This window comes from Oryctolagus cuniculus, chromosome 2, assembly GCF_964237555.1.
Source record: "Oryctolagus cuniculus chromosome 2, mOryCun1.1, whole genome shotgun sequence".
Lineage (NCBI taxonomy): Eukaryota > Metazoa > Chordata > Mammalia > Lagomorpha > Leporidae > Oryctolagus > Oryctolagus cuniculus.
In genome coordinates this window covers 81417653-81706010 of record NC_091433.1, presented here as the reverse complement: position 1 = coordinate 81706010, position 288358 = coordinate 81417653, and the positions used below count along the sequence as shown (strand labels likewise).

Sequence of the window (288358 nt, the reverse complement as noted above, 5' to 3'; positions counted from 1 at the left end):
TTGAAACTACATATGTAACAAAGGACAAGTTTTCAGAAAATGTAAATAACGTTCAAACTTTAATAGGAAAAGAAGAAAAATACACAAAGACATTTCACCAAAGATGGGGCATAGATGGCAAATAACCACAAAGAAAGCTGTTCAATATTATTAACCACTAAGAAAATGGAAATTTAAAATCATAATGAGGTAAAATTACATAGATACCTGAAGGACTTAAAAAATACCACCACCAAGTGCCAGTGAGGATGCAGATAAACCACACTAATCTCATTTCTGGGGTCCCAGTATGTAATATGGTATATCCACTTACAGACAATTTGGCAGTTTCTCAAAAATACATACATACAACTGTCACATGATTTAGTAATTATACCCCTGGGATTTTTTTTTCCCTGAGAACTGAAATACCTATTCTCACACAAAACCTATACATCATTGTTTATAGCAGCTTTATTTGTAATACCCATAAACTGGAAACAACCCAGAAGCAATTCAATAGGGAAAGAAAACATCTTTTTGACAAATGTGCTAGAAAGAGTGAATTTCTGAATAGAAAGCAATTAATCTTGACTCATACCTCACAATATAAACGAAAATTAACTCAAGATGGATAGCAAACTAAACGTAAAGTTGAAATTCTAAAGATCTTACAAGAAAACAAACGAAGGCCGGCGCTGCGGCTCACTAGGCTAATCCTCTGCCTTGCGGCGCCGGCACACCGGGTTCTCGTCCTGGTCGGGGCGCCAGATTCTGTCCCGGTTGCCCCTCTTCCAGGCCAGCTCTCTGCTGTGGCCCGGGAAGGCAGTGGAGGATGGCCCAAGTCCTTGGGCCCTGCACCCCATGGGAGACCAGGAGAAGTACCTGGCTCCTGCCATGGGATCAGCGCAGTGCACTAGCCGCAGCACGCCAGCCGCGGCGGCCATTGGAGGGTGAACCAACAGTAAAGGAAGACCTTTCTCTCTGTCTCTCTCTCACTGTCCACTCTGCCTGTCAAAAAATAAATAAATAAATAAAAAATAAAAAAAAGAAAACAAACAAGATTATGTCACAAACTTGGGCTAAGTAAAAATTTTCACCAGTGGTTAGGTCTAGCAGTGATGATACCCATGTCCCACATCGGAGTACCTGAGTCTGGTTCCAAGTCTGGTTCCTGACTCCAACCTCTTGCCAATGCAGACCCTCAGAATCAGCAGTGATGGGTCAAGTAATTGGTTCCTGTCACCCTATGGGGGACCTCAGTCAAATTTCCAGCTGCTGGCTCTGGCCTCCGCTCAATTTCAGCTGTTCTAGGGTATTTGAGAGTGAACCAGCAGATGGGAGTTCTACCTCTCTGACTCACAAATAGTAAGTTTAAAAAAAAAAAATTCTCAGAAGGCAAAGGTACTCTCATGACATGACATGCTCATAAGAGAAAATACCGATGACTGGCACTGCGGCTCACTAGGCTAATCCTCCACCTTACACCTTGCAGTGCCGGCACACCGGGTTCTAGTCCCGGTCAGGGCGCCGGATTCTGTCCTGGTTGCCCCTCTTCCAGGTCAGCTCTCTGCTGTGACCAGGGAGTGCAGTGGAGGATGGCCCAAGTCCTTGGGCCCTGCACCCCATGGGAGACCAGGAGAAGCACCTGGCTCCTGCCATGGGATCAGTGCAGTGCACTGGCCGCAGCACGCCGGCCGCAGCGACCATTGGAGGGTGAACCAACAGTAAAGGAAGACCTTTCTCTCTGTCTCTCTCTCACTGTCCACTCTGCCTGTCAAAAATAAAAAAAAAAAAATACCGATAAAACATGGTGCACCAATATGTAAAAAATCTGGTCTTCAAAATGTCATCTTTAGAGGCAGACATCTGGCCTAGTGGCTAAAACACAGTCTCAGCTCTGTTTGATCCCAGCTTTCTAATAACACTCTGGGAAGCAGCAGGTGATGGCTCAAGTGGTGGGGTTTCTGCAGCTCGTGTAAACTATGAAGTAAAGAAGCAGACTGGGTCAGGAAAGGGAGAAGAGCTTGGTCAATCTGGCACACACGTGTTTTCCATGTCTCTCAGATATATAAATAAAAAGTATTTGAAAATAACTTTTAGGAAATTTGAAAGGCAGAGTGGCTGGTGTTGTAGCACAGCAGGTGAAGACACTGCCTGCAAACCAGCATCCCATATGAGTGCCAGTTCCAGTCTCAGCTACTCCACTTCCATGCAGCTCCCTGCTAATGCCCCTGGGAAAGCAGAAGACAGCCCAAGTGCTTGGAACCCTGCCATCCATGTAGGAGACCTGGATGGAGGTCCAGGCTTCTGGCTTCAACCTGGCCCAGCCTTGGCCATTGCAGCCATTTGGGGAGTAAACCAGCAAATGGAAGATCAATTTTTCTCTCTCCCCTTCTAACTCTTCCTTTCAAATAAATAAATCTTTAAAAAAAAAATAGAAAAGCAAACTATATCCCAGGAAAAAAAACTAATCACAGAATATTATATTCATATCCAAAATATATTACAGATTTCAATGAAATCCGTAACACTCATAAGCAGACTTTTGAAAAAGGAGACTGGGGGCCGGCGTTGTGGCATAGCAGGCAAAGCCACCACCTGCAATGCTGCATCCCATATGGGTGCCAGTTTGAGTCCTGGCTGCTCCACTTCCAATCTAGCTCTCTGCTATGGCCTGGGAAAGCAGTAAAAGATGGTCCAAGTCCTTGGGCCCCTGTACCCAAGTAGGAGACCCAGAAGAAGCTCCTGGCTTCAGATCAGCTCCAGCCTTTGTGGCCAATTGGGGAGTGAACTAGTGGATGGAAGACCTCTCTCTCTCTGCTTCTCTTTCTCTGTGTAACTCTGACTTTCAAATAAACAAATCTTAAAAAAAAAAAAAAAAAGAGACAGACACAAGATACTTTACAAAGGTAGATATATGAGTGGGTGGTCAATGGACACAAAAAAATACTGATGGTCATTTCACTTAAATGTCTTTTAAAACCACAAGTTATTACCATACAGCACTTCATAATGTTTAAGTGAAGGGCCAGCACTGTGGCACAGTGGGTTAATGCCTAAGCCTGAAGTGCCGGCGACCCATATGGGCACCGGTTCAAGTCCTGGCTGCTCCTCTTCCAATTCAGATCTCTGCTATGGCCTGGGAAGGCAGTGGAAGATGGCCCAAGTCCTTGGGCCCCTGCATCAGCTTGGGAGACCCAAAAGAAGCTCCTGGCTCCTGGCTTCCAATCAGCGCAGCGCCAACCATTGCAGCTATCTGGGGAGTGAACCAGTGGATGGAAGACTTCTCACGCGTGCACTCTCTCTCTCTCTTCATCTCTCTGTGCAACTCTTTCAAGTAAATAAATAAATCTTTAAAAAAAAGTTTAAGTGATTAATAATAATTATTGAATAGTAAACAGAATGATTGGAACCCTCATTCAATGGAGATAGAATAATACAACATAGTACAATAAGTTAGGAAAACTGGCCACTTTCCATGAAGTGAAAAACATACCTGGCTTACAATCCAGCAATTCCATTTCTAGATCCCTACCCATCTTCCCCCACCCCACTCAAATTAAAACATAGTTTGACATAAAAACATATACGGCACCTGAATTTACTATGTTCCAGAACCATAAACCACTCAAATATTTTGTAGCACATCAATACAATCAAGTACAAAAACTCAAAAGCAATAATTAGATGAATCTCATAAGCATTAAGTTGAATGAAAGAATCCAGACAAACAGCACCTACTATATGATTCCATTCATATGAAGCTCAAGAATAGGCAATAAGCCATGGTGGCAACATCAGTGGTTGCCTCTGTGAGTGGGGGAGGATGATGTTCATGAGGGACGTGGGACCTTCCTGAAGGGTTGGAAACCATCTGTATCTTAATGGAGAGGTTATTCACAAGAATATACCTAGGTCAAAATACATTGAATTCAATGCTTGAGCTATTTTATTGTATATAAGTTTCATCTCAATAAAAATTATGACACAATCATATGTTGATAATGTATGCCATCATCTTTCTTCTAGTTTCCTACATTCCCTCATTACAGGGTACAAACTGAGGAAGAAAATGCATTAAAATAACATTTCCTCAAACCCTCTCTTCATGTAGAAACCATCATTTAATTTCTTGAGTCCTGCTGTGGCACTTTTCTTGGCTTCCCTTAAGAAAACCATGGGGATTATGTAGTACTTATTCACTTTTTTAAAATCATCTCTAGCACAAATGATCATTTTATTTTAGAATGTAGCACAGAATATAAAACAAATGTCCTGATTTAGTGGAGTTGTTTTTCAGCCAATGTGACAAATCTAAATTCTCTGAAACAATAAGGGAACTGGGACTGAGATTTGTGAAAAACCAAGAATAACTCCAAACTGAATGGTGGAAGTAAATTTCAACCTCCTGCTATTCCAGGATTGAATCAGAGTTGGGAATAAAAAGATTAAGTGACATTTTTTAAGTCTATGTCTCTTTACCCACCTTTTAGTACAGAGTAGTAAAAAAGGCAGAAAACTTGTGAGAGAAAGGAGAACTATTTACAGTATTGAGAAAACTGGAAAATGTTACTAAATCTAAAACAACTCAAAGCCTATTCCAGAGACCTGGTTCTACTCCCTCCTTTTCTTTCAAAGGAAAAACCCAAACAATGCCCTATGACTAAAAATGCAACCAAACAGAGATATTTAATGATGGCTGTATTATAGAATATGCTTGTCCCACTTGTCTTCAATGGTTCAGCAAATCCATCACTGATACCCTGGACCTACACACTGAAACCTCAATGTTTGCTTTAAGAGGATGAATGCTAAGATACCAGAATGGAATAAACGTACAAGCAAAGCAGAAAGCAAGCAGCCAGGTTCACTGGGCTCATGAAATTCATTAAGCACAACAGTTCTTCCTTCAGAAACTATTAAGTTCATGGGTACGAATGTCTTACCAAGAGGCAACACTTTTTACTTTTGAAGTAGTAAAATGTTTGTTTAATCCTCGTGGCTTGTTTCAGATAGATGCAAAGGGGAAATAAAGCAGACCATAAAGGTAATCCTGAGGGGCCTAGATGTAGAGATGCTAATAGGATAACAGACATTAGTGCTCTGTCATCTACATTTGGAAGGAAGCCCAGTGGTGGGGAAGGAGTTTAATATCACTCCCTACATGCACGGCTCTAGGCTTTCCACGATGGGCAGCCAGTGTCCCCCATCAATGTTGTTCTGTACTCCTTGGTCACCAGGGTCAGCTTGGGAGAACAGCTGTGCTCACCACGGTAACTGCAGTGACTTCTCCTCTCCTATCACAGTGCACAACCATCTTCCTTCTGTTTCCTCCTCCCCTTCCACGAACAGATCTGCTTTCTACCAGTTACCTGGGAAGGAGCTCATAATCAGTTTCACAAAAATGTGTAGGTAACTTAAATGGTGTTATGTGTGGGTCAGAGATACTTGTATTTCTTTATTTTTTTTTTGTTTGTTTGACAGGCAGAGTGGACAGTGAGAGAGAAAGACAGAGAGAAAGGTCTTCCTTTGCCATTGTTTAGGACAACCTAACAGGTAATAGATAAATTATTTTTAAAAAGTGCCCCTGATAGGAAATATGGAGCATGAATTGAGACTTCAGCTGCCTTTCAGTACTGTAAAACCAGGGGTGGGGTGATGAAGATACTGTGCCTTGCAAAGATCTTGCAGCCTATGCTATATAAAAAATGGTTTGCAGGGAATGAGACTTTTAGCTGTCCAAATAATGGGCTGTGCACAAACAAGGTGATAAACTCCAACTTGCCTCTTGTGCTTTCATCTTTTTCCCTTCATGTTCCTCCTAACCACCTGGGATAGTCTTTGATCCAATGGGAAAATAATCTCCAGGCATCAGAAAAAAAAAACAAAACTGATATTACTCTTTGGGAACAAATGCTACAGGAAAGATTATGGTTTGCTCCTCACAACAAAGCATTAGAGTGGATGGTGGAGTAAGATTCAGAGTGGGAACTCCCCCTCCCTCCCTCTCCCTCAGGAGAGCAGACATCCCTGAGAGCAAGTGAACTCCCACTGCTGCAATGCAGTGGAACCCCATGTCCCAGATACGGTATTTAGCTAAGCGTTCAAATGTATAATCAGGTTTATACATAAAAATCCTTAGGAAGCAGACCAAGGAGTCTTAGGCATAAGCCTAAGGCAAGGTTAAATAAAACATATCCTGCAAATAGTGAGGTTCAAAGAACACATTATTCACTGGTTCTAAAAGTTAAATTTTGGGGCCACTGCTGTGGCTTAGCAGGGTAAAGCCACCACCTGCAGTGCCGGCATCCCATATGGGTTTGAGTCCCGGCTGCTGTGGCCTGGGAAAGCAGTGGAAGACGGCTCAAGTCCTTGGGTCCCTGCACTCTCGTGGAAAGATCGGGAGGAAGCTCCTGGCTCTGGATCGGCCCAGCTCCAGCCATTGTGGCCAATTAGGGAGTGAACCAGTGGATGGAAAATCTCTGTCTTTCCTTTTCTCATTGTATAACTCTGACTTTCAAATAAATAAGTAAATCTTTAAAAAAAAAAAAAAAAGGTTAAATTTGAGGGGTCCAACACTATGGCGTAGTGAGCTAAGCCTCCGCCTACAGCACCGGCATCCCATACAGGCACTGGTTCTAGTTCTGGCTGCTCCTCTTCCTATTCAGCTCTCTACTGATGGCCTGGAAAAGCAGAAGAAGATGGCCCAAGTGCCATCTATGTGGGAGACTCAGAAGAAGCTTCTGGCTCCTCGCTTCTTATCGGCTCAGCTCCAGCCATTGTGACCATTTGGGGAGTGAACCAGCAAATGGAAGACTTCTCTCCCTGTTTCTTGCTCTGTCTGTAACTCTACAACTCAAATAAAATATTTTTAATAAATTAAAAAAGTGAAATTTGAGTACATCCTAGTCACTGTGAGTGAAATCTGAACACTTACTAGCCAAACCGCAGCTGGAATTAAAAACAAGTAATATATAAAGGAATGGACAGAGCCTGTCGCTCCCCCTCTTCGCGGAGGAACGACACAGGACCCTGCGCTGTTCTTTCGTCTGCTCGGCCCTCCCCGGGTTTGCTGCTGGTTCTTCCCGGGTTGGCTACTATCCCTTCCACCTCCGTGGAAGGGCGGTTCCCCCTGGCCGCTTTCCCCACTTCCGCAGGGGAGCAGCACACCGCCGGCTGGCTCTCTCGGGGGCTGCACAGGTGTTCGCCTTAGATGTTCCCCTTAGATGTTCCTGGTGCATGCCGTCTCTCTCCTCCTTTATAGTCCTCCTCTGCCAATCCCAACTCGGCTGCCCACACGCCGAGTACGCTGCTCTCCTCCAATCAGGAGCAGGTCCTGCTGTTTATTGGTTGAACTGGAGGCAGCTGTGTAGAAGCTGTTTTCTTCTCTCCCAGCGCCATATTGTGGGAGAGCAGATGCATAGAATAAGTCTTAATTCCAGTAACTTAGTCCAGTCCGGATTGCTCCCCACAGAGCCCAAGAAATAGAAGGTGGATCTGAATTCACCAAATCACCAATTCTGTGACGTCAAGCAAGCCTCTTGATGTCAAGTTTCAAAATTACACAATATCTTATTAAACTGTTACATGACAGTAATTATCAGGAAGTTAGGCTTTGGCATGTCAACACTGGGATCCCACATTTAAATATATTTATAGAAAATGGGGTTACAACTGGATCCAAGAAAGAAAAGCTACAGAACACATAAGGCCACAAATGTCAGATTTACCTTCGAGAATCGAGAAAATGATCTCATAACCAGTCATGAGTCAGCAGAATGCCCCTATCAGTCCAGGCTGGTGAAGGGCAGGTGCTGGCCAAGTAGCTACTGTGGCTGAGAAAACAAGGTAGAGCATGCCCCAGGGACTACAAAACCAGCAGTGCCCACTCACTTCAGGCCACGAGCTGACTCTGACTCTAGTGAGGAACCTCACCTTTCACTAAACATCTGCGTAGATAGACAAGGAAAACCAAAGCAGCCCAGATCCAGTGGCAGCACAAAAGGAGATGTTCAATGGATGTAATCAGTATCGTTATTAGGGCACTTTGTACAAAAGGGGATACTTTTTTTTAAAATTTGTTGATGGTAGATCTCACTTTTTTTTAAAAAAGATTTATTTATTTATTTGAAAGTCCGAGTTACACAGAGAGAAGGAGAGGCAGAGAGAGAGAGAGAGAGACAGAGAGAGAGAGAGGGAGGGAGGGAGGGAGGGAGGGAGGGAGGGAGGGAGGGAGGGAGGAAAGGATTCCATCCACTGGTTCACTCCTCAATTGGCCACAACCGCCAGAGCTATACTGATCCAGAGCCAGGAGCCAGGAGCCTCCTCAGGGTCTCCCATGCGGGTTCACGGGCCCAAGAACTTAGGTAATCTACTGCTTTCCCAGGCCATAGCAGAGAGCTGGATAGGAAGTGGAGCAGCCAGGACTTGAACTGGCACCCACATGGGATGTCAGCACTGTAGGTGGCAGCTTTACCCACTATACCACAGCACCAGCTCCAAGGGGCTACTTTTATATTTACTTTGTGCCTTCATTCTTCCATTTGAATAGAGAAGAGCACTGAACTTGTTGCCTACAATTCTATATAGGAGTCACTGAGTTTCTACTTATGCAGTGACTTCAGCACTGGAACATGAAGTTTTTCCCTCAGGGAAGAGGAGTGACAATACACATACACACACACACACACACACACACATACATCAACAGCATCCAACAGTGAAGCCATTTCAACTTCAGTGCCTCCCAGTACCAGGGGAAAGATTAACAGCAGTAGCAGTTTAATGTCACTCAAAGTAATGTTAAGCCCTCTTAACTTCATATTTTCACACAAGGAAAGTTGCCTCTGCTACTTCAAGAAAGAAAGATATTAGCAGCACATGGAGGGGTACTTCAACGAGTTCATAAAATGGAATTAAAACGTAAGTTTCTTTGGTGCAACAATACTTTGGAATCAAGTTTGAAAGCTCACTGAGGGAGAGCATTTGGTGCAGCAGGTAAGATACTTCTTAGGATGCCAGCACCCCGTAAAGAGTTCCTAGATTGGAACCCTGACTCAGCTCTCCACTCCAGTTTCCTGCTAGTGTGTTCCCAGGGAGGCAGCAGGTGATGCTGCAAGCATTGGGTTCCTGTCACCAGGTAGGAAATGGATTGAGTTCTTAGATCCCAGGTTATTTGGGAAGCAAATCAGCCAATAAGTTTTTTCTCTCTCTGCCTCTTAAATAGACTAAGTTTTAAAATTTCATAGATGTTTATTAGGAAAAGACTATGTAAGGGTTTCAAAAATTTTTGTACCAAAATAAACCTATCTTTTAATTCCAGTTTTCCATGAACTTTCTGAAGCATCCTCATATTCTAAGTTTAACAACTTTATGTTGTTAGAAACAAAACAGATACAGAAGCAGAGGGATGGTTTCAGTCCAGTTCCTCTTTGGTACAAGTACAAACCATCCTTCCACACCACTCATAATTGAGCGGTATTCTAAGAATTCTATTCTAAGAGCTATTCTATGTATTGATAACACAAATCCTAAATACAACTACTAGGTACTGACATCAAGCAATAATATGATGGAATCTGCAGCTAAGACACAAGAGCAAACTATTTTTTAAAAATTCTTTGATTTCAGAAATCAAGATATTCAAGAAAGAATATTTGAGTCTTTCTCTCCGTTATTTATGATGATGATTGTTTATATGAATTTCACCCATTAAATAATTAAAACAGGAGTGCCTATCTGAGTAAAGCAGTCTCCACTGGTATTTTATTGCATGATTCGATTAATTTAATAATAGATGACAAATTATGGCTTCTTAATTGACTAAAGTTTACTTTTTAAAATAAGTAATTAAATCTCAAAAATCCCTAGGCTTCCCTTTAGACAGTCCTTTAAGTTTGTGTTTAACTTTCTAAAATATTACAATAGGGACCAAAGATTTAATTTCAAAACAGCTGAATACATGTCAGGAGGGGATAATTAATGTTGTATTTTCTCACTCTTAAGAAGGTGTTTTTTTACACTGACTGATTTTATAATGAGAGATAATGTTTGCTCTTTTTCTTTAAATATAATTAATTCCTTCCAACAGTCTGAAATAAGATAATTCTCCAAGCTTGTTAAAAAATATACTACACTTGCTTTGTTGGGGCCATCATGGTACAACCCACCAGCATCGTATATGGGTGCCAATTCGTGTCCTGGTTGCTCCACTTTGGATCCAGTCCCCTGCCTGTGAAAAGCAGTATAACATAGCTTCAGTGCTTGGAACCCTCCTGCCCACATGAGAGACCTGGAAGAAACGCCTAGCTCCTGACTTTGGTCTGGCCCAGCCCTAATAATCATTGCTGTCATTTGGGAAACAAACCATGATACCAGATGACAGAAGATCTCTCTCAGTAACTCTTTCAAATAAATAGATAAATCTCAAAAATTAAAGAAAGTATATTGTTTATGAAATGAAAATTTCAGTATCAATAAGATAAAAAATATTGAGATATGATTAACCTGGCATTATATCATAGACTTCTAAGGTGTTTGTTAAATTAATTGGGATCTTACAAATATTCTAGCCAACTTCTAAATCTGACATTCACTTTGGAAAATTCACAGAGGAAGAGAGTGAGATTGAGAAAGAATAAATTATTCAGTCACATACCAAGTTAATGACACAGGAAAAAAGAAAAATTAAAGACATAATTCATGTGCCCCAATAAGGATACTGATTGTCACTGTTGTCCACTCCAACAATAGCAGTCATTGATAAATATGTATGGTTCTTCACAAACCTTTATTCAACCTGATAAGAACCTTATAAATTGGGGCTGGTGCTGTGGCGCAGAGGGATAATTTCTGCCTGTGGCGCCGGCATCCTATATGGGCGCCGGTTCTAGTCCTGGCTGCTCGACTTCCAGTCCAGCTCTCTGCTATGGCTGGGAAAGCAGTAGAAGATGGCCCAAGTCCTTGGGCCCCTGAACCCATGTGGGAGACCCGGAAGAGGCTCCTGGCTCCTGGCTTTGGATCGGCACAGCTCCAGCCATTGAGGCCATCTGGGGAGTGAAGCAACAGAAGGAAGACCTTTGTCTCTGTCTCTCCCTCTCACTGTATGTAACTCTACCTTGCAAATAAATAAATAAAAATCTTATATAAAAAAAGAACCTTCTAAGTTAAGAATTACTAGAGCAGAAAGGAACTCTTGCTGCCCTCCCTCTTCAAATCATCCCTTTCTCTCGTGCTCTTGGTCTCAGTCCCACCACCACTCAACCTGTTGTTCAAGCCAAAAACCTTAAAATTATCCCTGCTTCATCTCTCCCTCACATATTCACACACTATCAATCAGCAAATCCCCTGGGCTCTACTTAGAGTATCTCATGTCTCACCACTTCTCCCCTGTCCAAGTCCCGATGACACAAAAATATCTGGCATAGAATAGATGTTAAATAAATATTGCCTGGATGTTGAATGAACAGTCTCTTAATTGGCCTCGTCCCCCAACCCTTTCCTTCTGTCTTCCTCTGTTCTTTGCAAAGTTGTCTGATCGAGTAGTCCAGGAAAAATATAAAACATGTCTTCACTGAGTTCTTATCACATCTGGAGTTAAATATAAAACCTAATCATCTTGGACACTCAGTTCCAGTGTCTTTGTTTCTCTTCTTTAAGCGCCCCAAGTTTCTGTTCTCTCAGAACATTCCTGCCTGCCTTCAATTTCCCTCCAGCCCTGATCACTTCACTTAACACCAACTCCTGGATACCCTCCTCTTCTCATCCCATTCATAGCTGAAAAAGATCTGTCTGTACTTCTTTATATTCTCATCTCTCATTTTTTTTATTTGACAGGCAGAGTTAGACAGTGAGAGAGACAGAGAGAAAGGTCTTCCTTCCTTTGGTTCACCCCCCAAATGGCCTCTACGGCCAGAACTATGCCAATCTGAAGCCAGGAGCAAGGTGCTTCCTCCTGGTCTCCCATGTGGGTTAAGGGCCCAAGCACTTGGGCCATCCTCCACTGCCTTCCCAGGCCACAGCAGAGCTGGACTGGAAGAGGAGCAACCAGGACAGAATCCGGCGCCCATATGGGATGCCAGTGCCGCAGGCAGAGGATAAGCCAAGTGAGCCACAGCGCCAGCCCCTCATCTCTCATTCTTAATGTCCTTCTGGTCCAGCTTTCCTGTCCAATGAAAAGTCCTGAATTGACTCTTGCTAGGAGCACCCCTAACTTCCATGTTACCAAAACCAATAAAAATGTTTTCTTTCTCATCTCAGTTTATCTCACACAGCAGTTGACATGACTTATTTCTCCCTATCTTTTTCAACATCAATGCCCCTTGCTTTCCACAAAATGGTAATCTGATTTTTCTCCAATCTGTCTTTGCAGGTGCATTTTCTTTAGCATGGCTACTGACTTTTACAGTTCTTCATTGGAGGTGATGATATTCATGCCCATCCCCAAATCTGTCCATGCAGCTTTCCCATCCAGAACCCAGATTCATATATCCAACTGTTTTTTCACATTTCTTTCCTAAGTGTCACATGTGTACCAAACACATGCTTAAACTCAATATATGATCCATGTCCCTAATTCAGCATTAATTTAAAGGAAAAAAAAAACAAACAAGCAATATGATCAGTAACATCTTGAGTCTTCCCTATGTTGGTAAATGGCACCACCATCTATTTTCTGGCACTCAGAGCTCCGTGTCACCTTAAGCACCTTATTCCTCACCTCCTCATAGTCTTCTATCAGTTCAGCACCTGTCTTCAAAGTGTGTGTCTCCATAACAACTACCACTGTTTTACACGTATTAATGACCAGTGAGTCCATCTGTGTCAACTGGTTCTCCACACAACTATCATCATGTATGAAAAACCATACCTGCTCATATGAAAAGCATTGCTATGAGTTTCTCAAAGGCATCTCATTTCTTCCAAGCTTTTAAAAATGGTTAGTAAGAGAGTGAACCAATGGAAGGAACACCTTTCTGTCTCTCCCTCTCGCTGTCTGTAACTACCTCTCAAGTAAATTAAATAAAATCTTTTTAAAAAAAAAAAAAAAATGGTTAGTAGAGCACCATCTGGTCTACCCCTACTTATGTCCTCAGTCTCACCTTACATGGTATCTCTGCCTTTCATCCATAACTTGTCTTAGTTTTCAGCTCCCTCTCACACCACTTAGTTTGAAAATGCTCTCTCTCTAATAAGAATACTGTTTCCTCCTAACTCAGGTAGTTGATATCCATATTTTAATTAGTAGCCCACAGGCCAATGAAACCATCCTTTACTCACCTACACCCTGAACTAGAGCTGGAAACTAATAAAATTTTGTAAATTATAGCTTTTATAAGTAAACATAAAGAAACCAATGTCTCAGAGTCACAAAGTTGATTTAATTGCTTGAAAAAATCTCATCCACAGTAAACAGTGAACAAATAATATTTCCTCTTCTCCTATAATACTCCCTATTCCTGTGATCATACAGGACATAGAATACTGCTGCATTTATCATGCAACTATACTTAGGGAATTGAAATAAAAAAGAGAATGACCCTTTCTTTCTACCTCTATAGAAAAATAATTTGACTTCAATTGGGAGGCTGTAATTCTTCAATAAATTCCACTTCTGAATTATTATGCCAGTTTCTATTAGAACACACAAATTCTAATGACCTAAGGTTCACCTTTCTAAATTGCTCCAAGAGATATTGTCAGGTTATATAAGCACTCAGGGAACAAGGGAGATAGAGAACAATAAACACTCCCAATGCACTAAGGGAAAGCTAGGAAAAGTAAAATCTCCTATTGGCAAATACCTCTGCATGATCAAGAAAGGACACAAAGTAACAGGCAATGCTCATTTGCCAGAATAGCGTTCACCTCTGAGCTTAAAAATTTAGATAGCCCCTCGTGACTTACTTTAACAACACCTGATAACAAAAGCAACTCATTCGATAAGAAAAAAAAAAAAAAAAAACCACTTCTGAGTTAACTTCCTGGTAATGGAAACATCAGAACTCTAGGGTATTAGTTCTCACTAAAAACTACTCTTCCTTGTACTTGAGTTTTAGAATTTATTTTCTAATCATTCAGTTCTTACTGCTTACCACTCTTTTAAATGTCACCATTCTAGACAGAAAACTAAAGAGTGTGGGTACATATGAGAAAGCTTGCTCCATTCAATTTCATTTTTGCATTTGTACTCCAAAAACATTCATAGGCATATATGTGGTATTCTGTGACAAAAATTATACTCTGCTAGTATGGCCCCTGCGAAGCAATTCAAAAACACTGCAAAATACAGAGATGCTGCCACGGGATTAAGAAAACGGCAAAATGGCTCCCCAATCTTGCTAAGTTGCAGTCTCTGATTCCCGTTTTCAGATTGTGTCTAGGACTAGCAATTTCATGCCCTGTCAAACTATTCAGAATCAAAGTGGTCAGGTTTCTCTTCTATTCTCTATTTGCAGGTTGTACTTCAGGAAGGAAAACAGCATCTCTGGTGGAAGACGGCAGAGACAGAATTGAGTCATCCATCCTAGAAGCAAAATAGAAACACTTGAAGTGTCAAGCAATCACGGAAAGCTTTATGTGTTAGGTAGAAGCATGAATTTCAGGTGACTACTGGCTTGGCCTTCAAAAACTAGATTAACAAATGCTATTTGCAAAGAAGCATACACTCCCTAATGCACAAACACTAAATTATACCAGATACGTGGAATCTACCAATAGTTCCCACCCTCTGTGCAGATATACGTATTGCCTTCAGCCTGTCCTCGCCCTCTATCTTCTTCCCACTGCCCAACAGCAGAGACTTGGTTTCTACTTGAAAAACAAGAACAGGAATCAAAACAAAACATGAACTTACAAACAGAAAGCACAAAATCAATTATTAAAACACACTAAAAGGATAAAAGTTCTGTTAGGAAACTGGTGCAGTTTTACCTATGGCGCGATCTACACCCTGATTTACATTCTAAGCTCTAGACCCCGCTGCCATTGCTGGAAGCCAGGTGGCCACGTGGCCCAACCTCTGTGGTCAAACTCCACCCCCATCCTAATGGGTTTTGCTGCTCCTGCTTCCCTGCCTGCCTTCAGGCAAAGTTTTAAAAGAGCCTGTAAGTTCTCTTGGCTCTCTGCTCTCCTCGCTAGCTCCTCTCCTGTCTCTTTACAGTCTCCTCTCTCTTTTCCCTCTTCAACCCTTCCCTCCAGCCTGCTGGTTTTCCCCCAATAAACCCTTCTCCTTACTCCAGTGTTCAGTGTGCTCTGCGACGGCTAAAAAGTTGCATAAAGTAAAGCTCACTGTGCTAGTTTTAATAATCCAACTGAAGATATGGTGTTCTAAACTTTATACTTTGAATTCACGTGCATGCACACACCCACACACAGGAGAGTACTTCAAGAGTTCAAGGAAAACACACATCTTGAAAAGACTATGAATGATTTTCAGCTTTTTGTAACAAGCATCTTTCAATTCCATTTCCATTAACTTTTCAAAGTACCCTCATGCATCTATTTTCAATCTCCTACTTGCCTGGAATCCTACTAATTAAAGATATACTAGGATTGGTAAATCCCCGAGTATCATTTTTGAAAATAACAATGTAACAAGAATTTACTGCCAATGAGATTCTTTAATTCACAGTTTACCTGTTTTTTAAGAATTAGAAAACAGAAGAAACTAAAATCGTTTTATAATCCCATTATCCAACCCGTATGTTTAATATTTTGGGCTTTTTCTTTGTGTATTATGCGTACATTTTTCTAAAACTGATGTCATACTGCTTTCATTTTGCAATTTCAGTACTTAACCCTATGCATTTCCTGTCTTAAAGAGTCCCCATAAACATAGTCTTTAATGGCTGCATTAAATACACATTGTGTATTTTTACTTTAATTTATTTAGTCATTCTTCTAATGTTGTACATTTAAGTAACTCAATTTTGTTCTCATTGAAAAGACAACTGCAATTAACATCTTTATCTCGAAGTCTCTATGTTTTACAATTTCTTTTAAATTTTTTTTAAAAACATTTATTAAAGAGAACTGATTAAATCAAAACAAAATTCATAATTATGGAGTTGAAAATATTCCGTTCTACTTTGCAACTCTGATGTTTCAGACTTCTACTAAAACCAGTGGGCTAGTAAACATTAAGTACAGACTAGCAACATTCTATAAAGTCTTGCCTTGAGAAAAGTGCATTTGACTTTTCAGTGCCCATTATGCACATTTGCTATTTGAAAGAAGTATTTTTGAATAGCAATAATAAAAATGGAGCATTAAGTCTGCAATTATAAAATAAATTTAAAATATGTTATCACAAAGATTCAAAAAGAAAAAGAGAAAGAGGGAAAGGATGTGGGTGAGAGGGAGGGTTGGAGGGAAGTATCACACTGTGTTCTTAGAATTGTGCCTATGAACTGTGTGAAATCTCTTTTATAAATAAAATCTTTTAAAAGAAAAAAAAGAACTGATTTAATGTATTTCATAGATACAATTCTAAGAAGATAACCATACTTCCCTCCCTCCCTAATTCCACTTCCTTCCTCTGTAGCTTTAATTTTTGCAGTAACAATTTCATTTTACTTTATAGTCACAGGCTTAATGCACTACCAGTTATAATGTTCAACAAGTAAGAAGTATTAAGACCACTGTTCCACAGGAATATAGACAGGGGCTATACAACAACAAGTAAATCCTAAGCTGTCAGTTTCATTCTTATATTCTGGGTTTTTGTATTCTATATTAACCGGCACCTATCAGAGATTTGTATTTTGAGAACTGGCTCATTTCACTCAGAGAAATTACAGGGCCAGATGGAGTGTAGACTCCTTCACATTTAGGATGAACTAAGGGAAGGCATAAGCTACTCTCAGGAGTTGGACAGGCTGGAGGAACTGGATCAAAGTAGAGCCAAAAATACATAAAAGTGAAAAACAGGAGGGCCTGAAAGTGAGAGAGAAAAGAAAGGCGAAGATTCCAAAGAAATACTTCATCTATTGTAGAATTTTGTCTTAGGCCAGTCCCACACAACAAGAAAGGACCTTTATTCTCTTTTCTTTATACATCATCTTTGTTTCCTGTATCTAGGTCTGGGCTAAAAATGCCACTGCACTAGGTCAACAACAGCATCGCCAGTTTAAAAAATAAAAATTTGTGCTTGCTTATGGTTATGTGCATTCCAAATTCATAACGAACTAGAAACTAACTAAAGAAGGCAGCATGTGAACAAGTCACAGACACGGCCTCCACAAAGGGACCACATGCATTCAGATGTTGGCCCACCACTCACGCTGTGACCATAAGCAAGGCAGCTAACTTCGTTACATGATTTCCTCATCAATGAAATGGGTGTAATTAATAGTACCCATAAAGTTGTGAGGTTTAAATGAGTGAATGGATAAATGTTTAGAATAGTTCACAGCACATACTCAACATTATCCAAGTATTTATTATTACCATAAATGAAGTTTGGAGGGAAAGCATCTTGTTTGTACACCAAAACCCACTTTTTCATAATTCCGTTTAAGGAATCCAACTTCATGCATTAATATACAGATTTGGAAACATAATGCTTCTTCCCCTTCTACCTCCCATGCTCCTGCCCTTCTTCCTCCTCCCTCATCCCTCCGCATTCTGATTTTTTGGAGTGATCAATTTTCAGTTAATTTTTATACTCATAAGATTAGCCCTACACCAAGTTGAAACTTCACCAAGTAATATGAAGGGAAAAAAAGAAAATCAAACTAAACCCACTTTCTTTTGATATGGAAACAGCATTGACAGAGGATTAATCATAATTACAGGAAAGCAATTTCATATCTTGTAGTATTAAAATAGTAGAGGAACTACAGCTTACGCAAGGTTGTACAAACAAAAATAGGATCAAAGTTGACTTCCCGATATATTGTTGATAGCATTAAAGACAGTAAAATCAACAAAAGATCAAGTAACCTCTATCTAAATCACCTCCAGAAGATATAGTTTTCACACCAAGAAAAGAAAAATCAGAAAATACATGTTAGAACTTGAAGCCTGAGATGTACACCAATTCTAAAGACACAGACAGCTTCCAAGATCACAAATGTATTTTAAATAAGCTATATTCCTAGGTTCATCTTCAACAGAACAACTAGGTATTCCAGTGAGGCCCAATTAACCCAGTTTACAGCATATTCAAGGAAAGCCTAGTAAAGCAAACACAGTCACGGTCATCTGAAACAATGGGGGCAGCGAGAAAAATCTTCCTGTGACTACACAGTCATCTCTACTTGGCAGAGGGGCCTCAGCTCGAGAGGAAAAAATTAATTGGAAGGACCAAACAGGAGATGGTGCTTACACAATACACATAACAGGTACCCTCAGGAAATACTGGTTCATGAGATGAGACACTTGTGCTTGAACTAATTAAGTAACTGGAAAAGAATTTCCATTTCTTCATTTGGCACTCCACATGAGACTGTGAAGTCCCTTACTTATCTGACAGTATTGGCTTAAGTGTGCTGAGCAGTGACACAAACCCAGGCAGTTCCTTGTCAGAAATCCCACAGCACTTTCACAACACTTCTCCTGTGACATCAGGCCTCCTCCTAGAACAAGACAAGCACTTGTAATGTGTTAATTCTTCTGATAAACCAACAGTAGGGAGCTTGGCTTCAACTACTTTGCATCCCTTTCAGCAGCTTAGCACAGTATTTTGCATGTAGCAAACACCAAGTATTAAAGGAAAGAACATTCCCTCTAATTCTGAACTATTTTGTCTGCCTGGCCAATTCCAGCCCTCTCATTCTTCTTAAATAAATTTAAAGAAGAAAACTGGTTGCCCACATATTCTCAATGAAAAGCAAACACTTAGATCTGCAAGACAACTGTGCTGAGGCATCAGCCATTTTAGTATTTTCCCTTGAAAGTTCGCAATGATTGGTTCTGGCCGGTGGTCATGCATTTCAATATTATCCTAGGGCAGTTTTTTCCCCCTAAATAAAAAAATGCATTATTCCTTCTCCTGTTTTCCTCCTACACATCTAGCTATTATGCCAGCTAGTAACAGCTCAGGGGAAAAAAAAAATCTTCCAGGATTCAACCAAGTTTACACTGACTTGTCAAAGCTTGGGGGATACAGAATTTCAGCCAAAGTGGTTACTGGCAAGAGTGGCAGCACAAAGTAGCCCTTCTGTGGTCCTCTCTCCAAGCTAGCTACGTACTGCAATCTCCTAATGCTCTGTCAATGGGTGAAAATGAATTTTCCAAATAACCTTCAGCTCCCATAATGTTTTACCATCCCTCTCCCTTCTTTTTGATTCGAATCGATAATAAAATGTATTGTCTACTAAGTATCTATTGTATTTTAGATATTTAAGATGGGATCACAGCAAGAAGACAGGTATCATCACAGGGTCTCAGTTTATATATAACAGAAGCTCATACAAAATAGCAGTAAGCTGTAGAGCCAGCATTCTAGCCAGGATTTGTTTCTTGGTCTAGACGTTTTCATTAGGAAAAGTCTCATAATATCGGATAAAATAGTCTTTTATGCTTCTACCTCATGCTCCACATAGAAGAGATATTTGTTTATTTCCTAAGTCCTACTATATCTAAAACTAAACTTGTCTATTGTAACTCTTTAATTCAGCTTTGTGATTGTATTTGCAAACCAAATCACCCACATCTGAACTACTGAGTTTCACACACAGTATCCCAATCACCTTACTATTCCTGTCCAGTTTGCTAAACAGTTAAAAGTACTTTGGACTCATCAGGTTTCTTCAAACCCAAGGCATATGCACAAGCTGTTTTCTTTGTTTGGAGAGAAAGCATTACTGCCTTAATCCTGAAGCCTTGCTTAACCACCAGCTGTTCAGGCTTCTGATACCTCTATCCTTATTGTCATCACATAAAATCATCCCTGTGCATTTCTCTATCTTTTTAATAGCTACAGACTACTTGGAGGTAAAGTTTTCTTCATTTTTTCCCTGATTCCTAGAGAAGTTTAACAAATACTAACTATGTAATGTTATGCAATTCATTAATCAAATTAGTCATACCAAAAATCTATCTTCCTTTTCATACCTACTGTAAAACCTCAAATTTATCTTTCAGGGAATCGATTGTTTTAGGTTTCCATTTTACTGGAGTTCAGAAGTTTCCAAAACTACTTGCTAAGACATGATGCCAAACAGCCAGAGAAACACCTTGATTTAGAACACTATTCATTTAAAAATAGAGTTCAGTTCACTTCAGTATTTTGTTTTGATTTGGCTTACTTTTGTTTCACAAGGCAAAGGCCAAGGAAAATACCAGAAATTACTGCTACAGGTATTCACACAACATGGGATAACACAGTTGTGCAAGCCAAGGACACAGTTTTCATGCATGTGCTTCACTTAACATAGTACTGTACAAAACATGGGCTGCCTTACAGAATACTCAAAACGCACAGGCTTAATCAGGGCCCATGTAAGAGAGGGCATTGAAGCTTCAGCTTCATCAAGTCCAAGATAAGCCATGCTGTGGGGAAAAGGAACACAGATAAATCCTCAGGAAAACTGAGCTCATGGACAATAAACTGAAAGAGAACCTCCTTGCTATCTGTTTGGGTATAACCTGAAGTTCTTCCACGGTGACAGTGTACTTATGAGGATACAGAAACCAGTGGGAAGCCAAGAGATTCAGGAAAAAGTGGGATGGATGTTTTAGAGGAAGAAGTGATGTCCAGAAAATGCTTATGAAACTGACTGGCAAAATGTTTCACTAAGACAAGACATTCCGATGTTTTTGTCACTGCTCTATAGTCTATTTGAGGATCTGTTCATTAACCCTAGGAAAGGCAGATTCAGGGTAAGCAGAGGAGCTGACTGCACATTCTTCATACGTTGCATGGAGCTTACAAGGAGACGCTCAGAACACTACTAAGCAGCCTTTGATAATACCTGCCCAGGTGTATAATTCTGCACTCTATCTAGCCTTTCTGTTCAGAGTAACAAGAATCACGGTAAACAAGAATTAGCTAAGGCGCCAAGAATCTTCACCAAATCTTTAAACAGTTTCTAAAATATAGTCCTATTCTATTTACTGTGAATGCTCCCACTGTAATACTATGGGTCTGGCAGTCAGCTTCTCTACTCTTCATATTCCAAACAAAGCCTTTTTCCAAGACAGGCCACCAAATTCCATAAAGCTGAAATATTTCTATGGAAACTGAGTTTGGAAGTCACATGAATAACAACTGAGCATTTCCACCAATAATTGTATTGTTTTGGGGCAGATAAACTACTGAGATTTAGTGTCTAAGGTTTAGCAAGTATCTGATGAAGCTTTAAAGCAAAATTTCCCAACATATTCAAACCATAGAACCTTTAAATTTCCCCCCACATATTTACCATAAATGTCAAGTATAACAAAATGTACTTACTAAACACCTAATTTTCTTCGGTATGTGCATGCATAGGCACACACACCAGAACACGTAGGTACTAAACCATACATGGAAAACAATACTGACAGCTTGTGATGACACTTATGACCAGTCTAACACATTAAATCAATATTTCACCCAAATCCAAAGATGCTGGCACTCTGTTGTTGCTATTAGATCACAGCAAACTTAACATTGTTGCATAATTCTTACCATGTTCAGAGCACAGTCCATGTTGAGCACCCCTAAACTCCAAATCCAAAAATCCTCCACAATCTCAAACACTGAGTGCCAACGTGACACCACAAGCGGTAAACTCTATACCATGAAACTATTCCATCTACAATTTTTTAGATGTGTAACATTCCCTTCAGATAAGGTATATAAGGTATATATGAAACATCAATGAAATTTATATTAAGACTTAGGTCTCATCCTCCAATATGCAAATATTCCAAAATTAAACTAAACACTGATTTCTCTATAGTTTTACCACTTATCAATGAATTTCAACACAAGATATTGCTAGATTTTTCCTACTTTGACCTTATATACATAGAGTAATTGAGTTTTTTGGCTACTTGGCTTTTCCTTCCCTCAGTGATTTATTTTTGATGTTCATCCAAGTTGATCAGTATTACTTATTTCAAAAATCATATTGCTTCTCTTTATAAATTAACCAATCTACAACAAACAATCTACAATTGTTCGGACATTTTGTCATTCTAGGAACATTCTTACACATGTCTCTGCTTCAGTTGTGCCAGAGTTTCTCTATAGTATGTAAATGATTGAAATTTCCTACATGCAAACATGTATCCTTCAATTCTATAGCTAACACCAAATTGTTCCAAAGCAGTGCCGATTCTCATCCTGCTCAAGGCTTATTTTTGTCAGAATACCTAGCTATTTACTAATACCAGATAAAAAAAGATATTTCAGTTGTTTTATTTTTTCATTTTCATTACTAATATTGAGCATTTTTAATGTTTATTAGTCATTAGGATTCATTTTCTGAATAATGTCTTTTCTAATTTTATTCACCTTTTGCTGTTATGCAGTTCACTGATTTTTAGAATACCCGTATGTATTCCATAGAGTGACCCTTTGCTGCTGGTTAAATATAGTCCTTATTTCTCCTCCATTGCTTTTTCTTTGTATGTGTTTGCAAAAAAAGTTATTAAATCATATGTGTCCAAATGAACCCTATTTTTCTCTATAGCATATACTTTTTGCCTTATTTATAAATTTATTCCTTACACTGAGTTCAGCTAAAATATTTTCATTCAGTTCTCACAAGTGCTCCAGGTGTTGCAGACACAGCAACAGATAGAAAAAATAATTATCAAAATCTGGTAAGATGATCTAGACAATACTAAGTACAACATGTATATGAAGATTAGGATTCTCCATGTTTTTAATAAAATCAAGTGAATGCTAGCAAAATGTGTTATACTGGAGGGACATAGTTTCAAACATGGTCAAGAAAGGCCCCTCTCACAAAGTTCCATCCAAAAACAGCTAAGATGGAGTACCAAAAAAAAAAAAAAAATGCTTCCTAGTAGCATCTGAAGAAAGAACCTTCCAGGTCTAAGGAGAAGCTAACGCTAGGGCCCCAAAGTAGGAGCCTAATGTGTTCCAGAAACAGCAGAAAAACACTATGACTAGAAATAAGTAAGCAAGACAAACATTACAGAGCATTCCATGAAACAGGATCTTTTTCCAGGATTCACATTTCTACTGGAGAACAGTCTATCTACTACTTGCTTACACCAGAATCCTTGAGGTTATTTTTACCCTTGTCTTTTCTTATATTCTACAAACAATTAAACTTGGTCATTGTTCAATCCTTCCCCTTTAATTGTAGTTGAACTCAACACAGAAATTCTCCAAGATCTTCCTAACTGGTCTTCCTGTTTCCATTCTTGCCCATCTACTCTCTCTTCCAATATAGTCTGATATTTTATTAAGTTACTTCTTGAAGCACTTCCCATATTACTCAGAATGACATACACAGTTCTTATCCTGATCTTCAAGACCTCACCAGATCCGTCCTTCACAATCCTCACCTCATCCCTAGTCTCCTTCCTGTAACTTGCTAGTTTCTCTCTTCTCTTCCTTTCTCTTCTCCCTGCCCTTCCCTCCCTCCCCCATCTCATTCATGCAAACATCCCAAATTAAAAATTAATCCTTACACAGAAGGAGGGTAATATGCCTGTCCTGAGTATCTAATAAAGATTATTCTCTATTTATAACAAAAGACAACTCAAGTCTTACTTGAGAAGTCCCTGTCAAAGTAAAACTGGGACAGATGTTTGGCACAGAGGTTAAACACCTTTAGGGTGCCTGGTTTTGGATGCAGCACCACTCCCAATTCCAGCTTTGCGGAACTGCAGAGTCTGGAAGCAGATGATGGCTCCAGTACTCCAGTCTCCTCAACCCACAGGGGAGACCTGCACTAAGTTCTTGGTCCCTGGTTTCAGCCTGGCCCAACAACCCTGGCTTTTGAGGGTATTTGGAGAGTAAATAAGTAGATGGGTGATACAGCTCTCTTTCTCTGTCTTTCAAATAAGATAACTTTAGAAAAACAGGATATTGTCTGTTACAGATGAAATTAACAAGAACATTCCAAGATACAGTAAAATACAAAAAATAAAAAGTAACACTCAGACATCTCAAACATTTCCTCATTTTTCAGTCCCAAGTATGAGTTTGCTCTGCTCATTTACCTTGGTGACATTCATAGTTAAGAGGATTCACATTGCCTAATATATAATGGAATAGATGGAAGAGAAAACAAAACACTTAACATGAAGCAACCTCATTTTTCCCCCCACGAGGCAAATGATTTCAGCTGCAGCAGCTTTAAACATTTATGGCTAACTAAATTTTTTATGAGATGCTACTAAGAAGGCTCAGTCCATTTCTTAAGAATGAGAGCCTGGTCACAGTGTCTTACAAAGCAGTGCTCACATTTTCTCATTATGAATTGGAGTTTTCATCAAAAGATTGAAGAAAACTGAGTAACAACTCAACCCTATACCGTCCCAGCTCTTTTATTCAAAATACTAGCTCATTCTTCTCTTTTACAAGTTTTATAAAGAACAAAGTAGCTATAAGGAGAAAGTGCAAATTGAAAAAGAAAACACTGGCATGCAACTACAACATTAGCATAAGAAAAGAATTCTTATTCTTAGTACGCAGTGCACAATATTAACATTTAGAGATTATGCTCCCCCAAATGTCACTGCCCCATTTCCTTGCTACTCTAGCTATGCATGGAAATTATAAAATGCCTTTCTTGTACAATCTCCACAACAATGTTTTAGCACACAGAGCCACAGCAACACATTATTAATATGCATGAATCTGGAGAAGTCAGTAAGCTTGGTTTCAGAAAGGCCATCCTGCCTAGATTCTCACCATTAGAAAAGTAATAAAATTAGCTCAGAACAGATTAACAAAATACCCAAAAAGGCAGGATATTTACAGCATAAAGGGGAGGAGGAACTGAAGTATAAAAAGTATAGACATGCAAGACCAAGAAAAATACATGAATTGGAAGAACTTTTAAAGTTGATGTTGCATTACAAACGCCAATGTGAGACAATGTCCTGGTAATGCACCAGGACCTGGAACGGCCCAGGTAGACAGGTAGTCGGCTTGCAGCATGAAGAGCAACCATGACGAATTCTCATGCTTTATCTTTACTGGACCTGGCTTTGTCCATCAGACGTAGAGAAAGGGGAAATGTAATTTCACGGCAGTCTGTGTCACAGAAAACTACCAGCAATATTGGGAAAACAAGTATCTTTAAATATATGTTGGGACAGTTAACATACAGTTAGACAAATATACACACATATACCCTCCTCTACACACACACACACACACAGCTATGGGTTGAAATGTGTCCCAAAGAGGTCAGAGCCTCAGGAGGTGACTTTATCTTGAAGAAGCGTCATTGTAGATTAAGATTATATTTATGCATTAAATAGTGAAAGACACTTAGCCATGATGGCTTAAGAATGAAGTCAAGGTCTCACCCTCTGTTCTGCAACGGAAGCACAGCATAGTGGCAGAGCTGTGGTTCTCTAAATCGTCTCAGTTACTCTTGGAAGTGGCCACTTCATGGAAATATCAGCTTCCTGTCTAACATTTCCATTCTTTCATTGTCATTATGAGGACATTAGTTATAGGCCTTACCCCCTTCCACTTAGATTTTGGCAATAGACTCCCTACTGGTTTTAAGCCTTTCAAATCCAGCCTGCTCAGTGGCTTATCATGGCTACGCTCTAATTTACTGCTATTCAATGGTTTACATTTGCATATATTTTCTAAACCATGTTTCATGGAACACAAGTCAAATAGGATGTTAATACATAAAAGGTTGAAAAACATTCTTAAGTTCAAAAGGATTGAACAATTCTGGTTTTAAAAAGGAGTTCTTTTCTGAATGATAACTCTCTCATATGCTAATGTAATATCAAAGCTTCAAGGCTAAAGGCCAGTGAACAGTATCTTCCAAACATATTGAACCAGGGAACATACTTTAGTCAAATTTCAGGGGCCTGGATTCCACGCAACAGACTTTAAGGGAGTATTTCCCCAAGGAATTAGAAGCTAGTCCATCTAACTCATGTATAAAGCACACAGCCTCCTCCCAATTTATTTACATGATTGCAAAATAAAAGTATTTTTTGATAGCTATCCTACTAGGTGATTTAGCCAGAGGAACATAGTTTTATTATATATGAAATATGTACTAACACAAGAGTTATGCTAGGTAGGCCATCTCTATTCATTAAATATTTACTGTAGCCCTACTAAGTATCAGGCTCAGTTCTTGGTTCTTAATATGCAGTGGAAGACAGGAGTCATATGAGTAATGAAGACAAAATAATAAATGACAATATAAATATTCTGAGAATAGGCTCTTACCTAAGAAGGGCTGCCTAGAACAGGCAGTTGGCACAGCAGTTAAGATCCTGTGTGAGATGCCCACATCCCATATCAGAGAAGCTGGTTTTAGTCCAGCTCCTCTGCTTCCGGTCCAGTTCCCTACCAATGCACACCCTGGGGAGCATCATATGATGGATTAAGTATCTGCCTCCCTTGATGGAGACAGAATTGAATGCCAGGCTCCTAGGTTCAGTATGGCCTAGCCCTGTATGTTGCAGTCATTTGGGGAGTGAACCAGTAGATGAAAGATTTCTCCTGTGTCTATCAGTTGCCTTTCAAGAAAAAAATTAAAATATAGTACATAACCTTGGATTGAGGAGAAATCCTAAGTAGTGTCATCTACATTGAGCTTAGAAGGAAGAATGGAAGGGAACCAAGAAAAAAGGTTGAAGAAGGTATCAAATCATTTCTATACTACGTCTAAGCTTATGGGTAACCTAAACTTGGGATAAAAACATTTCTAGGTTCAACTCTAATAAATCTGGCATATGTACTGTAAGATCAAGGATTCTTTGGCCCAGTTCTAGAGAATTCTGTAATCTCATTGATGTCTGCCACCAGGAAAAGGCAGAACCAAAACCATGTCATTTGTTTTATCTGCTCTCAACGCTTTATTATATCTTACATTTTGTTGACACTAAGTATAAGTTAGCAGAAACTACAACTAGAGATTGTGTAAAATACTGATATTATGAGAAAGCGAGCAAAGTGTGTCTGTGTGACAGATGGCCAGTGCTACTTCTCTACTTTAGTCGTGAGAAATGGCTTTGTCCTATAAATCATACATAATAGTTAAATGGTAAATGTTTGCCTCATGTAGAGTATTAGAGTAATAAGGACCTTTAAAATTACCTAACTTAATCTGCTGTTTTAATACTGTAGAAATCTGAAATTCAGAAGTTATGCACATCCAACAGAAAACATGTATTCTTAGTGGCAGGAACTGTATTTTTTGGATGCTTGTTCAAGGTTGGATCTTCTCCCCAACAACATGGAATTCAATATTAACGCATTCACATAGTCATGAAGCAATAGTAGCAGTCATTATTCTAGATAACATGGATACGAACAAGTATCTCTAGGATAATGAGGCTTACAGGAGACAAGCACATACATGCTTATAGGTGTCGCGTTCATGAAGCAAAGTCGGAAAAGAAGACACATTAAGAAAGCGGGACCTGGGGACAAACCTAAAGAAAGATTAAGCCATGTAGATACCCAAAGAGGACTCATTCCTGGCACAGAAAGCACTTAATGCAACAGCCTTCAGAGACCTCTGAAATAGCGAGGATTTCCCTGCATGTGAAGCAGAGTTGGAGAGACTGGTAGGAAGTGAGGTGAGAGATTAACATAAGGCCAGATGATAAAGAACACTTATTTTAGGTGATGATGGAAATTTAGACTAAGTGAGATCAGAAGTCACCGAAGGGTTTTAGTAGAGGAGTCATACCATTTGACTAAGCCTTCAGTAGGCTCATGCCGGCTAATGAGTTTAGAGTATAATGTTTAGAAAAGATCAGGTAGGAGGTCTTGTAATAATAATCCAAGCAAAAGATGGTTATGGTATCCGTTAAGGAGTTAAGAAGTATACAAATTCTGGATATATCCAGCAAATCACTTACAGATTGGAGAAGAGGTATGAGGGGAAAAAAAGTAAAAATTAGTCACGAGTTTTGAACTAATCTGCTAAAAAAAAAATGGAGATGTCATTTTTGGGTTGAGGGATAACTGAGGAGCAGGAAAGTTCCTGAATAATGCTATGAAGTTGGAAAAGTTAAAAACTTTCCATTTATACCTTTTCAAATAACAGATTCATGTCATTTAATTATAACCACAGGGCATACTGCAAAAAAATAAACAAATGAAACAATCAACTGAATCAAAGCACGTAGACTGATTAGAGCACTTTTCTTCAATGCCTACAAAATATTGCACTGAGGTTCCATTTACAAGTTAAAGTATGCATTTTTGTTAACCGTTCACTCAATATGTGTAATCATGTTGTCCAGATTCAAAAATAGAAATGTACTTTACATCAAATTGCAGCCACTTAATATCAAGGAAAATCAGTAGGGTTTTTTGTTAAAGGTGGAGTTCTAACTTGTTACAATTAGCATAGTTAAGTGTAGCTTTCCTTAGCACTAACTATACCCCTTAAACAAATCTGCTTTTTAGATTCCAAATCTGCAAATACAAGTTGTCATAATGCATATTGGGTTTAGAAAAAGATTTCTGGGAGAGAGAGGGTAATCAGTGGGTGTGTGGAAAGTGGGGGTGGACAGAGTACATTATACACCAACTTCAACATGTATCTAAACACTCTTGTCCTTCTATATCATCCTCATTGCCTAGACATTGACCAGAAAACTATCCCCACCACCACCAGAGTTTATTAATAGATTGGCTCAGGGCATTGTTCCCACAAGGGCATTACCAAGTGGCCCAGTTCCATGTCTGCTGTTGCACACATGTGTGGAACCACGCTCCAGGCCTCAACTATTGTCACAGTTTAGCCAATCACTGACTGGATCCTTAGAGCATTAACAAGCTGGCTAGAAGTAGAAACTGGGGCAGGTATTACAAGGAAAAAAAAAAAAAAAGAAAAAGAGGGGCCTCCGTGTGGCACAACAGGTTAGAGCCCTGGCCTGAAGCACTGGCATCCCATATGGGCACTGGTTCTAGACCCGGCTGTTCCTCTTCCCATCCAGCTCTCTGCAATGGCCTGGGAAAGCAGTAGAAGATGGCACAAGTCCTTGGGCCCCTGCACCCATGTGGGAGACATGGAAGAAGCTCCTGGCTCCTGGCTTCGGATCAGCGCAGCTCCAGCCGTTGCAGCCATCTGGGGAGTGAACCCCAGTGGATGGAAGACCTCTCTGTCTCTCTCTGCCTCTCCTCTCTCTGTGTAACTGACTTTCAAGTAAATAAATAAATCTTTAAAAAAAAAAAAAGGTAAACAAAGAGAATAATGAAGCTTAAAACAAAGGAGAGAAAACGAAGCTTTGTATTTAAGGCATAAATTTTTCCTACTCCACAAACTCAATCTTGGAGCAGCATCTGTGTACAGGCACATTTTCAATGTCCCTGATCAAAATAAGAGTAAATTTTTATGGTAACAATAGCCAGGAAAAAGAGCTGTAAAATTATTATTTTGAATATGAAATCATTATTTTCAGCAGGTACTGAAGTTTAAGATTAAAGAAGGATCCATCGGGTCCTTCCATTTAAAACACAGTTTAAAAAATAAAGCTTCCTTTTTTAAAAAAAAAACAAATGACAGTGATTTGCGGTAATCAAATCCTTTAGAATGTAAAAACTCTAATGATTTCCTACATATGGGTCCTATGATTTTAAAAACTTTAGTAGTAATAGTAAAATCATGGTCATTTTTTTCCCTGATGACCAAGAAAAGGGAAGCTACTGACAATGTTGCCAAATATAATCTGTATCCTAATTAAAATGATGCAAGAAAGCACATGTCATGGGTAGGGTTGGGAAAAGGCAATTCAAATAGAAATATTAGGGCCAGCACAGCGGCATAGTAAACTAAGCCTCCATCTGTGGCGCCAACATCCTATATGGATTCCGGTTCATGTCCCGGCTGCTCCTCTTCCAGTCCAGCTCTGTGCTTGTGGCCTGGGAAAGCAGTGAAAGATGGCCCAAGTGCTTGGGACCCTATACGCACGTGGGAGACCCAGAGGTAGCTCCTGGCTCCAGATCAGCCCAGCTCCAGCCATTGCTGCCATTTGGGGAGTGAACCAGTGGATGGAAGACCTCTCTGCCTCTTTCTTTCTGAGCTCTACCTCTCAAATGAATAAAATCTTACCCCCACACAAAAGGTCATGTTACCATGTCCTCGTGTAAGAGGACATTGAAGATCATCTAGCCCAATTCCAATGACGACACGCTACTGCGGCTTCACAGCAACTTGTGACAGGTTTCATTGTGCTGTTATAAGATGAGGAAGGGCTTGAGGAAATGAAATTATATGGCCTGTGTTGTGTGTCTTACCAACACTGTGACAGGACTCCAATATGTCCATACTATTGGGCTGGTTTCTAACAGTTCCATTTTAGTTAATAGCACAATTGCATATATATTGAGAACCTTAGAAGTTTTAAGTGGAATTTTTAGGTCACAATTCCCCTGAATATTTTATGCTTTTCTCCTATTGAAGAAATTGTTTATCTTCTATATTAAGTATAGAATATGCTGTCTTGTTCAAATATTTTCCAAGTTTTATTACTAATATATGCTTATTGTTAAAATGCCCAAATTACTGTCAAATGTGTTTCAAAATAGATATCCTACATGATCAGAAAGTAGTAAGTTGTTTAAAATTTATATCTAATTTTATATAAATACATTTTGCAAACTATTTAGTTTTGTTATCTTTTACATAAACAATTTCCCTATTTCACTAATCATATCTTCTTGAATTATTAAGCTATAACAGTTTAACGATTCTCTTCAGTTAGACATACAGACCTTCCCCCAGAAATTTGGTATAAGGATCATGTTTCAGTAAATATCCTTGTCATACACATCTTTGCTTTTATCTCTGGCATATTCTTGGGTGCCATTTCTATATGAAGATCTGCTAGGTCAGCACATTCGTCATGCTAAAGTGTCATGCATCACTCCCACTATTTAGCAGAATCCATTAAAGCTTACGGAAAACTCTACCCCTCAAAAGACAAAAATAGCTGTTTCAAACTCTTTAAAGAAGGTTATTTACTCATTTTTATTGCTGTTTTTCCTTCATATGAATATGCTGACATTCTTTTAAAATTCAGATAGTGTTTTAATCTGCTCAACATTTAAAATACATTTTCTAAATCCACTATTACTTAATATTGTTTATATGGATTTTTTATTACAGTTTACACTTTACCAAAGTTTGTGTTGTTTCTGTTCAGTTTTATAAAATATATCAGATTTTTCTTTCATGGCATCTTGACTTCATGCTTGCTTCAAGAATCTTTCCCCGTTGCAGTATTATAAAAGTAGTCTATAGGTGTTGGCATTGTAGCAGTCAGTAAAGCTACCACCAGCACCATGTTAGTACCAGTTTGAACCCAGGCTGCTCCACTTCTGATCCAGCCTACATAGTATGCCTGGGAAAGCAACAGAAAATGGCCCTAGTGCTTGGGCCCTGGCCACCCATGTTGGAGACCCAGCTGGAGTTCAGGCTCTTGGTTTTAGCCAGGCCCAGCCCCAGGCTATTGAGACCACTTGGGGAGTGAACCAGCATATTGAAGCTCCCTTACTCTCTATCAAATAAGTCTTAAGAAAAACAGTCCATATTATGTTCTAATACTTTTAACTTAATCTATTTATACTTTGCATACTCAGATCTTGTAGAACTGCAGTCTGTTATCTAGCCAAACAGACAGCAAATTCTCAAGCCCAGGTGTCAATACATACTATAGCTATCTTTCCCATTGATTTAAAACATGCTGTCAAGCAAATCCTTAAATACATGTGTTTGCACTCATAGTTGTCTGTAAATACTCATGCATCAGTGACTGTGTGTATGTCATTAGTGTCCCCATATTAGCAAGTAACAAAGGAATATGGGTTCAAGTCAGTCACAACACACAAATGATATAGTCCAGGTATTTCTCAGCAAACAGAGAAACACCGACTCCAATTGACTACTTCATGAACAACCTTCTGAATTGTGGTTCAAAACTCACTGAAGTTTGCCCAAGGTCTATACACACTTCTATGCCTAGAGAATCTAAAGTCTAATTTTGGGCTGATCAGGCCGGCACCGTGGCTCACTTGGCTAATCCTCCGCCTGCAGCGCCGGCACCTTGGGTTCTAGTCCCAGTTGGGGTGCCAGATTCTGTCCCGGTTGCTCCTCTTCCAGTCCAGCTCTCTGCTGTGGCCTGTGAGTGCAGTGGAGAATGGCCCAACTGCTTGGGCCCTGCACCCGCATGGGAGATCAGGAGGAAGCACCTGGCTCCTGGCTTTGGATCAGTGCAGCACACCGGCTGTAGCAGCCATTTTGGGGGTGAACCAACGGAAGGAAGACCTTTTTCTCTCTAATTCTGCCTGTCAAATAAATAAATAAATAAATAAATTTTGGGCTGATCAAACCACAAGAATGTTGTTCTTGACTGCATTTTCCTTCTGGTAAAATCTTGACCATACTGCTCTTTGGTATGAAATCATTTGACCACTTAACGGACATTCCAGGATTCAGCTTTATGACCTCACGATACACACTATGTACTATGGGAACCATTTCTTATGACAAAAGAGAAAATTCTCTCTGGTCTCAAAGAGTTGTGCTGCTCCAGGCTAATTGCTTGAATTTTTGGACACCCTGAGCATTGAAATAGTGCTTTTCTCATCAAGTTGGTATTTAGTATATTTACAATACGTGGCCCTCATTCAGCAAGTGATCAGAACCTCAAATACTTTTTGTACTTACTACATACTCAAGTCTTCCTTCATTTTTAAAAGCTATATTATGTTTGCCCCAATTTCCTTGTTTATGTTATTTACTATGGCACATATCCTGATAAGTTACCTTGAATACATTATAGCAAAAGGTGAGACATAAGTAAATAATACCAAAAAACTCTAGCAAAGTTTTTCGACTGTTTCTCTCATTGTTCTTGTTCTAATCTATACAATGATTAAGCAAAGGCCTATTTACAGTCACCGGTATATTTCAAGAGACAAATCTAGCTCTAGATAATTTTGTAAGACAATCAATAATTTTCCAGTGGTAAATCTTCATGATGCTTTTTTGTCCAATATTTATACATTCTTCCCTTTCCAAACTGCACTTTCATCTGTATTTGCAAAACTGACTTATATATGAATATGCAAATATAATTCAAGTTATATTTTAAATATGGAAAACATTATATACAAATGTTTAACATGAACTGTTTATGCAGTAACATAAAATGGAAAGTGAATTTTGTTTAAAATTCTATCTTCAATTCCCCCTTTAGCCCAATTTCTATGTACGTCAATACTGTTATTCCCGATTTCTTCCTAAAACAGATCACTAAAGGCAATCTGCACCAACACTATTGGTCACATGCATAGTTGAACATAAATAATTATACAAATACAATAAATATTATTTACCTCTTTGCAAGGTTTATTTCTTAAAGAAAAAGTTCATTACTCCAGAACTCAAAATCTGGGGTCAGAAGATTGCTAAAACATCTTTAATTCTATAAGTCTAAGTAGAATTTAGAGATAGACATTTCTCCCAGTTCTCTTGCTCAACCAAAAAAGTCCAATACATTTTCTGAGAACTTGAAATATGCCAACAGATTTCATTAAATAACCCACTGTTGGATGACTCTACATTTTTTAAGTTTTTTTTTTTTAACTTCAAAGTCAGAGTTACAGATAGAAGGGTAGACAGGTAGAGATCTTCCATCTGCAATTCACTTCCCAAATGGCCTCAATGGGCAGGGTTGGATCATGCCCAAGCCAGGAGCTTGGAACTCCATTCACGACTCCCACAGGGGTGGCAGGGCCAGAGCACTTGGATCATCTTCCACTGCTTTACTGAGCACCTTAGCCAGGAGCTGGATTAGAAGTGCAGCACCTGGACTCAACTGGTACTCATTCAGGATACTGGCATCTGGCTTAATCCACTGTGCCACAACACCAACCCAACTCTACTTTTATGACATGAAGATCCTAAAATAAACTTCACTCAGTGCAATTTTTGAAAAAATGTAAAATAGTTCAAAAGGTTTTCAGGAAGTTCAGAGAAATGCACAAGTTAAAGATAATGCAAGATGCAGGCTTTTAGCCTAGATGTTCAGCTGTCATGTAGGATGGCTGCATCCCACAGTAGAATACGTGGGTACAATTTCCACCTTCGACTTCTTATTCCAGCTTCCTGCTAATTCAGATCCCGGGAAGGAACAGTGATGGCTCAAGTGTTCCCATCACCATATGGAACACCTGGATTGAGTGTATGGCTCTTGACTTCAGCTCCTCTGTAGGCATTTGGGGAGTAAAGTAGCAGATGGGAGCATTTTTGCTCTCTCAAATAATTAGGACAAGAAAAAAAAAAGACAACCATGTCCTGTATTGAAATACCTGGGTTCAATTCCCCAATCTGGTTCCTGATTCCAGATTCTTGGCAATGCAGATCCTGGCAAGCAGCAATGATAGCTTGAGCAATTGAGCTTCTGCCATCATAGGGGAGGTTTAGATAAAATTCCCAACTCCTGGTTCTGGTCCTAGCCCAGCTCCAGCTGTTTTGAGCATCTGGGGAATAAATCAATGGACAGGATCTCTCCCCCTCTCCCTCCTCCACTTCCATCCCTCTGCCTCTCAGGTAAACCAATTAATATGTAACATTTACCTATTCTAAAAATACATGTTTTCCACTAATTCTTGAGGCCCTCTCAGAAATTTACCATTAACCCTGATGAGCAATCCTCACGTTCAGGACTTGTTATAGTGATTTTTATCATGCACAAATCAGAATTGTGTAAGCTATCTACTTAGCATGAGGCAGTACATCCCTTAACCAAGGACAGCAACTCATTTATCCAGATTTCACACATGGATAGACCATTTGTTGTTTTCTTCACCTGTCGCATTCACCTAATTCTACAGAAAAGTTCCCTGAAAACTACTACTTGGAAGAAAAGTAAAAACAAAATGTCCTATGATCAAAGAAATTTTTACATAGTAAATAATGAATTACTCTATAGGCTCCTCAAAGGTCTGAAAGAGTAATAAGTGTTATATTCGTCTTACATTTTGATACATTTTATATAGGGAAATACAGGATAGAACTGACAGCAACTGAGAGAGAATATTGGGATTTATCCTTTTGTGTGAAGAATTGAAAGAGGGTATCAGGATCTACCCATGACATATGCCAAGGGTTTATTCCATTTGGCACTTTATACTTATAGCTTAATTTTTATCAGTTTGATTTAGAAGAGCAGAAAATGTTAAAGACTCGTCTCATCACAGTATGCTAAATTAAAAACGATGGGAACATCTGTGAAAGGGAAGCAATTTTAAATTGAGAGAATCTTAAATTTTGAAGTTGTAATCCACCCAATCCAAATAAGCAAAATGGATCAGACTTTGTCAACTGAAGCTTTTTAAAAATCTATCGAAACTATAGATACTCCTCTATTTTCGCAATTATATTTTAATTGTTTCTTCATGTGGACCTCCCACTAGATGATGAGCTCCCTAAAAGTAGTGACCTTGTCTCTTGTTGTTTTTATCTCCAGTACCTAGTACATGTGTCAGAACTATATCATGTCTCCTTCTCTGCCCTGCAGTCCAAAAGCCTTCTTCCCACTCATTCCTTGGACATTCATTTCTCAATTTTAAACTGTTGTTAACAAATGCTCTGTGGTGCTGCCTGAAACATCATAAGGACTGAAGCACTCATTCTTCCAGCTATTATGAGTGTTGGCTCCCAACACCTCACAGCTACACCTTCTCTGGGAACTAAGAAGTCTTGGAAAGAAATGGCTGCCCCCAAGGGTGGCTTGTGTGCAATGACTGGTTGGAGCAAGGGCACAAACTCTCCTACATAATATCAAGACAACACTGAAGGGCCAGGCTCACGTCTTGGGACCAGCCAGGCACTCTACTGCAAACACTCCACAGTTAGGCTCTTTTCTCCCCTGCAAGCATGCTGCTCCCCCTCCTCTGGCATTGTTCCCCTCAATACTAACAAACCTGCTGCCCCCTACAGAATCTATCTGCCCCAACTCTGTGTCCCCAACTGGAATCAAGACACTAGTTGAGTATTATTAAAAAAATACTAATTGTTAGACTTTGTCTATTAAGATTTTTTGGCTTATTTAAACAATGTTTACTTTCATCTACTTGCAAGACAGCAATATAGAAAGACAGGCAGAGAAAGGGGAGAGAGAGATTTAAAAAAACACACCTGCACTGCTGTCCACTAGTTGACTCCCTGAATGGCCCCCAATAGCCAAGGATGGACCAAGCCAAAGCTAGGAGCCTAGAATCCCATGTAGGTCTCCTATGTGATAGCAGGGCCCCAGCAGTGGAACCGTCATCTGCTCCCTTGAGGGAAGTACAACAGGAAGGTGGATCAGAAGCAGAGCAGCCATGACACAAAGCAGCACGCAATCGGGGATAGAGGCATTCCAAGTGGCAGCTTAACCTGCTGTACCACAATGCCCACTCTGAAATAAAAAAAATTTTAAGCATGTGAAACTTATTCAAGATTCTTAAGTTTGTTTATTTTTTGACAGAAGTTTGCATAACATTTCTCTAGGAGTGGTGTTTATCCTGATAGTTCGGACTCTTGTCCCACAAAACAGTACCGGCATTCAATTCCCAGCTCTAACTCCTGACTCCAGATTCCTGCCAATGCAGATCCTAGAAGCTTAAAGGGAAAGCTCGAGTAACCAGGTTGGGGTTCCTGCCACCCACACTGGAGACCTGGGTTCAATTCCTGAATTTTGGCTTTGGCCCTAGCTTCAGCTTTTGCAGACATCTGAGATGTGAACCAATGGATGGGAGATATGTCTCTCTATGAACACAGGAGAGTGCATGTGTGTCTCCCTCACAATTTTTAAAAAGTTTCTAATAACATCAAAATAGTAGTCTCTACTGCTTCCCATAAACTTTGGGATTTAAGACTGTTTGCTACCAGGCTGTAATATATGTGTATATATACATATATTTGTTTTACCTCTGTCTTCTAACATGTATATTTTGGTTTATAATTGCCTTTATTTTTTTTTTGTCTGATTTTTTTTTTTGTTTTCAAACTTTTATTTAATGAGTATAAATTTCCAAAGTACAGCTTATGGACTACAATGGCTTCCCCCCCATAACGTCCCTCCCACCCGCAACCCTCCCCTTTCCCACTCCCTCTCCCCTTCCATTCACATCAAGATTCATTTTCATTTCGCTTTATACACAGAAGATCAGTTTAGCATACATTAAGTAAAGATTTCAACAGTTTGCTCCCACACAGAAACAAAGTGAAAAATACTGTTTGAGTACTAGTTATAGCATTAAATCTCAATGTACAGCACACTAAAGACAGAGATCCTACATGAGGAGTAAGTGCACAGTGACTCCTGTTGTGGACTTAACAAATTGACACTCTTGTTTATGGCATCAGTAATCACCCTAGGCTCTTGTCATGAGCTGCCAAGGCTATGGAAGCCCCCTGAGTTCACCGACTCTAATCATATTTAGGCAAGGTAGTAGTCAGAGTGGAAGTTCTCTCCTCCCTTCAGAGAAAGGTACCTCCTTCTTTGATGACCTATTCTTTCCACTGGGATCTCACTCGCAGAGATCTTTCATTTAGGTTTCCCCCCCCCCCCAGAGTGTCTTGGCTTTCCATGCCTGAAATACTCTCATGGGCTTTTCAGCCGGATCCGCATGCCTTAAGTGCTGATTCTGAGGCCAGAGTGCTGTTCAGGACATCTGCCATTCTATGGGTCTGCTGAGTATCTCACTTCCCATGTTGGATCATTCTCTCCCTTTTTGATTCTATCAGCTAGTATTTGCAGACACTATTCTTGTTTATGTGATCCCTTTGGTTCTTAGTCCTATCATTATGATCAATTGTGAACAGAAATTGATCACTGGGACTAGTGAGATGGCATTGGTACATGCCACCTCGATGGGATTGAATTCGAATCCCCTGGTATGTTTCTAACTCTACTGTTTGAGGTAAGTCAGCTTGAGCATGTCCCGAATTGCACATCTCTTCCCTCTCTTACTCCCACTCTTATATTTAACAGCGATCACTTTTCAGTTAAGTTTCAGCACTTAAGAAGAATTGTGTATTGATTACAGTATTCAACCAAAAGTATTAAGTAGAACAAAAAAAAATACTAAGAGGGATAACATAATTGCCTTTAATATCCAATTTTTGTACTTAAAAACTTTGTTATTTCTGGTATTTACCCAGACAGCAATTATGAGGTGATTACAAAGTGAAGCTATATTCTTTAGTCATTCTACCAATCTAAGCTTTTTCTAATTATTTTTAGATTAATAATCCACTCGAACTCTTCAGAAAAATAATTTAGGTTAGATAGACAATTTTCTATACCCTACAGTTTAGTGAGATGCAGATTGCTGTAAGGATTTAAATATGTAATAATCCTCAAACCTTCTTTCAGACTTGGTCATTAGTATGTATAAAATAAAAGCAATATAATAGAGGGTGATCATCTCTTGAGAAAAGTTACGGGCCTACACTTATCATTTATGTGATAAGACATTTTCTAAAACCAACTCTGCAATGAAAATCTCTTCCTCCAAAAACTGTAATCATATTAAACCAATGCCAGTACACAAAGTCCTAGGCTAAACATTTTAAAATTAAAATAATTCTTTAAACATAAACCTATTTGGCCAATAGTGGTGAAAAAATATTAAAGTGGCACATTTGTTTCATTCATTTTTTTTTAATTTCAAGAAGTTTTCCATTTCAGTCTCTTCCTTCAACATAAAGGTATTGGCTCTGGACCATAACTAGCAAAAATAAGAAAGATGAGCATTTTATATTGAAACTAGGAGTATGTGTGCCAAGATTCAGTATGCTGTGCCTGGAAAAGTGCTGAGACCTCAAAACTTTGAAAAATTTGTTTCTGAACAGGAATGCTGACACCACTTATCTGTATCAACTCTAAGTTGTGTGGGTACAGTGTGCTTTCGCCACCTTAGATACTGTGCCCAAAAATGCCAAGGCAGGCAAATAACAGAATAATTCCTCCTACTGTGAGTATTCCATAAGTAGCTGGGCACATAAGCCAAGGCATATTCTTTACATCAAGGGACTAGCTTAAAGTCAATCATCTAGATAGCTCAGTAAATGCAATCACCCCCCCAACCACACTGTAATTGCTGTAATTGTGAAACTATTTACTGTCACTTGGAGAAAGGTTGCCAACTTCAGACCACCAGCCAAATCCACATGTTTTATACCACCATCAGGCCAAATGGTCTCTATTTTAAAATACTTCAGGACAGAGGAGAACCATGTTGCATGCTATGTGAATATTACCTGAAATTCAAATTTCAGTGTCCAGAAAGTTGTTTCTGGAACTCTGCCACATTGATGGCATGTTCATGTACTATCTGTAGTTGTTTCGCATTATATTGGCAGAGCTAAGTAGTTGCAACAGAGACCTCTGATCCACAAAACTAAACAAATTTACTCTCTGGCCATTTAGACTAAAAGTTTGGCAGCCCCTGGTCTAAAGCATAGCAATTTGCAAAGGTTGTGCAACATGCGTCTCACTTAGTCCAGTGAAGTAGACGCTTAACTGCCTATTCTGGAAAAAAAAAATATGACTTTCCAGCCAGTATGAAGCACAGTTATTCATATCCTTTCACTTTGTCTAAGAGCTTCTTAAATTAGTGGTATAATCTTCAGTAACACTAATTAGTAATTGGTTTGTAAAAAATGTTGGCATCCTTTCATTTCTCAATACTGTAATCAAAAGCAATTTGCCTAAACCAGGCACTTGGAAGTATTTTAGTTTGTGAAGGGCCAAGGATCAAACTCTTAGAAAGCATGTTCTGCCTGACAATATTAACAGGCTTACTCTCCTCAGCAATTCAAATGCATCAATACAGTTAAAAAAATCCTGAAAACACCCCCTTTCTCTTAAATTCCTTACTCTCTCATACAGAGACAGAGCATTATGATAAGATCAAATTCTTCTGAAACTGAGCTACTCAAGGAATTTTTCCCCACAACTGAGAATTCACCTAGGGGAAAATGAAATCAGCATATGAAAGAGTTATCTGTACCCCAATGTTTGTTGTAGCTCAACTCACAATAGCTAAGATATGGAATCAATCCAGATGTCCATCAACTGATGAGTGGATAAACAGCACGCACATGTGCACACAAACACACACGCACTGGAATACTACTTACCCATAAAAAGAATAAAATCCTGTCTTTTGCAACAAAGTGGATTCAACTGGAAACCATTATGCTGAGTGAAATAAGCCAGTCAACAAGACAAATATCATGTTTTCCCTGAATCTGCTATAACTAATGGAGTACATAAAAAATGTGTATGAGCAAAGTCCACATTCTGAGATTTGATTATTATTTATTGCCCATGTCTATACTGTTGACAGTGTTTAAGTATTTATTGAAATCTTTACTTAGTGTGGGATTAGGCTTATGATTATAAAATAAACTCAAAGCTTGTCATTGTGAAAATTAAAAGAAAAAAAGGAAGGAAAGAAGGCAGGGAGGGAAGAGTGGGAAGTATCACTATGCTCTTAAATCTGTATATATAAAATACATGAAATTTGTTCACCTGCTATAAACTATAAAAAGAATTTTTCCCATTTTCTCTGAAAATACCATTGGACTCAGAGTGTAGATACTATTCAAGGAGAGAAAAGCATTTCACCTCCTTCTCTAGGTCTTCCCTCTGTATTTTGCACTTGAGCAGCCACAGAATTTTTTAACCTTTTATCTTTCTCCTAATTTCTAAGTATTATTTATATAATATATGCCCTCATTCATATTTATATAATCTAATATCTAAATCTTATTTATAAAATAGATGCCCTCATTATCAATTCTCTATTTAGTACATAAGAAGGTAGTTTTACTAAATGATGAAATACTGACTTAAATACTAGAAGACAGATTTAGCCTTGCTTGGCCAACAACCTTGTGACTTTGGCAAACTGAGAATTTCTGGGTCTGTTTCCTCAAATATATGACAAAAGAGACTGCGTGATCTCTAAGGGCCATTCTAGTTTATAATTATGTCCATTTTTGAATATTTGTTGAACACTTAGATTTCAGTTTCCTGAGTTCTAACTAGAAATAAAACCTATAACATGGTTCATGAAAGTGAGAAAACACATTTCAAGCACTTAGTATAAAATGCTTCAAACATGATGACAACAACACAGTACTTTGTAGACTGCTTCACTCGTAAGCTGGACTACATTGTGGTACCCGACTCCTGCCTTCAGCCTGGCTCAGAACTGGCCACTGTGGGCTTTTTGGGAGTGAACCAGTAGATGGAAGACTTCCATCTCCCTCTGTCACTCTTTCAAGTACTTTTTACAAAGTAATAGGAACCATACATGAAGTGGGAATGGTATTTGTCTGTAATCCATGACTAACTTCCTCTGAATAAACAGGACTACTCTCAACCCTGCTCACATGAATCAGATAAAACCCAAGCCCTTGGAAGTTATCCTCTGTTCTTTTACCTATTCTAAGACCAAGAGGATAAACTACAGTACATCACACTCGGAAGAATGAGAAATGCACTCTCAATCCACAGTCACTTTTCATAGTGATAGATCCCAGTAAGGAATCTCACCCAGTAGCCTAAAATACAAACTAGTCTTTTTTTAATGTATTATATTGCATAAACTCAAGATGTTTCTAAGCTGTTTAACTAAAATAAGTTCTGCCTCAAGACCAAAATTTGTAGTCTCCAAGTATCAACATAAAATTTCTCAATCATGAATATTTCCATGGTTCAATGCTGTTTTTTTAAGATTCTATTGCTTAATTTTTTCAGTACTATGACTTTATATATCATAGCCATCAAAGCAATTTACATTTCAATCAATCAATAATACCCCTGAGAAGGCTTAGCACCATCCCATTAACCTCTAAAAAGTTAACATTCTTAACTGTAAAAAAAGAAATGGGATATTTAGAAAAGACATCTGATATTTGAGTCTAGTGACCCTTGTTTCTTATCTAAGCTCTTTCCATTAGGTCATGTAGTTTATGGATTCTACTTTCTACTCTGCATATGGTCACTGGTCTAAATGAAGAGCCCATAGTAACAATTATGTTACTCTTCTAAGAGAGTCAACATTTAAGGCAACCATTGCTGACATCTGGTGCAAGAACTTAAACATAACTGATAGAGATCAAGGCTTTATAGACAGTAACCTAAAACACAGAGACACTTAAATAAAAGTATTTCTTGGATTCATTTGCTAATATACTCATAGTGGACATTTGCAAATACTACTACAATAGAGCCCAGGGACTATGTTTACCATCAAGAGACAGTGAAGGCCGGCGCCGCGGCTCACTAGGCTAATCCTCCGCCTAGCGGCGCCGGCACACCGGGTTCTAGTCCCGGTCGGGGCTCCGGATTCTGTCCCGGTTGCCCCTCTTCCAGGCCAGCCCTCTGCTGTGGCCCGGGAGTGCAGTGGAGGACGGCCCAGGTGCTTGGGTCCTGCACCCCATGGGAGACCAGGAAAAGCACCTGGCTCCTGGCTCCTGCCATCGGATCAGCGCGGTGCGCCGGCCGCAGCGCGCCGGCCGCGGCGGCCATTGGAGGGTGAACCAACGGCAAAAAGGAAGACCTTTCTCTCTGTCTCTCTCTCTCTCACTGTCCACTCTGCCTGTCAAAAAATAAAAAAATAAAAAAAAAAAAAAAGAGACAGTGAACAGTGTTAGTAGACTATGGAACACACTAGGAAGGAGATGTAACCAAGCTTATGGAAGGGAGTAACAGATGAGAGGAATCCAAACTAAACATTAAGGAGATGATGCTGATGTGCAAGGAAGGGCAAAGAGCAAAGAAGGGACTGGTAACCCAAAGAGGAAGGAGTTCAAGAGAGACTGGAGGTCAAGGAAATGTGCATGGAAACTCACAGTGGTAGATATAATGTAGCACAGAAAACTAAAACCAATTAGTCATGGTCCAAGGATGTGGTATTTTGGGGCAGTAGCCAGAGGTTAGACTACCAGGTCATAAGAGCCTTGTACATCACGCTAATGATCTTTAACTGCAACCTGCAATTTCTGAGAGCCCAATGAAGGACCCTGGAAGAATGAGAAATAAGGTTTAACATTAAGAAAGATGCAAAGAAAAATTGAGATAAAAAGTCAGGTGAATGGGCACAAATGTGAGTAAGGTAACAACTGAGCAGTCCACTGCGTTAACAGGAAACTATGATTTCACGTAGGAGGAACCCTGGAGAGTGTGAGAAAGATTCAACAAGGAAGACTGGCACTTTTTCAGAAATATAGGCTATGAAGGGAAATTTAGAACTCCTGGACTGATGATGGACAACTGTGTGGACTGTCACACTAGTCTCAGTAAGTAGCAACAAAGATACTCTAGAGATCACATTTTTATTTTTGACCTTTATGTATAACACAAAGAATTTCACATATGGCAAAGACTTTTTTCAATTAACTTTTGAAAGTTCTGAAGAGCCAGAATATTAGACAACATACAGAGAAAAGGCTGACAGTTACTGAATTGAGATGAATGGTCCACATATGCCCATGCAGAATCAACAGAATCATGAGTTGTAGGAAAAGTAGGAGGAATAAAAAGGAAAATTCAATGTTTGAGCTTCAATGTCCAAACAAACAGAGGCGGCAAAGAAAGGTGTAATATAGCTCTCATTTTTTTTTTTCATAAGACAAAATTTGTCAGAGTGGGTCAAGGGAACAGAATGATTTGATAAAAGGTGACAGTCTCAAACATGAGAAACATTTGAAGAGACAAAAGGCAATAATTTTAAAAATTTTTTCCAGAAACTACCAAGAACTGTCTCCATGAATGTTTGTGGAGGTAAGCAGATAATTTAAGAGTTATGCCTTAGATCTAAACTCTAGTAAAATGAAAAATATTCATAAAAACAGCAGTAGATACACACATACAGGAACATATTCCTATGGAAAGAATGGCTTAGCTCTGATGCCTTTGGCTTAATAAAACAAATTGGAATTTTAAGACTTTTTTATTCCAATACAAGAAGAAACAAGGCCAGAATCCACTTTTCAGGAAAAAAAAATTTGGCAAAGTTTCCTAAACAGAAGCCCCACTTACACCAAATCTGGTACCGCTGGGTGCCAGACATCCATGGCAGGCACCAGACGGTTGAGCTCCTATCGCTTGCTTCACAGATTGCTGTCTGGTTGCAATTTCTAGTCATATGTGATCTGGTGAAGCAGAGAAAACCCCCTGGCTTCCCTCTATCAATTCTGTATCCCAGCTCCATCCATCAAAACAAACATATGTCCCCACAAAGACAAGAGCCAGGTATTGCCTCTCTTTATCCAAGAAGTACTTTACTCCATGAAAATTAAATAATTTACAAATTGTGGTGCAAGAATAAGTCAAACAAAAGTGATGAGAAAAGCAGCAACCACATTGTTATCCCTGCATTTAGTTTCCCTAAAGCCTGCATCATTTTTGCATTCCTTGATCTCCATCTTCCTTCCATTTCTTGAATTCAAGCCAAAGCCATTTTCATAGCCTATCTTTGTTTCCTTTTAAAATGTTTGCTAAAGGTTATCAATTAATCACACACATCCACTGAAACATTTATACAACCTATCTACTACATCAGGCACAAAAAAAACTATCACAGGGATAAAAAATAAACAAAGTATGTTCTATAACTAGTAGGTGCATCTAATATGGAAAGTCAGTTAAATTAATGAGATATGATTTGATACATCCTATAATAGAAGAACATTAAAGAAAAATCCAGAAGGAAAGAACTGCAAATGCTGGTGTTTTGTTAAACAAGTATTTAATCAAAATCCCTTTCTTTCATCACTCACAGAGAAACAAGGACATCTCAGCCTTTCCAGAGTGCAACATTTACTCTCACAATTTACAATTTTTTCTCTTAAATCATGGTAAAAATCAGGGCACACATTTAAAAAAAAAAGCCATGAAATCATAAACCTAGAAACTGGAAGCTTCCACAAACCTTACATGGCAGTTTCTGCAGGTAAGCTTTCACACTGTCGTCCCTTGCTACACACCATGCCTGACTCTGGCTCATCTTTAAGGGCCTATGTCCCAGAAGAGGGTGTGCCAACTTTTGTATCAAAACTTAGTAAAATAAACCCCAGTTCATCTTCAAAAACAAACTAGAAACACACTCTAAATATTACCTTCCCAGAAATTATCTTCATTTTGTACTTCAAAAAATATTAGGAGTTCTAACATAACAGAATCGACCAAAATACCACTCTCACCCCTAACTTAAGGACTTAATGATTACTTTTATACATCTCCAACTTGAGAACTTTGCTAAGGAATATGTAGTTTCCAAATGGTGTAATAAATCAAATGGAAACCTAATTTTAGACAAGAAATACAGAACTAGCAATTACCGCCCATACCCAGTTTAATTTTCTGAGTATTTCTCTCCTTACTTAAGATGGTCCTTCACAGCAAATGAGCATCTGATTAGAAAGTATAAACAATCTTGTTTTGAGACACTGAAGACTTAGATCTTTTCCTATCAGAAATAAAAACATATTAACAAGCAATAATATTAAAAAGAGAAAATACTACATGTCAAACTGCTTGAAAGACAGGTCTTAGTAGATTTATTTAATCCAATTTTAGTTTTTTTTTGTTTTGTGTTTTTTTTTTGTTTGTTTTTTGTTTTTTGTTTTTTTGACAGGCAGAGTTAGTGAGAGAGAGAGAAAGGTCTTCCTCCTGTTGGTCCACCTCCCAAATGGCCGCTACAGCCAGCGCGCTGCGCCAATCTGAAGCCAGGAGCCAGGAACCAGGAGCTTCCTCCTGGTCTCCCATGCAGGTGCAGGGTCCAAGACCTGGGCCAATCTCCATTGCTTTCTCCGGCCACAGCAGAGAGCTGGACTGGAAGAGGAGCAACCGGGACAGAATCCGGGACTAGAACTCAGGGTGCCGGCGCTGCAGGCAGAGGATTAGCCTAGTGAGCCACGGCGCCAGCCTCAATTTTAGCTTTAAAAAGGGACAGAGACTAGGGAAAAAAAGAAATGGCCATGTACTAGTCTAGGGAAATGCATCAAGCCAGGTGATCAGGAAGAGGGACAGGTGTTTCAGCCAGATCACACCCACATGTCTTTTTATAAAGGACAAGTATTAATCAAGGGCATCAAGTGCCACTAAGTAGTATATCCGAGTGATATATTCATGGCAAAATGCAGAGTTTTATTCCCAAATGACTACTGTTTCCTAAACTTACTATTGGATATACTGAAAACTTAAGCCAACAACAAAAATTGCTCTCAATCTTCACCTATGTAAGAAAAAAATTCACTACATATTCACTATATATATATATGAAATCTCATAAAAATAATTTTCCATGTTAAGAGGTATTTTTGGGGCCAGCACTGTGGTGTAGTGGGTAAAGCTGCCGCCTGCAGCACCAGCATCTCATATGGCCACTGATTTCACGTCCCAGCTACTTCACTTCTGATCCAGCTCTCTGCTGTGGCCTGGGAAAGCAGTAGAAGATGGCCCAAGTCCTTCGGCCCCTGCACCCATGTGGAAGGCCTGGAAGAAGCTCCTGGCTCCTGGCTTCAGATCAGCACAGCTCCAGCCGTTGCAGCCATCTGGGGACTGAACCAGCAGTTAGAAGACCCCTCCCACTCTGTAGACTCACTCTCTCTACATCTCTAACTCTGCCTTTCAAATAAAATATTTTTTAAAAAAATATAGTTTTGCTGTTTCTGACTCTTTCTTGAGTTACAGCAACTTCAGAGTACTGTGACGGTACATTGTCTCAATAGACAGGTTTCTGTTCTCAGTTTTTTCTCTATTTACGTAAAGAGTTCTAATCGGGTATTTCTTAGGTTTTTTCCTCCACAAGCATCAATGCTAAGTATCAAAAGATAGAAACCATCCAACAGGTGTGTACACAGACTTGATCACAGGAAAAGCAGATTTGGGGATGGTGCACAAATCCTGATGCAAACATTCTGGATTTGAGAGTGGGAGTCAATGTTCCTTGCTGTCCAGCATGAAGCAGTTTAGGACTTCAACGACTCGGGATGACTGCACTGAAGGGCTCCCACAAGAAGCATGCCTAATGTGAATCAAACTATATCCCATACGCCACACGTAACCCTAACCTGGCAGCTCGTTGTTGGGTAAAACAGAGGCTGAGGAAATGGCTAGCAATGAGGCATTCTCACTTGTAACATTCACATTTATCTTTCAATAGTGAATGATCAAAGACAGTAAATTCAAACACAATTTCATATAAGAAATGTAGAATGGTTACCTTCCATAACAAGGTTTATGAGTATTTTATTTCTAATAGAACATGATTCTGTGCACCAACTATTCATTAAAAATATAAACAATCTTGCATTTAAAACACTGGAGATGTTGTTCTGTGTTAGAAAAATAGCTAACCTATTAACCAAACAAGAATACAAAAAGATGACTACATCTACACTCACAAGCAAGATTCATAGAAGCATTAATTACAGCAGGAAATGCAGTAACCATGGCAATCTGTTTCCAGAGTGGTAATTCCCTACCACTTTTTTTTTTTTAATAGTTTGGGGTATTCCCAGATATCTCAAAAATTGCCTTAAAATAGCATCATCAACAAGTTAGCACTAAGAAAAGCAAGTGACATTTCTGATGCTAAGTCTCATCACTTTGGGAGACATTCAAGTGAAAAAAATACCATTACTAGCTGCTTTAAATTGTCAAAGACTTTAAATCACTATTTTTAGGGAAATAAAGTATGGGTTCTTTTCAAACAGCCCTGGAGACATACTTGGTGTGTTCCTTGCAGAAGAGAATGAATCTGAGAAACTCAATGGATGTCCCCACTTTCTAAGATCTGACCAGAGATAACTGAAAGTGGTAGACATTAACCTTTGGCCCCCTTCATTCATATCCCTCTCAAACATTTTCTTCCCTTTCAGGACCCTGTATTAACAACTCCCAACCTTCTTCTTCTATCAACACTCATTTCCTCATATACCTTTAAGAAACTTAGAATGGCAAAATAGGAAAAAATTATAAAACAGTTGCAACTTTTATTACCTGTTTAAACGACAATATTACTTTATGCAAATATTTTCATTGTTCAATTTTTCCTTTAATCCATAAAATAAAGACTGAATTAAATATTCTAGCTCTAACATTTTCAGAATACAATTCAGACATATTTTATTAATTCTACAATTGATATTGCTTTGATGTACAATCTATCTGACAGTGTTGTTTCATTGAGGTAACCACCTTCACCCTGTAGATCATGTATTCTTGTATTTTTCATAGCGATTAGATTCCTAAATATTTCAATGAAACTCTATAAAACTACATAAAAGTATATGGAAAAAGGTACAACTACATGATACCATATTTGTCTTAGTAAAAGATATGTTACAAAGGTAAGGACTGCTTGATAAAGAATTTGTAAGTTGAGGCAAATTTTGCAGTACAATACTTATTGTTTATATCCTCTGGCTCTGATAAGTTCTGAAGGATACTGAGGCCATGCGATTAACCCTGATATCCTTAGAAGTAAGATCGCTATTAAGCACATGTTAACACCTGGCTAACACAGACTCAAGTTGTCCTGTGGAAAAATGACTATTTTCTATCAATTGAAAAGATAAAAAGGTAAAGAAAGCCATGTAGATACTGAAGCCCTCTACATTGCCTCAAATGCAGACACTAGATCCCATCAGGTCCCAGGTTCCCTCAAGGTTTCCCTCGCCATGTTTTTACTAAAATTAATGCATTGAATTGAGGAAGTGGTGCAGTTGGTCATATGAGGTCTCTCATCACTAGATTCAGGAGGTTATTTATTTCCCCTATAGACAATATCTCGATGTTTGATCTCCCCCGCCCACCCCAGACTCCACTTGTTTTTTAATAGTTGAAAGGCAGAGTGACAGAGTGAAGATACAGAGAGGCATAGAGGTAGACAGAGGGGAAGGCAGAGATCTTTCTTTTGCTGGTTCATGTGCCCAGTTGTCTACAAGAGCTGGGCCTGGGCCAGGCCAAATCCAGGAGCCAGGAACTCCACCCTTGTCTCCCAAGTGGGTGACAGGGACTCAAATACTGGGGCCATCATCTGCTTTCTCCTAGAGTCCACATTAGCCAGGAGCTGGTCAGAAGCAGAGTAGCTGGGACTTCAATCATCATGCCAATATGAAATGCAGGAATCCTAAGTGGCAACTTAACCTGCGGTGCCACAATAATGACCCTGATGAGGGGTTTCTTCGCGAGGAACTCCAGTCCCCAAGCAGAAACCAACTACTATCTGCACACAGCTGCTAGGCTGACTCAAGCCCACTTTGCCACTAACTTTTCTGAAGAACATGACATTGCCAACAAATTGAAAGGGGGTCATGCACACTGAAGACCAACCAGGAACTTGGACACACGTTGAACACCCACCTTTCTGCCCCAACTTCCGTCTCTAAGAACCTTTACTCCTAACCTCTCAGGGAGCTCAGGAATTTAGGCAACAGCTGCCCAGCTCCATGCTCTGCACTTCACAATAAATACCTACTGTATTTCATGACCCCAGTGTAACTGACTTGCTGTGCAATGGGAGAGTGGGCCTGGTGTTCAAGGTTCTATAGCAATTCTTCCAACCAGTTCTAGGGGTCTTCCCTAACAATATGAACATATGTGATATGTGATGGTAACTTTGTTAGCAACCTGGAAATAAAAATGTTCAATAGAAAGCAAAATAAAAACACAAGCAACAACAGAACCTCTCAGAACTAGGGGGTGGTCCTCAAGAATAGCTCGCTGTCAGGCCGGCGCCGCGGCTCACTAGGCTGATCCTCCACCTTGTGGCGCCGGCACACCGGGCTCTAGTCCCGGTCGGGGCGCCGGATTCTGTCCCGGTTGCCCCTCTTCCAGGCCAGCTCTCTGTTCTGGCCCGGGAGTGCAGTGGAGGATGGCCCAAGTGCTTGGGCCCTGCACCCCATGGGAGACCAGGATAGGTACCTGGCTCCTGCCATCGGATCAGTGCGGTGCGCTGGCCTCAGCACGCTGGCCGCGGCGGCCATTGGAGGGTGAACCAACAGCAAGGGAAGACCTTTCTCTGTCTCTCTCTCTCACTGTCCACTCTGTCAAAAAATAAAAAAATAAAATAAAATAAAAAAAGAATAGCTCGCTGTCAATAGTTCTGAGGACAACCTCAACTGGAAATAGAAATTTGGCATGGGCTCCACCTCTGTCTTTCTGTACTGGATATTTGAGAATTATCTGTCAGGTTAGGGAAACCTGACAAAGTATTCATGTGACCTTCACCGTTCTACTGACATCAGGTCACAAGAAAATTTCCACTAGATTTGGCCAAGATAGATCAAACACATTTTCTCAGAAAAAAAAAAATTTAAAATCAGTCTTGGGGCCAACATTGTGGTAATGGGTGCCTCCCACACCAGCAACCCATAATGGTGCCAATCCCAGTCCTGGCTGCTCTACTGCCAATCCAGCTCCTTGCTAATGCACCTGGGAAAGAAGGTGGCCCACATACTTGGATCCCTGATACTCACATGGGAGAGAGCTGGACAGAGTTCTAGCCATTATAACCATTTAGGGAATGAACTAGGCATCGGAAGAGCTCCATCTCTCTCCTTCTGTTTCTGTAATTCAGCCATTCAAATAAATTTTTTTTTTTAAAAGAAGATAATGGTCTTCTAACTACATACTTGATTTAAAATTCTAAATATGACTTGAAAACTATATTTATTTAAAACTAAGTTATCAACTAAAACTTTCCTGCTCTTTAAGACCTTAATCATCAGGGAAATGCAAATCAAAAAACAAGTAAGAGATGTAACCTCATACCTATTAGGGTGACTATTATAAAAGTCAAATGATTACAAATGTTGGCAGGTATATGGAGACAAGAAAATTCTTGTACAGTGTTGGTGGGAATCTAGATGTGTGTAGCCATTATGGGAAACAGTATGAAGGTTTATAAAGAAATTAAAAATAGAACTGTCTTATTACCCAGTGATCTGGGCAAATAACCAAAGGAAATGAAATCACCACCTCTTAGAAATGTGTATTACCATGTTCACTGCAGCATTATTCACAAGAGCCGCAGCATAGAAACAACCTAAAAGCTGTCAACAGATAAATGGACATAGAAACAGACACACACACACACTTTACTATATTATGGAATATTATTCAGTCCTAACGATGAACAAGAATGGGATGGGCATTTGGAACAATGGTTAAGACACTGCTTAACACCCCCTGAGTGCCTGAATTCAAGTCATGTCTCCATGTTGCACTGCAGCTTCCTACTAGTGGACACCCTGTGAGGCAGCAGTTGATGGGTTAACTGGTTGGGTCCCTCCCAAGCAGGTGGGAGACCTGGACTAAGTTCTGGACTCCCAGCTCCATCCTGGCCCAGCCTCAGCTGATGCAGCCATTTGGAAAGTGAATCAGCAGATGAGAGGCCTTTCTGTCACTCTTGTCTCTTTGCCTCTCAAAAGAAAATTTTTCAAAAAAAACAAGATCTGCCACTTGCTACAAAATGGATGAACTTGACGGACATTAAACTACGTGAAATAACTCAGACACAGAAAAAAAAATATCCCATGATCTCACCTATATGTGGCACCTAAAAACAAAAGAAATCACTATAAACAGTAATGGAAAATGAAACTGATTACCAAGGTGGCAGGAGAGAAAATGGAGTTGTGGATCAGAGGTTACAAACTAGCCAGTATGTAGTATGAATAAATCTAGAAATCAAACGTGCAATGTGAGGGTTATAGGTAATAAAATTGACATGTATTTGTGATTCATACTAAGAAAGCAGATTTAGTTGTTTTTGCTCTTACCACAAAAAAATAAAACCTACATGAGTTGATGGGTGTGTTAATTTGCATTACTATAGTAACCATTTTACTTGAATCTTACAATATCTTCTTGTATTACTTAAATACATAAGTAAAATTTTTTCAGTGAAAAAAATTTAATTAAAATAGTCATGGAAGCACAAAATAAACTAGTTGTTGCCAGGGGCTGTTCACTGAGTGTAAATTTATGCTACGTAAGATGTTCTAGATAACTGCTATGTAACATAGTGTTGTTCACTTTAAGATTTGTTAAGGTAGATGTCATGTCAATTGCTTTTATAACAAAGAAAAAGCAATGGGACACAAGGCAACTTGTGAAAATGGGTATGTTTATGACCTTGATGTAACTGTTTTGAGTATGTGTACGTTATGTGCAAACTCCACCAATTATGTTCAGTAAGTGTGTGCAAGTTTGTATATTATACCTCAATGAAGCTGGTTTTTTTCCCCCAATTATCATGCACCTCCAATCCTTTACCTAATAGTAGTTCAACATAAGTATTTGGCATCTTCTCCCACCCAAGTACTAACCAGGCCTGACCCTGCTTAGCTTCAGAGACTAAACAAGATTGGGCGCAGACAGGGTGGTATCATACAGAATTTAACCTGCTGCAGGAGCTAGAGTCCTGTAAATCTCTCACTTTCATCTCAAATAACTTAGCAGGTCTTTTCTCCCATACACACAATTCCTTCCCTAACAGCAATTATATTGCCAGCTGATTACAATGAATTTTTAAAATCTTAACAAAAATTGCATTCATAACCTGAAAGTTAACAAAATTGCATTGTTAATCATGAATTTAAATAGAAGGCTATTATACACTGTAATTATTTTCATGATTCAATTATATTGAAATTGTTCCAGAGATTTATATAAGTTTCTCATTACCCACACCTCTACTAGGAAGCTACTGTATACTTCCATAAAGAATTTGACAATTGACCATGTGAACTCTGAACTGAAACTACAGATGTTCTCGTAACCTAATCATGAATCAATTAACTCCATTAGATTGACTTTTTTTTGCCAGGCAGAGTGGACAGTGAGAGAGAGAGAAAGGCCTTCCTTTGCCCTTGGTTCACCCTCCAATGGCCGCTGCGGCCGGCGCACCGCGCTGATCCCATGGCAGGAGCCAGGAGCCAGGTGCTTTTCCTGGTCTCCCATGGGGTGCAGGGCCCAAGCACCTGGGCCATCCTCCACTGCACTCCCTGGCCACAGCAGAGAGCTGGCCTGGAAGAGGGGCAACCGGGACAGAATCCGGCGCCCTGACCGAGACTAGAACCCGGTGTGCCGGTGCCGCAAGGCAGAGGATTAGCCTAGTGAGCCACGGCACCGGCCTAGATTGACTTTTTAGCATCACTTTCTAGTCTACATTTGTGTACATGTACATGAAGCCTCATCTTTTTCTATATCTAATAGTATGTATTTTAATGGCACTTTAATTGTATCGTACTTAATAAGTATTTACAATTCAAGACTTATGAATCAATTTTTTTTTTTTTTTGACAGGCAGAGTGGACAGTGAGAGAGAGACAGAGAGAAAGGTCTTCCTTTGCCGTTGGTTCACCCCCCAATGGCCACCGCAGCCGGCGCTGCGGCCGGCGCACCACACTGATCCCATGGCAGGAGCCAGGTGCTTCTCCTGGTCTCCCATGGGGTGCAGGGCCCAAGCACCTGGGCCATCCTCCACTGCACTCCCGGGCCACAGCAGAGAGCTGGCCTGGAAGAGGGGCAACCGGGACAGAATCCGGCGCCCCGACCGGGACTAGAATCCGGTGTGCCGGCGCCGCAAGGCAGAGGATTAGCCTAGTGAGCCGTGGCGCTGGCCTTATGAATCAATCTTAATCTGCATGTTAAGTAAATCTCCTTAATCCTTACATATTCATTATTATATTAATACAGCAAGAACTTTGTTTTTAAGTGAAATACCTCTTATAAAAGGAAGTTACAGAGACCTCAAAATTCAAGATTTAAATGTTTTCAAGGATCCACAACAAATGGGCATATGTAAGCAGGCACTTACAGAAAAAACAAGGCCACCAAGGTTACAATGATTCTGTTCAGGATGGAACCGGCAGTTTCCCCATTTGTTTCTCCTATCTGCAAGGATCATCACAATATTTACAAAGGTCGGTTTTGCAATATTCAGGAAATGAATTATTTCCATTAGAGAGTTAGCTACGTATTAAAAAAGGCTCAAGGTCTTCTTTACATGAGACAATGGTGTTAGGTAAGGTGATTAGATAAGCTAAGAGACGAAAACAGATCATTTTTCTCAAAACGCAAAGCACATTTTACCTAAGCATGGTACACAACACACTCGGTCGTGATGGTGCAGCAAAGACCACATTGCTCACACAGAGCTCTAAGTTCAAGCACTGCACAGTCATACAGTAACAAAACAGTTTGGGAATATGGGAATATGGGAAACTTTACAGAAATGGGAAATAAGTAACTGTCAGAAGGATTCAATTGAAAAGGGAAACAGTAGACAGGACCGAACATGCGTTCCCGCCCTACCAAACTAAACCCTGGTTAATTTTATTCCTTACAAAATGCACCTCACTGGGGCCGGCGCTGTGGCTCACTTGGTTAATCCTCAACCTGTGGGGCCGGCATCCCATATGGGCGCTGGGTTCTTGTCCTGGTTGCTCCTCTTCCACTCCAGCTCTCTGCTGTGGCCCAGGAAGGCAGTGGAGGATGGCCCAAGTGCTTGGGCCCCTGCACCCACATGGGGAACCTGGCCGGGGGTGGGGGTGGGGCCTGGCTCCTGGCTTTGGATTGGAGCAGCTCCGCCCATGGCGGCCATTTGGGGGGTGAACCAGCGGAGAGAGGACCTTTCTGTCTCTCTCACTGTCAAATAAAAAAAAAGTAGGTGGCAGGGACTCAGTCCTTGCGCCACAATAAAAAAAAAAAATGCACCTCATTTTCAACTACATGGATGCTGATCAAGTTTTGAAACACCTTAATAAAATGAACAAATGTTAGCTTTCCTCTTCTAGCACATACACGGCATCAAAAGTGGAAACTTCCACTTACCAGAAATTAAACAAAAGCTACAGTCTAAGATTAAGTGGAAAAATACTAAACAAATTGTGCTTTCTCCAAACTTAGACAGGATATAATGTGCACAGTTCACCAAAGAACCAAGATTGCACCAAAATCTTACAGAGGAAGCACTGTAACCAAAGTCAAATAGGGAGCTGACCCTTCAACGGCAGATTTCCAAAGACAATGGTAAAAATCTTTTCAACAAATGTGGTAACCTGAGGTGCTAAAACTGTATTTTCAGTTTACAAATTTGTCTTGTTAGTAAAGCAGACATCTGGCAAAATCAGGAATAAAGTAAAAAGAAAATAAAGAGTGATGTTAAATACCTTGGCAGTGACAGTTTCAGAAAACTTGAGGGTACCTCAAGGGTCCATAGGAAAATGAAATTTAAAAGTACTGTGAATTTGCCATAAACTTTATGAAGGCCCTCCAAAAATACGCCAACATGGAGAAGAACTCATACATACATCATCTCTGTCTCACCATGTGTAGAAGTGAGCACTATGGCAGTATGTAGAGCTCGCAGCTGGAACTTCCTGGATACAATCTGGAGAGCAGAGTGGAAAGGGGGTTGGAGGATAGTCAAAGGCGCGCACACACACACACACACACACACACACACACACGATAAATGATTGGAAGACCGATCAACAACCTAACTGACTCAATAAACAAAGGTGCCAAGTCAGCAGGAAACTCTGCATATGTATAAGCAATTATTATTTTTTTTTTTTTTTGACAGGCAGAGTGGACAGTGAGAGAGACAGAGAGAAAGGTCTTCCTTTGCCCTTGGTTCACCCTCCAATGGCCGCCGCAGCCAGCGTGCTGCACCGCGCTGATCCGATGGCAGGAGCCAGGTGCTTCTCCTGGTCTCCCATGGGGTGCAGGGCCCAAGCACTTGGGCCATCCTCCATTGCACTCCCTGGCCACAGCAGAGAGCTGGCCTGGAAGATGGGCAACCGGGACAGACTCCGGCGCCCCGACCGGGACTAGAACCCGGTGTGCCAGCACCACAAGGCCGAGGATTAGCCTAGTGACCCGCGGCGCCAGCCTATAAGCAATTATTAAGACTACTAAAAAACAAACGGGAAAATATCATATTTGATTTAACAGCTAAAGCACTGTTCAAAGAAATATACATGTCAGTAATTTTTATAAAGTTTTTAAAAAGAATGAAAAGGAATTGAACACCTGAGTTAAACTTATAAAAAGAAAAATAGAATTAAATAAAATTATAAATAGTAGATAAATGAGTTTGTTCAAGAAAAAAATTCAATGCCTAAGCATAGCTAAACTAAACCAACTAATCAAGGAAATATAAACACAACACAAATACAAAAATAAGGATGAAAAGCCATGAAACAGGAATAGAAACAAGCAGGGTATTTTACTTAACTCTGCAAAATAGCTTCTTAATATGGATGAAATAAGTGCTTTCCTAAGGAAGTATCATTGACCAATTCACCAAATATGATACCAGAGACACAGAAAATCTCAACAGTCTGCTGTTAACAATGAACTATAGAAAAGTACCAGGTGTTAACACTCTAAAACCTTTAGGCCTTGGAAATTTTATGGAAAAATTCACTTTTCAAGAAGAGTGAATTACAGTGTTTCAGAGAATTCCCGAACGTAGACAAATCTGATAAAGATGGCTGAGTACAAAAAGACCTGACAAATCTTAGGTAAGAGTATCAATTTATCAGAATCAAGCTCAGCTAGAAAACGGGAGTGGTCAAATCCTGTAAAACCATCAACATAATTTATAGGAATCTATCTAGGGAGTCACACACAAGATCAACTCCACAGACAAAAAAAGACTTTTGATAAAAGCAGAAAGTGATTCTTGGGGCCGGCACTGTGGCATAGCAGGTAAAGAGTGGTGCCAGCATCCCATATGGGCACTGGTTCAAGTCCCTGCTGCTCCACTTCTGATCCTGCTCTCTGCTATGGCTTGGGAAATCAGTGGAATATGGCCCAAGTCCTCAGGCTCCTGCACCCATGTGGGAGACCTGGAAGAAGCTCTTGGCTCCTGGCTTCAGATGGGCTCAACTCCAGCCATGTGGCCATTTGGGCAGTGAACCAGCGAATTGAAGATCTCTGCCTCTCTAATTCTGCCCTTCAAATAAAAAAATAAATATTAAACAGAGTTAAAAAATTTTAAAGAATTAAAAAGTGATTCTTAACAAGTCACTTTAAAGAAAATCGGGGCTGGGGGGGCACTAAATTTGGATTCATGGGGACAAAGGTCAAGTCTAACAAAAGACCCAACAATAAAATGGCTTTAAAAAGCAAGTATGTTTGTCTTTTCCAAGTAACTACCCAAATTTGTGTATCACTTCACATATGTTGCAGTAGCATTAACACAGGCATATATTCATCACAAGGCCACACTTCCATGAGAAATGCAGGTCTTAAGGAAATGTTCACATGTCCAGTTACAACTCTATTAGGTACAGATGGATACTTCCCTAACGTAACAAATTATATTAAACTCAGAACAAAAGCTGTCACTATGCTTCAAGACAAAGAATTACAAATTGTCCCATAAGTAAAAAGCCAGATAAAAATGGCTATTATTACCAGTATTACTTAAAGCTTGTCTCTACATACAAAACAATTAAATAAGCAATAATCAACTTAGAGCTACCCAAAATTGGAAAGGGAAAATAAGAGCATTATTTGATATCGAAGCTATGATTGTATATTCAGAAAATAAAAGATAATTAACTGCAAACAATAAGATGGGATTAGAAATCACCATATAGAAATTTTTAATATTAACAAAAAAAAGGATTCAACACCAAAGGATAAAGTTGATAAGAAATATGCAATAGTTAAGATTTGAAGCACTACTGCAAGATACTGTAAAAAGAAAACATGCATAAATCCTAGAATAACATGATTTTCCAAACAAATTAACACGAAATTGCTTTAAAATTAACTATAAAATGTAATGCAATCCACCTTTTGAGTAAAAAAAAAGTCAATCTGGAAGTTCATTAAGAAAAAATAAGGAAATAAGAAAATCCAGAAAAAAGCAGATTATTTGGCAATTTCAGGTATCAAATGTAGTTTATATTTTAATGTCTAGAATTTCTAAAGTTTCAGTATCCTTCAGTACCAGCACACTAATCAACTGTCTGATAAATGACAGGCAAAAATCCAAAACAGTAACTCAGTGAAAAGAATATATTAATAAAAGTAGCACTTCACTTCAGCTGGGGGAAAAGGTAGTCCACTCAAAAATTAAGAAGGTATGTAAAGAAAAAAAACAATTATAAGACAATCCAATGATTCAAGGATTTAAGTGAGTTAATTAAGAAAAAATTTGCCAGAAAAAACAGGCAAATTAATTTATGATCTAACAGAGGAGCTCTTTTTAACTATGTATAAAAATTTAGATTTTCACTTTATATCACAGAAAAACACAGAAATCCCCTAGAAATAAATTTTAATACTCCAATAACCAAGAGAGAAATGATGAATACAGAAAATACTATGAATGAAGTAGAGCATTTTTCACATAAGATAAACAGTTTAAAGTTCTCTAGTATACATTCTTTTAATTTATCACATTGGCAAATTTCAAAAGGTTAATATAGTCTATTGGTAAGGCTGAGGTGAAATGAACAAACTCAGCGGCACTTCTAAAGGTTCATGGAAAGACTAAAGCTCAAGTTTATTTTGGTACAAAAATGTTGAAAGTGTAGGCATAGTTTAATATTCTTTTTTTAAACTTTATGAATATCTCTCATAGATTTCCAACTCTTTTGCACCAAAATAAACTTATATTTTAGCTAAACTTTCATGGTCTTTTAGAAGTCCTCTCAGATACGCACTGTAAATTAACACAACCCCTATAAAGGACAATTTGACATTCAAATACTTAAATACTCTGGCCAAGTAATTCCAATTTTATACTTTATATATACAATACATCTTGAAGTTAATTCATACTTCAGTGCAGTATCACAAGCTATAAAAATATGAATTAACTTCAAGGTATATCATGTAAAGGCAAAAAAACTAATAGGCTTAAATATTTGTAAAATATACATTTTGTCAAAAGTTGGGAAATAATCTATGATTTTAGTTTGTGTATGCATAAACTAGAAGGGCACATGAGAAATTAATAACCGTGATCATGGGTTGGGGGGAGGAGAGTAGAGTGAGCTTGCAAGATGGGGACATAAGAGGGAAAATTTTTTATTGTGAGTTTATGAGGGTACTTCAAGAAGTCTGTGGAAACATGGAATTAAACATTGTTTTTGTACCAGCACAAACTTTTTTTAAATCTATTTAGAGTTCTTTCATATTATTCATTTTCCATATTTATAAAAACATTTTTTACATTAGAAGATTTTTTTTTAAACAAACTTAGCTCTTTGGTTTTCAGGAGACAAACAAAGCTTCCAATTGCTGGCTCATTCCCCAAAAACCCTCTACAGCCAAGGCTGGGCTGGGGCTGGGGCTAGAGCCAGGAACTGAAAACTCAACCCAGGTCTCCCACGTGGGTGATAGAATCCAATTAGTTGAGCCTCCCACAGTTTGCATTGGGATCAGAGCCAAGAATGGAATTCAGGCATGCTGACAGAGATGCAGACATCTTAACCACTCGGCTAAACATTTGCTCCTGAAATTCAAACAGTGAGTAACATTTTGCAATACCCTTGTATACTCCCTTACTCATCTAGATTTTTTGAGCCATATCAACACAGTATTATCTCTGCAAAACACTTTATAAAGTTAAAAGTGAAAATTCAATTTTAAATTATGCTTTTGCTCTTAGGAATTTGAGAATATGAAAAAAATATAAATCCAATTTAACTTCAAAAATATACTTGAACTCAGACATTAGAGAAGCAATTGTTCTTTGGGGCTCATAAAACCACTTTAAAATTGTTTTTATTTTGGCATTATATTACCACTGTTATTAAGTAGGAATCACAGTTGTGTGGAAATTTCTGTAAGCAGAATATTAAGACAGATAGATTTAAAAATGGAAAAAATGAGCGGTAAGTGCTGTTACTCTTCACAAGGTAGGACAAAATCCTGTTTCCCTAATTATCACTCTTAGTAAAGACTAATTGCGAAGAAAGCCAAGAATACAAATGTAGAATACAGAGAAAAAAATTTTCAGTGAAGAAACAGTAGAGCCTGATAGCTTTTCAATGATTTTATTCATCAAAATAGAATCATCTTGTCACAACATTAATTTTCTACAATTTACTTTCATAAAGCATAGATCACAGGCTTTCTCCATAAATTACTATTTTCCAACTTTATCACAACTCTTGTCCTACAGTGGTGAGAGGCAATAAGAAGGGGGCCTATGCAGATGGAAGGCCAGAGAGCAGAGGAGAGCCGACATTTCCAGGCTTAACCAAACTGCTCTCACCATGTAGCATTAGGTTCTGTGAATTATGTATTTAAACATCCTAGGGCTCTTACAACAACAAACTGGAAATATGTGGGTACTTATGGTGAGTCAGGAAAAAGCTACCAGAACTATATTTGGTTAGAGAAATTAATATGATCCCATCTCTCAACCAACAAGAGTCAAGAGTATAGTGTGCTTTCAAGATTTGATAGGGACATTGATTAGAAGAACACAACATCGGAGCCGGTGCTGTGGCACAGTAGGTTAATCCTCCGCCTTTGGTGTAACCATCCCATATGGGTGCCGGTTCTAGTCCCGGCTGCTCCTCTTCCAATTCAGCTCTCTGCTGTGGCCTGGAAAAGCAGCACAAGATTGCCCAAGTCCTTGGGCCCCTGCACCCATGTGGGAGACCTGGAGGAAGTGCCTGGCTCCTGGCTTCGGATCAGCGCAGCTCCGGCTGTTGCAGCCATTTGGAGAGTGAACCAACAGAAGGAAGACCTTTCTCTCTGTCTCTCCCTCTCACTGTCTGTTACTCTACCTCTCAAATAAATAAAAATCTTAAAAAAAAAAAAAAAAACACAACATAGAGTATTATTTGAAATGATCAAAACATCACAACTGTCCATACCTTTACCAAAATTACAAATTATAGAAATTCAAATTACAGAAACATCCCCTAGTGCTCCAAACCTTATTTGGAAGTTACTTAATGATATTCTATATTATACAGAGAATAGATAAGAATTCAGAAATAAGCATACAATAAAGATATCCAAGCAGACAAAAAAATAGTGCCATCAGCTCATGTCCTCTTATGAGCTCCTTAGGCCTTATTCACAGTCTATTATTTTGACATATTTAAAATTCTTTAAGTTTTACCAATCTACAACAAACTAGGAAATTACATAAAAAGGAACATACTTTAATTTAGAGACAGCTAAAGCAGTAAGGTCAGACAATGAAAGCAACAGAAAAATATGAAAGTACTAAAAAAATCCATGTACAAAAAAATTAAAAAGATAGAACTGAGTTCATTTAAGACAGGAACATACAGTTCTTAATACCTTACCTGTCTAGTAGAATCCCTGCATCACTATCTATATTCCACATAACATCACTCTAAATTATCTGGAAGGATAGAATTATGTTCAGCATTTTTCATTTCAGAAGCATGAGTAATTGAGAGAAAATCTGATGAACTGGTAAAATTTTAACATGTTTTAGCTAAAAACATTTACAATAGAGTCATTAAAAGGGTTCTTAGGGGCTGGCATTGTAGAGTAACAGGTTAAGTCACATTCTGCATTGCCAGCATCACATACAGGTAGCAGTTCAAGTCTCGGATGCTCCGCTTCTGATCCAGCTCCTGCTCATAGCCTGAGAAAGCAGCAGATGATGGTTCCAAGTACTTGAGCCCCTTGCACCCACGTTGAAGACCCAGATGTAGCTCCTGGATCCTGACTTCAGTACGGCACAGCCGTGGCCACTGCAGCCATTTGGGGAATGAACCAGTGGATGGAAGGCATCTCTCCCTGTAACTCTGTTGATCAAATAAATAAAAATAAATCTTTTAAATAAAAAGTTATCAAACAGGTCTGCCTTCCTCTATTTTCAGACAAATATTTGATGATCAGACTGGACCTCTCTAGGAACAATGGACAAACGTAAGCCAAGAAATGATTTTCTGTAAATCTTATGTGTTGGATGAAGAAGGATCCTTGGATTAGTTGAATAAGAGGGATAATTAGGAATAGAGATTGATTTAAATAAGGTACAAACAGTAAACTGAAGCACAGATAGCAGGAATTACTGAATATTACAGGCCAAAGAATTACAGAGAAGAATGTTTAAAAAAAAAAAAACTAGACTACACTGTACACAAGTGAGAGTAGACAAATTGCAAAGGAAACAACCTCTCTCTTCTGTGGCAATAAGCACAGAGGACGAATATTTGACTACAAATGATTCACTGACCATGTTTCAAAATTCAGATTCAAACCAGCAAGAACAAATTAATAGGGGAGAAGAGAATTTTAAATATCCCCAGCCTACAGCTTTATCTGGTTTAAGTCTACAGACCAGGTTCTTGTAGCCCCCTGAGAAAATACACATTAAACTAGAGGATAATGGTTGCTGTAACATCTCCCTATAAACCCATCAACTATGTGCTAATAGTTCATATATTTAAGCCAGACATTCATAACTCATTTTAAATGGTGCAACTGTCCAATAAATTGTTTCAAACTTTAACATCCTCAGTGTTCCATAAAAATAAAAGCCTTTTCAGAATAATTGAAACCAGTAATGCAAACCAAATGTATTTCCTTGATAAATTTATTTTTAAGTAAGCTTTAATTTATATGCTAAATTTTTTAATTTAGTTCAAGTTTTGGCAGAGACATGTTTATTTTAATTGTTGGCCTTCAAAATTTTAGTATGGGAATAAACATCTGTTCCTTTCCAGTTTTCCACATAAAATGGGTAAAATTCTCTAAGTTCTAAGTGAGAGCTGTAGACGTAGTGTGTTCGTAGTGTGTTCCTTTTGGAAATGTTGCAAAATTGTAGCAGACATATGTGAATTCTATGTGAGATCTTACAACATGATATGCATTGACCCAAAGATTCTTACTCATGTACCTTTTTATACTTAAACTGTATGTTTTTGGAAAGAACCTAATATGTTAGCACCTAAATATTGTGTCTAAATATCCCTCTTTGGAACCCTTGTTCATAAATTTTGAACACTTCTCATTGATTTATGAAGATTAACGGAACAAAATGGATCCTTTACACAAAGCCAAAACCTCTCAAAACTATAAACATACTTCTGGCCTATCAATATTGGAGGTCTTGTAAACAGTTAAAAGTAATAAATGAGGGGTCAAAAAGTTCACGGAATATTCACACTTTTTATTTTATTATCCATTAACTTATTGAAGCCTCCATGTACAGGATGCATTTATCCAGTCTTTGAAAGCAATCAACCAAATTTTCAGAGATCAAAAGTTATACAGGAACTGAAATATTTTAAGAAGTTAACATTCACCTTTTGCAGATCCCTTAAGAGAATGGGATACAGAGAATATATGATCGCTAGTATTACAATGTTTTCACCCTTCAATGGTAATAGTAAAAAAAAAATCCATGGAGACAGAAGTAAGCACATTTGTATCCATCAGAATCATCTGGGAATGTCTGCTCTCTCCATGGATGGGGCAGGCTCATTGGGGCTCAGAGCAGAGCCTCTCCCCATGACTGTAGTAGCCTTGCACATTATGACTGTGGAAATACTCTGGACTTTAAACAGAGCACGGGGTATAGCTGGATCTCTGGGCCATCACTCTGGTGTCAGAGGCTCAGAGCTCCCTGACTGCCTGGATGAGTCACTGTAATCGTTCCATGCTCACACTGACGACTGCCCAGATCCTTTGGGCAGTTCCTGTTGCCAGCACAGGTGAGAGATGTAGCCACTGGAGGCTAAACCCAGGCACTGATCACCTTGGACAAAGTTTGAGGTTGTGATTACTCCAAGCATGATCATACTCTCTCCCCTGCTGACAATACAGGACATCTACCATGCCCCCTTTATGTCACCTGCATTCTCACCCTATACTTAAGCAATGATCAGAGATTCCTGGCCCCACCCAGCATATGCCTCTGAGTATTAACTAAAGAAGCAGACAATAAGAGGCATGGTTCAAAGATAAAACACTTCAGTTGAGAAATAAAGTATTCCACAAATGTCTAGAAATGAATGCAGAAATAAGGAAAAAAAATACAACAGCATGACTCCCGCAAAGGAACACAACACTTCAATATCAGAATGTGAAGACAAAGAGATTGATCAAATGCCTGAAAAGGAATTCAAAAGAATGATCATAAGGTTACTCTGCATGTGGATCATAGGAGTTGCTGAAGGAGTAGAAAGAAATAATGGATTGGAAGGCCTATTTAGTGAACTAACTACAGGAAACCTCTCCAACTTTAAAAAAGGGTTATCCAATTATAGGAAGCACATAGAACTCCTAATAGACATGACCAGATAAGATCTTCACCATGACACAATGTAGTCAAACTTTCTACACTAAAACGTAAAAGGAATATTCTAAAATGTGCATGAGAGAAATATTAGATTATTTTCAGAGGATCTCCAATTAGACTCACAGCAGACTTCTCATCAGAAACTCTCCAGGCTAGTAGAGAATAGGGAGACATAGTCCAAGTCTTAAGAGAAAAAGTCAACCTAGGGGCCGGCGCCGCGGCTCACTAGGCTAATCCTCCACCTTGCGGCGCCGGCACACTGGGTTCTAGTCCGGGTCAGGGCGCCGGATTCTGTCCCAGTTGCCCCTCTTCCAGACCAGCTCTCTGCTGTGGCCAGGGAGTGCAGTGGAGGATGGCCCAAGTGCTTGGGCCCTGCACCCGCATGGGAGACCCAGGATAAGTACCTGGCTCCTGCCATTGGATCAGCGCGGTGCACCGGCCGCGGCAGCCATTGGAGGGTGAACCAACGGCAAAGGAAGACCTTTCTCTCTGTATCTCTCTCTCACTGTTCACTCTGTCAAAAAAAAGTTAAAATTAAAAAATTAAAAAAAATAAAAGTCAACCTAGAATACTGGACCCTGCAAAGCTCTCATTTATGAATGGAAGTGAAATAAAGACCTTTCACAACAAATAGAAATTAAAAGAATTTGTCCCCATCTGTCCAGCCTTAAACAAAAACCAAACCAAGAGGTATCACAAAACCCACATTTTATTACATACTACAGTTCAGTTATAATCAGAACAGCCTGGTACTGGTACAAAAGTACTTACAGACCAATCAACTAAAATACAAACCCTAGAATTCAATCCACAAATTTTTAAAAATTATTTTATTAAATTATTTTATTAAATTATTTATTTATTATTATTTATTATGTGGAAGATGCTGATTTCTGGCTTTGGCCTGGCCCAGCCCTAGCCATTGTAGCCATTTAGGGAATGAACCAGTGAGTGGAAAATCTCTAACTCATTCAAATAAATAAATCAATATTAAAAAAATCCAGGTGATCTGCATGCTAATTAAAGCTTAAGAAGTGTTGCTCTAAGAAATAAGTACATGATTTTCTTTTCCCTTCAATTTATTCTGTAGTATCAGGACAGAGAAATGTGAGAGGGTGGCGGGAAGGAAACACATCTTCAAAGGAAACCAAAACTAAGTGTTTAAATCATATCCATTGTCATGAAATAAAATCTGGTGATTTTCTCATCTTCCTCAGAGAAAAATCATTCTCTCCTTCCCTTACCTAACTCTCCATCCTTTGTCTACCTCACCCAGGGCTCATACCACCTCAACTTACAACTGAACTTCAGGATTGTATGCTATGGGTTTCATGGAAAAATATAAATTCACATAATTTTCTACCAAAGAAATTCCATTAATATTAAACAGAGAAGTTTGAATTATGTATGTTCTAAAACTTTTCATGCAAATAAAGTTGCAAGACTTGCACAGAAAAATAATCCTTCAGCAGATTTATTGGATTTACAAACATGGTCCCACAAGGGAAAGAAATGTCAATACAATGGCATGTGGGGATAACCCTAGGTTTAGAGACAGGGGAAGAAAAGACAGCCTCTTTGCCATATGTAATTTTATTTCAAGTGCAATTACTTGGACTAGACCAAGTGTACTCCCCCCTAAACTGAGGTACACAGAAGATTAAACATTCTATCCCTTCTATCTTCTATCATTGTGTGTGATGAGCCTCTAGAGAGATAACATGGAAGATGTGAATCCATCAAGTCTTTGGCAATGAAGAATGTCCAAGTTCACAAAACTAATACTACTTTGCTGCTTGCTGATTCATGAAACTATTAGTTCAGCAGCAAAATAGCCTATCTGTTAACAAGCTATACAGAAGACAAAGAACCCAACGTCCATTCACGAACTTCAGGAAAGCGTTTACAACTTGCAAACTTCCCCCATTCCACTAGAATGACCCACCTCATCCTTTCTCTACCCAAACCACCCACACAGACCTCACCTTGCCTAGTTCCACAGTGAATGAGCTTCTGCAATCTAAAACTTCTCACATGCATTAATAGATTTCAGGCTTGCTCAATGCCAGGAAAAAAGGATGACAAAGGAAAACACAGTTTGGTCTGAGAAATTTTGTGCACTAAAGCAGAACTCTGGATAGAACCAAAGTTCTAATGCTTGTTTTCCTATCAAGCACCATATAGCAATTCACTTCGTCTCCTTCATTTCATTTCTCCCCAACTGACACTATGTCAGCATGAAGACACCTTCATGTCTAGATGTCCGAGTATGCCAGGTATCCATGTTGCTGCAAAGCCAAAAAAACAGCCAGTCCACAGCAAACTGAAAGAATTATTTTGGATACAACTGAGGAGATGCCATCTCACTAACTGCACACAAAACATCCTCATTTCAGGTGGTCAGACGTTGCTATATTGGGCTGCCCAGAAACTAGAGACAGTGAATCAAGTACTCATGTGAGCATCCTTCCTGACCTACTCAACCAGAAGACTCCCATGAATGTCCCCTGGATGCTAAAAGCACAATTCCCATCCATAGGGATGAGGGTAAATACGACACAGTAAAGCTGCCTCCCCAACGTCCACAGATACACCCAAAGTGAAGCTCTCCCTCCCCTCACTCCTAACACATCCTGCAGGTTGCTTCTTAGAGCTGAACCAGCTCTCTTTCGTGAAAAGATATTTATTTACACATTAAATTGCCTACGAGAGAGCTGCAGAGGGCCTCACTCTCAAAGACCACAGAGGTTTTCTATTAAAAGAACTAGCAATGTCAATTACAACTGGATGATGTCTTTAAGGAGGATTAAGAGCAGAAAGTGGAGCATGCTTCTTGTTTATTTCTAAAAAGCCACATAAACCTTCAAGAAATGCGTATCTGTTATTTGTTTTCCCAGTATTCACATCCCCTTCTGCTAACAGCCACAGTTTTTATTTGGGAGACACCTCTGCTTCTATCTATCAATGGACCCAAGTCTTCAGGCACAGGGTCCCTTTTCCTCTAAGAATTATACATTTCTTCATACATCAGTTTGCATAAATCAGATTTGACAATTAATATCTGAAAACCAGGAAGAAAGTAACACCTTTTTCTGATTTTGCTTCAGGGAGACTCCCACACAGCTCACACACTGCAAAGCTGTATAAGACTCGAAGGATCTTCCTTTCAGAAATAGAGACTTAGACATGAAGTACAACCAACCTGCTTTATAGAGGTCAAGAAAAGTAGCCAGTTTCTAAAAGCTTCCAAAAATGCTTTGAAAGACTTAATGACATCAATGTTTGATTGGATCAACTTGTTTTGAGAATTCTGGTAATGGGAAAAGCAGTCTCATTAACTCCGCACTCCTTTTCAGTAAGCTGGGAATGTAAGGAATATGATGATAAAGGACTTCTTGCATATACATCAACAAACAACAACCCTGTTGGCAATATTAAAGGATTTGTCATCCATACATCACAGGTTCTATCACAGTAGTTACCATGACAGAGGTCACTGGGTCCTCACCAGTGAGAAGACCGATTCTCCCCACATTTATGAAAGTTGTCTCAAGGACTGGTGGGCCTTCAGAGTTCAGAAGGAATCTGTGCCTTAACAGTGTCTATGCTATTCACAAATTGTTTATCCTTGGCACCAAAAGCCAAACCCTGGGCTGTTCTGTATTATATTATGGTAAAGGCTTTTAGGAATATTTTGTGAAAAAAGGAGTTAATGTTTTGAGTAAGTCAATGTTTCCACATCTTCCTTTCATCTTTAGTTTATACGCTGCTGGCTAAATAGCCCAAACTTTTTGAAGAAAAGATGTGCTTTTATCTAATAATTTCTAGTCAATTGAAGTATATATAAGATTCACACTAACATTCTCCCCTTCTGTTTTACCTCTCCAGTTCTACATAGCATGAAAGTTTTCCCTCCAATCAGCATAATACCTTGCAGGAGGTATTTATTGAAATTGAAAGTGATTGGAGCATACTCGTACCAATAGGAGGGAACTTCAAGTTGGAGGAAAATGGAAACAAGTTTATTTTGATAACAAAATATGCTGAAATCCATGAACAGTCTTTTTGTAACACATTTTCTATGAACATTTTGAAGGATCCTCCAGTATCAGCTGAGCATCATAGAAAATCAGCCTAAAAATGCTTCAGTAAAACCAAATTCTCAGTGAAGGATTGTCTTTTACACTCTGATACTGATTTAACATATTATTTATTGCTAAGCCCAAGAATATAGCCTTGCTGTCTAAAAATGCAGCTTCCCCACTCACTAGCATCCTGTAAATTGTCATAAATCACAGTTGGTCCTTGTCATGAGAGAAACTGTGTATAGCTTGAGCTTGCCTGCCTTGTAACACAACTGAAAGAATAAAAATCCAGGAGATACTTAACTGTGTAAGAAAGAAATGCTGTTATACAAAGTCAAGGAAATACCTTGATTTTGAAATATTTTGAAATACAAAATCAAGGGGAGGGAAATTATAACCATACAGTTTTTTACGGCAGTAGACTCCAGGTTGGAAGTCTAGATGATATCAGTCTATCCAGAGCACTGTAGGAACAGTGTCAACATGTTGTATTCTCTACCGCATCTACTTTCTGCAATGGAAGTACTGCAACCACTCAGAAGCCTTGAAATTCTTGGGTAACTAATACAAGTTGGAGAGAAATAGAACTCAATATGCACACGTCTTGTATTCCTCTACTACATATATTACAGCCATTTTCAGAGTCCAAATACATTACCAAAGAGGCCCAGATGCTGCTAAATAATATTTACTTCATGTGCCTTCTGAAAGATTTGGGGAGTCCTGTATCAATTCTTTGGGAATAAAGTCACTGGCAAGGACTGAAAGAAGATGATGCACTAAAGATATCCTTCCAAAACTAACTCTTCCACTTTCCTGATCCAGCCTCCTTTCCAAGCAGAGGGAATGAGGCCCTCTCACCCAAAGCAATTCCCTATCAACAATGCCTAGAAAACACACACATACATCTACATGTATATACACATGTATGTATTTTTAAGACACTTGTGAGGCCATCAGTAGATGGTATACAGTAGAAACTGACTTAATGTTGTTCACAGGATCACCACAAAGGAGAAATGTTCACTTTTAGTTATTACTGAAGTTTCTACAAAATCCCCAAATAGCCATTCTAACTTTACTAATTAAGGTGTGTAACTCACACAAGCTAGACTATGAATACTTTTAACAGTTATTTTGAGAAAGAAATTAAGGCTACCAAAGCTTTACCATCTAAAGGATTTCAAATGAAGTTACAGGAGTATTGGTCTCAAGTGATTGAATTTGCACTGAAAAATCTCCTACACAACAATATATAGCTTCTATTTTGGAATATAATGGCTTTGAATTTGGTTCAGTGATTAGCTTACCTTAGAAAATTGAATGGAATTGGATCCTATTATTTAATACACTCAATTCACAGCTCAAAGCCAATCTATATAGAAAATGGGATAACCTGGAAATAGTTATGGAAACTAGAGTGGATTATACTAATAACCTTAACTTCACTGTACTATACCAGTAATAATATGCAACTGATTTTCTTATTAGCAAACATGGAATATATAAAACCATGCACCTAAACCTATCAACACATGTTGTCTGTGCACACTCAGAGAGGTGGGGTGCAGTAATGGAAGAAACCCTGGGCTACAGTCAGGAACAGCTCTAGTCTCATCGACCATCTTGCTGAAGACCTTGAGAAAAATGCACAAGTGGCTCTAGGTTTCAGTTGACTGACTTATTTAAAAAGCATTATTTCAACAGATCTACAAGAACACAAGTTTTCCCAACTGTGGAAAGCTGAAAATCAGATGTGGCTTATACAGTTTCAATTAGGATTAGATGAGGAAACAGGTATCCTTTTCATCCCAGAATCCAATCCTTTTCGATCCCAAATATCAAGTACTGTGTAAGACCTGACACTATCACAGAGTACTCTAGAAGCACCCGTAACATTGTCATCACTGGGTAAAGCCTCTTTCCTCCAGTCCATAAAACCTAGTAAGGGGGGCCGGTGCCGCGGCTCAATAGGCTAATCCTCTGCCTGCAGCGCGGGCACATTGGGTTCTAGTCCCGGTCGGGGCCAACGGCAAAGGAAGACCTTTCTCTGTCTCTCTCTACTGTCCACTCTGCCTGTCAAAACAAACAAAAAACAAAACAAAACAAAACAAAACTAGTAAGGGGCCAGAATTTGCCCTTTCTGGTGTACCGATATATCCTTTGTAGATCTGTTGAAATAATGCTTTCTTTGTAATAGAATTGCTTTGCAAGACCACACGTTCATGTTTACAGAATATTTGCCTCTTCAGAGGTTTTCTTTGTAACATGTATGCCCAAATGGACCATCTCATGTCACTTTCCCTTCTTCAAAAGCAACCCCACCCCTTACCACTTAGAAGCCTCTGCGCTACAGGATTGTCTATACATGCGAGCATTCAGCAAACATTACATTCTGTGACATCAAAAGGATCTCAAATGTATGTTTCAATTTAGGAATTTATCAATCTCTAGATTCACTTAAGTGTTGTGCTCAAGCCCTAAAGCTTTCAGTGGCAAAACCAGAGTGTGACTCCAGGGCAGATACCATATTGAATGCTGTTTCCAACATAAACAGCAACCTGAAGAGACAGAATAAGGTGATTTATCAGCAAAGTGTAACTGTGGTATACAGATTTAACTATCGGTTTCTTCCTACCTCAAAAACAGGAGATGTTCCCATGTTCTGAAACTAGGTCAGCTGATGACAAAACAGTCCTAAGCCGTAAAGACACATACCAGCCATTGACTATGCTATCATTCCCTCAAAGTATACAATTCTCCAAAGTGGTCAAAAAGAGCTTCCTTTTTCCACATAAGGAACCAGAAACTACTATATTCAAGAGAGGATTTCTATAGGAAAACAGACCCTGCCTCAGACAGCACCTACAATAAACATGTTTATGAGCAAACACAGTATCAGAAAAACATATTGTGAGTCTTAGAAACAGCATATGCCTCATTTCAGGGAGGTTGCTATGGTGCTAGGCATTCTTTTTTTTTAACTGCATTTCAGACAAATTACTGTAAGACGAGGTCTATAACTAGCACATGACACTATCAACAACAGCATCAACTTCTATACCCTTGTTGTAAACAGTTCCCTATGCTTTAATTGAAAATGTAAATTATAATGCCTTCTGTATGTTCTCCAAGTACTTTAGGACAGATACTTTTCAAGCAACATTTATTTACCATCATCATCCAACATCCAAAGATTATAGAATTTACATAGCATGGATCAAGGACCCCCTCCACCAACAAAATGAGCTATTTTCCACTTTCTTGGGGTTTTGAAATCACACTGGAGAAAAAAAAATGAGGAGTTGTGACAAAGCCCCTGAATGAAGCAAATAAAAAGAGAACCAATGGTGTGCAGCAACAATGGCCATCACCATGGATTTGACCTGGAAAGCAACTATGGACTTTCTACAGGTTCACATCTAAAGTAAACAAAAACAAGATGCAGCAATGTAATTTACATGACTTCCCTGAGATTAAATACAGAATAGATTGTGTGAAACTGCCCAATCCAGGTTGTATCTTCAGGGATTCTTCAAACTCTCATTAACACCAGGTTTCTGGGATGCACATTTGGCCTAGAACTTATGATACCTGCTCTAGACATCTGGGTGCCTGGGTTTGACTGTCAGCTCAAGTCCTTGGTTCCAATTTCCTGCTAACAAAAAAACTTATGAAAGCCTTAACATACTGTCCTTGGCTCTTAGCTTCAATCCCACATCTCCTTCCAGACCACTGCCAGCATTTCAGTAGTGATTCTCTGGATAAGAGTGCATCCTCCCTTGTATTCTCCTTCTCTGCCTCTAGAATTAATTAGTATTTATTATTTTAATAAATAGTCTTAGAACTCTGAGCTATTTTGTTTAGGATGACCATCGTTAAAATGTAATTTGCTATTCAGAATTCAAATTTCACATACATATTACTCCTTGCTTCAGCCACATAGGAGCCCCCAAAGCTTATGTGCTGTAGAGAAAGCCCCGACTTCTCATGTACAGGTGAGGCTCAATACAGCCAAACTGAAATTCACCTTAAAGAATAAGTGAACTACTGAGTCAAGTGTAGTAGCTGTCCTAGCTACAGAACCTTCATCCCACTCAGTCTGTGAGCCCCTTTTCTTTTTATTCTTCCAATCTGTCAAATTTCAAGCTTAGACTCAAGTTATAGCTACTTTCACAGCCTATTCTTTAATTCCTTCCTAAGGTGCTATATGCAATGCAATTAAACCATATTTTCTCAGATATATTGTAAGTACATTTTCATAAGTGCTTTAACTTTTTACCCTGAAGTATAAAATCCACGGGGTCAATGACGTGGCTCTGTGGGTTAAGTTACCACTTGCAATACCAGCATCCCTCATTAGAGTACCAGTTTAAGTCCTAGCTGCTCCCCTTCTTTTAGCCCTTCCTCCTGGGTAGGTAGCAGATAATGGTTCAAGTACTTGGGTCCCTTCTACCCATGTAGGAGACAAGCATGGAGTCTCAGACTGCTCTACTTCCAATCCAGCTCTCTGCTAATGGCCTGGGAAAGCAGTGGAAGATGGCCTAGCCTACCATACCATAGCACTGGCCCCTGGTGGCACTCTTATGATATATTTATTTCAAAGGCAGAGAGAGAGAGAGAGAGAGAGAGAGAGAGAGAATGAATGAATATGAATCTTGATCTTCCATCCATTGGTTCACTCATTAAGTCAGGAACCAGGAACTCCATCCAGTTCTATACCACGTGAATGGCAGGGGTCCAAATACTTGGGCCATCCTCTACTGCTCTCCCAAGTGCATTAGCAGGAAGTTGGATTGAAAATGGAGCAACCAGGATTCACACTGGCACTCCAATATGGGATGCTGGTGTTGCAAACAGTGGCTTAACCTGCTGCACACCATCAGCCCCAGATGGTTCCCATGTAAGTACTGTAGACCTCTTTCTGAATTCCAGATTCATTACAGAATTGCCCAGTCATCATCTGCTGAATGACCTATAAAACCTCAAACTTTTAACATGCCCAACACTAAGTCCAGATCTTCTCTAACAAGACTCTCCTCCCCAGCCTTCCTATTTCCGTTAATGCCAACTTCATTCCTTTAACAAGTCAGGCTGCCAACTTTGAAAGCATATTTGATCTTTTTTCTGTCATGTGCCACAGCCAAGCCATTAATAAATCTTACTGGCCATATCTTCAAAGTACAACATATCCAGAATCTGACAACTTCCAGTAACTGTCATTGTTAACACGCTGGTCCAACTCTGATAAGCTCTCTCTTGTATCGCCCTGCCCCCACCCTTGGCTCCACTTCAGTATGTACTGTATAGCACAGCCAAAAGCGTCCAATCTCCTGCTGCAGTTCCTGATCGCTCCTGGGATTTTCCTGCCTTAGGGACTTTATAGTGGATCTTCCCTGTGCCTTCAACATTGTCCCAGTTACCCACATGACCAACTCTTCCAAGTCCTCATAGTCTTTACTCAAATATCTTCCTAAGGAAGCCTATTCCTACAAACTATTTAAAATTACAAACAGTCCATGATCCTGGCACTCATGTTTCTTCTTGACCTGTTCTAGTACTTTTCCATTCATTATCCTCCATATATAGGGTATCTCCCCCCACTGAAGAATTGAAAATTTTTGATTTTATTCATATGTTTCAAATGTTCAGAATAACTGACATATAGTAACTATTAACAAATACTGATTGAATGGGTCAGCAATATAAAGAACATAGCCCTACCTTGAAAGATCTCCCAGAATAGTGGTAGACATACAAGGAAATCATTATTACATTCATTCATTAGTGCTACAATAGAGGCTATCATGGAAAAACCGGCAAAGAATAAACAACGCACAATCTTTTTTTCTAAGCAAAGTGGCTTTGCCTATACCTATTCTTACTGAACTTTGTTGTTGAAGATACCATTGAAATTAAGGAACAACAGTACTAAACTTACAACAATGTACTACACTGGAACCTCTACTACTTGGTTTTTCTCTTCCTCTCCCTTACTGTTATCTGAAGGGGAGGTAGGAACACTATCACACACTTGTGAGAAGGCTACTGTTTCACTAGTTTACTGGGGTAAGTATGCATCCAAGCCCCTCATCAAGCCCTTGAATGCCAAATGCCATCAGGCCCTTGGCTCCCCTAGCCGTCCTCCCTTAGCTTGGTTCACTGAATTGAGAGCCCCACAAGCTTATAATCAGATAACACTTTACAGTCTAGTATTGTTTGGGCGCAAAGGGGACTATTTTCTGCCAAGGGCCACTTGAGTATTTATAGTCTCATTCTGGAGCCATACAAAAGTATCCACTTACAAATTAGCCTACTATAAATTTACTGAATTTCAAGTCCTGCCTGCAGTTGCCATGGCAGGCCTAGACCAGATGATTTCACAGGCTGGATAAGGGCCGGATATCACCCACTTCTAATTTAGAATTCCAGTTCTAAGCAGGAGAATTCCAGGCCCAGGGCAGGAAATACTGAAGCCCACTTGGCCTTCATAAGCATTCTTTGAAGAGTGTGGCATTGCTGACCAACCAGGAACTTGGACAGGAGCTACACACATAACCATTCCAGATAACCACTAAGACTTCAACCAGCCATTTTTCGTCTAGCTAAAGGCCAACATGCAGCTATACTTAACTTTGCTGTCATTAATCCCGACTCCTTTCTTGCATCCTTAAAAACCCCCAGAGCACTCTCAATTCAGGAGAGCGGTGGTTCCTAAGATCAAAGACAGCTACCTCCATATCTAGCCATAGATTAACCTTTCTCTTTGCTTTACTTTCAAACCTTCTCCTTATAATTTTGATTAAGCACCAGGAACACAGACCACACTTTTGGTAACAGGCAGAATGATGGCTACCACAGAAGTCAGGGGATTGAGAAGTTGAAGATCAGGACACTCAGATTCCCTGAGGACCCGTTTTCTCACAGATGGTTCCTTTTTGCTGGTGCTCACAAGACTGAAAGGGCAAACAAGCTCTTTCTGGTTTGTTTGTTTTTTTTTTTTTTTTTTTTTTACAGGCAGAGTGGACAGTGAGAGACAGAGAGAGAGAGAGAAAGGTCTTCCTTTTCCATTGGTTCACCCTCCAATGGCCGCTTTGGCCAGTGCGCTGAGGCCGGTGCATCACGCTGATCCAAAGCCAGGAGCCAGGTGCCTCTCCTGGTCTCCCATGCGGGTGCAGGGCCCAAGCACTTGGGCCATCCTCCACTGCACTCCCGGGCCACAGCAGAGAGCTGGACTGGAAGAGGGGCAACCGGGACAGAATCCGGCACCCCGCAGGACTAGAACCTGGTGTGCCATTGCCCACGGCTCAATAGGCTAATCCTTTTATAAGAGGGCTGAGGTAATTCATGAAGGCTTTACCCTTGTGATCTAATCATCTCCCCAAAGCTGTCTCTTAATACCATAATACTTTCACTTTGGGGTGTTTAACATACAAATTTTGGGGGACACAAAAATCCAAAACTGTAAGACACGTATTCTAACTGTAAAGGTTTACATAATGAATTTAATGCTTCCTATATTGAATGTATGTTTAAGTTCTAATTGTACTTTTATAATTAAAAAAATCTAAGTATTTTAAGAAGTTTTGTAAAGGTTAAGTGGATATCATTCAGTGGACATGGTAGAAAAACCACATGGACCAATCTTCAAGAAAAACTTCTTAGCCCAGTTGTTGGGAACATGGTCAGAAGACAGGCCCAGGTATCAGCCCCTTTAGGAACAATGATTGGCTGAACTTCAGGGGATGCCAAATTTAAAGGACAGTCTGTTCCAGTGACATATTCAGGAGGTATATGAAGATCTAGCCATGTTGGCTAAACAGGAGACTATACAGGAAAGCCCTTCGGCTCTAAAGCTCATTATATGGCTGAAGGAAGTAATACCCTGACTCTTCCCTTTTCACAATCCCAATTTCTCTCTGCCTGTCTTCTATGTTGTTCCCAAGGACACTAACAAATATTCCATACATCAGACCATGGCTCATAGTTTGTTCTTACAGCCCAAATGAAGAAGCTTCGTATCTGCATTTACAAATACCCACTGATCTATCTGTAGAATTACACAGTTCTAAATTCAGAAAATAAGGGTATATTTTGTTTTGTTTACCAGGATGATGAATGCCTCATGTTGCCTTACTATTCCTTTTATTTTTCTTTAGTGTGGCAATGTCAGGCTTAACTTTGTCAACAGACAAATCTAATCCATTCAAATCTAACTGCTGTTTTTTCTTTTCCTCCCTGAGGGGCATCTTTTACCTATGCTATCACTTGGATTTCTACCACCCAACTGTTCCCTTCATCTAGTCATTTCCTTTTCTCAGGAATATTCCTGTCTGACAGGAAGATATTAAACCTGACCTCCTAAGGAGATATGAAAGAACACCCTGAAGACCTTTCCTAAAAAGGAACCTAAAAGGTAGCCAATTTGGCACAAAAGCCTTTTAGAAGCATTGTGACAGGTTAGGACAAAAATCAAATACTAAAACATAACCAGACTGAACATAAAATCTGATTACATAATAAAGTATCTCCTAACACTTTTAAAATAGAGTATTAATAAATAGGGCAGTACAAAGTGTCAGCATTTGTGCTGTCTGCGTCTATGTTTTTATTTTAGAAACATGTTTTTTATTATTGTTGAAATGAAAATTTTAAAAGAAAACTACCATTAGTTTCTAACAACATATAATTTAGTTGTAAAAGTCAATGCAGAAAAACACAAATTTCATCTGTACAAGAAGCAGATTCCATGCCCCTTTTGTTAACTGCTAAATGACAACAGACGGTAAGAAAATAGTCAAACCTGTCACAGAAGAATGTGACAATTTTGATAAATGATAAATTGTAATGTCAAATAGCAGTTTGTAAGCTGCTATTTTCAAAAATATACATTTTAGTAATGATTTTTGCAAAATATCATTTTGGAGAGGTATTTTATATAAAATCTTTGACAAACAAAATTGGCACTTTATTAAAATAAAAAGTTTTAAAAAACCTTAATTCTTATAGTTACCATCTGACATAGCAGTTCCAATCGTAGATTAGTACCCAAGAGAATCAAAACTTACATTCACACAAAAACGTATACATCAATGTTCACAGCACCATTATTTATATAGGCAAAGAATGGAAACAACTCTAATTCCATCAACTAAAGAATGGTAAGAGAAAACATTCTATTGATAAAGTGGAGTATCATTCAGGAATAAATGTGATACATGCTACTATATGGATTAATCTTAAAAACATTCTAACAAGTCCAAGAAACTACATAGTATATGACTCAATTTATATGAAATATGCAGACTAGGAATATCCATAAAGACAAAAAGTAGATAAGTGTTTACCTATGGTTGAAGGTAAAATGCAGGGATGGGGATTAATAATAATGGATATGGGGCATTGTGGGGGGTGATGAAAATTCTTAAATTGATTATTGTGCAACTCTGAATATACAAACTACTAAACTTGTACACTTTAAGTGGGTAGACTGTTCAATATGAATTCTATCTCCACAAGAGCCATTGATATTTATAATATGCAAACTTTTTCAAAGTATAAATCCCTAATTATCAAAATGTTTGTTACTGTCCCCAAATGTCATTCATTTCCTTTTATAAAACATCTGCCTTTCTCACTATAAATATTACAAGTAGTCAAAGAAAGAAAATGCATCTAAAATTAAATGGTGCTTTCAGAACTGAATTCTCCATAATATATTTAATTTTGACGATTTGCATGTGAATGGTTCACACTGTCCATTAGCCATGATTCCATCTAAGTCACAGAAGAGCACTGATACAAATGCACACTAACAGACCTTTTCACCTTCCAGTACAGACAGCATGGACTACATTTTTAATGTACTGGCATGAATTTTAGAGAGCAAAATAAGACAAATCTGTAAGAAATACAAGCACGTTAAGTTTCACTATTATCGAATAGAAAATTCCATATTTGAGAACAAACCCCTTTTAACATTATCCTTTACCTTACTCTGTCAGTTTAGTGTTTTTACATAAAGTTGATGTTTTGTTTTCCTTTAAAAAAAAAACTGAGCCATCTACAAGCCAGTAACATCAGTGAATTTATACGTAGTAGCCCATTTGTATTTTGTTAACAAACTTTAAATACAAAGCAAAGCTTCAAATACTTTGTCACCTAAAAATATCTTGCACATAATCAAAAATATATGCATCTCATCTTAGGAAAACTAATCTAGTTTAATTTTTTAGATGAGAAGGTTGAGTTTGATAATGGTTCTCAGAATCTGGGTGTATTATAATCATGTGGGTAGCCTTTGCTAAACACAGATTTCTGGGCCCCTCAAGTCTGTTCCTGTGGCTCTAACAAAGCACCTGAGACTGGTTAATTTATAAGAAATTAACTCTGAGTTCCTCACAGTTCCAGAAGATAGATGTCCAAGACCAAGAGTGCAACTCTGCTTCTCACAAGAAAGGGGAGGTGACAAAGGCAAAACAGGGACCCACCTAGTTCCTTCAATCCCTTTTGTACAGCATTAATTCCAAAGGTTCATCATTGAGTTACCTCCAAAGGCCCTCACCCTCTGAATACCTTGTATTGCAGATCAAATGTCAACAAGAATGTTTGAGGGGATACAAATATTCAACCAACAGCAGCCCCTCTGGATTTAGAAGGTCTTGGATAAGTTCTGAGAATTTATATTTCTTACAAATATTCCAATTGGTACTGATGCTGCTAGTTCAAGGATCATCCTTCTAGAACCACTGACCAAAACCAGCTTAGTCAAAATCAAAGACCAGAACTTCAACTGCAATGGAATCTCTAATATGCTCTACAATTACATATTCTATCAAAAATGCTTGCTTATGCCAACCTTTCAGTTATGCTTTTCAATAAAGTCAACTGTTAAACATTAAACTAAAAAAAAAAAAATCAAGGCATTGCTTAGTAAATGTTATACTTTAGTGCAGTTTTAGTTCAAAGCAACAGATTAGGATGTAGAGCTCCCATGTACTCCCTGTCCCCACACAGCACAACCTTCCTCACTATCCACATCCCACACCACAGTGGCTTGCCTGCTGCAGTCAGTGACACGCACTGATATGCCATTATCATCTAAAGTCCCCAGTTTACTTTAGACTTCACTCTTGGTGTTGTACATTCTATGGATTTTGGCAAATGTACGACATACAGTTATCATTTTAGAATTCTACAGAATAGTTTCAGTGCCCTGAAGATCCCATATGTTCTACCTATTCAGTCCTCAATCCCCAATTAAATACAGGCAATCATCTTTTTTTAAAAGTGTATTTATTTATTTGAATGGTAGAGGGGTTGAGAAGGATAAATAGATCTTCCATTTATGAATCCTCTCTCCATGTGGCTGCAACAGCTAGGGCTAGGCCAACCTTGAGCCAGAATCATGGAACTCCATCTGGGGCTCCCAAGTGGGTGGCAGGGATAAAACAACTTGGGCCTATCATCTGTTGCTTTCCCAGGCACATTAGCAGGGAGCTGGATTGGAATCAGAGCAGCCAGGACTTGAACTGGCACTCCAGTGTGGAACGCTGGGGCTGCTGCAAAGTGTGGCTTAACCTACTGAATCACAATGCTGCCCATGCCGCCCCTCCCCCCATCAATCTTGTTAACGACTCCATACTTTAACCATTTCCACAATGTCCTACAGCTCAAATAAGATGGTATGTACTCTCTTCAGATTAGCTTCCTTCATTTAGTGATAGGCATTTAAGTTCCTTCCATGTCTTTTGTGGGTGATCCTGTGCCTGGCTGGGAGACTGCCTGCCTAGCCCATGGAGAAGGTTGAGGGGGCATGCCACATCATGCCTCCTGGGATAGATCCTGGCTGAGGGGCTCAGCAGACTGGGGCCCACACAGGACCTGACTGCTAGCTGGCAGACCAAGCCCTGGGCACATTTCCCCCACCCTCACTTCCTGTTGAGGGCCTTATAATTGTCAACGAGGTCAACAGCTCCAGGGTATGGCCCTGAGGCATAAAGACCACCTGGAAGGCTACCTAGGCTATGTGACCTTCAAGCTGATTGGAGAGAAACGTAGAGGCACCAGTTTCTGCTTTATTCTACAGAATTAGTGTTGCTACGCTGAACTAGCTACTCCTCTTGTGGGGAGCAACTGAGACTAGACTAAGTTACTGGAATTAAGGCTTATTCTATGCATCTGCTCTCCCACAATATGGCGCTGGGGAGGAATAACTTCTACGCAGCTGCCTCCTGCCAACTTGACTGCTAAACTGCAGGAGCTGATCCTGCTCCTGATTGGAGGAGAGCAGCGTGCTCGGCGTGTGGGTAGCAGAGTTGGGATTGGTGGAAGAGGACTATAAAGGAGGAGAGAGACAACATGCACCAGGAACATCTAAGGGGAACATCCGGATAACATCTGAGCAGCCCCCAGAGAGCCGGCCGGCGGTGTGCCACTCCTCCACGGAAGTGGGGAAAGCGGCGGCGTGGGGGGGGTGTGCCGCCCCTCCATGGAGGTGGAGGGGCCGGCAGCTAACCCGGGACGGCGTCGTTCCTCCACGAATGAGGGAACAGCAGCTAATCCGGGAAGGGCCGAGCAGACGAAAGAACAGCGCAGGGTCCTGTGTCGTTCCTCCGCGAATGGGGGAGCGACACTCTTTGCCGGCCCTTTAAAAGCTTGTGCCTGATTGTTAATAAACGGACATGTTCACCAAAACTTGTCTCCGGTGCTTCTTGTTGAAGAACGCCATCGCCCCACCAGCCCCACAGTGTGGGCCTCGCAGGATGAGCACACAGCCTTTTCATGGCTTGATAGCTCATTTTCTTTTAGAACTCAGTAATATTCTGTTGTCTGAAAGTACCTTAGTTTACTTATCCATTCACCTACTGCAAGACATGTTGGTTGCTCTCAAGCTTTTGCGATTATTAATAAAGCTAATATAAACACAAATCCCTCACATGGGCGTTTCGATTTTTAAACTCGTTTAGGTAAATAATGAGTGCAATCACTGGATGGGATAAAAATATATTTCGTTTTCTAAGAACTCTTCTTCCTTTCCCTTCCCCCAGGTAAGTTAGGCCCTAATAAAACTCCAGTAGGTTAAGCTTTTGTAAAATAGTTCCTCCCATGGTCAAATCCGGTATAGAATGAAATGTTACAGCATATTCCAAAAGGATTCCTTTTCTGTCCCTCGCCCCCTGCTGGAAGTACCAGGAAAGATGACTCACATATGCACTGTGGAGGACCCCCCTGAGATAAGAAAGGAAATTGAAGATAATGCTTATCATTCACTTGCTTTTCTTGAGTTTTATCACAGTTGTATCTCAAAATATATTTAGACTGTGTGCTTCGAGCATTATACTTTTGTTTTTATGCAATTTTTTTAATGCCATATGATATTTTTGAGAGGTAGCCCTGTGGCTTCATTGGTGGTTCATTGCTTTTCATAGCTGGGTAGTATTTCATCTATGAGAAAACAGCATTCAAAATGTTTAACTTTTCAGCTTCACAAAATTATAGGTATATAGAAAGTAGGCAAACAATCAGAGGTTCCAAGTTACCCTTCACCCAGTTTCCAATTGGTGGCATCCTATCCAATTAAAGTACAATTTTAAAAGCAGCAAGTTCACTTAGATTCAATCTGTAATTTTAGCTATTTTGTCATATGTAAGACCCTCTATTTTTTTAAGCCATTCTGTTAATGAACATTTATTTCTTTACTTGTTGTTGCCACCATCCGGTTAAGATCAGTGACTCTAGGGCCGGTGCTGTGATGTAGCAGTTAGGCTGTGGTACTGAGGTCCCATGTGATGCCAGTTCAAGTCCCAGCTGCTCCACTTCTGATCTAGCTCTATGTCAGTTTGGGAAAGTAGTACAAGATTGCCGAAGTGCTTGAGCCCCTGTACCTACCTGGGTGACCGGGAAGAAGCTCCTGACTTTGGATCAGCCCAGCTCTGGTTGTTGAGCCCATTTGGGGAGTAAACCAGTGGATCGAAGGACTGTCTTCTGTCTCTCCCTGTCTTACAACTGCCTCTCAAATAAATATTAAAAAAAAAAAAAGATATTTGACAGGCAGAGCTACAGAGAGACGGAGAGAGGTCTTCCATCCATTGGTTTACTCCCCAAATGGGGAGTAAATGGCCAGAGCTGGGCCAATCTGAAGCCAGGAACCAAGAGCTTCCTCTGGGTCTACCACATGGGTGCAGCAACCCAAGAACTTGAGCCATCTTCTACTGCTTTCCCAGGCTATAGCATGGAGATGGCTCAGAAGTGGAGCAGCTGGGACTCGAACAGGCACCCATATGCAATACCGGAACTGCAGGCAATGGCTTTAACTGCTACACCACAGTGCCAACCCCATAAATAAATCTTTAAAAAAATATAAGCATAATGATTGTAACAATGAGAAGGAAAAAAAATTCAAACCACCACCACCAAATAATGCTAAGGATGTGAATAACAGGAATCCTCATTCATTGCTGGTGGGAGCCTTAAATACATATTATCAGGTAAAAGAAGCTAAGCTGAAAAGGCTATATTCTGCATGATCCAGCTATATGACATTGTGGAAAAGATAAATACACTGAATTATTAAAAAGACTGATAGTTGCAGGGTTTATCTGAGAGGAAGGGATGAAAACAGAGAGCTCCTAAGATCTTCAGGGCACTAGAACTGTTCTGAAAGATTCTCATATGATAGCTATGTGTCCTTACTGTCAAAAAAATATGGGATGTACAACATCAGGAGTGAACCCTAATGTCAATCATGGACTTAGGGTGATCATGAGGCATCAGTGTAAGTTCACTGATATATGATATCGATAGTTGTGGGGCTGCGTGAGAATGCTATACTTTCATTGTTGCTGTGAACCTAAAACTACTCCAAAAAATCATTAAAATTGTTAATTATTCTGTAATTATAGTCATCTAGTACATTTGTATACATTTTTCCAGAATATGTACCTGGAAGTGGAACTAGTAGGCCAAAGAGCATCTTCAACTTGCCAAGATAAAGCTATAGTGTTTTCCAAATTCATCATCCAACTCTTTGTCTCCAACAGTGTATCAGTGTATGACTTCCTTCCTGAACTTCTACTGTTGTTAACTTCAGCTCTTGTGATATGTTGTGTAGGAAATGGTATGCCACCACGCTTTAAATGTAAATTTCTTGGGCTGGCGCTGTGTTGTAGTGGGCTAAGCTTCTGCCTGTTGTGCCAGCATCCCACATGCGCTGGTTCATGTCCCAGCTATTCCTCTTCCAATCCAGCTCTCTGCTATGACATGGGAAAGCAGAAGATGGCCCAAGTGCTTGGGCCCCTGCCACCTACATGGGAGACCTGGAAGGAGCTTCTCACTCCTGGCTTCGGATCAGCCCAGCTGCAGCCGTTACAACCATTCAGGAAGTGAACCAACAGATCAAAGACCTTTCTCTGTCTATCCCTCTGTCTGTAACTCTCTCTCAAATAAAATTTTAAATAAAAAAGTTTAAGTTTCTCTAATTACTAGTGAGATGGTAGATCTTATACGATTTCTAGCCATTTGTTTCTTCTCTTAGGAGGCACTAGTTGAAGTCTTTTGCATATTGCTCTTTGGACTTCTGATCTTCTTAACACGGACTTCATTCTTCATTATTCTCGATTCTTATTTTCCAGTAATGTACATCATAGATGTCTCTTTTCGTGTTATGGCATTTTCTTCATTTCGAGCTCTTATTTGTATTTTATTTATTTGAGAGACAAAAATAAAAAGAATGAGAGCACATTCCCACCTGCCAGTTTGGTCTCCAAATGCCAACAACTAATCCAAGAGCTAGGAACACAATCCAAGTCTCCCACATGCGTGGCAGGAACCCAATTACTGGAGCCATCACCACTGCCTCCCAGGTTCTACACTAGCAGGAGTCAGGAGCCAGAGACAGATATCAAATCTAAATATTCTAATATAGGACACGAGCATCTGAACTGCTAGGCTAAACACTTGCCCCTCACTTAAAAAAAAAAAAAAAAAAAAAAAAAAAGATTTATTTGAAAGTCAGAGTTACACAGGGAGAGGAGAGGCAGAGGCCTTCCATCCGCTGGTTCACTGCCCAGTTGGCTGCAACAGCTGGAGCTGCGCCTATCTGAAGCCAGGCGCCAGGAGCTTCTTCTGGGTCTCCCAGCCCAAGGACTTGGGCCATCTTCTACTGCTTTCCCAGGCCATATCATAAGAGATGGATCGGAAGTGGAGCAACCAGGACTCAAATCGGCGCCCATATAGGATGCCGGCACTGCAGGCGGCAGCTTTACCCACTACGCCACAGCAACGGCCACGCACTTCACTTTTGATTAATGGAGTCATTCCTGTAGGCCTCTTGTTTATTGTATTATTTTAAATAATTCCTTATTTAAGGTCAAAAGATACTGCCCCATAAATTTTTTCCAGCAATTTTTTGAATTTTCTTTATAAACTAAGTTCACTTTTTTATTCAAGATCTGAGATATCTACTTATTTTATATATAAATAACAAATTGTTACAATGACATATATTGTTTTTTTCCATCCATCTTCAGAGCCATATATTTATAAACAACATTTCCATGTATGGGCCTGCTCCTTGAGTCTCTATTCCAGTCATCTGCTTCTCTGTTTCTATTCAGTACAGTGGAGCATCCCTATTAGGAAAATTTTTTTAAAATGCTCTCTGGAATCCAAAACTTTTGAGCACAACATGACAGATTCGTGACTGGGAATGCTCAATTAGTAAAGCCCATGCAAGTATTAAAAATCTTTAGGAGGAAAAAAAAAAAAACCTCCAAAGCTAAAACACCATTGGTCGCAAGCATTTCAGCTAAGAATGCTTAAGTTGTATTATACTATTTTCTTTGCTATAGTTTTTAAAAAGTAAATCTTAATATCTGATACAGCAAGTCACAGCCATTCAATGTTTCATTTCCAATTAATCAGCTTATAGGTCCCATGGTAGGAAAGAGGTACAGGGATTTGAGTTTCAGGTTCATAATATTTCTAAGACAATTTAGAACAAATCTCAACTTTTACAGAAATAAATTTTCTATTCATACATGTGACTTATTTCTACATTTAAGTTTTCTTAAGTATCTTCATCAATTTCTCTAAATAAGTGTTGTCTATTTTTGAGTTGTGCCCAGGGACTTAAAATTTTTGACACTGTAAATAGTACTGTATTAACTTTTCCAAGTATTTCTAAGAGAACAGGAATGTAATTGATTTTGTATATTGATTTTGTTTGTAGCATATTTACTAACTTCCTTTTATTCACTCCAATATTTTACCTGTAGACTCTTGCTTTTTCTAAGCAAAGTATCCTCCATGACTCATGATAGCATTACTTCTTTGTCTCCCATGCTAAGAATTCTTATTATTTATTATTTTAACTAGGACTTTCTACAGAATACTACATTGAATTGTTAATTAAAAGTCTCCTTTTCTTGTAAAACAGAATGCTTTTAAAGGGAGATTTCACCACTAAAAGTTTTATTTCATTATTAAGAATGTTCATTCTGTTTTGCAGCTTTTAATCATAGTTTGTTGATTTTGTATCCTGAAGTATTTTGTATTTATGGAATGCATTTTCTGCATCTACTGAGAATACTATGTTTATTCATCTAATAAAAAATTCATTGAGCACTTAAAATGTGTCACACTGTTCTAGACAATAGAGAGAATGCAGTGAAAAAACAGACAAAAAACCTTGCCCTCGGGGAGTTTACCTTCTAAGAAAGAACAAACACAATGACTAAACAAAATGTATAGTATGTTCTACACTGATAAGCACAAATAAAATGTCATATATTGATAAGCCCAATTACAAATGAAGTAGAACAGTGGATTAGGTAGGGTTGTTATAGGGTGTTTAGACATTTAAGAGGTACATCTAAAAACAATTTTAAGTGTAGTTAACAAGGATGAGCTTCATCAAGAAGGTAACATTTGGAGAGACACCTGAATAAGGCAGAGCAAACAGATATTGATACCTGGAGCATGAGCCCTCAAGCAGGAAGAAAGCAAGTGCAAAGACAGTAAGAAAATTCTAATATTGGGGTACCAATGTAAAGGAAGATTAATTTCTGAATATGTTGAGTTGGAAAGGTAAATAGTACGTAGTTTTAGTTACTTATTCCCTATTCAGCAATGAAGTTTAAAATTGCATAAAGAACAGTTAAAAACGTTCTAACCACCAATACTACCAAATCAGTGTTCTCATAAAAAATTAAACCACCTTTCAATGTCAAATACATAAAGGTAAGTAATGAAAAAAAAATTGTTTGTTAAATGTTAATGTCGTCAGACCTGTCAAAAAATAAACCCGAGGGTAGGGAGGGAATGGGTGTTTGGTCTCGCAGGTATAACACCCATATCTGAGAGTGCCTGGGTTCAATTCCCAGCTCCGACACTCAATTTCAGATTCCTATTAATATATACACTGCAAGGCAGCAGATGACAGCTCACGTGGTTGGGTTCCTGTCATCCATGTGGGACACCTGGACTAAGTTTCCAGCTCCTGGCTTCCGCCTGAGCCAGCCCTGGCTGTAATGAGCATTTGGGGAGTGATACACCAGATGGGATCATGCTCTCTCTAGCTCTCTCTACATCTCAAAAATATAAATGGAAAACCAAATATAAATCAAGAAGAAAAATGAAATGCACCTAAAAAAATGTTCAAACAGAAAAAGGAAACTGATAAATTCAAGAATCACAAATGTATTCTCTGGAACATTAGTTCATGGGATATTAGTGTTTGACCTATTTTTCCCCCCACATAGAGTAAATCTGATTTCTTCATAGAACATCTCCATCTTTTCAAGTAGTACCACGAATTATGAATCACTAAATCACTCCAGCAAGTACAGTAAGGAGGGACATAGAAAACATGTGCAAATATGTATATAGCCTTTCCTATGCCAATCTGGCCACGGAGCCCTTTATTTTAGGCAAAAATAAAGCACTACTACAGAATTGCTGCCCTACAAGCTGGTACATCAGATGAAGTTCCTAAGACATTTTATAGAACTTAAAGGTTACTAAGTAATAAGTTGGAAGGGTTTTGTAGTTGGTAGTTTTGTCTTTTAGTGTGTGTATTTTTAAAAATTTTCATTTACTTGTATTTTTGTTTGAAAGAGAAAAAGAGATAGTTTGCATCTACTGGTTCACTCTCCAAATGCCCACAATAGCCAGATCCGGACTAGGCTGAAGCCAGGAGCCCATAACTCAATCCTGGTCTCCCCAAGGATGGCAGACAGCAACTTCTTGAGCCATCACTACTGCCTCCCAGATTGCACATCAGCAGGAAGTCGGAGCCAAGACTTGAATACCGGCACTCTAACAGGAAATACAGGTGGCCCATCAGCATATTAACCACTCTGTCAAACATTCCACTCCCAATATTTTTCTTTTCATTTATCATTGATAGACAACCAGACAAGCTGTCAGGTGGACCTAGCAAAATGAGTACATAAATAAGTAAAAGAACAAATTAAAATTCCAACACATTTTTTGATGAAATATTTGGAAACAAATTATTTTCTAAATTGCATTTCAGTCCAAATATACAAATGCAAGTGATGCATTAGGCCTAACTAATCAAATTTGGTTGCCAAAATGGAATGATCTCCAACAAGTTCCAGATGATCTTGAGGACAACTCTGAATTTGGAGGCAAAGATGCATAAACAGTCACACAAATAGCCCAAGCCCTGGCTCCTGTAACAGCTTTGAAAAAGATGCAGTACACTAAAATTCAGCATGGATATGTTCAAAGTATAATGTATGCCAATGAACTTTCTAACAAAGAACAGACTGCCATTGAAGAGAGAATAAAGTCACAGGAGAAAAGTCACAGATATACTTGTAGATATAGAACTAGTACTGGTATCCATGGATTTGACACTTATGGGTAGATTCTGTATCTATATACCTGTACAATTATACGTGTTTCTTATATAACACTTGGAATTTGTCAAAATAGTAAGTTTAGGCAGTGTCCCAGCCCATTTTGTGTTGCTGCAACAGAATATCCGAGACTAGGTACTAAGAAACCATTTATTTCTCACTCTTCTGGAGGTTGCACAGTGTAAGATCAAGGTGCCAACATCCAGTGAAGGCCTCCTCGATGCAACATCATGTGGCCAAGGGCACCCCGTGGTGGGCCAGCAGGTGCAGGCAAGCTCACGGCTCTCCCCCCTTTTCATACAGAGCTAGTGTCTCATTATAGGGGCCCCACCCTCATGACTCATCTAACCCTAATTTCCTCCAAAAGGCCACACCTCCAATTCAAATCAGGCGTATTAATTTGGAGATTGCTTCTAACACAAGAACCTTGAGAGGATACATTCAAACCAAAGCAGAAAAAGAACATTTAGAATTTCAACATGTCTCAAGAGAATATTCTAAAGAAAAGTCTTCAAATATTAAATTACTACCACAAGAGTTTTTCTGGCCCACATAGAAAACTTGGCTTGGTGGCAGAAAACAGAAAGACCGAAGCAAAATCTCAAATGTAATTCATCTAGGGATTTTAGTGTGAAAACTATAGTCTCATTTTCATACCACTGAAAATGGAGCACACAGCAAACATTCAGATTTAGAAATGATGAGTGAAACACCAAGCTGCCAAGGATATGCAATGGAAAGTTACCCAGTGCTATGCACTAAATGACAAGGGTCAGAGCCAGTATCAGCCATGCAAGCACCCATTTGAGAACGCTTGCCATATGCCAGACCTCTTGTGAGGCACTTTATATGCATCACCTTATTTAGTTTTCACAACTTCCTACAGAAGTAATTACCATTTTATTCCACAAGTTTCCATATTAGAAAAATCAAAGTTTAGAGGAGAAAATAACTTCCTCAAAATTACATAGAAAAGTAAGTAGTATCAAGTGGTAGCTACTACATGGCAGAGCTAAAATTTGAAACCCAGAAGTTGACCCTGGAATTCTTGCTCTTAACCATTGCACTAATGGTTGTCAAATGTGGGCACTCCTCATTACCTCCCTGGGAGACACAAACACTAACGCCTGGGTCGAACTCCCCAACCTTTCTGATTAAGTGGATATGGCTAACATTGCTAATCAAATATTTCACGCTGTGAGAACCACTACCTAAAATTACTATCTAAGCCACAGATGACAAAATAAGGGGGGAAAAAAGTAACCAATCTTTTTAAGAACAGCTTCTAAAATCCCTGAAATAAAGAAATATTGATAAGAAATTTGGCATGCATCAAAAAAAGAAATAAACCATCTGCTATTTGGGGTCAGGCTATGATCACATGGAAATATTCTTGGGTTCTTCCTCCAGGAAGTGCAAAAAATCTTCCCAAAATCTCACAAAGCCTTGAGCACAATGTAAAACCTAGTGGCTGATGGATATTTCCATTCTCACTATCTCCCCACTCATGAGTGGGAATCCTACTCTCCTTATAAATCCAATATTTGGAATTCCTTTCACTGGAAACATAATATTTTGCATTAGAATCAGATATAGACTTGGGAGAGAAATACACCCTAGAAAGTGAATATGTCATTTTTAATGGATTTCATTCCAAATGTAAATTTCTGCTTATGGATTAGCTATCAGATATAAAATTGCATACTGTATTTTCTTCAAATTACAAAAATTCTATTTTATGACTAGAGAAGAGGCATGGTGCCATCAAGATGCCACCATCTTCTGTTTCAGAAGTACTGTATTTCAAAGTAAATTACTTCTGACAAGTCATTTTCCTCCCCCATAGAAGCAAAATTATGATTCTTCATGGAGATGTGAGGATCAATGTGATCAGATTTGTAAAGGCATTTGGTCAACAGTAACTCATTTTTTCCACTGTAACAGATTATTATTAATTTGAGAAATAATACATTTCAGACAAGCTGTTACCAGGTGTCCATTGTATTTATGTTTATGATGTATAATGGTGCCTAATGTTCAATGTAAGTTCAAGAGAACAAAACTCCACAAAAGGCAATCAGGCATTCCTGAAGCTGAAACCTGATATTTCTCCAAGTTAATTCAGAGGGAAATTTCGTAACTGAAAGAGAATACAAATCATTTAGTATTTAGGACAGTTCTAATCTATGTATAGACTCAACAAGATCGGACAAACAGCCAGGTCTGTCATCTCTCAATAAAGCCAGATCTCTCACTACAGAGATGGCAACCAGCATCTTCTAATGACCAGACTTTAGACTTTATTTTGTTTCATTGTTGGTGGTATTGTTACTTTGATGGAGACAAACCCAAGTGTGAACTGCTGTCCTGACTTCTAAAACTATGACAGACAAAACCTATGACAGACAAAGCTGTGTTCCCACAGGTTAAGGGTCCTACACCCAAGGCTCTGAGAATGGAGTAAGGCTAGCAGAGTGCTACCTCATAGTACTCCAAGGTGAAAACCAATATGCTCCTTATCTGCTAATAACAGACTAAGATGAAGAAATGATGCTAAGGATACAGCCATTACATGCTGGTGGATGTGTCCATCATGGCTTTGGTAACCTTCAAGACTTTAGGCTAACTATTGAAAGATGTTGTTCAGAGTAGATCCAGGACACATTCTTAATCCATTTAAATATGACACTATATGCAATATATGTCACTGCATGTCACTGGCTACTTCATACTAAACAAAGCCTACAAGACCTTGGTAATCCTCAAGAAGCCATGGACATTGAGACTTAGAGATTTCTTAGATATAAAACTCAAAGTACATTGATAGAAGAAAGGAAGGATGAACTGGACTTCATCAAGATAAAAAAAAATACTGCATTTCAATGACCACTGTTGAGATAGTAAAGATAAGCCACAGCCTAGGAGAAAATATTTGGAAATCATAGAACCAGCAAGGGATGTGCACCCAATAAGCATATCCAAAGATGTAGACAGACTAGAACCTTCATATGTTGTAGGTGAAGCTATAATATCTGAAAATGTCATTGTGAAATTTGGCCTAGTGATTCTACTCCTAGATAACCACCCAAGTGAAATTAAAACTTAAGTCCACAAAGATTTGCACTCATTACCTATCATAGCCATAAATGGGGACCAAAAAAACAATGTACACTAACAGGTGAATGGATAAATAAAAAGTATATTCATATAACAGAACATTCTTTGGCAATATGATGCTACAGCATGAATGAATCTCAAAAACAAAGCTAAGTGAAAGGAACCAGACATAGATGAATATATGCTCCATGATCTATTTTATATGAAATACCTAAAAAAGGTAAATCTACAGAGATAAGAAGTAAATTAAGGTTGAATGGGTTTGGGAATGTAATCACAGTTCTTAGACACAAAGTTTCTTTTGGAGGGTGATCAAAATATTCTAAAATGCAATTATGGTGATAGCTGCACACAATTCTGTAAATTTACAGGATTTAATTAATCACTGAATTGTATACTTTAGAAGTCAATTTTGGGGCTGGCACTGTGGCACAGCAGGTTAAAGCCGCTGCCAGCAGCACCAGCATCCCATATGGACACCGGTACAAGTCCCAGCTGCTCCACCTCCAATCCAGCTCTCTTCTATGGCCTGGGAAAGCAGTGGGAGATAGCCCAAGTCCTTGGGACCCTGCACCCACGTGGGAGACCTCGAACAAGCTCCTGGCTCCTGGCTTTGGATCAGCTTAGCTCTGGGAGTTGCAGTCATCTGGGGAGTGAACCAGTGGATGAAAGACCTGTCTCAGGCTCTACCTTTCTTTGTAACTCTTTCAAATAAATAAAATAAATCTTCAGGGAAAAAAAAGGAGTGAATTTTATGGTATTTTGAAAAATTTTATTTTTGAACATAAGTCCGACAACACTGACTACAAATATCACCATGAAAGTTATTTATATAAGGTATTTACATATTAATGTGCAATTTTATCCTGGTGTCACACACAGAAAACTTGACTCTTGAGACAATAAGGAACAAGACAACACAGTAAAAGACTTCCACACAGGGAACATGATGGCCCTTGCAGGCACTTTAGACTAAAAAAAAATGGGAACTCTTTCCCTCACTCCTACACCCAGATCTGAGATTAGAACTCAAGGACTGATTATATGCACAAATATAGGGCACCAGATTTAATAATCTTGGTGATCTGCTTTTCCTCAGCAGCTTACGGTAACAAAGTGACAGATAATACAGTATAAAGGATCAGAAACAATGATTACAGAAGCACAGCCATTAGAGTATTATCAGTCCCTCACTAGTCAGTAGCACTAAGGGCAGAGCAGCAAGATCTAGTCTAGAACCCTGGGCTAACAAGAGCAGTACCCTCTGTTATACAAGGGTGGAGTTTTTCAAAATAAAGTTATCACAATGACCAAGGGTGCTCATTTGTGATAAGATTCTCTTGCCTGCCACTATATCAGAACCTTCAGGAACGTTGCTCGAGTATCTATATGCGTAGCAGACCCTTGGAGTATTTATCTTTCTTGAAAAGTTATTTTTGACAGAGAGAGGAGAGATGAAAGAAAGGAACCTCCCCATCTGCTGGGCCACTCCTCAAAAGCTTGATTTTGGCCATTATTGGGGGCCATTGCAAGAACTGAGAACTCAATCCATGTCTCCAACCTGGCAGGAGCCCAGTTTCTTGGGCCATCACCACTGTCTCCCAGGAACCTCATTAGCAGGAAGCCAAGTCTGAAGTAGAGCCAGGACATTATCATCATCTGGGATAGTAGGTTAAGCTGCCACTATCAACACAGGTTTACCATATTGGGGTGCTGGTTCAAGTCCCAGCTGCTCTTCTTCCAATCCAGCTTCCTGCTAATAGGTCTGGAAAAGCAGTCAATGATGGCCCAAGTACTTGGTCTCCTGTCTCGCTTACGGAAGACCCAGATGGAGTTCCTAGGTCCTGCCTTTGACCCTTTCCAGACTTGGCTGTTGCAGTCACTTGGGAAGTGAACCAATGGACAGAAGAACAAAATCCCTCTCTTCCTCTGCCCTTCAAATCAATCATTTAAAAAAAAAAAAAAAAAAAAAAACCAACCTGCAGTCAGCTAATAAGCCCAGTACTGCAATGTTTGACACAGGTGTCTTACCTGCCAAGCCTGACCCGCCTTGGGGTGATTCTTGCACATACTAAAATGTGAAAGGTAAGAGACCCACACTTAAAGAGTAATAGAGATGCAAGTAACTTTGCTGATGATCTAACCCAAGTTTCATTATATTACTTTATATATATATATAATATATATAATATGAGAACATTACAGACCCATTGGTAACATTTTCCAAGATCTTCCAGTACTTCTTAAACTCTTAAAGGAAAAATATCTGACTCTAGTCCTATAAATTGTCATGCTTATTTACTGACAGAGGGGATGTGACTATACCTTGGAAGTATTTTCTTCAAAGATTGATGAAGATAAAATGCTTAATCACTTACCAGCATATGTTTCTGCTCTCAGGAAAATTAATCCAGAGCACCTCAGTATCTGAAGATGCCAACCCAATGAGTCATCCTAATAGTTTTTGTTTGCATGTTTAATTCTATTATCACACTTTTACCCCATAAACATACTTTCCTCAAATTCATAGGTTATTTGACAAAAAAGAAAAACCACCACTTCTACCAATTACTGAGCACCGTCATCATTTGCTCTAAAGATACATCTCTGGTGCTACAAATCAGACTTATTAATCCAGCCTCAATTATCTTGGGCATGAGTACTAAAACATGAGCCATCAAGGCACAGCTCTTATATAGTTGGAAACCAAAACGCATAAACCTGTCTAGATTGCCAGTTCAGAGCAAGTCTTTGTCCACGCTGTTTTATTATTCCCACAGCTTCAGTGAAACTATCTGCATTCCATCTCTTGAATGAATATGTCAGTTTTATAAAGGATGCACGGCCATATCATGTGCTCTATTTCTTGGAATATTGATCTGAAGGCTCATCTACTACTATGCTGGTGTCATTTTCTTATGGTAGAAACAAAAAACCCTGCCACAAAAGCAATGATATATTGGGCTTGCTAAGAGAGGCAACAGCCTCAGTACTATCCTACCCAATTTTGGTGAATTATGACATGTTGATATTTAACAGGGAGGAAAAAACACCTACATAGGAGATATTTCCCCAACAGCTGAAAAGAATTTAAGACAAGCAGCTCCAAACAGATAGGAAATTTAATTATAATTAACACCTCTTACAACAGTGACATTCAATATATGCTTGTACACAGTGTCTTGAGTATCCTGATGCTTTTTCTCTTCCGTTTGTCTCCCAAGTACTAACCAGACCCAACCCTACTTAGCTTTGAGATCAGACAAGATCAGGTGCATTCAGGGTATATGGCCATAGACGGTCTCTACACTGCTTTTTAAATTAATAATCTGAAAGATGAGATATCTAACACATGTCTTGAGAACAACTATTTTCCACTATTGAGAATGGCTCCTCAAATCAGGAAGCTATACTCTTGCATGCTATCTTTTTCTTAGTAAGACTGGTTTTCTTCTATGAAACCAATGATAGGCCTTAAATTCTTCCATCTCCTCCATAAGAATGCTCAACTTTGCTTCTTCAATTCCATCACTGCATACCATAATACCTCTAAAATCAGCAAAACAAAGTGTCCTTAATTCTATGCTATTCTACACAGCCATAAAAAGTTTAACCTGTGTTTGCCTATGCTTTTAGGTCAAACTTATTAAGCAAATTAAGAAGAGTAAGACTAAGAATTAAGTCCAGGGGTTGGCATTGTGGCATATCAGGTAAAGTCGCCGCCTGCAGTGCCAGCATCCCATATGGGCGCTCGTTCAATCCCGGCTACTCCACTTCCAATCCAGCTCTCTGCTATGGTCTGGGAAAGTAGAAGATGGCCTAAGTGCTTGGGCCTCTGCACCCAGGTGAGAGACCCGGAAGAAGCTCCTGGCTTCAGATTGGCTCAGCTCCAGCCATTGCGGACAATTGGGGAAGAGAACCAGAGGATGCAAGACCTCCCTTTCTCTATGCCTCTTCTCTCTCCATGTAACTTTGACTTTCAAATAAATAAATATATCTTTAAAAAAAGGAATTAAGACCAAATTACACGTGCATCATTTAGGAACCTCTATTTTCAAGCTGCCGCTAAAATGAACATGAATATAATGATTCTCCTCTCCTATTGAGATAGCTGAATGTACAAAAGTCCACATTCCCACCTGCTGTTTTGGACAATGATAATTATGTGGACATGAGTATGTTAAACATGTACACAAAATAAAAAGGTACTTTTTGTCCCCCTGGGTAGTCTGCCATTTCTCACTGCAGAATATGTTCATGAGCTTCAACAAATGCTTTATCCTCGGGAAGTCAGGTAGAAGGTTCAAAGGGATGTGTTGTAGTAGAAAGTATCTTTGAAAAATCAAGTTAAAAATCAAAGAAAATAAAGAGCCTTGTCCTCCTGATTTTCATCACACTGCCCATATTATGGCCATCTAATACCAACACCAAGTAGGGAGCTAGTAACAAAATGTTGTTTGGATCATTCTCAGTATACATTCATAAAATCCACACTTAGGATCTTTTTCTCTGCCCACCTCTACCATGAGGTACAAAAAAATTTTAAATGACAATTCTCAGATTATTCAATAGTAAAATTCTGTCAATCCCATTTCCTATTTATGTCTTAGTATCATCCTATTTGCAGATACACAGGTAATATAAATGAAATGCCCTCCTTAAAATGAGATAATAACAATGTGAGATTCATTAATGGTTTTTGATTGACGAGGAAAAGTCTGGTTGGGGAAGTTATTAAAAAAATAAATAAAATTAGGAAGACCTACAGCCCAGGAGCTCAAGGTAGGGGCACAGATTATTCAGAATGAACCAATTAAAACATAGAAGGAATTAGAACACAGGAGAGGTGACTATAGTAAGTATTCAATGTTGAATACATTGCTTTATCAAGTTTTTGTGTTCAAAAAATGCATGAAAAGATTGTTTGCCAAGATCTATAGAGCAAAAGAGAAAAGAATGAAGTGGAGTGGTAAGAAAAAAATGAAAACTTAACTAAATGCACATAAACTCCTTTGGCCTGAATTTCTCTAAGTCTGTAATTGTCTGATACCTAAAATTTTCCTTTATACAATGCACATTATGCCAAGACACCCTATCCCTGTAGCAGTTCTGTTATACACAGAATAACCACCATGGTGCTCTATGCTGATGGTATATTCATTCATCCTTTTAACAATTACTGAATTCCTACTATGTGTCACATTGTTCTTGAAATTGTGTGTATAAAGTTATATAAAACAGGTTTCTCAGAATAGCTTCCAGGGCATATGTACTGCTTAAGTGAAACACACAAGATAAAAAGACTTTAGCATCACATGCCAGAGCACCAGGCCTCCATCCCTACCTATACCTTCCTCTAACACTTGGGCAGTTCCCTGTATCCAGTCTACAATTTTCTCATCAATTATTTTCGGTTGAGGACACAATACTTTCTCATCCACTGAATTTCCCAATCAACTAAAATTAGTCGTGTGCTTCTCAACAGTACTCTTGGTACACTGTCCATTCTGACACAGGACAAAGAAGGTCTGAGACAAAAAGGTGCCTCTCCCTAACAATCTGTCCTGGGAAAAATGTCTGGGAAGATAAAAAGCAAGGTCAGTTTACTTTAGAGGTTTCTGTGACTAGGGCATTTGCCCACAAAAAGTAAAATTGCATCTATTAACCCACCTCATTTTGGCCACTGAGCAGACATAAAATTGAAATACATTTTAGTTACTGCCAGTCTGAGAGCTATCTAAACCAACGATCCAAGAATAAGAGCTTCCACAACTCATTATCCAATTCTGCTACATTTCTTTTATTTCTGAAAAGCACAAAATCTGGTAGCTTTGTAATGTTCTCATTGCTTGCTTATAGAGAAATCTCAAATACAAACCTGTAAATTATCAATCATGCTTAATATTATGACATTAAAATGTGATCTTTCTCTTAACAGAAGAATCAGACAATAGTTTGATGTTCACCAGTTTTTACCCTGTCTTCATCTCTTCTTTGTAACATCTTTATTGCTGAACCAATATGCCAAAAAGAGAGATTTGGACCCCTTTTCTTCTGTGTCCAGGAAAGATTAGTTGTAACCTCTCTTCTACTCTGTTATTCTGATTTTCAATTACCCTGAGCACTTGGAGGAAACGGAAGCCTTGTTGCAGCATAGAAGGTATTTTTCTCTGTGTCTTGGTAGCATCAGGGGTCCCCGAGTGGTAGACAATGCTCTCACCTCCCAACCCTTCCTGGTGACCTCCCCAGTCTCTTGTGTTCCCTCTACTGTCCTTACACTGGACTCTCAGCCGTGCAACATCACCAAGCAGTTCCCTGAACAGGTCACTCTCTCTTGGTACCCTCAGAAGGTACCTTGGACCCAGTACATTAACAAATGCTGTGTCACTGTTGACCTGTGGACATAATCATAGTAATTATCACAGCCAACTATAGCTGCTAACATATCCATGTTCCCTAGCCCAACTGTAACCATTAGAAGGGTTGGGGTCTACTTGTCTACAGTGCTTGCATATAGTAGCACCACACTTTGTCAAAATAAGCAATTGATTGATTGAGCCCTCTGAAGTCTAGGTCAGATGCTCCACCCTCCGATATCCTGTTTGCTAATTTGTCTTCCACACTAAATTGGGAACTCCTAAATGTAGGCATATGGCCTTTTCTTATCGTCTAATGTCTAATCTTATGCTCAGAACATTTTCCAATTAATATTTGTTACAGAAAGAGGAGGAAGTCTTTGGGGAAGGTAACAACAATCATCAGCTGTCCATGAGTATTCAAGGTCATATCAAATTTCTTTGTTTTCTGGAACACAAGGCAAGAAGCAGCAGACATTGGAGCCAAACAGCTTGCTCCCTCCACTGTGAGCGCTCAGGCTCAATTTTCTCACCTGCCAAATAGGGTGAAAAGAGCCCCTACCTCACAAAGTTGTTGCAAGTTAACACATGCAAAGTTTGAGGGCACTGTTTGGCACATTGCAAGTGCTAAAATATTGTAAATCAGAGAAGCATGTTGTGACTGCCAGTTTCATTTTAGTGTCTGAAACCTACCCTTAGATCTGACAGAAATGACATGTCTGCTAATATCCCATCTAAAGGATGTGAGACACAAGACCATTTGAGCAAACCACTGAGGCATAGAATTTAATTCTGTGTAGTCACTTCAGTATTTAATGTGCTATTTTCCATAGAAAAGAGATAAAAATCAGAGAAACTGACTTATAGAATCTTCCAGTAGTTCCCAAATATATACACTCACACTGTGGTAATTTGCACAACCACCAACTACCAAAGTAACTGAATGCAAATAAAGTATCTCCAAAGGGGTTTTATCAGAGAAGGAAATCACTGGCCTTTGTCTTTTTTCCTCCCCTTCAGCCTAAAATGTATTTCCAAGATAATCAGAGCAAAATGTGTGTGTGTGTGCTTTTTTTTTCAGCCACGTATTTTTCAGAGAACTGTATATCACTCCCCACTTTCCTTTAGTCAGCATCAGGGTAGAAGATGCTGGGGCTTTGGATAACTGAGACACTAGAGTTTTCCCAGGAAACAAAGCAGAGAGGAGAAAGAATTTTTTTTTTTAATTCATAGCCTGAAGAAGGCAATGCTTCCCATATGCCTACCTCCTATCAATTCCAGCCTCACACATCCAAAAGATTTTAACATTTTCTTTAGAGCAGCCCAGGAATCTACTCAATAGCTTGCTACTACCAGGCCCTGGTTTGTCCTGAATTTTGCAATTAATGCAGTAATTAAAGCCATTTCTAAGAGCTCTTGGTTCAATCAATGGTGTTTTATTTTCCAAGAGAAGAGGCTCTCTTTCTATAAAAACACAGTAGGAGGCACGTTTAAAAACTATATTTCAATTGCAAACAACATGGCTGTGTTCCCAAAGGCAAAAAGAGGATAAGAAAATTATCCAGGGGGCCCCAGAGGTGGCACCAGAGGTGTAACTGAAATTCCTTTCAGCTGCATTCATGCTCTGCTGCTGCTCCTGCAGCAAAGGAAATGCATTTGAAAATGAAGCAAATTAACAAAATTAAACAGATGGGAGCCTTGGGTCATATCACACCACTTCATTAATGCCATCAGGAAGAATGCCATTTAACAAAACAAAAGCACAAGAATTGAAAAGTTTGAAAAAGAAAGCCTCAGCTGTTCCATAGTGACTGATAAGAGAAAATTTCAATAATTGACTATATTAACCACTGATTTTCAGATGCAGGCCTAGACTGAAGTGATGGAGTTTAAAAATGCCACAAATTCAAGAAACCTTTTGGTCAAGTCTTCAGAATCATTCTTTCCACAGCTCTGCGGGGAGACATTTAAAACCCTGTGTCTGTAGTTCCCACAGTGGCTCCTTCTTTGTACACAAGTCTCTACTCTTGCCCAAGGCCACCAGCCCAGCTTACCTTTCCAAACTTCACCACCCATCTTTCCCCAAATGACCTGCACACTCATTAAAATGATCTGGTTTTCATTCTCGGTGCAAAATTTTGTTTTCTTGCCCCTGGCCATTTCTTTGTTCAGAATTTCATAGAGGGAAGCTGGGGTCTGAAGAAGCTAAGTTTGAAGCTGGAGGGCCTAGTATAAGCTCAGATTTTTTTTTTAATTTTTTATTTTTTGACAGGTATAGTGGACAGTGAGAGAGAGAGACAGAAAGGTCTTCCTTTTCCATTGGTTCACCCCGCAATGGCCACTGCGGCCAGTGCACCATGCCGATCCGAAGCCAGGAGCCAGGCACTTCTTCCTGGTCTCCCGTGCAGGTGCAGGGCCCAAGGACTTGGGCCATCCTCCACTGCACTCCCGGGCCACAGCAGAGAGCTGGACTGGAAGAGGAGCAACCGGGATGGAATCTGGCGCCCCGACCCGTACTAGAACCTGGTGTGCCGGCGCCGCAGGCAGAGGATTAGCCTAGTGAGCCAGGGCGCTGACCAAGCTCAGATTTTCACTACTAAAAAGAGTTAGGAAAGTTTGGATCACACGTGCATACTTTCTGAGCCTGTGTTTCCTTGCTATGAAATATAGAGCACAGGGGCTGGTACTGTGGCATAATGGGGTTTGGCTGCCACCTAGAATGCCAGCAGCCTATATGGGTGCCAGTTCAAGTCCAGGCTGCTCTACTACTCATCCAACTCCCTGCTAATGCACCTGGGAAAGCAGATGGCCCAAGCAGTTGGACCCCTGCACCCACGTGGGAGACCAGCATCAAGTTGCTGGCTTCTGGCTTTGGCCTGGCCCAACCCTGGGCATTGTGGCCATTTGGGAAGTGAACCAGCAGGTAGAAGCTTGTTCTTTCTCTCCATTATTCTCTAACTCTTTCAAATAAATTAAGTAAATCTTAAAACAAAACAAACAAAAACTACAGCTGACACTCATAGAACTTTCTTCCAATATATAAAGTTCCCATGCCAATGCCCTAATACTCTCATCTACTTGCCCCTCCCTGCCCCACCCACACTTTTATGTCCACCTCCAACCAGCCCCCCACTTCCAAAATTTTCTGACTCTTTCAAATCAAAGTGAGTCCTATCCACTCTGAATACACAATTCATTTATCCATGACCTGTCATTGGACATTTTGCCAGAAATAATCTCGTGGTTGTTTTCTAAGATGCCTGTGCCTTCACTGGTTCCTGACCATGCTTTCTGTATCATTCACTCACCAAGAACCTAGCAATCATAACTTTGATTAACTCAAACTTGAGTTTTCCCAGTTGACTGTGGCTCATACGTTTCCCCTCTGCAATGTAAGTTAGTAGTTGCCATGTTTCACTTTGCAGGTCAGTTACTACTTCATCCTCCTTTGGGGTCTCACTACTTGATACCAAGGAATCTGGCAAAAACACTTAAGGCTTTTCTCCTCATTATAACATTAAGTGGAATCAAAGTATAAGGTGAACTAATTACCCTTTCAGGAGGCTAAAAGAAAGTTAGAGAACCAGATAATGAAGATTGTTTTAAGAACTCTTAGTGAACTGGTGAAACAATCCCTCTACCTGTCGAAACTTCTCAGGCAATTTCTCTGCAACTTTTCATTATCAACTATACCTTCCAGCTCACACAGATTTCCAACCCTTTTCTCACTCTATGTGTGGGTATCCCCTCCTTCCCTCCATCCCTTTACCACTCATTTAAATCACCCTGTCTTCAATGAAGTCCAACAAATTTGGGAGTGGAAAGGAGTAATTGATTGATTGTTTCTTCAGTTTGGGGGAATTTCCAGTTCTGTGAAGTCCTGACTACACAAGTTTACTGATGACTGCATCTCCCTGCGTGAAAAGGAAGTAAGGAGACTACAGAGGGTGTAGTTATTGAGGAGCTAGGTGCTAGACAGACAAAAATGGCAAATGCTCATGACAAAAAAAGCAGTAAAGTACAACCATGTCTTGGAATACATGTGGGGCAGTTCCAGGAGCCTCAGATACCAAAATCTTCAGTTGCTCAAGTCCCTGACATAAAATGACATAATACAGGTTGAGCATCCCTATATTGAAAATCCCAAATGCTCCCAAATTCAAAACTTTGAGCATCTACAAGACACATGCAGAAAATCCAATACCTGATCTCACTTGATGGATCTCACAATCAAAAACCCAGAAGCTCAGAAATATTATATAGAGTTATATTCAAGGGACCGGTGTTGTGGATAAATCACTAGCTGTGACACCAGCTTCCCATACGCATGCCGGTTCATGTCCCAACTGCTCCTCCTCTTTTCCAGCTTCTGCTAATGGTCTTGGAAAAGCTGTGAAAGATGGCCCCAATGGCTTGGGTTTATGCCATCCATTCAGGAGAACCAGATGAAACTATCCTGGCTCAGTCCTGGCCATTGCAGATACTTGGGGAATGAACCAGCAGATGGGAGGCCTCTGTCTGTCTCTCCTTCTCTAACTCTGACTTTCAAATAAATCTTCTTTAAACATTATATTCAGGGGCCAGCACCAAGGCACAGTAGGCTAAGCTTCCAGCTGTGGTGCTAACATCTTATATGGGCACTAGTTCGAGTCCCAGCTGCTCCTCTTCCTATCCAGTTCTCTGCTATGGCCTGGGAAAGCAAAATAACATGTCTCAAGTGCTTGGGTCCCTGCATCCATATATGGGAGACCTGGAAGAAGCTCCTGGCTTCAGATTGGCCCAGCTCCAACCATCACAGCCCTTTGGGGAGTAAACCAGATGGAAGACATTACTCTCTCTCCTCTATGTAAAACTACCTTTCAAACAAATAAATAAAATATTTTAAAAATTACATTCAGGCTATTATTATAAGGTATACATGAAACAAAAATGAAGGCTTCAGTTCCATCCTATGAATTAATTCTCCTTATGTGTATGGAAATATTCCAAATCCAAAAAAAAAAAAAAAAAAAAAACTCAAAACACCTCTGGTATCAAGCACTCAGTAACGGATTCTCACTCTGTATTTTAATTTAATCAACACTTCCTGCTATATGCTTTAAGCCATCTCTAGATTACTTACATTAACTAATTCTAATGCTAATCAACAGATATGATGTACTGTTTAAATAATGTCAAGGGGAAGTCCACACAAGTTCAGTACAGGTGCAATTTATTGAAATATTTTCAACTATGTTTGGTTGAATACACAGACATGAAACCCAACAATGTCATAGGTTACTTTTATTTCTTCCTGCATTTTTAGTTCAGCTCAACCTGTAAATCCACTATTCATTTTACTGGAAAAGCCACACTCTACTAATCAAAACTTGAGATATGATGAAATAAACAAAGCTAAGCACAAAAACATGTTTTCCCTTTCTCATTTTTCCCCATCATCCCAGCCTGCAGTATTCTCCTCCCCATGCTTTGCAACTCCAAAAATGGAAACCAAGAATGAGAAAAGTAAACCACAAGAGAGAGCAAACTAATACGTGAGGAGCTCCTCACCTACTCAGAAGTGTAGTATGACCTATACACTTGCCCAACAACTGGACATAACCCCTTCTATCCCATTAGAGCCTTGCTGCTATCTCTACATGATCTTGCATAAAAGTCTTTCACAATTGAACAAAGAGTGCAGTAATTCATGCTTTATATAAAATTTTTGGGTGTTATGAGAAACCCACTTAAATGTGACTTTCAATCCCTTACCTGTAACCTAACCAGGAAAATAAGGCACCTGTAACCCCATCATCCACAACTAAATGCATTATAGGTACCTAAAAACACCAGTAATACTAGATTCTCCCTGGACAGTACTAGTAAGACCATCAGTTTTGAATCCTACTCATTTCTCTTCCTCTCAGAGGTTTCCTGCTGAGGGAAATAAACACACAAGAAGTGGTACCGTTCTCATAAGCAGCTGGACAAGTTCTGAATATCCAACTATCTCCAAATCCAGCACTTCATTGGTAAATAGTGCTTGGAGACAGAGCTTAGCCACAAGCACTAAGCAAGTTCTGACTTTTCCGATCCAGTTTATCCTGGGCCTTTGGAGCAGACCACCATCCCTTTTACAACCAGCTTCCTGGGGCGCTGAGAAGGTGGTACTCGGCAACCGGTGGACATTGCCCATGTGTGTCCCATCCACACAGTGAGCAAGGCATGCTATGCTGTGCATAGCAGACAAAAAGCACACTGACCGTTCCTCGAATGACAAGTCCTTCCACACTCAGCCACAAGCAAGGAAGGGAGCTCCATTGAACAACTGCCTGGGTCAATCCTATGAGCAATGTTCCTACAAAAGAGAGGGAGGATGAGGCAGGTGGATAAAAACCCAAGTACTTCCATATCCCAACACAGAATTCTTGGTATGTTTTCTTTCTGTGATCCAGAAGTGACTAGCATTCACAACCCCATTCAGTCCACTGTGGTGATAAAATTTAACTGAGGAGGATTTTTCACTCGGTTTTCCTATACAATAATACAGAGGTAGCTGTATAAGCAACTACTACAAAGTTGATAGGAAATGAGCTTGACAGAACTCTCAAAGATGGAGACAGACTAATTTACCACTGTATCTATCTTCCATCAACAGGTTCTAGATTGTACAAGGCACTCAGACAGTTGTAGATATCAGAGCTAGACATGGACCAAAGCAGAACCCAGAAAATGCAGGTGGAACTGACAGACCTTGATAATGCAGAGTTTTAAGTGTTTTCCCCTCCTCTTTTTGAGACAATTCTCATAACCTTTTCAGGAATCCTTTATTCATGGAAACAAATTTTTTTTAAAGACAGCTCATTTTCAGTGACTATATCACATCATGTGTGTAACATCAACCTGCATTTTTTTAATTCAAAGTTAACAGAAAAAAGTACTTAAGTGTGACAGAGTCTTGATGATCCATGCTGTGAACTGGAAAGCTTCCCTTTGCCCACAACTCACCAGCCCCTCCCTGTCCACTGACTGCACAACCTAACTTTCTGGTTTTATTTTGGAAGTGCTGACCTATGTCCCACAGCACAAAGTCATTTTTTCTCTAGAAAGGTAGTATCTGGTGGTTCCTTTTTCTCCCTAAGGCCCACTATGTGTCAGAGAAAAAAAAAAAAAGACAAGAACTCACCTTAAATCCTAAAATGATTTTTTTTCCTTTAGTTTCAGAAACTTACTCAGGAAAAGCTGGCCTCTAAGACTGGCTGAGCTGACAGATGCTAACACAACGAATATGTAGCACACAGTTGAAATCCTTTTTCACTAGTGTATGTGGGACACTCAGTACTGTTTTGCTCATAGGTGCTGAGTAAACTTAATCAACAAATGACTCTAAATATGGATTACAGCTCCAAGCCAAAGACTTTTTCATTGACTTTTAATGTTTTGCTAAGGATTTGTGACTGTGAAAATGTATAGGACATTGCTCGGAAAAGGTCGCAACATTTAATTCAATAACATCGCATAGGGTTACATGCTATGAAAGTATCAGCGAAAATCAATGATATTTGAATATGTTTGGTTACTCTTTGTTGAAGACATGTTTGCTTCATTCCTGCATATCCACAAAGTGTTGCAGATTCATTTGAAATGAATGACAGGATAATGTTAGTGTGAAAAAGGATCCATATTTCCCTAATATATTGGCAACTAGAGGCTATGTAGAGTAAGTTTATCTTACATTACAGGAATGATCTGAATCAGCATCTGTGAAATATAAGGTTAAAAATTTAGAAATTAATGTAGCTTGCTTGTACTCTTCTCCCAAGATTCTCGTGGGGACTAAATCACTTAGGACCAGGACCAGACCACAGTAAGCTTAATTACCCACCATCATTAGGACACATAAAAGTTAGTCAGACCTCTGGGAGTGGCCAGGAAATTCCTTTCATCTTCTAAGAAATGTCTGGAGGCTAAATAGATTAATGCAGTAAAAGGATTTCTCAAATCAACAGCTCCACAGTTTACTCCTTTGAAATACAATTATTATAATATCCTGCCTAGTAAATAAACAGACAAAAAGGACAAAAATTATATGAACTGAGCAAATACTAGATCATAATAATACTAGCATTAAAACAAGAACAAGAATTGTAATTATTTTCCAGTTTATAATCCAGAAGCAATAACGTGTCAGATAAATTTATAATATACTTAGGTACTGCAATAGTTTTAATAGGTGGTTACTATTAAATGTTAGTAATAAAAATTAAGACAAAAAAAAACAATTGAGACCAGAGACATGAATTTAAAATAAATGATGCCAGGGGCTGGCGCTGTGTTATAGTGGGTAAAGCCACTGCTTGCAATGCTGCCATCCCATATGGGCGCCAGTTCTAGTCCCGGCTGCTCCACTTCCAATCCAGCTCTCTGCTATGGTCTAGGAAAGCAGCAGAAGATGGCCCAAGTCTTTGGGGCCCTGCACCCACATGGGAGACCTGGAAGAAGCTCCTGGTTTCAGATAAGTGCATCTCTGGCCATTGTGGCCAACGGGGAGTGAAATGGAAGACATCCCTCTCTCTCCCTCCCTCTCTCTCTCCTTCCCTCCCTCTCTGCCTCTCCTCTCTCTGTATAACTGACTTTCAAATACATTTAAAAAATTAAAATGCCAGATAATATCACAAAAAATGACTATCTCACTAGACTCCCAACAGTGTATAAGAAAAACTTTACCTCAAGATTAAAAACAAAAGTATATTTCTGATGATTCAATTTAAGTCAGGTGCTATTCTATTTTCTCCTACTCAGAAATTGTTTCTTCCAAGGAAAACTATGGAAGAACTTTTTTTTTTTCCATTCTAAAAAGTCAGAAAAATACTCTCTCCTCCACTTGGTGAAATTCTTCTGTGGGAGTTTCACTATCTCTAGATGCAGGTGAGCCTGTGTGTGCCAGTACATAAGCTATCTGCAGGGGCAAATGTCTAGAATTGATAAGACTCCACCTGGTCTAATTGCTTTTCCAACCCAAGTTAAATAGACACAACATGCTTCTGCAAATGGTTTTAACATACTCTGCAAACATAAAATGAAACACAATCCTATTTACCCAGAAAGTACAATCTCAAATTAATATCTTCCCTAGAGATTTCTCCAGCATGCTCCAGTACCGTTGTCTTCTCTTTTACCTAAATGTCTGTGGTTCACACTGGCTTCACTCTGGTCAAGCCTGCGAGATTATAAATTCTTCAAACTTCTCCATTTCCCATAGAATTATAATCCATCACAGCACACAGGAGCAGTAAGTAATCAATAGATACTTGTTGAATTAAAGAGGGCAAGGAGTAAATACTGTTTCTTTTATTATTCAAGGTATAATGGTGGTCACTTAATCTTTTTTTTTTCCAAGTCAGACAGGAGGCGGCTGCTTTTAGTATGTAGCCAATTCTGAATCCCAACCTGGTTCTGAATCCTAGCTTCAGCATACACAGCTGTATATCTTAGGAAAAAAATCCATTACTGCCCTGACACATCTCCATCTATACAATGGCCAAACTCTATAGAGTACCACCAGGATCTAGCAAGACAGCCTTAACGGGCCTAACACAGAGTCAGCACACTGAATAAACTCACATCATTAGTAAGGAGAAGATGGACAGCAGCAGGTTTTTGTTTTTGTTTTGCAACAAAAAACAAGGTGCTTTTCCCCTTGCCCAATTCCTCCAAGGTGTTCTAAATGCAAAAATTCTGCCCTCAGCCAGTTCCATAGAGAATGCATGCACAAAGATGGCCTCCCAAAGACCCAAGACCACAAGGTCTGAGCAAGCTCTCTGCCCTCTAGTGAGGGCGTGAGTCTGCAAGGGTCCCTCAGAATCACTCTAGAAGCAGGGCCATTCCAATCATCCCCCTCACCATGAGCCCTGTCTCAATCTGTTAGCCGTTGAGGCTCAGGGGTCAGCATATGGTGGTTCAGAGTGGGTGGGTCCCTCTCCCTACGGTGGGAGCTTTGGTCCGCACTCCCACACCCTTCCCAGCATCATTTCTTCTTGCCTACTAATGCCTTACTTGGCACTTCCTTATTGCTCATTCTTGGTGCCACATTACAGAGTCCACATGGAAAGGACATGATACAGGAATTTTCGGGGAAATGTTTTCTTTCCTCCCTACCCTCTCATCAATGTCATTCATGGGCTGCTACCACCACACACAAGACTCAAGAAAGAACAAGCACAGTTGAGCTCATCTCTGACCAACTTTCCCGGACACAATTCACGCTGAGGGAGGCTGCCGTGAAAGAAATGCGTCTCAAACTTCAGTGAGCAGCAAACCCCAGAGAGCGGCAGGTCTGGAGCAGATCCAGGAGGTTACAGTCCTAACAAGCAGCAGGTTAGTGTGATGCTGCTCATCTCCAAGCACACTTGGAAGGGCACTCTGTAAAGTCTTCAGTGCACATAGGAGAAGCCACTGGTTCACAGGAGAACAGCAAGCAAGCAGTCACGTAGGTAAGATTCACCTTCATTTCTGTCTCTAGTGCTGCCTCCTTCCTTACGCCCAGCTCCACTGCTTACCATGGGCCTTCAGGGCAGCTACCCCTCACCTCTCCCAGTTACTTTTAATAGGGCACTTGCTGTGATCTTCATGCTCTCCACATGTCACATTTGCTGGTATTAACTCATCTCTCAGATATATTTTACAAAGAGAAAACTAAAAAATTAAGTTTAGCAATATCAAGTAACGTTCTCAAGGTCACAAGTGACAGTGAGATGTAGGAGCAAACGCATAACCCTCAAGCAGTGTACGAAGTCCATTCCAGACTCCACGTTTTTCCCTAGTGGGCCCCACTTTGTCTCCTGTCCTTCCTGGAGAACATTAACATGCCATGTGTAAAATTCTTTGTCGACAAACTCGTTAGCCTAGACATTTCTAAGGCACAATGTCAATTCTGGTCACAGTAGCCAGATATTTTCAACAAAGACTATTGAAGACACAGCTTGGTCCAATTGGATCTCATTTTAATACTCTTAATTTACACCCAGTCCTCTCCCATTAGATTACTCACATACACCTTCTACATAGACAAATAGCAAAGTCTTCCTTTAGCAATGGGCAGGTCCATCTCATCCAAGAGATGGGGCAATTGGAATTCTATCAGATCACATTTCTTAAAAGACTTATTTGAGAGTTCAGAGAGGGGGATACACATACACACACAGAGAAGGAGAGAGAAGGAGAGAGAAAATGAGAGTATCTTCCATCTGCTGGTTCACTCTCCAGATGGCTACAACAGCCAGAGCTGGCCCAGGCCGAAGGCAAAAGCTCTGAGTTTCCCATACTGTTGACAGGGACCCAAATACTTGGGGCCATCTTCCAACGCTTTTCCCAGGCCAATGGCAGAGAGCTGGATCAGAAATGGGGCAGCCAGGACACAAACCAGCACCCACATGGGATACCAGCATCACAGGCAGCAGCTTTACCCACTAGGCCACGACACTGGCCCCAAATCACATTGTTCTAACAGAGCACATCAAGTGCCCTGGATGCAAATAAAGGTTCTGCCTCCTACCAGCTGTGTGACCTTTAAAGTTCTGCAACCTTTTTGAATCTCAGGTTAAAACTGGAATAAAATTAAATACCTTGCAAGATGGTGTTAAGGAAAAAAGTGAGGAAAAAGTATGTAAAAATGTTCAGCCCATAATAGAAACTCAGTAAATTCTAGTTCTCCCTTTTCTTAACCTTTTTTTTGTAAAGAAAATCTTCCACTTTAGCAGTTGAAAAACTAAAGTCCAAAGTGAAGTGGGGGATGTGGGGTTTAATCCAGGTCCCTGCCTTCCCAAGAAGCATTTTAAGCGCAGGCACATAGAGTGCAGTGAGAAAACACAGATGAGTGGGCATATTAAGGAGTGGAGTGGGTCACAAGGATGAAAGCCGTGGGGGAAGGACAGAGATAGCAAACATCTCAGCACCTCCTCTCGTCCTGCTCTCCAGGCAGAGGAGGAAGAGGACCCCTCTTTTATGAGGTCGAAAGGGGAGTGGCAGGCCAGCACTGTGGCACATCCGGTAAAGCCGCCGCCTGTAGTGCCAGCATCCCATATGGACACTGGTTCATGTCCAGGCTGCTCCACTTCCAATCCAGCTCTCTGCTATGGTCTGGGAAAGCAGTGGAAAATGGCCCAAGTCCTTAGGCCCCTGCACCCACATGGGAGACCTGGAAGAAGCTCCTGGAGCCTGGCTTCAGATCAGGGCAGCTCCGGCCGTTGCAACCAACTGGGGAGTGAACCAGCGGATGGAAGACTCTCTCTCTCTGCCCCTCCTCTCTGTAATTTTTTTTTTCCTTATTTAAGACTTTTATTTATTTCACAGGTAGAATTAAAGACAGTGAGAAAGAGAGACAGAGAAAGGTCTTCCCTCCGTTGGTTCTCTCCCCAAATAGCTGCAACAGATGGAGCTGGTCAATCTGAAGCCAGGAGCCAGGAGCTTCTTCCTGGTCTCCCATGCCGGTGCAGGGGCCCAAGTACCTGGGCCATCCTCCTCTGCTTTCCCAGGCCACAGCAGAGAGCTGGACTGGAAGAGGAGCAGCTGGGACTAGAACCAGCACCCACACAGGATGCCGGCGCCACAGGTAGAGGACTAACCTAGTGTGCCATAGCGCCAGCCCCAATTCTGACTTTCAAATAGTAAACCTTTAAAAAAAGGAGTGGGGAGTAGTGTGGGGAGCAACTCGGACTGGACTAAGTTACTGGAATTAAGATTTATTCTATGCATCTGCTCTCCCACAATATGGCGCTGAGAAGGGAGAAACAGCTTCTACGCAGCTGCCTCCAGTTCAACCAATAAACTGTAGGACCTGCTCCTGATTGGAGGAGAGCAGTGTACTCGGCGTGTGGGCAGCCGAGTTAGGATTGGCGGAGGAGGACTATAAAGGAGGAGAGAGACGGCATGCACGAGGAACATCTAAGGGGAACATCTATCTGAGGGAACACCTGTGCAGCCCCCGAGAGAGCCGGCCGGCGGTGTGCCGCTCCCCCGCGGAAGTGGGGAATGTGGCAGGGGGAACCGCCCTTCCACGGAGGTGGAAGGGACGGTAGCCAACCCGGGGAGGGCCGAGCAGACGAAAGAACAGCGCAGGGTCCTGTGTCGTTTCTCCACGAAGAGGGGGAGCGACAGAGTAGCTATTCAGATGGTGTCTCCTCCACCCACAGGTGCCAGGTAAATAGACTTTCTAGAAAGGGGGTGCTTCTAACAAGTAGGTGGATGTTATTACACATGGGGCTTGCAGACACCTGGAACTGCATGCATGACCCTAACCTAGGTACCTGTTCATCCCATATCAAAGGACTCTCAAACCTAAGGGCACACCAAAATCACCTCGAGTTTTTCCACAAACGCATATTCTCAGGACAACCCCTGAACAAAATAGATCATTACCTCGGATTCTGCACATTCCGATATGCAAACCATTTTGCAAACCACTAATCAATCCAACCTCAGAACATCTGGCCCAATAACCCGTCCATGGTGTCCAGGGTCAACCGAGCTGAGAAGCCTGCAGCTGAGGTTAGAGGTTTCAGAACTTCTCCTCCTGAGTGTTAAAATATTCCTTTCATGCTTTTCCCCACTTCTATTTATAGTCTATCATAAACATAATTGTTGGATTACTTATACTGTATTAAAATTAGGAAAACCCGAAGTAGAAAAAAATTTCGCCCATGAAAATAGCTATTATTGCTTAGAAAGTAAACAAATGAAAGCAGGACATTCAAAATCATTCTCCCCATGAAGGTTCAAGCTCCTTATGCAAATAATAGCTATGGATGCATCAGTTCAGCATCTTACTAGACAATAAGATGACTGCACATGGCTGGGCAGGGAAAATGCATTGTTGCTGCCAGAATAACTTTGGATTGCTTGACAACTGCTCATTAAAATGCTCAGTCATAGCATCACAAAGGTAGCTCCTGTGTCAACCTAATACGTGGTTCAAGGCCCTTGTGACTCAAGTATTCTTTTAAGGTAGATTGATAGGTGTTACTGGGTAAGTATCTGTGTACTGATGCGTTATATTCTCATAGGACCTAGGTACCGCCTATAGAGACAGCAGTCAGTTCCCAAGTTGGTGTGTCAAGAAAGATTTGAACAATAATTTTCACTGAAGGGGCTTCTACGATACACTGGAATTCTTGGCTAAAGGAACTACATGAATAACGTGATCTTCAGCAACACTTTGGTAATGCTGTATGTAACTCTGGCCAGTGTTGATGATTTTTAAAAATCGTATCATTATACAAACTGCCCATTAGATCTCTCAGCTATAGTCAGACTTCCTAAGTCCATTACCAAAAAAATCTCCAGTACTTAAACAGCTCCCGGCTACCTATGCTCCAAACAACAAAAATCTCACTAAAATCTAATGTTAGTAATCCAGAAGTTGGCCATTCATACTTCAACTTGCCCTGGCCTGGGCTCTACCCCTGGCACTTGGTCGGAACTGCTTCATATCTATTGCTAACTACAGTACACACTTTTACCTTGAACGGCTTGGTCACAGTCAGGACTCTGATGGTTTGGGCTCGCCTTTGCCCATCTTCTAAAAGGTTGTTCCAGGGACCAGGATGCAACTGACCCCTCCTGCTTTCCATCCCAGATCCTTGCTGGGTCTTACTCTCCCTTCTCTGATGGTTCATTTCTTGTCTGTCTCCTTTCCAACTCACTTTTACAAGATTGCTGTTCCTCCCCCTCCATCCACCTTCACTAAGTGGTCTTATGTATCCTATATCCATAGGTATCACAACCTTGCCTAAAGCAGCCAAGATACAAGTTATAAACTCAGCCACTCAGCCCAGACTTCTCATCTCTAGCTCCAAACCTTTAAGTGCTTACTTGGTCTTTCCATTTGGATCAAAAAAAAAAAAAAAAAAAAAAAAAAAAAACACTGAACTTAACCCTTCTCCTGAAATATTTCCCCATTGATTACTTCCCATGTATACCGTCTCATGCCAGTTACCTGGGAACCATCCTCCCATCTCACTCCGCAGTCACTCTTCATGACCACATCTAAAAGATGCTTCCAAAATCATCTCAAATCTTCTGCTTCTCCTTATCTCTATACCTTCCCCTCCAGTCCAAGCCCACATCTACTCTCCCCTGGAGCTCTACTTCAATTTCCTGCTTGCCTTATATGCAAGTTCCTTTCGTTGTCCACATAACAACCAGTTGTGATGTTTTTAAAATGTAAACCTTCTAATTTCCATGCTAGAATACCCTTTAGTGGCTTTTAGGACAATGTCCAGAATCCTTAAAATCCAGAATTCTGACTTTTCCTTCTTTCCCAGATCTCACTCTTGCTGACTCCCCTCTGTGCTATCCCTCCTCTCTCCTCCATTCCCCCATTTCTCTCTACCTTATCAGAACTGCCTCTTTCTCAAGGAGACCTTCTGGTATCTTTCAGACTATGGCAGATTCTTCTGTTCATGGATTTTGAACTTTTCCCTCATAAAAGCTCACCATAATTGTAATTATAGATTGTGAAATTCTGTTTAACGTTAATCTTTCTACCCCATTAGCTTGAAAAGGGTCATGTCTTAATTTCTTCATCAGTGTCTTCTTGGAAATTAAGTCTATCGATATCCAAAAATATTTGTTGAAAATATAAATAGAGAACTCTTCATTATCCACATTTGTGCTAGCAATTTCACGATTCTCCTAATTTACACAACATTCTCAGAATGGCTCCTGTTATTTCCCTCATTAACATAGGAAAGCCTAGATCTGGGAGGCAAGAAAGCTATACAAATTGAGAAAGCATAAAAGCTAAGTTAATTATAAATTTCTAATCCATTTTTATGTGGATATGTCCCTTATTGACCTTAGGCAAGACAACGCCTTAAGCTGTCTTGCATTTAGTCACCAAGAACTCAAGAGCCTTCCAAGTCCAAAGAGCCCCTGACAAAGACAGGAGAGTGCAATAAATATACCTTGTTCTTTATACTTCATACATCTGTAAATATCTTCATCTTCTGTTAATAAAAAATCATTTTCAAAAGAGCACAGCAGTAACATGTCTGATATAGGTGTACAGAGGCTATTTTACACAGCTTCAAAACCATTAATTGTCCCTGTTTACCTGTTAGAAATGGGTTTCCTTTCCCCCTGGGTTGCATAAAGGAAACAGTCATATTCACAACCCAGCTAATCATAAAACATCAACAATTTTTGCTAACAGGGAGTAGGTGGATGGTATTGACACCTTAATCATTTTCATGGACTTTTCAATAATATTTCAAAGAAAAAATATTACTCAGTACATAATGACAGTTATTTAGCAAGCAACTGGAAATAAAACTGCTAGAGTTAATAAAAGCGATTAAAAATGGTGGGCAGATTACTCATCAATACATTTAATACACTAGGAAGGCTTAACCTAACAATTTTGCTTTTACAGGCAGCTTTATCAGCCATTTTTAATTTATCCTACTGAGAAAAAACATGCATCATGAAACCTAATTAAGTCAGCAGTGATAAAGCCTGAGAATATTTCTCCATAGTCCCTATATTAAAATGATTTGTGAAATACAGAGCTCTGAAAGGCATCCTAACATGCCAGTGAAAGAGGAAATGTGTCCTGACCCTCTGCATTTTCAATGGTATCAAATGAAACCAGACAAAGCAAGCATTGAACCTTCAAGATTTATTGCAAACTCCATGAAATGCTAAGTTGAGCACAAGGAAGATAATGTAGTTAATATGCTATGTATCTACAATAAACACAGATGCTCTTTAGGATCATTATATCTAACTATTGGGCTTTACCATTGCAATGAGACAGCAGAAGGCAAATCTGCCTATATTTTAATGGCATAATGAGACTCTGAAAATAAAACAATCACCCATCACAAATTGGGACTTTTTTGATCAATTTTGTCTGTGGTGAGGTTCAGCCATGCCTCAGGTATTACCATGTCTTGATCAGGGGAAAGTAAAGACCAGAACATCTTAAATTCTGTCCACTCACTGGGCAGAAGAACTATTGCAATTGAGTTGTTGCATATTTGGACACTGTTACATAAGTTAACCTGCCCTAACTAATACTTCTTATAATACAATTGAAGAAAATTCTAAACACCAATAATCCAAATACCTAAAGATAAAAATGGTTAACATTTTGTAATATGGAGTTCTAAGCTTTTATTTCTCTTGATTGATGAATGAGATCTATGGAGGACACACAGAAAACCAATCACATGCATGTTGTATTATAATACGTGACTACACTATGAATCTAAGTCATTCTTTCTCTAAGAAATTCTTACATAGTCTAGAGCAATGGTCATAAAGGTTCAAAAGGCAGAGTTGCAGAGCATTCTTAGTAAAGGGGGAAATGTACAAACACATAGAGCCCTAAAGCCAATTGGCACATGTAGAACAGTACCATTGGTATAGTCCAAGGTTCCAAGTAAAAGGATTTGGATAAAAACACTTTAGACAAAGTATAAAGGCTTTATATACCATTCTAAGGCAACTTGATGGCAACTGAAGAGTTCTGAGTAAGGATCCAGTATGACCTTTTCTGTTTTGGCATAAAGAATGGATTTAAGAGGGAGATAAACCATGGGCAATCATAAGAAATTATTATAGACACAGCAAGAATAGGAAATAGCACATCCACAGCCCTAGCAGCCTCCTTGGACCTGCTTTCTGGCTCCCACCCCAGATGAGCTCCCAGCCTTGTCTTGCAAACCCTGACATGGAATCAGTGACCTGGGCCCTTCTCCAGGCACTCACTCCAAGGCCTCCCTAATAACCTGTTGGATATGAATACAGCCCCTTTTACTGTGATTGCAAAAGCCTGCAGCTGGGCAGAATGTTCTTCCCAGGGATCCTGTGTATCACTGGAATCGCCATGATGCCGAGTGGCAAATGCAAATCTGAGATCAGTTGGGACCAGTGCCCCTTATCTGAGAAAGCCACCTCACTGACCACTTGAGCTCTGACAATACACACTGCATCCAAGAAAACTCTGACACCACTCCTCCCTGCTGGAGGCCTTGGCCAGCAGGGTGGCCTCTCTCTCCCACAGTCCCTTCAGATTAGGAGGCTCAAGAGAACTCATTTAGAAAATAAACTGGTCTTACCCCAGTCCCCCAAAAAAGAACAGGCTCTCTCAGTCAACAGACTTGGAGTGGAATAAGGAGGTAGGATCAGTGGGATCTGGTCATTAAACAGACATGTTGCATGTTGACGACAGGTGTTTGCTTTGAGGTAACTAAGAAATGTTGATGCTATCATCAGGTGAGGAGTTAACTGAATCTATACCTGCACCTATTACTCTATCCAGCACACAGAGTAAACAGGGATCAAGAAAGCCACTGGACATAACAGTAGTGATTAGAACCATACCAGTGCCAATCGTTTTCTTAGTATTCAGATGGACTGACAGGGAAGAAGAGAGATTGTATAACAAGTTTAATATAAATTATTTTAAGGCATCTGTGTTATCTGTTGAGTAGTTGGATATGCATATGTGGAGACCTCAGAAACAGGTATAGCCTAGACATAGAGAGAGATTCCAGGCCACGACTGATCAGCAGCATGAAGTGTTCTGCAGTCCAAGAATCCTCCAGGGGGCTCAGAGAGCTTACACTGAAGGATTTAAAAAAATGGACGTATGCTGGCTGGGTCCTGCCCAGCCTGCCCCAATGCTATGGAGCTGCCAATGCCTCTTCATGCAGTAATCTACAAAGTCAGATCAAATTATTCTTTACTTGACAACTTGTTTCCGCATTGCTCGTTTTACTCATAAAAGACTAAAGTGTATCCTTTTCTTGCCTAAATCACAAGAATCATAAGCTGAGAAAGAAGGTCTCAGCTTCAGAACTAGTGGCACCTGCTGGAAACCATTCCAGCAACAGTATTAATTCTGAGAACCTAGGCCGGCGCCGCGGCTCACTAGGCTAATCCTCCGCCTAGCGGCGCCGGCACACCAGGTTCTAGTCCCGGTTGGGGCGCCGGATTCTGTCCCGGTTGCCCCTCTTCCAGGCCAGCTCTCTGCTGTGGCCCGGGAGTGCAGTGGAGGATGGCCCAAGTGCTTGGGCCCTGCACCCCATGGGAGACCAGGAAAAGCTCCTGGCTCCTGGCTCCTGCCATCGGATCAGCGCGGTGCGCCGGCCGCAGCGCGCCGGCCGCGGCGGCCATTGGAGGGTGAACCAACGGCAAAAGGAAGACCTTTCTCTCTGTCTCTCTCTCTCACTGTCCACTCTGCCTGTCAAAAAAAAAAAAAAAAAAAAAAAAAAAAAAAAATTCTGAGAACCTGAAATAGTGCCACATTCACATTGTTAAGCACTCATAGGAAACAGCCTGGATCTTTCATTTTATGACAAAAATGGCCAAATTCCCTGTTCTAAAAGTTTATAGTTGTAGATCTATTCATCATATTTTATTTCAAAGATGGGCTTAGAGAGACAATAGTATTTACTTTTAGAAAGCTTTTATTTAATAACTATAAATTTCACAGGTACAACTTTTGGATTATAGCAGTTCTTCCCCCACAACTGCCCCCACATTGTCCCACCTCCTACTCCCTCTCCCATTCCATTCTTCATTAAGATTCACTTTTAATTATCTTTATATACAAAAGATCAACTCTATACTAAGTAAAGATTTCAACAGTTTGCACTCACAAAGTACCGTTTGAAGACAAGTTTTACCATTACTTTTCATAGTACAACTCATTAAACAGAGTGCACCGTGACTCCTATTGTTGATTAAACAATTGACACTCTTATTTGTGACGTCAGTGATCACCAGAGGCTCTTGTTATGAGATGCCAAGGCTATGGAAACCTTCTGAGCCTACAAACTGTCAGTATTTAGACATGGCCATAATATGCAAAATGGCAGTTCCCTCCTCCCTTCACATAAAAGTACATCCTTCTTTGATGGCCCCTTCTGTCCACTGGGATTTCACTCAGAGATCCTTCATGCAGATCACTTTTTGCCATAGTGTCTTGGCTTTCCATGCTTGAAATGCTCTAATGGGCTTTTCCAGCCAGATCCGAATGCCTTAAGGGCTGATCCAGAGGTCAGAGTGCTATTTAGGGCATTTGTCATTCTATGAATCTGCTGTGTGGCCTGCTTCCCATGTTGGATCATTCCCTCCTTTTTAATTCTATCTATTGTTATTAATGGTATTTACTTTTTGAAAAAATACTAGTAAGACCAGTAACTGTTAGTATTTTAGACAGTTCAGCAAAATGACCAAAGAGGCAACAGAGGCACTTCCCTTTAAGGGCTCCCTCTGTCAGCTCTCAGTCTCCTAAGAATATCTAAAGGTTTCACAACTGTTTTCCAAAGATCAATCTCCTTAGACAAACACTGAAAAGAGAGGAAGAAAAATGGTCTAGGAAGAGTAGCTTCTTAGTGGGTTGTATGTTTGGGTCATTTCTGATATGAGGACCCAAGGTAGTTTGATCCTTCAAAAGCATCTTAGTTCTATTTTCTCCTTAATTAGGAAATTAAAACCTAAAGAAGTAAATAAAATTAGTCACTCAAAAACCACACAGGTACTAAACTTCAGAGCTGGGAGTAGAAAGGACTCTCCCACTCTGAGACTTGAGAATAAGGTCAAGATAGTGTCTTCCCACAGGAATAGCATGGCCTGTCTGGTGAGGCAAGACACACATATGTACAGAGAAATTTTAAAATACACAAAGTGTATGAACAGCTAGAAGAGAGGTGCTCATAAAGATAATGAAATGGAAATGCTAATTACCTAATTTGATCAATGTACACAAAAGACATCTGTTGAAATAATGCACTGTATCTTATGTAAGTGTACAAGTGTTACATGACACAGAATGGACATACAAAAATTTAAAATTTTTAAATACATCAATAACAAACGCAGAATGGCATGAGAAATCTGTCATAATGTCACATGAGTATAAAGAAGTACTCTGTTCTCAAAGGCTAGCAGGGGTGGGGAATCTTTTCTGCCAAAGGCCATTTGGATATTTATGACATCATTCATGGGTCATACAAAATTATGAGTTTAAAATTATCCTGCTGTAGGTTTGAATTCTGCCTGCAGTTGCCTTGGCAGGGCCAGACCAAATGATTTCGTGGGCCTTCAACAGCCCCTGGTCTGGACATTCCCCACTCCTAGGGGTGTGTCTGACAGGAATCATTACTAGGACAGTCATAGATGCAGTTGGATCTGAGCCGTTCCTGGAAGGAGAGGTGAAATTTCCATGGACAGAAATATGGGGAAAGACGACCCAGGAAGAGGAAAAGAGTACAGAAGTACACAGCCTGCTCATGGAACAGGTGAATTGGACCAAAGTATTCAAACAACAACATGAGAAAGACAAGGCTCAAACTAAAGAGGACACTGAACATCAGGATCTAGCGTCACCTATGTACCCCCATTGAAAACCCTGGGCCAGGAAAGAGGCATAGCACAAGTATTATTTTTGAATGACTCAGTCGCCAGTGCACTACATCATGAAAGGGAACTGCAGAGATGAACAAATATACATAGGGATGTTAGAAGACAAATTTGAAAAAAGCAAGATCAATGACTAACCGATACCCATCTAAGCATGATAAAGTGCCTTTCTGGATTATGTTAACAGTATGAACAGATATAGTATTCTTATGATCACTAAAGAGTATTTAAGTTTTCGAGGCCAGCTTTATTCTTTCACTCTTTCATTGTTTTTATGAAGATACTGATGTCATTTGGTGGCTTCAGATTCAGGCTCTAAATGCTATGTAAATTAACAGTTCAATAAGTGAATACCTTTGTTTTCTGTGATTTTTTTTTTTATTAGTGACTAATTAGAGACACTAACTTTGCATAGAAAACAATCTAAAAGTTCACTACCACCTTACGCATATTAGGATGGCTGTATCAAATCAAAAAACGTGTTGGCAAGGATGTGGAGAGATTAGAACCCTTGTGCACTGCTGGTAGAAATGTAAAATGGTACAATCACTGCAGAAAATGGTATGATGGTTCGCAAGCAGAGTTACCCCATGATACAGCCATTCCACTTCTGAATACACACCCAAAAACTTAGACAAAGGATTCAAGTAGGTATTTGTACACCCACGTTCACAGCATTATTCACGAGGACTAGTGATGGAAGTAACCCAAGTATTCTTCGATAGATGGATATCAGATAAACAAAATGTGATGTAAACATACAACAGATTTAACCTTAAAAAGGAAGGAAATTCTGGCACATGCTATGTCATGAACCTCAATGCACTATGTTCCATGAAATGGGTCAGGCACAACAGCACGAATACTGTACGATTCCACTTACGAGAGGTAACTAGAGTAGTAAAATTCAGAGAGACATAGTCGAATGGTGGCTGCTAGAGCAGGAGAGGTGTGGGAAATGAAGAGTTTGTTCAATGGTCATAGTCAGAAGATAAGTACTGGAAGTTTACACAGTGATCTGGCTACTTAATATCACTGAACTGCACACTAAAAGGTAGCTAAAAATGGTAATCCTATGTTACATAATTTAAAAAACAAAAAACCTGCTATCGTAGGACTAGATTCCAAAATGCTAGATTATAGCAAAATTCCCACTCCAGTGAAAGCAAAGTTAATGGTGCTTCTGAAGACAAGGTGCAATCAATCTATGTGTGGGACAGATTGGGGATAAAGACAATGGAGAAAAGGGACATCTGAGAGGTGCCTGGGCTTGCTGAGACAGCACTGCAACATCAACACTGCGACCCTTGGTGCTGATGACAGGACAAGGAGCACAGCCACTGAGCAGAATCGCTCCATCCTGGAGCGTCCTGACAGAATAACCTCCCAAGGGTGAAGCCTAATAACAAAATTCTATTGCAGGCAACCACAGCCATCCATTTCCTCCCCAGGAGATGGCCACCATGTTCTGTACAGAGATGCAGCCAGGATGCTCCCTGCAGCGGGAGAAATGCTGCCACTGCATCTGCTGCTTCACTGATAACACATCATCTCCCACGGTGCCTCCAGGCCGACTGTCAAAGTCAAGGAAAAGGATGCCATTACTCATCAGACCCCAGATAGACATGTGCCATCCCACCTGCAGTCTAAGCAGGGGCTGCTGTGACATGACAGACAAGATAATCAGTAGAAGAACTCACTCATCCCAACATTTATTTCTTTGGCCAGATACAAGCAGTGCTTCTCCATCTTTAGTTATGAGAACCAAATTTCAAGGTGAGGTGCAACTTGTAGTATCAAAATAGTTAAATCCCTATGAGGAGAGATGGAGAGAACACATTTCCAAATGCTAAAGTCAAGAATCTAAAAGGAGGTGGGAAGGGGTCTGCCCGGGACAGGGTGAGGAGTCACTGACTATTCAGCTTCTCCAGTATCTCTAAGTATTCACAACACAGGGTATTTACTCTTTACCCTGCTGGGTTGTAGATTACACAAATAGCATTCAAAAATAATTGAGGAAAAAGAAATTTGGGGAAATCAGATAACCTTCCTCTGAAGCCCAAGGTTGATCAGGAGGTCTGGCTCTGGGTGGTAAGAGGAAAAACTGAGGACCCAATAGGATATGGCTCCAAATGCTACTTCCTGAAACACTCATCTCATTGAATTAGAAAGAAACAGAAAGAAGGATGTCTTCTCCTTCTAAACGTAGACTAGAGCAGTGATTGCCACTGTACCACCAGCTGCAGTGTTTCACCTATTCATTTATAGGTATTTAATCTATACATAAAATTAAGCTATAATATCAAAGAAGCAAAACATTACAAACACAAGGAGTGTTACCTGCCATTGCATAAGTGGAAGAGCTGACACCCTTGGACCCAGATGCCCAGCAGTTTCCAGGGTGTTCAGAGAAGGCATGTCAATGCAATGATGAACAGCCTCAGATCTACTCCCAGGTCCCATCATTTACCTATGGCTCCCTTACACTATCTTCCTAAGGGAAATAGAGATCAGAGTACATATGATCGCCTGAAGTAGGAAGTGGTAGGGTAATCTCCCCTACCATCCAAGCTGGGGGCAAAATTCTGTTTTTCAGTTGCTATGAAAAACAAGATATGAAATTTATTAGGTCCTAATGAGGTGAAGAAAGGTTAAAAATTAGTTTCCTAGGAAACTATTTTCCACTGGGACAAAAATCCTGGTTTTCTTGAACAAGATCAAAAACCAATGTAAATTACCTCTTAAGCATCTCTCTCCAAGATGGCTACACTGGGGGGAATTGTTTAATAATTGGATCTATGCCAAGCAGGGACTAGTCAACCCACGTTTAGATTTCAACTTCACCAAAGTTGCTTTTGTCTACTCTAACTCATGCAGTTCATTTGGGCAGGAGATTCAGCAGGCAAATCTTCAGAAACCGGTTTGCTTCAAGTACACTGCAGCACTATAGTTGGGCAATTTGAAACACAACCTTTCAGATGGCACAATCCCTCTAAATTCTCAAATTATTCAACTTTAGATTCAAACAGGGCATGTCACTTAGCAGTTGTTCAAATATTATAAAGTAATAGATATCTGGGGGAATAGAGGGACCAATTAGCTGGGTCATCCATCCATTCTTACATAAAATCACTAACTTAAAATTTTCTGATAATCTAAGAACACATAGTAACAAATGCATGCACAAATTTAGAGCACTCATATATGCATTGAAAACTGTAATGTCCATTTTTGCTATTTAAAAATAAAAATTCTAACATGTTTTCAATTCCTTACAAAGAAAAGTAAAATGACAAAAGTTTTTGTAACAAATTGCTTGAGTCAGTTAAAAAGCTATTGTTTACTGATTTTCACTATCATTTACTTACATAAAGCTAGTCAAAATATCCATTCAAAAAGTCATTTAGAGAGTTTTTCATATAATTTGAGATTAAAAACAGTAAAAATCCAGGTGTTGTTAAGTACTAAAGGAAGACAAATGCTTGAAGGTCTCTGAACAGCTGGCCAATTCATAAATTTTAACTCAGATGTAAAAATAGATTTTAAAATATGATGTGTTTATAATTAAAAAAAAAAAAACAGGAAGAAAACGGGTACTGAAGCCAAGGAGATTTCCTGAACAATGAAGAGATTATATTTGACAAGGGCAATAACCCTCCCAATCACATCTTTTGCTCTCATTTGCTAAAAATATACAGGCCAGGGAAAGACAGCTCATTGTTTTGATCCTTAGGGTTGTTTAAGCTTCCCAGTGTTGCCTAGCACATTAAGACATATGGTAAAACTTTCCCTAAATTCCGAGGATTTATAGATCCCCCACAGCCGATGAGAACTATCCCCTAGTGCTGGTAAAATATCCTGAGATATTTAAATTCATTTTTAAATGTGTTTATTCTAAGAAATTATTTTCCCAAATGATCTATCTTGGTTTCATTTTTTAGCATTAATATAAATACATTCATACATTAGTCTCTACTCAACAGAAGGAAGTGTTTTAGACCCAGTATAGATTTTTGACAGCAACATTTATTTGGCTTAAAGAGAGCAGTCACCAACACTTGGGAAATTAAATTTACATGCGTATGTATGAAGTACAAGCAGTCAAGCTGTATCTCTTACTATTGCTACTTCCTTAATATAGCTTTTATTAGGAATAATTTTCTTCAGCGCTGACTGGAAAAACCTCTGCAACATTTTTTTTTCATTTTCATTTCACTGTAAGGTCAACGCACGTCATTAAATAGTGATTGAAGATATTTGAAAAGGTGACTGTCATTTATCATAAATATTTGATAAACATGTCCACATTATCAATATATGCATATGTCTTCATTCCACTATCACATGACAAATATTTACATTGGATTATAACATAAGTGACACACAAATCTGTCATGGCCCATGTGCAGATATTACTCAGCATCACTATTTTTACTCCATTTTCGAAATTAGTTTCTGCCTGGTGTAACCACAAGGTTAAGAAACTCAAAGTGTAGTACATCAAACAGTAACTTGTTTGAATAAAAATTTAATTGAACAGCAAATCATTTTTCATTCTGATGAACATAAAACACAGGAACATTTCTTAGGTTATTCAGTAAGAGAAAAACCAAAGACTGGAAAGAATTTAAATAGCTGTGATGGAAGTGTAACTTATTTAACTTCAACTAGTAAGCAAACAAACTATGAAATTCCATGTTGTCATCTAAAAACACACTGACAGTTTCTGTTTCAAAAGGTCCATTTTTCAAAGAGCTTTTTATATAGACACTACCCAGGAGTTTATATTAGATGGAAGGGGCAAAGAACACAAAATGCAGGAAGATTTCTATTAGCTCAAGCCTAAGGCTAATCTGTTGCATGTGCAGTTTCTACACTAGGAAGCAACTTGTAGGAAACACTGCAGCTGAGAGCTAGAGAGCTGGAAACTGTCCCCCTGGGTAGGATCTCACAAAATGACTTTGCTGTATTCCTTCTCCTGCCCAACACCATGGCTCAAGCTTGTACACAGCCATCGGGCCCCCAGGGCAGCTTCTTGTCCTTAGATAAGGACCCTCTGCTCCATCATTCTTCCTGAAACCTGCTGACCAGACGCACGCACACACAGAAGCAGCTCAACCAGGGTGATTCAGCCCCTATTCTCTGCATCACCCCCCAAACACACACACACCAGGTGTCTGTGCTCCTTTGGCATTGTTAACGGAGATCATACAACTGGACAAATTGTCAAGTTTCCCAATACACACACTCATACTTCTATCTCCAGTATTCCAACTACAATTTACTTTATGTAAAATAGCTTGTACCATTTACTTTCATCATCTGGCATCATGGTAGACTGTTGATGGAAACTCAAGAGAAACTTTTAGCTCGATTTCACTCACTCCTTAGCTCTATCTATTGATTCCATGCAATATCCTACTTTAAGTTACGTAACACTAAAAATCACCAAGCACACACTTAGCCACACAAACCCAGAGCAGGAACTTCAATTTCTACATCTACCCAATTACATGTAGGGAGATTTCCAATTCATTATAAACCAACGCTCTTTGACATGCCACAAGTTCCAACTATGTACTTCTTTTGACTGGAAAACAAAAAGGGCCAAACCATACTACCTACAGTAAAGCTTCCCCCTCACCCCGGTAGAAACATAAAAATACATTATTCTTCTTCCAGACAATATGCATTTTACATGTCCAAACATCCTCTTGATGCTTTTAGGAACTTTACCCTTGAAGTCTGACATGTATTTCTAGTTAAAAGGTATAACCACCCCATTGCTACCCTAGCAATGCACCCCAATTCCAGGCATCCCTGCAAACCTAATCCTCTTTATGTTAGCTTCCCAGCAAAACTCATTCAGTTTGGGGTAAAGGCAAACATCCTTCCCCAATTACATATAAGACATGTGAAAACTGGACAAGATGTGGCTTAAACGATTGTTTTGAATTGTGTAGCAGAATAACATATGCTGCAGTACAACACGGCTGAGCTCCTGTATTCCCTACTAAGAGGGCTCCCAGCAGAGTGCTTGCCATGTTTCACAGTGACATCTATCAGCCAGTCTCAGGGAATCCCAGCGTCACTCAGCTGCTTCAGCACCGCTCTCTGAACAGCTTCTGCCACAGAGTGGTGCAGTCTTAACAGGTCTCTGGCACATCAAGTTCATTGCTAAAATAAGGGAACCGTGAGTGAACAATGCTCTTGCCTTTCATGAAAGCCAAATCATTAGGTATTAATTAACGGCAGGACATAAGCCCCACAAATGTCGACCCGAAATTTAAATAATTGGCCATCACCGGATACAAATTGAGAAGATCTGACACACTCTGTATTATAGGCAGACGGAGCAAGGCATGGTGCTGAGTTTTGTGAAAATTCAATTAACCCAACCATCTATTAGATGCATAAAGACAGAGGGAGAATGCTATTAGGCGTGTTAGAATTGGTGATGTGTAATCATGTTAATTTGTGGTTTGCGAAGAAAACCTGCTATGTGTTAGTGATTATATGGTAATCAGTAAGTTGTACAGATGTTTTAGATCATAGAAATTATTTTCCGAATGGCATAAACGAAATGCTACCTTAGAAGGGTAATGAGATTTTTCAGCCGATTTCGCCAACCTGATCCTACCAGGCACCCCTGGGGCAAGCACGCTGGGGCCTAACGGGAAAAGGTGTGGGAAACCTGACTGCGACGCTTATCTTCCCAAGTCCTTCTCCAGGGCCTTCCACGCGCCACTCAGTAATTATGCTCATCTGTTCTGATTCACCCGCGTGCCAAAATACTCCAAAATACTGTGCAAACAAATTCTTGGGACGATTTCGCCAGAAAGATTGGGGGAAAAAAAAAATCACACGAAACTTTAGAGTTCTCACACCCACAGAGAGACTCACAAGGTGCACACTGCACCCATCTGCGGGACATGGAGTTCCCCACAAACTCCCGCCAGCTCTGTGGGCGACCATCCTCCGCCTGCCGCGCTCTCCACACGCACCAAGCCCCGACCATCTCCACACTCGGGGCGCCCAGGCCCAGTCCTGTCCGACCCGTCCTCCTTCCCAGGAAAAAGCCCCCACGGGGCGGCCCAGCACCAGCGCCTCCTCGCCACAGCCAACTTCAAGCAGCCACACGCGGAGAAAGCCACCGACACGTTTCGGGGCCACGCAGTGAAGCAACCCCCAAAAAGCTAAATTAAAAAAAGTTTCAGGCCGCCCCAACCGAGGCGCAAACTTGGGCTTTTCACCGGCAGCAGAGCCCAGGAAGCGTGGGAGCCGCAAAGCCTCCCTTGCAGCGGGCCCGCCTCCGTCCCGCAGCCGTCGAAGCCCCCGCGCGCCCCTCGCACGCGGAGCACGCCCCCGGGCGCGAGCAACTTACCGCACCGCTTGCACAGGACTCGGCCGACCTCTTTCTTGAGGTTCCGGCCCGTCTCGAGAGGTGGGAAAGAGGCTCGGAAGGCGGCCGGCGCGCGGCTGCTGCTGCTGCTGCTGCTGCTGTTGGTCTCCGGCTCCATGAAGAAGATGTACCTGCTGTCCTCCTTGAGCCTCCCGCAGGATGGGAAAGCCGGGTGGCCCCAGGTCCCCAGGCGCACCGTGAGCAGAGAGTCCTTCTTCAAGCCCCCGGCTTTCACCGCCCACACCTGGTGCACCTTCACCAGATAGGGCGCCTCCTCCTCCTCCGCAGGCTCGCCGGGGCTGGGCGCCGGGGTCGTGGGCCGGGAGGGCAGGGTCCCGTTGGCGGCGGACAGCGGGTCCTCTGCGGGCAGCCCCAGCGCCCCCGGGCCGGCGGCTGGCGGCTGGCGCTCGGCGCCCCACGCCCCTGCCTCGCCGGCCGCCGCCGCCGCGTTCCTGTCGAGTGCCCCCTGCTGCCGCCGCGGCGGGTGCACCTTTCCCTCGATCACCACCGCGGCGCGCTGAGCCAGCTCCTGCACCGAGCCCACGCTGGGCGGGGACGAGTAGCACACCGAGGCCCCCGCGGGAGCCGAGTCGTCGCCGGCCGCCGCCCCCGGCTCCAGGGCCGCGGTCCCCAGCAGCACCAGCAGCAGCAGCAGCGGCGGCGGCGGCGAGCGGGCGGCGGGGCCCGGACTCCCGGAGCGGCGCGGGGCGCGTCGCCATCTCATGGTGTGAGGTGCGTGCGGGCTGCCGGCTGTCGGGTCGGACTCTGCCTCGCTCTCTGGCGCTGCCTCCCTTTTCCTTCTCCTCCTCCCCCCCCCCCTTACCCTCCTCCTTTTATTTATTTATTGGGGGGGGGTGGGGGTAGGAGAGTTGTTTATGGGAGGAGGAGGTGGGGAAGAAGTGGGTGGAACCACAAAAAGGCGAAGAGGTATAAGGAGAGGGAAAAAAAAAAGAAAGAAATTGAGAAAGGAAAAAAGCCGCTGCCGCCGCCTCGGCTGCAGGGAGCGATAGGTTCCGCGCCGCCGCGCCCGAGCCCCGCTGTCGGGGCTGCTGTCGCCGGAGGACGACGCGGCGGTGGCGGAGCTGCTCGGCGGGTTACGGTCCTTTGTGTGAAGTGATGCTGCGGCGGCTGCTGCTGGGGCTGCGAGCGAGCGGCCCGGCGAGCGCGCGAGGGAGAGCGCCCTGGAGGCGGGGTTGCGTGCCTGGAAGTCGCTGGGTGGCCGCGGCGGCGCCCTGCGCCTCGCCGGCCTGTTTACCTGTGGTGCGGGCTCGCGCCGCGCCTCCCTGCCCCATGCTGCTTCCGAAGCCCGGCCCGCCAGTCGCTCCTGCTGGGTCTGCCCTTTCCCTCGCGGTCGGCGCGGCGGCGGCGGCGGCGGCGGCTGCTGCAATGGGAGGACGAGGTGGCGAACAGGCTGCAGTCCGAGTGGGCTGCGGAGATTCACTGGGGCTGGGAGGTGACGCTTCAGCGAGCAGGGACCTGTTAGCGAGCGCAGGACCGCACCGACGCGGGTGCGAGGCAGGCCGGGCGGCGGGGGGGCCCCGCCAGGCACGTGGGACGCGCTGAAAAGTTTCAGGTGAACCGGTGTCTTGATAGTCAGAAGGAAGCAACATGCTGTGGTAGATCAGCAGCAATTAAACTAACTTATCACACCTTGTTCTCGCGTGTGATGCCTCTGACTCCGTGCCTCGGTCACTCCAGGCTTCCTGACACCTGCGTCTTCTGTCCAAACTCCTGTTCCCCGAGATTTCATAACAGATGCGCTACTGCTGAGAGGAGCTTAGCTTGAACAAAAGATTTGCTTGGTCAGGCCATGTTGTATGAAGTTTGCGGCACTTTAACACTTAAACGCAATGAAAGCAGTGTGGCTACAGGAATTTCACATCTCAGACGTGAGGAGTTGTGGGTTCAGTATTGGTCCATGTGAATACCAGAACCTCCCCAACCTAACTATCCCCACCTGTCCTGCCAAATCGAAGGCGCTCCTTAAAAACAAGAATTCATCATCTTCCTGAGATGTTCTTTTCAAGTGAGTACTGTTCAACAACAAGAGAACGGATTTTAGCATTTCCAGTTAAATAGTTCCTCTTTTATGGTGAAGAATATATTCAGTGGCCTAACAAAACTGACTCAAAATTGTTGTTCAGTGGGCAATAGACACATATTGTGGAAACTGAACATTTAAAAAGCATTCTAACTTCTTAACATCTTTACTTTGGAAATCTACAAGTTGCTTCTAGCAGTTTCTTGAAAGTATGTCATGTAAGCTTTAGATATTTTTATGGAGAAAATGAAAGCCGGTCATAAGCCACACAGATCCTTTTGTGCTTGGTATAATGGAGTTGGCTAGGAAACTGTTTCATTCTGTCCAGCTTGGAGGGATAAGATCTTGATGCTTACTGTGTATCTCAACATGTGGGGATTCCTTTTTCTTACAACCTGACGGAGTGCTGAGGTCTATAGTGACAAGTGGCAAGGTAATAGGCAGGTCTGACCTCTGTTACGTGTTCCTTTGAGCTCTGATGCTCCTAGCTTTTTACTGGAAGAGAGTGCTTGAGACATCCAATCTACTGGATCCAAATTCCATCTGGATTTGGCCAGAACTCACACACTGCAGACTGAGGTTTCTTGGAAATACAACTCTAGCCTTTCTCCCTTACTCTCCAACTTTCAGACCTTGTATCAGTTATCCATCACCATATAAAAAACCACTCTGAAATATGTCCTCCTAAAACACTTACTCATTTAGCTCAGGATTATTGGAGTGGATGATGGGGCTGAGCTCCGCTAGGGGGCTCTTCTGCTGAACCTGCTAATTACTCGGGAGGCCTAGTAGCCTATGGCCTCAGCTGAGACAGCTTAGCTCATAAAGAACGGGGTCTCTTATCCTGTAGCAAACTCAGCTGGGGCTTGTTTGTGCCAGCTGGAAATATTCCACAAGAGTGGCCAGACTCCTGCAAGACCTCTTGAGAACTAGGCTCAGAATTAGCACAAGATTACCACCATTACAAGGCCCACTCAGATTCCAGGGGTGCAGGAACAGACCCTGCCTCCTCATGTTAGCGACTGAAAAGGGGTAGAAATACAGGAAAGGGAAGAAGTGAGGTCATTTCTGCAAATACTCCACCACTGATCTTCACCCTTGAGTTCTATCTGCCCTGTGAAGCCTCTCCTGAAGTACTAAACACTGTAAGTGACCACCCTGCTACACCTGAAGTCTGTGTATGGCCTCCTCACTTGTTTTTATTGAGGCAGGTCTCCCATCTGCTGGTTCACTCCCCAAAATGTTTGCAGCAGCTAAGGCCTGGCCAAGCCAAAGGCAGGAGCTGGAACTCAATCCACATTTCTCACGTGGGTGGGAGGGTCCCAAGTACTTCAGCAATCATCTGCTGCCTCCCAAGGCCTCCTCATTTTTGACAATATTATTTTATTGAGCCCAAATATTTCAAGAGTTTAACTCCCACCTCTAACCAGATTGTAAACACGTTAGCAAACTAAGACCATACTTTCAGTATTTCCCTGTTTTGAACCCAGCTTTGGGCATATTAAGCACTCAATAAATGTCAGCTAATTGATCAGACTGATGTGGTAATGTGCTTACCACACATTATTGCCAACATTATGAGAGTGATGGGATTCTAGGCAATAAAAATAACACTAAAATGTTAAAGCACTGGCTTATAGTATTGTTAAATGTACACATGCCCCCCTCTTCGTTCTCTATGAAGCATTTTATCTATGCTTCAAACATAAGATTCTTCTCTAAAAAAGTATCATTACAAATGCCTCTACCTGGGACCCGCATTGTGACATAGCCAGTAAAGCCACCACCTGCAGTGCCAGCATCCCGAATGAGTCCAGTTCAAGTCCCAGCTGCTCCACTTCTAATCCAGCTCCATGCTAATGGAGAAAAGCATAGAAAGATGGCCCAAGTCTTGGGCCCCTACCACCCATGTGGGAGACCCCAATGAAGATCCTGACTTTGGCCTGGCCCAGAACTGCCTGTTGCAGCCATTTGGGGAGTGAACCAACTGATAGAAGACCTCTCTCTCTTTCTTTCTTCTTTTCTTCTTCCTCTTCTTCCTCTTCCTCTCTCTCTTTCAAATAAATTTTTAAAAATGCATTCACCTTACTCCCACACATTCTCTTCTCTCTGCAAAAGGATGTTAACAAGTGTTCTCTTTTTTTTTTTTTTTTTGAAAGATTTATTAATTTGAAAGAGTTACAAAGGGAAGTAGAGACAGGTCTTCCATCCACTGGTTCACTCCCCAAATGGCCAGAACGGCCAGAGTTGAGCCAATCTGAATCTGGGAGCCAGGAGCTTCTTCCATGTCTCCCACATGGGTGCAGGGGCCCAAGGACTTGAGCTGCTTTCCCAAGCACATTAGCAGAGAGCTGGATCAGAAGTGAAGCATCAGGGCTTTAACCTGCTGCACCACAGCACTGGCCCCAGAGTGTTCTTACGGGTGTTTTTTATGCAGGGTGAGGCCTTCCAAGAGCAGTTCATGACTAAGAATTGCTGGCCCACAATGGAAATCATTTCTGATATGAGGGGTCTCCAAAAAGTTCATGGAAATATGTATTATAAAAATGCATGGATTTCAAACATCTTTGCACCAAAATAAACTTAACTTTTTATTTAATTTTTCCATAACCCTTCTGACTGTCTTTCTGCTGGAGTCCTCATTTACCAGGGCACCCATACCAGAGATGTGAGCTATTCACCCTTGAATGTAAGGGGAATGCCATTCCCCATGTGATTAACATGCTTGAGAGAAGGCATGCATGATTGTTCAGTTTGATTAAAAGTTCAGAAAAGGGACAATTTATTGTATCTACATCATTGTTTAAAAAAGAAATATTCTGCAAATATCCTAAAACCAGTGGTTTCCAAACTTCAGTGTGCATCAGGATCATTTGTGCATGAAAGTGCATGGCTTGCCAGCCCCGCCACCTTCTGACCTGCATTTGTAACACGTTCCCAGCTGATACTGCTACTGCTGCTGCTGGTTGAAAGATCACACTTGTAGCCACTGCCAAAAAGGGCAACGTTGCAAACTTCAGTATCCATAGTATAGTAACCTCTAAATTCCTATGAACACACTTAGCCCTTATATTTAAACAGTCAATCCAACCCGATTTGTGTAGAGATGTGGGTTATCTCCTTGGTTATTAGGGGCTGATGCTATTTAGTAGACTTATTACTACCAGCTGAGGTGGCATGGGGGACTACCTGTTGACCGTAAAGTTGGGTGCTTCCTTGAGGCTTAGCTTGTCTCTCTGGTCAGAGTCAGAAACAAAAGGAAAACCAGAGATCAGAACAGTTGTCATCATATTACTTGGAATATTTTATCGACTCAAACAGAGAAAGAACAGACAGAGAAAACTATGCAAGTAAATAGGGGCACTTTTTTTTTTTCACTAGCTTAGACATTTTGAAGAGGAAGTTCACAATTGACTCCACAGTGCAATAGCAACCTGAAAAGGTTTTCCCACCCCTAGCACTTTGTACCTGATTAAATGCTTCTAAATGGTAGCTATTGAAGGAACAACAGGAAATCCACAGAGGCACTGATATCCACTTTATCATCATTGACCATTAGCTCAGAGGAATGCACACCTCCAGCCATAAATCATGACACAAACTGTACTTCAGGTCCTGGAGTCCTGAGTTTACAGCCTCCCAAAGAAGCTTCCCTTGCTTAATAGCCTGTCTTAGAGCAGGCACAGGGCCTGTGACCATTTAGACATGGCAAATTAACAACAATGCAAATAAACATGGCCCTGTAGGGGCCACCCAGGAGAAGCCATGTGGCAGAAGGTCTCTGCTGAAGAGTAGATAAAATGTTAGGGAGACTGACAAAAGCTCAGTTGCATATGGGTCTTGGAAAACCAGGTTAGTTAGTTGAGTCATAGATGTTAGGATCCCTGGTAACTTCCAGTCATCACAATATTCATCTATTGTGTGTGTGTGTGTGTGTGTGTGTGTGTTGTGTCTATCTAGCTTAAGGAAGAAATTTGAAGATAAAAGCATTCTGCCTTGAAGAAATGTCACTACTTTGTCTCTAATGTCACTACTTTGTACACAAGGTATGCATCCTGTAGATTTCACATATTTCAGTCCATTTTGGAGGGAGAAAAAGAGAATGAAATCAAGAAGATTTGCTTTTTGTGATTCAAGTCATCTTAGACCCTTGCAGCATGAATGTCAGATCAAAAAAATCTATAGATCATTTTAGTTTGCTTCCCTAACCCACCAAAGCAACAGCCTTACCTAGCTAATGAATGGATTCATTGAACATTTACATTGAGCAATACAAGTTTAAGGATGTATTTGGCTGGGGTCAGATTCTAATTCTGCTATTTACATCCATGTAACCCCCAAGAAAAGTTAGGAATCTTTTGAGCTTTTTTCCTTATTAAATAAGTATGGTCCCTACTTTATTTCACAGGAAGCTTTTAAGATTAAAATGGCTCGCTATATATGAGAGCTTTTTATTAAGTCCACTTTTATGCAAAATATAAGCTGGGTAAGTGATATTTTGCCCCCAAGATTCTGCCAACCCAGCAGTGAGAACAGCACATTTTGGAAAATGCCTTGAAGTTGATCGTGTAATGTCTCCTTAAATGCTTTTGTTGCCGGAAGCTTACAACTTCCTACAGATGCTATTCCGTTATTAGATAGTTCTGGCTATTTGAATGTGCTTTTCTTTAACAGGATGTGAGATACTTATTATTAAAGACCTGGTCATAAAATTCCAACAGCGATTCTCTGTGGTGCACCACTGTGATGTTCCTATTTGTTCAGACTGACTCAGCAGTGATTGCTGGTTTGGAGCTAACAATCTTGTTTCTCCCATCATGTCTCATATCTGTTTGCATGAGATTTTTTTTTTTTTGAGGGTGGGCAGGTGGAGTTTTTTGTTTGTTGCCTATGTGTGTTTGTGGATGACACTATTTTCTAGAGGAGAAAGGATGGACCTGAGGGAGAAACAGAGGTAGAAGGAAAATGGAAAATGGAGGATGGAGTGGGATGTGCTTCCCAGACTAGTTCAAAACAAGGGCTCATCTTTAAAAAAAAAAAAAAAAAGATTTATTTATTTATTTTAAAGTCAGAGTTACAAAGAGAGAGCAGAGGCAGAGAGAGAGAGAGTCTTCCATCTGCTGGTTCACTCCCCAAATGGCAGTAATGCCCAGAGCTGCGCCGATCTGAAGCCAGGAGCCAGGAGCTTCCTCTGGGTCTCCCATGCTGGTGCAGGGGCCCAAGGACTTGAGCTGTCTTCTGTTGCTTTCCCAGGCCACAGCAGAGAGCTGGATTGGAAGTGGAGCAGCCGGGTCTCGAACTGACACCCATATGGGATGCTGGCACTGCAGGCGGCAGCTTTACCTGCTACACCACAAAGGGCTCATCTTTATAGGGAGAGAGAGACGGCAAGTAAGTGCTGAAGTGGGGGCCATTTTGAGGCAGAACATTATGAACTGAAAGGTACATACCACGTGTGGTGCTTTAAAAGTCAGGTAACAAGTGTACAACTCCAGATGAAGAAGACCACGTCTTCCCTCCCTCCCATCCTGACCGCCTTGGAGAGAGGGAGGGACAGTGCAGATGCATGCTGAAGGAAATGGATGTCATGGCAACCATCAGAGAAGTGGGGACCCTGTGTTCTCCTGGAAGCACCCCTCAAGGAAGAAAACAGAACAGCAAATTGAGTTCCCACAAATGTGGAAAGGCCCTCCTAGTGGGAATTCCCAGCCATCACCAGTACTCACTTTGGAAGAGTCGGTAGGGGAAGTGCATTTCATTAATACTCTGAAGTTATACCATGTAAGCTGGAAAATACAAGGAGCAGTGTTAGTAAGACCTCCTTGGCACTCTCTTGGGGACATTGTAATGATGAATATTAATGTTATTAACTAACAATATAATACTAGATCATCATCACCACAACTATTTTTATAGACTAGTGAATTTGATTGTTGCAAGCATAACGATTTTTATACTATCACCTAAGTAGTGAGATACTATCAATAGATAACATACAGGGCATCCAAAAAAAACTTGCTTCTTAAAATCTTTTTTTTTTTTAAGATTTATTTATTTATTTGAGAGACAAAGAGATCTTCCATCTGCTGGTTCAATGCCCAAATGGCTGCAACAGCTAGAGCTGAGCCGGTCTGAAACCAGGAGCCAGGAGCTTCCTCCTGATCTCCCAAATGGATGCAGGGGCCTAAGCCCTTCAGCCATCTTCCACTGCTTTCCCAGGCCATAAGCAGAGAACTAAATCAGAAGAGGAACAGCCAGGATACAAACGAGTGCCCATATGGGATGCCGGTGCTGCAGATGGAGGCCTAACCTGCTATGCCACAGTTCCAACCCCTTTTAAAATCTTAAACACATCATTCATTCATAAGTTACTCATTTCCTCTCAAAAAGTGAGAAATATCAGTGTACACTGAGATTTAGGAGTAATGACCACCCATTTTTATAGGGAAACTCTATGAAGCTTATTGTTGCTATTTACAAATATGTCAAATTTGAATAAGGAAGAGGTTTGATGCTTGAGCTGGTTTTAAGTTCTATCTTTCTGAATATTTAAATTGCATTTTTGCATTCTTTCCAATAATTCCAAGAGTCACTGAATGTTCTTAAAACTTTATAATGAATTCTCCTTAAGAATGAATAAAATTCCCTATGAATGAATTTAAAAGAACGTATAGGAAATTAAGTGGTCATATTTGTGGCAGAATTTCTTTTTAACAATAACATAACCATGGTGAATCAAAGGAATGAAAAAAGGGCAGGCCATGAATCCTGAGTCTCAGAAGGGTAGTACTGAGGCTTGAGTTTTGATAATTTGGCGATTTCTGATTGTTTTGCCATGGAGCCTCTTAACATCATCCTGCCCGTGAAAGCATTGGGATGAAGATGGCACTTTCAGTCTCACAGAGAAAACACAAATAGATGGTTAACACTCAGGTAACATTGTCATCTTCCTTACTGTACTCATCCGTTTCCATGAGAAAAAAAAGATTTGCAGTTTTGTCAGTTTTGTTTTCCTTTGAGTTCACAGATTCTTCCACTTTAGCAGTCTACACATGCTGACAGGAGGACACTTTGAACTCATTCTTAATATAACTCCGTGAAAACCATAGTTATTTAATGTCAACTTCTTTTTTTTTTATAAAATGTTTATTTATTTGAAAGTCAGAGTCACACAGAGAAGGAGAGGCAGATAGAGAGAGAGAGAGGTCTTCCATCTGCTGGTTCACTCCCCAGTGGTCTCCCACAAGGGTGCAGGGGCCCAAGGACCCAGACCATCTTCTACTGCTTTCCCAGGGCATAGCAGAAAGCTGGACCGGAAGTGGAGCAGCTGGGACTTGAACTGGTGCCCATATGGGATGATGGCACTGCAGGTGGCAGCTTTACCCATTACACCACAGCGCTGGCCCCTAATGTCAACTTCTAGGCTGATGTTTTTGATGAGTAGCAAATGCTCAGTGAGTTACATATGAGGGCACTTCAAAAAGTTTGTGGTAAGGTGGGTGTTTGGCACAGCAATAAGATACTGCTTGGGATGCCTGCTTATACCTGGGTTCAAGTCCTGACTTCAACTTGCAATTCCAGCCTCCAGCTCAGGTACATCCTGGAAGGCAGCAGGTGATGGGTCAAGTTCATGGGTCTTTGCCCTCTACACAGAAGACCTGAACTGAGACCCCAGTTCCTGGCATCAGCCTATCCCAGCTCCAGCTGCTGCAGGCATTTGAGAAGTGAACCAGTTGATGAGAGACCTCTATGTCTCTTCCTCTCATCTCTCTGCTTTCCAAATAAATTAAATAGATGAATTAATTTTGAAAAGTGGGGTTTGGTGCTGTGGCTTAAAAAGTTAAACCTCCACCTGCAATATTGCCATCCCATATGGGCTCCAGTTCAAGTCCCAGCTGCTCTACTTCTGATTCAGCTCCCTGCTAATGAGCCTGAGAAAGCAGCGGAAGATGGTTCAAGTCCTTGGGCCTTTGCACCCATGTGGGAGACCCAGATGAAGCTCCTGGCCCAGCCCCAGCTTTGCAGCAATTTGGAGAGTAAACCAGCAGATGGAAGCTCTCTCTCCTTCTCTCTCTCTCTACCTTGCCAATAAATAAATCTTTAAAAAGAAAGTTTGTGGCAAAGTAGGATTTTAAAATGTTAATTTTTTTGCAAAGTTTTTGAAACTCATACATAGTATGTTCATAACACACATTTTCTGTGACCTTACATTTTGCTTTAAATTTTATTTTTTGTTTCATTTAAGAAGCAGAGAGACAGATATAGACAGAGCTCTCTTGTCCACTGGTTCACTCCCCAAATGGCCACCACAGCTGGACTCAATCCGAGTCTTTGTGAGTAGCAGGGACACAATGACTTAATCCATCACCTCCTACCTCCCAAAGTGTACACTAGTGGGAAATGGAATTGGGAATGGAGACAAGTCATGAACCCAGGCACTCCAATATGGGATATAGGCCTCTGTGAACTTTTTGAAGGCCCCCTTGTACAGTGTCAGCATGAAACAGAGTTTAGTGTGAGGTCCAAAGAGGCACCAAAGTGTAGGAGCTTGAAAAAACAAGGACATGTAATAGAAACTAATCAAAACATGAGCCACAGGGGCCAGCATTGTGGCACTACCTGCAACGCCAACATCCCCCACTGGAGCTCTGGTTGCAGTCTCAGTTGCTCCACTTACTATTTAGTGTCCTGCTAATGTGCATGGGAGAGCAGTGGAAGATGGCCCAAGTACCTGGGCCCCTGCCACCCGCACAGGAGACCTGGACGGAATTTCTGGCTTCAGCTTGGCCCACTGCCCAGCTGTGACACCATTTGGGGAGAGAATGGGTGGAAGATCTGTTTCTTTGTCTCATCTCTCTTCTTTCTATCACTCTGCCTTTCAAATAAATATTTTTTAAAACCATGAGCAATATCCAATTTCCTAACATATTGGTAAGTTTCATATCCGTTTTTAATTTTGAAAGATTGTCTTCAATAAATATTTCATTATTCATCCCTAACCCAGCATGTCATTTTACAATGTTGTAAAGTACCCTTGTTAGGTTACAGTTTGAATCATAGAGAAATGTTAAACCAAATGTTAGACCCTTGATATCCAGCTCTAAGAATCCTTGGACCCCTTAATCTTATAAATGATTTTTTAAAAAAGTTCGTGGGGCCGTTCGCTGTGGCTCACTTGGTTAATCCTCCACCTGTGGCAACGGCATCCCATATGGGCGCCAGGTTCTAGTCCCAGTTGCTCCTCTTCCAGTCCAGCTCTCTGCTGTGGCCTGGGAAAGCAGTGAAGGATGGCCCAAGTGCTTGGGCCCTGCACCCACATGGGAGACCAGGAGAAGCACCTGGCTCCTGGCTTCAGATCTGCACAGTTCCGGCCGTGGTGGCCATTTTGGGGTGAACCAGCAGAAGGAAGACCTTTCTCTGATTCTCTCTCTCTCACTGTCTGTAACTCTACCTGTCAAATAAAAAAAAAAGTTCAGGAAAGTGGGTTGCCTGTCCCGGGTGATACAACAGAATGGTTTTGGAAGGAGGTTTAGAACTCACTCTGCCTCTGCTAATTCTGTTATTTGCCCATGAGCCATAGTTGTTTAGCTGAACCCTCCATAAAAGTGTTAAGCCTCCATAAAAAGTTGCCAGCCCAGTCTCCTCTATCAAAAATTATTTCTGTAAATGGAGGATTCATAATCTTAGCACTCAAAAATGCTGAGTTCCCAGCAGTGAGGGTGCTACATAGGAAGTATGAGGTGCCGGCGCTGTGGCGCCGCAGGTTAACGTCCTGGCCTGAAGCACCAGCATCCCATATGAGCACCTGTTCTAGTCCCAGCTGCTCCTCTTCCAATCCAGCTCTCTGCTATAGCCTTGGAAAGCAGTAGAAGATGGCCCAAGTGCTTGGACCCCTGTACCTGCATGAGAAACCAGGAAGAAGCATCTGGCTCCTGGCTTCTGATCAGCACAGCTACGACCATTATGACCATCTGGGGAGTGAACCAGAGGATGGAAGATCTCTCTCTCTATGTCTCTACCTCTCTCTGTAACTCTTTCATATAAATAAAATCTTAAAAAAAAAAAGTATGAACTCAAAGCCAGAATTCAGTGACCTCCCCTGTAGCTTTTCATGAGAAAAATGTTCACACACACACACACACACACACAGCAAATTTCTAGTTGTTATCTGTATTTGTTGAGCGTGTCATTTTTCCATAGCTGTCATCTCCCCAAGGCCCAAATTAGGACATGAAAGAGTTAAAGGATTTTCTATCATCTTCTCTTACAATGCATCAGAAGAGATTTGTTCCAGGGGTCAAGAGCAACTCCACAATGACCCATCAAAATGATTAGAAATAAAGATAGATATAGAATATATAGATGTAGCTATTTCCCAAGGCTTACCCTCTCAATGAAATTATGGCTGCTCTAAAAATAAGAATTTAAAAATCTACTAAGCTATCTATTTGATTGTGAAAGATATGTCTCTGGGTGATAAGGCCAAAGGAGATAGGATAATGGGTATTACCAAGAGCAAGATCTCCGAAATGAGACTAATGTGCAGTCTCATTGCAGGTCTGAAGATACAGTTCCCATTTATGGTCGACTGTGCAGTGGTGCTGGAACATGTGAGTCAGAAGCCTTGTCCAGCTTTCACAGGCCACAGTAAGCCTTTTCTCTTTAAACACAGTCATATTCTAAATTAGAATCCCTGTTAGGAGAAACACTTCAGGTTATGAGCAACATCGTAGCATTAGATATAACTCAACAACAGCCACATTTCCATCAAGTCCCTACCTCAGCCCTTTCTGCTGCATTGCTTTAGGCAAGTCACTTAACCTCTTCGTGCCTCAGTTTCATTGCCTATGATACAGTGCTAATAAGAGTAACTACTTTGGGCTGGTGCCGTGGCTCAAGAGGCTAATTCTCCTCCTGTGGCACCAGCACCCCGGGTTCTAGTCCCGGTCTGGGTGCCGAATTCTGTCCTGGTTGCTCCCCTTCCAGCCCAGCTCTCTGCTGTGGCCCGGGAGTGCAGTGGAGGATGGCCCAAGTCCTTGGGCCCTGCACCCACGTGGGAGACCAGGAGGAAGCACATGGCTCCTGGCTTCGGATCAGCGCAGAGTGCCAGCTGCAACATGCCGGCCGTAGCAGCCACTTGGGGGGTGAACCAACGGTAAAAGGAAGACTTTTCTCTCTGTCTCTCTCACTGTCTAACTCTGCCTGTCAAAAAATAAATAATAAATAAAGTAACTATTTTTAAGATTAAATTAATTAGGTTAGATTGATGTGCATGACACATGTAGAAAAGTACCAGGCACATAGTAGGTGGTGTATAAATTACTATGTTTCTATGCTTATCCTTGAGCTATGAACTCCTTAAAGTTCCTTTTGGTTTTGGGCAGGACAGAGGCCATTAATAAATGGCTGAATGGAAGGAAGACTAAAGAAAGATCATATTAAAGACTTTTTGAACACATATACACATAGCTATTTTATTATTGGTAATAAATTTTCCCCAGTACACTGTCCCCAAATGTTGACTCATCAGGGAAGGAACCAACTAACTCTTTATCCTCATATTCTGACCACCGTATCCCAAAAGATCCTATTTAATGTCAATAAACTAGACATATTCTATAATCTGTCCTGGCATCATCAGTTAACTGAACAGTCTGAACTTAGGGGGAATGGCTTTTAAATATGCTCTGTTGGGTCTCTGTCTGCTGGTGCTTCTTGCAGACCTCACAGCCTCTACTTTGTCAAGCTTGGGAAGAAACCCCTTTCATTAATGATGACTTCCATGCAGGGGTTAGAGGGTTCCTGTCCAATCTAAATCAAAACTGAAATCCATATCCAATTCAAAGCCTCTCCCCTCCTACACCAACTTTGGGCTGCAGTGGGAGAGAAGAGACCAGCCTTTCCTCTGTGCCTTCCTTCCCATGTTGCCCTGCTCTTCTGACTAGTCCAGGGCCAGGACTGAAAACAAAAGGAGATTAAAGCAAAGGTGCATGTCTTGTTTTCATTGACTCTGCATTTTAGTTCTCCCTTGGTTAATGCTAGCTGGCCATTAGTGACCTCTGATGGTCAGACATCCAATTACGAATCCTTTTGTGAGGTCTTTGGGAAGTTTCTTTAGGAGCTTTGCAAGCAGTCCACACTACTCAGTCTTCTGAGAAAGGTGAGCTAATCTTTGGCTTACCACTTGAAATTGTTTTTTACCTATCCCTAATATCTCTTCCCATCCCAACCTATTACTGCAGTGTTCTCTTGCCTCAGCAAACCACCTTTGGGGCTCCTTTTTTTTTTTTTTTAAGACTTTCCACCTTTCACAGCATCCTCTTAGGCCATGGGAAACTCAAACATGCTTTCCATGCCACATTATAGGAAGGCAGGTTGCTCCCTGAAGACCCTCATTTTGCTCTGTCATTAAGGCCACTCCAGATATCTGTCCTCTTGCCTTCAGATTCCTCAGAGCAGTATGTCCCAGTGTCTGTATTCATGCATACCTCAGATACCAGGAAACACTTGTGCATTCTCCCAAGGTCTTTCTCATCATTCCACACTCCTGTGGCAACCTCTAGAGAAAACAAAAGACTTAGGTACTTCAGCATGTCTCTAGTCAGAGACAGAAATGCCAATTTCCTCTTATCTATTCTTTTTTTTAAAGATTTATTTATTTAGTTGAAAATCAGAGTTACACACAGAGAGAAAGAGAGGCATAGAGAGAGAGAGGTCTTCCATTCTGTTGGTTCACTCCCCAATTGGCTGCAACGGCCAGAGCTGTGCTGATCCGAAGCCAGGAGCCAGGAGCTTCTTCCAGGTCTCCCATGAGGGTGCAGGGGCCCAAGGACTTGGACCAACTTCCACTGTTTTCCCAGACCATAGCAGAGAGCTGGATTGGAAGTGGAGCAGCTGGGACTTGAACCAGTGCCCATATGGGATGCTGGCACTGCAGGCAGTGGCTTAACCTGCCATAGCGCCAGCCCCTCCTCTTATCTATCTCTCTTGTTGTAGTTTCCTTGCAGCTCTTTTAGTTGACTTGGAGTAAATATTAGAGAAAGCATACCTTCCGTTACCTGAAATCGCTGGAAACCTCATGATTCTCCCTAGTAAGCCAATAGCCCATTACCTCTATGCACTCCTTGCTTCAACTCTTCCTCCATTTCCTCCCTCTGTGTAGACTGGCAGTGAGTCATGAGGTAATAGAGTAAAAGGGTGATGATCTCAATGCAAGCCTGGCCACATGTTAGTAAATCCACAGAGTGTCTGGCTGCTTATATAATCTTTCTTCCAGGCAGAAAGTGTAGGGCAACATCACCAAATCAGCAAGGAAACTATTTGAAATATTCTACAAAATAAAAGGAGGGGCGATCTATTCTTTATAGAGATCAGTAATACAACATGAAAGAAGAGCCAAAAACTTGTCCTGGTAAATAGGGTGGCTAATGTCTGCTTATGTACCCACTAACGGGATTGCTGGATAATACATACAGTAGTTCTATTTTTTTTTATCTTTTATTTAATGAATATAAATTTCCAAAGTACGACTCATGTGTTACAATGGCTTCCCCCCCCATACCGTCCCTCCCACCCACTACCCTCCCCTTTCCCACTCCCTCTCCCCTTCCATTCACATCAAGATTCATTTTCGATTATCTTAATATACAGAAGATCAGCTTAGTATACCTTAAGTAAGTATTTCAACAGTTTGCTCCCACACAGAAACATAAAGTGAAAAATAATAGATGATTTTTTTTAAATGATGATGAAATCAGATCAGACCTATTGTCATGTTTAATCCCAGTGAGAGTCAAGTTGGGAATTGATAATTTCTTTTCTTTTTTTTTTTTTTTTTTTTTTTACAGAAGATCAGTTTAGTGTACATTAAGTAAAGATTTCAATCGTTTGCACCCCCATAGAAACACAAAGTGAAATATACTGTTTGAGTACTCGTTATAGCATTAAGCCTCAGTGTACAGCACGTTAAGGACAGAGATCCTACATGAGGAGTAAGTGCACAGTGACTCCTGTTGTTGACTTTACCAATTGACACTCCTGTTTATGGCATCAGTAATCTCCCTATGCACCAGTTATGAGTTTCCAAGGCTATGGAAGCCCCTTGAGTTCTCCGACTCTTATCTTGTTTAGACACGGTCATAGTCAAAGTGGAGGTTCTCTCCTCCCTTCAGAGAAAGGCACCTCCCTCTTTGAAGACCTGTTCTTTCCACTGGGATCTCACTCACAGAGATCTTTTTGCCAGAGTGTCTTGGCTTTCCATGCCTGAAATACTCTCATGGGCTTTTCAGCCAGATCCGAGTGCCTTTAGGGCTGATTCTGAGGCCAGAGTGCTATTTAGGACATCCGCCATTCTATGAGTCTGCTGAGTATCTCACTTCCCATGTTGGATCACTCTCCCCTTTATTTATTCTATCGGTTGGTGTTAGCAGATACTAGACTTGTTTATGTGCTCCCTTTGACTCTTAGTCCTTTCATTATGATCAATTGTGAACTGAAATTGATCACTTGGGATAGTGAGATGGCATTGGCACATGCCACCTTGATGGGATTGAATTGGAATCCCCTGGTATGTTTCCAACTCTACCAATTGGGGCAAGTCAACCCGAGCATGCCCCAAATTATACATCTCTTCCCTCTCTTATTCCCACTCTTATGTTTAACAGGGATCACATTTCAGTTAATTTTCAACACTTAAGAATAACTGTGTGATAATTACAGAATTAAACCAGTCATATTAAGTAGAACAGACAAAAAAAAATACTATGAGGGATAATGTATTAAGTTGTCCATTAGCAGTCAGGGCTATGCTGATCAAGTCACCATTTCTCATAGTGTCCATTTCACTTCAGGAGGTTTCCTTTTTGGTGTTCAGTCAGTTGTCACCGATCAAGGAGAACATATGGTATTTGTCCCTTTGGGACTGGCTTACTTCACTCAGCATGATGTGTTCCAGATTCCTCCATTTTGTTGCAAATGACTGGATTTCGTTGTTTCTTACTGCGGTATAGTACTCTAAAGAATACATATCCCATAATTTCTTTATCCAGTCTACCATTGATGGGCATTTAGGTTGGTTCCAGGTCTTGGCTATTGTGAATTGTGCTGCAATAAACATTAGGGTGCAGACCGCTTTTTTCTTTATCAATTTAAACTCCTTTGGGTAAATTCCAAGGAGTGGGATGGCTTCGCAGATCTAGAAAAAATGATGCTGAAATTCATATGGAGGCACAAGAGACCTCGAATAGCTAAAGCAATCTTGTACAACAAAAACAAAGCCGGAGGCATCACAATACCAGACTTCAGGACATACTACAGGGCAGTTGTAATCAAAACAGCATGGTACTGGTACAGAAACAGATGGATAGACCAATGGAACAGAATAGAAACACCAGAAATCAACCCAAACATCTACAGCCAACTTATATTTGATCAAGGATCTAAAACTAATTCCTGGAGCAAGGACAGTCTATTCAATAAATGGTGCTGGGAAAACTGGATTTCCACGTGCAGAAGCATGAAGCAAGACCCCTACCTTACACCTTACACAAAAATCCACTCAACGTGGATTAAAGACCTAAATCTACGTCCTGACACCATTAAGTTATTAGAGAACATTGGTGAAACCCTTCAAGATATTGGCACAGGCAAAGAATTTCTGGAAAAGACCCGGGAGGCACAGACAGTCAAAGCCAAAATCAACTATTGGGATTGCATCAAATTGAGAAGTTTCTGTACTGCAAAAGAAACAGTCAGGAGAGTGAAGAGACAACCGACAGAATGGGAAAAAATATTTGCAAACTATGCAACAGATAAAGGGTTAATAACCAGAATCTACAAAGAGATCAAGAAACTCCACAAAAACAAAACCAACAACCCACTTAAGAGATGGGCCAAGGACTTCAATAGACATTTTTCAAAAGAGGAAATCCAAATGGCCAACAGGCACATGAAAAAATGTTCAAGGTCACTAGCAATCAGGGAAATGCAAATCAAAAGCACAATGAGGTTTCACCTCACCCCGGTTAGAATGGCTCACATACAGAAATCTACCAACAACAGATGCTGGTGAGGATGTGGGGAAAAAGGGACACTAACCCACTGTTGGTGGGAATGCAAACTGGTCAAGCCACTATGGAAATCAGTCTGGAGATTCCTCAGAAACCTGAATATAACCCTACCGTTCAACCCAGTAGTTCTATTTTTAATTTTACAAAAGATTTACTTATTTGAAAGGCAGAGAGAGAGAGAGAGAGAGAGAACGAACTTCCATCTGCCAGTGCACTCCTCAAATAGGTGCAATGGTCAGTGCTGGGCCAGGCTGAATCCAGGAAATAGGAAGTCTCCCACATGAGTGGCAAGGGAATAAGTACTTGAGTCGTCATCTGCTGCCTTCCTAGGTGCATTAGTGTGGTGTTGGATTAGAAGCAGAGTAGTCAAAACTGGAACTGGCACTCCAGTATGGGATGCCAGTATCATAAGCAGCAGTTTAACCTGTCCCACCACAACACTGGCACCTATTTTTATTTTTTTGAGGAAATGCCTTATGGCTATACTAATTTCCATTGCCACCCTCAGTATATAAGAGTTTCATTTTTCCACACTCTTGCCAACATGTTATTTCTTGTCTTTTTATAATTGACAAAGAAATATCTGCACTCCCATATTATTGTAGTGCTATTCAGAATAGCCAAGATACAGAATAACTATAAGATACATATACATAATAGAACACTAGTCACCAATTAAAAGGGATGAAATTCTATCATTTTCAACAACATGGATTAGCCTGGAGAATATTATGTTCAATGAGGTATGCCAAGCACAGAAGAACAAATACCACAAGATCTTACTCATGTATGGAATATACCAATATTGATCTCATAGAAGTTGAGAGCAGAATACTGGTTACAAGAGGTTTGGAAGAGCAGAGGAAAGGAATGAATAAAGAGATGTTGGTCAGCGGGTTACAGTTGCAGTGTTACAGTTGAATATGCGTTAAGTTATGTTATTCTTTTTTTTTTTTAATACAGGCAGAGTGGAAAGTGAGAGAGAGAGACAGAGAGAAAGGTCTTCCTTTTGCCTTTGGTTCACCCTCCAATGGCCACCGTGGCTGGTGCGCTGCGGCCGGCACACCACACTGATCCAAAGGCAGGAGCCAGGTACTTATCCTGGTCTCCCATGGGATGCAGGGCCCAAGCACTTGGGCCATCCTCCACTGCACTCCCGGGCCACAGCAGAGAGCTGGCCTGGAAGAGGGGCAACCGGGACAGAATCCGGCGCCCCGACCGGGACTAGAACCCGGTGTGCCAGCGCCGCAAGGCGGAGGATTAGCCTAGTGAGCCACAGCACCAGCCTTATGTTATTCTATTGCACAGTAGGGTGACTGCAGTTAGCAGTAATATATCATACATCTCAAAGTAGCTAGAAGAGATGATCCTGAATGTTGTCACCACCAAGAAGTGGTAATTGAGATGATGGATGTAGTAATCACTCTGATTTGATCATTACACAGTCTATATGTATATATTGAACATCACACTACTCCCTATAAATAGATATAATTATTATGTATCAATAAGAAATAAAACAGAAAAAGTCTGTACACTTCTTTTATGGAAAAAATTGGTCTAACAGAAAAAAATTTGGGAATATACCAAAGCATTGAGTTATTTTATCATGAGGTAGGCATTTGGCAAAGCAATTAAGACGCTGCTTGGGACACCCATGTTCCAGATTGGACAGCCTGGTTGGAGTCCTGGCCCTGCTTCTGATTCCAGCTTCCTATGAAAGTGTATCTAGGATGCAGCAGGAGATAGCCCAAATACTTGTGTCTTTGCTACCTTTTGGGAAACCTACACTAAGTTCCAGGCTCTTGCCTTTGGGCTTGTATAGTCCCAGCTGTTGCGGACTTACAAGAAGTGAATCAGCAGGTGGAAGATTCACTCTCTCTCTCTCTCTCTCTCTCTCTCTCTCTCTCATTGTCTCATTGTCTATCTGCCTTTCAAATACAGTAGAGTGAATAAATAATTTGAAAATAGGCATTATAAAAAGAGTTTTGTCAACATTAAAACTGAGTTTGATAGACTAAGCATCCTTTCTACTTTATTTTGATCGTCTAGTCATATGTATTATTAGTTCTGGAATTTTAGAAAATAGTCAAATTTTCAAATAGTTATTTTTCTCTTCATTAATTTAATATACTATTTCTGAGTTTCTTCCTCTGCCCTAAGGTAAAAGTTTTAAATCATTAAGCATTTTAATTTAGAGTTTATATTTTTCCCAACTATGTTATTCACTAATTAATTTTGAAATCTCAAGATGTTCATTAATAACAGCCTTTGTTAGGTTGACAAGGTATCAAAATGATTTATTTTTTATCTATAGTTTCTGATTTATGTGAGTTCAATATGTGTATGATACACACACACATACACATACTATTTTGTTGAACCAGAACATCATGTGACCAAAGAACTCTCCTTCCTTGCTTCCTTCTCAAGAATCCACTCTCCCTATCTGTTCAATGTGTTATTGCCAAGTGCTCCTAGCTGCATCTCTATTCTCTACTCATCTAGGAATTAGATTAAATAAGATTCATAATTGGTACTGGATACCATAGGGTTTTTTTTTTTCTGCCAAGAAGTATTAAAAGAAGAGAGGAAAATTTCTACTGCTATAATCATTCTTTTCCAGTAGTAACACTCTCCTGCCCTTGAAGAGCATATCTATTCCTGATCCCACCTCCTCATCACTCCTTTTAAATTTTTACTACAAATATATGGTTCCAAGTATTCCTGGCTGCTCAATATGAATACATATTTGAATTTTTCCATGAAAATGTTGGCCTAGTTCAGTGCTGTTGTAACAACCAGAGATTAAAGAATCATTAGAGTTGGCATTAAACATCCAACCACCTGCAATTGTTTTTATAAGAAACCATGTTCAGAGTTCCAAAGGATGTGAAGTCCAGAGTTAGAGATATCCTGATTTCTTTACAAGTAATAGAAAGGTCAAAGTGATCCCAGTTAAATATAAGAGTGGGAATAAGAGAGGGAGGAGATGTACAGTTCGGCACATGCTCAATCGGTCTTACCCCTAGTGGTAGAGCTAGAAACGTGCCAGTGGATTCCAATTCAATCCTATCAAGGTGGCATGTACCAATGCCATCTTGCTAGCCAAAGTGATCAGCTTAAGTTCATAATTGATCATAATGAAAGGATTAAGTGTCGAAGGGATCACATAAACAAGACTAGTGTCTGCTAATACTGATAGAATTAAAAAGAAGAGAACAGTCCAACATGGGAAGTGGGATACACAGCAGACTCATAGAATGGCAGATGTCCTAAACAGCACTCTGGCCTCAGAATCAGCCCTTAAGGCATTTGGATCTGGCTAAAAAGTTTCTCAGGCATGGAAAGCCAAGACACTGTGGCAAAAAGAATTGACCTAAATGAAAGATCTCTATGAGTGAGATCCCAGCGGAAAGAATGGGCCATCAAAGAAGGAGGTACCTTTCTCTGAAGGGAGGACGGGACTTCCACTTTGATTATGGCCTTGTCTAAATAAGATCGGAGTTTGTAAACTCAAAAGGCTTCCATAGCCTTGGCAGCTCATTACAAGAGCCTCAGGTGATTACCAACATCATAAATAAGAGTGTCAATTGTTAAATCAACAATGGAGTCACTGTGCATCTGCTCCCCATGTAGGACCTCTGTCCTTTATGTGTTGTACTATGCAAATTAATGGTAAAACTACTACTCAAACAGTACTTTATACTTCGTGTATCTGTGTGGGTGCAAACTGTTGAAATCTTTACTTAGTCTATACTAAGTTGATCTTCTATATATAAATATAATTGAAAATTAATCTTGATGAAGAATGGGATGGGAGAGGGAGTGGGAGATGGGCTGGTTGTGGGTGGGAAGGAGGTTATGGGGGAAAAGCCACTACAATCCAAAAGATGTACTTTCAAAATTTATATTTATTAAATAAAAGTTTAAAAAGGTCAAAGGTGAGAATGTTACTTATAAAGTTCAAGCTTCTCAAATTAACAATATTGCTATAGGGTCTCATGTATTAGTGTTTTAACAATTTCCCATTTTATAGAAATCAGCAAACTTCCTCTTGAAATTAATTCTAGATCCAATTGAAAAGAAATCTCATTTCTTTCTCTATAATCTGATCAATTAAACTGCTCTGAATTTGTCTTTAACAACTTTTTCCACTTAGTCTGAAGACACATATTGCTATGGTTTGAAAGATGGCATCCCATCCAAAGTTCATTTTGAAATTTAATTCCCTATGTAACGTTAAGAACTGTGGCCTTTAAGAGGCTGTTAGATCATGAGAGTTCTGCTGTTATGAATGAGATTAGCACCCTTCCAAAAGGGCTAGCATTGAAGGAAATAGTCTCTGTCCTCTGCTCTTCTACCAAGGAAAATACACACAGTCGTCTTCTCTGGAGGATGAAGCATCCAGGTGCTGTCTTGGAAACCTGACACCAAACCTGCTGGCACTCTTAATTTTGAACTTCCCAGCTTCCAGAACTGTGAGAAATAAAGTCCTATTGTTTATTAATTACCAGTCTCTGATATTTTATTATATCAGCACAACGATTCCTATTTTCAGAGCATATCACCTGCCTACTTAACATTCCATTTTTTTTTCTGTTACATTTCTGCATCAAACATAGAAATTCTGGTGACAAGCTAGGTGATATTGAAACCACCTTCTTTTCGTCTGCATCCACAACATGACAAGATTTCTTCGGTCTGCTAAGGGATGCTATTCTATGAATGTTCTCACTTGTCCACCATCCACCAGGAGGTTGGCTGAGCTAGATGTAAGCAAAGCTTAAAACTGCCCTACAAGCCCAGGAATATAAGAGCAAAAGCTTGGATTCAGTATCCATGCTTTCATCACATATTTGAGAGGGATATTAGAAATTCTTGAAGTTTTCACCCAAGTGATTAGAAGTTTACGGAGTTAGAAACTCTAGAAATGAAGGCAATTTTTTAAAGTTATTTTACCAAAGTGATACATGTATCTAGTTTGAGAATAAGCAATCCTGTAAGATTTCCTTAAGGAAAACGGGACTGTGAAGACATCCCACTGCCCATTTCTCCATCTATGAGATGATCAACTCTTAGTAACTCTTGCTATTTACCTAAAAACATGATGCTTTTGTTATCGATTCTGGATTTTTTTCAGTTTGAGGCATTGTCTATTAATTATGGGAGGATGATTTAGCTCATTTTTTTGTCTTCCCAGCTCCCAAATGAGGTGGTGCCCCAGACTTCAGAGTGTTTAAACCACAATTTTAATTAGATACTCAGTACTTACATGATCACACCCAAGTATGTAATTCAGAAATGAGCCATGTAACAAACTATTACTAAAATGCTTTCCCTGTGTAGTATTTACCATGGTACTAATAATTGTTAGGTTTTCCCATTTGCTTAACTTTTCTGTGATGTATCTCCCTAAGTCAGTCTCAGGTACTTCCCTACTTATCTAAATATCCTCTCGGCACATTTCTTTACCGTAGCTATACTGTCAGCTTCCTCTTCTTGAAGACATTGCTTCCTGAAATTCTGACCTGCTTCAGCCTCCACTGATTGCCCTTTGTGCCCAGGAGTTCTCCATCAAGCATTTCCTTCCACTGTCAAACAAGGGGAGCTTGGTTGCCTCCTGAGTTGGATCTCCGATTTTCTAAATATGTTTTACATTTCTGTGGTTCATAAACTTGTTTTAACTTGTGTATCTGTAGTAGCCTTCCAAGACAAGGCACATGTGAGTCAATGGTTTGAGACTGCCCTGGCTTTTCATTGACAATTTGACTGAGTATAGATTTCCATGTTAAAAATGATTTCCCTTTAGAAGGTAGAAGCTATTGCTACAGTGTCCCAGGACTGTGGTTTTCAAAATTGCTTTTATGAAACTGGAAGTTCATTTTTTGTTTTGAGCTTATTTAATTCTATTTACTTGAAAAGGGGGAGGGGAGAGATTGCCCATCTGCTGCTTCATTTCCAGATGGCTGTAACAGCCAGGAATGGGCCAGGCAGAAGCCAGGAGCCAATAACTCCATTCAGGTCTCCCCTGTGGTATGGATAGTAAGGACTCAAGTACTTGAGCTATCGTATGTTGCCTCCCAGGAAGGTCCAGAAAGCTGGACCTGAAGCAGAGGCAAGACTGGATTCAGGCACCCAGATTCGGAATGTGGGCATTGTAAGTGGTGGCTTCACCTGCAGCACCACAGTGGCCGTCCCTAATTCCTTTTTCTTTTTATGTAACTTCATTTTCTTCTCCTCTGGAAGCCTGTAGGGGCTTTTGCTTCAGTGTTCTGAAATCTGATGAGCCTTGGTGTATGTCAATTTCCAATGACATCGTAACATCATTTCATTTAACTCTTCTGTTTTAGGGAATGATCTTAAATTATTTTGTTGATAAATTCCTCACCCTCCACTTGTCTGGAATTCCTTCCTCAAGTTCTGTGACTTTGGTATGGTATTTTGATTAGTTTTTTCTCTTATTTTCCCTCTCTGTATTTTGGTTTTGGTTTGGTTTGGTTGGGTTTTGAGATAGATATATAAATAAATTTCTTTAACTTCCAAATATGTTTTGATATTTTTCTAAAAATTTTTAACATTTCTAAGTTCCTTTTATTTTGGATATTCATTTTGAAGCATCCTGTTCTTTATACACAGATTACATTTGTTTTCTTATCTTTTAGGAGTTGTTAGTTATAGTTTTTTAAAAATGTTCTTCCCACCAAATTGCATTTTTCTCTTTCAGTTGTTATCTTTCATTTAGAAATGTTCCTCAGCCATCTGGGAATTCCTGATTATTTTTTCATATTTAGAAGCTTAAAGGTAGAGTTCTTGTACCAAAGTTCATGACAGAGAAAAGTGGGTAGACTATTTATTTGTAATCTTCCATGTCAATCTCTTTTGGTCTTCTCCTCTTGAGTTGTCAGATTACATAGAAAATCTCCCTCCTTCTCCTGCCTGGCAGGTGAAGACCTGACTACCATTGTTGAGCTCATGCGGAAAGCAGTCTGGGGGCCCAGCATTCATTGCACATTTATGCCCTGAGCACCCCATTTGCAGTATGATGCATCTATTCTTAGTTTTGCCAGATGTCCTCAGTTCAGAAGATCGTCTCTTTTACTTTCTTCCAAGAATAAACCTCCAGTTTCATGTCTGGGTAGAGAAGGAGAATTCATATAGGAATATGGAATATTACTTGTACCCATTGGGTTCTCACTTCCAGAAATGCTTGGTGCTGATAATTCTTGCAGTTGAGTTGGTCCTTCACTTTACTCACAGCCAGTTTAAGATGTGGCATTCTGAGGTAAGCTACTAGTTGTCCATATGATTTCTAGTGTTCAAATGTTATTATTGTCATTTCCCCATGCGAGTGAGTTTATACCTAGATCCCTTTATCTAGTTTTGCTTGAGTATCAGGAGTGAATAAACTTAAATTTATGCCATCTTCATTTGGAATTTAATCTAGGATTTTCTCATGATTTTTTTGTATTTTGATTAAATCCAATTTGTCAGTTTTTCCCTTTTATTATTTTTTCCTATTTTTAATTTTTTGTGTGTTTTTATCTACAAAACTTGCAAAGATATTTTCCTATAAAAGATTTTCTTCTAGAAATTGTGCAGTCTTAGGTTTTTCATTGAAATTTACGATCTATTGTAACATACTTTTTGTATGTAGTACAAGGTAAGAATAGATGTTCATTTTGTTTCCACCTTTTCCCATTGTATTGTCCTAGCACCTTTGTCAAAAATCAGTTGACCAAGTACATGTAGATCTATTTCTGCTGGTCTAATTTACAGTACATGTTTTCACCAAAACCACCCTGTCTTGGTTACTGTACCTTTGTTATAAGTATTGAAATCAGTAAGATAATTACACGCTTATTTCTAAAAACATCTTTAGATATATAGTTGCATATAAATTTTAAGATCTACAAAAATATCTTCCCAAGTTTTTATTGAGACCACATTCCACCCAGCTCTATAGATCAACTTGGGAAAACTGACATGTTAATATTGAGTCTTCCAATCTGTGAACATCTGTTTAGTTTTCCTATAGGTTTCTATCAACAATTTTTAAAATCATTTGCAATGTATTGTTTTGGGTTTTCTTTTTTGTTAAATATATTTATGGATATTTTAGATTTTTGGTGTTCTCATGCGGGATTTCTTTTCCAACTTTTGTTGTCTGTATATCTGTAAACAATTGATTCTTTTATATTAACGTTGTTCCTTGTGCTCTTGTTATATTCATTTAAAAGTTATCAAAGTCAATTTGGAGATTCTTTTGTATTTTCTATGTATACAACCTGAGAAAAGGAATACTTTCTCTCTTCCCTTGCAATCTCTGTGATTTTTTTCCTTCCCTTATTGTAACGACTGGGAACTTCAGAGCAGCCATTCATGAATGAAACCACCATTCAACCTACTTTACCTCCTTCCTTCTTATCTCTTTGAAAAGCTGCCTTGTTTGGGAGAAAGCGCTTGGCTTTGAAACTGAAGGGTTTGGATTCTAATTCAAGATCTGCCTCCTACTGTGTCTGTATGATTCTGGCTGTTTGACCTTTGTTCATTTACTGAAGACCATGAGGCTTTCCCTCATCTTTAAAATAGAAATATCTCGGCCGGCACCACGGCTCACATGGCTAATCCTCTGCCTGTGGCGCCGGCACACCAGGTTCTAGTCCTGATCGGGGTGCCGGATTCTGTCCTGGTTGCTCCTCTTCCAGTCCAGCTCTCTGTTGTGGCCCGGGAGTGCAGTGGCAGATGGCCCAAGTGCTTGGGCCCTGCACCTGCATGGGAGACCAGGAGAAGCACCTGGCTCCTGGCTTTGGATCAGCGCAGTGCACCAGCCGCAGCGGCCATTGGGGGGTGAACCAACAGTAAAGGAAGACCTTTCTCTCTGTCTCTCTCTCTCACTGTCCACTCTGCCTGTCAAAAAATAATAATAATAGCCGGTGCCGCGGCTCACTAGGCTAATCCTCCGCCTAGCGGCGCCGGCACACCGGGTTCTAGTCCCGGTCGGGGCGCCGGATTCTGTCCCGGTTGCCCCTCTTCCAGGCCAGCCCTCTGCTGTGGCCAGGGAGTGCAGTGGAGGATGGCCCAGGTGCTTGGGCCCTGCACCCCATGGGAGACCAGGAAAAGCACCTGGCTCCTGGCTCCTGCCATCGGATCAGCGCGGTGCGCCGGCCGCAGCGCGCCGGCCGCGGCGGCCATTGGAGGGTGAACCAACGGCAAAGGAAGACCTTTCTCTCTGTCTCTCTCTCTCACTGTCCACTCTGCCTGTCAAAAAAAAAATAATAATAATAATAATAAAATATAAATATCTGTTTCATAGATAGGGTGAGCATTAAATGAAATAAATCACATAACATGTAATGGACAGGAATAACTGCCCATTCCCTGTCTACCTTTATAAATAAGACCTCTTAAAGGTCAAATTATGGGTTGAGTTTTATATACTGGATTTCATTAAAAAAATCTCTGAAACGGGTTGGTGTTGTGGTGTAATGGGTTAAGATACTGCCTGCGACGCCAGAATGTCATATGAGCATCAATTCCAGCAGAGGCTGTTCCACTTCTAATCCAGCTCCTTGCTAATGCACCTGGGAAAGCAGCAGAGGATGGCCCAAGTCTTAGGGCCCCTGCACCACTTGGGAAATCCAGATGAAGCTCCTGGCTCTTGGCTTTGGCGTGGCTCAGCCCTAGCTATTGTGGCCATTTGAGGAGTGAACCAAAGGATTGAAGATCTCTTTCTCCATCTCTCCTCTCTCTCTCTTTGTCTTTCAAATAAATAAATGAATGAATGAATCTTTTTTAAAAAATCACTGAAAACAAAAGTTCAGTTTTCAAGCATAGTCATAACTCTGCATATTTTGCTCTCAGTGAGTTTCTGTTTTCAGTTTCCTTGGATATGGGACTGATTTTTTTTCTCCTTTTTAAAGATTTATTTACCTGCTATGCCACAACACCAGCCTCTGGTTCTGATCTTTTTTTTTTTTTTTAAATTTTTTTTTTATTTGACAGGTAGAGTTATAGACAGTGAGATAGACAGAGAAAAGGTCTTCCTTCTGTTGGTTCATCCCCCAAATGGCCGATACAGCTGGCGCTGTGCTGATCTGAAGCCAGCAGCCGGGTGCTTCCTCCCAGTCTTCCATGCGGGTGCAGGGACCCAAGTACTTGGGCCATCCTCCACTGCCCTCCCGGGCCACAGCAGAGAGCTGGACTGGAAGAGGAGCAACCGGGACAGAATCTGGCGCCCCAACTGGAACTAGAACCCGGGGTGCCAGCGCCACAGGCGGAGGATTAGCCAAGTAAGCCATGGCGCCAGCTGGTTCTGATCTTAACAGAGGTAACAATCACATGGCTACATAGTCAAGATATGCATTTTAAAATGCATTTTTCTCAAATCAAACTAATACATAGGGAAATGTATTCTGTACCAATCTATGAACCTCATAAAAGTGTCAGTTTCTAGATATATCTCATTTTTTTAATTCAAAATATGAGTAATATTAGCTAACTTGGTCACCAACTTTACTTATACACACTTATTTCTGGCTTATTTTTGGTTATTTTCAAAACTAGAGTTTATTCTCAAACATTTATGTTTGCTACTTTAGCAAACATTGAAAACCAGCACATAGTTGGGTGGAAAAAAGAATAAAAAGTAAACCAAAAACCATCATCAAAATCATTATTACCAACTATGTGACCTTAGGAAAATCATGTATCCTTGCTGAACCTATTTTATCTTTTACCAAATGATGTGGCACATATTTGCCTTGTTAACTTGTACAGCTATTGTGAATATATGCCTAATGTAATAAAATGGAAAAAATCATGACATGTTCTAGAAATATAAAGTAGAATCAGAATATAGGCCCTCACCTTCCCTAATGAACAAAATCAAAATAATGTCTATAAAAGCATTGAAAAATTTAGAAAGTGATGGATGGAACAACTCTTTCATGCTTCCAATAGTGATGACTACCCTCTTGGTGTGATGCAGAACCTTTAAAAGATTACTATTCAGGGGCCAGGGCTGTGGCATAGTGGGTAAAGCCGCCACCTGCAGTGCCAGCATCCCATATGGGTGCTGGTTTGAGTCGCGGTTGCTCCACTTTTGATCCAGCTCTCTGCTATGGCCTGGGAAAGCAGTAAGATGGCCCAAGTCCTTGGGCCCCTGCACCTGCATGGGAGACCCAGAGGACACTCCTGGCTCCTGGTTTCAGATCAGCACAGCTCCAACCATTGCGGCCAATTGGGGAGTGAACCATCAGATGGAAGTCTTGTCTCGCTCTCGCTCTCGCTCTCTCGCTCTCACTCCTTCTCTCTCTCCTCTCTCTGTGTAATTCTGAATTTCAAATAAATAAATAGATCTTTTAATAAAAAGATTACTGTTCACTGGAGTCGGCAATTCCACAGTCCTAGCCCAACCTAGTGGAGATAGTTTTAAAGAAATCCTTAAGGGGGAGACTTACCAATTCCTGACAATAGTGTCGCTCCCCCTCTTCATGGAGGAACGACACTAAACCCTGCCTAGGCTTCATATCCGAGTCACGGCACCATTATGTCGCTCCCCCTCTTCGTGGAGGAACGACACAGGACCCTGCGCTGTTCTTTCGTCTGCTCGGCCCTTCCCGGGTTTGCTGCTGGTTCTTCCTGGGTTGGCTGCCGTCCCTTCCACCTCCGTGGAAGGGCGGTTCCCCCTGCCACATTCCCCACTTCTGCGGGGGAGCGGCACACCGCCGGCCGGCTCTCTCGGGGGCTGCACAGGTGTTCCTTCGGATGTTCCCCTTAGATGTTCCTGGTGCATGCCGTCTCTCTCCTCCTTTATAGTCCTCTTCCACCAATCCCAACTCTGCTACCCATACGCTGAGTACGCTGCTCTCCTCCAATCAGGAGCAGGTCCTACAGTTTATTGGTTGAACTGGAGGCAGCTGTGCGGAAGCTGTTTCCCTTCTCAGCGCCATATTGTGGGAGAGCAGATGCATAGAATAAGTCTTAATTCCAGTAACTTAGTCTAGTCCGAACTGCTCCCCACAAATAGCTTTCAAAATTCCTTTCCAGTTCAACAATCTACTCTCTCACCCTGATCCTCTTGAAACTCCTTGAAAATGCTAGAGGTTTATGAGGGGATAACTGGAGGATTAGTCTGAAAATGCTGCTCTCCTCCAGTTGTCTGGTGGTCTGGTGAGTCCCTGCAGCATGCGGTGAGGCCAAGGAACATGTGAAACTCTCCTCTGGGTCCGACTTCAGGCTTGTTTATTGCCCATTACCAGTGTGTCCTATATCATCCCACATTAAAGCTAAAGAGGAGATTTTAAATCTCAAAACGCAATTACAGGAAGGTAAAGAATCCAACCATAACTTTTCTTTAGCCCAAAGCCAAACTCTAAAGCATGCTAAGAAATGCAGGATACTAAATGTTACAGGTGGAATAAACTCAGATAAGATAGTACTCTAGAGTACTGACATGAGAGAATGCTTGCCAAACAACAAGGTGACTCTGAGATATTCCCTGTCAGCCTCACCGGTATTTATGTGATTTTAAGATCTCTTCAATCTCATGAACTCATAAAGCACAGTCCATCTGCGTTATGACTAATGTAGCAAAACTACGTTTCCCAGCCTGCCTTGTAGCCAGGGGCTGCCCTGTGACTGAGTTTCCAGCCAACAAAATGTATTTAGAACTTATGTGCATCAGTTTCAAGTGTGACCCACAGGTTTCCTTCTGGCTGTTTGGAAGAAAGATGAGGCCTGGATGCCTGGTGCTGAAGAAGGTGGAATCTCCAATAGCCTAAGTCACTCATTTGAAGAGAACCACTCTACTAATGTATTTACCTATCCAATACCATCACAGTAACAGGAAAAGAACTTTCTATGACATTTGAGACTTCATTCATTTGGGAAGTTGAATCTTTCTAAACTATAGACTCTAAACCAATTCCTAGAAAAAGAAAGTTAAGCATGTTTTGAAAATATTTTGTGCCATGTTGGAATCGCTGAAGTTCTTAGGAGGCAACAGAGTGGTAGTTATGAGTGTGACCTTCGCAATCAGACAGACTTGAGTTAGAGTCCATGTTCACGACTATCTAGATATGTGGCATTGATCAACTTCCTTTAAGCCTCAAGGTTTTTTTTTTTTTTAATGTATAATATTGGGAGAGCAGTTTGATCTATTTCATGGTATTGCTCTTTATCACATTGTCTGGCACAAAAGGAAAGCTCAAGAAAAGTTAACTTTCACAATCAAATATCCTTGTAGGTCATTTTAAAAATGGAACTACATTAGTCATTAGTGCTCTTCATGAAACATTTCTGGGTTTGCTTCCAGGCAAAGGGTGGGATTGCATATCCCTTCTCACTCTTAGGAAGAGTGTACCCCTGTGACTTATCTTGACAAACAAAATGTGAGTGGAAATGCCGCATGCCATTTCCTAGTGGAAGTTTTAACAGCATGCATTTCAAATTCTATCACAACCAAAGCAATAATAGAGCTAGTGGCCACTCTGTCAACTTGATTCCTTAACTTAGGAAAATTCCATCATATGCATAGATAGCCAAGATATAATTCCTTGTTACTTTAAGCAACTAGAGATTTGGGAGTTGTTACTAGAGTCCTCTTGAGCTGTGCAGGAACAAGCAAGCATAGGGGTAAGTGAGTTTAAATTGCGGTTTCACTATTTTCTAGCAACCTTTACTAATAATGAGTAGTGACAGTTGTTGAGCACTCACGTTTTCTAGGAATAGCCAGATGCTTCACGTGTGCTAACTCATCCATTGTCACAATATTTCAGGGAAATGCCTGTGGTGTTCTTATTCCCACTTCATAGGGATGGAAATGTTACGTAACTCACCCAAAGTTGTGGAGCTTTAGAAACAAGTTTCAAACCAGCCCATCTGAGGCTTGAAGCAGTGCCGTTAGCTTCTTTATGTCACCTCCTGTGGTCAGTGCTGTTGTCCGCCTCCCAGATCCCTGCTGCAGGACCCAGTCTCATTTCATCGGTTGCTAGAAGCATTCCCTGCCAATGTCCAGAACCTGGGGCCTCCCTGGAATCACCCCAGGGCAAAGAGAGCCGGCCGCCAGGGGTCAGACTCCCTCCCTGAGGGAGTGGCGTGGATTCTGTCACATCCAGCTTCTCCCTTTGCCCTTGCCTGCTTTCCTCACTCACTTTGCTCCCAGAAACTTTCCCCAATAAGCCCTGACATAAATCTCAGTGTCTCAGACAGTGTTTCCTAAGGACCCGATCAGTCCCTCCCTGTATATTTCTACCAGTGCACAGAAAACTACAGACTACGTATTAACTCAGTGTGCAGTTAATTGCCACATGACTATCATACAGCAAGTGAATTCCCAGCAGGTAAAGATCACCGGGTTATCTGAAGAACATTTACAATGATAAACCTCTTACAAGTTAATGTAGATACAGAATCTTCTGCTTTCTCTGCTGAATTGAGTATACTTCACTTCTCCTAAATGTCATCTGTGGTCGTGTAGATCCACAAAATAGTCAAGGAACCACATGTTTTGTAAATAACAAATGATAGCTGGTCTTTATTGTGGCATCATTCATACTTGTGAGTATAAATGGGAACTCTTCTATCCTTCATTAAGACAAATATCTCAAGAGACTAGAAGCCAGGTATTTTTCTTATACTAAATATCATGTATCACTGCATTTTAGTTATACTTAAAAATGCTATTGAAAACTGATGTCTTAAATTGATGTATATGAAATGATGAGTAAAACCTAACACTTAAATCGTAATTCATCAGTTCTCTCTTGGACATCCTAGCTTACTTGACAGGTAATTCTAATAAAATTTAAAGTCAGCTAAGTATTCTAATGTCTTTTACTATAATTCTGTATTTCTCACAATTTAAGCTCTATTTCTGTGTCCATTATCTGATATAGGGATATAGTCCTCAAAGGAGAAATATATATTATAAAACATTGAACAAACAAGTTAGAATCATAGAGGCAGTAACAAAATTGACCAGGTTGTTACATCAAAATTATAAATGGATCCACAGAATCTAAAATAAACATTACCACTTACTTTATCTTGATAAACGTGTATCTTGTGTACTGCATATTCTGCTAACATATCCTTCCATATTTTGATGTAGATGAACAGCCAACATTAAACAGTTTAAGAGAAATTGTTATTAATAATTACTTCTTTAAGGTTTTTTTTTATTCTTGACCTCACCAAAGCTTGAACTCAGCAATGAGAGCTTAAAATTGAGTAGTTTATATAGCCTATAGAATTTTAAAAGGCCTTAAATCAGTATGGAGCTTGCTTTTAGACAGGTAACAGGTTACAGAAGTCCTTTGTTATCAACATTTCAAAATGTAACATAAGAATTACATTCCTTATTGGCTGAATGGTCATTAAGTTATGCTAATGTATCAATGGGGACATATTTTAACATTCATATTGCTATCCACTAAGCAACGACTTTGGCTTTGTTTTTACATATTACCGATAGAAATAGGAAATATACATCCTGTGAATTATAATAGCAAGAGAACCCCCTTGAAGTAACCAAAGAAAGAACAGCCAAAAGGATGGAAGTTAGTTATAGGATATTTCCAGAGAAGTACAATAGTAAGTACAATTGTAAGTGCCTGAGATAATTCCAACTCATCAAAGTATCATAGTAGTAACTCTTATGAGGTTTGTTTAATGCCTAAAAAGAATTATCTGAAATTAGCATATCGATTCTTTGCAGGTAACCAGTTACTTTTACTCCAGTCTAAGGATGACTGACAATTTATTTACTGAAAAAATTTCTGAACCTCTCTCACCAGTAATCTTACATGTTAGACATATTAAAACAAAGTTTAGCACTTAGCCTTATTTGGAGGTTTATAAATTTGTATTCCAGAAATGACTTATTCCCCTCCCAGGTGCTATGCCTTCCAATCACTGTGGTACTTCTAAGGTATCAGTTGCAAGACTTTCATATTATCTTGGTATCTGGAAGATATATATTAATGCTTTTTTTATTCAGTTAGTGCTTCTTCCATCAAAATAAATCTTGTCTTTAAAATGACTAAGCATCAATACAAAAGACATAATTTAAAATGGGCTTTATAAAACGATTTGTCTAAATAAGATTTATTTCCTATTGTATCGTATATCTTATGAATAATTATTTAATCCAATTCTGGCATTGCCCGGGACAGGGAAGTTCAAATGTACTATGAACTCCTAGGTCAGAGAGAGAACATCCCAAAACTCATCACTCTCAGGCAGGCACATTCACAAGCAAAAAGCCCTGAGCCAGAACTAGCTAAAGAAAAAATAATCATTATGACTATCAATTTTATTTGGTTAAAAAGATATACCAAACTAAAAAATGCTTTCTGTTTTTGAAAACTGAGTTACAAAATGATTTCTTTTCAACATTTTACCAGTATTCAATGTCATTAAGTATTTTTAATGATTTCAAATTTTCAATGAGAAAAGGGCAAATTTTAAAGATTTTATTCAATATATATTTCCAATAGCAAGGCTACAATTAAGTATATCTTACTTCCTACCAATAAGTACTATGCATATCTATTAAAGAGGATAACAAGATTTGAAATATTGGTTGAGAACATAGGATGTGGAGCTAGACTGAGTTCCTACTTGACCTCACCACTTTATAGCTGTGTGACCTTCGGTTCCTCTGCAAGTCAATGGAAATAATCATAATTATACTTATACTATAGGGTTGTCATAAAGATTAAATGTAGTAATATGTCTAAAGCAATTAGAACAATGACTAGCATGTGATAATCACTCAAATAGCAATAGCTAATTTTCCAGTTAATTTTTCCACAATGAGGTTGACTTACAAATTCCTCAAATTTTATGTCCTAGTTTAGACACTTATGTAATATTTTATGTGTACATGCAATTTTTTTTAAAAGTTCCCTGCCATTTAAAAAATGTGTATATAACATCTGGACACCAAACAAAATAAATGAGGTGACTTTTTCTAAAGCTTGGTATTGTAAAGAATTGTGACCTCCTTTTGATCTGTTGAATAGCCCAGCCTTTCATACTCAAAGCTTAGGGCATAAGCAGTGCCATACAGAGTCACACCACAGCCTCTGTAGCTCATCTTTGTCTCTTTGACAATGGTAGCTAGAATAAGGCTCCAAGGACAATCGGCTGCCCTCTATATAACCAAAGGAAAGCCTTTGGGAATGTATTATATACCATCTATCATCCATTACTGTATGCCAATCCTTCTTAAGTTATGTTATTATTTTTCTTTTGCAAAATTATTTGAGAGGCAAAGACAGTCAGAGACGGAGAGGATGAGAAGGAGAGGAAGGAAAGAGACCACTCCCATCTGCTTGTTCACTACCTAAATGCCCCTATTGACCAGGACTAGGCCAGGCTGAAGCCAGCAGCTGGGAATTTAATTCAGGTCTCCCAGGTATGTGGCAAAAATGTAATTGAGCCATTACTGCTTCCTCCCAGGATCTGCATTATCAGGAAGCTGGAGTCAGGAGCTAGAGTTGGGTATGAAACTCAAGTGAGCCAGTGCTGTGGCTCACTGGGTTAATCCTCCACCTGCAGCACCGGCATCCCATGTGGGTGCCGGGTTCTAGTCCCAGCTGCTCCTCTTCCAGTCCGGCTCTCTGCTGTGGCCCTGGAAGGCAGTGGAGGATGGCCTAAGTGCTTGGGCCCCTGCACCCGCATGGGAGACTGGGAAGAAGCACTTGGCTCCTGGCTTTAGATCGGCATAGCTCTGGCCGTGGCGGCCATTTGGGGAGTGAGCCAACGGAAGAAAGACCTTTCTATCTATCTGTCTCTCTCTCTCACTGTCTAACTCTGTCCAAAAAAAAAAAAAAAACCTCAATTATTCTGATACAGAACACCAAGAAGATGTATTTCTTTCTTTATATATACATATGAACCTAAACACAGTTAAACATATATGTATGTTCAATAGCCTCCAAACTATACTGTTGTCCTTTGCTAAATGCCTTTTATTCTAGATCCCCATAAGAAAAGAAGATTGACATTAAAGTAAGTGCAAAGTAGAGTCACATGCATGACATAGGAGATAGAAAACATTCTAGATGTATTTACCTTAATTTATAGACACCTTTATTAATCTGATCAACTAAGAATGCTTCTGAAAAGCCAGCTAACTCAGATCTCCATATTCATATCACTGAACTTTTCATCTGGCCAGTGAACATGCTAAAAAAATTGTAAGAGGAACAATGGAATCTTAGTGAGCACAGCTTCTCATTTTTACTAGTAATAAGTTCTCTATTTGTGTATCAGTGTACACTAATTAGTTTCATGTTTGTGCACTTGAAAACTGTTCCATAAATAAATATATAAAATGCTTCTTATTTTTGTTTCCTTACCATATATAATAATTATATCCATACATTTAGATTTTTAAAAATCAGTTTTATTTAACATAAGTTCAAATATTTCTATAAGAAGTTAAGTTGGGTGATATTAAGGTTTCTAAAGCAATGCCCACAGTTGCACTTTATCTCAGTAGTGCAGTAGAGTTGGTACCACATATCCCTTCAACTCAAAAGTGTGTTTTTTATATTTTAAGTAGTCCTTGTTAAATAAAATAATCTGCTCTCTTACAAGATAGGATTATAATGTCATGGTACATAGTCGCTTCATGCCATTATATCCATCCATCACTACTGCCATCAGTTAGAAGAAAGTCAAGTGTCCCCTCCACACTGAAGAAGTGACTACATAAAGGGATCAACACCAGGAGTTGAGGGTCTTGAGGACATCTGTAGTCTTTCACACTTCAACCTATGGCCCCCAGATAGGCACATTCTTCTCATGTGTGCCATACATTCATCTCCTCCTGAAGATTCCGGGACATTACAGAAACTATACAAAACTGAGAATCTCATTACCTAAATCAGATCCCAGACATGGATCTTTTAACTTACCAACCAGGGGGCCGGCATCATGGCGTAGGTGGTAAAGCTGCTGCCTGCAATGCCAGCATCCCATAAGGGTGCTAGTTTGAGACTGGTTGCTCCACTGCCAATCCAGCTCCCTACTAATGAACCTGGGAAAGCAGTAGAAAATGGTCCAAGTCCTTGAACCCCCGCACCCATGTGGGAGACCCGAAGAACTCCTGGCTCCTGGCTTCGGCTTGGCCCAGTCCTAGCTGTTGCGGTCATTTGGGGAGTGGACAGGCCAATGGAAGATTCCTCTCTCTGTCTTTACATTTTCCTCTCTCTCTAATTCTGCCCTTCAAATAAATAAATCCTCAAAAAAATTGTCAACTGGCAAAATAAAACGAACAAGTTACCTGTCCTCCACACACCCAACATACAGTGTTTGAATCAGTATTAGAAAACCAATTGCTGGCCGGCACCGCGGCTCATTAGGCTAATCCTCCGCCTAGCGCCGCCGGCACACCGGGTTCTAGTCCCGGTTGGGGCGCCGGATTCTGTCCCGGTTGCCCCTCTTCCAGACCAGCTCTCTGCTGTGGCCAGGGAGTGCAGTGGAGGATGGCCCAAGTACTTGGGCCCTGCACCCCATGGGAGACCAGGATCAGTGCGGTGCGCCGGCCGCAGCGCGCCGGCCGTGGCGGCCATTGGAGGGTGAACCAACGGCAAAGGAAAACCTTTCTCTCTGTCTCTCTCTCTCACTGTCCACTCTGCCTGTCAAAAAATAAAAAAAATCAAAAAAAAAAAAAAAAACGAAAACCAATTGCTAAATGTAAAGAAGTCTACTCATCTGTGCACAGAATATTCCAAACCCCCCCCCCCAAAAAAAGAAAGAATTACTATAAAGGAAGAAAGAGTAAACAATGCAGGATTTCATATCTCTTAAAAAGAAATTGTAAACTTTACTATTTCCTATTAAATAATAAGCTGTCACTTCAGAGATATTGAGAGCAATTCAGAAATATTTTCTTGGAGCCTCTTATACCTACCAAAAATGTCCAAATCCTGCTGCAGATTCTCAGGAAAGAGCAGAATGGGACTCTGGAAAGGGAGTGTAAATCGCCACTTTCTCTCTCTCTCAACGGCTTCCTCTATTCTTCTCTCGTCACTGTACCCTGTTCTTACTATTTTGCTCCACCACAGCCATTGTCCTCTCTCTCGTTATCCAAGTAAAAATCAACACACAAGGATATTATCCATAATCAATTCAACTGGAAATTTAATACTAAAAGAAGATAATTATCACATCGAGCAAGAAACAACTTCAAATTAATGCGAGAATTGCTATTCTAAATAATTCACTTCCAGTCCTGACCACAGCAAATCTTTTATTAACCAATCAAGTCTTAGACTTTGCTTCCGTTATTCTATTCTATTCTGTTCCATTCCATTCCATATTCTCATGACTACTTTGTCCAGTTCCAGTGAAAAGCAAAGAAAGAGCACCACAAAATGCAGTTTTCTTTAAATTGTCAAACATCAAATTCTAAGTTCTCTATCCCTCATCATCAAGAATATTCAAAAAGTTGATGGAAAATCTTATGAAAAACTGTAGATTTCAAAAAAATTTTGCATCAAAAGAAATTTATCCTTTAATTTCACTTTTTCACAAAGTTTTTGAAGTAGAATATAGTAAAGGTTACAAAAGAAAGGCTGACAAGTATCTTAAAATTTATTTTCTATCCTGTTCAAAACAAATGCAAGTTTTATGATTTTTTTATAAATGAAGATACAGAAATGTTTGAAAATTCTGAGCAGTTTTCCATATGCATCGTGTGCATTTACATTCATGTACACAGAAATATCTCATAGTGGAAAAAGATTTTTCCTTCTGGAAAAGCAGAGGATTTGGGCAGACAGATCTGGATTCATCCCCTGACATTGTCACATGCTGGCTTTGTGACCTTGTTCAAACTTTTAATGTCACTGAATCTCAGGGTTAATAAATCCTCCCCCACTATACTGTTCTGAGGATTATAAGTGGCCACACACACTGTGACTTTCCCAAGGGTTTAAACAATAAATACTCTTCTTTTTCTCCTCAAGGAAAATAGGGAGCTCGTATATGCCTGTGACTTCAATCACTCATTTTTCTTCCGTGGCTAGAGTAACATTTAATCTGAAAATAACCAAGGAAGCACACTGGGATTTAAGGAGGGAAAAGCGGCAAATATGGCACATTTGTATTATTTTAAAGTGATCTTCCTTGCTGCTTTTTTTTTTTTTTACCAAAACTTCCCTTGATCAAGCTCATTATAAATAGTATCAGATATTTCTTGGTAATTATAATCCTTCCTTGCTTTTGAAGACATTATGCCTGACTTCACAGGTTGATATCAACTTCAAACTTGAAATTCACAAATATACATATGTATGAATCCAAACATTTTATAATGTGTGGTCACCAAACTAGAACATAATATTTCTAGTGTTCATTTATGCAGAACTACTAAATCCCACCAGCCAACTGTGAATTGAGGCATTCTTCTAAAACATCTACAGAAAGGATGCTGACACTTTATGGCCTGAAAGGCAATGCAGTGAGGCTGAACAGACCTATTGGCTTGGTTCTGGGCTCTGCTTTGCCAAGAGAAGCTATTGTAGAGGCTGCTTTTGTAGACTTCAAAGCCTTCACACTGTCTTAGCCAGAATTTGTTACCCAAATGCACCCATTGGAACAGTCCAAAACTTCCAAAAAATTCAGTAAATAACATCTAACTACTAAAGAGTTCACAGATTTAATAACATATAAAATCAATGTAGCTGATAACCAATATTTTTTATTGGACAAAGAATCCTTTTTAAAACTTTAATGGGGGACTCATTATATAAATTATAATATACACACAGGGTATTTTCTACTGCAATTTTTTGTTTAAAGAAAAAAAGACTTGGAACTGTAATAGCTAATAGAGAAAATGCTAATGAATATATTGATTAAAAAATTAATGAAAAAAGATACTTGAAAAACAATCCGTGTAATGCTCTCACAAGCATATTCAAAAAGTTTGGTAGATATGAAGTGAAAAAGAATTTTATATTTGAAATTTTATCATGTGCCAGAATTTTAAAATAAAATTTTTTCAAAACAGATCTCTTATAGTTACAGATATTGTTACAGGATAAATGGGATTGCTCATACTATAAAAGTAATAGAGGGGCCGTTGCTGTGGTGTAGTGGGTAAAGCCACCACATGTAGTGCCAGCATCCCATATGGGCGCTGGTTCAAGCCCCAGCTGATCCACTTCCAATCCAGCTCTCTGCTATGGCCTGGAAAAGCACTGGAAGACAGCCCAAGTCCTTGGGCCCCTGCATCTGTGTGGGAGACCCAGAAGAAGCTCCTGGCTCCTGGCTTCAGATCAGCGCAGCTGCAGCTGTTGCGGCCAATTGGGGAGTGATCCAGCATATGGAAGACCTCTCTCTCTCTCTCTCTCTACCTCTCCTTCTCTCTCCATGTAACTCTTTCAAATAAATAAATAAATCTTTAATCAAAAGTAATAGAAGTTAAACATGTTGTGAAATTTACTGATCCAGTAATCCTCAAGAAGAATTTGTATAATTAACATAAGGTAGAGCCTTTTTAGAACTGAAAACAATAAAAAGATCTCTCATAGTAAAAAGCTCTAATGATTAATGTGAAACAATTATAAGTCAAGATAACTTGATAACTGATTATAGAAAGCTTCACAATTTTCATGATCATTTTTACCATCTGGTTCAGTTCATAACTTTTCTTTCACTTACTCATGCATTAATATTCAACAGAAGTGAACAAAACAGATTACCTGACCTGTGATAAGAAAAAATAAACCTATAACTAAGCAAGTAAGGGAGATGGCTCTATCTCTTGTTACCCCCAGATATATCTGAAAACTTTGTAGTTCATGGGACATTGGATAGAGTTCACAGAAGGAATTTGCCTCATTGTGGAGAAAAAAATATAGCCTTAGACTAAATGCTATGCTGGTGCTGCAAGACAATCTCTAAAAGCAAGCTACAAAAAGATCAGACTGTTTCTAAGTAACTTATCTGCAATCCACCACACAGCTCAAGAAAAGGAATATGAAATACACAGTACTCAACAATATAAAATCACAGCTAGCTCCAATCAACATCAGCGCTCATGCAAAGAAGTCAGAAAATATGAACCATGAAGATAAGAAAAATTATTCAAAGTCAACCCTAAACCGACCCAGATGTTAGAATTATCAGACAAGAGCGCACACACACAGGTGTTCTCATTGTGTTTCACATGTTCAAAAAGTTAAGGAGACACACAATGTAAGAATAACCCCAATAAAGTCACTAGATGAAAAGGAAATACCTAGATAAAAACACTTAAAGTCACAACAAATTAGACACTGCAGAAGAACAGAGGGCTGAACTTAAATATAATACAGTAGTCAAACAAATGGAAGAGCAGTGAGTTTGGGGGACACGTCAAGTGGGCCAATATGCATATGGAGGCTTCTGAAGATTTGTGGAAAATGCACATTCTCTTTTAATTCCATTTTCTGTGAACCTGTTGAAGTCCATTCCCTCCCACATACATATAGCTGAATTCTCAAGGAGTGAAGAAAGAGGACAGGCCACACACAAAAAATAATGGCTGAAATGTTTTTTGAGGTCACTTGACAGTATAATTCCACAAATTCCAGAAACAATAAAGATGAAAAGAATTGTACAAATTCATACAAGATCATAATCAAATTCCACAAAACCTCTGATAAAGAGAAAATCTTACAGCAGCAAGAAGAAAATAGCACATTCTATAAACAGCAAAAAAGACAGATAATGAAGTCAGCAAGGTTCTGCTGGTTAAACAATGTCAGAACGCATCAGAGTAAGAGGAAAAAGTCAAACTGTCAACTTAGAATTCTATACCCAGGAAAAATAAATTTCAAAAATGAAGACAAAAACATTTTCAGGCATACAAAAGCAGAATTTATCGCCAGCTGCCACGCAGAACAAGATACGTTAAAGGAAATCCTTCACGCAGAAGGGAAATAATGCCAGATGAAAACGTGGATCTGTACTAAGAAGTGAAGGCGATTGGAAATGGTAAATGTGTGAATAATTGCATGAGACATTTTTCTTGTTTAAATGTCTTTAAAAGACTATTGACTGTTTAAACAAAAATAATAGCAATGGGATATGGCATTTATAAGAAATGTACAAGAAAATATGTTACATCAGTAAAGAATAGAAGGGAAGAAATGGAAGTAATGCTCTTGTAAGGTTTTTGTATTTTCTTTAAGTGGTAAATAACACTTGGAGATAGACTGTGATGACTTGAAGGTATACAAAATGAATGCTAAAGCAATTGCTAAAATGAAACAAAAATCTATGGCTAGTAAAAACTAACAAAGAAGGTAAAATGAAATCACATGCAATTGTGAAATTAATCCAAAAGAAGGCAGAAAATGTGCAATGGGGAGAACAAGGAACAGAACACCAGAGAACAAGTGGCAAGTAGAAAGGCTGAATCCCAGTGATATCAATAATCACATTAAATGTAGGTGATCAAAATAAACTCTACTAAAAGGCAATGGTTCAGGAGCCACGATGGCTAACTAGGGAGGTCCTTCATTTGTCTTTGCCATAGAGAATAACCAGAACAAACTAAGAGAAAATTTAAATAAAAAAGTGACAGGAACTGTCAACAACATAGAGACTCAAAAAGCCACTGCAGACAGAGAAACAAAGCACCCCACAGATCTTACCCAGGCTCCCCAGCAGAGCCAAGCAAAGAGAAACATAAAGCTGTGCAAACCCCACCCTCGCCACAGCCTGGCATCCCTAACTACTGTAGAATCCCACAGTTGTCACTGGTCTTAAGACCGGTCTAGAAAACTGACTGGGGTCCCAGCTACTTCTTTGCTCCAAAAAAATGAACTTAACATTGCCTCCTCCCATACACAAAGCCCCAGACGTGAACTGCTGCATCACAGTCACTACACTAAGCTTCGTTCTGTATTGGATGACAGCAGATAGCCCCCATCACCACCAGGAGCCTCCGCACACACACACCCAGAGCCAAGGCCCTTCAAAGGGTCTGTTGCTGAAGGATTGCTGGGCACAAACCCTAGAACTATGCTTACTTGCACTGTGTGATCTAGGGAAGCTCCGCTCTTCTTCTTGGGGCTCAGCGCCAGCAGTAGTGAATACAAAAGCCCAGAAGACCAAACTTGACGAAGCCTCCTTTTGCATTTCTTAGCACAGGGTGCTGGGCGGCCAGGGCACAAGCACCAGAATCACCCTTGCATGATCTTTGGAAACTGAGGCAGTCCTTTCTGTCTCCTGCAGCTATTGGTGCTACAATCCCTGAAGTAATTCACATTCACCAGTGGAACCTGGACGGCCCTATTTGCATTCCTCTGCTCCAGGCTGTCAGTTGTCAGTCCACAGTTCCCATCAAAACCTGTGATCAAACTATGGGATGTGATAAGGTACCCTATGACTCCCACAAATCTAGTCCTGTGAATGTAGGCACTAAATTACAGAGAGACCTGAGTTCATCCCAATGGACCTAGGTAGGATCCCATTGCATCCTGCAGCACTGGGTCTGTGATTGTTCTGTAAGTCCCAAGGACACCTGTGCTTGCCTGTGGGGCTTTGGGGAGGTGATATCTGTATTACACTAATCCAGGCTTGCACCTGCTAGCGCACAATCCCAACATAAATTTTAATCAACCTATGGGTCATGAGAAAGGTGCGCTCTGAGGCATACAGCTCTGAGAATGATATTGTTAGAAATATCTTCCAGAAAATCAACTAAGTTCAACCCCGTAAGACCTGCAGGGATGTGCTCTACACCTAAGCCTGCCTGTGCACAATCCATAGCATAACCTGCACATGAAACTTGCGACCTGGTAAGGTCTCCTTGCATCGTGCAACTCTGGGACTGCAACTGATGATGCTGTAATCATAGGGACACCTGCAATTGCTGCACTTGTCCTGGGGAACCTGGCAAAGCCTCTACCTCCATTCCACTACTACAAGCACATGATTGTCAGTATATAATCCCCAGCATAAACTATGCTTTTCGTGTAGGACCTGGGCAAGGCACCCTTCCTGCTGTGTAACTCCAGGACTGTGACTGTTGGAACTGTTTTCCTCAGCATCACCTGAATCCATCCTGCCAGACCTGGACAAAGACCCTACCTGCACTCCTCTGTTCCAGGTCCACATCTACCAATGTAAAATCCCCAGAATAACCTGTATCCACTCATTAGAATGGGACAGGTCTCCTTTATATTCCAAAATGTTGGTTTTGGGGTTTTTGATGCTATAAGACCCATCATCAACTATGCCTACCCAGAAGGAACTGGGGAAGGCCCCATATACATGACACAGTTCTAGAACCATAGCTACTGGTGTGACAAGCTCCAGCATCATTCAAGCTTGCCTGGTGGGACATGGGACATGCCACTCTGTGTCACAGAGCATTAGCAACATGGTCACTGCCACTGCGAACCCTGGTGTGATTGACACCCAATTCTCTAGGGGCCTGAAGACATACACCCTTGGAAGCACACATCAAAGTCATACTACTTCCTCCATGAACTGCTGCGGACAAGACAACTGTGGCACACAGACATGGCTAACATTGATTATAGCTAAGAAATGACTTAGAAGTTTTGCCTCTGGGCTCACTTAAAACCAAAGTAAAAGCAACTCTCCTACTGCAACATCCTGCATTCCATCTAAACAATAACGTCTTTTCCAATGAAAGATACTCTGTAAAGGAGAAAAACTGTTACACCAGGTGCAGACATAAATGTAGGAACACAGGAAACATCAAGAAACAAGGAAGCAGGACACCTCCAAAAGAACACGAGTTCTCCAGAAACAGACTTATATTTGGTTTGCCTCAAAAATAATTCAAAATAATCATCTTAAAGGAACTCAGTATGTTACAGTAGAACACAGATAGACAAAAAGAAATGAGAAAAACCGTGCATGGGGGCCAGTGCTGTGGCATAGCAGGTAAAGCCACTTTCTGTGGTGCTGGCATCCCATATGGGCACCAGCTGAAGTCCCAGCTGCTCCACTTCTCATCCATCTCCCTGCTAATTCACCTGAGAAAGCAGTGGCAGATGGCCCAAGTGCTTGGGTCCCTGCACCCATGTGGGAGACCCAGAGGAAGCTCCAGCTCCTGGCTTCAAATTGGCCCAGCTCTGGCTGTCGTGGCCATTTGGGTAATGAACCAAAGAATGGAAGACCTCTTTCTCTCTCTCTCTCTCTGTCTCCCTCTCTCTCTCTCTTTTTCTCAGCTTCTCTATAACTCTGCCTTTCAAATAAATAAATCAGTCTTTAAAAATGCATGATATGAGTGAGAAATTCAACAGAGAAATGAATCATTAAAAAGAATCAACCAGATATTCTGGAACTTAAAAATTTTAATCAATGGAATAAAAAATACAAAAGAGAGCTTCAACAACAGAATAAACTAAGTGGAAGAAAGAATTTCTGCTCTTGAAGACAAGACTTTTGAAATAACCCAGTCAGACAAAATAGAGAAAAAAATTTAAAAGAATATAGAAAGCCTATGAGATACCATTAAATGAACAAATATCTATATTATAGGGATACCTTATGGAGAAAAGAAAAAAGTGTAATGACAACCAATTTAATGAAGTAATATCCAATATGAGTGCCAGTTTGAGTCCTAGCTGCTCCACTTTCCCAAAGCTCCCTGCTAATGCACCTGGGAAAGAGCAGTGGAAAATGGCCCAAGTGTTTGGGTCCTTGCTAACTCCCCTGGGAGACCCAAATGGAATTCCTGGCTCCTGGCTCCTGGCTCCTGGTTCCTGGCTTTAGCCTAGCCCAGCCCCAGTCTTTGTAGCCATTTGGAGAGTGAGCCACCAGATGGAAATTCTTTCTCTCTCTTTAACTCCGCCTTTCAAGAAAAACAAATAAACCTTAAAAATAATCACATTGTCAAAAATTAAGAACAAGAGAATTCTAAAGAGACAGAAAAACATCAAATTACATATGAAATAAAACCTACTACACTAATAGAAAACTTCTCATAAAAAAAAAACCTATGGACCAGACAAGGATTGAATGATATATTCAATGCCTTATAAGAAAAAAAAAAGAAAGAAAACAATCTTACAAATCAGAATACTAATTCCAAGGAGTGGGTTGGCTGGGTTGAATGGTAGGGTTATATTCAGGTTTCTGAGGAATCTCCAGACTGACTTCCATAGTGGCTTTACCAGTTTGCATTCCTACCAACAGTGGGTTAGTGTCCCTTTTTCCCCACATCCTCGCTAGCATCTGTTGTTGGTAGATTTCTGAATGTGAGCTATTCTCACCGGGGTGAGGTGAAACCTCATTGTGGTTTTGATTTGCATTTCCCTGATTGCTAGTGATCTTGAACATTTTTTTCATGTGAATGTTGGCCATTTGGATTTCCTCTTTTCAAAAATGTCTATTGAGGTCCTTGGCATATCTCTTAAGTGGGTTGTTTGTTTTGATGTTGTGGAGTTTCTTGATCTCTTTGTAGATTCTGGTTATTAACCCTTTATCTGTTGCATAGTTTGCAAATATTTTTTCCCATTCTGTCCATAACCTCTTCACTTTGCTGACTGTTTCTTTTGCAGTACAGAAACTTCTCAACTTGATGCAATCCCAAATGTTAATTTTGGCTTTGATTGCCTGTGCCTCCGGGGTATTTTCCAAGAAGTCTTTGCCAGTACCTATATCTTGCAGGGTTTCTCCAATGTTCTCTAATAATTTGATGGTGTCGGGTTGTAGATTTAAGTCTTTAATCCGTGTTGAGTGGATTTTTGAGTAATGTGAAAGGTAGGGGTCTTTCTTCATCCTTCTGCATGTGGGAATCCAATTTTCCCAGCACCATTTACTGAATAGACTGTCCTTACTCCAGGGATTGGTTTTGGATCCTTGATCAAATATAAGTTGGCTGTAGATGTTTGGATTGATTTCTGGTGTTTCTATTCTGTTCCATTGGTCTATCCATCTGTTTCTGTACCAGTACCATGCTGTTTTGATAACAACTGCCCTGTAGTATGTCCTGAAATCTGGTATTGTGATGCCTCCAGCTTTGTTTTTGTTGTACAACATTGCTTTAGCTATTCAAGGTCTCCTGTCTCTCCATATGAATTTCTGCATAATTTTTTCCAGATCTGAGAAGAATGTCTTTGGTATTTTGATTGGTATCACATTGAATCTATAAATTGCTTTTGGGAGAATGGACATTGTGATGATGTTGATTCTTCCAATCCATGAGCATGGAAAATTTTTCCATTTTTTGGTATCCTTTTCTATTTCTTTCTTTAAAATTTTGTAATTTTCATCGTAGAGATCTTTAACATCCTTGGTTAAGTTTATTCCAAGGTATTTGATTGTTTTTGTAGCTATTGCGAATGGGATTGATCTTAGAAGATCTTTTTCAGCTGTAGTGTTGTCTATGTATACAAAGGCTGTTGATTTTTGTGCATTGATTTTATAGCCTGCTACTTTGCCAAACTCTTCTATAAGAGTTCCAATAGTCTCTTAGTAGAGTTCTTTGGATCCCCTAAATAAAGAATCATATCATCTGCAAAGAGGGATAGTTTGACTTCTTCCTTCCCAATTTGTATCCCTTTAATTTCTTTTTCTTGCCTAATAGCTCTGGCTAAAACTTCCAGAACTATATTGAATAGCAGTGGTGAGAGTGGGCATCCCTGTCTGGTACCAGATCTCAGTGGAAATGCTTCCAACTTTTCCCCATTCAATAGGATGCTGGCCATGGGGTTTTCATAAATTGCTTTATTCTATTGAGAAATGTTCCTTCTATACCCAGTTTGCTTAGGGTTTTCATCATGAAAGGGTGTTGTACTTTATCAAATGCTTTTTCTGCATCTATTGAGATAATCATATGGTTTTTCTTCTGGAGTTTGTTAATGTGGTGTATCACATTGATTGATACGCGAACATTGAACCATCCCTGAATACCAGGGATAAATCCCACTTGGTCTTGGTGGATGATCTTTCTGATGTGTTGTTCCATTCTATTGGCCAGAATTTTATTGAGGATTTTTGTGTCTATGTTCATCAGGGAAATTGGTCTGTAATTCTCTTTCAGTGCTGCATCTTTTTCAGGCTTAGGGATTAAGGTCATGCTGGCTTCATAGAAAGAATTTGGGAGGATTCCCTCTTTTTCGATTGTTCTGAATAGTTTGAGAAGAATTGGAGTTAGTTCTGATGATTCTTTTTATTTCTGTGGTGTCTGTTGTTACATTCCCTTTTTCATCTTTGATTTTGATTTGGATCTTTTCTTTTTTTATTTCGTTGGGCCAATGGTGTGTCAATTTTATTTTTTCAAAAAACAGCTCTTCGTTTGGCTGATCTTTTGTAATGTTTTTTTCAGATTAAATACTGTTGATTTCTTCTCTAATTTTAATTATTTCTCTTCTCCTACTAGTTTTGGGTGTGGATTGCTGCAGTTTTCCTAGATCCTTGAGATGCATTCATAGCTCCTTTGTTTGGTGCCTTTCCAATCTCTTGATGTACGCCTATTGCTACAAACTTTTCTCTTAACACTGCTCTTGCTGTATCCCATAAGTTTTGATATGTTGTGTTGTTATCTTCATTTACTTCCAGAAAGCTTTTGATTTCTCTTTTAATTTATTCTATGACCCACTGTTCATTCAAGAGAGTGTTGTTCAGTCTCCCTGTGTTTGCATATGCTCCAGGGATTCCTGAGTTGCTAATTTCCAGCTTCATTCCACTGTGGTCTGAGAAGCAGCACAGTATGATTCTAATTCTTTTGAATTTGTTGAGACTTGCTTTATGACCTATTATGTGGTCAATCCTAGAGTAGGTTCCATGTACTGCTTGGAAGAATGTAAATTCTTTAAGTGTAGGATGAAAAGTTCTGTAGATATCTGTTAGATCTATTTGGGCTATAGTGTCGATTAAATCTGCTGTTTCCTTGTTGATCTTCTGTGTGGTTGATCTATTTCTGAGAGTGGAGTACTAAAGTCCCCCAGTACTATTGTATTGGGGTCTAAATTTCCCTTTAAGCCCTGTAATTAGGTGCATATACATTTATAATAGTTACATCTTTCTGTAGAATTGATCCCTTAATCATTATGTAGTGCCCCCTTTGTCTCTCTTAACAGTTTTTGTGGTAAAGTTTATTTTGTCTGATATTAAGATGGCTACGCCCGCTCTTTTTTCATTTCTGTTGGCATGGTATATCTTTTTCCAGCCTTTCACTTTCAGTCTGTATGCATCTTTGTTGGAAAGATGTGTTTCTTGTAAGCAGCAAATAGATGGGTTTTGTTCCTTAACCCAATCAGCCAATCTGTGTCTTTTAACTGGACAGTTGAGGCCATTAATGTTCAATGTAACTATTGATAAGTAGTAACTTTTCCCTGCCATTTGCCAAAGATATTTTCTAATATAAGCTTTGAACTTCCTGTGATCTTTTGCTGTGAGGTTTCCTTCCTTTACCTTCTTTCATATTGATGACCATGTTTATGTGTTTCTGTGTGTAACACATCTTTAAGCATCTTTTTCAGGGCTGGACTAGTGGCGACAAATTCTTTCAATTTCTGTTTGCTGTGAAAGGTCTTTATTTCATCTTCATCCACAAATGATAGCTTTGCAGGATATAATATTCTTGGCTGGCAGTTTTTCTCTCTTAGTACCTGGGCTCTATTTTACCATTCCCTCCTAGCCTGTAGGGTTTCTGATGAGAAGTCAGCTCAATTCACAATAGCTAAGACCTGGAATCGACCTAAATGCCCATCAACAGTAGACTGGATAAAGAAATTATGGAATATGTACTTTATGGAATACTATACAACAGTAAAAATCAATGAAACCCAGTCATTTGCAACAAAATGGAGGAATCTGGAAAACATCATGCTGAGTGAAATAAGCCAGTCCCAAAGGGACAAATATCATATGTTCTCCCTTATCAGTGACAACTAACCGAGCACCAAAAAGGAAACCTGTTGTAGTGAAATAGACAATATGAGGAACATTGACTTGATCACCCCTTGTCCTGACTGTCAATGAACAACTTAATACTTTATCCCTTTTAGTATTTTTATTTTTGTTCTACTTAATACTAGTGGTTGAACTCTTTAATTCACACAATTATTCTTAGGTTTTTAAATTTAACTGAAAAGTGATCCCCGTTAAATATGAGTGGAATAAGAGAGGGAGGAGATGTACAGTTTGGCACATGCTCAATCGGACTTGCCCCAAACGGTAGAGTTAGAAATGTGCCAGGGGATTCCAGTTCAATTCCATCAAGGTGGCATGTACTATTGTCATCTCACTAGTCAAAGTGATCAGTTTCAGTTCACAGTTGATCATAATGAAAGGATTAAGAGTCAAAGAGATCACATAAACAAGACTAATGTCTGCTAATACTAACTGAAAGAATTAAAAAGGAGAGAACAATCCAACATGGGAAGCGGGATACACAGCAGACTCATAGAATGACAGATGTCCTAAACAGCACTCTTGCCTCAGAATCAGTCCTTAAGGCATTTGGATCTGGCTGAAGAGCCCATGAGAGTATTTTAGGCATGGAAAGCCAAAACACTCTGGCAAAAAAAAAAAAAAAAAAAAGAAAGAAAAAAGAAAAAAAGAAAAAAAGAAAAGAAAACCTAAATGAAAGATCTCTGTGAGTGTGATCCCAGTGGAAAGAACGGGCCATCAAAGGAGGAGGTACCTTTCTCTGAAGGGAGGAGAGAACCTCCACTTTGACTATGACCTTGTCTGAAGAAGATCAGAGTTGGCAAACTCAAAAGGCTTCCATAGCCTTGGCAACCCATGTCAAGAGCCTAGGATGATTACTGACACCATAAACAAGAGTGTCAATTATTAATCAACAACAGGAGTCACTGTGCACTTACTCCCCATGTAGGATCTCTGTCTTTAATGCGTTGTACAATTTAAATTAATGCTATAACTAGTACTCAAACAGTACTTTATACTTTGTGTTTCTGTGTGGGTGCAAACTGTTGAAATCTTTACTTAATATATACTAAATTGATCTTCTGTACATAAAGATAATTGAAAATGAATCTTGATGTGAATGGAATGGGAGTGGAAGCAGGAGAAGGGATGTTACAGGTGGGAGGGAAGCTATGGAGGGGGGAGGAGCCACTGTAATCCAAAAGCTGTACTTTGGAAATTCATATTTATTAAATAAAAGTTAAAAAATAAATAAATAAATAAAAGAATGCACTGTTTATTCTTTAAAAAAGGAAAAAGAATACTATATCCAGAAAACCAGAAAAGAGAAGGGCCAGTGCTATGGCATAGTGGATAAAGCTGCCACCTGTGAAGCTGGTATCCAATGTGGTCACTGGTTTGAGTCTCAGCTGCTCCACTTCTGATCCAGCTGTCTGCTATGGCATGAGAAAGCAGTGGAACATGGTCCAAGTCTTTGGGCCTGGGCACCCACATGGGAGACCTCGAAGAGTGTCGTGGCTCCTGGCTTCAGGTCAGCATAGCTCCAGCTGTTGAGGCCATTTGGGGAGTGAGCCAGTGGATGGAAGACTCTCTCTCTCTCTGTTTCTGCCTCTCTGTAACTCTACCTTTCTTATAAATAAATAAATAATTTTTTAAAAAACAAAGAAGTAAAGGAGAAATAAAGTCTTTCCCAGAAATCAAAACATGGAATTCATCACCAGCATACCAACCCTACAAGAAATCCTGAAAGGAGTTCTAAATTAGCAGTCACCATCATGAAAACACACAACAGTACAAAATTCACTAACAAAGCAGACACACTAAAGAAAAAGAGAGAAGCCGGCACCGTGGCTCACTTGGTTAATTCTCCTCCTGCAGCACCAGCATCCCATATGGGCATCGGTTTCTAGTCCCAGTTGCTCCTCTTCCAGTCCAGTTCTCTGCTGTGGCCCAGGAAGGCAGTAGAAGATGACCCAAGTGCTTGGGCCCCTGCACCCGCACGAAGACCAGGAGGAAGCACCTAGATCCTGGCTTTGGATCGGTGCAGCACCGGCCGTAGTGGCCATTTGGGGAGTGAACCAACGGAAGGAAGACCTCTCTCTCTGTCTCTCTCTCTCTCACTGTCTATAACTACCTGTCAAATATAAAAAAGAAAAGAAAAGAAAAAGAGAAAGAAAACCCAACCTACAAGGCTAACAAAACAAAGCTAAATAAGAAGAGAGAAAGGAGTAGGGCATAGATAAAGCAATCAGTAAGCTGTAAACAAAATGACAGGAGTTAGTTATGTATCAGTATTGACCTTGAATGTGAATGGAATAAATTCCCCAGTCAAAATGGATTAAAAGAAAAGACCCAACTACAAGCTGCCTACTACAAATTTATTTCACATGTGAAATGAAGAGTTGAAAAAAGATATACTACACAAATGGAAACCAAAAATGAGCAGGGATAGCTATACTCAGCAGATAAAAACATTTTAAATAAAAAGAGAACTTATTACTAATAAAAATGAGAAGCTGTGCTCACCAAGATTCCATTGTTTGGGTTCTAGTCCCAGTCGGGGCGCCGGATTCTGTCCCAGTTGCCCCTCTTCCAGGCCAGCCCTCTGCTGTGGCCAGGGAGTGCAGTGGAGGATGGCCCAAGTGCTTGGGCCCTGCACCCCATGGGAGACCAGGAAAAGCACCTGGCTCCTGGCTCCTGCCATCGGATCAGCGCGGTGCACCGGCCGCAGCGGCCATTGGAGGGTGAACCAACGGCAAAGGAAGACCTTCCTCTCTGTCTCTCTCTCTCACTGTCCACTCTGCCTGTCAAAAAAAAAAAAAAGCTGCAAAAAAGATACAAATACATTATACATTGACAAGTATCAATTCAGCAAAAAGATATAACAATTCCCAACATAAGACTTTTAAAATATATAAAGCAAATATTATTAGACCTAAAGGGAGAGAAGGCTTCAATACAATAATAGTTGTGGACTTCAACACCACAGTGTCATCTATAGACAGATCATACAGACAGAAAGTCAATAAAATATATCACAGTTGAATCACACTATAGAGCAAATGGACCTAACAGACATTACAGAACATTTCACTCAACAGCCACAGAATACACATTCTTCTCATCAGCAGATGGAACATTTTCTAGGACAGACCATATGTTAGGCCACAAATCAAGTCTTAGTACATTTTTAAAAAATGAAAATAGTACCAAGTTTCTCCTCAAACCACAGAGGAATAAAACAATCAACAAGAACAACAATAGAAAATTTATAAATACATGGACATTGAACAATGTGCTTCTGCATAACCAGTGCATCATTGAAGAAATTAAAAAGGAAACAAGAAAGAATTCTTAAATGAAGATGAAAAAAAAATACCAAAATCCGTGGGATGCATGAAGGACCCATATGAAGTTCCAGGCTCCTGGCTTCTGCCTCATCCAGCCCCAGCTGTTGCGGCCATTTGGAAAATAAATCATTGGATGGAATATTTCTCTCTCTTCTTCTCGTCTCCTCGTCTCCTCTTCTCCTCTTCTCCTCTTGTCTTCTCTCTTCTCTCTTATCTCTCTCCTCTCTCCTCTCCTCTCCTCTCCTCTCCTCTCCTCTCCTCTCCTCTCCTCTCCTCTCCTCTCCTCTCACCCCAAATTATGTGCAGTTATTGTGAATAATCTTTTAAAAGGCTACAATAGCTATCAAATTAAAAAAAATTCATAAACTATCTGCCACCCACAAGAAACACATTTTAAATAAACACACACACACATTTAAAGTAAAAGATTGGAGGGGCCTGTGCTGTGGCTCAGCAGATTAATGCCCTGGCCTGAAGCACTGGCATCCCATATGGACGCTGGTTAAAGACCCGACTGCTCCACGTCTGATCCAGCTCTGTGCTATGGGCTGGGAAAGCAGTAGAAGATGGCCCAAGTCCTTGGGCCCCTGCACCTGCGTGGGAGACCCAGAAGAAGCTCCTGGCTCCTGGCTTAAGATCGCTGCAGCTCCAACCATTGCAGTCAACTGGGGAGTGAACCATCAGATGGAAGACCTCTCTCTCTCTCTCTGCCTCTCCTCTCTCTGTGTAACTCTGACTCTCAAATGAATAAATACATTTAAAAAAATAAAAGTAAAAAATTGGAAAAAGATATACTATTCTAACAATAACCAAAGAAAATTTGGAGAGTCTATATTAATATAATACAGGGTATTTTAGAGAAAATAATATAGACAATTCATTAATTAGAAAGTACAACCCAGGTACAAGGTTGTGAAGTATTTGAAAGAAAATTTCTCCAAAGAAGACTTACGGAAAATCAATACTTGAGGGGTCGGTGCTGCGGCACAGCAGGTTAAAGCTCTGGCCTGAAGTGCCAGCATCCCATATGGGCGCAGGTTCGAGTCCTGGCTGCTCCACTTCTGATCCAGCTCTCTGCTATGGCCTGAGAAAGCAGTGGAGGATGGCCCAGGCCCTTGGGCCCCCGCACCCACATGGGAGACCCAGAAGAAGCTCCTGGCTCCTAACAGTCAATTGGGGAGTGAACCATCATATCGAAGACCTCCCTCTCTCTGCCTCTCCTCTCTCTGTGTAAATCTGACTTTCAAATAAATAAATAAATCTTAAAAAAAAAAGAAAGAAAATCAATACTTGAAAAGATGCTAAGTATATCATTAGTTATAATGAAAATGCAAATTAAAGTTGCTATGAATGAATAAAGTAAAAAAGACCATATCAATTGTTGAAGTATAAGGGATTTGAAACTTTCTTATCCTATTAGTGTACATTAGTAAGATGGTTCAATCACTTTGTAAGATATAAAAGTATTTTATTCAATACTTAAATATATACCCACTATATGATCTAGCTATTCTGTTCCAGGGTATTTAACGAAGAGAAAACGAAAATCATCTGAGGCCAGCACTTTGGCGCAGTAGGTTAATCCTCCACCTGCAGCACTGGCATCCCATAAGGGCACCGGTTCTAGTCTGGTCTGCTCCAGTTCCAATCCAGCTCTCTGCTGAGGCTTGGGAAAGCAGTAGAAAATGGCCCAAGTGCTTGGGCCCCTGCACCCATGTGGGAGATCTGGAAGAAGCTCCTAGCTCCCGGCTTTGGATCAGCACAGATCTGGTCAGCCATTTGGGGAGTGAACCCCACCGAAGGAAGACCTTTCTCTCTCTCTCTCGCACTGTCTGTAACTCTACCTCTCAAATAAATAAATAAAATCTTTTAAAAATGTTTATTAAAAAAATAAAATAATCTGAGGTTACCTCAAAGAATTAATGGAAAATTGAAATTAAGGAAGTTTATTCTTATGCAAAAAAAAATTGAAATCCATGCATAGTTTTTTCATAATACACTTTGCCATGAGCTTTTTTTTTTTTTTTAATTTGACAGATAGTTAGACAGAGAGAGAGAGACAGAGAGAAAGGTCTTCCTTCCATTGGTTCACCCCACAAATGGCTCCACGGCTGGAGCTACACCAATCTGAAGCCAGGAGCCAGGTGCTTCTTCCTGGTCTCCCATGCGGGTGCAGGGGCCCAAGCACTCAGGCCACAGCAGTGAGCTGGAGTGGAAGAGGAGCAACTGGGACGAGAATCTGGCACCCATATGGGATGCCGGCTCCGCAGGCGGAGGATTAACCAAGTGAGCCATGGCACTGACCCTGCCATGAGCTTTTTTTTTTTTTCCATAAATATACGAAATTTATTTTTTTCTTTCTTTTTTTTATTTAGTAAATATAAATTTCCAAAATACAGTTTATGGATTACAATGGCTCCCCCCCCCATTAATTTCCCTCCCACTCGCACCCCTCCTATCTCCCGCTCCCTCTCCCATTCCATTCACATCAAGATTCATTTTCAATTTTCTTTATATACAGAAGATCGATTTAGTATATATTAAGTAAAGATTTCATCAGTTTGCATCCACAAAGAAACACAAAGTGTAAAATACTGTTTGAATACTAGTTATAGCATTACTTCACATTGGACAACACATTAAGGACAGATCCCACATGAGAAGTAAGTACACAGTGACTCCTGTTGTTGACTTAACAATTTGACACTCTTGTTTATGGCATCAGTAATCTCCCTAGGCTCTAGTCATGAGTTTCCAAGGCTATGGAAGCCTTTTGAGTTTGCCGACTTCGATCTTATTCTGACAGGGTCATAGTCAAAGTGGAAGTTCTCTCCTCCCTTCAGAGAAAGGTACCTCCTTCTTTGATGGCCCCGTTCCTTTCATTGGGATCTCACTTGCAGAGATCTTTCATTTAGGTCTTCTTTTTTTTTTTTCCCTACCATGAGCTTTTTGAAAAGCTTGCAATACACCAATTTCATATTTTTCTTTTGGTAACAAAAAAAAAAAACTCGTCTCTTTTTTTAAAAAAATATTTTTTATTTATTTTATTTGAAAGGCAGAAATAGAAACAGAGAAACCTTCCAATGGTGGTTCAATCCCCAGATGCCCACAACAGCTGAGGCTGGATCAGGCTGAAGCTGGGAACCCGAAACTCATCCTGAGTCTGAAAGATGTGTGACAGGGACGCAGGTACTTGGGCCATCACTGCTGCCTCCAGGGGTATGCCTTACCAGGAAGCTGTGAGCAGAAGCGGAGACAAGGCTGAATCACAGACACTCTGATATAGGCAGCTATTTGGTAGAGCAGTTAAGCTTATCTTTTAATTCCATTTTCCACAAACTCTTCTAAGTACTCTTGCATGTCCATACAAAGCCTTGCATATGATCTTCATGGCTGTTTAATTCATAATACCCCCAAAACTAGAAAGAACTCAAGTGTGCGTCAAATTATCAGCCAAATTATGATACATCTGTCTAATAGATTCCACCTTGTATTAAAGAGGAGTAAACTTCTAATGTCTCATGGATAAAGTTCAAAAACAGTATGATAAATTTTAAAAGTTGGCCACAAAAGGCTGATATGAAATTCTAGAAAAGACAAAATTATACTCAAAGATAACAGCTTTGTGGTTGCAGCATCCAGAGTGTGGATCTACAGCTCTAGGTGAAAGGGGTCATGAATAAAATTTTTGGATGACAGCAATGAGTTTGGAGGTGACTGAAGGAATATATACATTTGTGCATGGCATTTCAGATTGACTAATTTAATAACTAACTTGTATAAATTGTGTAAAAATCAATTAAGCTAATTTTAAAAAAATAGTTATTACAATGCTTCCTCCAGGAGAAAATGGTATTGATTCACTAGAAAAAAAAATACAAATAAAGTTCTCTTTGGAAGAGCAAATACTCGCCCACATACAATGTAATACAAACCAGCAGAATTTCATTGTGCAGTCTCACCTGGCTTTCTTATTTCATTGTCAAGTGTGTTACACACACACAAAAACAGTATCAACGTTCTTTAATTACTATCTTCCCCTGAATAGCTCTGCTTGTAGTCATTAGGAAGTGTCTACAAATCTTCATTAATGTCCCTGAAATCTTGGCAAGGCTGTTGACCCACCTTGAAAGAGTCCTTTGGATTCGGAAACTGGTCTGCTACCCTGCAGACCCTAGCATCTGAACACCTAGGGCTTCTCAGAGCGAACAGTTTGGTCAGGAAATTTAGTAACTAGAATCTGTAAACCTGGGGGAGAAGTGTCCATAATGTTATCTTACAGCACCTCCTGGTGTTGATATACTGAAGGTTTATATCTGGGATGCCCAAGTTTCTATCAGAGGGATTAGAATGATTCTTTTTGGTGAATGTAGAAAGAATTTACAAAATTTATAAATTATTTACAAAAGCAAACAGGAATTCTTAATTTGAATCTGCCACTTGCTTTTCAAAAGAAATAAAAATAATACTTATATATAGGATACTCTTAAAAAACAATGAATAGATTGGTTTTTATCAGGTGGTATAAGAGAATTATTTTTGAACAGAGTCCATTTTTAACAACCAGCTACTGCTACCCCCATATAGAGTGCTTTTCGTCATTAGAACTGGTCATTGCATAGAGATTAACAAATATCATTTTGCCACAAGAAAACACCGAAGAAAGATGAGGGTCTGTCTATTGACAACAATTGTGTGGCTGGATGGCAGATTTTCAGTGTTTGGTCATGTTTTCATTCTGTTTGGCTGATACAGTGATACAAGAAAGCTTCTGCCACCCTCAGCTGTACCCCAGAATGGGGTGAAAAAAAACCTCTTGGGTCCAAAAATGGTTAGAACTTTAGATGGACAAGACAGCTGTCCCCACACTTGGTTAATCAACCATTGACAAGAGGTGCCAACCCTCTTATTCTGTGCAAACTGGCTTCTGCAGCAGCCAGACCCTTTATTTTGACAGGTTCTGAGCACTTATTAGGCGTGGAGAAGGGGTCAAAGCCAGTTTTACCAGAAAGTAGGTTAAGACTTGTTGGGACAAAAAAAAAAAAAAATGGTTGCAAGAAAAAGAACATGGCCAGTACAGTGATGTATATTGAAGATGATGAGCTAACTTCAATGCCGGCTTCCTTGTACCTACACACTGACCATTCCATTTTTCCTAGACTTCTGCTAAGGTGATCACTCAAAATAGGAAATGGAAAAAAAAAAAACCACACTCAGTACTTTGCTGCATCTCAGTGACTCTGAAATAATTTGGAGGCAGGGGAGACAGGGGAGACAGGGGAGATGAAAGCTTAAATGTCCTGAGATTATCTGTGGATTGCATTTATCTCTGCTAGCCCTCACCCAGTTCCACAGGTAATGCAGAGTCAACTGGAGTTCATGGCTCCCATATGGATATGGAATGCCCAGATCAAGAGGGGAAGGGTAGCATTTATCATCAAGTTACATTAAAAATGTGACAGAATAGTCATCTACCTGTAACTAATGGGTAGCATGTTTTGATATAAACATAATGACAAGCTTGAAATTTGAAAATTCATAAATTTACTTAGCCACAATGATCTTTCTATGTAACTATTTTCCTTTTCAGTTTCTGCAATTTGTGTACAATGGAAATATTTTTCTACTCTACTAGAGAAAATCAGCAGGTGTTTTTTCATTATTCAACTTTTCCAGAAATCAAATTACTTAATGCAATTACATCTTGGATTAAAAAATTAAAAAAAAAAAACTTGTAAAAGCCATCTACAGTTCTTAAGGAATCTGACAGATGTTTCTGCCATTTCGTAAAGAGACAGAATGGATTTTTCATTTTGTTTTTCTGATACTGTTTTTCATAACAGTAGAGCAACAATCATAGTAATGTTTATCTTGGAGGAAAAAATGTGATATTTTCAACTATGCAAATTCTACCCATGAAAATCCATTTTGTCTTGCTGTGGATTCACCCAACTGCGCATACAGTGAGGGTTCCCATGTCACGTCTAATACAGTAAGTAAAAGAAGAGTTTGTTCTTACTGGGGTAAAAGAACCTTTTAAAACTGCAGTTTTAAAAAGATGGAGATACCAAACATAAACAGCCAGACAGGGCGTGAAAAAATGCACATCTGCTCCTATAAGAAAATAAAAAAGAATAGTCAACAATTAATAATATGATTTGCATTTAGACACCTTCATTTTCTTATAGAAAACTAGAACCTTATGAAGCTGCTTTTCCAGTTATCCCCCTGATTTTGAATAAATTGGGAGGTGCTTTGGATGGGAAGTTTGGTGCAGCTGTTCTGATATGAAAACCTTCATAATTTCATACTTGAGCCAACCAATAAAGTACCCGTCAACCTTTTACAACTCCAGAAAAAGCTTCGAGCTAGCGTTTATGCCCGCCTCAGTCTGCAAGGCTGCGTTTGGCTGAGATTTGACTCTGGGGAAATTATTCTGAAAGAAGCAAGCTAAGAAGGTATAAGCACACAGACTTGTAACACAGAAAAACATTTGCTCCTGGTACAAAGAGAGAGCAGCTGCACATTTCTCATGGCCCCCAATTATGATCTGTGGGTACCAAGAAAGCACACAAATTCTGCTTTCATATCGGTGTTCCTGCACCTGACAACGACATCTTGTTTCAAGAAGCTAAAATGGGCATATTGTAGAGCTCCCATGATCCAAACAGCGCATACGGAGCAAACCATCAAGGTGAACGGTGCTTGCAAACACAAGCTTTAGAAATAGATCATAATTAGTATAAAGCTTTGGGGGCTTATCACAAGTTGAATCATTTATTTTTAAAACTTAGTCCCTTTTCTTGGAAGTGATAAGTGTTGCTTCTAATTAAGCAATTGAATTGATTTGTTTTCCTTTTAAAAGTCTCATTTCAGCTTAAAATTTGCTCACCTCCGATGCTGCTTTCACAGAACCCTAGTACTTTACTTTTCTCCTCAAAAACGCATTCATTCCCTCTGTTGTTCTGATGTTCGCTGACTAGAAAGGCTGTTTCCGGGTCTTTGCAGCTTGCTTATCTTTAAGAAATCACCTATGACTCTCACCACGGGTCACCAAAGCTACTGTGAGAAAGCCCTGCTGTGCCACCTGAAGTCCGAGTCATAGACAACAGCCCCAGACTCTGGTCCTCAGGCCAACACCAGCTCATGACAAAGACAGTGTTCATTTGCAAAATGTGAGAAAAAAAAAAAGAAGAAGAAAACAGGGGTTGTCATCATGCTGAATTTCACCAATTTAGGAAATTACTCTTCATTCTGAGAACATGTCTTTCATTTCTTTAAGTTTAAATTTGTTTCTCTTTCTCTCTCTCTCCCTCTCCCTATCCCCCCTTCCTCTTTTTTGCCCCAAAGATGATTATACATGAAAATTGCCTTTAAAGGTCCCTACTAGGCACTATAGAAATGCTATATGAAATTCTGAGTTCTGTAAACTTTTGTTAGTGTATACAATTTGAAAATATGTACTATTCAAAAACAAGCAGCCACCTCCCCCTGCCACCAACTTCCAGGATGTTCAGTTACAAAGCAATAGCACATAAGAGGTGTTGGGGATCTGCCATGATTAAAAGTAAAGAAGTTTAGCTTTCAGACATGGATCAAATTGAGTGAACACTCAACTCAGTATTTGTATGCAAATTAATACTTCCTAAAAATTATTTAAGTAGCTCAAAACAATCACCCACCATTTTGTTTCCAAAATCTTGTGTTTGCTCAGAAACGTTGATGAAAATTAAAGGATATTTGCAACAAGCACACTTTCATCTAAGGTACTCCCAGGCCCATCAGTGAAGTTACAAGAAATGGGTTTGATGGGAGGGAGGCCCAGAGAGAATTCAACTTTCTCCGAGGATCACTAGGCCCTTCTGAAGCCCCTCCTCTTCCTGCTGGGTGATGCTGGGCACCTCATCCTCTCTCTTGCTCCTCAGATCCCTCTTCCTCTATGTTGAGGCTGCACAAGGAATTCTGATCCTCTAAGAGGATGTGAACTGGTTTGCCTTATAAAATCACAGTGATTGCTTTGTTAGTGTTTTAATCCCAAGTTTTTGCATAAAATGTGTCATTTAAATGCTAAAACGGAAAATAACTACTTTCAGGGATGACCTTCCACAGGCAGAAGCCAGCTAGTATTTTGATGATTATAGGTAGCAGGGTCACGTGGGAATATGGAAAATATTAAACAGTGATAATTAACATAGGTTCCTCCAAATTCTACACTTGAAGTCGAAATAGTTGATATACTGAAATATAAACCATCACCGTATCTGTGAAGCCAAAAACACAACAGGAAAAACTTACATCATCAGTATTTTATTACATCTGTGAATATTTCTCTTTGTGTGCTTTCCTCCTGAGATAGCATTTTAGCTTTTGGATCCAAGTGTTGCACATTCACGAGCTGGATTTCCTATGTTCTGCAATTCTCTGAGTAACCTCCATTAATCTAGGGTCTCAAGGGGCTCTAAAGCTATTAGATCCTTTAAATTGAAGAGTTGTTCTTTTATGTGCTTCACAGAGAATACACATTGAATTTCTATCTTATCCACAGATTGGAGAGAGATGTTAATTTAAAACAGGTGTACATGGAAGTTGTTTGGGATTCTTCAATACCTTGGTGTTATTATCAGCTTCTCCCCAAGGAGCAGAATCTCGATATTTTTCTTCCCTAAAACTGCCTACTTAAGAGCCGTATTCTCATTCTGCACTACCAGGATGAGGTACATAAAACAGTGTTGCAAAACATATAACTGTGGAGATAATAAGGTAAATATACCTAACATTATCTCTGATGTTCTGTCTTTAAAGTACTTGATGCAAACTGGCTAAAAACAGAATTTTTAAAAAATCTCTACATATAGTCTGTACGATCACTCTGAGATGTTAAAAAAGGATGCCAGCATGTTCTAAAATGGGTTGCAAGGGTGGCTAATTATCTTAATGAGTGGGGCAGTCGAGAGGATTTGGCAGAGATCTTTCACTACTCCCCATCTCTGCAAATCTAAGGAAAATTCTTATCTTGCTGTGCAAATGCAAAACAAGGACCTCAGCCATTTCCTTGGTGTTTTGCCCAGCCATTCCCTCTCCTAAGCCTCCCCTAAGGGAAGTTTTGGAGGCTGAGCTGTTTTTAGTAGGACCCCATGTTAAATGAAAATCATCAAGTTCCAACTAACCTTGTCTCTCAAGGGAAATGACAGCCAGCTGAGAGGACTGACAATACCATGAAAAAGCTTCTTTCCAGGTCTAATTGGACCCCTAGAAAGTTTTGGCAAGTCATTTCACCTTTTTCAGGAGATAGTAGTTTTCCTGATTTCAAGGAAGGGTATTTGGAATGGGCTGGCAGGGTTTAAGAGTCCGTATGTGTTTCTGGTTAAGCTCAGGCAAGAGTAACTTGTGAAAATAGCAGCAGAACCATCTGACTTAGTATGTGAGGCCGTCCCTAAGAAGACTAACAGTTTCACTGGACACCACTGCTTGATCAACATTCAAGCCCATACTAACAAAGTATAAAGTATCTGGAAGGGAAATGAAGGGCAGGGATCATTCACATACAATATTTGTCCCAGAGAGGAATTTTAAAGAATGCAGGCTTTCTGATTCTGTGAAGTAACTTCTCATATTATCAGTAAGACGCATTTAAGAGGTTCACTAGACAGACTTGCGAACACCACTGGTAATAGTAACTGCAAAGTGTACACTGTGCTTAGAAAATACAGTACGCAGGTTCTCGTAGAACCTACTGCTTACCATAAGGACTTTTCTGGTGCGAGCCAAGTGTTTACAAATAAAAGGTCACTGAAGACATCATGAGAGGCTGAAAGAAAGAGGAGGGACAATAAAGTGCAAATTTATCAATAGACTGCAAAAGTGGGCCTTAGCAACTCACCTGGTCAGTACATAGAGGAAGCACTTACATTGGAGACATTACAGAATTACTATGCCCAAACAGCATTTTCTAATAAAAACTCGTCACTTAATGGGATATCTTTTGACTATTTCAGAAGTATTTTTTTTAAGTCCAAGGGAAGTGATACCATATCTTCCCGATTGAACACCTTAGTACCTTTTGTGTGCAACTCTCCATAGCTCACTATTTCTGTGTTCTTGTTTTTGAAAATATCACTTCCCACTTTTCTCATTTATTGGGTGCTGCTGTCTAGTGGCTAGTCCTAGCTCTTTTGCTAAATAGCTATGCATTCCTCTTCATGTCTCTAAGCTATCTACTTCTCTTGTCATAAAGTTAAGGTTTTGAATTACGTAATTTTTTTAAAGAGCTTCATTTATTTATTTGAAAGGCAGTTACAGAAAGGCAGAGAGAGAGAGAGAGAGAGAGAAAGGCCTTCAATCTGCTGGCTCACTCCCCAGATGGCCACAATGGCTAGAGATGCGCCAATCCAAAGCCAGGAGCCTGGAGCTTACGCTGGGTCTCCCACGTGGGTACAGGGGCCCAAGAACTTGGGCCACCTTCTACGGCTTTCCCAGGCCATAGCAGAGAGCTGGATTGGAAGTGGAGCAGCCAGGACTTGAACCTGCGCCCATGTGGAACGCTAGCACTGCAATTCGCAGCCTTACCTGCTACGCCATAGCACCAGCCCCTGAATTACGTAATTTTAAAAATCACCTTAACGTTTTTCATTGTAAAATGAAAATAGTATAGAAGGTCCACATTGAAAAACTTTATAAGGGAAGCCACTTGGTCTAGCAGTTTTAGCTTAGTTAGAATACCTGAATTCCATATCCAGCTTCCTGGGTTTCATATCAGTCTCTGACTCCTGATTTCAGTTTCTTGCTAACAGAGGCCCTGGGGAGCAATAGTGATGGTTCAAGCAGTTTGTCCTGTCATCCACATAGGAGACCTGGATTGAATTCCAGCTTTCAGCTTTGACTTGGCCCAGCCCCAGCCATTGCAGCCATTTGAAGAGTGAAATAGTACATGGAAATACACATTCTCTCTCTCTCTCTCTCTCTCTCTCTCTGTGTGTATGTGTGTGTGGTTCTGTCTCTCCACAATTAATTACCCATTTATGAATTATTAACCATTTGTAAGTGTGTAGCTTCTTAAAGTGAACTTTCTCAAAAATAAATCAAAGAAACAATGGCATTTAATATTAGCTACAAAAAGATTTATTTATCCCTATACTTAGGAATAAATTTAACCAAGGAAGTGAAAGTTCTGTATACTGAAATGTTAATACAAGAAATTGAAGAAGATATAAATAAAGATAATCCATGTTCATACATTGGAAGAATTAATATTGTTAAGTATCTGTTTATATAGAAATATAAAGAAACCCCAGAAATTTGTGTGGAAACATAAAAGTCTGGAATAGTCAAGGCCATCAGAAGCTTTATACATATATAAATATGAGGGGAGAGAGAGAGAGAGGAGATGTACCTCACATCCTGACTTTATACTACAAAGTGATAGTAAATAAAACAGCATGATGCTGTCATAAGAGTAGATACATCAATCAATGCAACAGACTACAGATCTCAGAAATGAATCAACACATGTATTTCCAGTTGATTTATTACAAAGGCACCAGTGAGGCAAAGTCTCTTTGATAGTGGTGTTGGGAAAAGTAGAAATCCCTGTGTAGATGAGTGAAATTGAAACCTCTTCTCATACTATAAACAAAAAGTGACTCAAAATGTGTGGAAGACTCAAGCATAAAACCTGAAAATATAAAACACTAGAAGAAAACACATAGTGGGGGGGGCAATATGGCATTGGTTTTGGCCATGGTTTTTATAGATTTGACTTCAAAAACAAAGGCAACAAAGGCAAAAATAGAAAACTGGGATTATATCAGAAAAAAAACCTTTTGCACAACAAAGAAAACAATTAAGAATAAAAACACAACTGATTGATTGGAAAAAATACTTGCAAGCAAGCCATACCTCGGATGATGGGTTAATATACAAAAATAAAAGGAACACAGATCATTCTACAATGAAATAAAATCCAATTTAAAAACAGTTAAGGAGGGGCTGGCGCCATGGTACAGTAGGTTAATCCCCCGCCTGCAGCACCGGCATCCCATATGGGCGCCGGTTTGTATCCCGGCTGCTCCTCTTCCAATTCAGCTCCCTGCTAATGTGCCTGGGATAGCAGCAGAAGATGGCCCAAGTCCTTGGGCCCCTGCACCCACATGGGAGACCTGGATGAAGCACCTGGCTCCTGGCTTCAAATCGGCACAGCTCCGGCTGTTGCAGCCATTTGGGGAGTGAACCAATGGATGGAAGACCTGTCTCTCTGTCTCTCCCTCTCACTGTCTGTAACTATAGCTGTCAAATAAATAAATAAATCTTTTTTTTTCTTTAAAAGTTTTTTTTTAACTTTTATTTAATGAATATAAATTTCCAAAGTACAGCTTATGGACTACAATGGCTTCCCCCCCATAACGTCCCTCCCACCCGCAACCCTCCCCTTTCCCACTCCCTCTCCCCTTCCATTCACATCAAGATTCATTTTCGATTCTCTTTATATACAGAAGATCAGTTTAGCATACATTAAGTAAAGATTTCAACAGTTTGCTCCCACACAGAAACAAAGTGAAAAATACTGTTTGAGTACTAGTTATAGCATTAAATCTCAATGTACAACACACTAAGGACAGAGATCCTACATGAGTGACTCCTGTTGTTAACTTAACAAATTGACACTCTTGTTTATGGCCTCAGTAATCACCCCAGGCTCTTGTCATGAGCTGCCAAGGCTATGGAAGCCCACTGAGTTCACCGACTCTGATCATATTCAGACAAGGCCATGGTCAAAGTGGAAGTTCTCTCCTCCCTTCAGAGAAAGGTACCTCCTTCTTTGATGACCTGTTCTTTCCACTGGGATCTCACTCGTGGAGATCTTTCATTTAGCTTTTGGGTTTTTTTTTTTTTTCCCCAGAGTGTCTTGGCTTTCCATGCCTGAAATACTCTCATGGGCTTTTCAGCCAGATCTGCATGCCTTAAGGGCTGATTCTGAGGCCAGAGTGCTGTTTAGGACATCTGCCATTCTATGGGTCTGCTGTGTATCTCACTTCCCATGTTGGATCGTTCTCTCCCTTTTTCATTCTATCAGCTAGTATTAGCAGACACTATTCTTGTTTATGTGATCCCTTTGGTTCTTAGTCCTATCATTATGATCAATTGTGAACAGAAATTGATCACTGGGACTAGTGAGATGGCATTGGTACATGCCACCTTGATGGGATTGAATTGGAATCCCCTGGTATGTTTCTAACTCTACCGTTTGAGGTTAAGTTATGCTGAGTGAAATAAGCCAATCCCAAAGGGACAAATATCACATGTTCTCCCTGATCGGTGACAACTAACTGAGCACCAAAAAGGAAACCTGTTAAAGTGAAATGAACACTATGAAAAATGGTGACTTGATCAGCCCTCGCCCTGACTGTTGATGAACAACTTAATATGTTATCCCTCTTAGTATTTTTTTTGTTTATTCTACTTAATACTTTTGGTTGAATACTGTAATCAATACACAATTATTCTTAAGTGCTGAAACTTAACTGAAAAGTGATCGCTGTTAAATATAAGAGTGGGAATAAGAGAGGGAAGAGATGTGCAATTCGGGACATGCTCAAGCTAAATAAATAAATCTTAAAAAAAAAGCAGAGAAGGAAACAGAAATATTCATTCCCAAAGGATGACACATAAATGGACAAAAAATACAGGTTGAATATCCCTAATTCAGATATTCAAAATGCAAAATGTTGCAGAATTCAAAATATTCTGAACATTGACACCAACAATGCTCAGAATGTTTTTTATTTTGGAGCATTTTAGACTTTGAATTTTCAGGTTAGGAATGATCAACTAGTAAAGTCTTGGTAAACATTCCAAAATCTGAAATCTCTAAAATTTGAAATAGTCCTGGTCCTATTAAATTTGAAGAGTGGATATTGAACCTGAGTATGAAAAAATGTTCAACATTACTAATGTTTAGAGAAATGCAAATTAAAACTACAATGAGATACTACCTGTTACCCTTTAGAATGACTATTATCAGTAGTAAGTTTTATTTTAAAGACAAATGATAAGCATTGAAGAGAATGTGGAGATAAGGGGAACCGTGTACACTGTTGGTGGCAATGCAAATTATTACCAAGAATGGTATGAAAGTTGCTCAATAAGCTAAAAATAGAATTATCTCATGATGAGAAATTCCACTTCTGGGTAGTTACTCAAAATATTTTAAATTAGTTTGTCAAAGAAATGTATACACTCTCATATTCTGTTGCAGTACTATTCATAATAACCCAGTTATGGAATCAGCAAGTTTCTATCAAACAAATGGATTTTAAAAATGCAGTGTATATATGCCCAAATGGAATACTAGTAAGCCTTAAAAAAAAGAAAAAATTGGCATTTGCAACAATGGATAGACTTGTACAACATGCAAAGCAAAATACACAAATCACTGAAAGACAAATACCATATTTTCTCACTTACCATGGAAACTCTAAAAAAAAAAAACTCATAGAAACAGAGTAAAATGGTGGGTACAGAAATTAGAGTCGAGAGAATGGAAAGATCACAAGGCACAAAGCAGGGTTAGGCATTTAGCTTAGGGTTAAGATGTTGTTTGGGGTATTGGCATCCCATATCAGAGTGCTTGGATTCAAGTCCCAGCTCCACTCCGGATTCCAGCTTCCTACCAATGTATACCTTGGGAGGCAGCAGGTGATATCACAGTATTTGGGTCCTTGCCACCCATGTGAGAGACCTAGATGGGGTTCCTAGCTCTTGGCTTAAGCTTGGCTCAGCTCTGGCCACTGCAGGCCTTTGGACAGGGAAAACAGTAAATAGAAAATCAATCAATCTCTCTCTGTCTCTCCTCCCCATCTCAAATAAACAGAATTTTTTTTTTAATTCAAAGGTACAAAACTTCATTTAGACAAGTATAGCAAACATCATATAGTACATTTCAAAATTAAGAGTACATTTCAAATCTGATCACTATGAAAAGTGGTATTTGAGGTGATGGATATATATTATCTTGATTTCATTATTTCCCATTATATTCATAAAGTGTAATGTCACTTAGTATCATATAAACATATAAAACTATTATGTGCAACTTATAATACAAAATATGTGGCTTAATGAATTAGAAGTAACAATCAGATCAAGAAATAGAAATTTTTCAGCCACTTGAGCAGCTCCCCATACGTCCTCTTCCAAACACAACCCTCTTTTCCTCAGATTTTGTCAGTATTCTATTTTTAAGAACTCACCTGAATACCTTTATGATCCATGAGTGCATATACATACATCATAGTTTTGTCTCCTTTTCTATCAGTTGTCTATTGCTATAATGATGCTGCGTAACAACCAACCATTAAACCCACTACAGTGGATAAAATAAAAAATACATGGGTCTGGAGGGGTCAGCTGGTGCATCTGCTGATTTTGACAGATCTTGCTCAGTTGTCTCCATCCGCTGGCTTCCATCTAATTTTTGCTGGTTTCAGCTTGAATGATTTGATGACTTCACTTAGGTGTGCTCCACATGTTTCTCAGTTCCTAGAAGTCTAAAGTACAGACACAAAAGGAAATATGCAAGACATTCTGAGGCTTTAACTCATATCAGCACACTGTCACTTCTGTTTCCTCTTAGGATAAAGCAAGTCACATGATCAAGTGGAGTACCAAAATGGAAGACCACTGCAATGTAACCTGCCAAAGGGCATGAAGACCAGGATCGGTGAAGAACTGGGGCCATCTTGACAATCCACCATAGCCTACATTCATGGTCAGGATTATTTATAACCCCAGAGGCATGCTGAAATACAATCCCCTGTCACAAGTCCTCCCCCAAAATCTCATCCATCATAGCATCAACCTTGAAATCCAAGGTCTTGTGTATTTCTCAGGACATGATGCAGACCGGGTTCCCTGGAAATCATATTCTGAGAATAAAATTAGCATACAGCATGATTATTAAGTATCCTTGGGATCAAAACCTGTAGGAGAGAATGAAAGAAAGAGAATCAAATAGACAGAGAGGCTAAGCTCCATCTATTTCACCCTTATACAAAAGCCCCTCCTTCCGAGACCACACCTGAGCATATCATATTCAAACTGCAGAAAACCAAAGACAAAGAAAAATTTGAATGAAACTGGAGGTGTGGGGTAGGGAATTACCTATAGCAGAATAAAGATAAGAATTATAGTAGGCTTACTAAGAACTATGCAAGCAAGACCAAAATATTTAAAGTGCTGAAAGAAAAAAAAACATTGACCCAGAATTCTCTTGCAGCAAATTATACTTCAAAACTGACAGGTAATCAAAATTTGAAGCAATTCATCACCAGCAGACATATCCTGTAAGAAATGCTAAAAGAAGTTCTTTGGGCAAAAAGAAAATTATATGTGTCATAAAGATGGGTCCATCAACAGAAAGAGGGGATTAAGGTAAAACAAAGTATTTAATTTTCTTATTTGAACTTGAACTAATATTGGACTTTAAATTGATAATGGGAGCAATATATTGAGTAATCATGGCAAATAGGTGAAACGAATGACATCAGTGTCACAAGAGACAGGAGGGGAGAATGGGGCAACAATAGTGCACATGAAGTGGCATAGTGTAATAGGGTGATCTTAGATTAAAAATGTATCTTGTGGGGCCTGCATTGTGGTTTAATGGACTAAGTCACCATTTGCAATGCCAGCATTCCATATGGGCACCAGTTCAAGTTCCCCCTGCTCTGATCCAGCTCCCTGCTAATGCACCTGGGAAAGCAGAGGAAGACAACCCAGGTCCTTGGGTCCCTGCACCCATGTGGGAGACCAGGAAGAAGCTCCTAGCTTCTTCTTAAAAAAAATCTTAAAATATTCTTTAGTAAATCTTTAAAAAAGGCAGAGTTACAGAGAGGTAAAAGATGTATTTTATTTATTTGAAAGGCAGAGTTAGAGAGAGGCAGAGGCAGAGGCAGAGGCAGAGAGAGAGAGAGAGAGAGAGAATCTTCCACTCCTCAAATTCTTCCATGTCTTCCATGCAGGTGCAGGAGCCCAAGCACTTGGGCCATCTTCTGCTGCTTTACCCAGCAGTAATGAACTTGGTTTCTACCATCTGCCATCCATTAACTTAGCTGTTCAGTTCCTGGCTGGAATCTTGGAACAGAAAAAGGATAGCAGGTAAAAACTAAGGAAATCTGAGTTAGTTATGGACTTCCGTTAATTATAATGTATAAAGTGGGTTAACGAATCAATTAAAAATATACCATACTGATGTAAGATGTTAGCAGAGATAAATAGGTGTGCTTGAGGCCAGTGTCAATATGTGGAGCAGGTAACCACTCCCAAGATAGAAGGACACAGTAAAGTTATTCAGGCAAAACCATGATGACCAAGAAGATGAGGAGTTAATAATCTCTTTTCAATATGCCACGTGCTTAAGTCTCTTTTGACTTGTAGGTTTCCCTTCATCTTGCTTTATGTTTTCCTTACCCGATGAAGGCTATTTCTTCTAGAAAGATTCTTACAGTCTGGCTTAATTCAATGTATCTTCTCATTGCTGTATTACTTGGAAATTAGTTGCTGGATCTAGATGCTTCATCAGATGCAAGTCTCTCTCTCTAGTTAGTTGTACATTCTTTCATCAGAAGGCATAAAGTATCTAATTATCTCATTTTTTTGTGATATTAGTACCATTTATGTTTGATACATACACCTTAAGGATTTGTAAAATGGTTACCTTTTGGTATGTATTAACCTTTAACACTTTCTAAATGCAACTTTTTTTTTTTTTCTTTGACAGATAGAGTTAGACAGTGAGAGAGAGAGAGAAAGGTCTTCCTTCTGTTGGTTCACTCCCCAAATGGCCGCTATGGCTGGAACTATGCCAATCCGAAGCCAGGAGCCAGGTGCTTCTTCCTGGTCCCCCATGTGAGTGCTTCTTCCTGGTCCCCCATGTGAGTGTGGGCCCAAGGACTTGAGCCATCCTCCACTGCTTTCCCAGGCCACAGCAGAGAGCTGGACTGGAAGAGGAGCAAATGGGACTAGAATCCGGTGCTCATATGGGATGCCGGCGCTGCAGGCAGAGGATTAACCAAGTGAGCCATGGCGCCGGCCCCTAAACTCAATTTTATTGAGGTATAATTTTTATACAGTAAAATTCACCAAATTCAACTGCAAGAAAAAATGTCGGCTGAAGTAAAAATACATGATTGTAATAGTTGCTTAAATTTTTGCTATTCTGTATGCAAATGAAAGCCTTGTCCACATTCTCATTCTTTCCTTTTTATTTACAGGGAACAAAGCAAAGAACATAGTTTTTCAAAGACTGAATAAAACAGAAAAATGTGTCTCTTCTGCTCACCAGCATCACTGGTCATTCTCTTGAAGGTAAGAGTGGCCTTAACCTTCTGACTGAAATACAGACAGTCCCCAACTTACAATGATTAGAATTCTTCAACTTTTCAATGGTGTAAAGGATACCCGTTTGCTAGCAAGTGTACTTCACACTTTGAATGTCAGACTAGCAATATCTGATACCCTCTTCTGAAATTTGGCAGTGGCAGTGGGTGCAGCTCCTAATCAACAACAACAGCATGAGGGAAAACAGCCAATGCACTACAGTGCATTGTTTGCTGAGCTGGGATGCTTGGTAGGTTAGATGGATTCAATGCATTTCTACTTATGGCATTTTCCAGCTTATAATGGGTTTATGGGACTGTAACCCCATCATAGGCTGCCTGGCATCCATGTAGATTTCTAGAGCTCTCTCACTTGGATAGCTCATCATACCTCAAAAAGCCTTTATATATTTGTTTTCTAATTTGATACTAAATTTACAAAATAAGAATAAAGAGTAGATATTACTAATACCATAAGCTATGCTGAATCAGGACAATGAAGGAGTTAGGGATGGAAGGATAGGAAAATGCCATGGAAACAAAGAGCTAAACAATGAAATAAATATGTATGTATATGACAGGGAGAAGATGAAGACAACATTCTGGAAAAGCTGATAACTGCAGATAGAACTATCCAATATCAGTTTGAAAAGGCACTCAGTTATTTTTAAAGATTTGATTTATTTATTTGAAAGGCAAAGTTATAGAGAGGAAGAGACAGAGAGAGAGAGAGGTCTTCCATCCACTGGTTCGCTCCCCAGATGGCTGCAACAGCCGAAGCTGTGGCAATCTGAAGCCAGGAGCCAGGCGCTTCCTCTGGGTCTCCCGCGCAGGTGCAGGGACTTGGGCCATCCTCCACTGCTTTCCCAGGTCATAACAGAGCTGGATCAGAAGTGGAGCAGCTGGGATTTAAACCGGTGCCCATGTGGGATTCTGGCACTCCAGGCGGTGGCTTTACCCACTAAGGCACAGCACTGGCCTTGTGGCATACAGTGTTTTAACCCTCAAACAGAGATGTAATCCCAGCCAATAAAAATATGCACAATACCGGCCGGCGCCGCGGCTCACTAGGCTAATCCTCCGCCTTGCTGCGCCGGCACACCGGGTTCTAGTCGGCACACCGGATTCTAGTCCAGGTCGGGGCACCGGATTCTGTCCCAGTTGCCCCTCTTCCAGGCCAGCCCTCTGCTGTGGCCAGGGAGTGCAGTGGATGGCCCAGGTGCTTGGGCCCTGCACCCCATGGGAGACCAGGAAAGGCACCTGGCTCCTGGCTCCTGCCATCGGATCAGCGCGGTGCGCCGGCCGCAGCGGCCATTGGAGGGTGAACCAACGGCAAAGGAAGACCTTTCTCTCTGTCTCTCTCTCTCACTGTCCACTCTGCCTGTCAAAAAAAAAAAAATGCACAATACCCACAAACAACAACAGTTAGAATAAAAAAAACAGCTCTCTTTGTGAAAATAAGATGGGAAAAGAAAGTAAGCTAGATATTTTTTTTTTCTAAAGCTGGACTTTTACAGTTTTTTGGAAGACAGAACTGCATTGGCAGGGAGTGAAAAAACACAGCCTCTTGAGGAAGAAAGACCTGGCCTTAAATTTTAAGTCTCTCATGTACCTATGTGACCTTGGGTGATTCAGAAACCTCTGTGCTCTGGTTACCTCATTTGAATAAGGAGGAAATAATGTTATTTCTGAAAGACTGTAGAAGCGATGAAAGGAAATGATACATAGACTATTCTGGGACAATTATTATGTTATGAAAGCCCAGTTCCTACAACATTACATGGGGTCACTGGAACCTGGGCATTAAGATCCTTGGGAGCATTTTCTCTCAGTAATTCAGAAACTTTTTCCAAGGAGAGAAAAAACTTAAAGATTTATTCATTCCTAATAACTCCTTAAGCTAAGGCAAAATGGCAAGTGGTTATGCAACTGGTATATTTTTATGAAAATTGACATTGGATACAGTCCAAAAAATTATCTGAATTAAGACAGAAACATAAATTATTCATAAAAAAGAGGCTCCTCTTTCTACCAGTGATTTTCTCAGTTTGTGCTCTAAACAGAATCCAATTATCATTGCGAAATAAAGTTTATAAGTGTCTTTGATTAGGAAATGTTATTCATACAAGCTACACAGCAGGGATATTTATGAAGTACTATATTTATACTATTATATAATTATATATATTCTCTACATAGAAATAACAATATCAACAAATCATAATTTTTACTTCAGCAACTCAAAACAGCTCCTCTCAAATACATAACATTGAGCAGTAAAAGCACATTGCAGAATACTTCAAAAAGTTCATGGAAAATGGAACTAAAAGTAAGTTTATTTTGGTGTAATTTTTTAAAATCTATGCATACTATTAGATTATTGATTCAAGCACTGATCAGTTATAAACTTTTAACATTCTTTATGTCTTTATGAGTCAACATTGGCAGGTTATTTGTTTCCAAGAATTTGTCCATTTCATATAGGTTATTTTACTCTCTTGCAATTTTATTTTTGTAAAACTGTTGCCATGTTCCTCCTTTCAGTTCTGATTTAAGTTATTTATGTTCTCTTATTTTTTTCCTAAGATTTATTTTATTTATTTAAAAGACAGAGTTACAGAGAGAGGTAGAGACAGAGAGAGGTCTTCCATCTGCTGGTTCACTTCTCAGATGGCTGCAATGGCCGGAGCTGTGCCAAGCCAAAGCCAGGAACCAGGAGCTTCTTCTGGTGTCCCACGTGGGTGCAGGAGCCCAAGAACTTGGGCCATCCACTATTGCTATCCCAGGCCATAGCAGAGAGCTGGATCGGAAGAAGAGCAGCTGGGACTAGAACCAGCGCCCATATGAGATGCCAGCTCTTAAGGCCAGGGCTTTAATCTGCTGTGCCACAGTGCTACCCCCACCCATTTTGTTAGTCAATCTAGATAAAGGATTGCCAATTTTTTGATCATTTATAAAAAAATTTTTGATTTATTTTCTCTATTGTTTTCCTCTTTAGTAATTTGTATTTAGATTGTTCTTTTTATATTTTCTTAAGAGTAACTTAGACAATTGATAATCTTCATTTTAAAATGTATATATTTATAGTTAATACATTTTCCTCTGAACATGGTTTTTATTGCATCTCAAATTTTGGTGTATTATATTTTCATTTTTAAAATTTATTTTATTTATTTGAAAGTGTTACAGATGTAGAGAGAGAGAGAGGTCTTTCATCTGATGTTTCACTCCCCAAATGGCGCAATGGCCAGAGCTGAGCAGATTAGAAGCCAGGAGCCAAGAGCTTCTTCCATCTCTCCCATGTGGGTGCAGGGCCCAATCACTTGGGCCATCCTCCACTGCTTTTCCAGGTGTGTTAGCCGGGAGCTGGATCAGAAGTGGAACAGCCAGGACTGGAACTTGCACCCATAAAAAGGATGCTGGCACTGTAGGCCGGGGTTTTAACCTGCTGTGCCACAGCGCCAGCCCTGGTAATATTGTGTTTTCATTGTCATTTGTCTGAAAGTATTTTCTATTTTCCCTCTGCTTTCATATTGGGCCCATTGGTTGTTTAAACAGTGCTTTGTTTAATTTTTCATACACATGGATTTTCCATTTTTCTTTGGCTTATGATTTTTACTGTAATTCCATTATAATCAGAAAGATTCTATTATTTTAATATTTAAAAATATATTCGGGCTTGCTTTGTGGCTTAACATATGGCTGATCCTAGAGAATGTTCCAATTGTAAAGGAGAAATAGAATATCTTGATGCTGTTGGGCTGAGTGTGTATGTCTGTTAGGTCCAATTTGTTTATAGTTATATTCAAGTTCTCTTTTTCCTTATTGATTTTCTGTTCACTCTTTCCATCCACTGTTGACAGTGGGGTATTAAAGTCCACTACTATTGTTATAGGGTTTTTGATTTCTGATAATTTTTAATTTCATAGTTAGGAGCTCTAATGTTTAGTGTATATATATTTATGGTTATTATATCTTCTTCGTGAATTCACCCTTTTATCATTCACATATTATCCTTTTTTTCTTACTTGAACAGTTTTTTATTTCAACACAACTTGATTTGATACTAGTATAGCTGCCTCTGCTCTAGTTTGGCTATTCTTTTCTTGGAACATCTTTTACCATCCTTTGAACTATCAACCAATGTATGCTCTTAGATATAAAATGATTCTCTTGTAGATAACATATACCTGGAACCTATTTTTTATTAACCCATCTGTCAGTCTAATAGTCTGTATCTTTTGATTGGAGAGTTTAATCCATTTAGATTTCAAGTAGTTAATGATAGGGAAGCACTCACTATTGTCATTTGTTATTTATTTTCTGAATGCCTTATAGCCTTCATACCCTTCTTTCATCCCTTACTGCTTTCCTTTATGATTTGTGAGTTTTTATAGTGACATGTTTTGATTCCCTTTTGTGTGTATTCTATAGATAATTTCTTTGTGACTAGCATGGGACTTACACATAACATCTTAAAGTTAGTAATCTATTTTAAATTGAAAACTTCAAATGAGTACCAAAAATGCTACTTCTTTACTATATCCATTAAATATATAGAATTATGATTATTTTTATGTTTCTGCCTTTTAAATATTATAAAGCAATAAAAAGAGTTATGAACCAAATTTAAACAATATAGCTTTTATATTTGTCTAAGTAGTCAGCTTTTCTAGAGAAATTTATTTTTGTATGGTTTTGAGTTATTATCTTGCACCCTGGATAAATACTGAAGAACTCCTTTTAGTGTGTCTTGTATAAAGGTCTAATGGCAATTGGCTCCATCAGCTTCTGTATATCTGAAAGTATCTTGTCTCTCATTCAATTTTGCCAGACATGGAATTTTTAAAAATATTTATTAGAAAGGCAGAATGGAAGACAGAGAGAAAGAGACCTTCCATCTGCAGCTTCACTCCCCAGATGCCCACAACTAGACCAGGATAAAGCCAGGAGTGTAGAACTCCACCCAGGTCTCCCACTTGGGTGGCAGGTTCCCAAGATGGCACTTAGGCCATCATCTGTTGCCGCTCATCACATCAGGAGAAAACTGTACCAGAAACGTAAAGTAGCCAGGACTAGAACCAGCTCTCATAATCTTTATTAAATAGACTTGAAACCAGTTTCTGGATATTTGTTTTGTTCTTCTGCGTGCACAGTTTTCCTCTTTGCATGATTCATGATCTCCTATTGAATATTGGGCCTTTGAAAGAATCAGCCACATCACCCATTCTTTGGATACTGGCTCTGTGCTGGGGAAGACCTTTACTATCCGTACCACTTTGAATGCTGAAGATCTTTTTCAGCCTTTCTTGGGTATTCTTCTTCTCTGGATTCCCTTCTATGCTTGCCTGCTCTCAAATGTCCTCATTTCCCTTGAGTTCTACACCTGCTCTTTCTCAGGGCCTTCAATGTTCTATTGTATTCCTCCACTGGGCACTCATAGGTCTTTTTTTAATCAATAGTATTTTTTTATTTAATGAATGTATTTTTACATAGATACAATTTTAGGAATACAGTGGTTCTTTCCCTCATGCTCCCCACCTCACTTCCTTCCCACCTCCCATTCCCTCTCCCATCTCCTTCTTCATTATGGATCATTTTTAGTATGACTTTATATATAGAGGACCATCTCTATGCTAATCATAAAGTTCAACAATTTGCCCTCACACCCACACCCAATATATAGAGTACAGTTTGGGGAAAGAATTTGCAGTCGATTCTCATATTGCAATTCAATAGGGACAGAGGTCCTACCTGGGGAGCAAGTGCACAGTGACTACTGTTGTTCCTTTAACAATTAACACTCTTTTTCATGACATCAGTGATAATCCAAGGCTCTTGTCGTGAGCTGCCAGGGCTATAGAGGCCTTTTGTGACCATAGACTCCATCGTTATTTGGACACAGCTATAAGCAAAGAAGATGTTCTCTCCCTTCAGAAAAGAGTGTCTCCTTCTTTGATTTGGGCAACCTTCAACCTGCTATCTAAACTATGCCATTATTCCCATCAATGGTCTCCAAGTCAGGTGAGACAAGCCAGTCCTTCAGAATCCATACAAGCCAGAAAGTTCCAAGCAAATTCTACCATTTTCCCCATCCTGAAGGGGTGACCAGGAAATAGTCTGCTTCCTCACTTGGCACACCAGGGGACGAGTGAACAGAAAAGTCACAGCATTTCCTACCTTTTGACAATGCCTTTTTCCATAGTTGGGCATTCACTACGTTGTGCAGATCCTTCAGTGATTTCTAGCATTACTACAAAGCTACTTTGATTGCTGTGTTGTTATTTGCCTGTTTCTGTGGAAGTGTGGCTTCCTGATTTGCTGTCTTCCACAATGATTTAAAAAAAAAATAAATTGAGTGCTATCCCTCTTATGAATTGGTTAAATTATTCAATGTCTTACTGTTAAAATAAAATCCAAACTCCTCAGTATTCAGGCACTGAATAATTTGTTTCATGCTTTTGCTTTCTCCTATGATTTTATTGAGGACATTTGCCCCTTTCTCACTAATATACAACTACTACAATCTTTTAGTTCCAGGAATGCTCCAACTCTTCCGGCTTTGGAGCCTTTTTATAAGCTCTCACTTCTATCTAAACCTCCTTTTCTTTCCTTTCTGCATTGCTAATGCACCCCCCCCCCTTTTAACTCAAATGTTGTCTTAGGAGATCTCAGGACAGTTATCCCTGGCCTTCCTTTCAGACTGTTGGTCTCATTGTTCTCTGCACATTACACCTGGAATTTCTGCCTTCATATCACTTTTCTAACCATAAATATGTAGGGTTTTTGTGAGTTTACTCAATATTGCTCACCTGTACAGGCTGTTAAACATTTTAGCATTGGGAAACTATTCACCATTTATTGTTTTTTTTTTAACTTTATTTAGTAAATATAAATTTCCAAAGTACAGTTTATGGATTACAATGGCTTCCCCCCCCATAACTTCCCTCCCACCTGCACCCCTCCCAACTCCCACTCCCTCTCCTATTCCATTCACATCAAGATTCATTTTCAATTATCTTTATATACAGAAGATCAATTCAGTATATATTAAGTAAAGATTTCATCAGTTTGCACCCACACAGAACATAAAGTGTAAAATACTGTTTCAGTACTAGTTATAGCATTAATTCACATTGAACAACACATTAAGGACAGAGATCCTACATGAGGAGTAAGTGCACAGTGACTCCTGTTGTTTACTTAACAAATTGACACTCTTGTTTATGGGGTCAGTAATCTCCCTAGGCTCTAGTCATGAGTTGCCAAGGCTATGGAAGCTTTTTGAGTTTGCCGACTTCGATCTTATTTAGACAAGATCATAGTCAAAGTGGAAGTTCTCTCCTCCCTTCGGAGAAAGGTGCCTCCTTCTTTGATGGCCCATTCTTTCCACTGGGATCTCACTTGCAGAGATCTTTCATTTAGTTTTTTTTTGTTGTTGTTGTTTGATTGTTTGTTTTTTGCCAGTGTCTTGGCTTTCCATGCCTAAAATACTCCCATGGGCTCTTCAGCCAGATCCGAATGCCTTAAGGGCTGATTCTGAGGCCAGAGTGCTGTTTAGGACATCTGCCATTCTATGAGTCTGCTGTGTATCCTGCTTCCTGTGTTGGATCGTTCTCTCCCTTTTTTATTCTATCAGTTAGTATTATCAGACACTAGTCTTGTTTATGTGATCCCTTTGACTCTTAGACCTATCAGTATGATCAATTGTGAACTGAAATTGATCACTTGGAGTAGTGAGATGGCATTTCACCATTTATTGTTATAACCATAGTACATACCACATTCCTAAGATACATTTGGAAGTTTGGTTCATTTCTTTGATGAGTAATGAAGCCTCTCATTCATACAGTTGTCTTATTTTACTTGTTTTCCCTTTAGTTCTACAGAGATCCTGTTGCACATAGATTTCCCTTCTGGTTTTAGTACTCATACACCAGGCTGCATTACCATGTAACTGGGGTTTGATCTCAAGCAACATCACACAAGTCCCAAAGTTCTCCTCCTTCCGTGTCCTTTGCCCACTGTAATCATTTCCTTTCCCCTCAGGTAGCCAGTCCGCTCATTCTGTGAAGAAGTAATTGCATTTCTAAAAATGACCTTGAGTTCTTACTAAATTATGGAATTATTCCATCAAAAAGCCTTTTAAGCAGGACACAGTACATAAGCAAACAGCGGAATTACCCACATTAATGACAAGTATGGAAGAAAAGTAATTTTGAAAAGAGCTTCGCCACAACTCTTCAGTAATGACGCAGAGTCCCTTCTACTCTGTCTCATTCCTTTTTTCATCTTCAATGTCCTGAGTGCCTACTCCATAAAGAGTTTATACAGGAACTAATAGTAGTACAGAATTAATAAAACTTTATCCCTATCTTTGAATTCAATCTAGTGAAACATAGATACTTGGATAAATAATTATAATAGATTGTCTATTCCTAATTCATTCAACAAACATTTATTGAGAGCTTATTGGGTTAGGAACTGTGCCAGGTGTTAGGGAAACAAAGATGAACAGAAGCATGCATGCTCTCAAACAGATTACAGTATAAAGACAAACACTTCCACACAATTATTATTAAATATACATGGCTACAGTCTCAGAGGAGTGGGAAATAATTGCCTCATATAAGTCTCTCAGTAACTCAGGTAATAAAGGCAATCTCCCTCCTCAAGAATATTTTGCTGTTGTCCCTTTAATAAATGGCAAGAAGATAGACCATTTACCCCAGAAGGAAACAGAGTACGGTATAAAGGGAAAATTATGATGAAGGAAGACAAAAGGACCTATAAAATACAAGGAAAGAAATGTCAAGAGGATAAAAGGTTAGAGTAAAGACACACTTAAACTTTTAATAAGGTCGAATGCGAACCAATTAAAAACAATAATACTTTCTCAATTCAGTTCCAGAGTTAAAGAGCTGATGGGGACATTGCCAGGTCACTGATTCAATTCCCTGCCTCCAGGCAGCGCTTAATTTCAACTGTCCTGGGTAGTGACTGTGATGTTTCCACCTTAACTCCTGGTTTCTATGCAATAGCTTCGTTTTCCCCAATTAAACAAATTCACTTTTTGTTTTACCTTGGCAGAAGAAACAAACAGAATGAGCATCTGTTTGTAGCTGGTTGCCTCTTCTAGGATGTCTCAGAGGCAGTATTTGGTGCAGGGTACACTAACACACTCACAGTAAGGCATGGACCACCCAGAACACTTCCCCGTAAGCTTCATTATGAAACAATTAAGAAGGTTAGAGTGTGAGGACCTGGAGCATAGGAAATATCTTCACTATTTTTTGGTACCTTGATGAAGTGACATTTAGGATGTCTATGAATTTGTGCTAAGTGTCTCAACAAAAAATGTGTGAAATTTGAGGTCCCTCTCAGAGTTGACAGTCTGTGAACCTATACATTCTAACATTTTGATCTTACATATTTGATCTTACAAGGGAAACATATTTGATCTTACAAGGGAAAACCAAAATAGCAATTGTAGCAGATATTGTGATGCTGTGCCTCAATTCTATCTCTGGACTCATGCATCAATCTCTCAAGTTTGCAAATGGAAAACTCTTTTTTTTTTTTTTTAAAGAGATGTGAGCCCAAGGTTTGTTTGTTTGTTTGTTTGTTTTTGACAGATAGAATTACAGACAGTGAGAGAGAGACACAGAGAGAAAGGTCTTCCTTCTGTTGGTTCACTCCCCAAAAGGCCGAAACAGACAGAGCTGTGCTGATCCGAAGCCAGGAGACAGGTGTTTCTTCCTGGTCTCTCATGCAGGTGCAGGGGCCCAAGCACCTGGGCCATCCTCCACTGCTATCCTAGGCCACATCAGAGAGCTGGACTGGAAGAGGAACAACCGGGACTAGAACCAGCGCCCACATGGGATGCTGGCGCTGCAGGCGGAGGATTAACCTAGTGCACCACAGCGCCAGCCCCATGGAAAACACTTGTTATATTCCTTGAATGTCCAAGGCGATGTCTCAAGTAGTTGAGTTCCTGCCACACATGAGGGAGACCTGAAATGAGTTCTGTGGTCCTGGCTTCAGCCTGCAAAATCCTGCAAAATACAGGATTTCATTCTTTTTTATGGCTGTGTAGATTTATTTATTGTAAATTTTTATTTAACAGCTGTGTCAAATGCCTGCACAATAAATAAAAATTTTAAGAGACACTAAGTTTGAAACTTAATCTCAAATGATTTAGATGTTTAGCTATAATAATGATTATACATATGTGTGTATGCCTATGTACACATATGTGTGTTATATATATGTGTGTATGTAGGTATGGAGCTGGATTTCTGTGTCCATGACTATTTTTTTTTTTTTTGACAGGCAGAGTGGACAGTGAGAGAGAGAGACAGAGAGAAAGGTCTTCCTTTTGCCGTTGGCTCACCCTCCAATGGCCGCCGCGGCTGGCGCGCTGCAGACGGCGCACCGCACTGATCCGATGGCAGGAGCCAGGAGCCAGGTGTTTTTCCTGGTCTCCCATGGGGTGCAGGGCCCAAGCACCTGGGCCATCCTCCACTGCACTCCCTGGCCACAGCAGAGAGCTGGCCTGGAAGAGGGGCAACCGGGACAGAATCCGGCGCCCCGACCGGGACTAGAACCCAGTGTGCTGGCGCCGCTAGGCGGAGGATTAGCCTAGTGAGCCGCGGCGCCGGCTGTGTCCATGACTATTAAAGCCACAAACTCAACCCAGGATTGAAAATATTCAGAAAAAAATTGTGCCTGTAATGAACACTATAGACTTTTGTCTATTTTAACCTTAATAATACCATATAACCACTATTTACATAACATTTATATTTTATTCATTATCATAAGTATTCTTATGATTATTTACAGTAAACATGCAAACTATATCATTTTATATTAGGGACTTGAGCATCCACAAATTTTGATAGCCATAGGGTGTCCTGAAACCAATCACCCACAGATAGAGACTACTGCATATATATGAGGGAGAGAGATCAAGAAAGCAAAAATGGAAAGTGTGAACAATTAATGAATTTAGGGAAAGGGCATATAGGAATAAGGAATCTGAATTGCTGGAGGAAAAAACTACTTCTATCATTCCACAATTTTTAGTTTGACAAAATTCTTGAAAGAAATATTTTTTTAGGCTCATGAGTTTTTCAAAAGCTTTCCAATTTACTGTAGTATACTACTTACAGTATATGTAATACTCTATAGAAATACATATATACTACATATATACTATAAACTACTATAGATGGTCCCCAACTTGGTTTTTTGACTATGTGGTGGTGCACAAACATACATTTTCAGTAAAAAACAAAACCATATTTCAAATTTTCAATCTAGATTTTTCCTGGGCTAATGATACAAAACTCTTTCAGGATGCTGGGCAGAAGCATTGAACCCCAGCTCCCATTTCAGCCAGGTAATCATGAAGGTAAACAGCTAATTGTTTCCAGTGTACTGTGTTGCAAGCCTTTTTGGATATTTTGTTTTGTATTTTCACATCTCATCATTCCTTCAAAATGCCCATCTGTTTCTCTAGCTCCTGGGGAGAAGAGGAAGGCAATTAATCTTGCAATGAAACTCAAGATGATTGCCCACATGGAAGGAGCATCCAGGAGTGGTCATTGCAAACGAGTTAGGATCTTTGCAGTAGAGACTGTCTTGACTGTCTTAAAGAATAAGCAGTGACTCAATGATGCAGTGAAATCATCAGATCCATTGTCATGATGAAGAAAAGGGCTGGACTGATTGATGATACTTGTCATGTGGTTGGAAGACCAGATACAGAGATGCATATCATTTGGCCTACTGACAATCCAGGCTCAGGCAATGAGTCTTTTTATACACTCAAAAAGCCTACTGATGATCCCAGGGATATGCAAATGTTTAGAGCAAGTCATGGGTTGTTCCAAAACTTCAAAAAGCATCACATTTTTTACAACGTGAAAATCAGGGGTGAGAAGGCAATGCTGAAGTTGCCAAACTTCTTCAGGAAAAGCTGCATGGGATAATTGTGGATGAGAAATATTTGTCAGAATAAATATTGAATGTCAATGATGCAATCTTGTTCTGGAAGTGTACGCCAGAACGCCATGCATCAACCAAGAGTCCAAGACCTTGCCAGGAATCTGTTTCAGGGTCAAATGAAAGCCTTTCCTAACCTACCACTCTGAGATCCTAGAGCACTCAAGAAAGTGAGCAAGCATATGCTTCCTGGTGATTATTACTGTAACAAGAAAGCCTGCGTAATATCAGCATCGCTTGAAGACTTGCTTTTGAACTATTTTAGTCTGCAGGCATGAAAATATTGTAGGCAAAACAACACCCTGTTCAAGATTCCTCTGATCTCAGATAACACTCCAGGGTATCCAAGGCACATTGGCAACACACATCCTGATGTAACAGCTGTGTGTTTGCTGCTGAACACAACCATACTTATTCAACCAGTGGACCAAGGCACAATAGTTAAGGTCAAAGTTTACTATGTACACCAAATGTCTGTACAAGCTTTTGCAGCAACTGAATCTGGCTAACTGTTCTGAGAGTTTTGGAAAGTTTTTCACATGCTAAATGTTATTTGGAACACTGCTTCAACATGGGGGAGGAATCACACAGAAATGCATGGATGACATTTATGAGAAAGTTTGCAAATTTATGTGAACATATTCAAAGGCTTTAACAAAGATTCTGCTGTTGAAGAAACAGTAAGTAACAAGATATTAGTGCTTGGGAAACAGCTAGAACTGTATATCTATGAAGAGAATATTCATGAGCTTGTTGGCATTGAGGATAAAAAGCCTTCCAGTGAAGAGCGGATCAAACTGGAGGAAGAAGAAAGTAAAGAAATTGAGGCAGAGAAAGAAGCTACACCCAAGGCACCAAGAAAATTCACAGGAGAGAAACTAGTGGAGGCATGTGTTACTATCAGCAGTGGCATATGCATATAAGAAGACGTGGATGTCAATTAGAAGAGATTTCCAAGAGTTCCAGGCAGACACAGGGCGTGCTTGCTTGCGATGGAGACATGTCTAATGAAAAGAACAAACTGCACAAAGTGTGATATCTTGCCAGAGAACACTATGCCTGCTAAACCATTCACCAACGTGGATGTTCCAGTGCCTTCTACCAGCAATTCTCAAGCTTCATCCACAGAAAAATTGATGAGCCTGTCACTGTAGCATCCTCATCAGTCAGCAGCTAATTTTCATTTGATGATTCAAATATTCTTCATGCCCAGTGTGCTTTCAGCTGCATGCATTAAATGGTGAATACTCATACAGCCACTCTGTTTTCCCCTTTCATTACGGCATTCAATAAATTATAGGAGATATTCAATGGATTATTACAAAATCGACTGTGTCAGATGATATCCCCCTGACTGTAGGCTAATGTTAAGTGTTCTGAGCATATTGTGCACTAGACTAAGATAGGATGTTTGTCAGGTGTATTAAATGCAGTTTTGACTTAATATTTTCGAGTTAATGACAGATTTGTTGGGATATAATTCCATTAGGAATCAATGAGCATCTGTATTTACGATGGATGGTAAATATAGAAATACCACAGTATCCTACTTAGAGAATAAGCTCTGATTAACCACTGTAACTTCTTACTACATCACTTAGATATATGACAAACCTTCCTTTATGTAACAACATTTATGTTCTGGCATACTTCTGATCTGTCCTTCCTCTGCTTCTCAGACTCAGGTGAAATAGAACCTCATCTATAACCTACCCATGTGCCCGCAAGCCTGGGTCTCCTCCTCTGTTTCCATGAACCTTCCAATCATGCTGGCACTTTCACTGTTTCTTCCTGCCTTGTGGTTACATGTGTGTCCAACAAGTTTCCAGACCACCCTCAAACATTCTCTCCTATCTCCATCCACAATTTTGGACTTTCTCTTCCTTCAAGTTGTATCTCCTCTCTCTCCCTTTTCTCTGCTCACCACTGCCTCAGGCTGTCAAAGCAGTTCGGATCACAGGCTCTGGCTTAAGTCTTACCCCAATTCAAATGCTGGTTCTACAGCCAGCCAGGTAAATGGCTTTAGACAAAGATACTTCTCTGGTCCTCAGTTTCCTTACAGTAACATGGTAAATTGTATTTAAAAGAGTTGTAGTAAGTTAATGAATGCAAAACTTTTAACACAATTGTAGCGGGATAACTTGAACAGAAATAGGAGAGGCTGAGGCTTTAGCAGGAAACTGCTTTATTCATGCTGGCACGAGGCTCAGTTGGATTCACATTCTAAAGACTGAGCTCTGAACAAAGAGAGACGTCAGTTAAATATCTTTTAGCTTCTTTGCCCCCCTTCTCAGGTTAAGTACATTTGACTGGGTATTCTAAGGCTACATAGAAGCTATAGGAATAGATATAAGATTGTGCCTGTGTACACAGTTACTGATAAGGTTCAACTAGTTTCCTTTAATAGACCTAACGTTTCTTCCCCATACATAGTGAGCTATATGCTTGCTGGCACTGGCTAGCAACATTGCACTGTGCTGACAGGCAGACGTTGAAACAGGTAAGCAAGTAGATATGGCTGCATTCCATCCCAGGATAGTCCCTTCTCTTCCTCTATTTTGAGAATACCCCTATCCTACAATGACCAACAAAAATCTGCTCAGTGAATACCACCTGATACATGGACCACTACCAACAAGATCGTCGTCGTTGTCATCACTACCACCATGATTATTAATGCTATAGTACAAGTGCATCAGGTGTCACAAAGTCAGATCAGTTCACGAAACGTGATGTTAATGGTTGCTGAAATGAAAGTTCTTAATAAGATATTACCCATACGTAACTTTTCTGACCCAAACTTCAGAAATTCTTACGGAGAAAAATTTATACTAATTTTAGTACTGCTTTCACTAAAAGAAACCATTGATTATTAATTTAATTAATTACCTTAACTTTAACAACGATATATTTTCCAAAAGCAGACAAATGGATTAAGCAAATAGAACATGACTCATACACTCAATGGTCCTTCCCTTTAGCCAGCATTCATTGAGCACGTGCCAGGTGTTAGCAACATTCCAATAAACAGAGAAAATGAATTTTTTGTTCTCATGAATTATATTTCAAATGGGTATGGGAAATATATAACAAAAAATAAATACTGTTATGTAATATATCAAAGAGTGATAATTGCAGAAACAAAAATGTAAGGAAACATAGGATGATGAGGGAGGTACTACTTTAATGAAGAAATCAGAGAAGGCCTCTCAGATAAGAGACTAGTTTTAAAATTTCTGATTAAATTTATCTTCCCACCTTTTTAATGGCATCATGCATTAAATCTATCACTGCACAAGTATATCAGACTCATCCTCTTATTTGCATGAAATCTTGTGCAAGATCAAATATTGAAATGGAAGAGCAAAAAAAAAAAAAAAGAAATGGAAGAGCATAATTACTGATTATGGATGAATTCTGTTCCACAGTATACCTGGAGCTCCTGAGCAAGAGCTGGAATTAGTTCCAGAATGTGAAGTGCCACTTGTTTTTCAGTGGAAACAGGGAAGCCAGCCTGGGGCAACTCGTTTATGATAGCCTGAGCTACATTTAGGCAGTTTGTGGGAAATAGTTTGTTCCAGACTCATTTATCAGTCTACAAACACGATTCTCCTCCGAGTTCTGTTGTCTGTTCAATATGCTAATGGTTAGTGGTACTCTTCTGTAATTAGAGTACAGCAGGACCATTTTTTTACCCCCTTCCTTTTCTTTGCCATCCTTCATTTAAATATACGACAGGCTTCTAAAAGCCTCCGTTTTAAAAAATAAGATACGAAAAACATGATTCCACTTTTGAGGATACATTATATAAGATATCCTATATTTCATTTGGTAATGGAATCCATGATATGCTGCCTGCATTCACCTTCCAGAATGAAGGACTTGTGTCCCGGCTGTGGAAGGACATTTGTCAGACAGTCCTCACTGTCAGCCCTCTTCTGGAAGTGCCTTGGTTGAAGACAACTGCCTTTACCACCACTATACCCCTTCCCTGGAATATCCTGCTTCTAATAATGGGTCAACACAAGACTCTAAGCACCCGGTCCCCTCGTCTAAACTCAGACCAACTCTACAGAGTCAGTCGACGATGAGACCGCTATGGGTCAGCTGTGGCATTCATGAGATGCATCACAGCCCCATGTTTCCTTAAGCACAGTTTTGCTTCCTTTCCTTTCACAATTATCTTTTCCAGAGAACTCTCTAGTAAGCTATCATATTCCAAGAGAATGGCAGAAACTTAATGGACTAATGGGTACAGGGGCAAGTAGCTATTGACTCAATAGCATTATCAACTCACACCTTTCACCATTTAGGGAGATCACTTATAACCAATTAACAGAAGAGGGGGGAAATTCCAAGCTTGGTTTGCAGATGGGTTGGCTTGGTACGTGGGTACAAGGTGGAAATGGATAGAGGTTACCCAAGATGCATTACACTCTGACTTAGAAAAAGTCATTTACAACAGAGGCAAGGGAGAATCCTCTCAACGGGCAGAGAATGTAGTCATTCTCTTCGTGTGGGAAAGAACATTTCCTGAAGTTAGAATGCGCATGGACTTGTGAGCAGGGCCAATGACTTGACTGGAAGGTAAAGGGGTAAGAATAAAAATTGGAAGGACAGGAAAAGAAGGTCTAGGGTAGACAGGTTTGGGTGGACAAGGATTAGAATGAAATTTGAAGATCTTAGTACTAAATGTCAACATTTACCAGAGAGCACATACCATGGAAGAGAACCCAAATAACCCCCTTCAAAATATCACTAAGTCAGTTGGTGGTGGCCAGTTTCTGTCATTAACCTTCCCAGAGCTAGCACAATGAGCATATGAATGAAATAGCTATAGAGTCAAGGAGAGACTCAATAGGATTGCCTCCACTTACCAAGGAAGGTCAAGTTACTGGTCCAGTGAAATATTTGATATGCCAGAAACAGAGATCCACATTAATTCCCCCAGAATGGTATGATCTCTACAGGAGATCAAAACATCGCATGGTGCCAGTTGAATACACTGGACCTTTCAGTCTGGAAGAGGCAATAATTCATTTTAAAAGAAACAGACACATGCTCTCGGGACACATTTTGCTTTTCTGCCATGGCAGTCCAGCCAGCATCACCAGCTGAGGACTTTACAGTGTTTGGTTTACTAATGTGGGATCCATTTTGAAGAAAGGAAGTAATGCTGGCCTGATGGAGCAATGAAGTCTGTTGAAGACACAGCTGAGGTGCCAGACTGGGGATAATGCTGTCAATATGGGGCTCCCTGCTCCAAGATTCACTGCACACACTAAATCAGTGACCTTGATATGAGGTAGTGTCCCAGAGACTGGATACATGAGTCTAGGAACTCAGGCGGAGTTAGACAGTGAGTGAGAGAGACAGAGAGAAAGGTCCTTCTTCCGTTGGTTCACTCCCCAATTGATCACCATGGCTGGCGCGATGTGCCAATCCGAAGCCAGGAGCAGGTGCTTCCTCTTGGTCTCCCATGCAGGTGCAGGGCCCAAGGACCTGGGCCATCCTCCACTGCACTCCCGGGCCACTGCAGAGAGCTGTACTGGAAGAGGAGCAACCACGACAGAACCAGCGCCCTAACTGGGACTAGAACCTGGAGTGCCGGCACCGCAGGCAGATGATTAGCCTAGTGAGCCGCAGCACCGGCTGGAACTGTTATGAAAGCAGGAGTGGTCCCACTTATTATCACTCTAGGTAACCCACTGGGTAATTTGGGTTTCTCACACGTGAAACTCTGGGATCTTCATGGCTTGAAGTTTTGTTTCCCAAAAGGAGAATGCTCCCACCAAAGAACACAGAAAACTTCTGCATGTAATGTAAACTTTGGCTATCATTTAGGCATGTCAGGTTCCTTAGACTGAATGACCAGCTTACCAGAAAGTCACAATCTTGGACATGATGACTCTAATCATGGGAAAAAACAGCGATTCTTACATACATTGGGAGGAAGTAGAAATATGTTTGGAAAGCATGTGATCTACTTGCCTAAGCTTGATGGTAAATGGACAAGGGCAGCTAAGGCGTGAAGAGTAGGCATGGTGGCCTCAGGATGGCTCAGAAGTATGCCACAAGGAAAGCCGCCAAGACCAACAGAGGGTGAGGGAAATTTGAATACTCACTGGAGGAGGGTGTGGGGAGCAACTGGGAGCAACTCGGACTAGACTAAATTACTCGAATTAAGACTTATTCTATGCATCTGCTCTCCCACAATATGGCGTTGGGAGAGGAGAAAACAGCTTCTACGTAGCTGCCTCTTGCCAACTTGAGTGACCTCCAGGAGCTGATCCTGCTCCTGATTGGAGGAGAGCAGCGTACTCGGCGTGTGGGCAGCCGAGTTGGGATTGGCGGAAGAGGACTATAAAGGAGGAGAGAGACAACATGCACCAGGAACATCTAAGGGGAACATCTGAAGGAACACCTGTGCAGCCCCCGAGAGAGCCGGCCGGCGGTGTGCCGCTCCCCTGCGGAAGTGGGGGAAGTGGGGAAAGTGGCCAGGGGGAACCGCCCTTCCACGGAGGTGGAAGGACGGCAGCCAACCCGGGGAGGGCCGAGCAGACGAAAGAACAGCGCAGGGTCCTGTGTCGTTCCTCCACGAAGAGGGGGAGCGACAGGAGGGAGATGGTGAGTATCATTTGAGATCTTGAAATTAGCTGTATCAGAAGGGAGCTAGTTTATCCTATCATTATTCTAACAAGATTCCTTCAGGAAGAATAAACCCACTGCAATCCTAGAACATCAATTGCTAATATGTATATGAAGAAATGGATATGAGTGACACAAGCAGTAAACTGGATAATGCTGACAAGGTGCCCCTTTAAGAATGAAGTTCTATGAGGCCGGCACTGTAGCGTAGCGGGTAAAGCTGCCACTTGCAGTACCAGCATCCCATATGGGCACTGGTTCGAGTCCCGGCTGCTCCACTTTTTTTTTTTTTTTTTGACAGGCAGAGTTAGTGAGAAAGAGAGAGACAGAGAGAAAGGTCTTCCTTCCGTTGGTTCACCCCACAAATGGCCCTGATCTGAAGCCAGGAGCCAGGTGCTTCCTCCTAGTCTCCCATGGGGTGCAGGGCCCCAAGCACTTGGGCCATCCTCCACTGCCTTCCTGGGCCACAGCAGAGAGCTGGACTGGAAGAGGAGCAACCAGGACAGAGTCCAGTGCCCCAACCAGGACTAGAACCCGGAATGCCAGCACCGCAGGTGGAGGATTAGCCTAGTAAGCCGCGGTGCCGGCCTCAGCTGCTCCACTTCTGATCCAGCTCTTTATATGGCCTGGGAAAGCAGTAGAGGATGGCCAAAGTCCTTGGGCCCCTGCACCCATGTGGGAGACCCAGAAGAAGCTTTGGCTCCTGGCTTCAGATTGGCGCAGCTATGGCCATTGCGGACAACTGGGGAGTGAACAAGCAGATGGAAGACCTCTCTCTCTCTCTCTCTCTCTCTCTCTCTCTCTCTCTCTGCTTCTCCTCTCTCTGTGTAACTCTGACTTTCAAATAAATATATACATCTATAAAAAAAAAAAAGAATGAAGTTCTTGGAGTGAGCACTGGGCCTAGTGGTTAAGATGTCTGCATCTCATATTAGAGTGCCTGGGTTTGATACCCAGCTCTGATTTCTGATTCCAGTTTCCTGCCAAGGCAGACCCTGCGAGTTAACAGGTGATGCTTCAAGTAGTTGAGTTTCTGACGCCTGACATCAACCTGGCTCAGTCCTGGGCATTTAGGGGAGTGAGCTACAAGATGGAGTGGATAGAAGTTTCTCTCTTCCTCTCCCTCTCCCCCTCCCCCTCCCCCTCCCCCTCCCCCTCCCCCTCCCCCTCCCCCTCCCCCTCTCCCTCTGCCTTCTCCCTTCTCTCCTCTCCCCTCTCCCTCTCTCTAATAATAAAAAAAAGAATGAGGGTCTTGTTCTACTAGCTCCTAGAAGTGCTGCTGGATTCTGGCCCTTAGCACTATGAAATGCCTTACCCAACAAGAGAATGTCCTTGCTCAAGGTCATGGCTCCTCCTCAGGTGCAGGAAATAAAGACTGATTATGGGGATTAAAAAAGGCCTGGCCTCTTTTCTCCAACTCAAGACAATCCCTAAGGGCTTCCCCAGTCTCAGAACTTTTACTGGGTTACCTATGACCTGCATTACACAGAATCAGAGCCCAGTTTTCTCTTTCCCAATTCTGCTTCCTTCCCTTTCTTTCAATGAGTGCTGTTTCCAGGAGAATTCCCTAATAAGCTTCCTGCCAACTAATCTCTTTGTCATTCCAGGGAACCCAATCTATGAAACCCCACTGGCAAATTGGTAAAGAAATCAAGAGACCCTGGTTCTAGTCACATGCTTTCTTTGAATGTGCTGATTGACCTCAATCAAGTCAATAAACCACACTACCTCTAGTTCTCTGATCACTTTTACTAAGCAGTGAAGGAAACTGTTGTGGTCTTTCATCCTAGGCTAAAAGCCAGAATACCTGTATTGAAGTTCCTGAGTGGCTGTTAAGTAGTTTTGTGACCTGGTGAATAACACTCCAATCTCACAGTCCTACCTCTAAAATGAGAAGTCCACTTAAAGATCTTTTGTGCTCTTTCCAGCTCTAATAGCCTGTATATCTAGATATATAAATCCCACAACCATTATTTCTGTAACACAGCACTTAAGATGACATTTTCAATTTTATCAATAGCCTTGTTGCCAAGAAAAATATTTTAATTTTGTGCTCATCCCTCATGGAATTATTTCTCATCCCTTTTTTTCTTCCTTACTGATGTTTTTTGATTCTTTAAACCCATGCACCATTTTTTCCTATTCCTAGGAGAATGAGGCAATGACAAGGTAGCAAAATGAACGTTGGGTGTCTCAACACTTCATGTTTTTGTCCCCTTTCTTTTCTTTACAGCTTTGGTTGTGTCCTGTGGACTTTCTATCTTGGTCTTCTTGTTCTGTTTATAAAGAGTTTACTATTGAAGCTCAGAAATATCTCCAAGTTTCACCAAATTGTCTTCTTTCACTGATGCCCTTTCTCTACCATCTTAGTGTACCATGACTTCCACTCGTACCTCTTTCTGGACACTACCACTGGAGCTCCTTTCCTTTCCTATTCCTGCCCTCATCTAAATGGCCCTGCACATTCTTATAGAAGACAAGTGATGTCAACACATTGCAACAGGAGCAATGAAAAATTGGACTGGTGACTGGCCCGTGCCATTCTGAATGTCGGGGGGGGGGGGGCAGCCAGAAATAGAAGCGAGCTGAGTCCATGCAAGGCCTGGTACTGCTAGAGGAGTTTCCTCCGTTTTCCAAGGCTATATTTTCTGATTCATCTTTCACAGCTCACAGGCCAAACCTCATAACTCATATGCTGTGCTCTCCATCAAGACACAGTTAATGTCAAAAAGCAGTTATTCTCTAAAGGAAGATCTTCACTCATGTCCTGACTGACAGCCCTCAGAGTCCATGAGACGAAGGGCATATTGCTCACCTGGATCAAAATCCCAGGGAAAATCTACTAAATCATAGTACTCCTCAAAAAAAATTGATCTCCTTTCTCTGTCTCACCTCTGCAAACCAAAAATGTACTTAAAAATGAACCATTTTAAAAAAGAAATATATGTTGGCATGGTTCCAGATCCCCAGCTATGTGAAATACACTGCAAAACAGAGTGGTAACAAGTGAGAATGAGTGGGGGGGGGGGGTCTCCTGTTAATATCTCCCAAGTGCTCTTTACTTTCTGAAAGGTTGTTTATGCCTTGTTGTGCAACAAGTATCAACTATAGTTTTTAGCTTTTGGTTGTCAAATGCTGCCATTAAATTGTATTGAATTAGTAAGAGATTAAAATCCAATTCCTTTAAGCTAAAATTTAATGTCAAACTTGTCAGCGTCCTGCCTAGTTAAACCCTTCCATATTCTCCATGCTTGGGTCTCAGCTTTAGGATAAAAAGAACCTGACTCCTCATCAAAGGTCAATCAACTAACCCAGAGCTGGGTTTCTTCCCTCCCTCCCTCCCTTTCTTTTATTTTCTCTTTCTCTTTCATCATGCCTTGCTTCCTGCCATTAAAAAATAATTCAGGGGTTGGCCGGTGCTGTGGCTCACTTGGTTAATCCTCCGCCTGTGGTGCTGATATCCCATATGGGCACCAGGTTCTAGTCCCGGTTGCTCCTCTTCCAGTCCAGCTCTCTGCTGTGGCCCCGGGAAGGCAGTGGAGGATGGCCCAAGCAGTTGGGCCCCTGCACCCCCATGGGAGACCAGGAGGAAGCACCTGGCTCCTGGCCTTGGATCAGTGCAGTGCTGGCCGTGGCGGCCATTTGGGGAGTGAACCAACAGAAGGAGGACCTTTCTCTTTGTCTCTCTCTCTCTCACTGTCTATAACTCTACCTGTAAAATAAAAAATAATAACTCAGGGGCAGGTACTTGGCCTAGTGGTAAAGACACCTTTGTATCACATCAGGATGCCTGGGTCCCAGCCCCAATCCTGATTTCATCTTCCTGCTAATGTGCACCCTGGGAGGCAGAAAGTAATAGCTCCAGTGGATGGGTCCTGTCACCCATATGAGAGACTAGACTGAATTTCTGGCTTCCAATTTTGGTCTGGCCCAACCCTGGTTGTTGCTGGCATTTGAGAAGTGAAACAGTAGATGGGAACTCACTGTTTCCTCTCTGCCTCTCAAATAGATAATAAATAAATAAAAATCATTCTAAAAATAAAAGTTGCTTATAATTTCAAAAGCTGTAATAATGATGTCACCAGTGATGGCCCATTGATCAGACCTTTCAGTTAAGTACAGGTGGAACTAGAAAGCTTATTGACACATGTCAAATAACAACTACACCACATGCACCCATGGTCAGCTGAGCTCAGAATACTGTCAGAAAGTTAGAGAGGTAATATTAATGCCATTAATGCCTGCAAGAAGTAGGGGTAGTGGCTATGAAATTTCTTGGCGAGAGGGAAATGCTTACTGTCTGCATTGAGGTCTTTTTATTCTTTAAATACTGCTCCCCTAGCTGGCTGACCTGGCCCAGAAACACAGGAGTTGCAGAGACTGTGTCTCATACTCAAGACTCCAACCACAGCTCAAAATGAGGACAGCAAGCTGCTGGCAAGTAGTAACTAATAAAAACCAGTGTAAAACACCTTGCACAGAGGGGATGCCGGGTTAATCACCATCAACCCAAAGTTAAAATATATTGGCTGTAATATTGATTTAAGAGAGTAAGGGAGGTGTTGCATTACTACCATTTTTTGAAAATCACACTCAACTTCTCTTCAATGTATTTTGGCCACAGCTTGCAATATTAGGTGCTAGAGAAGTTTATATTTGTTACTTATTGAAAAATGTGGTCTCTCGGTCATATTGAAAATATAAAGTCTATGAGAACAAAGATGATGGATGGAACAGCAGGTTCCTTGACTCTACTAGCGTCATGTGCTCCAGCTCAGCAAAGGGAAATGATAGCAATTTATTCAACTACTGAGAAGAAACTATGGGTATGGGAGCAGCAACATGGGCACACCAAATGAAGCTTTCGCCACCCTGTAATCCACTATCCATCTTCACTCTGTGGAAATGCACCATGCTATTAACCATGTGAGAGCTGTGTTTAAGAGGAAATTGACAGCAACACATCATATCCTGAAAAATTGAGAGCTACAACACTTCCAAGCACCATGTTTCCATTAGAAATAGCCACAGGGTACCTCTTCCTGATACTACTTAGGCTTTATTCTTTACCCAACAATGATACAGCATTTTTTAGTTGATAGACAAGAGACTTCCTTTACCAATGTGTTCACTACTCAGGATGCTGTGGCATAATACCAGTAGGAGTTATTCAAAGCATTTAGAAATATATATAGAATGCTTAGGAATTTTCAAATTTCCCACAAATACACACTTGCTCAATCCAATATGCTCAATATTTCTTAAGCTCTTACAAGGAGTCAGTAACTTAAGCCTCACACATAAAAATACAACAACAATAATGGCAGCATTATTATCTCCATCCAACAAATGAGGAAAAGTAAAGTAGGCATGCTAAGTAACATGCTAAGGTCACTAGATGACAGATTAAAGATTAGCAAGCAACAACACACAGAAAGATTTGTCAGGGTAAAGGTCAGTTACTGGGCAACACTCAATTATCAGTTGTAATGAATATATAAAGGGCAAATTTAAAACCTCCATCAACCCAGAAACTTCTGTGCTATCAACTGTTTCAACCACTCCACCCCCATCAGACATTTGAAGTTAAACCACTAATTTTAACTTCTATTTTCCCTCTTCTTTTTTTCTATTGGAAATACAAGTGAATAAAGAAGTTAATCTGATAACCACATACAAAGGGATTTTTTTTTCTGTTTTTTTTTTTTTTTTTTTTTTCTATCACTCACCTCTTCAACCAACCAGTAAAAACTATGGACCAATCTCAGACTAATGTTTTTAATGTATAAAACAAAATGTATAGGTCTATCAAAGTTATTAATTAAGTAGAAATACAATGGCAAGGGGTTGGTGTTGTGGCATAGAGGGTTATACCACTGCCTGCAATGCCAGCATCCCATATGAACACCAGTTTGAGTGCAGACTGCTCCACTTCTGGTCCAGATCTGCTAATGTGCCTGAAAAAGCAGCAGAAAATGGTTCAAGTACTTGGGCCATTGCTACACCATGGGAGATCTGGATGGAGTTCCAGGCTCCTGGCTTTGACCTTGCCCAGACCCAGCTACTGTGGCCATTTGGAGACTGAAACTCAGCATGAAAGATTCTCTCCCTCTATCTCTCTTTTTTCTTTTTCTCTTTCTCTTTGTGTGTGTATTGTATGTGTGTGTGTCTCCTATGTAATTCTGCCTTTCCAATAAATAAATATATCTAAAAAAAGAAATACATTCACAAAAATAGCCCCAAAGATTGTGATTTCATGATATATGTGCTTCTATATTAGCGCACAAGGGAACAAACTCTAGCTTCAAATGTAATAACGACAATGATTTAAAATAGTGATAATGCATAAAAGGTGGCTCAAGATTATCAGCAACAACTGTGATGTGATGTGAAAATATCAGATTTCTTTTGGTGCCCAAGTCACAGGCACTCAGCATTATTGTGGTGTGACCTACCAGTATGATTGAAGAAACTTAAATTTCAGTTAATGTTTTGTTATTCAAAAGGTGGAACTTTCAAAGACTACTTGCATTCTATTCAATGCCTTCTTGTGGCATTGTTATGTTATGTTAAAAACTACTACATAGGGCCAGCACCCGGCTCACTAGGCTAATCCTCCACCTGCAGCGCCGGCATCCTGGATTCTAGTCCCCGTTGGGGCACCAGATTCTGTCCCTTGGGGCACCAGATTCTGTCCCGGTTGCTCCTCTTCCAGTCCGGCTCTCTGCTGTGGCCCAGGAGTGCAGTGGAGGATGGCTCAAGTGCTTGGGCCCTGCACCCGCATGGGAGACCAGGAGACCTGGCTTCGGATCAGCACAGCACGCCGGCGGCAGTGCATCGGACGTAGCGGCCATCTGGGGAGTGAACCAACGGAAGGAAGACCTTTCTCTCTGTCTCTCTCTCTCACTGTCTCACTCTATCTAAAAAAAAATAAAAAAGAAAAAACTACTACATAGGAGGAAGGAAAGAATAGGGACACTCAAAGTGCACAGAGAGTATTCACAGGAGCCTGAAGACTGGGTTTCATCATTCCAGACAAGAACAGTGTCTTGCGCTGCTCTTACAGTTCCCAGAAGCCCTAGAACAACATTTGATAAATAACAGTCAGGTGCTTGGGGGTGCTTGCTAACTGACTGCTGGCTGGTCTGACCTCCTGACTGAGTCCCACTGCAGGGTCTCCCTTCCTGAGCTGACTTCCACTCCCTCTTGCTGGAGACAGACAGACTCTCCTTGACAAAATGAACATGTGGCTTTTGTGAGCCAAAGGAACAAGAATGAAATGGCCCCTTATCACCACTGGCAGGTGGGAACATTACAATAGCAAAATGGGAATAAAACAAATTAAAAACATATCAGAGAGAATGTTTCACTTAATGTAGTCTCTACTTGACAAATTGTTCCTCCTCCTAGTGGAACACTTTATTTTATGTGACACTAAATGGCAAGAATAAATCAAAAGCATTGTTTAGTTGAGGTAAGGGGAGAAATAAACTTGAATGAATTCAAACTGTAAGTCAAAATGGTACAGATACCTCTGACGAATGACAGCGATTGACTCTCAATGGTTTCATTATGCAAATTATGTTATTTGTTTTCCAGCTTTACTCAAAACAAATGATGATGCCAGAATAAAATCAAATCGTATTCTTATCAAGTGTCCCATCAATGTGACTTAAAATATTACAAAATTTTCCATGCCCTGGCAATTTTTATACCACCCATTGATCATTTAATTTCAAATGTTCATATAACACCATAACATCATCACCAAAGTTTTTTCTTAATAAATATTCTGTGTACAGGGATGTCTCAGGGAAAATTAGGGCTGATAGCAAGAATAAAATGAATGTGATTTTTCTCATCTTCCTGCCACCTAGATAAGTTATTTCTTATTTTGTACTGGTATGCTTATATTTCCTATTATGCCTCCATAGAAACAGTGAAAAGCAAGTATTCTTGGGTTAACAAAATAGCAAAATGAAATTTATTAAAATGTATTGTTCTCTGGAGTCACCAGATCTCTTTGCAGTAATTTGTCTTCTCTGGTTGAGGAATCTCTACCTAATCTACCTCTTCCTTCTTGGCCTGTTCTCTAGTTCTCTTCCATTTTGTTTCCTCACTCCTCTGCTTAGATTCTTCTTAATTTAGCTGCCAGAATACTTTTACTTTTATGCCTCTCTCGCTTCTTCTTCTGCCTTATTCCTAGAAAGCAGCAAGAAGTAAGTGTCCATCAATGGATGAATGGATAAAAAGAATGTGGTACACATACACAGAAATGCAATTCAGTCATAAAAAGGATGAAATCCTGCCATTTGCAGCAACATGGATGAGCCTATCAAACACATGGTACATGGCATAAGCCAGGCACAGGAGGACAAATACACGATCTCACTCATTTGTGGAATCTAATAAAGTTGACCTCGTAGAGGTGGGAAGTGGGATAGTGGTTGTCAGAGGTTGGGGAGCATGGCAAGGGGTGACTAGATAGGAAGAAGCTGGTCAGCACGTGTAATGTTACAGTTAGAAGAAATAAGACCTGGTGTCCCAGCACACTGCAAGAGGACTACAACTAACATCAATGCATTATATATTTCAAAGTAGCCAGAGGAAAAGATTTTGAGTGTTATCATTAGAAAGTAATGATGCATGTTTATAGTAGATGGATAATATGCTAATTATCCTGATTTGGTTACAACATAATGTGAGCATTTATCAAAACTTCACAATGTATCCCATAAATATGAACAATTGTTATGTCAATCAAAAATAACAATAATTAAATAAAGCTGCTGCCTGTGATGCCAGCATCCCACATGGGCACTAGATTAAGTCCCTGTTGCTCCACTTCTGATCCATCTCCCTGATAATGTGCCTGGGAAAGCAGCAGGAGATGGCCCAAGTACTTAGGTACCTGCACCCACGTGAGAGAACCAGAAGGAGCTCCTGGCTCCTGGTTTTGGATTGGCCCAGCTCCAGCCATTGCAGCCATTTGGTAAGTGAACCAACAGATAGAAGATCTCTCCCTCTCTCTGTCTCTCCCTTTCTCTATAAACTCTGCCTTTCAAATAAATAAACAAACTTTTTTAAAAAAAACTAAAAAAGGAATGTTTTATTCAAGGTCACAAGCAAGTGGCATCACTGAAATTAAATTCTGGGTTTATTCACTTTCATATCAAGGTATATTTCCAATATTTTACGGCCTATGGAGCCAACCATATTGCTAAGCTCAGAGTAAGTGCTTTAAATTTTTTGTGTTTGACTAATTCTACTAACACTTGCTAAGACAGTGTGTTTTGACTTTTTTAAATGTTAAGACCTAAGAGTCATGTCTTTAAAAACCCTTTTATTTTAAAAATCAAAACTATCTAGTAAGAGAAAACCGAATTACTCAGAATGTTGAAATAAAACTTAATGAGCCAATTCAAATGTGATTACCCTATAAAAGTATTAATACATTATTTTAGCATCTAACAAAAAGGCTTATAAAATATTAAAGAAATATATCTACTTCTTAATCATTAAATTATTTGGAGAATTCATAGAGAATAAAAGTTATTCTCATTCCAAAAGAGAAAAAATTTAATATATTCAAAAAGATTTACAAGTTGTTCGGATTAAATTATTTATTATGGACTTCAGTTAAACAGGACAGAGTGAGCCCAGGGTATAAGGCAGATTTACCTCCACTTCCTCCTTAACTCCACTAAAAAAATACAGCCAAGGGAGTAGGTATAAATCCACGAAAACAAAAGACAAGGTCCAGAGATATTAATAGATGAAAGATGTTGATATAATTTTTTAAGATGAAGTGTAGACAGATGAGAAGTAATTAATTTAGCAGAAAAACGAAAGCTGAAACGCTATCTGCTTTGCAGGGAAAGGCAGCTGTCAAAGGGAACTAAACCTCACATGTTGCAGAAAACCGGAGCTGTTCATGAACTGGAGCTGCTAGGTAACTGCATTTCTTAAGATGAGTGTGGGTTGGAGCTGACAAGCAGAGGACTAGTTAAAAATTAGTGCAAGGGTGGGTGTTGTGGTGCAGTGGGTTAAGCCACTGCTTCTGAGGCCTTCATCTCATATGGGAGTGCTAACTTGAGTTCTGGCTACTCTCTCCAATCCAAATGCTTGCAAATGTACCCTGAGAAGCAGCAGATGATGGCTCTAGTGTTTGACTTTTGGGCTGCTGGCTTTGACCTAGCCCAACCCTGGCAATTGCAGGCATTTGGGGAGTGAACTAGCAGATTGGAGAGTTTCTCTCTCTCTCTCTTTCTCTGTGTGTATGTGTGTGTTGTGTGTGTGTGTTTGTGTCTATATGTTGTTATGCTTTTCAAGTAGATGAAAACAAATACAAAGTAAACTTTTTTTTTTCAAATCCATCCACTATTTCCCTTCCGAAATGGCCACAACAGCCAGGTCAAAGCCAAGATTCTGGAACTCCATGTGGGTCTCCCATGTGGGTGGCAAAGAGATATAAGCACTTGGGCCATCTTTAATTCTTTCCCAGGCACATTAGCAGGGAGCTGGATAAGAAGTGGAGCAGTGGGGCCGGCGCTGTGGCATAGCATGTAAAGCCACGGCCTGCAGTGCCAGCATTCCATATAGGCACCAGTTCGAGTCCCAGCTGCTCCACTTCCAATCCAGCTCTCTGCTATGGCCTGGGAAAGCAGTAGAAGACAGCCCAAGTCTTTGGGTTTCTGCACCAGCATGGGAGACCTGGAAGAAGTTCCTGGCTCCTGGCTTCGGATTGGTTCAGCTCTGGCCATTGCGGCCATCTGGGGAGTGAACCAGCAGGTGGAAGACCTCTCTCTCTTTCTCTCTCCCTCTCCTTGCCTCTTCCTCTCCGTAACTCTGCCTTCAAATAAATGATAAATCTTAAAAAAAAAAAAAAGAAGCGGAAGAAGTGGAGTAGCTGGAACTGGAACTGGTGCTTATATAGGATGCTGGTGCCCCATGCAGCAACTTAACCCACTGTGCCACAATGCCGGACCCAGAATACAGCTTATATTATAAGTTTTACAGCATCATTTGACATTCTAAACTCTGTGCAATTACTATTTTGATAACCATACAGTGCATTGTGAACATGATTGCATATAATAGTACTGCAGATAGTAAATAGTGCTGGCATCATTCCACTGATATTGGGATTATAATCAACATGCATACTATAATTAATTCCTTTAGAAACAAATGTACATTTATTTCTGTAAAGTAAATGATGTCCAGTATATGGTGAATAACATAAAGCATTATTAACAAGTAATGTATTTGGCCTGTCACAAGAAAAAAATAGAATATCTGATTCTGCATTTTAAGAAATGGAAGCATTTTTGTGGGTACATTTTCTAAATCCATGCAAAAAGGGATGTGGCAAAATTGATTAAGCTTTGTGGCAACAGAAATGTTGAAAGAACAAGTGAGTGGTTTTTAAGTAAGCACTCTAAAGATACATCTGCTAAGAAGAAGATGAGTTCAGAAAGTCTGAGACAGACTCTGGTGATTAACTGGAATAGGAAATGAGGTGTTAAAATGGGCACCCGTTTTACTTGAATGACAGCAGGATGGGTGGTGGTGTCATTCCCTGAGAGAAGGGGCATGGGAGAAAGAAGAACAAATGTAGTGAGTAGGGAGAGGTGATGAGTTATGCTGTGATAATGTTTGGGAAGTCTAGTGGTTAGTGGACTTACAGGTTGGAGCCCAGATAAGATCTGGACTGACACTAGCTTTAGAGACCAACAACATAAACGTGGTTATTGACATGGGGAGTTCTACTTGATGGAGTTAGAGACCCACAAAGGGGAGTGCACAGAGGCACTCCTTCAGTCCCCCTTCTCCACTGCTGACATGACTGAGTGTCCTCCATGTTTCCATATCCGTGGCACTAACAAGTATTATTTATTGTTACTTATGAGTCAGAAATCATGCTAAGTGCCTGCTAGTTATTATCTAATGTTATCTTCAGCACAATTTTATTATTCCTTTTATTTCCTGATGAACAAATTGATGCTTACAGGGCTTAAGCAACTTGCACAAAGTCACATTTCAGGAGTGGTGGATCTAGGAATTTGAAAATAAGCTTGTGGGGCCAGTGCTGTGGCGCAGTGGATTAAAGCCCTGGCCTGAAGTGCCAGCATCCCATATAGGCGCCAGATCTAGTCCCGCTGCTCCTCTTCCGATCCAGCTCTCTGCTATTGCCTTGGAAAGTAGTAGAAGATGGTCCAAGTCCTTGGGCCCCTACACCCATGTGGGAGACCCAGAAGAAGCTCCTGGCTCCTGGCTTCAGATCGGCACATTTTCGGCCACCTTGGGAGTGAAATCAGCGGATGGAAGACCTCTCTCTCTGTTTCTACCTCTCTCTGTAACTCAGTCTTTCAAATAAATAAAATAAATCTTTAAAAAAAAAAGAAAATAGGCTTGTATGTTCTTTGGCGCTGTATTTAGGATGCCATGAATGAAAATAGAGTTCATGGATACATATTATGTCCTAATGAAGGCAGGCCCCTGGAACAAAAGGATTTTGTTTCATCCCCTGTCCCAAAATATTTTTTAATCTAGCTGAGCAGATCAGACAAACAGGTGTGAAAATACAATGAACCATATAAAGTAGTATATGATTAAGGGTTAAATGACTGATACAGATTAGAGGTGTTGTTAGGAGAATGGAAGAGGAGAGATTAAATCAAGCTGGGAGGATCAGAAAAGGCTTCAGAGGAAAACCCTGCACTAGAGCTTGAAAGATGTCTCCAATTTTAACAAGACGACCAGGAGGAGGATATGAAACCAATCAGCGGAGATGAAATTGGGACTGACATGCTAGCAGGAGCAAAGGCAAGAAATGAGCAGGTCGCCACCATCTGACCAGGGCAGAGGCCGTTTTTCTCAGGGTGGAAACACCCACAACCAAACTAGGGAAGTCAACCTTCTCAAGCTCCATTCAAGACCTCAAGCCCGGGATGGTTTTATTTTCTTCAGCGGTAATGAAAAGCTTTCTCTGGGTGACATACCGCTGCTTCTCACCATTAGCCAAACCCCAATTCAAGTTGTGTCAGGATGTTGATTTCTCATACCTTCTGATATGACTCATGCAGTGGGAGCGGCAAGGAACAGGCACAAACCCTCTAATGGATATCACGAAGAAATGGTGAATTAAACCTTTTTGATCTGTCTTGCTGCCAAAATTTTATGGAAGAAGGAAATACATCCATTCATGTTTGTATACATTATGGGCTAGATGAGCTCATTAAATCTCCACAGCATTAAAGCAAATTATAAAAGAAATAAAATCCCTAAATTTTGTCTACTTTATTCACCAAAACTTCCAGTTTGATAAATGAACAGAGGATTCCAGAAAATTGTCCTACAAATGAAACTCTGTGTCATTAGAAAGAGGCTTTATTATTTTCCCAGCTGTTATAAGAGGAAGAAATATTGTGTTTATTTAAGAAATGGCTAAATAATGAGATGGTGTCTTTGTTTGTTTCAGCTTTTGTTGTTCCAGTTGAGCAAAAACGCGATATAGGAAAATATTTGACTATGTCAGAGAGTGAAGGATTTAGGAACAACTCAGGGAGTAATCATTCTTAGCACTGGTGGTTAGAGCAAATGACTACAAGTCGTGGCATCCAGTGTTGCCTTTAGTTCTGCGTATACCTGTGGGGGGACAGTTATGGTTTGGAAAGGGGGTATGATTTTTAACCATCTGCAAACATTCTTCCATGACTAGATTCAGCATTCCTCATCTGCACAAAATGTCACAATCATCTCTTCTCCAACTGCACTCAAATGTCCACTGCTAATTGCCAGGCATCAGATGTTTATGTGTTTAAATACAGTGAGCAAGTGTTTGTGCCCGGAAAACAATGAGCTGGAATTTAATGAATTTGAAAACATGAATGACAAGACAAAAAAGCCTTGTTCAGAAGCTATTTCAAATACAAAGCAGTAAAAAGATCACAGTTTTGCATTTTACCTAAATTTGTTTCAGAGCCCCCCCCATAGTAACACTCCATGAATCTTTAGTAAATGATTTTTGGATTGATTTTCCAAACAGAAACACTCATCTGACCACCAACTCCAGGCCATGGAGGCATTGTTGTGTAGCCAGGTTTCCAACCTCGGCCTAGATGAAATTTGTTCATCTGTAACTGGCTAGAAAGGGATCCTTGTAGGTATTCATCCCCATGGATTAATTTGCATAGTGGTTTTGGTGTTTTGACTGAAGGAAAAAGAAATCTTTGCTTCTTTGTTTGCATGTTTGTGATATGACTGGTTGCAGAAGGTCAGAGAGATGCAGAGAATGTCCCCCCTCTCCTCCTCATGAGAGAATGGGTGTGGTGGTCGGGGAAAGAGCTGACTTCATGAAAGGCCTTGGGTGGCGCTGATCCTGACCACTGATGCTGTAGGGAATAAGCCAGAAAGTTTTCCTAGAGTCTGGTGCCTGAAAGGCTGCTCTCAGCGATCTCGGGGCCCAGACCCGCGGGAGGCTCACGATGTCTTCAGGGAGGGCGGCCCCAGCAGAAGCAGCACTGGGTACCACTGAGAAGCCATCCTGGAACCTTCCAGAATCACCGAGGGGTATGTCAAGAGAAAGCTGAACTCCTCTGTAAGCAGGCTGGGGTGGCGAAAGAGGTAAAGGAACCAGTGCACGAATATGCTCACTCTTTTCTGGCCGCAGTGGCTGACTCTTGGATATTACATAAATATCAGATGGGCTTATGAATTGAAAATGAAGTGTCAACATCCCTTGTGAAGGGAGCCAGGCCAAAAAATGTCCACCCAGATTCAGTTTGTTTGAAGACTAGTCTAAGCAGGAACTTCTCATCATGAATATCAATGGAATAAGTGATAAATATCCCATAGGGGTACTCAGTGTTCCTCTGTAGGACTTTGTACGTTTTTATGCACACGAAAGAACTGGTCAGTGCATTATCAGCTTGGGAAAATATTTCCATAAGGAAGTGAAACTGTCTTCCTAAATTACTACTGCCGGGTCCATCCTAAATAAGGAAGTAGGTGATTATTCTACTACTGCCGGGTCCAGGATAGATGCAGCTAAAATGAATACAACTCTTGCCACTTAATGATGGAGATACAGTCTGAGAAATTCATTCTCAGATTTCATCAAGTGCAAGCATCATAGAGCGTATGGGGTGGGGGGACTGCAAAATGTTTGCGGGAAAAGATGGAATTAAAAATTAATGCACTTTCCATGAATTGTTTGATATATGTGGTCCATCTTGCCTGGAATGTCATTATGTAGCACACAACAACCTATGAGTTTAAAGAAGCAGTTGAGCCTGAATGTGTGATTCCATGTTGCTACTCAAGAATTCTAATTCATCTCCTATAATTCACTAACATCACATTTGATGAAAGACCGAATGCTGTTCAAGCAGATTGGGGAGAAGACATGGATGTCTGTCGTCAGTGCTCCTGTTCCACAATGGACTGCAAGTTCCCGCCATTGCTCAGTGCAGTAAAAGGAAGTAAAAGGCATACAAGTTGGAACCAAAGAGTCACAATCAATATAATCACAGACGTAGAAAATTCTAAGGGATCTACTAAAAAATCTACTGTGAATAATTAGTTTGGCAAGGTTTCAGAATATGACTAATATGCAAAAATCTTTAACTATGCTTCTATTTAATATCAAGAAACAATTTTAAACAAAATTTTAATGTGTCATTTAAAATCTTAAAAAAACACATCAAATACTTAAGGACAAATATATCTAAATGTATTTAAGTTTTGCACACTGAAAACTACAAAATATCACTAACAGAAATTGAAGATCTAAATAAATAGGTATAGCAGGGTCTTCAACAATTCATGGATATTATGAAAAAATTATGCATGGATTTCAAAAATCCAAAACAAACTTTTTGCACCAAAACAAACTTATCTTTTGATTATATTTTCATGAACTTTTTAGAGTACTCTAGTATTAATGAATTGAGGATTTGACATTGTTATTATATCAATTCTGTCTAAATTTATTTATAGATATACTATACCAACTAAAAGTAGCAAGACTTTTAAAAGCTTTATGTAGTTCCTTTTAAAAAAATTGCTTTTTTTATTTGAAAAGCAGTGAAACAGAGATAAAGAAAAATAACAGAGAGCTCTTCCAACTGCTGGTTCATTCCCCCAGATGTCCACTACAGCCAAGGCTGGCCAGGCCAAATCCAGGAGCCCAGAACTCAGTCTGGGTCTCCTAAGTGGAAGGTAGGGACCCAGCTATCTGAGTTAACACCTGCTACCTCCCAAGGTATGTATTAGCAGAAAACTGGAATAGGGAGAGAAGATGGGACATGAATCCAGGCACAGCAATATAGGATACTAGTGTCCCTGGCAGCATCTTGACCACGGCATGAAATGCCTGCCTGTAGGCAGTGAGATTTCTGAGTAGAAATGTCTAAAGTAATTCCAAAATTTATTATTTGTGGTGAGTGCTATGATGTACCATCTCTGTTCCCTTTCATAAATAAAGGAATCCCAAGTGTCAGTGCCCATAAACAGTCATGGGATGTCAGACCAACTGGAGAACAACCTACAGAAGAAAGCATCTTCACCCCACGTTACACCCCCTTTCCCAAGGCAGCCTGCATTCAGTAACTCACACGTGCAGAGGGTTAACAGCCTGTCTTTCTCATCCCAACTGAAGACCTGAAGGTTGTTCCACCTGCTAAATTCCCTGCAGCGTCCACTGTGGCACAATATTGAAGTCAGTACAGGTTGACTTCCGTTTGATAAATCCTGGGATTTTATTTGCCTCTTCCTTACACAAGTATTGCTTTCAAAAGGATTCCCTAATAAACCTCGACCATAGTTATTTCTATTTTAGAAACTGCTTCCTGGGAAACTCCACCTGTGATAGAGTGAAGATCCAGAAGTCACAAGAACTCAGGGTCAATGGATTGGAAACAATGACTGCCTAACAAAATGCCCGGAAAGTGTACAGCTCTGCCCTGAAAAGCAGTCAGTCTTTAGTACAAAAAGATCTCAAAATGATGGCCAGAGAGGCTCCGGAGAATTTCTCATTTAGCGAAAGACTTAACATATAACTAAAACATCTCTTTCAATTAAAAAAGCCTTCAGCGTGTTATATTCCAATTAGGTTTTTCACTTGGGACAAATCATTTACTTACTGGGGCCAATTCCTTTATGGGAAAATAAGGGCATTAGATGATCATGACGTCCCTTGTCGTCCTGTGATTTTACAGTCTACGATGCATCTTTATAACAAGTTTTAAGAAACGTGGGGCTAGTGTAATCCCAGTTCCACAGATAATGAAGAGCAGGCAGGAGAGGGATGGTCCCACGGCCCTCAGCTGTGTATATATACATATAGCTCGACTGCTGATTTTCCATTAGATGCACTAGGATCCTCTGAAAATTGCGTTCGCCAATCATCAGCCTATTACAAGTGATTCTAGTGGAGCTACTGTCTTTGTATTTACCAAACTTATGCACAAGTGATTCTCTTTAAAGCACCACACTGGTACCCTATATTCATGCCAAATGGTACATGAAGCCATAATGCTGATTCTCTGAAAATTTTCTGGTACTCAGTTGGAAGGTTGAAAGGAGTCTTTTAGTTCTTGAAAATGGAGAAAGAGCCTTATACACACCAAAAGGAAACAGAGAGCGAGTGAGCAAGGGAGACTGAGACTTTATCATTATTTGTATTATCCAAAGTCCTTAAAATCAGTGATGCTGTTAACAAAATTTAATGCTAATTATAGTATTAGCATAGATAATATTAACATCTTGAATAAGGCTTTAGAGTTTACCAATAACTTTTTTTTTAACAACCACTGATGAAGGAGCTGATTTCTTTCTTTCTTTCTTTCTTTCTTTCTTTCTTTCTTTCTTTCTTTCTTTCTTTCTTTCTTATTTGACAGGTAGCATCATAGACAGTGAGAGAGAGAGAGAGACAGAGAGAAAGGTCTTCCTTCTGTTTGTTCACCCCCCAAATGGCTGCTATGGCCGGCGCTGTGCCAATCTGAAGCCAGGAGCCAGGTGCTTCCTCCTAGTCTCCCATGCAGGTGCAGGGCCCAAGGACTTGGGCCATCCTCCACTGCCTTCCCGGGCCACAGCAGAGAGCTGGCCTGGAAGAGGAGCAACAGGGACAGAATCCAGCGCCCATATGGGATGCCGGCACCGCAGACGGAGGATTAACCAAGTGAGCCACGGTGCTGGCCCCACCAATAACTCTCATGTACATTATCATATTTTCAGGTATAGGGATAGACATTAGCATAGCAGTTAAGACACTACTTGGGATGCCCAAATCCCAGATTGCAAGGTCTGAATTTGAGTTTCAGCTCCACTCCTGGTTACAGCTTCCTTGGAAGGCAGCAGGGACGGATCAAGCACTCAGGTTTCTGACACTCATGTGGGAGACCCAAACTGAGTTCTGGGCTCTTGGCTTTCCCTGTTTCAGCCTCTACTGCTGTAGGAATAAACTAGCAGATTGAAAATTGCTTTATGTTTTTCTGTCTCTATTTCTCTGACTTTCATATAAAATGAAAATAAAAATTTATAAAGAATATATGCAGACAAGTAATGCCTAAAAAGTAATTGTAATTATTATATCCACTATGAACAGAAGAAATGAGTTTATCCTGTATCATAAAATACTGAGATGAGGCATTGGAAATAATGGCAGGCACATGGATATTAGATTTTGAAATAAATATTATCTACTATCTTTCTCTGAAGGATTTTTGAAGCTGGAATAGAAAAGAGTCACATGTAACAATGAGGACCTGAGCTGGGTGTGTGTGGAGGCAAACGCCCACTTACCAATCTATAACAGTGCCTGGAATAAAATCACACACCCACCAATACTTCATAGACTATTAAAATTTTGAAATGTCAGAGAATCAGCCCAGAAAAATTTTCTGAATTCTTCTCACTAAATCATTAAATACAATAAAAATTCCCTCTTAAGATCCAGGGACTGCTTCTTGTAAAGTCCATCCCAGCAAGGTGGCCAGCAGCTCTTTGTAACCAGCTTCTCAGTCAACACGTGGAGAGGTTCATGTTCCAGCCCAACCAGCGACGTTCTTTTGGGAATACTGATAAATGCCTCCCATCAACTTCAGTATTACATAGGAGTATATTCAGATGGCAATAAAATACAAGCAAATTAGACTCAATACTTTAAAAACTCTGTGTGGATATTTCAATCTTTTTTGAAAAACTACTTTTGCTGTTTTGCATCTTCATTTGGTTAAATGATAGAAAACATTACAATTAGCAAAGTAAGAAAATGACCAAACACCTAATCTTCATTTCAATATTCAATGAGACTGTAAAGAGATGATACAGTCCTAGGTCTAGTTTCAATCATCTGGAATGTAAGAACATAGGCTGGCAATACACAATATCTTAACTAAAAATTATAGTCTTTATTGCTGCTAGCTTTCTTAATGTTAATTCTGGCTACCATTCTATGCTTTGTGAGTTGTGGTTAAAAAGCAAAGCCAAAAACAAAATAATTCATATAGGTTGAATTTTGTTGTTTTTGCATGAGGAAGACTATCTTTAAAACTAAAACTGTCTTAGGGAAATTGTCTGAAGTTCAAAGTGCTGGGCTGAGTATACAGTGTGGCCATTCCATCTGGACAAATCCCTTTATAAGCTGAACTACCAAGAAAATAACTCCATTTTAGCAGTAGAAAACAAATAAAGGTGATACTATACAGATTTTACAAAGCATTGAAGGAAGCCCAAAATGTTCCTAAGAGAGGAAAGCTATGAAAGACAGCATAAGCACTGGCACCCCCATGTCTGAAGGTGGCAAACACTAGGAGCAGGGAGCAGATTCAGGGAAGGGTGGGTCCTCAGTACACCTTCATAGAAGCCACACAATGGCTCTACCCCTATGGGGAAAGAAAACAACATAACACAAAACACCATGTGACTATTCTCATACAACTGAAAGATCCAAATCCTCTCCTGAAAGCAGAACGGCGTCCCTCTGTCCATCTTTACATAGGACTGTTCCACTTCTGGGTCACACGCTTTGATGTCCTATGACTTAAAACTGAGATGCAAATCAACCATCACTAATACATCTGTGTTAGATGGTGGGGGAATGGAAGTGAGGAGAAAAACTAGTCTTGATAGTCACATCAAACGTGGACATATACTCACAGAATTTTTATATTTCTCATTTCTGCGAGTGGTTGCAGGTAGTATGTATAACTACTTTCTTCTGTAGATCTCATAATCTGCCCTTGGTAAGCACCTCAGCTAGCTGTGGTTCCCTGACCTACAGCCTAAATGTTACTTCCTGGAAAGTCCCGGGCCTTGGTAATACTGCCTGTTTTGGGTTGTTGTGGCTGTCTGTTCACTTTAATCACAGGAAAGAGCATCCCACGGGCTCTACATTTCAACTACAGATAGACAAAAGCAGTCACCAGATCAATAGCTGTAGACTAGGTGCCTGGAGATTTGTTGCTTGTTCCAGTAACAGAAACCACATCTCCAAGAACACCTGTAATTGAAGTTACTGCCTGATTAGGTTGACAAAAACCCAGTGTTATTCTTCAAGATCCATTTGTCTTCTGCAGTGCCAATTAGTCGAGTTAAAAGGGGAATTGTCACTCGTGCATCTTTCAGGCATATAACTGTATGATAGGTTTCGCAATCCATCCAGAATGTGTGGGGTTTGCTTTTTGTTTTTTTGTCTGTTGGTTTGTTTGCTTGTCTGGGGGGTGGGGGTGGAGTGTTTGGTTTTACAATTTTGGTTGGTATAGCAAATTTTGTTAGCTTCCATTTGGCTCTCCCTAACCTAGTAGCTCTCACTCTATAACAGCAAATATTTGGTCATTCAAATACCAAATCTATAAACACATGATTACAGTTGTCACCCTTTTGCTATTCTATGACATGGACAACCAGAGTCTCTTTTGCCATGGGAAACAGGATCATTAACGCCTCTAAGTCCAAATACATTAATGAACCACCTCCAGACAGCCTAAATGACATTCAGAATAGGACTTTGGAATGTTGTAGGATGGTATCAAATAATCTAAGATATACACAATTATAGTCCCAGTAAGAGAGAGAAAAGAGAATGAGGTGAAGAAAATATTCTAAGAGACAATGGCAAAAAACTTCCGAACTTGAACAAAAAAAATCAATCCAGTTTCAGGAAGCTTAGTGAACTTCAAACTGGATAAATATAAAAAAAGTCACACAAAACACATAATGTCAAACTACTGAAAACGAAAGACGAAGAGCCATTCCTAAAAGGAACCGGAGGAAACAATACACATCACATAGAGACAATTATACTGCTGGCTGGCTGACTTCTCACCAAAAAGAGTAAAGACCAGAGACAATGGAATGATATCAGTAAAGTACTTTAAAATATTATTCTAACTAGAACTTGAAATCCAGCAGAAATATCCAGAAATGTAGGCAAAACAAAGGCATTTTCAGAAGAATAAATGTTCTTGCATTATAAGAATTGATAAAATAAGTACCTCAAGCTAAAGGGAAATAAAAACCCAGGACTTTATAAATAAATACAAAGTTCCAGGGGATGGACATTGGCATGGGTTAAGATACTGCTTAGGATGCCTGCATTCCATATCTGAGTGCCTGAGTTCAAGACCCAGCTTCACACAGGAAGATTCCAGCTTCCTGTAATATACAGCTGGAAGGCAGTAGATGACAGTTCAAGTATTTGGGTCCCTGCCACCCATGTTGCAAGACCCTGATTGAGTTCCAGGCTCCTGGCTTTGGCTTGGTATAGCCTCAGCTGTTTCAGGCATTTAGGGAGTGAACCAGCAGATGGGAGTTCGATCTCTCTCTCTGTGTCTTTCAAATAAATACAATAGATAATTTTTAGAAGCTTGAGAAAGGATAAATATCTTTGTAAATAAAAATTCCTTTTTAGAAAAATTAAATATATTCACTAATATATTTATCCCAAAATTCCTAGAGGATTTTAAGCTTTAATAAACTTCAAAGATATAAATATTACAGACATAAAATTATTTAAAAGTTTATTGATTTTTTTTTAAAGATTTATTTATTTACTTGAAAGAGTTACACACAGAGAGAAGGAGAGGCAGGGAGGGAGAGAGGTGTGTCTACCATCCACTGGTTCACTCCCCAGATGGCTGCATTGGATGAAGCTGCGCCAATCCGAAGCCAGGAGCCAGGAGCCTCTTCTGGGTCTCCCACGAGAATGCAGGGGCCCAAGGGCTTGGGCTATCCTCCACTGCCTTCCCAGGCCACAGCAGAGAGCTGAATCGGAAGTGGAGCAGCCGGGTCTCGAACCAGCGCCCATATGGGATGCTGGCACTGCAGTGAATTTTGTGAATTATGACTTTTAGTTGCCATAGGTGGCAAGATCTACATGGAAGTGTAAAAGATGTCTCATTTGACTAACTCAGTGCCTGATTATTCTGCATTGCACTTTCATTTAGGGCTAAAGAAAAATAAAGATATCTTCCTTAAGTCTCTCCGTAACTGTCATGTAGACATCACAGAACTATCAGAACACTGTTCTTAGGATTATCTGAGGTCTAGGAACACAAAGTCACTGGCCATTTTGTCCACAGAGTAGCAGCTGATTACAATTTTTCAAAATCCAAATTTAACCAGAACAATGAATAGCGAAAGGTATTGGTTATGTCAGATTTTAAGAAGACACATTATTAATATTTTGAATTTTAAATAATGAATCTTTGAAAACATTATCTTTGTTTAAAATTAAAGCATTCGTATTATATTATTACAGCTTAAGACTTCACTAAAACTTGTAAGTTCATTTTTTAAAAGACTTGTTTATTTTATTTGAAAGGCAGAGTTACAGAGAGAGAGAGAGAGATCTTCCATCCACAAGTTCACTCCCCAAGTGGCCGCAACAGCTTGAGCTAGGCCAATCGGAAACCAGGAGCAGGAGTTTTCTCCAGGTCTCCCATGTGGGTACAAGGGCCAAAGGACTTGGGCCATCTTCTGCTGCTTTCCCAGGTGCATTAGCAGGGAGCTGGATCAGAAGTGGAGAAGCTGGGACTAGAACCAGTGCCCATAGGGATGCTGGCACTGCAGGCAGAAGCTTAACCCACTATGCCACAGCACTAGCCCCATAAGTTCATTTCTTTAAAAGACAAATATCCCTCAGGGCCAGCATTGTGGCGCAGTGGTTTAAGCTGCAGCCGGCAGTGCCAGCATCCAATATAGGTGCTGGTTCAAGTCCCAGCTGCTCCACTTCTGATCCAGCTCCCTACTAATGCCCCTGTGAAAGCAGTGGACAATAGCCCAAGTGCTTGGGCCCCTGCATATCATGTGGGAGAAGTGGGAGACCTGGAAGAAACTCTTGGCTCCTGACTTAGGTCTGGCCCAGCCGTGGCTGTTAAGGCCATTTGCAGAGTAAACCAGTGGATGGAAGAGATCTCTATCTCTTCCTGTCTTCCTGTACTTCTGCCTTTCAAGTAAGTAAAATAAATCTTAAATAAAATAATAATAGCAATGTATTGTGGAGTTTATAGTATACAGAGGTAATAATTTTAAAAGTACATAAAAAGCCAGAAGGAACAAACTATAAGTACACTGTTGTGCTTACAGCCTGTGATGTAATATGTTAATTACAGACAGATGCAGATCAGATAAACATGTACCACATACTGCAATCAATTTAGGGTCACTACTTTTAAAAATGATGCAAGGAGATTTAAGTTTAAATAACATGGAACATAAAAAATATGATTTAACCTGACCACAAATGCAGAACCAGGAAAGGAAAGAACAAAAGGGGTTTGGTTTAAAAAATCAAACATGAACATGGTTGTTTGAAACACAACCACCTCACCAATCTAAATAGACAATTAACATCACAGCTAAATACAAAGATTATCAAAATGGGCAAAAGAGTGGAAATTCTTAAGAGGCAGACCCAAAATATTATCTTCTCTAGTTAGTATCTGCCTTAAAATGAAGTATCTGGCTATGTCTTTCAGTTTCTGCATTTTCCTGGAGATTCACAAAAAGTCATAGGATTTTGTTGCAGTTTTCAACATCATACATTATTGAATAGAGAGTCTCAAATCTCAAAAGTATCGATGTAGGTCATACACACAATAAAATTTTAAAAGCCAAAAAACCAGGGAATGTATATATTTGAGAACCGTCTTATCATATACATGAGATAGCATCAATAAAATGCTTTGAAAGTTAAGTCTGAGAATCACATTAAAATGCAAATGAACTTATAGCTACTGCCTACAATCACTACCATTGACAATTTCCAGATAAATAAGCAATAATATACAATCTCATGTACTGTGGTGGTGACAATTTTCTGAAATTTTCTTCTCAAAATTTTAATTTATTTATTTTCAGTTTATTTGAGTGGCAGAGAGAAAGAGTAAGAGAGAGATAAAATACAGATAGAGAGATATCTTATCCTCTGGTTCGCTCCCCAAATGGCTACAACAGCCGGGGCTGGGCCGGGCTGAAGGCAGATACCTAGGGCTTACTATGGGTCTCCAAACAAGGATGGCAGGGATGCAAGTACCTGAACCATAATCTGCTGCCTCCCAGGGTGCACATTGGCAGGAAGCTGTGTGGGAAGCACAGTATCCAGGACATGAACCAGGCACTCCGTTATGGGATGTGGACATCCCAAGTGGCAACTTGACCACTGTGCCAAATGCTTGCCCCTGAATTTTTCTTTTTTAAACTACAGATGTACTTCCAGAAATTTGGTTGTTAAAATTGTGCCACAATCAGAAAGTTCGAGTACCCCCTTTTTCAGACCTTCCTACAGATCGTTTTATAGTTTACTATAGATTGAGCAACTACCTAGAAATACTGTTGGCTCCACCCTAGCCTGCCTCTTTCCTGAACCTCATTACCACAGAAATACTCATCAGGTTCCTGCAACCCAACAGTCTAAATCCCAGCTCCCCATCCTCTGCCTCCTTCTCAATTCTCTATCTCAGTGAAGCAATTACAACCACAGGTGTCAGATCAGGAACTTGGTGCCATATCTGGAAAAAATGGTCATGTCAATTTTCTCTTTCACAGCTGTCAAATGTCTCTAGTTGTTTACAAAATAAAACAAATCCTTTTGCATTTTCCTTTGAAGATTGTGTGATTTTATTTCTTGCATTCATGCCTTTTATTGGTTAATTTTCTGAGTTGGTATATTAATTCATTCTTTTTTTTTTTAAAAAAAGGACTTAATAATTAATTTGTTTATTTTGCTGAAAAGCAGAATGACAGTGTGAGAGGGAGAGAGATGGAAACAGAGAGAAAGGAAGAAAAAGATGTTATAACTACTGGTTCACTCCCTAAATGGCCTCAACAGCCAAAATGAAACAGGCTGAAACCAGGAGCTAGAAGTTCCATCCAGATCACCTACATGGGTGGCAAGGCCTCAAGTGCTTGGACTATCTTCCTCTGCCTTCCCAGGTGCATTAGCTGGAAGCTGGATTGGGGACAGGACAGCCAGGCTTTGAACTAGCACAGTGAGATGGGATGCTCATGTTGCAAGCAGCAGCTTAACCTGCTGCCACAGCAATGATGTTCCCAACTCATTCATCCTTTCAATAATACTTATTAAGTGTGTACTTTGTGTTAGCATTTTGTGCCAGAGGTGAAGCAATAGAATGTAAGAAGACAAAATCTTGGACCTTACAACATTTACAATCTGTTAATGCAAGATCTTCACTGGATTTCCATTTTCCAGGGGCGGGGAGTAAAATATAAACAATAAATTATAGAACATGAGGGTGAGTGTGTAGTCTACCAGCTAAGACTCCCCCATCCCATATCAGAGTGCCTAGTTTCAGCCCTCAGCTCTGGCTCTTGACACCAGCTTCCTGCTAATGCGGACCTGGGAGACAGTGGTGATGGCCCAGGTGGTTGGGTTCCTGACACCTGTGTGGAAGCTCCTAGCTTCCTACTTCAATCCAACTCAGGTCCGGTTATTTGTAGACATTTGGGAATGACACCACCAGATGAGAACTCTGTCTGTTTGTTTCACAGTGTTTATATCACTGTCCTTCAAATGGACAAATTAAAAAAAAATTATATAGTGTATTGAACAGTGCTAAGTTCTAAGTAAATGGAGCACAATAAAAGTAATGGAAGGAAGTTTGAATGGGGGTGCCACGGGCTGAGTGTGTCCCTCAAATGTTCATGAGCTGGGAGCACTGTCCCCAATGTGGCTGTGTTGGAAGTGGTGGAACCTTTAAGAGGTGTGGCCTAACAGAAGGTGATTAGGTCATGGGGACTCTGCCCTTGGAAGGGATTAATGCTGATCTTGTGGAATGAGTTAGTTCTTCAGAGAGTGGGTTGTGATAAAGCGAGGCCACCCCATGCTCTTGGTCTCTTCTGCACACAGCCGTTTCCCTTTCTACTTCTCAGTGTTGCAACACAGCTGGGTATTAGGATGGCAGGAGGATCTTACCAGGGGGGAAACACATGGGGACATTTGATCTTGGACATCTCCAAAACCATGAATTAAATAAACCTCTTTTTAAAAAATAATGTACCCAATGTCAAGCATTCAGTTATAGCAAAAGAAAGTGGACTAATGCAAGCAGACAGGTGTGATTTTAAATGGAATAGTAAGGGTAGGCCTTACCAAGAACATGATATCTGATCCCCTAAAAACATCTAAGTGGTGAGGGAAGGAACTATGATAATATTTGGGGAAGCAACATTCACGGGGCATCCACCACTCAGCATACTCACATCCCACATGAAAGTGCCATGCTCCAGCTAATGTAGACATTTGGGGAGTGAATCATAAGATGGAAGGTTTTATCTGTCTCTCTGCCTTTCAAATAAAATGAAAATATTTAATACATTAATTTTTAAACCATCAATCCAGTCAGGCATCAACCATGCATATAGGACTTAGGGAAGGATGCACGGCATGTGTGGTTTAGAGGAGTTTTCATTTACTGGTAGGGGAAATCATGATGGTTTGGAGCAGGTTTGGTAGTTGGGGGAAGGTACAAGGGAGAATCAGATAACTCTGAGACAGCTGTTGGACTTCCAAAAGGCCCATTGTGCAGATGGAGAAAGAATTCTGGACTAGAAGAGACATTCTGGAGGTGTGACATACCAGTTTGTTTTGTGACTTAACTTTTATTTCATAATCATAATCTTAACACTAAAGTCCAGCCAGAGTTTGAGAAGAATAAAGAAATCGCATCAAATGAAGAAATGAAGATTACAATGAAGACAATTGGGAAGCTCTGCTTAGCTATAGAATTTCTAAAATGGTTTTGTAAATTAAGACTAAAAATCAAATTCCTTAGATTTTCCCACCCAGCAGTGGTGATCTGGCTGGTTTTGCCTTTTCTAGACACACCACACTGCATGCTATCTCACACCTTGCCAAGGACTATGGCCTTTCCTTTCAACCGATCACCTTAAAAACACAATCAAAACCCAGGAACCCTAAATTGTAGACTGCTCAAGATGCCAAGGATGGTTCTCTGAAATGAGGTTCTAATTAGCAAACTTCTCTGTGGAGACAGTCTTGATACCAGGGCCTCTATGGTATTTTACATCACCACTCCACTCTGACACATAATCCCAAGAATCATTTCAGTGAAGTCCCAACTCTCAAATCATTGCCCCAGAGAAGTCAAGTCTTGGGAAACTCGTCTGCGTGAGCTGGACAGAAACAGAGTTCTAGGGGCCGGTGCTGTGGTATAGCGGGTAAAGCTGCTGCCTGAACTGCTGGCATCCCGTGTGGGTACCAGTTGGAGTCCCGGCTGCCCCACTTCCAATCCAGCTCTCTGCTATGGCCTGGGAAAGCAGCAGAGGATGGTCCAAGTCCTTGGGCCCCTGCACCACATGGGAGACCTGGAAGAAGCTCCTGGCTCCTGGCTTTGGATCAGCACAGCTCCAACCATTGTAGCCATCTAGGAGTAAACCAGAGGATGGAAGACCTCTCTCTCTCTCTCTCTCTCTCTCTCTCTGCCTCTGTCTTTCTGTAACTCTGCCTTTCAAATAAATAAATAAATCTAAAAAAGAAAGAAAGAAACATAGTCCTGGAGATCACAGCCAACTCCTAAGGTGATGGTGCCATTGAAACACACACTGCTTGTCTTTGTTTTTCATACATACTTATTATGCTTGTAGGATGGTAAAACTAATACAGTAGAGAAGACAAATCAATAATATTAGAGCTCACAGTTACCAGAGCAATGTCCTTGAATGATAATGAATTCTAATGAACAGGAGGGAGATTGGATTTAGCCAGGAGTGCGGAGTGTTTGTCGACAGAAATAAGTGCTGTAGTCTAAATATTTAAACTTAATTCAAGGTGACAATATTGAGGTAGGTTTTGCAGATTATATTGCAAGTAGCATCGGTACCATTATGAAATGTGCCTCAGAGAGTTTTCTTGCCCTTTCTATCACAGGGGGACACAGAGAGAAGGCACTGTCTATGAACCAGAGCATGAACCTCTGTCAGACACCAAATCTGCTGGCCCCTTGATCTCTCCAGCTTCTAAAACTGTAAGAAACAAATTTTTACTGCTTATAAGCTACCTACTCTGCAATATTTTGCTGGCACTTATGGACTCTCAAGGCATTTTGTAATCTAGTCATTAGAATCTGCTGCGATAATTAAATTAAGCAAATATATAATTAATTATATTAAAAACAAATGCTTTGCTTCCTCATTATCTTACTAAGTTCCTGAGATTATTTACACCTATTGAGTTGATGTGGTGGGAATACCGTCTAATGGTGCGTCGCTGCATTTTTCCTCCTAAATCCCCTTTCAGGGTATCACACTGGTGGCTTGGATCTGCTGTGGCAAGAGTATTCAGACCACAGAAACTGGCAAATGTGACAAATTAAGGCTTTATTTTCCCTGGAGAGATGCTTATTAAACGTTAACTGGCATATCACTAAAAGGAGATATGTACATTTGGATGTTGTAAGAAATTATATTTAAGCCATGTCCCTGGGGTGAGCATAAATGCAGAAAACAAGGCCAGGGCTGCACATTTTGATGTTAGAAGAGGATGAAGAGCGAGGGGAAAAGACAGCATTAGCCACCAAGAGTTAGGAGAAATCAGGAACATGTGTTGTCCTGAAGGAAGCGGAAACCACCTATCAAAAAGGAGGATGCTGCTGATCTTCAAGGAACCAGCTGCTGAGACTTGACCCTTACCGGCATGGGGTATGAGAGGGATTGCTCTCGAGAAAAGTGATCTCAAGGAAATTCTGAGAATGAAGACCTTCTTGCAGTGAGCTTCAGGAAGTATGCAATGCAGAGAAGTGGAGACAGCACAAATAACTATCTCAAGGAGTTTGGTGTAAAGAAAAGCAGAAGAAAATGAGTTACTGGGGGTGGATGTGGTAAAGAGAGGCTATGGTTTGAACAAGGTTTGGCTCCCCAACTCTTATACATACAGTCATAAGCTTTTGGCACTACAGAGGGAAGAATCTCAATCCAATATGGCACCCAAGGGTGGGGCTTTTGGAAAGGGATTGGGTTGGTTAGGCTGCCAGGGTGGATTTGCATGATCCAATCACGATGGCTTTATAAGGAGAGATCACACAGGTGAGCTTGCTCCCTTGTCTCTCTCTGTCTCCTGACTCACATGTGAACTTCCCTCCACACAAGTCCTGCCATCCATTACCTCCTTCTGATGCCAGACTAATGCTGCTACCTGACTGTGGATGGTGAACCTCCAAAATAAAGCTTCCTTTGTCAACAGCCCCTCTCAGGTATTTGTTAGAGCAACAAAAAGCTGATGAATGCCAGGGAGTTTTAATTGGTTTTGTGTTCAAAAAAAAGAGATACTGTACCATGTTTGCATGCTTATGCAAAAGTCAAAGTATAAATTGCTACCGCAGGATGAAAGGTCAGCTTACAAGAACGAGGTGCTTGAAAAGGTCAGAGCATGTGATTGTGAGGGTAAGCGGAGAGTTCAGCTTCCACGGAGCAGAAACAGAACACCCGTGGCAGCCGGAGGGAAGGTGAAGTATGTGAGTACAGACGAAATACTCCTTTCCAACCACGTGTTCTCTGAACTAACACCCAAACTCCGAGTTTCCTCTCAAGTGCAATTTCTCCTAGGAAGCATTCCCTGACATTCTTCACTGTGGTCAACCGACCTTATCTGTGCTCCACTAGCCCCGGATGTAGTGTAGAGGGAGGGAGAGATGGAGGGAGGGAAGGAGGGAGAGAGAGAGGGAGGGAGGGAGGAAGAGAGAGAGAGAGAGAGCAAGGTTCCATTCTCTGGCTTACTCCCCAGATGCCCCAAATGGCTGGGGTTGGGCCCAGGCTGAAGTCGGGAGCTGGGAATTCAATCGGTGTCTCCAGGTGGGTGGCAATGACACACTCTCCAGCTATCACCACTATCTTCCAGGATCTGCAGTAGCAGGAAGCTGGAATCAAAAGCTGGAGCAGGGAATTGAACTCAGGAAGTCTACTGTGGGGCAGGGGCTTTTCATGATGCAATGAAGGGAACACATTTTACATTCTCTCAGTAACAGTGTGGTGCTTCCCAGCAGAGATATCGGTACTTTAGAGCTGGCACAGGGAGACACTCAGTCTTTGGTATTAAAGAGATGAAATCAAAGAAAGGCAGAAGAAATAAAGACATGATGTTTACGGAATAACAAAGGAAATTATATCACCATTTACTGAAGATCCCATCCAGACAGAAAACCACTAGGGAATTTCTATCCTGATGCAGAAATCACAAAAATTAAATTTGCAAAAACTAAACAGAAAACAGTAGAGCCTGATAAAAGAGAATATGTCACACTTTGGTATTAAGCCAACTTCAAATTCAACTTCAGAGCAGCAGCCTTCAAAAAGACACATTTTAAAATAACTCACAAAAATATTACTCAAAAGTAAGTGTGGTTTTCAAGCAAATGATTTTGGAACATTTTTCAACACCATGTTTATTTTGAGAGAATCCAAAACAATGTTATCTTGTCATCTGTTCTCCAGATTTTTTCCCTAGTCATTCCTCTGCCTTTCCTATCACCTTCACTTCAAAACAATCAAATGTGCAGTCACAGAGAGTGGATTATAACTTCAGGTGCAAATAACAATAATAATAATAATCAGCAACTCTTTTAACGAGACAGAAAAAACACAACCCAGTGACTGCATGTGACATAACAAGGGAAGCAACAGAATGGAGCTAGAATTTTCTCTCCTGTATCCTCCCTTAGTGGGAAATAGGCCTTCCAACCTCCAAGAAGACTGAGGCTTTGCATTTAATAAGCAGTCCTAATCTAGTCTGCTTCTCCTAAGAGGAACTGTGAACAGTGAGCTCAGAAAACATTCTTCCTTTGGACCCCTGCTGGGTCAGACACCATGCCTCAAACTTGGCACAAATAGAGAATTTAGCATATGGAGCTGGTGTTCTTGGAGGCCATCAAACAGTTGTTATCTTCCCCTTCTCTTCTGCGTCTGCATCTGGCTCTGACCTGAAATCTTTCCTCTCAGTATGTGCTACTTTTGACAACAGACAGGCAGGTAGTGAGGGACAAGGAGTCAATGGCTGCCAACACCCAAGCCATGTGCACCACCCAAACTGCGTCACCTTCCCTGTTGGCTCAACATGGCTGAAGACTCAGCAAACTCACTCTTCATCATGCAGCTAAGTCTCACGTTCCATGGTGCTCCAGATGCTGTGACGTCTTCCTGGAAACCACCAAGTGTACTGCGGGCCCACGCAAACCTTGCCTCCTTTGAACATTCAATAAGGCCCTTGCCCCAAGCACTACTCTTTAACCTATTAGAAGGACAACCCCAGCCTGAGTAGAGGCAATTCTCCCCTTTTGATGTTGCCCAAAATTGATTTTGAGTGTGCACTATCCTTTTGTTTTTCCATAAATCCTGTTTTTCGCTCACCCCTATCAATGTCATCTGGTTGTATTCCTGCACAGAAGACACCAACCTGGATTAAGTCTAACCAAGGGTCTTTCCAAGCCCAGCCTGTTATCCCATAGCATAATCCAGGAGTCCTAATCCCCACAATGCTTTCTAATGATTTCAGAAGTCAGGAGCCCTCTATCCCGTATTTCCTACACATGCCCAATAGTGTGAGCCACTTTGTGTGCTCTGCAAAATGCAGATTCTCCCAGAACTGTCCCTTGGAGATTGTGAATCAGTAGATCTGGGATGGGGGCCAGCTTTCTCCATTAAAATGCAAATGCCCCAAAGGAGAGATAACAGCTTTTAAGTTCTTATTTTATTCATTTGGTTTCTTTATACCTCTTCTCTTTCAGAGGAGAATTTGAAGTGGTTACCCACAAGGTGGCCCAGAAGAAACCATCAGACTCATAGAAGGATGAGGGCATCCCAAGTTGGAGGTCATTGCACTGCTGAGTAGCCCTGGACTGGGTGTTCTCCCCAGCACTCATGCACAATGTTAGTAAGAAGACCTCTGGGGTCCGCATCCCAAAGGGATCCTTCTCTGAGCAACTGCAGAAATGAAACAGTCTCTTCTGCCATTTACCAGCCTAGCTGTGTCAAGAAAATAAATGTTGAACTTGTAACCCCCAGTATCTCAGAATGTGACTGTATTTAGAAATAGGGTCTTACAGATGTAGCCAAGTTAAGACTAAGTCATACTCAATTAGGGGCTCCCAGCCAATGAATGGTAAAAAGTGTGTATGTGGGGTGGGGTGGGGGGAGCAGTTTGGTTACAGAGACACTGGGAAGATGGCCATCTGCTGGGATTGAGATGATGCTGATGAAGCACCCATAAGCCCAGGAACACTAAGAACAGCCTGCAACTACCAGAAGCTAGAAAGAGGCAAGGAAGGATTTGGTCCTAAAGCCTTCAGGTACAGCAAAGCTCTGCTGACACAGTGATATCAGATTTCTAGCTTCCAGCATTGTCAGAGCATAAATTTGTTTTAAGCCACCCAATGTGCCGTACCTTGTAATGGCAGCCCTAGGAAAATCAACTACCCAATTAAACATAGGTATGGAATTGTGATGTTTACAGTGTCTGTCTTAGAGCTTATACTCATCTTCCATCCACTTAATTAAAAACAATAAAAACAAAGAGTTTAAAAGTATTGTCAGAAAGCAGTATATCCTTGCCTTCTACCATCACAACTTCCCCTTCCTGTGATATTGAAATAAAATGCTAACATTCCTCCCCAGCAGGTTCCAATCAGTGGAAAAGAAGGGAACTGAGCACGCAGAAGCAAAACTATTAGGGGCCAGTGTTATGGCACAGTGGGTTAAGCCACTGTCTGCAACACCCGACACCCCATATGGGCACCTGTTCAAGTCCCTGCTGCTCCACTTCCAATCCCTACAAATGTGCCTGGGAAAACAGCAGGAGATGGCCCAAGTCCATGGGTCCTTGTACCCATATGGGAGACCTGGATGAAGTTCCAGGCTCCTGGCTTCACTCTTGCCCATCTTCTGCTATTGCAGTCATTTGGGGAGTGAACCAGCAGATGGAAGATCTCTTTCTCTCTCTCTCTCTCTCCCTCCCTCCATCCCTCCTCCCTCCCTTTCTCTCTGGAACTCTGCCTTTCAAAAAAAAAAAAAAAGTAAACATTTAGCAAGCTGATCAATGGCACAAACAGCCTTGGTTTTACTTAACTTACCTGCCTATCACACAAAAATATCTTCTGTCCTAGGACACAGAGAGAAACACTCTGGAATTTTCTATGTTGTTATCCATCATCGTTCAGTATTTGGTGTGCAGATCCAGCCTGTGTATAAGCCAAATGGTCTTGTCATAGAAGATCACTAAGAAGCTTCTGTTTTATACTCGTACACCTAAATCCAGTGTCTAAAGATAAAATTGCAGGAAATTTAGTTAAAATATGATTAGAAACTGGGGAACACCTCACTTATTAAAATAGAATGGATGTTCCAATAAGTTGAGCAGAAGTTGGTTTTTATAGGCAGAAAAGGACTGAAGAAAGCTGAAATAATGACCAAAAGTGGACTGGTCTTTTCGAAGTTATTCTCCTTATAGGGTTAAAACAGAAAAGACTTCCTTATTCTATTCTCCTGCTTCATTAGGAAAACACTCGTTTCAAAGGTTGATGGTGTAGGCCAGAGCCTCTGCCTGCGGCGCCGGCACCCCAGGTTCTAGTCCTGGCCGGGGCTCCGGTTCTGTCCCAGTTGCTCCTCTTCCAGTCCAGCTCTCTGCTGTGGCCCAGGAGTGCAGTGGAGGATGGCGCAAGTGCTTGGACCCTGCATCCGCATGGGAGACCAGGAGGAAGCACCTGGCTCCTGGCTTCAGATTGGCACAGCGTGCTGGCCGCAATGTGCTGGCCGTAACGGCCACTTGGAGGGTGAACCAATGGAAAAAGGAAGACCTTTCTCTCTGTCTCTCTCTCTCTCTCACTGTCTAACTCTGCCTGTCAAAAAAAAAAAAGGGGGGGGGGGGTTGATTGTGTAGACTCGAGCAAAATGACTCCACTCTGTTGGATCTGGTCTGCAAGGGTTAGTGTAGGAGGCCAGTCCCAAACAATGGTCTCCCATAAAGTTCACTCAGCATCACAAATACCTCCAAGCAGTTAGGCTCATCCATAGCTAGTCTTATTTCAGTCATTGTGGAAGCAACTAAAATTAGGAAATGAAGTTTTCCAAACTGGACTTTCCGCACTCCTTTGTCTTCCTTTCACAAGTGTTGACTACAAACACCCAATTTTCCAAAGACAAAGAGAAATGAACTATTCCTTCTGCTTTCTGAACTACTGGACAACTCGCTACTAAGGAATAAATGTTCCTGTTCACTTGGTTTTCCAAATAAGATCTGCAGAGTATGCTTCATAAGGCTTTCCTCCAGGAAACAAGTCACACTAGGTGGGATAGAAGAGGCATGGAGGAGGGTCGTGTAGTCATGAGGAGCCTGCTGGAGAATTGTCAGGGCATTTCATGCATCTGATAGTCTTAGGTTTGAATCCAGAGGAATGCCCTAGCCCTGTGTTTCATGTGAGTGATTAGTGAGGGAGACAGATCCAATCTATGAGCAATTTCTTTTACGCAGCCCTTCAGAAGAGTTTGAATAATGAAATTCTGTGCTAATAAAAATCTACACTAAATTAGCATCTTCATTGCCTTTCCCTTTAGTAGTCATCTATGAATGACTTCATCGGAAAGAGCAAGTGTTCAAATTTTATGTGGAATGGAATAAAATGTACAGTAGAGAGAATTCAAGAGTCCAAGGTCCCCAGCTCATGGAGAAATTATACTGGTGAATTTATCTAAAGCCACCAAAAATAGGAGACACTGACCTGATTTTAATTTCTGTCTCTAGACTTGGCAGATCTAACAAAATCACCACATCAGTACAAGTCATAATTGGGCAATTTTAGTTTCTAATGACATGACTCTTCATATTTATACTGATGGTATAATTAGGCCTAATCAGATTATGGGTTCAAATAGGTGGATGATTTTTATTTCTTAAAAAGTACTCACCACACAAAGGTCATTCTAAGGGCACTTAGATGGTTATTACCTACAGGATAAAATATGCCTATAGTGTCCTCCATATTTCTTAACAGATGGAATTGGATGGAATAGAACAATTTCCACATGCAAAAAGCCTTCCTCTTAGGTTCCCACCACTGCTTAACATGGACACAGACACACACACACACACACACACACACACCAACTCCAGGGGCACACTTGCATCCTTCATTAATGCCATGTGCCATTTGACTTCTGCCAACCTGCCACTTCAGGACAGATGCGCTGCTTTACTGCAGAGGGCCAGAATCTTGAAGGGAAAGATTTCACGAGGCATATAAGGTTACTCAGTCTGAGTTCACTCAAGCAATGTCTGATAGTCTTAATCTCCCTAGATAGCTTGGTTCTTCCAAGGGCATCGTAGCAGTCTTAGGAAATCTTTTTCTTTCCCATTAGTTCAACTCATGCCATGCCCCAGCTCTGAGCTGAATAATCCATCTTAACTCTTGGCTCCAGAAACCTAAAATTGGCAAATAAAAGGTGAAACTCTAGCTTCAAATACATCTGAATCTTAATTCCAGCATTTCCCTGTTTTGAATATCCCATTAACTTGTGCCCTTCTGCCCTGGACACACAACAAATTCGATCACTGGGTCTTGCTCAAAACTCTTTTATAGACCTCACTATCCTCTACTCTGCACTCTAAAAACCACACATTCACATGTCAGAGGAATCCTCAGGTACTTATACTTAAGTCATGTGCTACATTATTCTTCATAAGTCAACACAGAGAAGCAAAATCGGATAGTGGTTGAGAACAGGGGCTCTGTAATGGGATTTCTCTAAATTCAAATCCATTCTGTCAGGTACTATCATATGTGATCTCTGACATTTTAGCCAACTAGTGTGGTGGTGCTATTTTTTTTTCCTCCTCTATAAGATGAGGTTAAATTCAGATGTCTCTTTCAGAGGCCTTTTATAAAGATTCAGGGGACTGATGTTTGTATCAACTAGCACAGTGCCTGATACACAGTAAGACCAAACATATGTTAACAATTATCATTACCATAAAATGAGCTCTCAATAAATGTGCTCATCAATATGTCTATACTTATCATCATCTTTTATCATTATTATCATGTTTATTTTCATCCTTATCATCAAATCCTATATTTGGAAGCTATGTAGAAATTCGATATAAAATTTCAAAATAAGGAAAAGGGGCACTGAAAGATGTTTTGCTATATTCAAGAAAAAACACATAGATAGACAAATGGATAAATATGTGTGTGTGTCTATCTAATAATGAAATAGTATTCAACCATAAAAGGATGATATGATATCATTTGCAGCAAAATGGATGAAACCGATGGTCATTGTGGTAAGTGAAGTAAGTCAGACACAGGCAAATATATTTCTCTCTCATATGTGGAAGCTAAAAAATGTTGTGATTGTGATTACTAGAGATTGGAAAGGGTTGGGGAGGAGAGAGAGAAAGAGGTTGGTTAGGGGCCAACACTGTGGTGTAGAAGGTTAAGCCTCCTCCTGCAATGCTGGCATTCCATAACGGTGCCATTTTGAGTCCTGGCTGCTTCACTTCCAATCCTACTCCCTGCTAATGTGTCTGGGAAAGCAGCAGAACATGGACCAAATACTTGGGTCCCTGCACCCACACTGGAGACCAGAAGAAGCTCCTAGCTCCTGGCTTCTGTCTGGCCCAGCCCCAGCCATTGTGGCCATTTGGGGAGTGAACCAGTGAATGAAAGATCTCTCTCTTGCTCTTTCTAGCTCTCTCTCTCTTGCTTGCTCTTTCTATCCTTTCTCTGTATCTCCACCTTTCAAATAAATAGAGAAATTACGAGAGAGAGAGAGAGAGATTGGATATGGGTACCAAAACTCAGTTAGATACAAAGAATACATTCTACTTAACTGTTCTACATCACAGTGGGGCAACGATGGTTCACAATAGCTTATTACACATTTTATGAACAAATATGATAGAAGTGCAAATGCTCCAAAAAGCAAAGTAATGAAAAGAAGAAACATAAATCACCTTAATTTAATCATTACTCAAATTTATAGATTTGTTGAAATATAACACAGTAGTCTATAAATATGTGCTATTAAAATAAATATACCTATCTATTCAAAAAGATTCTAGAAGTTATAACATCCAAACAGCTACAGAAACAATCATGAAGAAAGACAACTGAAATACAGAACTGAGTGAGATGGATAAGCACAGGTGGTAAGATACAGAATGTCATGAACAGTAAATTAATGATAAAGATAAACACAAGCAATTCCCTCAGAATCAGAGGAAGAGCAGAAAGACATGGAGGGGCCGGTGCTGTGGTGCAGCAGGTTAAAGTTGTTGCCTGCTGAGATGGCATCCCATATGGACACTGGTTCAAGTCCCGGCTGCTCTACTTCCAATCCAGCTCTCTGCTATGATCTGGGAAAGCAGTGGAAGATGGCCCAGTGGAAGATGGGTGCCTGTGGCTGTATGGGAGACCCCAAGGGACCTCCTGTTTCCTGGCTTCTGGCTTTGGATCAGCTCAGCTCTGGCCATTGTGGTCATTTGGGGAATGGACCAAAAGATGGAAAACTTCTCTCTGGCTCTACCTCTTTGTAACTCTTTCAAATAAATAAAATAAATCTTAAAAAAAGAAAGACATGGAAACAATAAAGATAAAATAGGAGAGACATGAAGAAAACAAGTGCTAAAAAGTGCTAATAAAAATCAGAAAACAAAACATAAACAGAATCAATAATTTGACAGAAGGAATTTTTCCAAATCTGAAATTGATACTAATGGAGAAATTTGAAAGTGTTTCTTGACACTTAGGAAAACTTCATGAGAAAAAAATAAATAATTTTGCTTAACTAAACTTAGGCAGAAATTTAAAATTTCAGAGATGAAAGAATTCCACAAACATTCTAAAAACTATTAGATTGTTCACTAAAGAATAAAAATCAGTCTTAAATTTTTTCATTAAGACAAAACATTAGCCGGCGCCGTGGCTCACTAGGCTAATCCTCCGCCTTGCGGTGCCGGCACACAGGGTTCTAGTCCCAGTCGGGGCACCGGATTCTGTCCTGGTTGCCCCTCTTCCAGGCCAGCTCTCTGCTGTGGCCAGGGAGTGCAGTGGAGGATGGCCCAAGTGCTTGGGCCCTGCACCCCATGGGAGACCAGGATAAGTACCTGGCTCCTGCCACCGGATCAGCGTGGTGCGCCAGCCGCAGCGTGCTGGCCGCGGTGGCCATTGGAGGGTGAACCAACGGCAAAGGAAGACCTTTCTGTCTCTCTCTCTCTCACTGTCCACTCTGCCTGTCAAAAAAAAAAAAAAAAAGACAAAACATTAGATAACACAGCAGTAATATTTCTAGAATTCAGTAGAAAAACACATCAATCTAAAAATTCTATACCAATTTTAGTCATAAATCATATGCAAAAGCAGCACAGAGGTGTTCTTATGCACGCAAACACTCAAAAATGAATCCCACACTTGTCTGCTTTTACTGCTCTTATTTAATATAGTACTGCAAGAATTAGCAAGAACAATTAGGGAGCAGAAAGAAATAAAGGGCATTAAAACCAGAAAAGAGGAAGTCAAATTACCCATGTTTGCAGATGACATGATGTTGTACATGGAAAAACTAAGCACTCCACCAAAAAACTGTTAGAACTGACAACCCAATTCAGTAAAGTTACAGGTTACAAAATAAACACAGAAAAATATAGTAACTTTTTATACGCTAACGATGAATTCATTGAAAGAGAAATCAAGAAAAAAATCCCATTCACAGTAACCACAAAAAAAATGAAATACTTAGGAATAAATTTAACCAAAGAAGTAAAAGATCTCTCCAGTGAAAATTATAAAACGCTGATGAAAGAAATCATCAAGGACACAAAAAAAATGGAAAGACTGCCCATAGACTGGAAGAAACAATAGTCATTAAAACGTCTATACTACCTAAAGTAATCTAAAGATTCAATACAATCCCTATCAAAATATCAATCACAGTTTTTACATAATTAGCAAACACAATCCTAAATTCATGGACTCACAAAAGACACAGAATAGCCAAGGCAATCTTGAGCAAGAAAAATTGAGCTGTAGACATCACAATTTCTGACTCCAAAGCATAATACAAAGCTATAGTGACTTTAAAAAAAGTATGCAAAGCCGGCGCCGCAGCTCACTAGGCTAATCCTCCGCCTTGCGGCACTGGCACACCGGGTTCTAGTCCCGGTCGGGGCACCGGATTCTGTCCTGGTTGCCCCTCTTCCAGGCCAGCTCTCTGCTGTGGCCAGGGAGTGCAGTGGAGGATGGCCCAAGTGCTTGGGCCCTGCACCCGCATGGGAGACCAGCAGCACCTGGCTCCTGCCTTTGGAACAGCACAGCGCGCCGGCCGCGCCGGCCATTGGAGGGTGAACCAACGGCAAAGGAAGACCTTTATCTCTGTCTCTCTCTCTCACTGTCTACTCTGCCTGTCAAAAAAAAAAAAAAAAGTATGCAAGTATGCTACCAGCCTAAAAACTGTGACATACATCAATGGAACAGAACAGAGAGCCCATAATTAATCCACATACATACAGCCAACTAATTTGTGACAAAAGTGTTCCAACCATACAGTGGAGTAAGGATAATCTCTTTAACAAATGGTATTGGCAGAACTGGATTCATGTATGTAGAAAAATGAAATTAGATCCATACCTCTCACTAGATACAAAAATCAACTCAGGATGGATCAAAGACCTAAATTTAAGACCAGAGAGTATGAAGTTGCTGGAAGAAAATATACGGGAAATGCTTCAAGACATTGGTGTAGTGGATGACTTTTTGGACAAGACCCCCAAAGCACAGGCAACAAAAGCAAAACTAAACAAATGGGATCATAGCAAACTCAGAAGCTTCAGCACAGAAAGGAAACAATTGACACAGTGAAGAGATAACCAAGTTTCATATATTTCATATACACAGATTTAGGAACAAAGTGCAGCTTCCCCTCCCTCCTGTCCACATTCCAACACTTCTTCCCTTTCCCCCTCAGATTCCTATTCTTAATTTTTACAATGATATATTATCAGTTTACTTACTGATCTTATAGTTAACCCTACTCCAAGTAGAGGAGTTCAGCAAATAGTATGAAAAGAAAAAGATATTTGAAAGCTATCTATCTGACAAAAGAATTTCTCAGCAGAATATATTTAAAATATAATATCAACTTAGAAACTCAACAACAATCTTATCAAGGAGACATGTACCAATGTCAGCACACTTGGTAAAGTGATAAGTATAAGTACACAACCGATCAAAACAATAGGGTAAGTATCGAAGAGATTTTACAAACAAGACCAGTGTAAGCAAATAATGAAGGATAGAATTAAAAGGGAGAGAATGATCCTGCGGGGGAAGCAGGTCACACAGCAGACTCATAGAATGGCAAACGCCCAAATGGCAAGCACTCCGGCCTTGGAGTCAACCCTTGGGGCATTCGGATCTGGCTAAAAGGCCCATGAGAGTCTCACAGGCATGGAAAGCCACGACACGGTGGCAAAAACAATCTAAATGAAAGATCCTGGTGAACAAGACCCCAGCAGAAGGAGCAGGCCATCAAGGAGGGAGGTGCCTTTCTCCGAATGGAGGAAGGAACCTCCACTGTGATACGGCCTTGACTAAACAAGTTCAGAGTTGGTGAACTCAAGGGGCTTCCATAGCCTAGACAGCTCATGGCAAGAGCCTCAGGTGATTGCTGACGCCATAAATAAGAGTGCCAATTGTTAAATCTACAACGGGGGTCACTGGGTACAGGCTCCCCACGTAGGATCTCTGTCCTTAATGTGTTTTACTATGAAACTTAAAAACAACACTACTAGTCAAACAATACCCTATACCTTGTGCGGTTGTGTGAGTGCAGCCTGTTGAAATCCTTGCCTAGTATATACTAAGTTGATCTTTTGTATATGAAGGTAATTGAAAATGAAACTCGATGAAGGGCGGGATGGGAGAGGGAGTGGGAGAGGGGAGGGCCTCAGGAGGGAGGGAGGTTGGGGGGGACCACAATAATACAAAAGTTGCACTTTGTAAATTCACATTTATTAAATAATAAAAAAAAAACCTCAGCAACAAAATAACAAACAACCCAGTTAAGAAATGGGAAAAGGAATTCAATAGTTCTCAAAAGAAATAAAAATGGCCAACAAATATATGAAAAAATCTTCAACATCTCTGGCCATAAAAGAAATGCAAGTCAAATCCACAATGAGATAGCACCTCACTCATGTCAGAACGGTTGAAATTCAAAAGAGCAAAAAATGCTGGCAAGGATGTAGTGAAAGGGGAACAACATACACTGTTGATGGGAAATTTAAATTAGTACAGCCACTGTGGAAAAACACATGGAGATTCCTTTAAAAACAAGAAACAAGGGCCAGAGATGTGTGGAAGGCTAAGCCTCCACCTGCAGTGTTGGCATTCCATATGGTTGCCAGTTCACATCCTGACTGCTCCACTTCTGATTCAGCTCTCTGCTTATGGCCTGGGAAAGCAGCAGAAGATGGCACAAGTGCTTGGGCCCCTGCACCAGTGTGGGAGATCCAGATGAAGCTCCTGGCTCCTGGCTCCTGGCTCTAGATCAGCCCAGCTCCAGCTGTTGTAGCCACATAGAGAGTGAACCAGCCAATGGAAGACCTCTCTTCCTGTAACTCTGCCTCTCAAATAAATAAATAAATAATATTTTGAAAAAGAATATCTCCACAATGCCAAACAAACAAACAAAAAAAGGAAACAAGAGTAATAAAGACATTACTATGCTCCCAAATGAACATGACACTCCAATACAAGATTATGAAGATGATGAGATAGAAGAAATGCAAGATACAGAATTCAAAAAATTTATGATAAGAACATAGAAGTTATCAAAAAATTCATGAACTACAGAAATCCATACAGGACAGGACAGAAAATCTCTCTTGTGAAAATGAAATCTTAAGGAAGAATCAAAATGAAATGAGGAATTTAGTAGAACATGAAATTCAGATATTGAAGGGAAATCAAAATGAAATGAAGAATTCAATAGAACAAATGAAAAACATATTTGAGAGCCTTAAAAACAGAATCAGTGAGGCAGAAGAGAGAATATCGGACTTAGAAGACAGAGAAAAGGAAAGTATACAGTCAAACCAAAGAAAAGAAGAGGAAATTAGAAACCTAAAAAATTAGATTTGAAATTAGATTAGTAGGTTGGGAATCTACAGGATACTGTTAAAAAACCTAACATTCGGGTTCTAGGATTTCCTGAAGGCATGGAGAGAGAGAGAAAGGATTAGAAGGTCTTTTTATTGAGATCCTAGCAGAAAACTTCCCGGGTTTGGAGAAGGAAAGAAACATCCAAGTACAGGAAGCACATAGAACCACCAATAAACATGATCAAAAGAGATCCTCACCATAACACATTGTAATCAAACTCATCACAGTGAAACATAAAGAAAAGATTCTAAAACGCACAAGAGAGAAATGTCAGATTACTCTCAGAGGATCTCCAATTAGACTCATAGCAGACTTCTCATCAGAAACCCTACAGGCTATTAGGGAATGGCGAGATATAGCCCAAGTACTAAGAGAGACAAACTGCCACCCCAGAATATTATATCCTGCAAAGCTCTCATTTGTGAATGAAGGTGAAATAAAGACCTTTCATAGCAAACAGAAATTGAAAGAATTTGTCACCACATGTCCAGCTCTGCAAAAGATGCTTAAAGATGTGTTAGACACAGAAACACATTCATTAATATGAAAGAAGGTTAAGGAAGAAAATCTCTCAGTAAAAGATAACAGGAAGTACAAAGCATATATTAGAAATATCTTTGGAAAAATGGCAGGGCAAAGTACTTATCAACAGTCACATTGAATGTAAATGGCCTCAACTCTCCAGTTAAAAGACACAGATTGGCTGAATGGATTAAGGAACAAAACCCATCTATTTGCTGCTTACAAGAAACATATCTTTCCAACAAAGATGCATGCAGACTGAAAGGGAAAGGCTGGAAAAAGATACTACATGCCAACAGAAACCAAAAAAAAAAGCTGGCATAGCCATCTTAATATCGGACAAAATAAACTTTAACACAAAAACTGTTAAGAGAGACAAAGAGGGACACCATTGGCCCAACTAAATAAAAAAAGAAGAGAAAAGATCCAAATCAATAAAATCAAAGATGAAAAAGGGAATGTAACAACAGACATCACAGAAATAAAAAGAGTCATCAGAAATTACTACAAAGAGTTGTATGCCAGCAAAGAGGGAAATATCTCAGAAATGGATAGATTCCTGGATAGATACAACCTACCTAAATTGAACCACGAAGATATAGAAAGCCTAAACAAACCCATAACCAAGTCAGAAATTAAATCAGTAATAAAGGCCCTCCCAACAAAGAAAAGCCCAGGACCAGATGGATTCACTGCTGAATTCTACCAGACATTTAAAGAAGAACTAACTCCAATTCTCCTCAAACTATTCAGAACAATCAAAAAAGAGGGAATCCTCCCAAATTCTTTCTATGAAGCCAGCATGACCTTAATCCCTAAGCCTGAAAAAGATGCAGCACTGAAAGAGAATTACAGACCAATTTCCCTGATGAACATAGACACAAAAATCCTCAATAAAATTCTGGCCAATAGAATGCAACAACACATCAGAAAGATCATCCCCCCAGACCAAGTGGGATTTATCCCTGGTATGCAGGGATGGCTCAATGTTTGCATATCAATCAATGTGATACACCACATTAACAAACTCCAGAAGAAAAACCATATGATTATCTCAATAGATGCAGAGAAAGCATTCGATAAACTACAACACCCTTTCATCATGAAAACTCTAAGCAAACTGGGTATAGAAGGAACATTCCTCAATATAATCAAAGCAATTTATGAAAAAACCATGGCCAGCATCGTATTGAATGGGGAAAAGTTGGAAGCATTTCCACTGAGATCTGGTACCCGACAGGGATGCCCACTCCCACCATTGCTATTCACTATAGTGCTAGAAGTTTTAGCCAGAGCCATTAGGCAAGAAAAAGAAATTAAAGGGATACAAATTGGGAGGGAAGAAGTGAAATTATCCCTCTTCGCAGATGATATGTTTCTTTCTTTAGGGGATCCAAAGAACTCTACTAAGATTTTATTGGAACTCATAGAAGAGCTTGGCAACATACCAGGATGTAAAATCAATGCACAAAAATCAACATTTGTATGTACAAGCAATGCCATGGCTGAGAAAGAACTGCCAAGATCAATCCCATTCACAATAGCTACAAAAACAATCAAATACCTTGGAATAAACTTAACCAAGGATGTCAAAGATCTCTATGATGAGAATTACAAAATCTTTTTTTTTTTTTTTTGGACAGGCAGAGTGGACAGTGAGAGAGAGAGAGACAGAAAGGTCTTCCTTTGCCGTTGGTTCACCCTCCAATGGCCACCATGCCTGGCACGCTGCGGCCGGCACACCACACCGATCTGATGGCAGGAGCCAGGTACTTATCCTGGTCTCCCATGGGGTGCAGGGCCCAAGCACTTGGGCCATCCTCCACTGCACTCCCTGGCCACAGCAGAGAGCTGGCCTGGAAGAGGGGCAACCGGGACAGAATCTGGTGCCCCGACCGGGACTAGAACCCGGTGTGCTGGTGCTGCAAGGCGGAGGATTAACCTAGTGAGCCGCGGCGCTGGCAGAGAATTACAAAATCTTAAAGAAAGACACAGAAGAGGATACAGAGGCATGAAGCAGGACCCCTACCTTACACTTTACATGAAAATCCACTCAAAATGGATTAAAAACCTAAATCTATGACCTGATGCCATCAAATTAATAGAGAACATTTGGGAAACCCTGCAAAACATTGGCACAGGCAAAGAGTTCTTAGAAAAGTCCCAGGGAGCACATGGAGCCAAAGCCAAAATTAACAATTGGGATTACATCAAATTGAGCAGTTTCTGTATTGCAAAAGAAACAGTCAGGAAAGTGAAGAGGCAACCAACAGAATGTGAAATATATTTGCAAATTATGCAACCGATAAAGGTTTAATAACCAGAATCTACAAAGAGATCAAGAAACTCCACAACAACAAAACAAACAACCCACTTAATAGATGGGCCAAGGACCTCAATATACATTTTTTTTATAGACAGATTTAGACAGTGAGATAGGGAGAGAGAGAGAGGAAGAGAGAAAGAGAGAAAGGTCTTCCTTCCATTGTTTCACCCCCAAATGGCCGCTATGGCCATTGCTGCGCTGATCCAAAGCCAGGAGCCAGGTGCTTCCTCCCGGTCTCCATCGTGGGTGCAGGGCCCAGGCACTTGGACCATTCTCCACTGCCTTCCTGGGCCACAGCAGAGAGCTGGACTGGAAGAGGAGCAACCGGAACAGAATCTGGTGCCCCGACCGGGACTAGACCCCTGGGTGCCGGCGCCATAGGTAAAGGATTAGCCTAGTGAGCCGTGGCGCTGGCCTCAATAGACATTTTTCAAAAGAGGAAATCCAAATGGCCAACAGACACATGCGAAAATGTTCAGGATCACTAGCCATCAGGAAAATGTGAATGAAAACCACAATGAGGTTTCACCTCACCCCTGTTAGAATGGCCTGCATACAGAAATCAAATTTCAACAGATGCTGGTGAGGATGTGGGGAAAAAAGGACACTAATCCACTGTTGGGTCGAATGCAAACTGGTAAAGCAACTATGCAAGTCAGTTTGGAGATTGCTCAGAAACCTGAATATAGCCCTACTGTACAACTCAGCCATCCCACTCTTTGGAATTTACCCAAAGGAAATTAAATTGGTAAATAAAAGAGCTGTCTGCACCTCAATGTTTATTGCAGCTCAATTCACAATAGCTAAGACATGGAATCAACATAAATGCCCATCAATAGAGGACTGGATAAAGAAATTATGGGATAATTACTCTATGGAAAGCTACACAGTGTTAAAAAAAAAAATGAATTCTGGTCATTTGCAACAAAATGCAGGAATCTGGAAAATTCATGCTGAGTGAAATAAGCCAGTTCCTGATTGGTGACAACTAACTGAGTACCTAAAAGGAAACCTGTTGAAGTGAAATGGACACTATGAGAAACAATGACTTGATCAGCCTTTGTCCTGACTGTCAATGAACAACTTAATACTTTATCCCTTTTAGTATTTTTTTGTTCTACTTAATACCATTGGTATAATTCCTTAATTAATATACAATTATTCTTAGGCATTTAAATTTAACTGAAAAGTGATCTCTGTTAAATATAAGAGTGGGAATAAGAGAGGGAGGAGATGTACAGTTTGGCACATGCTCATTCAGACTTACCCCTAATGGTAGAGTTAGAAACATGCCATGGGATTCCAATTCAATCCCATCAAGGTGGCATGTACCAATGCCATCTCTCTAGTCAAAGTGCTCAGTTTCAGTTCATAATTGATCATAATCATAGAATTAAGTGTCAAAGGAATCACATAACCAAGACTAGTGTCTGCTAATACTAACTGATAGAATTAAAAAGGAGAGAACAATCCAACATGGGAAGTGGGATACACAGCAGACTCATAGAATGGCAGATGTCCTAAACAGCACTCTGGCCTCAGAATCAGCCCTTAAGCCCTAAAAACCCATGAGAGTATTTCAGGCATGGAAAGCCAAGACATTGTGGCAAAAAATGACCTAAATGAAAGATCTCTGTGAATGAGATCCCAGTGGAAAGAATGGACCATCAAAGAAGGAGGTACCTTTCTCTGAAGGGAAGAGAGAACTTCCACTTTGACTATGACCTTATCTAAATAAGGTCAGTGTTTGTGAACTCAAGAGGCTTCCCTAGCCTTGGCAGCTCATGACAGGAGCCTCAGGTCTTCAGGTGATTACTGACCCCATAAACAAGAGTGTCAATTGTTAAATCAACAACAGGAGTCACTGTGCACTTACTCCCCATGTAGGATCTCTGTCCTTAATGTGTTGTACTATGTGAATTAATGGTAAAACTACTACTAAAACATCACTCTATACTTTGTGTGTCTGTGTGGGTGCAAACTGTTGAAATCTTTACTTAGTAAATACTAAGTAGATCTTCTGTATATAGAGATAATTGAAAATAAATCTTGATGGGGAATGGGATGGGAGAGGGAGTGAGAGATGGGATGGTTGTGGGTGGGAGGGAGGTCATGGAGGGAAAAAGGCACTATAATCCAAAAGTTGTACTTTGGAAATTTATATTTATTATAAAAGTTAAAAAAAGAAGTGTGTTGCTTAATCTCAAATAGTTGGGGGTTTTTCCACAAAAATAAATAAATAAGTTTTTTTAAAAAAACTGGAACTAGGTTTGACATATGATCTTGTATTCTCACTACTGGGTATATACCCAAAAGACTTGACCACATTGTATCAAAGAGATACCTTCACCACCATGTTCATAGCAGCACTGTTCACATTAGCAAAAATTTGGAATCAACTAAGTTGTCCATCATTATATGAATGGATAAAGAAAATGTGGTATATATGCACAAAGGAATGTTATTCAGCTATGAAAAAAGAATGAAATTTTACCATTTGCATCAAATGGATACAACTAGAGATACCATGTGGAGTGAAATAAGCTGGACACATAAAGAAAAATACTGCATGTTCTCCCTTATATGTGGGAGCTAAAGTTAAAACAAAAAGAAAAAAATCAAAAAAAACAAAAACAAAAAAAGCAATTCCTGTATCAGTATTGCTGCAAATAAAGTTTTGTAAAACTTTATTTTATACCTCTGTCAAATCAATTGTTAGAATGTTATACTACTATAGTTTTAATTATCTATGATTACTTTAAAATTTAGAGTGTAAGGGTGAAATGGTCATTTTTCCATTCAATTATTGTTTTTTTGTTCTTTTTGTTTGTTTGTTTGTTTGTTTTGACAGGCAGAGTGGACAGTGAGAGAGAGAGACAAAGAGAAAGGTCTTCCTTTGCTGTTGGTTCACCCTCCAATGGCCACCGCGGCCGGCACACCGCGCTGATCCAATGGCAGGAGCCAGGTACTTCTCCTGGTCTCCCATGGGGTGCAGGGCCCAAGCACTTGGGCCATCCTCCACTGCCCTCCCTGGCCACAGCCGAGAGCTGGCCTGGAAGAGGGGCAACCGGGACAGAATCCGGCACCCCAACCGGGACTAGAACCCAGTGTGCCGGCGCCGCAAGGTGGAGGATTAGCCTAGTGAGCCGCAGCGCCGGCTCAATTATTGTTTATAACCATTGTCTATTCCCACTAAACTAGGGTCTTTTTGCTTTTTACTTATTAAACTTGTTCAGTGAAACATTAAGCCTTTTTTATACTAATGTAAATTTTAAAATACGTTATCTCAAAACTAAAAAAAAAAAGAAAGATGGAGGGAGGGTGGAAGGGAGAGAAGGAGGGAAAATTATTATATTCTTAGAATCGCATCTATGAATTATATTGAACCTGGTACTAAAGGAAGAAGGACAGATGGTGGGAGCGTGGTGGGGAGGGAAGGTAGTGTACAAAGTATCACTGTGCTCCTAAATCTGTTTATATGAAATACATGAAATCTGTTCACCTTATATAAATTAAAAATTTGAAAAAAACTAATTAAAAATAATAAAAATCTTTTAAAAAATGAATCCTCCACTGTGTATCATTATTCCATGAATTCCTTATCCCCACCAATAAAAGAATGACAACAAAAAAAGTAGGGGACAATGTTGGGGTGCAACTGGTGAAGCCACCAACTGAGATGCTGGCATCCCTTATGAACACTGGTTCAAATCGTGGCTGCTCTACTTCTAATCCAACGTCCTGCTAATGCTTCAGAGAAAGCAGTGGATGACAGTCCATGCACTTGGGCCCCTGCCAACCTCATGGGAGACCAGGATGGAATTCCAGGCTCCTGGCTTTAGCCTGGCCAAGCCCTGACTGTTGTGGACATTTGGGGTGTGAACCAGCAATGAAAGATTTCTCTCTGTCTCTCCCTCACTCTCTGAAATCCTGCCTTTCAAACAAATAAAATAAACCTTTTTTAAAAGAAAGAACAAAAAGTAAAAATTTCAGATCAAGAACTCTGAAATGGATTTTGAATCAGTACAGAAACTTACAATCCACAATGATGTTTAGGGAGCTGTCTTGAAATCAGCATTTTCCAACTAAACATTAAATACTCACAAAAGCACACTCAAAAAAAAAAAAAAAAAAAAAAAAGAGGAAGTTTTCCAAACCTCTGAAACCTAACACTGACTGATAACCTAAAGCCAAAATGCAGGAGAAATGGAAATTGATGATAAGATGATAGAAGTTAAATTGAGGAAAATCCTACTTAGCATTCTAGTCCTACTCCCCACAGCATCATTATATGAAACAGAAACAGATGGGGGCAAAAATGTAAATACGTCCCCATATTTAATGATCTAAAGCTTGTACCAGCCAAAAAAACAAGACAATTATTTTCCTTCACATTTTAGATGTTGCTAGGTTGGGCAAAAAGTATACTTTGTTTTTCTTTTTGTACCAGTGCATGATTTTTATCTACTTTATTTCTTCATAGTTGCAATGAAGTTCTATGAAATCTAACAAATAAGCAGAAAACAAAGAGAACAGTGCTTTCTGAGTTCACTTTCCATTACAAAAGCACTATATGTAGAAGGGGAAAAAAAAAAAAACCCTAATAGCAATGCCTACTGGGTGCCATTTTTTTGAATGTCTATCCTGTCCCCGACTCATGTTGAAATCTAATTGCAAATGTGACAGTACTGGGAGGTGGGACCTGCACAGCTGATTACAGAGTGTTTTCTTCCTTCCAGAAGATGCAGTATGCAAGGTGCCAGCTTGGAAACAGAGAACAGGTTCACCAGACACCAAACCTGTGAGGCAGGAAATTTCTGTTTGTTATAAATGAACCACTCTCAAGTATTTTTTTATGTTAGCACCAACAGATTAAGATATTGGGGATTAGAGGTTTTCTAGTATTAAGAAGTAAATAAACCTACAGTAGAATAGAACAATGCTAGTAAAAGATTGGCTAAGAAATAAGAATTAAGTGGAAGCAACACATTTCAATGAGTTTTTTAATTATAGATTTAAAACACAGATGGCAACACCAGAGTAATGGAAAGAATGTGACCAAGGGCCACACAATCACCTATTCTAGAAAATTCTTCTTGCCAAAAATAGATAAATATAAAACTATAGCAAATATGAAATACAGTTGGGGGTGCACGTTTGGTACAAGGGCTAACACAAGGGCTAAGATACCACTTGGGATGACTGCATCTCATACTGGAGCCCCTAGCTTCAAGTCCTGGCTCTGCTCCCAGTTTCAGCTTCCTAATAATGTTTACCCTGGGAGGCAGCACATGATGCCTCAAGTAGTTGGGTCCCCGCCATCCTCAGGGAGACCCAGATTGAGTGTCCAGCTCCTGGCTTTAACCTGACCCAAATCTGACTCTTTCAAGCCCTTGGGAAATGAACCAGTGAGAGAAGATTTCTGTCTCTATCTCTCTTTCAAAGACAAAAATAAGTAAGTTAAAATAGAACATTAAAGAAAACAGGGATGAGCATTATGATGCAGCAGATTTAGCTGCCACTTGGAAATATCAGAGTGCCTGCAATTGTACCCCAGCTCTGCTTCTGGTCCAGGTTCCTACAAATGGGAGACAGCAGGTGATGGCCCATGTACTTGGGTCCCTGTTACCCTTATGCATCACCTGGATGTAAATAAAATAACATATAACATATAACTTCTCTTCTGCAATATTAAATGCCAAAATTAAATGGAACAAAATGGAAGCTACTATTCGAGTTCAAAGTACAAGACATTTTCATCTATGCAAATCTCAGAAAATGCATTCCAAAAGACTGAGAAAATAGAACTCATAGCCCCTTAAGATTAGTTAAAAACACATATTAATCTAAGAAACATTTTAAAGTCTAGTTATAAAATGGATTGCAAGTCAAAGTGCATCTCCAAAGATAAGTTACATAAATATAATGATGTAAGTACAACCATTAGTATCTAAAAATACACTGTTATCAGTAGCAACACTGAGGTTTCAGAGAAGGAAATGGATAATGTGAAACTGTAGAAAGAAAAGAACAAGTATCCTAAACTTTTTAAGACAAATAGGGAAACATCCAAAAGAAAACTCTTTATGCACTCCATGTTAAGGGTAACTTGGTTAAACTTTTCTAGTAACCACTCATGGAATGGAAAAAAGATAAATATTCCCCCAAAATCATTTGCAATATAAAAGCAAAGAAAACAAACAGGAAATGAAGAAACATTAAGGAAGCCTTTGTATTGAAATATCAGACAAAAAATACATAATTAACACCAACTTTAGAAAATATTAAAAATTTGTGTTTGCCCAGAACCTCAGAATTTGACCTCATTGGTAAATATAGTCTTTGCAGGGTAATTAGTTAATATGAGGTCATTGGATTATCTGTTACAACCTTGAAATTAGAAAAATGGACATTTTAGGGGCCAGCACTATAGTATAGTAGGCAAAGCCTCTGCCTGTGGTACAGACATCCCACACAGGCACCAGTTCACACCCCAACTGCTCCTCTTCCGATCCAGCTCTCTGCTATGGCCTGGGAAAACTGTAGAAGATGTCCCAAATGTTTGGGCCCCTGCACTCATGTGGGAGATCCAGAAGAAGCTCCTGGCTCCTGGCTCCTGGCTTCAGATCAGCTCAGCCCCAGCCATTGTGGCCATTTGAGGAGTGAACCAGCAAATGGAAGACCTTTCTCTCTGTCCCTCCCTCTCTCTTTCTGTGGCTCTACCTCTCAAGTAAATAAATAAATCTTAAAAAGGAAAAATGGACATTTTATACATTTCCCTATAAAAAAGGAAATATTCTCCTAATTATATCCAAAATTGAGAGGAGGGAATGGACTCTTAAAAAACAAAGTTAAAGCTGACTGATACAAAATGATCTTTAACAGGAAACAACAGTGCCTCTGGCTACAGTCACTGTAGGAGGTACTAGAATTTATGATCAATCTATGGATATGTGTTCCTATAATATAAACAAGCTAATGTTTAAATTATTCCAATAAAATATGTGGCCCAAAATACAAAACAAAAAGAGTGAGCAGGGATTTTTCAGTGAAAGGAAAACTGTAGTAGAATATTAATATCAGATAAAAAATTCTAAGTAACATCACATGAAATAAAATCAGTTACAATTTAATAACAGGATGTAAAATCATTCTACTAGTGCTACAGCTACCATAAATCTTGGCATTCCTTTGCTTGTAGCTGTATCACCTTAATCTCTTCCTCTGTCATCACGTGGCATTCTCACCTGTAAGTGCCTTTGTGTCTCAGCATGGGCTCATCGGTGAACTAGTGAGACCCATCCAAATCCAGTATGCTCACATGTTAACAAATCACAAAGCAAGAAGCCCATTTCTAAAAAATGCCACACTCTGATGTTCCAGGTGGAAATGAGTTCTAGGTGGTACACTGTACAATCCAGGACACTATGCTACAGAGAAAATCTCAGAAAATTCCCAATGTGGAAACTGTTCAGGCCACTCTCTCCAACTATAATATATAAAGCAGAAAAATCATTTCCTCCTAAATCACTCTCAAGGTGAAAGAGAAAGACCTGAAACTATATACAATCTAAAAATAACAACAACAAAAACAATACCAACAAGAATGTTGAGATTAATATTAAAATGCACTCAGAAAAAGTTGATGTTTTCACTTATTATCGTGGTTTTCTAAAAATTATTTATTAAGAAGAGATCATTCATCTAACAGTCTACTCCCCAGATGTCCACAGTAGCTGGGGCTGGGCCAGAGCTGAGGTTGGAAGCTGGAACTGCAATGCAGGTCTCCCTCATGGGTGGCAGAAACTCAACCAGTTGAGCCATCACTGCTGTCTCCCAGGAGCTGCACTGGCAGGAAGCTGGAGTCGGGAGCCAGAGACAGGAATTGTCCCTGGGCTCTCCTCTGTGGGACACAGGTGTCCTAAACGCTAAGCTAAATGTCTACTACTACTAACTTGTGTCTTTAAAGGATTTATTATTAAAAATGAAATAATCAAATTATGAACTAAGCATTTAACTCAAGACACTATAAAAATAGTAAAAACAAAATAAGAAAGCAAATAAATAGCAAAGATAAAGTAAGATATTAAAAGATATATCTAGTAACTGTTGGATCTAAGTGACAGTGCTTCACAAGTACTGATAAAACAGCCAAGCCTTCAACCAGGAGAACGTTTATACAGAGAACAACAGGAACAGACTGAAAACACACACACACACACACACACACACACACACACAAGCACTAAATGGTTAATGAGATACGATGATTCTTCAAAAAGTTTACGGAAAATGGTATCAAGAGATAAGTTTGTTTTGGTGCAAAAATCTTTGACATTCATGCATGGATTTTTGTAATGTGCATTCTCCATGATGTTTTTTGAAGAGCCCTCATATAATTATAGTAAAAAGCTATAAAATATGGGGCCAGCCTTGTGGCCCAGTGGGTCAAGCTTGTGACACCGGCTTCCCACATGAACACCGGTTCCAGTCCCAGCTGCTTCACTTCCAGTCCATCTCCCTGCTAATGTGCCCAAGAGAGCAGTGGCAGATGACCCAAATACCTGGGTCCCTGTCACCAATGTGGGAGACCCAGCTGAAGCTCTTGGCTCCTGGCTTTGATCTGGCCCTGCCCTAACAGTTGTAGTCATTTGGGAAATAAAGCAGTACATGAAAGATCTCTCTCTGTGTCTCTCTCTGTCTCTCTCTGTAACTCTGCCTTTCAAATAATTATTTTAAAAAGTCAAATAATACTGAATAAAACCCTCTAAAAAGTTTGAAACATCAATAGTGTAGAATCTCTGAGGAAGTTCCTCTTAAGGATTCTGATGCCCATTCTACCAGGAATGTGAGTGCATGGGGAGGCTCTCTCCAGGAATAAAAACTGACCAATGCCCCAGGAAGCCACTTTTTTTTTTGACAGGCAGAGTTAGACAGTGAGAGAGAGAGAGACAGAGAGAAAGGTCTTCCTTTTTCGTTGGTTCACCCCGCAATGGCCGCTGCAGCTGGCACGCTGCACCAATCTGAAGGCAGGAGCCAGGTGCTTCTCCTGGTCTCCCATGTGGGTGAAGGGCCCAAGGACCTGGGCCATCCTCCACTGCCTTCCCGGGCCACAGCAGAGAGCTGGACAGGAAGAGGAGCAACCGGGACAGAACTGGCGCTTCGACCGGGACTAGAACCCGGTGTGCCGGCACCGCAGGTGGAAGATTAGCCTAGTGAGCCGCGGCGCCGGCACTCTCTTCCTTCTGTGGGCAACCCTGCAGGGCAATCCCAGATCAAGAGCTCTCTAGAGTGTCATCTGTGGTTTCTCTTGCCACCTCATCACAGCTCATTCCTCTCAGTTTTGTTGCCCTCAGCACCCCCAGATTTTGTTACAGATGCAACCTACATTGTACCCTGTGCACAAATGGCAGAGGTTTGGAGTCCACCTCCCAGGGGATCAGAACTGCAAAAGCAACTCCAAGGTGTGGCCCTCTGCTTTCCTCTGTTCTGTCCACAGTGTCTGGCACAGAGTAGGTTCTCTGTCATTCTTGCAGAAAGGAGCTGATGAACCATGAAGGGAGAAAGGAAAACAGAAATGAAGACAACCAAACCCAAAGGATGCTGCAGTTATATTAATATCTGTGGAAGAAAAAAGAGACATTTGAAGAATGGGTGATTGTGTATAGCTCTTGTCTCTTCCATTGAGGAACAATCTTTTGCTTAGTTTTGCTTTACTTAAATTTTTTTTTTCTTTCTCTTCATATATTTGCTGAACTCCTCTACTTAGAGTAAGGCTAACTATAAGATCACTAAGTAAACTGATAATAGATCAATGTAAAAATTAAGAATGGGAATCTGGCGCAGCCATAGCTCAATAGGCTAAACCTCCGCCTGTGGCGCCGGCACACCGGGTTCTAGTCCTGGTCAGGGTGCCGGATTCTGTCCCAGTTGCTCCTCTTCCAGTCCAGTCCAGCTCTCTGCTGTGGCCCAGGAGTGCAGTGGAGGATGGCCCAAGTGCTTGGGCCCTGCACCCACATGGGAGACCAGGAGAAGCACCTGGCTCCTGGCTTCGGATCAGCGTGGTACGCCAGCCATAGCAGCCATTGGGGGGTGAACCAATGGAAAAAGGAAGACCTTTCTATCTGTCTCTCTCTCTCACTGTCCACTCTGCCTGTCAAAAAAAAATTCACTAAGTAAACTGATAATAGATCAATGTAAAAATTAAGAATGGGAATCTGAGGTGGGGGGGGGACGGCCAGAATGTGGGTGAGAGGGAAGGGAAGCCCCTCTTTGTTCCTAAATCTGTATATATGAAATATATGACACTTTTATAACTTAAAAAAAAGAAAAAAATTTCAAGAAACAGATAATTCCAGAAAAACATGAATACTTTCTAAAATCAATTTATGCAAGAAACATATTCATTTGCCCAACATTACACCTGACAAACCAGCTATAGATCAATTCTCTTTTACATATTTAGAAAAATCTTTTATTAAAAATTTGACAAATAGAATTCAGGGAATATCAAGAGCATAATACATCAAGATTAAGCAAGATATATTCTGATCAGATGCTCCACCATCAGAAATTCTAGTGCCTCAAATCATTACACCACTAAGTCAAGGGGGAAAAACTGTCTACAAATATGCTAGGAAATCAGGTAGTTAAAATCCTTAAAATCTAAGAATAGATTAATGCATTAGAATCACAATGAAGAGCATCTAGCACCAAAGAACGTTAGTGAGCATTCTTCTCCAAGTCAGTTTCTGAGCCACTTCTGTTATATTTAGGAAGAAGAATGCCCACATCAATCAACTCTGTTCTGGAAATCTTAGTCAATGTACACATACGTGCATATATATGGCTTATATATCACACCCTCCATTATGTGAGAGAATAAGGAGAAAAAATAGTTTTCATATGACATAATTAGCTACTTGGACTTTTTCTAATCAGCTGATAAACTATGGTAACTAATAGATGAGAGAATCAGTTTGGACTATTTCTATGTCTGTCTTCTCAAATACAGATGTTGGGAGGATTGGGATGGGTGTTTGGCACAATGGTTAACAGGCTGCTTGGGATACTCGCATCCCATATCAGAGTACCTGGATTCAAGTACTAGCTCCTCCACTTCTTTTTTATTTTCAAAGATTTATTTGTTTATTTGAAAGGCTGAATTTGTTCTGGTATTGTGGCATAGTGGGAGATCAAGATGGAGTTCCAGGCTCCTGGCTTTGGCTTGGTCCAGTATTGGCTGTTACAAGCATTTGGGGAGTGAATCAGTAGATAGAAGATTTCTCTCTCTCCCTCCCCCTCCCCTCTTTCTCTCTCTCTCCCCTCTCTGCTTTGAAATAAAGTGGAAAAATTAAAAATTAATAAAAAGATAAAAGGAATGTTACTTGTTCCTGCCTTTCTCAAAGAAAGTTTGGTAACAAGTGAATTTGGTAAATCCAAATACAGGAATTTCAATGATGTAAAAAATGTATAATATGCTTGCTGGTTTATTATTTATAAAACAAAAATAATCTAAATACTCAGATATGGAAAATGGTTAAGTAAGTTATGATTCATCCCCATGATGGAATTATTTACTATCTGTAAATAAAGTTTTTAATGAAATTTTAGTAACTGGGAAAGTGTTTGATAAAATAACAAGTGACAGGAGCAAGCTACCAGTTTGTACCATCTGACTCCATCTAAAACACAAAAATGCATTCAAAAGACTGGAAGTAAACAACATAAAACCAAGAATAGTTTGGGGGACTGGCGCTGTGGCATAATAGGCTAGGCTTCCACCTGCAGCACCAGCATCCCATATGGGAACCGGTTCATGTCCTGGCTGCTCCTCTTCTGATCTACCTCCATGCTAATGACCTGGGAAAGCAGTAGAAAATGGTCCAAGTGCTTGAGCCCCAGCACCCATGTGGGAGACCTGGAGGAAGCTCCTGGCTTCCTGGCTTCAGATCAGCCCAGCTCGAGCCATTTGTGGCCATTTGGGGAGTGAACCAGCAGATAAAAGACCTTTCTCTTTGTCTCTTCCCTTTCTATCTATAACTCTGCTTTTGGAATAAAATAAATGAATCTTTAAAAAATAAAATGAGTCAACACAAGAGCTCACCTACTCTTTCATAGGGAGAGAAGCCAAGATTCTGACTGCCTGTCTTGTATCAGTTTGGAAGCAGCGTCCCTGTGCATATTTAAGACTTCCATTGTGCAAGAGTTCAGGAAACTAATGGGGCTCCTCAGGCTTTCGTGACTCATAAACCTAATGCTCTTTTAGTATCATTTTGGCTGAGCATATTTCATAACCGCAGTTGAAAAGCAAAAGCATTTAAAATAACAATCTCAAAAGTCTTTCCAGCCTCTCTAATTAGAGTAAAATAAATTGGATCTTAGAATTAGAGGTTGTGCTTGCACAGGCTGTGGAACATCCCACTGGTTTCTGCTATCTTAACTATGAGGAAAATGATCATTTCTAATATTTCATTTTCATTTTGCTCTTAGCTGTCAAAAAAAATTTTCCTATGAGGACTGAAACAACCTGTCTGGTCATGTACTCTAACTTGGATCATCTTCTCCTGGTTTGACTTGGATCTTATTCATTTTTTTAATTAGCTATTTTAGATTTTATTAGGTCTCTGAGAAAGGGTATGAGATTTGGTTTATTGTCTCTAGAGGGATCAAGACTCTCATGTTATCACTGCCAGTAAGTATTTATTGGATTCAAGTCTGTTACAGCAAACACCAGACACGGCTCCACCACATCTTTCTATTCTTAAAAAACAAACAAACAATATATCTGATCACTTTACAGTGTCTTTGTGATCTTTTTATCCTTGTAATTTATTAAATGGAAATAGTCCTTGATTCAAAATCAATTCTTTAGCAAAGATATCTAATTGCTGGACCAGTAGGTTTGAGGTTGAGCCCTGAGGACCTTATCTGATTATGCCTGTATTGTTTACTCCAACTACCCTAGTCAATCTTTATTTCTGGCTTAAAAGCACATGAATGCAGTTCTTTACTCAGACTTTAAAAATAACACCAAAGAAAAGAGTGAGCTAACCCTTAATGTGAACATAAAGACTTTAAGCACATTCAAACACTTTCCTATAGAATAGGGCGCAGCACTGTGGTGTAATAGGTAAAGTCGCTGCTTTCGATGCTGGCATCCCATATTTGTGCCAGTTCATGTCCTGGCTGTTCCACTTACAATCCAACTCCTTGCTAATGGCCTGAGAAAAGCAGTGGAAGATGGTCCAAGTGTTTGGGCCCCTGCCACCCATGTGGAAGACTGGTATAAAGCTCCTGGCTCCTGGCTTCAGCCTGGCCCAGCACTGGCCATTGTGTCCATATGAGGTGTAAACCAGTAGATAAAAGATCTCCCTTCTCTCTCTCTTCCCGCCTCTCTCTCTCCTCCTCCTCCTTCTTTCTGTAACTCCAACTTTCAAATAAATAACTCTAAAAAAAGGGGGCTGCCGATCTATCCTCTGTAGGATGACTAATAGCTGTTACCACATTCCTTAGAAGCTACTTGTTATCTTTAGGCTCCCCATCAGTAGAATCCCTCTGTATGGAGTGACCAGGAATTAGAAGTCAGTAGAAAACACAAGAATAGATCAGCCTGGATTCTGTCTCAGCCACATGTATGCATTTTGTGCCCACATTGTGACTTTATCTATTCAACCCAGGTTGATTTTCTCCATTGGCTTCTTCTCTATAGGACACTACACTGGCTTTTAGACTCCCAGTTCTATTTATTTCTGAGAGCAGTTGCCCTCAGGTTGCGTTTCATTCTTGACTTGGCTCGACCTTTCAAGTGTGCATGATTTAGATACCTGCTTTTGACCTAGCCATCTCCTCGAGCCTTTTCCTTCTCCAGCACTCTCAGATGCATGGATGCCAAAACAGAAGGCTTGCGCCAAAACCTCGGCTCTTCTCCTCATTCTCAATATATTTATTTTTGTATCAACATTTCCTGATCCTTTCCTATCTTCTTAAGTTCTTTGGAGATGGATTCACTGTAGTATACAATTTCCTGGTAGTGCAGTAAGAGAGACAGAGATACAGAGAACAACAAAGTGCTTTTGGCTTTACATGCTCAAAAATCAATATTTTTGTATTTCTATTCCTTTCTTCTCAATCTCTTCCATTTCATAATTCTCTTAACATCCAAATCTCTCTGTTAAGCAGGAGAAACCTTTCCACTGAGAAAGGACCAATTACCTTTGCTTTGAGCTCAGATTTGTCTGTGACTCTAGAGTCTAATTTTAACCTCTCCACTACACTCCTGCCAGGTCACAGAAGAAAAATGAAAGTCAGCTCTGAAATCCTGCCAGAAATGTCCCTTCAGAGTAGAATTTACCATTTAAATATATTACTGGAGCTTAAGAGTTTGTATAACCTCTCTTAGAAGTAAGCAACTGAACTCAGTCTGCACAAACGTGTCTTAGTTCTGGAATAAGTTATCCACTTGGATATTTTATTAATATTTGTGTGGGATCACAAGTTCAGAGGTCATAAAAACAGATCATCATGATCCTAAGACAGCCCACCAATGCATGGTTATTGTAACGGTACTGTGGTAAAGAGCAGACAGCCCACCAATGCATGGTTGTCGTAATGGTACCATGGTAAAGAGCAGACAGCCCACCAACGCATGGTTATCGTAACGGTACCATGGTAAAGAGCAGACAGGCAGGCAGTCATCTGGCACAGAATAGCTGTTACACTTGGGTTCATTCACACAAGATTTACTTTTGTTATAGCTTAGCTGCTAATTCAAGACCAACCAGGAGAAGGCAGTACAGGCTAAACAACTAAACTTGAACGTTCTCTGTAAAGTGAAAAAGAAAAATCCTAATGGAGATTCCATATAATTGTGTGCACGTCAGGGAGGCAAAGGAGCCATCATCTATGGCATGGCTACCTCTCCCCCACCTTGTTAGTGGCCTCCATTCCCCGCTGTTACCAACTCCATCATTCACCCTTGTACACTGACATCAATACAATACACAAACTGGAAAATCACCTAAATCTCAGTTTCCCCATCTTGCCTTAAATTCTGTAACTTATTTCTTTGAAATTATTACCTAAGGCACAGTTTCTCTTTTCAATAGCACTTTCATGAGCCCCTGATGTGTTTATATTACAAGTTATATTTGTAAAAAATCCTGAAAAACACTTAAATTGCTCAAATACAGAAATATTTTATGCATCTAAAATGGGACAATTTCTTGCCTAATAAGGAACTTTCTTCTCTAAGGTCACTAAGAAGTTAAAATCGCTTTCTAAAAGCCAGGAGGGTTCCAGGTGGAAAGTGCCTCTGGCTCACTAGGAATCCATTCACTCACTCCACTCGCTGTGCTCCTCCAGCAGGAGAGAGAAAGGCCAAGATCACTATCTGGACATTGAAAGTATCCGGACAAGTATGTATGTATGTATGCAGAGAGAGAGAGAGAGAGAGAGAGAGAGAGAGAGAGCTGTATATTCTTCTTTTGAGCAAAGTAGCATGAGATTTGTTCATCATTAAAGCATACTTCCAAGCAGTCTTGTTTGGGTGGTTGAGTTTCCGGGAGACTTACAAGTTACTCTAAGCACAGCTGTGATATTATCAGTTTAGACTCTCCACCTTCCATCTGCCATTCATTCCTTAAGGCTGCCTTTAATCTGTTCCCCAAGTGCACAAAGTCTCCACACTGACCTCACCGACCAGGACTCTTCTCAGAACATCTTTGCACTTCCCCTTCCTCTGTACTTACTCTTTCATTATCCTCTCTGTCGGAAATTCACTTTTAGTGAAATCTATGTGAACAGAATCAAGCTTTCTGAAACTCTGGCCAGGAGATTTCATTTTATTTCTTAAAACTACACTAGATTGATATGGGGTTTTTTAAATCTCTTTAAATTTCTAGCTGGCATCTAGACTTCAGTTTTCTGCATGATCTCTAAACCTGGTTAATTGTTTGAACAAAGCAGAGTTGAAATTTTCTTGTGTCTCTTAAGCTGTGAGGCCTAAACTAGAGGTAAATTTGTGGGGAGCAAACCGGACTAGACTGTTACTGGAATTAAGACTTATTCTATGCATCTGCTCTCCCACAATATGGCGCTGGGAGAGAAGTAAACAGCTTCCGCACAGCTGCCTCCAGTTCAACCAATTAACTGTAGGACTTGCTCCTGATTGGAGAGCAGCGTACTCGGCGTGTGGGCAGCCGAGTTGGGATTGGCGGAGGAGGACTATAAAGGAGGAGAGAAACGGCATGCACCGGGAACATCTATGGGGAACATCTAAGGGAACCCGTGCAGCCCCCGAGAAAGCCGGCCGGCGGTGTGCCGCTCCCCTGCGGAAGTGGGGAATGCGGCCAGGGGGAACTGCCCTTCCACGGAGGTGGAAGGGATAGTAGCCAACCCGGGAAGAACCAGCAGCAAACCCGGGGAGGGCCGAGCAGACGAAAGAACAGCGCAGGGTCCTGTGTCGTTCCTCCACGAAGAGGGGGAGCGACATAATGGTGCCGTGACTCGGATAGGAAACCTAGGACGGATAGAAAACTTAGGAGGGAAGAAACGTGACTCGGATAGGAAACCTAACTCGGATAGGAAACCTAGGACGGATAGCAAACTTAGGAGGGAAGAAACGGGAAGAAACGGGAAGAATTGGGAAAATATCGGAGAGAGAGACTAACAAACAGCCTAGGGAAAAGCCGGACGAAAAGGGTGCCGGAAGAAGCTATTGAAAGCCTAGGCATAGACTCGGATACGGACTACGGGGGGAAGCTGGGAGAAATCTCTAAGGTCGAAAGCGAAAGTGAAAGCTAGAACAAACAGACTCGGACGCGGACTGTGGGGAGAGGCCAGGAGAAATGAGGGAGGAATATCGTTGGAGGAAAGTTTGGGGAAACATACCGGGTAGAGAAAAATGTTAGGGAAATTGAAGCCGCGGGGGGCAGGCCAAGGCGGACACGAAAGCCACTTTGGGGTTCTCAAGTTAGCCCGGGAATAGGGGGCGAAAAGTTGAAACCAGAAGCTGAAACGTGAGCCAGGTTGGGATCCGTCTGATTAGCCCGGGGAGCAAAGGACGGGAAGCCAAACCGTGGGGCGGAGACGTACGCTGGGTTGAATTCGCCAGGCTAGCCCGGGGAACTTAGATTGAATGCTAGTGGTGGAGACGCAAGCTACGCTGTGTTACTCGCGGAAGCCGCCGCGTGCAGAGAGAGCACGGGGCGTGAATAGATAGGGAACGCTGGCGTAGGCCGTGGTTTAGACGCGAAAGGGTTAAGCGTGGAGACCGCGGAGCGCGCGAAGCCGAGCCGCGCAAAGCCGGGAAGCTGCGCAGATGAGAGAGGCGCGCGGGCTGAAGCGGCGCAGAGCCGGGAACCCGCCGGCGGGGCGAGGTGCCGGAAAGCCGCAGGGATAAGAGAAACAGAAGTTTAGAAGTAAAGTGAGAAAAATAGGAATGCTGGAAGATAGAAGTAAAATGGGAGAAATAGGAATGCCCGGAGATAGAGAAATAGAGAAATAAAAAGGCCTCCCTACAACACTGCAATGTGAGAGCTTGGATTCGGTCTGCCTAATCAAGTGAGGCGATGAGCACCTGCGGGCAGCTAGCAGCTTATGCGCCGCAGGTCACCGAAGACAGGCACGAATTAACATCAGTAAGGCTTCCCCACAATACAACAATATTAAGCTTGGATTCGGTCTGCCTGATTTAAGGCGGTAAGCGCCAGCAAGCAGCTCGACCAGAGTATGAGCTGCAGGTCACCGAAGATAGGCACAAACCAACACTAATAAGTCTCCCCTACAATACGGCAATGAGAAGGCTTGGATTCGGTTTGCCTGATAGGTTTTGTAAACACCTGCAGGCAGTTCTAGCAGAGCAGAGCATGCGCTGCAGGGCACCGAACACAGGCACGCATCAGCGCCTAAAAACCTCCTCACAATGGCGAAGAGAGGACCCGGATTCGGTTTTCCTGATTGATAGGACTTGTAAGAGCCTGTGGCAACTCTAGCAAGTAGAGCAGAGTGTGTGCCACGGGACACCGAAGACAGGCGCGTATCAACGCCAAAAATAAAAAGAAAGGGGGATCTGTGGGGAGCAAACCGGACTAGACTGTTACTGGAATTAAGACTTATTCTATGCATCTGCTCTCCCACAATATGGCGCTGGGAGAGAAGTAAACAGCTTCCGCACAGCTGCCTCCAGTTCAACCAATTAACTGTAGGACTTGCTCCTGATTGGAGAGCAGCGTACTCGGCGTGTGGGCAGCCGAGTTGGGATTGGCGGAGGAGGACTATAAAGGAGGAGAGAAACGGCATGCACCGGGAACATCTATGGGGAACATCTAAGGGAACCCGTGCAGCCCCCGAGAAAGCCGGCCGGCGGTGTGCCGCTCCCCTGCGGAAGTGGGGAATGCGGCCAGGGGGAACTGCCCTTCCACGGAGGTGGAAGGGATAGTAGCCAACCCGGGAAGAACCAGCAGCAAACCCGGGGAGGGCCGAGCAGACGAAAGAACAGCGCAGGGTCCTGTGTCGTTCCTCCACGAAGAGGGGGAGCGACATAAATTTCCCCTTTTTTCAGATCCACCCAATGGTCTTACTCCCTCTGGTCACGTCACATCCATTTCAAGAGAAATTGCAAGTCCAGAAATAAATCCATGTATATACAGTCAATTAATCTTAGAGAAGAATGACAACAATACATACGGGGAAAGTATATCTCTCCAATAAATGGTATTGGGAAAAGTGGATAACCACATGGACAAGAATAAATTCAGAGCCATATACCATATATAAAAATTAACTCAAAATTTATTAAAAAGTAAGACATGAAACCATAAAACTTCCAGGAGAAAACATAGGCGGAAAGCTATTTGACTTTAGTCTTGATAGTGATTGTTTTGTATATAACCCTTAAAGCACAGGCAACAAAACCAAAAATCAACAAATAAGATTGTAGAAACTAAAAAGCTTCTGCACAGCAACATGAACTATCAACAGAGGGAAATGTAACCAATGGAACAAGAGGAAATGTTTTCAAACCACATATCTAATAAAGGGCTGATATCCAAAACATATAAGGAAATCAAATTAATAGCAAAAGTAAGTAAATAAACTTTATAAATGATTTAAAAATGGTCAAATCACTTGAGCAAACATTTCTCAAAAGAAGGCATGCAAATGGCAAATTGGTATAGAAAATATGCTGAAAAATCACTGATTATAAGGACAATACAAATTAAAATCATAATGAGATATCCTCTCACACCTGTTATACAGGCTGTTAGAAAATACCAACAGGGTGGGCATTAACATAGTGGTTAAGATGCTGGTTAAGATGTGTCCCATATCAAAATACCTACATTGGGACTGGCACTGTAGCTTACTTGGTTAATCCTCCAACTGCGACGCCAGCATCCCATATGGGCACCGGGGCGCCGGGTTCTAGTCCCGGTTTCTCCTCTTCCACTCCAGCTCTCTGTTGTGGCCCAGGAAGGCAGTGGAGGATGGCTCAGGTCTTTGGGCCCTATACCCACATGGGAGACCAGGAAGAAGCACCTGGCTCCTGGCTTCGGCATAGTTCTGGCCGTAGCGGCCATTTGGGGGTGAACCAACGGAAAAAGGAAGATCTTTCTCTCTGTCTCTCTCTCACTGTCTAACTCTGCCTTCAAATAAAAAAATAATAAAAATAAAAAATAAAAACCCGGGGTGTCCCATATCAGAGTGGGTAGGTTCCACACCCGCCTCCAGTCCTGACTGAAGCTCCCCTAATGCAGACCCTGAGGTGCAGAGGTGATGACTTCAGCGGTGGGATCCCTCTAAAAAAAATACCTGCATTGGATTCAAGGTTCTGTCTCCTGACCCCAACTTCCTGCTAATGCCCACCCTGTTATGAGCAGTGATGGTTAAAGTAATTGGGTTCCCCACCCCAACATGAGAAACCTGAACTGAATTCCCAGCTCCTGGCTTCTGCCTTACCCAGTCCCAGCATTGTGGGTATTTGGGGAGTGAACAAGTAGATGGGAACACTCTCCTCTCTCTCTCTTTCTCTCTCTCTCCCCACTCCCTCAAAAGTAAATAAATAATTTTTAAAATGAGTGATTTCCCAAATTTAGGAAAGAAAGGAGATAACCAGTCTTGGTTCCATATTTATAAACTGACAGACATTAATATTGATTACAGTTGAATTATGTAAGTGGATTTATAAATATATATATCACTCTACAAATAGTATTTCTATTTCTTTGTTTTTATCATCTTACAAACAGTACTGTGATTTTATTTTGCCTTCCCCTGATGATTAGTGCTGTTGAACATTTCTTTCATATACTTGTTGGCCATTAGACTGTTTTCTGAAAAATATCTATTCATATCTTTTGCAGATTTTTTAATCAGGTTATTTAAAATTTTTGTCAACAATTTATATGAGTTTCTTATGTATTTTGAACATTAATATTTTATCAGATGTATGATTTAAAAATATTCGCTCCTATACCAAAGGTCCTTTTCTTTGTGTCCATTGTTTCCTTTGCTGTGCAGAATCTTTTTAGTTTGATGCACTCTCATTTGTCTATTTTTTGCTGTTGCCTTCCCTTTTGGGGATATGTTCAAAATATCAGTGCCCAGATCAACAAGAAGGGTATTCCCTCCCTGTGTTTTCTTCTAGTTTTACGGTTTCTGATCTTAAATTTAAATCTTTAATCATTTTGAGCTGATTCTTGTATATAGTACAAGATAAAGGTCCAACTTCATTCTTCTGCATATCAACATTCAGTTTTCCCAACACCTTTTGTTGAAGAGATCATTTTTTCTCCATTGTGTGTTTTTGGCATCTTTGTGAAAAATCATCTGGCCATAAATGTATGGTTTTATTTCTGGGCTCTCTCTTCTGTTTCATGGATCTACATGTCTGTTTGTGCCAGTACCATTCTGTTTTGATTACTATAGCTTTATAGTAATGAATGATTACTTCCAGCATTTTTGATGCCTCCAGCATTTTTCTTTTTGCTCAAGATTGCTTTGGCCCTTCAGAATCTTTTATGATTCCATACAGATATTAGGACCGTTTTTTCTACTTTTACGAAAAATGTCATGGAATCTTGATAAGGATGGCCTTATCTAAATCTGTAGATCACCCTAGGTAGTATGAACATCTTAACAATACCAATTTTTTCAATCCATGAACGTGGGAAATCTTTCCATTTATTTGGGTCTTATTCTTTTCATCAATATTTTACAGTTTTCATGATACAGATATTTTACTTTCTTGGCAAAATTTATTCTGAAGTATTTTTATGTTATTATAGATGGAATTTTCTTGAAATTTTTCACACAAATCATTGTTAGTGCACAGAAATGCTACTGATTTTTATATGTTTATGTTTTATCTTACAACTATACTTAATGTTTATTCTGGTAGATTCTTTTGGTGGAGATTTAAATTTTTCTATATATGTATATGAGATTGATATGCTTTTAAATATATCCATGTTTATAGGTACAACTCTAGTTATTCATCTTAAATGTAGTGTAGAATTCATTAAGATCAAAAAACTATAATTCATTCATGCTTTCTCCCTTTGGTGAACATTTATATTAAATGTAGCAAGGGCTATTCCTATGTTTCTTGTTTTACACATATGCAAGGATTTCTCTGGCATGGATAGAAGTAGACCTGCTGAGACAGTGTTCATTAACAATGGAGAGATGAAATTGCTATCAAGAGTGATTTACTTATTCACTCTTCTATCAGCTGTTTCAAATTATCATTGATCTATATCCTTCCTATATTTTAAATTAATCTTTGCTGAGCTGGGAGTATACATAATATGGTACCTCACCAATAACTTTTTTCTTTTTTTTTTTTTTTTGACAGGCAGAGTGGACAGTGAGAGAGAGAGAGAGAGAGAGAGAGAGAGAGAGAGAGAAAGGTCTTCCTTTGCCGTTGGTTCACCCTCCAATGGCCGCCGCGGCCAGCGCGCTGCGGCCGGCGCACCGCGCTGATCCGATGGCAGGAGCCAGGAGCCAGGTGCTTTTCCTGGTCTCCCATGGGGTGCAGGGCGCAAGCACCTGGGCCATCCTCCACTGCACTCCCTGGCCACAGCAGAGGGCTGGCCTGGAAGAGGGGCAACCGGGACAGAATCCGGCGCCCCGACCGGGACTAGAACCCGGTGTGCCGGCACTGCTAGGCGGAGGATTAGCCTAGTGAGCCGCGGCGCCGGCTATCAATAACTTTGAACCATGCTTCTTAATAGAAAATGATTTTTACCAATCCAGTGCTACATGAATATGACATACATAAACTGTGGTCATATCTCCAGCCAATATTACATATATGTCTACAAATATACTTGGTCGAAAAAAGTAGATAATTTGAAATTATGTGCATCTCCCAAATTCAGTGTACATGTTTGCACACTTATATGTTATTTTCCAAAAACTAGCCACCTAGAGGGAGTAAATGAATTCATGTTCAATAAACTAACAATATGAGTTTATCAAAGCAGAAGACCAAGGTAAAAGTGACATTTTGAAATCTTGAATTATCTTTCATGGTCTGTAGACTTGTAAGGATGACATCAGACTACATCAGCTCCCCTGGCACCTACCTTTCAGACAGCAAGTCTAAATTCTGAGTTGGGGCTTGGATTCCTACTGACTTCAAATGTGGCCCACCCTCTTAAATATCAGGCACACAACAGAACACAGTGAGATGTGTCCATGCAGTACAATGGATTTATCAGCTACCTCATTCTGGACCTTATGCTCCACTCAATGCTGCTCTAAATCACACTGGCCACTTTGGCAGCCACGTCACACTGTTGACTCATTATGAGCTCATGCTAACAATAATTTCCCAGTGTTTTTAAACATGTTTTCTTATTATGCCATGTGTTTGTCAGTCTGCATTTTAACAGTTTGTACTTTATGGAAAGGTGGGATATTACATCAGTACCAGTTAAGCTTTATTTATTGTGACTGCTAAAAATATTTTGATTTTTAATTTTATTTATTTGTTTTTATTTTTATTTGAATTTCAGGGAGACAGAAAGACACACAAAAAGAAACACAGAGATCTTCTACCCTCTGGTTAACTCTCTAGATGGCAACAATACTTAGGGCTGCACAAAGGCCAATCTCAGGACCCCAGTATTTAATCTGGAGTGTCCCACGTGCATGGCAGGGACTCGAGTATCTGAACCATCACCTGCTGCCTAACAGGGTATGTGTTAGCAGGAAACAGGAATGGATAGCAGAGCCAAGACTGAAACCCAGGCACTCTGATAGGGACTTCAGGTGTTCTAAGTGTCAGCTTAGTGGGCACCAAATGCTTAGCCCATATTTTACTCATGTCCTGCCTTTCAATTTACTGGCATTCATTCTAACCTTACGTAATTTTTTTTCCATGTTTGTCTCCATCAAATTCATTGGGTAAAATCCACTCAGTGCTCTGAATAACAGTAAGTGTTAAACTACACTCAGAGAAATATCTCGTCAAACTCATACTGACTTTTCTAAAGGTTGCAGAGTAAGCTCCTTTGACTATGCAAATCCGTCAAAATATACTAGTACTATTATCAACCTCAAACTTCTTTATCTAACAACAAGGATAACACAAAAACCTTTACTAAATGTCTTCCAGACTTCAGATAGAAATTATCTATTTTCCTATAACTTTGTAAAAAAAAAAAAAAAAAAAAAACAAACAAACAAACCAGAACTACTAGTGGGGGCCACAGGTTAAAGTTCTGGTCTGCAGTGAGTCCTGGTTGCTCCACTTCTGATCCAGCTCCCTGCTAATGCACCTGGGAAAGCAGTGGAGGATGGCCCACCTTGGGCTCCTGCAACCACATGGGAAACCCAGAAGAAGCTCCTGGTTCCTGGGTTTGGATTGGCTTAGCTCCAGCTTTTACAGCCATTTTGGGAGTAAACCAGCAGATGGAAGAACTCTCTGTAACTCTTTTATATTAAATAAAATAAATATTTGAAAAAGATAGAACTATTTAGTGAAAACATGTATACTTATTCATATATATATATATATATATAATATAAATACAATTCATTTGAAAGGCAAAGTTACAGAGAGAAGAGAGAGAGAGAGAGAGAGACAGATCTTCCATCCACTGGTTCATTCCCCAAATGGCCGCAATGACCAGGACAGGGCCAGACTGAAGCCGGGAACCTGGAAGTCCATCTGAGTCTCCTCTGCACCTGGGTCATCTCTGCTGCTTTCTTAAGTGCATTAACAGGGAGTGGACTGAAAGTGCAGCAGCCAGGACTCAAGCCAGCACTCATACAGGATCTGGTATTGCAGGCAGCAGCTTAACTGGCTGTGTCACAATGCTGGCCTCATATATACACTCTTACTAATCCTATAGTTTATTTGTTTTTACTGTGCCCATTTATAATATCTCTGCATCTGTGTTAAAATTAGTAAGTTCTAAAATTTTTTGGCACTTACATAAAAGTACTGGTTTATAGACACCTGTAAAGATTATGAAATTCATTTCACTCTCTCTTTAACAGAAAATGATCTTCAGTTCCAGAAAAGATTAAATAGATTATGGTGGGTCAAATGGTCCTTCTAGAAAGTAGAAAGAAAGCATATAAGTGATAAAAATCATGTGTTTATAGATATCTCAGCACAAATCTGAAAGAAAAACCTGAGATGCAAATTACAAGCTTATATCCTTCAAGAACATCATTGGAAAAGCCTGTGTGAAATATTAATACATTAAATTCAGGGACATAAAAATAGGACCAGGTGAACCCCTCCACAACTCCAGGCTTCCCTCTGCATGTGGCTTACTGCATCTTTCATATCTGCCCTGGAGGTTGCAGTTTTTAATTCCAGCCTACTTTGCTGGCTCCTTTTGGCTCTTTTGGTAATCTACCACCTGGGAAACTGGTTTTCTTCGTTCTGTGTCCTCTGTTTAAAGTTCTTCTGGTGGGCCTATTTCCTGATGAACTAACTCTGACTCGTGAACAGTCAAAGAATGCTTTCCTTTGCCTTTGACACTTAGCATACAATTCTCTATCTGCCCGGAGTGCCAGCTGCTCTCTCTTCCCCAACTCCCCATACACAAAGTTCATCACCAGTTAGGACCATCAAAACAAAATCTTCGCACCAGTGCTGTGGTGTAGCAAGTAAAATCGCCACTTGCAATGTCTGCATCCCATGTGGGTGCTGGTTCAAGTCCCGGCTGCTCCACTTCCTATCCGGCTCCCTGCTAATGCGCCTGGGAAAGCTGCACAGGATGCCTCCCCAACTGCTCCCATTTCCCTTTAACTCTGCTTTTCAAATAAATAAAATAAATATTAAAAAAAAAACTATGCAAAATTTCTCAGACTGTGTGGCCTAAGCAGTTTTGGAGCTAGAAAGTCAAGATCAAGAATCTCCTAAATATGGTGAGGGTTTCCCCGGGGCTTGCACACAGCTGCCTTCCTGCTGTTTATTCACAGGATGTCTTTGTGAATATGTGCAGAAGAGAGAACAAGTGTCTCTGTCCTGTCTTTCAGGACCCCACCTTAGGATCTCATTGAACCCTAGTCACTTCCTGGAAGCCCTATCTGCAAATACAGCCACCCTAGGAATTATACCTTCAACAAAGGAACTTGAGGAGACACAAACATTCAGTCCAGAACACCAGCTAATACCTACATGTCCCTTGAACTCAGCTTCAATGGCAAGTTCTCAGGGACTTATTCTTTCCAGTGTTCCATTGCACATTGCACCTGTGTGTGCCCTTATTACAATTCTTACTATCACATTGTAACTTCTATTGCCTATTGA

At 40.4% G+C, this 288358-nt stretch overlaps 1 protein-coding gene and 1 long non-coding RNA gene across 6 annotated transcripts; one reads left to right on the top strand and one right to left on the bottom strand.

The window, feature by feature from the left end:
• Positions 1-58210: 58210 nt before the first annotated feature.
• On the bottom strand, positions 58211-127395 carry LOC138843146 (pro-neuregulin-2, membrane-bound isoform-like). 2 transcript variants are annotated; one of them, XM_070068538.1, is made up of 2 exons: positions 126654-127395; positions 58211-61913 (listed from the first exon to the last, which is right to left on the bottom strand). In XM_070068538.1, exons 1-2 carry the CDS (start codon positions 127393-127395, stop codon positions 61837-61839), a joined length of 819 nt encoding a protein of 272 aa, XP_069924639.1. In that variant the 3' UTR covers positions 58211-61836. The 2 variants fall into 2 exon arrangements, with proteins under 2 accessions (XP_069924639.1, XP_069924637.1); XM_070068536.1 differs by lacking the exon at positions 58211-61913 and having other exon boundaries at positions 122977-127395.
• On the top strand, positions 127278-249658 carry LOC127490277 (uncharacterized). Of its 4 annotated transcripts, none has more exons than XR_011386349.1 (6): positions 127278-127403; positions 195648-195782; positions 197035-197170; positions 198286-198379; positions 245462-245558; positions 249309-249658. It is a non-coding gene; the product is annotated as an uncharacterized lncRNA (long non-coding RNA). The 4 variants fall into 4 exon arrangements; XR_011386348.1 differs by lacking the exons at positions 245462-245558; positions 249309-249658 and adding exons at positions 200627-200719; positions 209915-213771; XR_011386350.1 differs by lacking the exons at positions 245462-245558; positions 249309-249658 and adding an exon at positions 209915-213771.
• Positions 249659-288358: the final 38700 nt, after the last annotated feature.

Coding starts and splice junctions, on each gene's coding strand:
- LOC138843146 (XM_070068536.1), bottom strand. CDS start 127,395: ATGAGATGGCGACGCGCCCCGCGCCGCTCCGGGAGTCCGGGCCCCGCC.